Below are 268,801 nucleotides of genomic sequence, written 5' to 3' on the forward strand. Positions count from 1 at the left end.
AGAGCGCGCTGACATGGAATTCTGCGGGCATCGGTTTAAGTTTTCGGTTTAACTGCTTTGATTGGGATACTGCTTTGGCATAACACATCTTCATATGTAGGCACCACCGCTGATAATGTCGCTTTCACAATCCTGAACAGATGTCTCCTGAAGTAACGGTGCGCTGCTCCCCAGTGAAAAGGGTCTAACGACGCCCCTGGTCCATGCATTTGCCAAGGACAAAACAAGCCTACGTCATTGTGTTGATTAGGTTTAATTAAAAAAGGAGAATGACAAAATGATATCTGCTCCCACGAACAAGCTCTAGTTATAGTAGCATACTTGTGCTTTCCAGTCAGTGTCTATTCTGATGGCCATACCAAGACTGGTCCTGCTTGAAAAGCATCCAACCATCCACTCTCCATTTTTGTTGCCATTGTTCTGAGAAGCCTTTTAAAAAGAAAACTAGTCACTGTCACTGTTGAGTTGCCGTTCTTCGAGGCAAACCGATCAACTACATCCTCATACATCTGAACAACATTTGTAGACTCAGTACTGCTCATCTGAAAACCATGAAACTGTCGCGTCTTCTTGTTGTTTCTATGAGCCAGATGACAAGGATGGTCACAACTTGACTTATTTTGTTGAGCTATCTTATTATGTACCACATACATACTTTCTTGTATCCACATACTAATTACATCATTATGTGGGCCTACTATACATGTTATATGTGACTTGTATGTAACAGCTATAGCCACGCGCCATCACAACAAGGCTCGTTTGCTACTCACTGGGCTCGAATGCACAACCTCCGACTTGCCAAGCGTGACCACTACCAACTACGCCAAAGAAAAGCTAGCTCTTCGTTGACGCGGGTGGCCTGTTACATACCTGAGGAGCAAGTTTTGTTGTTCTAACTCTGTTACATATAGCACAATACATTTCACCCTGTGTACATGTAAATGGTACTGTGTACATTTCCCACACTGTCAGTATGATGCTTGATGCACTGATCAAAGTTATTGTAAGACTTATGTTAGACAAACAAAGTCTTATTGTCAGTGTGCGAAATCACAGTGGTTTTTACACATAGAGGAAACACAGTTACATTTACAGATGAGCAGTTAAGAGCCCATGGATGCCACTTTGGTGTTTGAGGATGTGGATGGTTAGTTTGCCTCAACTTCTAAGGAGAATGGTCAACAGTGAATGTGACTTACATGTTTTTTACATACAAGGCTTCTCATAGAACCAAGGTATAAAAACAGAAGACTAGAGTTTGATGCTTTTTAAGCAGGACAAGTCTTGGTAACACCAATCAAAACTAGATTCTGATTGGAAAGCACAAGTAAGCTACTACCCACTTCTAGCTTGTTTGTGAGAGCCTTTTGTCATTGCTTCTTTTATTTAAATGTTGTACTCGATCTAATACAACGTGTTAGTCAGCAAGTTCTGATGTAGTAAACTATTATCAAAGCATTGCACTACTGCCAGAGCTCTTCAGTAATTTTGGATCTACATTTTCCCATAGAGGGGTTTAGTTGACTTGCACATCAAACAAATGAAATACTCAACAGCTTTGTCAGCTTCTCTTATACTCCTTTTATTTTAACCTCTCTCAATCCTATAGTTTTCGGTCCTACTACTAGCTTGCATGTTTTTAGATGTTTATCTGCTACAAATGAATGGGTTGTCTAAAAAATGAGTTGGAAGCAAGATACCACTATTAAATTTGCCCTTTGCGCCCCTCTCCCCACCTGTCACAGGGCCAGGCTGCTGCTGTAACTTGCTAGCCAACCTTAACTGAGGGGACTGTTTGAACGCTGTGGAATTAAAAAATGTTAATCTTTATGTATATTTGAGACCACACATTCGTAGATGTACGTTTCCACTATATGTTAATGTATTTTGAGGTCGATCCGATTAAATGAGCGAAAACAAGGCACATCTGTCCATATTTTGTTAGTGAAGCAGGGAGAGGAATGCTCGTGGCAAGCTAACTAGCTGGATGGAGCGATGGGGAGTTTGTTTGCACTCAAAATGTAGCTCTAAAACAGGCTCTTTGTTGTAGCTTTTGTGAACATAGGGCATATTATGCTGCAATTTAAGTCCGCCTTTTAATTCTTGGACAATCTGCTGTTTTTCTTGGAGGATACATTTGCACATTTTTCTCAGTGTTTGGTGACAAAATGCAAGCGCGCATAGCGCAAGAGCAAAACTTGTTTTGCCCTTCATCTGAACGCAGAATAGCTTTTTGAGCTTTACGTAAAATAAACATTGCCGTTTTCCAATAGCCTAGGTAAAACCTTGTCTAATGAAGGTGATGTCTTCATCATTGCTGCCTCCAAATTGTCGATAAGGGAAGCAGAAACATGCTGGCTTGGCTGAGTACTCTAACCAAGTTCGAGAGCGATACCAACTTGGGTTGAATGCCCGAGGACCTTGGCTGAAAATGCACATGGGGTACGTTCGCAGAACCGGCCCCATTGGAGTGCTGTCATTCAAACCATGCTCGCCTTCACCCAGTTAAACCTTGCGTTTAACACTGATGTGCATACACTGCTTTCTAGAGGCGGGATGTCGTCACTTTGCCGTAACACAATTGAAATGCATGGTGAGAGACAGGGGCGTTTCTAGGATTCAAAGAAAGGGGGGGCTTAGCCCCAAGGGGAGTGGCATGTTTGCGTGCGGCAATTATTTTATATTTTTGTATCCTCTTTTTTTCAGATTGATGCTATAGTGCTTGGCAAGCTCATCTAAGTGTGATTCACTTAAGAAGTTCTGAGATTTAGGGCTGCATGCCTGGATGAAATGTTTGGCGCAGACATGCACAACTTTGGGAAGTTGTGTCGGAGCATTTCCAGCGAAAATAAAATTGAGATATTGGTTGTGCAGAGGCTCGGATGAAGGAATTAAATAAAGATTTGTGCTTGCATTTGTACATCCAAGCACTGAGCAACTGTTGTGCTTTGTTTGTTTGCTCCCCATGATGTCTCTCTAGGAAAAAACGATATCGCACTTGCCCTTTTGCACGGTGGTAGCTCAGTTTCTCATGGGCGGGCCAGATGATCTGGGCGGGCAAAGCAGAGAGAGGGGAGGTAACCTTTCTCGTATCTACGTCACTTGGAGGAGATTTTCAAACAGAGCGTTTGAGCCTTGATTTTGTCAAAGGCGGAGAAGAACACCAAGGGCTTTGTTTAGACCTATCGAAAATTCTAGCCACTGGGGGACCAAAGGCAGGCTAGGGGAACTCATATTAATGTTAAATAACCTCATAAAATGAAGTTTTCATGTCACCTTTAAGATAAGTTCAAACATTGAAACATAACTGATCGAAATCCAGAAGCCAATTTTATGACTTGGCATAAAAATATCATGTAATAATCTAGTTTAGGCTATGCCTTGGAGTAGCCTAGGCCTGACAACAAATGCCTATACATTTCTACCACAGTAGAAGAAAATTTAAAAAACTCCACTCATTTCCTTCTAGACCTGTAGACCGCTAACCTCCGTCACACCGGCTCCTTCAGCCCTGTCAATCTCCTGCTTCTCTCTCTCATCTGACTGGGTGGAGCTGCCACCTCTCCTAAAGAATGTTCTTATATCCATCTGGTCAATGAATTGGATGATATACCGGCACAATAGCGTTATGAGGGACACTATGACATTTAGTTTTCACAAGCATTAACTGATTATAAATAACAACATTCTATAGGGACTGATAATATTGTTTTGAAATACTAGAGAGATATATCAATGCAAAGGATAGAGAGACGTCGGTAGTTATTTCTTGTATTTCGAATTCGCTAGTTCACACTCTTGCTAACTGGGGACAGTTTCTAACAAAGTAGTTAGCTAGCTTAGTTTTAACATAGCCCACTACAATATTCGCTTTCATTTGCCTCATATCAAGTAAACCTAAAGCAGGTAACACTCGCTAACAACTACAGATAGCCACATTCTGTAACTCCTTGTACTTACAATTTCACTCCGTGCATCATTTACTTTGAACTCCTTGGCTATAATACTGGCTGTCGTTGACGTCGAGACGGTACTAGCGCCCGGGGTTTGTATCGTAAAGTATGATGACAGGCTATTGGATTATAATTTGTTAGAGTTATAAATAACTTTTCCGTGTGAGAAACAATAGTTTAATTATTATTATTTAAAAAAAATTAAGACAATAATGCCAAATGATTTGGGGGGGCTGAAGAAATAGGCCTAACGACGTCCCTGGTGAGAGATGTCGTTTATGGTCAATGCACGCTGTAAAGCAGCGTAGACTTATTTCAATAGCCCATTAATCTTCCGCGGGCCACATAAAATGACGCGGCGGGCCTTGAGTTTGTCTTTAATATAATATTATGTGACTGCACCTGCTGCACTCATCGTCTGACTAGTGACAGCTGGTAAGAGTGGCACACGTGTGATGAGAGGTGGGAGATAAACAACGACGATTTCTAACTTACAAAGACGCAACAAAGCAACGTGTTTTCGACAAAAAAAAACGCTTCTCCACCTACTGTTCTGGCGGTGAATTGTTTTCAGCACCCCCAGCCTTCGGAGAACCATAAAGGCAACAGATATGCTAATTAATCCGTCCTATCCGGCGGCCCGCCCATCCGTAACGGAGTCGGAGTACCATACTGGCACCTGGACAGTCAGGAAAATCAGAAGGCGCACGCAGAGCTCTGCGAGGGCTCTGCGTGGACACGCAGAGGCAATATTTTGACGGAGGGGGCGTTCCTCGTGTGCGTGTGCGTAAAAACGCAGAAGTATAAATCGGCCTTAACAGTTGTTTGGCCCTAGCCCACTCTAAATAAAAGAAAGGTAGCACACAAAACAATAGTAACATTCTGGGCATTGCCGTGATTAGCAGACAGGAGGTTGATTGACATGTCGGACCCTGTGAACACGACTGGTAAACAACCAACTAACAGCCTAACATATGTCTTTCGCGTGGGTCGCTACACTATTTTTGTACTTTAACTGCTAAGATTCATTGATGAGATGCCTTATCAATTTATTAACGTTACAAAAGATTAACGCTGCAGTCAGATAGCAACCCTGTTTGCTATTGTATAATGCCTGCGAAATAGCCTACGTATTTCAGAGTAGGGCTAGCCATGATTTAGTAGTTGATTGAAGATAATAATGGGAATATGTTAAAGATTGGACTCAAATGTGGGTAATTAGATGTGTAAGCCTACATGTTATTTTTGCTTAGTGTTCACTTCAAACATTAAAAGAAAGGGTGAGATAGCAGACTTCTTCAAAAAGCTGAGCAAACAGGATCAAGTGGAAATATCCTTGCACCACCCCAAGACCGCAGAGGAGCATACAAGTCAGTCAGTCACATGCCAAGTTTAGCCTGTGTTTGTAGGCCTCACATGTAAGTCTACACAAAAGTTTTTTCCCAGATTAAGCCTCACTTTAAAATGATGGTTGTTGATTCATGAGAGTTCTTGTTTTGATGGCTGTGGCATTTTTTGTGTGAGTACACTAAAAGTTATGTTTTAATGTAAAAGAAGGATCTAACCTGGTTAGACCCAGATTATACAGTGTATTCATGAAAACAGAGTGACAAAAGTCTCTCCAGTTTGGAAGTAGCCTACACTACAGTGTGTGTAAGACAGAAATGAGTTGCAATTCAGATGTAGAGACACAGTCTATTCATAGTAAATGTATAATTTGATTAAAGTAACCCTAGTGGACTATACTAGGCCACATTGAAGAACTCAGGTTTAAGTGAATTTTAATTTCTATTTCTCATCAGCAATCATATGAATAATTTACACTGCTTAGATGCCAGGCTAAGGTTACACACACATTTTCAGTCTTGGTCTGTGGACCCCCTGAAGTAGCCCTGGCCACCCCTTGGCCACCTCATATATAAAAGTCTGGTTTAGCCACTGGTAACATGAAGGCAAAACTGATTCAACCATTAAAACCATATATCCTCTGAAAGCTTATACCCTCAGGATGTTATCTAATGAGACAAGTCCTTCTCTCCATATTAGTATGCTGCCCATGCATAATAAATTTGGTATTGGAAAATGGAGTATATATGGCTGATGGCCATTAAGGGAAAAGGATTAACCCATGTATTTTCTGAAAGCTTACATCCTAAGGATGTGATCTGTGAAAAAGATACAGGTTTGAACACACATTTGACCATTTCTGAACTGTCCAGTCATGCTTTAGGGAGATGCAAATGTTTGTTTTATTTTTTTATTTAACCTTTATTTAACCAGGAAGTCCCATTGAGATTAAAATCTATTTTTCGCAGCATAAAAAACACAGAGTTACACACAGAAAAACACAGAACAAGACAAGTTAAAAGAAACTAAAAGCTAAGAGCTAAGAAACAGTGACATAAAGTTAATTTAAGAAACATTTACATATTAGGGAACCTGCCTCTATTTCTTTCATTCGAGATTTAAAAGTAGTCAGTGATATTAGTTCCCTGAACTTTAAAACATTCTGCAACATATTCCATGATGAGGGGGCAGAGTACCCAAAAGCCCTTTTTCCCATTTCCGTTCTGGCATTTGGAACAGTGAGCATAAAAAAGTCCAGAGATTGAAAAGAATATTGTCCGACACTTCTGTGGTTGATGCAAACACACAGGTAGTTAGGGAGCAGACCAAGGATTGCCTTATAAATAAGGGTGTACCAATGAGAGAGCCTACGGGTGGCCAAAGCAGGCCATCCTACCCGAGAGTATAACTCACAATGGTGAGTCAGAGCCTTACAGTTTGTAATGAACCGCAGCGAAGCATGGTAAGCTGCGTCCACCCTACGAAGACAGTTAGCAGAGGCATGCATATAAAGAAGATCACAGTAGTCCAACACAGGTAAAAAAGTAGCAGCAACTAATCGCTTTTTTACATTACTGGAAAAGCACAGCTTATTTCGAAAATAGAAACCCAGTTTTAACCTCAGTTTTATGTAGCCTACATAATTATTAGGCTTCTAAACCTATACCAATTGTGAATTTGATACGCTGATAACATGATTTACATCTCAGAAATCTTAATATGAACAATCTACATTAAGCGTATGTCAATTATCAATATGAAAGAATGCTCAATGCATCTCCATGTCTCCTGATATAGCCTAGGTGGTTGAGACTGAGAGTGAATCAGAGGCAGGGGCAGCATGCAGGGGCTGTGGAGACAGCTCTGTTGCTGAGGTGAGTGCTGAAAGGTGACAGGTAGTTGAAGATGTCACATTGCTTATTGGGAAGTTTAGTTTTCAAAATATTTAAATGTCCAGCCCCTCAGTATATGTATAACAACTATGGTAGTAATAGTTGTGGTAAAAGCACCAGAATGCGGGAAATTGCATCTACATCTTTAAAAAAATTCTGGGGGAGAAACCCCCACATCCCCCGGCAAAATGTGTCCATCCCACTTTCAAAAGGCTGCTGACGCCATAGAGTTAATATAACTAGAGACAGCTACTTCTGTCTTCCAAGATGGCGTCCCCATTCATTTCTATGAAAAGTGCTCAGTGGCGCAGTGAGGCAAGCGAGAGCGCGAGACTGGACGCAGCCATCTTTCCACTTCCGTGTCATCCGGTCTAGCTTTAAACAGCGGCTCTATGGCTGTTTATACATGGGAAAGGGGTTTTTATGAAGTTGTGTAGCCATTAGATTGCGTTTTTGAGACTTTCCTTTTTTTATTGCTCTAAAGTGCTTTTCAGCTCCTGAATAGCGTTTTCAATGCATTTTCAAAGTTTGGCATGTAACTTCTGTCGAACTTGTTTCCGGTGAGGGTTGGACTCCGCCAGGGCTGCCCTATGTCACCGATTCTGTTCATTACCTATATGGACAGGATTTCTAGGCGCAGCCAGGGTGTTGAGGGGGTCCGGTTTGGTGACCTCAGGATCGGGTCGCTGCTTTTTGCAGATGATGTGGTCCTGTTGGCTTCATCGGGCCGTGACCTTCAGCTCTCACTGGAGCGGTTCGCAACCAAATGTGAAGCGGCTGGGATGCGAATCAGCACCTCCAAATCTGAGGCCATGGTTATCGACCGGAAAAGGGTGGAGTGCCATCTCCGGGTCGGGGTGGAGATCCTGAACTAAGTGGAGGAGTTCAAGTATCTCGGGGTCTTGTTCACGAGTGAGGGAAGAATGGAGCGCGAGGTCGACAGGCGGATCGGTGCGGCGTCCGCAGTGATGCGGGCTCTGCTTCGGTCCGTCGTGGCGAAGAAGGAGCTGAGTCGAAAGGCGCAGCTCTCTATTTACCAGTCGATCTATGTTCCTACCCTCACCTATGGTCACGAACTATGGGTAGTGACCGAAAGAACGAGATCGCGAATACAAGCGGCCGAAATGAGCTTTCTCCGCAGGGTGTCCGGGCTCTCCCTTAGAGATAGGGTGACAAGCTCGGTCATCCGGGAGGGGCTCAGAGTAGAACCGCTGCTCCTCCGCGTCGAGAGGCGCCAGCTGAGGTGGCTCGGGCATCTGATTAGGATGCCTCCTGGACGCCTCCCTGGTGAGGTGTTCCGGGCACGTCCCACTGGGAAGAGGCCCCAGGGAAGACCCAGGACACGCTGGAGGGACTATGTCACTCGGCTGGCCTGGGAACGCCTCGGGGTCCCCCAGGAAGAGGTGGTGGAAGTGGCCGGGGAGAGGGAAGCCTGGGCCTCCCTGCTTAGGTTGTTGCCCCCGCGACCCGATCCCCGGACAAGCGGCAGATGATGACGACGACTTCTGTCTGAATGGTTTTCTCGATGTTTTAAGTGTTAAAACATGTTTCTATGGCTGTTTATACATGGTTAAGGGGTTTTGTGAAGATGTTTAGCCATTAGATTCCATTTTTTGAAACTTTCCTTTTATTATTGTTCTAAAGTGCTTTTCATCTCCTGAATAGCGTTTTCAATGTTTTACTAAGTTTGGCATGTAACTTCTGGCTGAATGGTTTTCTTGATGTTTGAAGTATTATAACTAGTGCTGTCAGTTTAACGCGTTATTAACGGCGTTAACGCAAACCCAAATTAACGGCGTCAATTATTTTATCGCGCGATTAACGCTCTTTTTGGCCTAGCAAACTTTGTAGTTTTTTTCACATGCTGTTGCAACAACTACCGACGTTAGAAAAACTACAACACCACACCGGATCTAGCTAGACCGGAAACAAAACAACAGGCACGCCAAACACTCGTTTGGCTTGCGAGCTGGCTAAAGAGTAGTAGCAGAGCCCGTTTACGGATATTAGACATTCTCTGGTAGTAGGCTAACGTTACGTTTTGAGTGGATGACGAGCGCGAGATGCCGAAATGGATGCCAATAAGATTCTGAATGGAAAGTTTGCTTTTAAAAAGTTGCCAAATGGTTCTATTGACAAGACCAGTGATCTGTGTGTTTTGTCGTTGTAAACTGAACTATCATCGCAGCACGTCCAGTCTGAAATACCACTTGATGGCCAAGCACACAGCTGATGCGAATTCTCTGCCCCTCGTCAAAGCCAGGCGATTGCAATGTTGTTTTCAATAAAAAAAAGATTTGCACAAAACAATCCGAACCACTTTTCTATGTTGATAAGAGCATTAAAATTTGAAAAAAGATTGGGACAAAAAGAAATCAGGGACATTTAGAATAGATAAAAATGTGCGATTAATTGTGATTAATCGCGAGTTAACTATGACATTAATGCGATTAATCGCGATTAAATATTTTAATCGTTTGACAGCACTAATTATAACATGTTTCTGTGGCTGTTTATACATGGTAAATGGGTTTTGTGAAGATGTTTAGCCATTAGATTCCGTTTTTTGAGACCTTCCTTTTATTATTGCTCTAAAGTGCTTTTCAGCTCCTGAAAAGCGTTTTCAATGCATTTACAAAGTTTGGCATGTAACTTCTGTCTGAATGGTTTTCTTGATGTTTTAAGTATTATAACATGCTTCTGTGGGTATTTATGCATGGTAAAGGGGTTTTGTGATGATGTTTAGCCATTAGATTGCGTTTTTGAGACTTTGATGTTTTTATAGCTTGAAAGTGCTTTACAGCTCCTGAATAGCGTTTTCAATGCATTTACAAAGTTTAGCATGTAACTTCTGTCTGAATGCTTTTCTCGATGCTTTAAGTGTTATAACATGTTTCTATGGCTGTTTATACATGGGAAAGGGGTTTTTATGAAGTTGTGTTGCCATTAGATTGCGTTTTTGAGACTTTCCTTTTTTATTGCTCTAAAGTGCTTTTCAGCTCCTGAATAGCGTTTTCAATGCATTTTCAAAGTTTGGCATGTAACTTCTGGCTGAATGGTTTTCTCGATGTTTTAAGTGTTATAACATGCTTCTGTGGCTGCTTATACATGGAAAATGTGTTTTGTGAAGATGTTTAGCCATTAGATTCCATTTGTGAGACTTTCATTTTTTATTGCTCTAAAGTGCTTTTCAGCTCCTGAATAGCGTTTTCAATGCATTTACAAAGTTTGGCATGTAACTTCTGGCTGAATGGTTTTCTTGATGTTTGAAGTATTATAACTAGTGCTGTCAGTTTAACGCGTTATTAACGGCGTTAACGCAAACCCAAATTAACGGCGTCAATTATTTTATCGCGCGATTAACGCTCTTTTTGGCCTAGCAAACTTTGTAGTTTTTTTCACATGCTGTTGCAACAACTACCGACGTTAGAAAAACTACAACACCACACCGGATCTAGCTAGACCGGAAACAAAACAACAGGCACGCCAAACACTCGTTTGGCTTGCGAGCTGGCTAAAGAGTAGTAGCAGAGCCCGTTTACAGATATTAGACATTCTCTGGTAGTAGGCTAACGTTACGTTTTGAGTGGATGACGAGCGCGAGATGCCGAAATGGATGCCAATAAGATTCTGAATGGAAAGTTTGCTTTTAAAAAGTTGCCAAATGGTTCTATTGACAAGACCAGTGATCTGTGTGTTTTGTCGTTGTAAACTGAACTATCATCGCAGCACGTCCAGTCTGAAATACCACTTGATGGCCAAGCACACAGCTGATGCGAATTCTCTGCCCCCTCGTCAAAGCCAGGCGATTGCAATGTTGTTTTCAATAAAAAAAAGATTTGCACAAAACAATCCGAACCACTTTTCTATGTTGATAAGAGCATTACAATTTGAAAAAAGATTGGGACAAAAAGAAATCAGGGACATTTAGAATAGATAAAAATGTGCGATTAATTGTGATTAATCGCGAGTTAACTATGACATTAATGCGATTAATCGCGATTAAATATTTTAATCGTTTGACAGCACTAATTATAACATGTTTCTGTGGCTGTTTATACATGGTAAATGGGTTTTGTGAAGATGTTTAGCCATTAGATTCCGTTTTTTGAGACCTTCCTTTTATTATTGCTCTAAAGTGCTTTTCAGCTCCTGAAAAGCGTTTTCAATGCATTTACAAAGTTTGGCATGTAACTTCTGTCTGAATGGTTTTCTTGATGTTTTAAGTATTATAACATGCTTCTGTGGGTATTTATGCATGGTAAAGGGGTTTTGTGATGATGTTTAGCCATTAGATTGCGTTTTTGAGACTTTGATGTTTTTATAGCTTGAAAGTGCTTTACAGCTCCTGAATAGCGTTTTCAATGCATTTACAAAGTTTAGCATGTAACTTCTGTCTGAATGCTTTTCTCGATGTTTTAAGTGTTATAACATGTTTCTATGGCTGTTTATACATGGGAAAGGGGTTTTTATGAAGTTGTGTTGCCATTAGATTGCGTTTTTGAGACTTTCCTTTTTTATTGCTCTAAAGTGCTTTTCAGCTCCTGAATAGCGTTTTCAATGCATTTTCAAAGTTTGGCATGTAACTTCTGGCTGAATGGTTTTCTCGATGTTTTAAGTGTTATAACATGCTTCTGTGGCTGCTTATACATGGAAAATGTGTTTTGTGAAGATGTTTAGCCATTAGATTCCATTTGTGAGACTTTCATTTTTTATTGCTCTAAAGTGCTTTTCAGCTCCTGAATAGCGTTTTCAATGCATTTACAAAGTTTGGCATGTAACTTCTGGCTGAATGGTTTTCTTGATGTTTGAAGTATTATAACTAGTGCTGTCAGTTTAACGCGTTATTAACGGCGTTAACGCAAACCCAAATTAACGGCGTCAATTATTTTATCGCGCGATTAACGCTCTTTTTGGCCTAGCAAACTTTGTAGTTTTTTTCACATGCTGTTGCAACAACTACCGACGTTAGAAAAACTACAACACCACACCGGATCTAGCTAGACCGGAAACAAAACAACAGGCACGCCAAACACTCGTTTGGCTTGCGAGCTGGCTAAAGAGTAGTAGCAGAGCCCGTTTACAGATATTAGACATTCTCTGGTAGTAGGCTAACGTTACGTTTTGAGTGGATGACGAGCGCGAGATGCCGAAATGGATGCCAATAAGATTCTGAATGGAAAGTTTGCTTTTAAAAAGTTGCCAAATGGTTCTATTGACAAGACCAGTGATCTGTGTGTTTTGTCGTTGTAAACTGAACTATCATCGCAGCACGTCCAGTCTGAAATACCACTTGATGGCCAAGCACACAGCTGATGCGAATTCTCTGCCCCCTCGTCAAAGCCAGGCGATTGCAATGTTGTTTTCAATAAAAAAAAGATTTGCACAAAGCAATCCGAACCACTTTTCTATGTTGATAAGAGCATTAAAATTTGAAAAAAGATTGGGACAAAAAGAAATCAGGGACATTTAGAATAGATAAAAATGTGCGATTAATTGTGATTAATCGCGAGTTAACTATGACATTAATGCGATTAATCGCGATTAAATATTTTAATCGTTTGACAGCACTAATTATAACATGTTTCTGTGGCTGTTTATACATGGTAAATGGGTTTTGTGAAGATGTTTAGCCTTTAAATTCACTTTTTGAGACTTTCCTTTTTTTATTGCTCTAAAGTGCTTTTCAGCTCCTGAAAAGCGTTTTCAATACATTTACAAAGTTTGGCATTTAACTTCTGGCTGAATGGTTTTCTTGATGTTTGAAGTATTATAACATGCTTCTGTGGGTATTTATGCATGGTTAAGGGGTTTTGTGAAGATGTTTAGCCATTAGATTCCGTTTTTTGAGACTTTCCTTTTATTATTGCTCTAAAGTGCTTTCCAGCTCCTGAATAGCGTTTTCAATGCATTTACAAAGTTTGGCATGTAACTTCTGGCTGAATGGTTTTCTTGATGTTTGAAGTATTATAACATGTTTCTGTGGCTGTTTATACATGGTAAATGGGTTTTGTGAAGATGTTTAGCCATTAGATTCCGTTTTTTGAGACCTTCCTTTTATTATTGCTCTAAAGTGCTTTTCAGCTCCTGAAAAGCGTTTTCAATGCATTTACAAAGTTTGGCATGTAACTTCTGTCTGAATGGTTTTCTTGATGTTTTAAGTATTATAACATGCTTCTGTGGGTATTTATGCATGGTAAAGGGGTTTTGTGAAGATGTTTAGCCATTAGATTGCGTTTTTGAGACTTTGATGTTTTTATAGCTTGAAAGTGCTTTACAGCTCCTGAATAGCGTTTTCAAGGCACTTTCAAAGTTTGTTATGTAACTTCTGGCTGAATGGTTTTCTTGATGTTTGAAGTGTTATAACATGTATCTGTGGCTGTTTATACATGGTAAATGGGTTTTGTGAAGATGTTTAGCCTTTAAATTCACTTTTTGAGACTTTCCTTTTTTTATTGCTCTAAAGTGCTTTTCAGCTCCTGAAAAGCGTTTTCAATACATTTACAAAGTTTGGCATGTAACTTCTGGCTGAATGGTTTTCTTGATGTTTTAAGTGTTATAACAAGCTTCTGTGGCTGCTCATACATGGAAAATGTGTTTTGTGAAGATGTTTAGCCATTAGATTCCGTTTGTGAGACTTTCATTTTTTATTGCTCTAAAGTGCTTTTCAGCTCCTGAATAGCGTTTTCAAGGCACTTTCAAAGTTTGTTATTTAACTTCTGGCTGAATGGTTTTCTCGATGTTTTAAGTGTTAAAACATGTTTCTATGGCTGTTTATACACGGTTAAGGGATTTTGTGAAGATGTTTAGCCATTATATTGCGTTTTTGAGACTTTGATTTTGTATTGCTCTAAAATACTTTTCAGCTCCTGAATAGCGTTTTCAAGGCACTTTCAAAGTTTGTTATTTAACTTCTGTCTGAATGGTTTTCTCGATGTTTTAAGTGTTAAAACATATTTCTATGGCTGTTTATACATGGTTAAGGGGTTTTGTGAAGACGTTTAGCCATTAGATTGCGTTTTTGAGACTTTCATGTTTTTATAGCTTGAAAGTGCTTTACAGCTCCTAAATAGCGTTTTCAATGCATTTTCAAAGTTTGGCATGTAACTTCTGTCTGAATGGTTTTCTCGATGTTTTAAGTGTTAAAACATGTTTCTATGGCTGTTTATACATGGTTAAGGGGTTTTGTGAAGACGTTTAGCCATTAGATTCAGTTTTTTGAGACTTTCCTTTTATTATTGCTCTAAAGTACTTTTCAGCTCCTGAATAGCGTTTTCAATGCATTTACAAAGTTTAGCATGTAACTTATGTCTGAATGCTTTTCTCGATGTTTTAAGTGTTAAAACATGTTTCTATGGCTGTTTATACACGGTTAAGGGGTTTTCTGAAGATGTTTAGCCATTTTGCGTTTTTGAGACTTTCATGTTTTTATAGCTTGAAAGTACTTTTCAGTTCCTGAATAGCGTTTTCAATGCATTTACAAAGTTTGGCATGTAACTTCTGTCTGAATGCTTTTCTTGATGTTTGAAGTGTTATAACATGTATCTGTGGCTGTTTATACATGGTAAATGGGTTTTGTGAAGATGTTTAGCCTTTAAATTCACTTTTTGAGACTTTCCTTTTTTTATTGCTCTAAAGTGCTTTTCAGCTCCTGAAAAGCGTTTTCAATACATTTACAAAGTTTGGCATGTAACTTCTGGCTGAATGGTTTTCTTGATGTTTGAAGTGTTATAACAAGCTTCTGTGGCTGCTCATACATGGAAAATGTGTTTTGTGAAGATGTTTAGCCATTAGATTCTGTTTGTGAGACTTTCATTTTTTATTGCTCTAAAGTGCTTTTCAGCTCCTGAAAAGCGTTTTCAATGCATTTACAAAGTTTGGCATGTAACTAATGTTGTAATGGTTTTCTTGATGTTTTAAGTATTATAACATGCTTCTGTGGGTATTTATGCATGATAGAGGGGTTTTGTGAAGATGTTTAGCCATTAGATTGCGTTTTTGAGACTATCATGTTTTTATAGCTTGAAAGTGCTTTACAGCTCCTGAATAGCGTTTTCAGGGCACTTTCAAAGTTTGTTATGTAACTTCTGGCTGAATGGTTTTCTTGATGTTTGAAGTGTTATAACATGTTTCTGTGGCTGTTTATACATGGTAAATGGGTTTTGTGAAGATGTTTAGCCTTTAAATTTACTTTTTGGGACTTTCCTTTTTTTATTGCTCTAAAGTGCTTTTCAGCTCCTGAAAAGCGTTTTCAATACATTTACAAAGTTTGGCATATAACTTCTGGCTGAATGGTTTTCTTGACATTTGAAGTGTTATAACATGCTTCTGTGGCTGCTTATACATGGAAAATGTGTTTTTTGAAGATGTTTAGCCATTAGATTCCGTTTTGAGACTTTCATTTTTTATTGCTCTAAAGTGCTTTTCAGCTCCTGAATAAAGTTTTCAATGCATTTACAAAGTTTGTTATGTAACTTCTGGCTGAATGGTTTTCTCGATGTTTTAAGTGTCAAAATATGTTTCTATGGCTGTTTATACATGGTTAAGGGGTTTTGTGAAGATGTTTAGCCATTAGATTGCGTTTTTGAGACTTTCATTTTTTATTGCTCTAAAGTGCTTTTCAGCTCCTGAATAGCGTTTTCAAGGCACTTTCAAAGTTTGTAATGTAACTTCTGGCTGAATGGTTTTCTCAATGTTTTAAGGGTCAAAACATGTTTCTATGGCTTTTTATACATGGTTAAGGGGTTTTGTGAAGATGTTTAGCCATTAGATTGCGTTTTTGAGACTTTGATTTTGTATTGCTCTAAAGTGCTTTTCAGCTCCTGAATAGCGTTTTCAATGCATTTACAAAGTTTGGCATGTAACTTCTGTCTGAATGGTTTTCTCGATGTTTTAAGTGTTAAAACATGTTTCTATGGCTGTTTATACACGGTTAAGGGGTTTTGTGGAGATGTTTAGCCATTAGATTGCGTTTTTGAGACTTTCATTTTATATTGCTCTAAAGTGCTTTTCAGCTCCTGAATAGCGTTTTCAAGGCATTTACAAAGTTTGGCATGTAACTTCTGTCTGAATGATTTTCTCGATGTTTTAAGTGTCAAAACATGTTTCTATGACTGTTTATACATGGTTAAGGGGTTTTGTGAAGATGTTTAGCAATTAGATTCCGTTTTTTTGAGACTTTTATGTTTTTATAGCTTGAAAGTGCTTTTCAGCTCCTGAATAGCGTTTTCAAGGCATTTACAAAGTTTGGCATGTAACTTCTGTCTGAATGGTTTTCTTGATGTTTTAAGTGTTAAAACATGTTTCTATGGCTGTTTATACACGGTTAAGGGGTTTTGTGAAGATGTTTAGCCATTAGATTGCGTTTTTGAGACTTTCATTTTTTATTGCTCTAAAGTGCTTTTCAGCTCCTGAATAGCGTTTTCAAGGCATTTACAAAGTTTGGCATGTAACTTCTGTCTGAATGGTTTTCTCGATGTTTTAAGTGTTAAAACATGTTTCTATGGCTGTTTATACACGGTTAAGGGGTTTTGTGGAGATGTTTAGCCATTAGATTGCGTTTTTGAGACTTTCATTTTATATTGCTCTAAAGTGCTTTTCAGCTCCTGAATAGCGTTTTCAAGGCATTTACAAAGTTTGGCATGTAACTTCTGTCTGAATGATTTTCTCGATGTTTTAAGTGTCAAAACATGTTTCTATGACTGTTTATACATGGTTAAGGGGTTTTGTGAAGATGTTTAGCAATTAGATTCCGTTTTTTTGAGACTTTTATGTTTTTATAGCTTGAAAGTGCTTTTCAGCTCCTGAATAGCGTTTTCAAGGCATTTACAAAGTTTGGCATGTAACTTCTGTCTGAATGGTTTTCTTGATGTTTTAAGTGTTAAAACATGTTTCTATGGCTGTTTATACACGGTTAAGGGGTTTTGTGAAGATGTTTAGCCATTAGATTGCGTTTTTGAGACTTTCATTTTTTATTGCTCTAAAGTGCTTTTCAGCTCCTGAATAGCGTTTTCAAGGCATTTACAAAGTTTGGCATGTAACTTCTGTCTGAATGGTTTTCTCGATGTTTTAAGTGTTAAAACATGTTTCTATGGCTGTTTATACACGGTTAAGGGGTTTTGTGGAGATGTTTAGCCATTAGATTGCGTTTTTGAGACTTTCATTTTATATTGCTCTAAAGTGCTTTTCAGCTCCTGAATAGCGTTTTCAAGGCATTTACAAAGTTTGGCATGTAACTTCTGTCTGAATGATTTTCTCGATGTTTTAAGTGTCAAAACATGTTTCTATGACTGTTTATACATGGTTAAGGGGTTTTGTGAAGATGTTTAGCAATTAGATTCCGTTTTTTTGAGACTTTTATGTTTTTATAGCTTGAAAGTGCTTTTCAGCTCCTGAATAGCGTTTTCAAGGCATTTACAAAGTTTGGCATGTAACTTCTGTCTGAATGGTTTTCTTGATGTTTTAAGTGTTAAAACATGTTTCTATGGCTGTTTATACACGGTTAAGGGGTTTTGTGAAGATGTTTAGCCATTAGATTGCGTTTTTGAGACTTTCATTTTTTATTGCTCTAAAGTGCTTTTCAGCTCCTGAATAGCGTTTTCAAGGCATTTACAAAGTTTGGCATGTAACTTCTGTCTGAATGGTTTTCTCGATGTTTTAAGTGTTAAAACATGTTTCTATGGCTGTTTATACACGGTTAAGGGGTTTTGTGGAGATGTTTAGCCATTAGATTGCGTTTTTGAGACTTTCATTTTATATTGCTCTAAAGTGCTTTTCAGCTCCTGAATAGCGTTTTCAAGGCATTTACAAAGTTTGGCATGTAACTTCTGTCTGAATGATTTTCTCGATGTTTTAAGTGTCAAAACATGTTTCTATGACTGTTTATACATGGTTAAGGGGTTTTGTGAAGATGTTTAGCAATTAGATTCCGTTTTTTTGAGACTTTTATGTTTTTATAGCTTGAAAGTGCTTTTCAGCTCCTGAATAGCGTTTTCAAGGCATTTACAAAGTTTGGCATGTAACTTCTGTCTGAATGGTTTTCTTGATGTTTTAAGTGTTAAAACATGTTTCTATGGCTGTTTATACACGGTTAAGGGGTTTTGTGAAGATGTTTAGCCATTAGATTGCGTTTTTGAGACTTTCATTTTTTATTGCTCTAAAGTGCTTTTCAGCTCCTGAATAGCGTTTTCAAGGCATTTACAAAGTTTGGCATGTAACTTCTGTCTGAATGGTTTTCTCGATTGTTTTAAGTGTTAAAAATGTTTCTATGGCTGTTTATACACGGTTAAGGGGTTTTGTGAAGATGTTTAGCCATTAGATTGCGTTTTTGAGACTTTCATTTTATATTGCTCTAAAGTGCTTTTCAGCTCCTGAATAGCGTTTTCAAGGCATTTCCAAGTTTGGCATGTAACTTCTGTCTGAATGGTTTTCTCGATGTTTTAAGTGTTAAAACATGTTTCTATGGCTGTTTATACACGGTTAAGGGGTTTTGTGAAGATGTTTAGCCATAAGATTGCGTTTTTGAGACTTTCATTTTATATTGCTCTAAAGTGCTTTTCAGCTCCTGAATAGCGATTTCAAGGCATTTACAAAGTTTGGCATGTAACTTCTGTCTGAATGGTTTTCTCGATTGTTTTAAGTGTTAAAAATGTTTCTATGGCTGTTTATACACGGTTAAGGGGTTTTGTGGAGATGTTTAGCCATTAGATTGCGTTTTTGAGACTTTCATTTTATATTGCTCTAAAGTGCTTTTCAGCTCCTGAATAGCGTTTTCAATGCATTTACAAAGTTTGGCATGTAACTTCTGGCTGAATGGTTTTCTTGATGTTTGAAGTATTATAACTAGTGCTGTCAGTTTAACGCGTTATTAACGGCGTTAACGCAAACCCAAATTAACGGCGTCAATTATTTTATCGCGCGATTAACGCTCTTTTTGGCCTAGCAAACTTTGTAGTTTTTTTCACATGCTGTTGCAACAACTACCGACGTTAGAAAAACTACAACACCACACCGGATCTAGCTAGACCGGAAACAAAACAACAGGCACGCCAAACACTCGTTTGGCTTGCGAGCTGGCTAAAGAGTAGTAGCAGAGCCCGTTTACAGATATTAGACATTCTCTGGTAGTAGGCTAACGTTACGTTTTGAGTGGATGACGAGCGCGAGATGCCGAAATGGATGCCAATAAGATTCTGAATGGAAAGTTTGCTTTTAAAAAGTTGCCAAATGGTTCTATTGACAAGACCAGTGATCTGTGTGTTTTGTCGTTGTAAACTGAACTATCATCGCAGCACGTCCAGTCTGAAATACCACTTGATGGCCAAGCACACAGCTGATGCGAATTCTCTGCCCCCTCGTCAAAGCCAGGCGATTGCAATGTTGTTTTCAATAAAAAAAAGATTTGCACAAAGCAATCCGAACCACTTTTCTATGTTGATAAGAGCATTAAAATTTGAAAAAAGATTGGGACAAAAAGAAATCAGGGACATTTAGAATAGATAAAAATGTGCGATTAATTGTGATTAATCGCGAGTTAACTATGACATTAATGCGATTAATCGCGATTAAATATTTTAATCGTTTGACAGCACTAATTATAACATGTTTCTGTGGCTGTTTATACATGGTAAATGGGTTTTGTGAAGATGTTTAGCCTTTAAATTCACTTTTTGAGACTTTCCTTTTTTTATTGCTCTAAAGTGCTTTTCAGCTCCTGAAAAGCGTTTTCAATACATTTACAAAGTTTGGCATTTAACTTCTGGCTGAATGGTTTTCTTGATGTTTGAAGTATTATAACATGCTTCTGTGGGTATTTATGCATGGTTAAGGGGTTTTGTGAAGATGTTTAGCCATTAGATTCCGTTTTTTGAGACTTTCCTTTTATTATTGCTCTAAAGTGCTTTCCAGCTCCTGAATAGCGTTTTCAATGCATTTACAAAGTTTGGCATGTAACTTCTGGCTGAATGGTTTTCTTGATGTTTGAAGTATTATAACATGTTTCTGTGGCTGTTTATACATGGTAAATGGGTTTTGTGAAGATGTTTAGCCATTAGATTCCGTTTTTTGAGACCTTCCTTTTATTATTGCTCTAAAGTGCTTTTCAGCTCCTGAATAGCGTTTTCAATGCATTTACAAAGTTTGGCATGTAACTTCTGGCTGAATGGTTTTCTTGATGTTTGAAGTATTATAACTAGTGCTGTCAGTTTAACGCGTTATTAACGGCGTTAACGCAAACCCAAATTAACGGCGTCAATTATTTTATCGCGCGATTAACGCTCTTTTTGGCCTAGCAAACTTTGTAGTTTTTTTCACATGCTGTTGCAACAACTACCGACGTTAGAAAAACTACAACACCACACCGGATCTAGCTAGACCGGAAACAAAACAACAGGCACGCCAAACACTCGTTTGGCTTGCGAGCTGGCTAAAGAGTAGTAGCAGAGCCCGTTTACAGATATTAGACATTCTCTGGTAGTAGGCTAACGTTACGTTTTGAGTGGATGACGAGCGCGAGATGCCGAAATGGATGCCAATAAGATTCTGAATGGAAAGTTTGCTTTTAAAAAGTTGCCAAATGGTTCTATTGACAAGACCAGTGATCTGTGTGTTTTGTCGTTGTAAACTGAACTATCATCGCAGCACGTCCAGTCTGAAATACCACTTGATGGCCAAGCACACAGCTGATGCGAATTCTCTGCCCCCTCGTCAAAGCCAGGCGATTGCAATGTTGTTTTCAATAAAAAAAAGATTTGCACAAAGCAATCCGAACCACTTTTCTATGTTGATAAGAGCATTAAAATTTGAAAAAAGATTGGGACAAAAAGAAATCAGGGACATTTAGAATAGATAAAAATGTGCGATTAATTGTGATTAATCGCGAGTTAACTATGACATTAATGCGATTAATCGCGATTAAATATTTTAATCGTTTGACAGCACTAATTATAACATGTTTCTGTGGCTGTTTATACATGGTAAATGGGTTTTGTGAAGATGTTTAGCCTTTAAATTCACTTTTTGAGACTTTCCTTTTTTTATTGCTCTAAAGTGCTTTTCAGCTCCTGAAAAGCGTTTTCAATACATTTACAAAGTTTGGCATTTAACTTCTGGCTGAATGGTTTTCTTGATGTTTGAAGTATTATAACATGCTTCTGTGGGTATTTATGCATGGTTAAGGGGTTTTGTGAAGATGTTTAGCCATTAGATTCCGTTTTTTGAGACTTTCCTTTTATTATTGCTCTAAAGTGCTTTCCAGCTCCTGAATAGCGTTTTCAATGCATTTACAAAGTTTGGCATGTAACTTCTGGCTGAATGGTTTTCTTGATGTTTGAAGTATTATAACATGTTTCTGTGGCTGTTTATACATGGTAAATGGGTTTTGTGAAGATGTTTAGCCATTAGATTCCGTTTTTTGAGACCTTCCTTTTATTATTGCTCTAAAGTGCTTTTCAGCTCCTGAAAAGCGTTTTCAATGCATTTACAAAGTTTGGCATGTAACTTCTGTCTGAATGGTTTTCTTGATGTTTTAAGTATTATAACATGCTTCTGTGGGTATTTATGCATGGTAAAGGGGTTTTGTGAAGATGTTTAGCCATTAGATTGCGTTTTTGAGACTTTGATGTTTTTATAGCTTGAAAGTGCTTTACAGCTCCTGAATAGCGTTTTCAAGGCACTTTCAAAGTTTGTTATGTAACTTCTGGCTGAATGGTTTTCTTGATGTTTGAAGTGTTATAACATGTATCTGTGGCTGTTTATACATGGTAAATGGGTTTTGTGAAGATGTTTAGCCTTTAAATTCACTTTTTGAGACTTTCCTTTTTTTATTGCTCTAAAGTGCTTTTCAGCTCCTGAAAAGCGTTTTCAATACATTTACAAAGTTTGGCATGTAACTTCTGGCTGAATGGTTTTCTTGATGTTTTAAGTGTTATAACAAGCTTCTGTGGCTGCTCATACATGGAAAATGTGTTTTGTGAAGATGTTTAGCCATTAGATTCCGTTTGTGAGACTTTCATTTTTTATTGCTCTAAAGTGCTTTTCAGCTCCTGAATAGCGTTTTCAAGGCACTTTCAAAGTTTGTTATTTAACTTCTGGCTGAATGGTTTTCTCGATGTTTTAAGTGTTAAAACATGTTTCTATGGCTGTTTATACACGGTTAAGGGATTTTGTGAAGATGTTTAGCCATTATATTGCGTTTTTGAGACTTTGATTTTGTATTGCTCTAAAATACTTTTCAGCTCCTGAATAGCGTTTTCAAGGCACTTTCAAAGTTTGTTATTTAACTTCTGTCTGAATGGTTTTCTCGATGTTTTAAGTGTTAAAACATATTTCTATGGCTGTTTATACATGGTTAAGGGGTTTTGTGAAGACGTTTAGCCATTAGATTGCGTTTTTGAGACTTTCATGTTTTTATAGCTTGAAAGTGCTTTACAGCTCCTAAATAGCGTTTTCAATGCATTTTCAAAGTTTGGCATGTAACTTCTGTCTGAATGGTTTTCTCGATGTTTTAAGTGTTAAAACATGTTTCTATGGCTGTTTATACATGGTTAAGGGGTTTTGTGAAGACGTTTAGCCATTAGATTCAGTTTTTTGAGACTTTCCTTTTATTATTGCTCTAAAGTACTTTTCAGCTCCTGAATAGCGTTTTCAATGCATTTACAAAGTTTAGCATGTAACTTATGTCTGAATGCTTTTCTCGATGTTTTAAGTGTTAAAACATGTTTCTATGGCTGTTTATACACGGTTAAGGGGTTTTCTGAAGATGTTTAGCCATTTTGCGTTTTTGAGACTTTCATGTTTTTATAGCTTGAAAGTACTTTTCAGTTCCTGAATAGCGTTTTCAATGCATTTACAAAGTTTGGCATGTAACTTCTGTCTGAATGCTTTTCTTGATGTTTGAAGTGTTATAACATGTATCTGTGGCTGTTTATACATGGTAAATGGGTTTTGTGAAGATGTTTAGCCTTTAAATTCACTTTTTGAGACTTTCCTTTTTTTATTGCTCTAAAGTGCTTTTCAGCTCCTGAAAAGCGTTTTCAATACATTTACAAAGTTTGGCATGTAACTTCTGGCTGAATGGTTTTCTTGATGTTTGAAGTGTTATAACAAGCTTCTGTGGCTGCTCATACATGGAAAATGTGTTTTGTGAAGATGTTTAGCCATTAGATTTTGTTTGTGAGACTTTCATTTTTTATTGCTCTAAAGTGCTTTTCAGCTCCTGAAAAGCGTTTTCAATGCATTTACAAAGTTTGGCATGTAACTAATGTTGTAATGGTTTTCTTGATGTTTTAAGTATTATAACATGCTTCTGTGGGTATTTATGCATGATAGAGGGGTTTTGTGAAGATGTTTAGCCATTAGATTGCGTTTTTGAGACTATCATGTTTTTATAGCTTGAAAGTGCTTTACAGCTCCTGAATAGCGTTTTCAGGGCACTTTCAAAGTTTGTTATGTAACTTCTGGCTGAATGGTTTTCTTGATGTTTGAAGTGTTATAACATGTTTCTGTGGCTGTTTATACATGGTAAATGGGTTTTGTGAAGATGTTTAGCCTTTAAATTTACTTTTTGGGACTTTCCTTTTTTTATTGCTCTAAAGTGCTTTTCAGCTCCTGAAAAGCGTTTTCAATACATTTACAAAGTTTGGCATATAACTTCTGGCTGAATGGTTTTCTTGACATTTGAAGTGTTATAACATGCTTCTGTGGCTGCTTATACATGGAAAATGTGTTTTTTGAAGATGTTTAGCCATTAGATTCCGTTTTGAGACTTTCATTTTTTATTGCTCTAAAGTGCTTTTCAGCTCCTGAATAAAGTTTTCAATGCATTTACAAAGTTTGTTATGTAACTTCTGGCTGAATGGTTTTCTCGATGTTTTAAGTGTCAAAATATGTTTCTATGGCTGTTTATACATGGTTAAGGGGTTTTGTGAAGATGTTTAGCCATTAGATTGCGTTTTTGAGACTTTCATTTTTTATTGCTCTAAAGTGCTTTTCAGCTCCTGAATAGCGTTTTCAAGGCACTTTCAAAGTTTGTAATGTAACTTCTGGCTGAATGGTTTTCTCAATGTTTTAAGGGTCAAAACATGTTTCTATGGCTTTTTATACATGGTTAAGGGGTTTTGTGAAGATGTTTAGCCATTAGATTGCGTTTTTGAGACTTTGATTTTGTATTGCTCTAAAGTGCTTTTCAGCTCCTGAATAGCGTTTTCAATGCATTTACAAAGTTTGGCATGTAACTTCTGTCTGAATGGTTTTCTCGATGTTTTAAGTGTTAAAACATGTTTCTATGGCTGTTTATACACGGTTAAGGGGTTTTGTGGAGATGTTTAGCCATTAGATTGCGTTTTTGAGACTTTCATTTTATATTGCTCTAAAGTGCTTTTCAGCTCCTGAATAGCGTTTTCAAGGCATTTACAAAGTTTGGCATGTAACTTCTGTCTGAATGATTTTCTCGATGTTTTAAGTGTCAAAACATGTTTCTATGACTGTTTATACATGGTTAAGGGGTTTTGTGAAGATGTTTAGCAATTAGATTCCGTTTTTTTGAGACTTTTATGTTTTTATAGCTTGAAAGTGCTTTTCAGCTCCTGAATAGCGTTTTCAAGGCATTTACAAAGTTTGGCATGTAACTTCTGTCTGAATGGTTTTCTTGATGTTTTAAGTGTTAAAACATGTTTCTATGGCTGTTTATACACGGTTAAGGGGTTTTGTGAAGATGTTTAGCCATTAGATTGCGTTTTTGAGACTTTCATTTTTTATTGCTCTAAAGTGCTTTTCAGCTCCTGAATAGCGTTTTCAAGGCATTTACAAAGTTTGGCATGTAACTTCTGTCTGAATGGTTTTCTCGATGTTTTAAGTGTTAAAACATGTTTCTATGGCTGTTTATACACGGTTAAGGGGTTTTGTGGAGATGTTTAGCCATTAGATTGCGTTTTTGAGACTTTCATTTTATATTGCTCTAAAGTGCTTTTCAGCTCCTGAATAGCGTTTTCAAGGCATTTACAAAGTTTGGCATGTAACTTCTGTCTGAATGATTTTCTCGATGTTTTAAGTGTCAAAACATGTTTCTATGACTGTTTATACATGGTTAAGGGGTTTTGTGAAGATGTTTAGCAATTAGATTCCGTTTTTTTGAGACTTTTATGTTTTTATAGCTTGAAAGTGCTTTTCAGCTCCTGAATAGCGTTTTCAAGGCATTTACAAAGTTTGGCATGTAACTTCTGTCTGAATGGTTTTCTTGATGTTTTAAGTGTTAAAACATGTTTCTATGGCTGTTTATACACGGTTAAGGGGTTTTGTGAAGATGTTTAGCCATTAGATTGCGTTTTTGAGACTTTCATTTTTTATTGCTCTAAAGTGCTTTTCAGCTCCTGAATAGCGTTTTCAAGGCATTTACAAAGTTTGGCATGTAACTTCTGTCTGAATGGTTTTCTCGATGTTTTAAGTGTTAAAACATGTTTCTATGGCTGTTTATACACGGTTAAGGGGTTTTGTGGAGATGTTTAGCCATTAGATTGCGTTTTTGAGACTTTCATTTTATATTGCTCTAAAGTGCTTTTCAGCTCCTGAATAGCGTTTTCAAGGCATTTACAAAGTTTGGCATGTAACTTCTGTCTGAATGATTTTCTCGATGTTTTAAGTGTCAAAACATGTTTCTATGACTGTTTATACATGGTTAAGGGGTTTTGTGAAGATGTTTAGCAATTAGATTCCGTTTTTTTGAGACTTTTATGTTTTTATAGCTTGAAAGTGCTTTTCAGCTCCTGAATAGCGTTTTCAAGGCATTTACAAAGTTTGGCATGTAACTTCTGTCTGAATGGTTTTCTTGATGTTTTAAGTGTTAAAACATGTTTCTATGGCTGTTTATACACGGTTAAGGGGTTTTGTGAAGATGTTTAGCCATTAGATTGCGTTTTTGAGACTTTCATTTTTTATTGCTCTAAAGTGCTTTTCAGCTCCTGAATAGCGTTTTCAAGGCATTTACAAAGTTTGGCATGTAACTTCTGTCTGAATGGTTTTCTCGATTGTTTTAAGTGTTAAAAATGTTTCTATGGCTGTTTATACACGGTTAAGGGGTTTTGTGAAGATGTTTAGCCATTAGATTGCGTTTTTGAGACTTTCATTTTATATTGCTCTAAAGTGCTTTTCAGCTCCTGAATAGCGTTTTCAAGGCATTTCCAAGTTTGGCATGTAACTTCTGTCTGAATGGTTTTCTCGATGTTTTAAGTGTTAAAACATGTTTCTATGGCTGTTTATACACGGTTAAGGGGTTTTGTGAAGATGTTTAGCCATAAGATTGCGTTTTTGAGACTTTCATTTTATATTGCTCTAAAGTGCTTTTCAGCTCCTGAATAGCGATTTCAAGGCATTTACAAAGTTTGGCATGTAACTTCTGTCTGAATGGTTTTCTCGATGTTTTAAGTGTCAAAACATGTTTCTATGGCTGTTTATACATGGTTAAGGGGTTTTGTGAAGATGTTTAGCTATTAGATTCCGTTTTTTTGAGACTTTCATGTTTTTATAGCTTGAAAGTGCTTTTTAGCTCCTGAATAGCGTTTTCAAGGCATTTACAAAGTTTGGCATGTAACTTCTGTCTGAATGGTTTTCTCGATGTTTTAAGTGTTAAAACATGTTTCTATGGCTGTTTATACATGGTTAAGGGGTTTTGTGAAGATGTTTAGCCATTAGATTGCGTTTTTGAGACTTTCATTTTATATTGCTCTAAAGTGCTTTTCAGCTCCTGAATAGCGTTTTCAAGGCATTTACAAAGTTTGGCATGTAACTTCTGTCTGAATGGTTTTCTCGATGTTTTAAGTGTTAAAACATGTTTCTATGGCTGTTTATACACGGTTAAGGGGTTTTGTGAAGATGTTTAGCCATTAGATTGCGTTTTTGAGACTTTCATTTTATATTGCTCTAAAGTGCTTTTCAGCTCCTGAATAGCGTTTTCAAGGCATTTACAAAGTTTGGCATGTAACTTCTGTCTGAATGGTTTTCTCGATGTTTTAAGTGTTAAAACATGTTTCTATGGCTGTTTATACACGGTTAAGGGGTTTTGTGAAGATGTTTAGCCATTAGATTGCGTTTTTGAGACTTTCATTTTATATTGCTCTAAAGTGCTTTTCAGCTCCTGAATAGCGTTTTCAAGGCATTTCCAAGTTTGGAGTTTAACTTCTGTCTGAATGGTTTTCTCGATGTTTTAAGTGTCAAAACATGTTTCTATGACTGTTTATACATGGTTAAGGGGTTTTGTGAAGATGTTTAGCTATTAGATTCCGTTTTTTTGAGACTTTTATGTTTTTATAGCTTGAAAGTGCTTTTCAGCTCCTGAATAGCGTTTTCAAGGCATTTACAAAGTTTGGCATGTAACTTCTGTCTGAATGGTTTTCTCGATGTTTTAAGTGTTAAAACATGTTTCTATGGCTGTTTATACACGGTTAAGGGGTTTTGTGGAGATGTTTAGCCATTAGATTGCGTTTTTGAGACTTTCATTTTATATTGCTCTAAAGTGCTTTTCAGCTCCTGAATAGCGTTTTCAAGGCATTTACAAAGTTTGGCATGTAACTTCTGTCTGAATGATTTTCTCGATGTTTTAAGTGTCAAAACATGTTTCTATGACTGTTTATACATGGTTAAGGGGTTTTGTGAAGATGTTTAGCAATTAGATTCCGTTTTTTTGAGACTTTTATGTTTTTATAGCTTGAAAGTGCTTTTCAGCTCCTGAATAGCGTTTTCAAGGCATTTACAAAGTTTGGCATGTAACTTCTGTCTGAATGGTTTTCTTGATGTTTTAAGTGTTAAAACATGTTTCTATGGCTGTTTATACACGGTTAAGGGGTTTTGTGAAGATGTTTAGCCATTAGATTGCGTTTTTGAGACTTTCATTTTTTATTGCTCTAAAGTGCTTTTCAGCTCCTGAATAGCGTTTTCAAGGCATTTACAAAGTTTGGCATGTAACTTCTGTCTGAATGGTTTTCTCGATGTTTTAAGTGTTAAAACATGTTTCTATGGCTGTTTATACACGGTTAAGGGGTTTTGTGGAGATGTTTAGCCATTAGATTGCGTTTTTGAGACTTTCATTTTATATTGCTCTAAAGTGCTTTTCAGCTCCTGAATAGCGTTTTCAAGGCATTTACAAAGTTTGGCATGTAACTTCTGTCTGAATGGTTTTCTTGATGTTTTAAGTGTTAAAACATGTTTCTATGGCTGTTTATACACGGTTAAGGGGTTTTGTGAAGATGTTTAGCCATTAGATTGCGTTTTTGAGACTTTCATTTTTTATTGCTCTAAAGTGCTTTTCAGCTCCTGAATAGCGTTTTCAAGGCATTTACAAAGTTTGGCATGTAACTTCTGTCTGAATGGTTTTCTCGATGTTTTAAGTGTTAAAACATGTTTCTATGGCTGTTTATACACGGTTAAGGGGTTTTGTGGAGATGTTTAGCCATTAGATTGCGTTTTTGAGACTTTCATTTTATATTGCTCTAAAGTGCTTTTCAGCTCCTGAATAGCGTTTTCAAGGCATTTACAAAGTTTGGCATGTAACTTCTGTCTGAATGGTTTTCTCGATGTTTTAAGTGTTAAAACATGTTTCTATGGCTGTTTATACACGGTTAAGGGGTTTTGTGGAGATGTTTAGCCATTAGATTGCGTTTTTGAGACTTTCATTTTATATTGCTCTAAAGTGCTTTTCAGCTCCTGAATAGCGTTTTCAAGGCATTTACAAAGTTTGGCATGTAACTTCTGTCTGAATGATTTTCTCGATGTTTTAAGTGTCAAAACATGTTTCTATGACTGTTTATACATGGTTAAGGGGTTTTGTGAAGATGTTTAGCAATTAGATTCCGTTTTTTTGAGACTTTTATGTTTTTATAGCTTGAAAGTGCTTTTCAGCTCCTGAATAGCGTTTTCAAGGCATTTACAAAGTTTGGCATGTAACTTCTGTCTGAATGGTTTTCTTGATGTTTTAAGTGTTAAAACATGTTTCTATGGCTGTTTATACACGGTTAAGGGGTTTTGTGAAGATGTTTAGCCATTAGATTGCGTTTTTGAGACTTTCATTTTTTATTGCTCTAAAGTGCTTTTCAGCTCCTGAATAGCGTTTTCAAGGCATTTACAAAGTTTGGCATGTAACTTCTGTCTGAATGGTTTTCTCGATGTTTTAAGTGTTAAAACATGTTTCTATGGCTGTTTATACACGGTTAAGGGGTTTTGTGGAGATGTTTAGCCATTAGATTGCGTTTTTGAGACTTTCATTTTATATTGCTCTAAAGTGCTTTTCAGCTCCTGAATAGCGTTTTCAAGGCATTTACAAAGTTTGGCATGTAACTTCTGTCTGAATGGTTTTCTCGATGTTTTAAGTGTTAAAACATGTTTCTATGGCTGTTTATACACGGTTAAGGGGTTTTGTGAAGATGTTTAGCCATTAGATTGCGTTTTTGAGACTTTCATTTTATATTGCTCTAAAGTGCTTTTCAGCTCCTGAATAGCGTTTTCAAGGCATTTACAAAGTTTGGCATGTAACTTCTGTCTGAATGGTTTTCTCGATGTTTTAAGTGTTAAAACATGTTTCTATGGCTGTTTATACACGGTTAAGGGGTTTTGTGAAGATGTTTAGCCATTAGATTGCGTTTTTGAGACTTTCATTTTATATTGCTCTAAAGTGCTTTTCAGCTCCTGAATAGCGTTTTCAAGGCATTTCCAAGTTTGGAGTTTAACTTCTGTCTGAATGGTTTTCTCGATGTTTTAAGTGTCAAAACATGTTTCTATGACTGTTTATACATGGTTAAGGGGTTTTGTGAAGATGTTTAGCTATTAGATTCCGTTTTTTTGAGACTTTCATGTTTTTATAGCTTGAAAGTGCTTTTCAGCTCCTGAATAGCGTTTTCAAGGCATTTACAAAGTTTGGCATGTAACTTCTGTCTGAATGGTTTTCTCGATGTTTTAAGTGTTAAAACATGTTTCTATGGCTGTTTATACACGGTTAAGGGGTTTTGTGGAGATGTTTAGCCATTAGATTGCGTTTTTGAGACTTTCATTTTATATTGCTCTAAAGTGCTTTTCAGCTCCTGAATAGCGTTTTCAAGGCATTTACAAAGTTTGGCATGTAACTTCTGTCTGAATGATTTTCTCGATGTTTTAAGTGTCAAAACATGTTTCTATGACTGTTTATACATGGTTAAGGGGTTTTGTGAAGATGTTTAGCAATTAGATTCCGTTTTTTTGAGACTTTTATGTTTTTATAGCTTGAAAGTGCTTTTCAGCTCCTGAATAGCGTTTTCAAGGCATTTACAAAGTTTGGCATGTAACTTCTGTCTGAATGGTTTTCTTGATGTTTTAAGTGTTAAAACATGTTTCTATGGCTGTTTATACACGGTTAAGGGGTTTTGTGAAGATGTTTAGCCATTAGATTGCGTTTTTGAGACTTTCATTTTTTATTGCTCTAAAGTGCTTTTCAGCTCCTGAATAGCGTTTTCAAGGCATTTACAAAGTTTGGCATGTAACTTCTGTCTGAATGGTTTTCTCGATGTTTTAAGTGTTAAAACATGTTTCTATGGCTGTTTATACACGGTTAAGGGGTTTTGTGGAGATGTTTAGCCATTAGATTGCGTTTTTGAGACTTTCATTTTATATTGCTCTAAAGTGCTTTTCAGCTCCTGAATAGCGTTTTCAAGGCATTTACAAAGTTTGGCATGTAACTTCTGTCTGAATGGTTTTCTTGATGTTTTAAGTGTTAAAACATGTTTCTATGGCTGTTTATACACGGTTAAGGGGTTTTGTGAAGATGTTTAGCCATTAGATTGCGTTTTTGAGACTTTCATTTTTTATTGCTCTAAAGTGCTTTTCAGCTCCTGAATAGCGTTTTCAAGGCATTTACAAAGTTTGGCATGTAACTTCTGTCTGAATGGTTTTCTCGATGTTTTAAGTGTTAAAACATGTTTCTATGGCTGTTTATACACGGTTAAGGGGTTTTGTGGAGATGTTTAGCCATTAGATTGCGTTTTTGAGACTTTCATTTTATATTGCTCTAAAGTGCTTTTCAGCTCCTGAATAGCGTTTTCAAGGCATTTACAAAGTTTGGCATGTAACTTCTGTCTGAATGATTTTCTCGATGTTTTAAGTGTCAAAACATGTTTCTATGACTGTTTATACATGGTTAAGGGGTTTTGTGAAGATGTTTAGCAATTAGATTCCGTTTTTTTGAGACTTTTATGTTTTTATAGCTTGAAAGTGCTTTTCAGCTCCTGAATAGCGTTTTCAAGGCATTTACAAAGTTTGGCATGTAACTTCTGTCTGAATGGTTTTCTTGATGTTTTAAGTGTTAAAACATGTTTCTATGGCTGTTTATACACGGTTAAGGGGTTTTGTGAAGATGTTTAGCCATTAGATTGCGTTTTTGAGACTTTCATTTTTTATTGCTCTAAAGTGCTTTTCAGCTCCTGAATAGCGTTTTCAAGGCATTTACAAAGTTTGGCATGTAACTTCTGTCTGAATGGTTTTCTCGATTGTTTTAAGTGTTAAAAATGTTTCTATGGCTGTTTATACACGGTTAAGGGGTTTTGTGAAGATGTTTAGCCATTAGATTGCGTTTTTGAGACTTTCATTTTATATTGCTCTAAAGTGCTTTTCAGCTCCTGAATAGCGTTTTCAAGGCATTTCCAAGTTTGGCATGTAACTTCTGTCTGAATGGTTTTCTCGATGTTTTAAGTGTTAAAACATGTTTCTATGGCTGTTTATACACGGTTAAGGGGTTTTGTGAAGATGTTTAGCCATTAGATTGCGTTTTTGAGACTTTCATTTTATATTGCTCTAAAGTGCTTTTCAGCTCCTGAATAGCGATTTCAAGGCATTTACAAAGTTTGGCATGTAACTTCTGTCTGAATGGTTTTCTCGATGTTTTAAGTGTCAAAACATGTTTCTATGGCTGTTTATACATGGTTAAGGGGTTTTGTGAAGATGTTTAGCTATTAGATTCCGTTTTTTTGAGACTTTCATGTTTTTATAGCTTGAAAGTGCTTTTTAGCTCCTGAATAGCGTTTTCAAGGCATTTACAAAGTTTGGCATGTAACTTCTGTCTGAATGGTTTTCTCGATGTTTTAAGTGTTAAAACATGTTTCTATGGCTGTTTATACATGGTTAAGGGGTTTTGTGAAGATGTTTAGCCATTAGATTGCGTTTTTGAGACTTTCATTTTATATTGCTCTAAAGTGCTTTTCAGCTCCTGAATAGCGTTTTCAAGGCATTTACAAAGTTTGGCATGTAACTTCTGTCTGAATGGTTTTCTCGATGTTTTAAGTGTTAAAACATGTTTCTATGGCTGTTTATACACGGTTAAGGGGTTTTGTGAAGATGTTTAGCCATTAGATTGCGTTTTTGAGACTTTCATTTTATATTGCTCTAAAGTGCTTTTCAGCTCCTGAATAGCGTTTTCAAGGCATTTACAAAGTTTGGCATGTAACTTCTGTCTGAATGGTTTTCTCGATGTTTTAAGTGTTAAAACATGTTTCTATGGCTGTTTATACACGGTTAAGGGGTTTTGTGAAGATGTTTAGCCATTAGATTGCGTTTTTGAGACTTTCATTTTATATTGCTCTAAAGTGCTTTTCAGCTCCTGAATAGCGTTTTCAAGGCATTTCCAAGTTTGGAGTTTAACTTCTGTCTGAATGGTTTTCTCGATGTTTTACGTGTCAAAACATGTTTCTATGACTGTTTATACATGGTTAAGGGGTTTTGTGAAGATGTTTAGCTATTAGATTCCGTTTTTTTGAGACTTTCATGTTTTTATAGCTTGAAAGTGCTTTTCAGCTCCTGAATAGCGTTTTCAAGGCATTTACAAAGTTTGGCATGTAACTTCTGGCTGAATGGTTTTCTTGATGTTTGAAGTGTTATAACATGCTTCTGTGGCTGCTTATACATGGAAAATGTGTTTTGTGAAGATGTTTAGCCATTAGATTCCGTTTGTGAGACTTTCCTTTTATTATTGCTTAAAGTGCTTTTCAGCTCCTGAAAAGCGTTTTCAATGCATTTACAAAGTTTGGCATGTAACTAATGTCGTAATGGTTTTCTTGATGTTTTAAGTATTATAACATGCTTCTGTGGGTATTTATGCATGATAGAGGGGTTTTGTGAAGATGTTTAGCCATTAGATTGCGTTTTTGAGACTTTCATGTTTTTATAGCTTGAAAGTGCTTTACAGCTCCTGAATAGCGTTTTCAAGGCATTTACAAAGTTTGGCATGTAACTTCTGTCTGAATGGTTTTCTCGATGTTTTAAGTGTTATAACATGTTTCTATGGCTGTTTATACATGGGAAAGGGGATTTGTGAAGATGTTTAGCCTTTAAATTTACTTTTTGGGACTTTCCTTTTTTTATTGCTCTAAAGTGCTTTGTTTTCAATACATTTACAAAGTTTGGCATATAACTTCTGGCTGAATGGTTTTCTTGACATTTGAAGTGTTATAACATGCTTCTGTGGCTGCTTATACATGGAAAATGTGTTTTTTGAAGATGTTTAGCCATTAGATACCGTTTGTGAGACTTTCATTTTTTATTGCTCTAAAGTGCTTTTCAGCTCCTGAATAGCGTTTTCAATGCATTTACAAAGTTTGTTATGTAACTTCTGGCTGAATGGTTTTCTCGATGTTTTAAGTGTCAAAACATGTTTCTATGGCTGTTTATACATGGTTAAGGGGTTTTGTGAAGATGTTTAGCCATTAGATTGCGTTTTTGAGACTTTCATTTTATATTGCTCTAAAGTGCTTTTCAGCTCCTGAATAGCGTTTTCAAGGCATTTACAAAGTTTGGCATGTAACTTCTGTCTGAATGGTTTTCTCGATGTTTTAAGTGTTAAAACATGTTTCTATGGCTGTTTATACACGGTTAAGGGGTTTTGTGAAGATGTTTAGCTATTAGATTCCGTTTTTTTGAGACTTTTATGTTTTTATAGCTTGAAAGTGCTTTTCAGCTCCTGAATAGCGTTTTCAAGGCATTTACAAAGTTTGGCATGTAACTTCTGTCTGAATGGTTTTCTCGATGTTTTAAGTGTTAAAACATGTTTCTATGGCTGTTTATACACGGTTAAGGGGTTTTGTGAAGATGTTTAGCCATTAGATTGCGTTTTTGAGACTTTGATTTGTTATTGCTCTAAAGTGCTTTTCAGCTCCTAAATAGCGTTTTCAAGGCATTTACAAAGTTTGGCATGTAACTTCTGTCTGAATGGTTTTCTCGATGTTTTAAGTGTTAAAACATGTTTCTATGGCTGTTTATACACGGTTAAGGGGTTTTGTGAAGATGTTTAGCCATTAGATTGCGTTTTTGAGACTTTCATTTTATATTGCTCTAAAGTGCTTTTCAGCTCCTGAATAGCGTTTTCAAGGCATTTACAAAGTTTGGCATGTAACTTCTGTCTGAATGGTTTTCTCGATGTTTTAAGTGTTAAAACATGTTTCTATGGCTGTTTATACACGGTTAAGGGGTTTTGTGAAGATGTTTAGCCATTAGATTGCGTTTTTGAGACTTTCATTTTATATTGCTCTAAAGTGCTTTTCAGCTCCTGAATAGCGTTTTCAAGGCATTTCCAAGTTTGGAGTTTAACTTCTGTCTGAATGGTTTTCTCGATGTTTTACGTGTCAAAACATGTTTCTATGACTGTTTATACATGGTTAAGGGGTTTTGTGAAGATGTTTAGCTATTAGATTCCGTTTTTTTGAGACTTTCATGTTTTTATAGCTTGAAAGTGCTTTTCAGCTCCTGAATAGCGTTTTCAAGGCATTTACAAAGTTTGGCATGTAACTTCTGGCTGAATGGTTTTCTTGATGTTTGAAGTGTTATAACATGCTTCTGTGGCTGCTTATACATGGAAAATGTGTTTTGTGAAGATGTTTAGCCATTAGATTCCGTTTGTGAGACTTTCCTTTTATTATTGCTTAAAGTGCTTTTCAGCTCCTGAAAAGCGTTTTCAATGCATTTACAAAGTTTGGCATGTAACTAATGTCGTAATGGTTTTCTTGATGTTTTAAGTATTATAACATGCTTCTGTGGGTATTTATGCATGATAGAGGGGTTTTGTGAAGATGTTTAGCCATTAGATTGCGTTTTTGAGACTTTCATGTTTTTATAGCTTGAAAGTGCTTTTCAGCTCCTGAATAGCGTTTTCAGGGCACTTTCAAAGTTTGTTATGTAACTTCTGGCTGAATGGTTTTCTTGATGTTTGAAGTGTTATAACATGTTTCTGTGGCTGTTTATACATGGTAAATGGGATTTGTGAAGATGTTTAGCCTTTAAATTTACTTTTTGGGACTTTCCTTTTTTTATTGCTCTAAAGTGCTTTGTTTTCAATACATTTACAAAGTTTGGCATATAACTTCTGGCTGAATGGTTTTCTTGACATTTGAAGTGTTATAACATGCTTCTGTGGCTGCTTATACATGGAAAATGTGTTTTTTGAAGATGTTTAGCCATTAGATACCGTTTGTGAGACTTTCATTTTTTATTGCTCTAAAGTGCTTTTCAGCTCCTGAATAGCGTTTTCAATGCATTTACAAAGTTTGTTATGTAACTTCTGGCTGAATGGTTTTCTCGATGTTTTAAGTGTCAAAACATGTTTCTATGGCTGTTTATACATGGTTAAGGGGTTTTGTGAAGATGTTTAGCCATTAGATTGCGTTTTTGAGACTTTCATTTTATATTGCTCTAAAGTGCTTTTCAGCTCCTGAATAGCGTTTTCAAGGCATTTACAAAGTTTGGCATGTAACTTCTGTCTGAATGGTTTTCTCGATGTTTTAAGTGTTAAAACATGTTTCTATGGCTGTTTATACACGGTTAAGGGGTTTTGTGAAGATGTTTAGCCATTATATTGCGTTTTTGAGACTTTCATTTTTTATTGCTCTAAAGTGCTTTTCAGCTCCTGAATAGCGTTTTCAAGGCATTTACAAAGTTTGGCATGTAACTTCTGTCTGAATGGTTTTCTCGATGTTTTAAGTGTCAAAACATGTTTCTATGGCTGTTTATACATGGTTAAGGGGTTTTGTGAAGATGTTTAGCTATTAGATTCTGTTTTTTTGAGACTTTCATGTTTTTATAGCTTGAAAGTGCTTTTTAGCTCCTGAATAGCGTTTTCAAGGCACTTTCAAAGTTTGTTCTGTAGCTTCTGGCTGAATGGTTTTCTTGATGTTTGAAGTGTTATAACATGTTTCTGTGGCTGATTATACATGGTTTAGGGGTTTTGTGAAGATGTTTAGCCATTAGATTGCGTTTTTGAGACTTTGATTTTGTATTGCTCTAAAGTGCTTTTCAGCTCCTGAATAGCGTTTTCAATGCATTTACAAAGTTTGGCATGTAACTTCTGTCTGAATGGTTTTCTCGATGTTTTAAGTGTTAAAACATGTTTCTATGGCTGTTTATACACGGTTAAGGGGTTTTGTGAAGATGTTTAGCTATTAGATTCCGTTTTTTTGAGACTTTTATGTTTTTATAGCTTGAAAGTGCTTTTCAGCTCCTGAATAGCGTTTTCAAGGCATTTACAAAGTTTGGCATGTAACTTCTGTCTGAATGGTTTTCTCGATGTTTTAAGTGTCAAAACATGTTTCTATGGCTGTTTATACATGGTTAAGGGGTTTTGTGAAGATGTTTAGCTATTAGATTCCGTTTTTTTGAGACTTTCATGTTTTTATAGCTTGAAAGTGCTTTTTAGCTCCTGAATAGCGTTTTCAAGGCATTTACAAAGTTTGGCATGTAACTTCTGTCTGAATGGTTTTCTCGATGTTTTAAGTGTTAAAACATGTTTCTATGGCTGTTTATACACGGTTAAGGGGTTTTGTGAAGATGTTTAGCCATTAGATTGCGTTTTTGAGACTTTGATTTGTTATTGCTCTAAAGTGCTTTTCAGCTCCTAAATAGCGTTTTCAAGGCATTTACAAAGTTTGGCATGTAACTTCTGTCTGAATGGTTTTCTCGATGTTTTAAGTGTTAAAACATGTTTCTATGGCTGTTTATACACGGTTAAGGGGTTTTGTGAAGATGTTTAGCCATTAGATTGCGTTTTTGAGACTTTCATTTTATATTGCTCTAAAGTGCTTTTCAGCTCCTGAATAGCGTTTTCAAGGCATTTACAAAGTTTGGCATGTAACTTCTGTCTGAATGGTTTTCTCGATGTTTTAAGTGTTAAAACATGTTTCTATGGCTGTTTATACACGGTTAAGGGGTTTTGTGAAGATGTTTAGCCATTAGATTGCGTTTTTGAGACTTTCATTTTATATTGCTCTAAAGTGCTTTTCAGCTCCTGAATAGCGTTTTCAAGGCATTTCCAAGTTTGGAGTTTAACTTCTGTCTGAATGGTTTTCTCGATGTTTTACGTGTCAAAACATGTTTCTATGACTGTTTATACATGGTTAAGGGGTTTTGTGAAGATGTTTAGCTATTAGATTCCGTTTTTTTGAGACTTTCATGTTTTTATAGCTTGAAAGTGCTTTTCAGCTCCTGAATAGCGTTTTCAAGGCATTTACAAAGTTTGGCATGTAACTTCTGGCTAAATGGTTTTCTTGATGTTTGAAGTGTTATAACATGCTTCTGTGGCTGCTTATACATGGAAAATGTGTTTTGTGAAGATGTTTAGCCATTAGATTCCGTTTGTGAGACTTTCCTTTTATTATTGCTTAAAGTGCTTTTCAGCTCCTGAAAAGCGTTTTCAATGCATTTACAAAGTTTGGCATGTAACTAATGTCGTAATGGTTTTCTTGATGTTTTAAGTATTATAACATGCTTCTGTGGGTATTTATGCATGATAGAGGGGTTTTGTGAAGATGTTTAGCCATTAGATTGCGTTTTTGAGACTTTCATGTTTTTATAGCTTGAAAGTGCTTTACAGCTCCTGAATAGCGTTTTCAGGGCACTTTCAAAGTTTGTTATGTAACTTCTGGCTGAATGGTTTTCTTGATGTTTGAAGTGTTATAACATGTTTCTGTGGCTGTTTATACATGGTAAATGGGATTTGTGAAGATGTTTAGCCTTTAAATTTACTTTTTGGGACTTTCCTTTTTTTATTGCTCTAAAGTGCTTTGTTTTCAATACATTTACAAAGTTTGGCATATAACTTCTGGCTGAATGGTTTTCTTGACATTTGAAGTGTTATAACATGCTTCTGTGGCTGCTTATACATGGAAAATGTGTTTTTTGAAGATGTTTAGCCATTAGATACCGTTTGTGAGACTTTCATTTTTTATTGCTCTAAAGTGCTTTTCAGCTCCTGAATAGCGTTTTCAATGCATTTACAAAGTTTGTTATGTAACTTCTGGCTGAATGGTTTTCTCGATGTTTTAAGTGTCAAAACATGTTTCTATGGCTGTTTATACATGGTTAAGGGGTTTTGTGAAGATGTTTAGCCATTAGATTGCGTTTTTGAGACTTTCATTTTATATTGCTCTAAAGTGCTTTTCAGCTCCTGAATAGCGTTTTCAAGGCATTTACAAAGTTTGGCATGTAACTTCTGTCTGAATGGTTTTCTCGATGTTTTAAGTGTTAAAACATGTTTCTATGGCTGTTTATACACGGTTAAGGGGTTTTGTGAAGATGTTTAGCCATTATATTGCGTTTTTGAGACTTTCATTTTTTATTGCTCTAAAGTGCTTTTCAGCTCCTGAATAGCGTTTTCAAGGCATTTACAAAGTTTGGCATGTAACTTCTGTCTGAATGGTTTTCTCGATGTTTTAAGTGTCAAAACATGTTTCTATGGCTGTTTATACATGGTTAAGGGGTTTTGTGAAGATGTTTAGCTATTAGATTCTGTTTTTTTGAGACTTTCATGTTTTTATAGCTTGAAAGTGCTTTTTAGCTCCTGAATAGCGTTTTCAAGGCACTTTCAAAGTTTGTTCTGTAGCTTCTGGCTGAATGGTTTTCTTGATGTTTGAAGTGTTATAACATGTTTCTGTGGCTGATTATACATGGTTTAGGGGTTTTGTGAAGATGTTTAGCCATTAGATTGCGTTTTTGAGACTTTGATTTTGTATTGCTCTAAAGTGCTTTTCAGCTCCTGAATAGCGTTTTCAATGCATTTACAAAGTTTGGCATGTAACTTCTGTCTGAATGGTTTTCTCGATGTTTTAAGTGTTAAAACATGTTTCTATGGCTGTTTATACACGGTTAAGGGGTTTTGTGAAGATGTTTAGCTATTAGATTCCGTTTTTTTGAGACTTTTATGTTTTTATAGCTTGAAAGTGCTTTTCAGCTCCTGAATAGCGTTTTCAAGGCATTTACAAAGTTTGGCATGTAACTTCTGTCTGAATGGTTTTCTCGATGTTTTAAGTGTCAAAACATGTTTCTATGGCTGTTTATACATGGTTAAGGGGTTTTGTGAAGATGTTTAGCTATTAGATTCCGTTTTTTTGAGACTTTCATGTTTTTATAGTTTGAAAGTGCTTTTCAGCTCCTGAATAGCGTTTTCAAGGCATTTACAAAGTTTGGCATGTAACTTCTCTCTGAATGGTTTTTTCGATGTTTTAAGTGTTAAAACATGTTTCTATGGCTGTTTATACACGGTTAAGGGGTTTTGTGAAGATGTTTAGCCATTAGATTGCGTTTTTGAGACTTTCATTTTATATTGCTCTAAAGTGCTTTTCAGCTCCTGAATAGCGTTTTCAAGGCATTTACAAAGTTTGGCATGTAACTTCTGTCTGAATGGTTTTCTCGATGTTTTAAGTGTTAAAACATGTTTCTATGGCTGTTTATACACGGTTAAGGGGTTTTGTGAAGATGTTTAGCCATTATATTGCGTTTTTGAGACTTTCATTTTTTATTGCTCTAAAGTGCTTTTCAGCTCCTGAATAGCGTTTTCAAGGCATTTACAAAGTTTGGCATGTAACTTCTGTCTGAATGGTTTTCTCGATGTTTTAAGTGTCAAAACATGTTTCTATGGCTGTTTATACATGGTTAAGGGGTTTTGTGAAGATGTTTAGCTATTAGATTCTGTTTTTTTGAGACTTTCATGTTTTTATAGCTTGAAAGTGCTTTTTAGCTCCTGAATAGCGTTTTCAAGGCACTTTCAAAGTTTGGCATGTAACTTCTGTCTGAATGGTTTTTTCGATGTTTTAAGTGTTAAAACATGTTTCTATGGCTGTTTATACACGGTTAAGGGGTTTTGTGAAGATGTTTAGCCATTAGATTGCGTTTTTGAGACTTTGATTTGTTATTGCTCTAAAGTGCTTTTCAGCTCCTAAATAGCGTTTTCAAGGCATTTACAAAGTTTGGCATGTAACTTCTGTCTGAATGGTTTTCTCGATGTTTTAAGTGTCAAAACATGTTTCTATGGCTGTTTATACATGGTTAAGGGGTTTTGTGAAGATGTTTAGCCATTATATTGCGTTTTTGAGACTTTCATTTTGTATTGCTCTAAAGTGCTTTTCAGCTCCTGAATAGCGTTTTCAAGGCATTTACAAAGTTTGGCATGTAACTTCTGTCTGAATGGTTTTCTCGATGTTTTAAGTGTCAAACCATGTTTCTATGGCTGCTTATACATGGTTAAGGGGTTTTGTGAAGATGTTTAGCTATTAGATTCCGTTTTTTTGAGACTTTCATGTTTTTATAGTTTGAAAGTGCTTTTCAGCTCCTGAATAGCGTTTTCAAGGCATTTACAAAGTTTGGCATGTAACTTCTGTCTGAATGGTTTTTTCGATGTTTTAAGTGTTAAAACATGTTTCTATGGCTGTTTATACACGGTTAAGGGGTTTTGTGAAGATGTTTAGCCATTAGATTGCGTTTTTGAGACTTTCATTTTATATTGCTCTAAAGTGCTTTTCAGCTCCTGAATAGCGTTTTCAAGGCATTTACAAAGTTTGGCATGTAACTTCTGTCTGAATGGTTTTCTCGATGTTTTAAGTGTTAAAACATGTTTCTATGGCTGTTTTTACACGGTTAAGGGGTTTTGTGAAGATGTTTAGCCATTATATTGCGTTTTTGAGACTTTCATTTTTTATTGCTCTAAAGTGCTTTTCAGCTCCTGAATAGCGTTTTCAAGGCATTTACAAAGTTTGGCATGTAACTTCTGTCTGAATGGTTTTCTCGATGTTTTAAGTGTCAAAACATGTTTCTATGGCTGTTTATACATGGTTAAGGGGTTTTGTGAAGATGTTTAGCTATTAGATTCCGTTTTTTTGAGACTTTCATGTTTTTATAGTTTGAAAGTGCTTTTCAGCTCCTGAATAGCGTTTTCAAGGCATTTACAAAGTTTGGCATGTAACTTCTGTCTGAATGGTTTTTTCGATGTTTTAAGTGTTAAAACATGTTTCTATGGCTGTTTATACACGGTTAAGGGGTTTTGTGAAGATGTTTAGCCATTAGATTGCGTTTTTGAGACTTTCATTTTATATTGCTCTAAAGTGCTTTTCAGCTCCTGAATAGCGTTTTCAAGGCATTTACAAAGTTTGGCATGTAACTTCTGTCTGAATGGTTTTCTCGATGTTTTAAGTGTTAAAACATGTTTCTATGGCTGTTTATACACGGTTAAGGGGTTTTGTGAAGATGTTTAGCCATTATATTGCGTTTTTGAGACTTTCATTTTTTATTGCTCTAAAGTGCTTTTCAGCTCCTGAATAGCGTTTTCAAGGCATTTACAAAGTTTGGCATGTAACTTCTGTCTGAATGGTTTTCTCGATGTTTTAAGTGTCAAAACATGTTTCTATGGCTGTTTATACATGGTTAAGGGGTTTTGTGAAGATGTTTAGCTATTAGATTCTGTTTTTTTGAGACTTTCATGTTTTTATAGCTTGAAAGTGCTTTTTAGCTCCTGAATAGCGTTTTCAAGGCACTTTCAAAGTTTGTTATGTAGCTTCTGGCTGAATGGTTTTCTTGATGTTTGAAGTGTTATAACATGTTTCTGTGGCTGTTTATACATGGTTAAGGGGTTTTGTGAAGATGTTTAGCCATTAGATTGCGTTTTTGAGACTTTGATTTTGTATTGCTCTAAAGTGCTTTTCAGCTCCTGAATAGCGTTTTCAATGCATTTACAAAGTTTGGCATGTAACTTCTGTCTGAATTGTTTTCTCGATGTTTTAAGTGTTAAAACATGTTTCTATGGCTGTTTATACACGGTTAAGGGGTTTTGTGAAGATGTTTAGCCATTAGATTGCGTTTTTGAGACTTTCATGTTTTTATAGCTTGAAAGTGCTTTACAGCTCCTGAATAGCGTTTTCAAGGCATTTACAAAGTTTGGCATGTAACTTCTGTCTGAATGGTTTTCTCGATGTTTTAAGTGTTATAACATGTTTCTATGGCTGTTTATACATGGGAAAGGGGTTTTTATGAAGTTGTGTAGCCATTAGATTCCGTTTGTGAGACTTTCCTTTTATTATTGCTCTAAAGTGCTTTTCAGGTCCTGAATAGCGTTTTCAATAAATTTACAAAGTTTGGCATCTAACTTCTGTCTGAAAGTGATTTTCGATGTTTTAAGTGTTATAACATGTTTCTATGGCTGTTTATACATGGGAGAGGGGTTTTGTGAAGATGTTTAGCCATTAGATTACGTTTTCGAGACTTTCCTTTTTTTATTGCTCTAAAGTGCTTTTCAGCTCCTGAATAGCGTTTTCAATGCATTTACAAAGTTTGGCTTGTAACTTCTGGCTGAATGGTTTTCTTGATGTTTTAAGTATTATAACATGTTTCTGTGGCTGTTTATACATGGTAAATGGGTTTTGTGAAGATGTTTAGCCTTCAAATTCACTTTTTGAGACTTTCCTTTTATTATTGCTCTAAAGAGCTTTTCAGCTCCTGAATAGCGTTTTCAATGCATTTACAAAGTTTGGCATGTAACTTCTGGCTGAATGGTTTTCTTGATGTTTTAAGTATTATAACATTTTTCTGTGGCTGTTTATACATGGTAAATGGGTTTTGTGAAGATGTTTAGCCTTCAAATTCACTTTTTGAGACTTTCCTTTTATTATTGCTCTAAAGAGCTTTTCAGCTCCTGAAAAGCGTTTTCAATGCATTTTCAAAGTTTGGCATATAACTTCTGTCTTAATGATTTTCTCGATGTTTTAAGTGTTAAAACATGTTTCTATGGCTGTTTATACATGGTTAAGGGGTTTTGTGAAGATGTTTAGCCATTAGATTCCGTTTGTTGAGACTTTCCTTTTATTATTGCTCTTAAGTGCTTTTCAGCTCCTGAATAGCGTTTTCAATGCATTTACAAAGTTTGGCATGTAACTTCTGTCTGAATGGTTTTCTCGATGTTTTAAGTGTTAAAACATGTTTCTATGGCTGTTTATACACGGTTAAGGGGTTTTGTGAAGATGTTTAGCCATTAGATTCCGTTTTTTTGAGACTTTCATGTTTTTATAGCTTGAAAGTGCTTTTCAGCTCCTGAATAGCGTTTTCAAGGCATTTACAAAGTTTGGCATGTAACTTCTGTCTGAATGGTTTTCTCGATGTTTTAAGTGTCAAAACATGTTTCTATGACTGTTTATACATGGTTAAGGGGTTTTGTGAAGATGTTTAGCTATTAGATTCCGTTTTTTTGAGACTTTTATGTTTTTATAGCTTGAAAGTGCTTTTCAGCTCCTGAATAGCGTTTTCAAGGCATTTACAAAGTTTGGCATGTAACTTCTGTCTGAATGGTTTTCTCGATGTTTTAAGTGTCAAAACATGTTTCTATGGCTGTTTATACATGGTTAAGGGGTTTTGTGAAGATGTTTAGCCATTAGATTGCGTTTTTGAGACTTTCATTTTTTATTGCTCTAAAGTGCTTTTCAGCTCCTGAATAGCGTTTTCAAGGCACTTTCAAAGTTTGTTATGTAACTTCTGGCTGAATGGTTTTCTCGATGTTTTAAGTGTTAAAACATGTTTCTATGGCTGTTTATACACGGTTAAGGGGTTTTGTGAAGATGTTTAGCCATTAGATTGCGTTTTTGAGACTTTCATTTTATATTGCTCTAAAGTGCTTTTCAGCTCCTGAATAGCGTTTTCAAGGCATTTACAAAGTTTGGCATGTAACTTCTGTCTGAATGCTTTTCTCGATTGTTTTAAGTGTTAAAACATGTTTCTATGGCTGTTTATACACGGTTAAGGGGTTTTGTGAAGATGTTTAGCCATTAGATTGCGTTTTTGAGACTTTGATTTGTTATTGCTCTAAAGTGCTTTTCAGCTCCTAAATAGCGTTTTCAAGGCATTTACAAAGTTTGGCATGTAACTTCTGTCTGAATGGTTTTCTCGATGTTTTAAGTGTCAAAACATGTTTCTATGGCTGTTTATACATGGTTAAGGGGTTTTGTGAAGATGTTTAGCCATTATATTGCGTTTTTGAGACTTTGATTTTGTATTGCTCTAAAGTGCTTTTCAGCTCCTGAATAGCGTTTTCAATGCATTTACAAAGTTTGGCATGTAACTTCTGTCTGAATGGTTTTCTCGATGTTTTAAGTGTCAAAACATGTTTCTATGGCTGTTTATACATGGTTAAGGGGTTTTGTGAAGATGTTTAGCTATTAGATTCCGTTTTTTTGAGACTTTCATGTTTTTATAGTTTGAAAGTGCTTTTCAGCTCCTGAATAGCGTTTTCAAGGCACTTTCAAAGTTTGTTATGTAGCTTCTGGCTGAATGGTTTTCTTGATGTTTGAAGTGTTATTACATGTTTCTGTGGCTGTTTATACATGGTTAACGGGTTTTGTGAAGATGTTTAGCCATTAGATTGCGTTTTTGAGACTTTGATTTTGTATTGCTCTAAAGTGCTTTTCAGCTCCTGAATAGCGTTTTCAATGCATTTACAAAGTTTGGCATGTAACTTCTGTCTGAATGGTTTTCTCGATGTTTTAAGTGTTAAAACATGTTTCTATGGCTGTTTATACACGGTTAAGGGGTTTTGTGGAGATGTTTAGCCATTAGATTGCGTTTTTGAGACTTTCATTTTATATTGCTCTAAAGTGCTTTTCAGCTCCTGAATAGCGTTTTCAAGGCATTTACAAAGTTTGGCATGTAACTTCTGTCTGAATGATTTTCTCGATGTTTTAAGTGTCAAAACATGTTTCTATGACTGTTTATACATGGTTAAGGGGTTTTGTGAAGATGTTTAGCAATTAGATTCCGTTTTTTTGAGACTTTTATGTTTTTATAGCTTGAAAGTGCTTTTCAGCTCCTGAATAGCGTTTTCAAGGCATTTACAAAGTTTGGCATGTAACTTCTGTCTGAATGGTTTTCTTGATGTTTTAAGTGTTAAAACATGTTTCTATGGCTGTTTATACACGGTTAAGGGGTTTTGTGAAGATGTTTAGCCATTAGATTGCGTTTTTGAGACTTTCATTTTTTATTGCTCTAAAGTGCTTTTCAGCTCCTGAATAGCGTTTTCAAGGCATTTACAAAGTTTGGCATGTAACTTCTGTCTGAATGGTTTTCTCGATTGTTTTAAGTGTTAAAAATGTTTCTATGGCTGTTTATACACGGTTAAGGGGTTTTGTGAAGATGTTTAGCCATTAGATTGCGTTTTTGAGACTTTCATTTTATATTGCTCTAAAGTGCTTTTCAGCTCCTGAATAGCGTTTTCAAGGCATTTCCAAGTTTGGCATGTAACTTCTGTCTGAATGGTTTTCTCGATGTTTTAAGTGTTAAAACATGTTTCTATGGCTGTTTATACACGGTTAAGGGGTTTTGTGAAGATGTTTAGCCATTAGATTGCGTTTTTGAGACTTTCATTTTATATTGCTCTAAAGTGCTTTTCAGCTCCTGAATAGCGATTTCAAGGCATTTACAAAGTTTGGCATGTAACTTCTGTCTGAATGGTTTTCTCGATGTTTTAAGTGTCAAAACATGTTTCTATGGCTGTTTATACATGGTTAAGGGGTTTTGTGAAGATGTTTAGCTATTAGATTCCGTTTTTTTGAGACTTTCATGTTTTTATAGCTTGAAAGTGCTTTTTAGCTCCTGAATAGCGTTTTCAAGGCATTTACAAAGTTTGGCATGTAACTTCTGTCTGAATGGTTTTCTCGATGTTTTAAGTGTTAAAACATGTTTCTATGGCTGTTTATACATGGTTAAGGGGTTTTGTGAAGATGTTTAGCCATTAGATTGCGTTTTTGAGACTTTCATTTTATATTGCTCTAAAGTGCTTTTCAGCTCCTGAATAGCGTTTTCAAGGCATTTACAAAGTTTGGCATGTAACTTCTGTCTGAATGGTTTTCTCGATGTTTTAAGTGTTAAAACATGTTTCTATGGCTGTTTATACACGGTTAAGGGGTTTTGTGAAGATGTTTAGCCATTAGATTGCGTTTTTGAGACTTTCATTTTATATTGCTCTAAAGTGCTTTTCAGCTCCTGAATAGCGTTTTCAAGGCATTTACAAAGTTTGGCATGTAACTTCTGTCTGAATGGTTTTCTCGATGTTTTAAGTGTTAAAACATGTTTCTATGGCTGTTTATACACGGTTAAGGGGTTTTGTGAAGATGTTTAGCCATTAGATTGCGTTTTTGAGACTTTCATTTTATATTGCTCTAAAGTGCTTTTCAGCTCCTGAATAGCGTTTTCAAGGCATTTCCAAGTTTGGAGTTTAACTTCTGTCTGAATGGTTTTCTCGATGTTTTAAGTGTCAAAACATGTTTCTATGACTGTTTATACATGGTTAAGGGGTTTTGTGAAGATGTTTAGCTATTAGATTCCGTTTTTTGAGACTTTTATGTTTTTATAGCTTGAAAGTGCTTTTCAGCTCCTGAATAGCGTTTTCAAGGCATTTACAAAGTTTGGCATGTAACTTCTGGCTGAATGGTTTTCTTGATGTTTGAAGTGTTATAACATGCTTCTGTGGCTGCTTATACATGGAAAATGTGTTTTGTGAAGATGTTTAGCCATTAGATTCCGTTTGTGAGACTTTCCTTTTATTATTGCTTAAAGTGCTTTTCAGCTCCTGAAAAGCGTTTTCAATGCATTTACAAAGTTTGGCATGTAACTAATGTCGTAATGGTTTTCTTGATGTTTTAAGTATTATAACATGCTTCTGTGGGTATTTATGCATGATAGAGGGGTTTTGTGAAGATGTTTAGCCATTAGATTGCGTTTTTGAGACTTTCATGTTTTTATAGCTTGAAAGTGCTTTACAGCTCCTGAATAGCGTTTTCAGGGCACTTTCAAAGTTTGTTATGTAACTTCTGGCTGAATGGTTTTCTTGATGTTTGAAGTGTTATAACATGTTTCTGTGGCTGTTTATACATGGTAAATGGGATTTGTGAAGATGTTTAGCCTTTAAATTTACTTTTTGGGACTTTCCTTTTTTTATTGCTCTAAAGTGCTTTGTTTTCAATACATTTACAAAGTTTGGCATATAACTTCTGGCTGAATGGTTTTCTTGACATTTGAAGTGTTATAACATGCTTCTGTGGCTGCTTATACATGGAAAATGTGTTTTTTGAAGATGTTTAGCCATTAGATACCGTTTGTGAGACTTTCATTTTTTATTGCTCTAAAGTGCTTTTCAGCTCCTGAATAGCGTTTTCAAGGCATTTACAAAGTTTGGCATGTAACTTCTGTCTGAATGGTTTTCTCGATGTTTTAAGTGTTAAAACATGTTTCTATGGCTGTTTATACACGGTTAAGGGGTTTTGTGAAGATGTTTAGCCATTATATTGCGTTTTTGAGACTTTCATTTTTTATTGCTCTAAAGTGCTTTTCAGCTCCTGAATAGCGTTTTCAAGGCATTTACAAAGTTTGGCATGTAACTTCTGTCTGAATGGTTTTCTCGATGTTTTAAGTGTCAAAACATGTTTCTATGGCTGTTTATACATGGTTAAGGGGTTTTGTGAAGATGTTTAGCTATTAGATTCTGTTTTTTTGAGACTTTCATGTTTTTATAGCTTGAAAGTGCTTTTTAGCTCCTGAATAGCGTTTTCAAGGCACTTTCAAAGTTTGTTCTGTAGCTTCTGGCTGAATGGTTTTCTTGATGTTTGAAGTGTTATAACATGTTTCTGTGGCTGATTATACATGGTTAAGGGGTTTTGTGAAGATGTTTAGCCATTAGATTGCGTTTTTGAGACTTTGATTTTGTATTGCTCTAAAGTGCTTTTCAGCTCCTGAATAGCGTTTTCAATGCATTTACAAAGTTTGGCATGTAACTTCTGTCTGAATGGTTTTCTCGATGTTTTAAGTGTTAAAACATGTTTCTATGGCTGTTTATACACGGTTAAGGGGTTTTGTGAAGATGTTTAGCTATTAGATTCCGTTTTTTTGAGACTTTTATGTTTTTATAGCTTGAAAGTGCTTTTCAGCTCCTGAATAGCGTTTTCAAGGCATTTACAAAGTTTGGCATGTAACTTCTGTCTGAATGGTTTTCTCGATGTTTTAAGTGTCAAAACATGTTTCTATGGCTGTTTATACATGGTTAAGGGGTTTTGTGAAGATGTTTAGCTATTAGATTCCGTTTTTTTGAGACTTTCATGTTTTTATAGCTTGAAAGTGCTTTTTAGCTCCTGAATAGCGTTTTCAAGGCATTTACAAAGTTTGGCATGTAACTTCTGTCTGAATGGTTTTCTCGATGTTTTAAGTGTTAAAACATGTTTCTATGGCTGTTTATACATGGTTAAGGGGTTTTGTGAAGATGTTTAGCCATTAGATTGCGTTTTTGAGACTTTGATTTGTTATTGCTCTAAAGTGCTTTTCAGCTCCTAAATAGCGTTTTCAAGGCATTTACAAAGTTTGGCATGTAACTTCTGTCTGAATGGTTTTCTCGATGTTTTAAGTGTTAAAACATGTTTCTATGGCTGTTTATACACGGTTAAGGGGTTTTGTGAAGATGTTTAGCCATTAGATTGCGTTTTTGAGACTTTCATTTTATATTGCTCTAAAGTGCTTTTCAGCTCCTGAATAGCGTTTTCAAGGCATTTACAAAGTTTGGCATGTAACTTCTGTCTGAATGGTTTTCTCGATGTTTTAAGTGTTAAAACATGTTTCTATGGCTGTTTATACACGGTTAAGGGGTTTTGTGAAGATGTTTAGCCATTAGATTGCGTTTTTGAGACTTTCATTTTTTATTGCTCTAAAGTGCTTTTCAGCTCCTGAATAGCGTTTTCAAGGCATTTCCAAGTTTGGAGTTTAACTTCTGTCTGAATGGTTTTCTCGATGTTTTAAGTGTCAAAACATGTTTCTATGACTGTTTATACATGGTTAAGGGGTTTTGTGAAGATGTTTAGCTATTAGATTCCGTTTTTTTGAGACTTTTATGTTTTTATAGCTTGAAAGTGCTTTTCAGCTCCTGAATAGCGTTTTCAAGGCATTTACAAAGTTTGGCATGTAACTTCTGGCTGAATGGTTTTCTTGATGTTTGAAGTGTTAAAACATGCTTCTGTGGCTGCTTATACATGGAAAATGTGTTTTGTGAAGATGTTTAGCCATTAGATTCCGTTTGTGAGACTTTCCTTTTATTATTGCTTAAAGTGCTTTTCAGCTCCTGAAAAGCGTTTTCAATGCATTTACAAAGTTTGGCATGTAACTAATGTCGTAATGGTTTTCTTGATGTTTTAAGTATTATAACATGCTTCTGTGGGTATTTATGCATGATAGAGGGGTTTTGTGAAGATGTTTAGCCATTAGATTGCGTTTTTGAGACTTTCATGTTTTTATAGCTTGAAAGTGCTTTACAGCTCCTGAATAGCGTTTTCAGGGCACTTTCAAAGTTTGTTATGTAACTTCTGGCTGAATGGTTTTCTTGATGTTTGAAGTGTTATAACATGTTTCTGTGGCTGTTTATACATGGTAAATGGGTTTTGTGAAGATGTTTAGCCTTTAAATTTACTTTTTGGGACTTTCCTTTTTTTATTGCTCTAAAGTGCTTTGTTTTCAATACATTTACAAAGTTTGGCATATAACTTCTGGCTGAATGGTTTTCTTGACATTTGAAGTGTTATAACATGCTTCTGTGGCTGCTTATACATGGAAAATGTGTTTTTTGAAGTTGTTTAGCCATTAGATACCGTTTGTGAGACTTTCATTTTTTATTGCTCTAAAGTGCTTTTCAGCTCCTGAATAGCGTTTTCAATGCATTTACAAAGTTTGTTATGTAACTTCTGGCTGAATGGTTTTCTCGATGTTTTAAGTGTCAAAACATGTTTCTATGGCTGTTTATACATGGTTAAGGGGTTTTGTGAAGATGTTTAGCCATTAGATTGCGTTTTTGAGACTTTCATTTTTTATTGCTCTAAAGTGCTTTTCAGCTCCTGAATAGCGTTTTCAAGGCACTTTCAAAGTTTGTTATGTAACTTCTGGCTGAATGGTTTTCTCGATGTTTTAAGTGTTAAAACATGTTTCTATGGCTGTTTATACACGGTTAAGGGGTTTTGTGAAGATGTTTAGCCATTAGATTGCGTTTTTGAGACTTTCATTTTATATTGCTCTAAAGTGCTTTTCAGCTCCTGAATAGCGTTTTCAAGGCATTTACAAAGTTTGGCATGTAACTTCTGTCTGAATGGTTTTCTCGATGTTTTAAGTGTTAAAACATGTTTCTATGGCTGTTTATACACGGTTAAGGGGTTTTGTGAAGATGTTTAGCCATTAGATTGCGTTTTTGAGACTTTGATTTGTTATTGCTCTAAAGTGCTTTTCAGCTCCTAAATAGCGTTTTCAAGGCATTTACAAAGTTTGGCATGTAACTTCTGTCTGAATGGTTTTCTCGATGTTTTAAGTGTCAAAACATGTTTCTATGGCTGTTTATACATGGTTAAGGGGTTTTGTGAAGATGTTTAGCCATTATATTGCGTTTTTGAGACTTTCATTTTGTATTGCTCTAAAGTGCTTTTCAGCTCCTGAATAGCGTTTTCAAGGCATTTACAAAGTTTGGCATGTAACTTCTGTCTGAATGGTTTTCTCGATGTTTTAAGTGTCAAAACATGTTTCTATGGCTGTTTATACATGGTTAAGGGGTTTTGTGAAGATGTTTAGCTATTAGATTCCGTTTTTTTGAGACTTTCATGTTTTTATAGTTTGAAAGTGCTTTTCAGCTCCTGAATAGCGTTTTCAAGGCATTTACAAAGTTTGGCATGTAACTTCTGTCTGAATGGTTTTCTCGATGTTTTAAGTGTCAAAACATGTTTCTATGGCTGTTTATACATGGTTAAGGGGTTTTGTGAAGATGTTTAGCTATTAGATTCTGTTTTTTTGAGACTTTCATGTTTTTATAGCTTGAAAGTGCTTTTTAGCTCCTGAATAGCGTTTTCAAGGCACTTTCAAAGTTTGTTATGTAGCTTCTGGCTGAATGGTTTTCTTGATGTTTGAAGTGTTATAACATGTTTCTGTGGCTGTTTATACATGGTTAAGGGGTTTTGTGAAGATGTTTAGCCATTAGATTGCGTTTTTGAGACTTTGATTTTGTATTGCTCTAAAGTGCTTTTCAGCTCCTGAATAGCGTTTTCAATGCATTTACAAAGTTTGGCATGTAACTTCTGTCTGAATGGTTTTCTCGATGTTTTAAGTGTTAAAACATGTTTCTATGGCTGTTTATACACGGTTAAGGGGTTTTGTGAAGATGTTTAGCCATTAGATTGCGTTTTTGAGACTTTCATTTTATATTGCTCTAAAGTGCTTTTCAGCTCCTGAATAGCGTTTTCAAGGCATTTCCAAGTTTGGAGTTTAACTTCTGTCTGAATGGTTTTCTCGATGTTTTAAGTGTCAAAACATGTTTCTATGACTGTTTATACATGGTTAAGGGGTTTTGTGAAGATGTTTAGCTATTAGATTCCGTTTTTTTGAGACTTTTATGTTTTTATAGCTTGAAAGTGCTTTTCAGCTCCTGAATAGCGTTTTCAAGGCATTTACAAAGTTTGGCATGTAACTTCTGGCTGAATGGTTTTCTTGATGTTTGAAGTGTTATAACATGCTTCTGTGGCTGCTTATACATGGAAAATGTGTTTTGTGAAGATGTTTAGCCATTAGATTCCGTTTGTGAGACTTTCCTTTTATTATTGCTTAAAGTGCTTTTCAGCTCCTGAAAAGCGTTTTCAATGCATTTACAAAGTTTGGCATGTAACTAATGTCGTAATGGTTTTCTTGATGTTTTAAGTATTATAACATGCTTCTGTGGGTATTTATGCATGATAGAGGGGTTTTGTGAAGATGTTTAGCCATTAGATTGCGTTTTTGAGACTTTCATGTTTTTATAGCTTGAAAGTGCTTTACAGCTCCTGAATAGCGTTTTCAGGGCACTTTCAAAGTTTGTTATGTAACTTCTGGCTGAATGGTTTTCTTGATGTTTGAAGTGTTATAACATGTTTCTGTGGCTGTTTATACATGGTAAATGGGATTTGTGAAGATGTTTAGCCTTTAAATTTACTTTTTGGGACTTTCCTTTTTTTATTGCTCTAAAGTGCTTTGTTTTCAATACATTTACAAAGTTTGGCATATAACTTCTGGCTGAATGGTTTTCTTGACATTTGAAGTGTTATAACATGCTTCTGTGGCTGCTTATACATGGAAAATGTGTTTTTTGAAGATGTTTAGCCATTAGATACCGTTTGTGAGACTTTCATTTTTTATTGCTCTAAAGTGCTTTTCAGCTCCTGAATAGCGTTTTCAAGGCATTTACAAAGTTTGGCATGTAACTTCTGTCTGAATGGTTTTCTCGATGTTTTAAGTGTTAAAACATGTTTCTATGGCTGTTTATACACGGTTAAGGGGTTTTGTGAAGATGTTTAGCCATTATATTGCGTTTTTGAGACTTTCATTTTTTATTGCTCTAAAGTGCTTTTCAGCTCCTGAATAGCGTTTTCAAGGCATTTACAAAGTTTGGCATGTAACTTCTGTCTGAATGGTTTTCTCGATGTTTTAAGTGTCAAAACATGTTTCTATGGCTGTTTATACATGGTTAAGGGGTTTTGTGAAGATGTTTAGCTATTAGATTCTGTTTTTTTGAGACTTTCATGTTTTTATAGCTTGAAAGTGCTTTTTAGCTCCTGAATAGCGTTTTCAAGGCACTTTCAAAGTTTGTTCTGTAGCTTCTGGCTGAATGGTTTTCTTGATGTTTGAAGTGTTATAACATGTTTCTGTGGCTGATTATACATGGTTAAGGGGTTTTGTGAAGATGTTTAGCCATTAGATTGCGTTTTTGAGACTTTGATTTGTTATTGCTCTAAAGTGCTTTTCAGCTCCTAAATAGCGTTTTCAAGGCATTTACAAAGTTTGGCATGTAACTTCTGTCTGAATGGTTTTCTCGATGTTTTAAGTGTCAAAACATGTTTCTATGGCTGTTTATACATGGTTAAGGGGTTTTGTGAAGATGTTTAGCTATTAGATTCCGTTTTTTTGAGACTTTCATGTTTTTATAGCTTGAAAGTGCTTTTTAGCTCCTGAATAGCGTTTTCAAGGCATTTACAAAGTTTGGCATGTAACTTCTGTCTGAATGGTTTTCTCGATGTTTTAAGTGTTAAAACATGTTTCTATGGCTGTTTATACATGGTTAAGGGGTTTTGTGAAGATGTTTAGCCATTAGATTGCGTTTTTGAGACTTTGATTTGTTATTGCTCTAAAGTGCTTTTCAGCTCCTAAATAGCGTTTTCAAGGCATTTACAAAGTTTGGCATGTAACTTCTGTCTGAATGGTTTTCTCGATGTTTTAAGTGTTAAAACATGTTTCTATGGCTGTTTATACACGGTTAAGGGGTTTTGTGAAGATGTTTAGCCATTAGATTGCGTTTTTGAGACTTTCATTTTATATTGCTCTAAAGTGCTTTTCAGCTCCTGAATAGCGTTTTCAAGGCATTTACAAAGTTTGGCATGTAACTTCTGTCTGAATGGTTTTCTCGATGTTTTAAGTGTTAAAACATGTTTCTATGGCTGTTTATACACGGTTAAGGGGTTTTGTGAAGATGTTTAGCCATTAGATTGCGTTTTTGAGACTTTCATTTTATATTGCTCTAAAGTGCTTTTCAGCTCCTGAATAGCGTTTTCAAGGCATTTCCAAGTTTGGAGTTTAACTTCTGTCTGAATGGTTTTCTCGATGTTTTAAGTGTCAAAACATGTTTCTATGACTGTTTATACATGGTTAAGGGGTTTTGTGAAGATGTTTAGCTATTAGATTCCGTTTTTTTGAGACTTTTATGTTTTTATAGCTTGAAAGTGCTTTTCAGCTCCTGAATAGCGTTTTCAAGGCATTTACAAAGTTTGGCATGTAACTTCTGGCTGAATGGTTTTCTTGATGTTTGAAGTGTTAAAACATGCTTCTGTGGCTGCTTATACATGGAAAATGTGTTTTGTGAAGATGTTTAGCCATTAGATTCCGTTTGTGAGACTTTCCTTTTATTATTGCTTAAAGTGCTTTTCAGCTCCTGAAAAGCGTTTTCAATGCATTTACAAAGTTTGGCATGTAATCAATGTCGTAATGGTTTTCTTGATGTTTTAAGTATTATAACATGCTTCTGTGGGTATTTATGCATGATAGAGGGGTTTTGTGAAGATGTTTAGCCATTAGATTGCGTTTTTGAGACTTTCATGTTTTTATAGCTTGAAAGTGCTTTACAGCTCCTGAATAGCGTTTTCAGGGCACTTTCAAAGTTTGTTATGTAACTTCTGGCTGAATGGTTTTCTTGATGTTTGAAGTGTTATAACATGTTTCTGTGGCTGTTTATACATGGTAAATGGGTTTTGTGAAGATGTTTAGCCTTTAAATTTACTTTTTGGGACTTTCCTTTTTTTATTGCTCTAAAGTGCTTTGTTTTCAATACATTTACAAAGTTTGGCATATAACTTCTGGCTGAATGGTTTTCTTGACATTTGAAGTGTTATAACATGCTTCTGTGGCTGCTTATACATGGAAAATGTGTTTTTTGAAGTTGTTTAGCCATTAGATACCGTTTGTGAGACTTTCATTTTTTATTGCTCTCAAGTGCTTTTCAGCTCCTGAATAGCGTTTTCAATGCATTTACAAAGTTTGTTATGTAACTTCTGGCTGAATGGTTTTCTCGATGTTTTAAGTGTCAAAACATGTTTCTATGGCTGTTTATACATGGTTAAGGGGTTTTGTGAAGATGTTTAGCCATTAGATTGCGTTTTTGAGACTTTCATTTTTTATTGCTCTAAAGTGCTTTTCAGCTCCTGAATAGCGTTTTCAAGGCACTTTCAAAGTTTGTTATGTAACTTCTGGCTGAATGGTTTTATCGATGTTTTAAGTGTTAAAACATGTTTCTATGGCTGTTTATACACGGTTAAGGGGTTTTGTGAAGATGTTTAGCCATTAGATTGCGTTTTTGAGACTTTCATTTTATATTGCTCTAAAGTGCTTTTCAGCTCCTGAATAGCGTTTTCAAGGCATTTACAAAGTTTGGCATGTAACTTCTGTCTGAATGGTTTTCTCGATGTTTTAAGTGTTAAAACATGTTTCTATGGCTGTTTATACACGGTTAAGGGGTTTTGTGAAGATGTTTAGCCATTAGATTGCGTTTTTGAGACTTTGATTTGTTATTGCTCTAAAGTGCTTTTCAGCTCCTAAATAGCGTTTTCAAGGCATTTACAAAGTTTGGCATGTAACTTCTGTCTGAATGGTTTTCTCGATGTTTTAAGTGTCAAAACATGTTTCTATGGCTGTTTATACATGGTTAAGGGGTTTTGTGAAGATGTTTAGCCATTATATTGCGTTTTTGAGACTTTCATTTTGTATTGCTCTAAAGTGCTTTTCAGCTCCTGAATAGCGTTTTCAAGGCATTTACAAAGTTTGGCATGTAACTTCTGTCTGAATGGTTTTCTCGATGTTTTAAGTGTCAAAACATGTTTCTATGGCTGTTTATACATGGTAAATGGGTTTTGTGAAGATGTTTAGCCTTCAAATTCACTTTTTGAGACTTTCCTTTTATTATTGCTCTAAAGAGCTTTTCAGCTCCTGAATAGCGTTTTCAATGCATTTACAAAGTTTGGCTTGTAACTTCTGGCTGAATGGTTTTCTTGATGTTTTAAGTATTATAACATTTTTCTGTGGCTGTTTATACATGGTAAATGGGTTTTGTGAAGATGTTTAGCCTTCAAATTCACTTTTTGAGACTTTCCTTTTATTATTGCTCTAAAGAGCTTTTCAGCTCCTGAAAAGCGTTTTCAATGCATTTTCAAAGTTTGGCATGTAACTTCTGTCTTAATGATTTTCTCGATGTTTTAAGTGTTAAAACATGTTTCTATGGCTGTTTATACATGGTTAAGGGGTTTTGTGAAGATGTTTAGCCATTAGATTCCGTTTTTTGAGACTTTCCTTTTATTATTGCTCTTAAGTGCTTTTCAGCTCCTGAATAGCGTTTTCAATGCATTTACAAAGTTTGGCATGTAACTTCTGTCTGAATGGTTTTCTCGATGTTTTAAGTGTCAAAACATGTTTCTATGGCTGTTTATACATGGTTAAGGGGTTTTGTGAAGATGTTTAGCCATTAGATTGCGTTTTTGAGACTTTCATTTTTTATTGCTCTAAAGTGCTTTTCAGCTCCTGAATAGCGTTTTCAAGGCACTTTCAAAGTTTGTTATGTAACTTCTGGCTGAATGGTTTTCTCGATGTTTTAAGTGTTAAAACATGTTTCTATGGCTGTTTATACACGGTTAAGGGGTTTTGTGAAGATGTTTAGCCATTAGATTGCGTTTTTGAGACTTTCATTTTATATTGCTCTAAAGTGCTTTTCAGCTCCTGAATAGCGTTTTCAAGGCATTTACAAAGTTTGGCATGTAACTTCTGTCTGAATGGTTTTCTCGATGTTTTAAGTGTCAAAACATGTTTCTATGGCTGTTTATACATGATTAAGGGGTTTTGTGAAGATGTTTAGCCATTATATTGCGTTTTTGAGACTTTCATTTTGTATTGCTCTAAAGTGCTTTTCAGCTCCTGAATAGCGTTTTCAAGGCATTTACAAAGTTTGGCATGTAACTTCTGTCTGAATGGTTTTCTCGATGTTTTAAGTGTCAAAACATGTTTCTATGGCTGTTTATACATGGTTAAGGGGTTTTGTGAAGATGTTTAGCTATTAGATTCCGTTTTTTTGAGACTTTCATGTTTTTATAGTTTGAAAGTGCTTTTCAGCTCCTGAATAGCGTTTTCAAGGCATTTATAAAGTTTGGCATGTAACTTCTGTCTGAATGGTTTTTTCGATGTTTTAAGTGTTAAAACATGTTTCTATGGCTGTTTATACACGGTTAAGGGGTTTTGTGAAGATGTTTAGCCATTAGATTGCGTTTTTGAGACTTTCATTTTATATTGCTCTAAAGTGCTTTTCAGCTCCTGAATAGCGTTTTCAAGGCATTTACAAAGTTTGGCATGTAACTTCTGTCTGAATGGTTTTCTCGATGTTTTAAGTGTTAAAACATGTTTCTATGGCTGTTTATACACGGTTAAGGGGTTTTGTGAAGATGTTTAGCCATTATATTGCGTTTTTGAGACTTTCATTTTTTATTGCTCTAAAGTGCTTTTCAGCTCCTGAATAGCGTTTTCAAGGCATTTACAAAGTTTGGCATGTAACTTCTGTCTGAATGGTTTTCTCGATGTTTTAAGTGTCAAAACATGTTTCTATGGCTGTTTATACATGGTTAAGGGGTTTTGTGAAGATGTTTAGCTATTAGATTCTGTTTTTTTGAGACTTTCATGTTTTTATAGCTTGAAAGTGCTTTTTAGCTCCTGAATAGCGTTTTCAAGGCACTTTCAAAGTTTGTTATGTAACTTCTGGCTGAATGGTTTTCTTGATGTTTGAAGTGTTATAACATGTTTCTGTGGCTGTTTATACATGGTTAAGGGGTTTTGTGAAGATGTTTAGCCATTAGATTGCGTTTTTGAGACTTTGATTTTGTATTGCTCTAAAGTGCTTTTCAGCTCCTGAATAGCGTTTTCAATGCATTTACAAAGTTTGGCATGTAACTTCTGTCTGAATGGTTTTCTCGATGTTTTAAGTGTTAAAACATGTTTCTATGGCTGTTTATACACGGTTAAGGGGTTTTGTGAAGATGTTTAGCCATTAGATTGCGTTTTTGAGACTTTCATGTTTTTATAGCTTGAAAGTGCTTTACAGCTCCTGAATAGCGTTTTCAAGGCATTTACAAAGTTTGGCATGTAACTTCTGTCTGAATGGTTTTCTCGATGTTTTAAGTGTTATAACATGTTTCTATGGCTGTTTATACATGGGAAAGGGGTTTTTATGAAGCTGTGTAGCCATTAGATTCCGTTTGTGAGACTTTCCTTTTATTATTGCTCTAAAGTGCTTTTCAGGTCCTGAATAGCGTTTTCAATAAATTTACAAAGTTTGGCATCTAACTTCTGTCTGAAAGTGATTTTCGATGTTTTAAGTGTTATAACATGTTTCTATGGCTGTTTATACATGGGAGAGGGGTTTTGTGAAGATGTTTAGCCATTAGATTACGTTTTTGAGACTTTCCTTTTTTTATTGCTCTAAAGTGCTTTTCAGCTCCTGAATAGCGTTTTCAATGCATTTACAAAGTTTGGCTTGTAACTTCTGGCTGAATGGTTTTCTTGATGTTTTAAGTATTATAACATGTTTCTGTGGCTGTTTATACATGGTAAATGGGTTTTGTGAAGATGTTTAGACTTCAAATTCACTTTTTGAGACTTTCCTTTTATTATTGCTCTAAAGAGCTTTTCAGCTCCTGAATAGCGTTTTCAATGCATTTACAAAGTTTGGCTTGTAACTTCTGGCTGAATGGTTTTCTTGATGTTTTAAGTATTATAACATTTTTCTGTGGCTGTTTATACATGGTAAATGGGTTTTGTGAAGATGTTTAGCCTTCAAATTCACTTTTTGAGACTTTCCTTTTATTATTGCTCTAAAGAGCTTTTCAGCTCCTGAAAAGCGTTTTCAATGCATTTTCAAAGTTTGGCATGTAACTTCTGTCTTAATGATTTTCTCGATGTTTTAAGTGTTAAAACATGTTTCTATGGCTGTTTATACATGGTTAAGGGGTTTTGTGAAGATGTTTAGCCATTAGATTCCGTTTTTTGAGACTTTCCTTTTATTATTGCTCTTAAGTGCTTTTCAGCTCCTGAATAGCGTTTTCAATGCATTTACAAAGTTTGGCATGTAACTTCTGTCTGAATGGTTTTCTCGATGTTTTAAGTGTTAAAACATGTTTCTATGGCTGTTTATACACGGTTAAGGGGTTTTGTGAAGATGTTTAGCCATTAGATTGCGTTTTTGAGACTTTCATTTTTTATAGCTTGAAAGTGCTTTTCAGCTCCTGAATAGCGTTTTCAAGGCATTTACAAAGTTTGGCATGTAACTTCTGTCTGAATGGTTTTCTCGATGTTTTAAGTGTCAAAACATGTTTCTATGGCTGTTTATACATGGTTAAGGGGTTTTGTGAAGATGTTTAGCCATTAGATTGCGTTTTTGAGACTTTCATTTTTTATTGCTCTAAAGTGCTTTTCAGCTCCTGAATAGCGTTTTCAAGGCATTTACAAAGTTTGGCATGTAACTTCTGTCTGAATGGTTTTCTCGATGTTTTAAGTGTTAAAACATGTTTCTATGGCTGTTTATACACGGTTAAGGGGTTTTGTGAAGATGTTTAGCCATTAGATTGCGTTTTTGAGACTTTCATGTTTTTATAGCTTGAAAGTGCTTTACAGCTCCTGAATAGCGTTTTCAAGGCATTTACAAAGTTTGGCATGTAACTTCTGTCTGAATGGTTTTCTCGATGTTTTAAGTGTTATAACATGTTTCTATGGCTGTTTATACATGGGAAAGGGGTTTTTATGAAGTTGTGTAGCCATTAGATTCCGTTTGTGAGACTTTCCTTTTATTATTGCTCTAAAGTGCTTTTCAGGTCCTGAATAGCGTTTTCAATAAATTTACAAAGTTTGGCATCTAACTTCTGTCTGAAAGTGATTTTCGATGTTTTAAGTGTTATAACATGTTTCTATGGCTGTTTATACATGGGAGAGGGGTTTTGTGAAGATGTTTAGCCATTAGATTACGTTTTTGAGACTTTCATTTTTTTATTGCTCTAAAGTGCTTTTCAGCTCCTGAATAGCGTTTTCATGGCATTTACAAAGTTTAGCATGAAACTTCTGTCTGAATGCTTTTCTCGATGTTTTAAGTGTTATAACATGTTTCTATGGCTGTTTATACATGGGAAAGGGGTTTTTCTGAAGTTGTGTAGCCATTAGAATGCGTTTTTGAGACTTTCCTTTTTTTATTGCTCTAAAGTGCTTTTCAGCTCCTGAATAGCGTTTTCAATGCATTTACAAAGTTTGGCTTGTAACTTCTGGCTGAATGGTTTTCTTGATGTTTTAAGTATTATAACATGTTTCTGTGGCTGTTTATACATGGTAAATGGGTTTTGTGAAGATGTTTAGCCTTCAAATTCACTTTTTGAGACTTTCCTTTTATTATTGCTCTAAAGAGCTTTTCAGCTCCTGAATAGCGTTTTCAATGCATTTACAAAGTTTGGCTTGTAACTTCTGGCTGAATGTTTTTCTTGATGTTTTAAGTATTATAACATTTTTCTGTGGCTGTTTATACATGGTAAATGGGTTTTGTGAAGATGTTTAGCCTTCAAATTCACTTTTTGAGACTTTCCTTTTATTATTGCTCTAAAGAGCTTTTCAGCTCCTGAAAAGCGTTTTCAATGCATTTTCAAAGTTTGGCATGTAACTTCTGTCTTAATGATTTTCTCGATGTTTTAAGTGTTAAAACATGTTTCTATGGCTGTTTATACATGGTTAAGGGGTTTTGTGAAGATGTTTAGCCATTAGATTCCGTTTTTTGAGACTTTCCTTTTATTATTGCTCTTAAGTGCTTTTCAGCTCCTGAATAGCGTTTTCAATGCATTTACAAAGTTTGGCATGTAACTTCTGTCTGAATGGTTTTCTCGATGTTTTAAGTGTTAAAACATGTTTCTATGGCTGTTTATACACGGTTAAGGGGTTTTGTGAAGATTTTTAGCCATTAGATTCCGTTTTTTTGAGACTTTCATGTTTTTATAGCTTGAAAGTGCTTTTCAGCTCCTGAATAGCGTTTTCAAGGCATTTACAAAGTTTGGCATGTAACTTCTGTCTGAATGGTTTTCTTGATGTTTGAAGTGTTAAAACATGTTTCTATGGCTGTTTATACACGGTTAAGGGGTTTTGTGAAGATGTTTAGCCATTAGATTGCGTTTTTGAGACTTTCATTTTATATTGCTCTAAAGTGCTTTTCAGCTCCTGAATAGCGTTTTCAAGGCATTTACAAAGTTTGGCATGTAACTTCTGTCTGAATGGTTTTCTCGATGTTTTAAGTGTTAAAACATGTTTCTATGGCTGTTTATACACGGTTAAGGGGTTTTGTGAAGATGTTTAGCCATTAGATTGCGTTTTTGAGACTTTCATTTTATATTGCTCTAAAGTGCTTTTCAGCTCCTGAATAGCGTTTTCAAGGCATTTACAAAGTTTGGCATGTAACTTCTGTCTGAATGGTTTTCTCGATGTTTTAAGTGTCAAAACATGTTTCTATGACTGTTTATACATGGTTAAGGGGTTTTGTGAAGATGTTTAGCTATTAGATTCCGTTTTTTTGAGACTTTTATGTTTTTATAGCTTGAAAGTGCTTTTCAGCTCCTGAATAGCGTTTTCAAGGCATTTACAAAGTTTGGCATGTAACTTCTGTCTGAATGGTTTTCTCGATGTTTTAAGTGTTAAAACATGTTTCTATGGCTGTTTATACACGGTTAAGGGGTTTTGTGAAGATGTTTAGCCATTATATTGCGTTTTTGAGACTTTCATTTTATATTGCTCTAAAGTGCTTTTCAGCTCCTGAATAGCGTTTTCAAGGCACTTTCAAAGTTTGTTATGTAACTTCTGGCTGAATGGTTTTCTCGATGTTTTAAGTGTCAAAACATGTTTCTATGGCTTTTTATACATGGTTAAGGGGTTTTGTGAAGATGTTTAGCCATTAGATTGCGTTTTTGAGACTTTCATGTTTTTATAGCTTAAAAGTGCTTTACAGCTCCTGAATAGCGTTTTCAAGGCACTTTCAAAGTTTGTTATGTAGCTTCTGGCTGAATGGTTTTCTTGATGTTTGAAGTGTTATAACATGTTTCTGTGGCTGTTTATACATGGTTAAGGGGTTTTGTGAAGATGTTTAGCTATTAGATTTCGTTTTTTTGAGACTTTTATGTTTTTATAGCTTGAAAGTGCTTTTCAGCTCCTGAATAGCGTTTTCAAGGCATTTACAAAGTTTGGCATGTAACTTCTGTCTGAATGGTTTTCTCGATGTTTTAAGTGTTAAAACATGTTTCTATGGCTGTTTATACACGGTTAAGGGGTTTTGTGAAGATGTTTAGCCATTATATTGCGTTTTTGAGACTTTCATTTTTTATTGCTCTAAAGTGCTTTTCAGCTCCTGAATAGCGTTTTCAAGGCATTTACAAAGTTTGGCATGTAACTTCTGTCTGAATGGTTTTCTCGATGTTTTAAGTGTCAAAACATGTTTCTATGGCTGTTTATACATGGTTAAGGGGTTTTGTGAAGATGTTTAGCTATTAGATTCCGTTTTTTTGAGACTTTTATGTTTTTATAGCTTGAAAGTGCTTTTCAGCTCCTGAATAGCGTTTTCAAGGCATTTACAAAGTTTGGCATGTAACTTCTGGCTGAATGGTTTTCTTGATGTTTGAAGTGTTATAACATGCTTCTGTGGCTGCTTATACATGGAAAATGTGTTTTGTGAAGATGTTTAGCCATTAGATTCCATTTTTTTGAGACTTTTATGTTTTTATAGCTTGAAAGTGCTTTTCAGCTCCTGAATAGCGTTTTCAAGGCATTTACAAAGTTTGGCATGTAACTTCTGGCTGAATGGTTTTCTTGATGTTTGAAGTGTTATAACATGCTTCTGTGGCTGCTTATACATGGAAAATGTGTTTTGTGAAGATGTTTAGCCATTAGATTCCGTTTGTGAGACTTTCCTTTTATTATTGCTTAAAGTGCTTTTCAGCTCCTGAAAAGCGTTTTCAATGCATTTACAAAGTTTGGCATGTAACTAATGTCGTAATGGTTTTCTTGATGTTTTAAGTATTATAACATGCTTCTGTGGGTATTTATGCATGATAGAGGGGTTTTGTGAAGATGTTTAGCCATTAGATTGCGTTTTTGAGACTTTCATGTTTTTATAGCTTGAAAGTGCTTTACAGCTCCTGAATAGCGTTTTCAGGGCACTTTCAAAGTTTGTTATGTAACTTCTGGCTGAATGGTTTTCTTGATGTTTGAAGTGTTATAACATGTTTCTGTGGCTGTTTATACATGGTAAATGGGTTTTGTGAAGATGTTTAGCCTTTAAATTTACTTTTTGGGACTTTCCTTTTTTTATTGCTCTAAAGTGCTTTTCAGCTCCTGAAAAGCGTTTTCAATACATTTACAAAGTTTGGCATATAACTTCTGGCTGAATGGTTTTCTTGACATTTGAAGTGTTATGACATGCTTCTGTGGCTGCTTATACATGGAAAATGTGTTTTTTGAAGATGTTTAGCCATTAGATTCCGTTTGTGAGACTTTCATTTTTTATTGCTCTAAAGTGCTTTTCAGCTCCTGAATAGCGTTTTCAATGCATTTACAAAGTTTGTTATGTAACTTCTGGCTGAATGGTTTTCTCGATGTTTTAAGTGTCAAAACATGTTTCTATGGCTGTTTATACATGGTTAAGGGGTTTTGTGAAGATGTTTAGCCATTAGATTGCGTTTTTGAGACTTTCATTTTTTATTGCTCTAAAGTGCTTTTCAGCTCCTGAATAGCGTTTTCAAGGCACTTTCAAAGTTTGTTATGTAACTTCTGGCTGAATGGTTTTCTCGATGTTTTAAGTGTCAAAACATGTTTCTATGGCTTTTTATACATGGTTAAGGGGTTTTGTGAAGATGTTTAGCCATTAGATTGCGTTTTTGAGACTTTCATGTTTTTATAGCTTAAAAGTGCTTTACAGCTCCTGAATAGCGTTTTCAAGGCACTTTCAAAGTTTGTTATGTAGCTTCTGGCTGAATGGTTTTCTTGATGTTTGAAGTGTTATAACATGTTTCTGTGGCTGTTTATACATGGTTAAGGGGTTTTGTGAAGATGTTTAGCTATTAGATTTCGTTTTTTTGAGACCTTTATGTTTTTATAGCTTGAAAGTGCTTTTCAGCTCCTGAATAGCGTTTTCAAGGCATTTACAAAGTTTGGCATGTAACTTCTGTCTGAATGGTTTTCTCGATGTTTTAAGTGTTAAAACATGTTTCTATGGCTGTTTATACACGGTTAAGGGGTTTTGTGAAGATGTTTAGCCATTATATTGCGTTTTTGAGACTTTCATTTTTTATTGCTCTAAAGTGCTTTTCAGCTCCTGAATAGCGTTTTCAAGGCATTTACAAAGTTTGGCATGTAACTTCTGTCTGAATGGTTTTCTCGATGTTTTAAGTGTCAAAACATGTTTCTATGGCTGTTTATACATGGTTAAGGGGTTTTGTGAAGATGTTTAGCTATTAGATTCCGTTTTTTTGAGACTTTCATGTTTTTATAGCTTGAAAGTGCTTTACAGCTCCTGAATAGCGTTTTCAAGGCATTTACAAAGTTTGGCATGTAACTTCTGTCTGAATGGTTTTCTCGATGTTTTAAGTGTTATAACATGTTTCTATGGCTGTTTATACATGGGAAAGGGGTTTTTATGAAGTTGTGTAGCCATTAGATTCCGTTTGTGAGACTTTCCTTTTATTATTGCTCTAAAGTGCTTTTCAGGTCCTGAATAGCGTTTTCAATAAATTTACAAAGTTTGGCATCTAACTTCTGTCTGAAAGTGATTTTCGATGTTTTAAGTGTTATAACATGTTTCTATGGCTGTTTATACATGGGAGAGGGGTTTTGTGAAGATGTTTAGCCATTAGATTACGTTTTTGAGACTTTCATTTTTTTATTGCTCTAAAGTGCTTTTCAGCTCCTGAATAGGGTTTTCATGGCATTTACAAAGTTTAGCATGTAACTTCTGTCTGAATGCTTTTCTCGATGTTTTAAGTGTTATAACATGTTTCTATGGCTGTTTATACATGGGAAAGGGGTTTTTATGAAGTTGTGTAGCCATTAGAATGCGTTTTTGAGACTTTCCTTTTTTTATTGCTCTAAAGTGCTTTTCAGCTCCTGAATAGCGTTTTCAATGCATTTACAAAGTTTGGCTTGTAACTTCTGGCTGAATGGTTTTCTTGATGTTTTAAGTATTATAACATGTTTCTGTGGCTGTTTATACATGGTAAATGGGTTTTGTGAAGATGTTTAGCCTTCAAATTCACTTTTTGAGACTTTCCTTTTATTATTGCTCTAAAGAGCTTTTCAGCTCCTGAATAGCGTTTTCAATGCATTTACAAAGTTTGGCTTGTAACTTCTGGCTGAATGGTTTTCTTGATGTTTTAAGTATTATAACATTTTTCTGTGGCTGTTTATACATGGTAAATGGGTTTTGTGAAGATGTTTAGCCTTCAAATTCACTTTTTGAGACTTTCCTTTTATTATTGCTCTAAAGAGCTTTTCAGCTCCTGAAAAGCGTTTTCAATGCATTTTCAAAGTTTGGCATGTAACTTCTGTCTTAATGATTTTCTCGATGTTTTAAGTGTTAAAACATGTTTCTATGGCTGTTTATACATGGTTAAGGGGTTTTGTGAAGATGTTTAGCCATTAGATTCCGTTTTTTGAGACTTTCCTTTTATTATTGCTCTTAAGTGCTTTTCAGCTCCTGAATAGCGTTTTCAATGCATTTACAAAGTTTGGCATGTAACTTCTGTCTGAATGGTTTTCTCGATGTTTTAAGTGTTAAAACATGTTTCTATGGCTGTTTATACACGGTTAAGGGGTTTTGTGAAGATGTTTAGCCATTAGATTCCGTTTTTTTGAGACTTTCATGTTTTTATAGCTTGAAAGTGCTTTTCAGCTCCTGAATAGCGTTTTCAAGGCATTTACAAAGTTTGGCATGTAACTTCTGTCTGAATGGTTTTCTTGATGTTTGAAGTGTTAAAACATGTTTCTATGGCTGTTTATACACGGTTAAGGGGTTTTGTGAAGATGTTTAGCCATTAGATTGCGTTTTTGAGACTTTCATTTTATATTGCTCTAAAGTGCTTTTCAGCTCCTAAATAGCGTTTTCAAGGCATTTACAAAGTTTGGCATGTAACTTCTGTCTGAATGGTTTTCTCAATGTTTTAAGTGTCAAAACATAATTCTATGGCTGTTTATACATGGTTAAGGGGGTTTGTGAAGATGTTTAGCCATTAGATTCTGTTTTTTGAGACTTTTCTTTTATTATTGCTCTAAAGTGCTTTTCAGCTCCTGAAAAGCGTTTTCAATGCATTTACAAAGTTTGTTATGTAACTTCTGGCTGAATGGTTTTCTCGATGTTTTAAGTGTTAAAACATGTTTCTATGGCTGTTTATACATGGTTAAGGGGTTTTGTGAAGATGTTTAGCCATTAGATTCCGTTTTTGAGACTTTCATTTTTGTATTTCTCTCAAGTGCTTTTCAGCTCCTGAATAGCGTTTTCAATGCATTTACAAAGTTTGTTATGTAACTTCTGGCTGAATGGTTTTCTTGATGTTTGAAGTGTTATAACATGCTTCTGTGGCTTTTTATACATGGAAAAGGTGTTTTGTGAAGATGTTTAGCCATTAGATTGCATTTTTGAGACTTTCATGTTTTTATAGCTTGAAAGTGCTTTTCAGCTCCTGAATAGCGTTTTCAAGGCACTTACAAAGTTTGTTATGTAACTTCTGGCTGAATGGTTTTCTTGATGTTTGAAGTGTTATAACATGTTTCTGTGGCTGTTTATACATGGTAAATGGGTTTTGTGAAGATGTTTAGCCTTTAAATTCACTTTTTGAGACTTTCCTTTTTTTATTGCTCTAAAGTGCTTTTCAGCTCCTGAAAAGCGTTTTCAATACATTTACAAAGTTTGGCATGTAACTTCTGGCTGAATGGTTTTCTTGATGTTTGAAGTGTTATAACATGCTTCTGTGGCTGTTTATACATGGAAAATTTGATTTATGAAGATGTTTAGCCATTAGATTCCGTTTTTGAGACTTTCATTTTTTTATTAGTCTAAAGTGCTTTTCAGCTCCTGAATAGCGTTTTCAATGCATTTACAATGTTTGGCATGTAACTTCTGACTGAATGGTTTTCTTGACGTTTTAACTGTTATAACATGTTTCTGTGGCTGTTTATACATGGTAAAGGGGTTTTGTGCAGATGTTTACCCAGCTAACACATGATGTTGCGGCAACGTTGCCAGTAGGTGCTCAGTTGGTAACCCGCGACGTTACCTTCTGGCAACGTTGTGGCAATGTCGTAGCAACGTTATAAAGGGAATGTTGCCAGTTGGTCCCATGGACAACGTTACCACGTCATACCTTGGTCGGCTGGTTACGTTATTTTTAGACCCGTGGGCAACGTTGCCGCAACGTCGTACCTTGGTCGGCTGGTTACGTAAGTTTTAGGTCCGCGGGCAACGTTGCCGCGATGTCGTACCTTGGTTGGTTGGATACTGTTATTTTGTTCCCGTGGACAACGTTGCCGTGACGTTGTCCCTTGGTCGGCTGGATACATTCATTTTAGTACCATGGGTTAAGTTGCCGTGAAGTCGCTCTTTGGTCGCAGGACAACGGATCTCGAGTTCAGTGGTTTTTCCATGGAGAGATCACACTGGACTGCTCTCAGTTCTGACACTTTAGTAATGTATCCATAGTCTACATGAATTTCAATCACAAAATATTAAATGTTGCACCCAGCACGTATACATTTAGACAAGGTGTGTAATTCATGTGCAGCTCAGCCCCAGCATAGTCATCAATTTTCTCATATGCAGGAACATAGCTTTAAGAAATAAAAGACTGAATTTGGAATATAATTCTTATAATCTTAGCCTTAGGCCTATATTAAAATATAAGTATTTTATTCTTTACATGTACATAAGCAATCGATGTGTGATGTGTAACATGATTAAGCAAACATTCTTTGTCCAGCACACTAAAGCTGTATGACACACAATGCAAATTTGAGCTGCAATAATTTTGTAATACAAAATTGTTAAATGTGACCAAAAGGCAAGCGATTCTTAAGTTTTATTTCCAAAGACAAGTCATCACAGAATATTACAATTCTTCCTTAGCAAACCTAGCTGCCCCTCAGTCTGCCCCTGAGAAACAACTTTGCGCATGCCTATTTCAACGCATCTCTGAAACTGGGATTTCAGAAAAGAGTTTGCAGGGATTCAAACGTCTTGAACTCATGGATTTCAACTGGAAATTAGCTACTTCAAAAGTGAGTTTCTTTACAGAAATAGATATATAAACATACCCTTAAAACATTGGACGTCGGATAGACATGCAGATCATGTCTATATTGGGTCCGTCGGTCCATGACCAAATCTGGACATCTGTTAGACGTCCAAACTAGGTCTACTATTTGGACCGTCCAACTGTGACTTAACGTGGACGTCATATTGACGTTCAACATTTGACCAACATTTGGTAATTGTTTTGGACGTCATTTGGACGTCCATGAAAGGTACTGGAAATTTACATTATAATTATTTACAAATATCAACATTGTTGTCAACATGATTAATCTATGATTACAGATTATTTTTAAACAGACACGATGTGTATGCCTATTCATTTGTAGGACATGTTTTTTGGTTTTGTGTTATTTTTACATTTGTCACTGACCTGTATACAGGTCAGTCTGACAAAAAGCTTTGTCATCAAGGACCTTCTATCTGAAATAAATGTTTCCCTTGTGATCCCACCCTTTTTAGACCTACAATTGACATTTTAGCCCAGAAGAGGTGAGAGAGACACAAGCAATTGCCAGACTATGCAGTCATGTCAATTGTGCCATTGTGTCTAAAGAGTATCACATTTAAGTCTTACCCATGACAATAGTGAGCTCAGTTAACCAACTGACAACTGTGTGTGTCCTCTTAAAACATTCCAGGGTAAAGGGACTCAGTGCAACAAGAACAAGTCTGGTTCTGAAGTTTAAAATGGAAAATGACAGTTGCTTCTGCCCCTCTCCGTGTTTTTACTTCTGAATTTATATTGATTATAATTGTCACAAAACCTGTGAAAAAATAAAGTTCATTTATTAAACAGACCTGTTTCATGAATATATTCTTTTTTCATTTACCTTTGTTGCATAAGTCAGGCTGATATTATGTTTGTTTTGATTTCATTTTCTTCCAGGTAGAAGTAGACACACTCTTGCGCTTATACCTATGTCTTTGATGGAACATGCCAGGCTTGAGTTGGGGGGGACAGATGTGAACTCCATGTTTATATAGTGGGTGTTTATAGCAGTCCTATCTGGTGGTTGCACTGTTCCAAGCCAGAGATGAAACGTTCATGGCTTCACAGCCACTTCATGGAAGAGGACATCCAACCAGACATACCAAGTGATTATTATCCCCATAACCAACATTGAACACTATCAAGCATTATTTCTGTTCATACCAACCCCAACTAACCTAAATTGTTAGGTTACAATCAGTACACTGGTAGACAGTCAAGTGTATAATTTATTGAAGGTTGTGGAGACAATGGTGATAAATGACGAGGAAAAGGCAATGATGGCGGACGTGGAACTGTAGTTGGGCTGAGTTGGATGGTGTTGAGGGACCAGCAGAGGTCCTCAGGAAGAGGTGTTGATGGATTAGGCGAAGTCCTCAGATATGGGGACACCCAGGAAACTGAAGACAAAGATTACTTGTATTATGTTGATATTAGTTTTACAGTACTTTAATCAATAAACACAGTAGGAATCATGTTGGCCACAAGTTACTTTAAAGAATGCATGTGAACGTTATCAGTTACATCAAGAGTCAATGAGTAAAAAACTAATACTTGTACAAGTTTGTAACATATCCCCTGTACTACTAACACACAACATGTATGGCACAAAAGTCTCCATTCATATGGGTACAGAAGAGTAACACAACAACCACCAAGGTGGCTGGATTAAAACCACCACTGAAACTAGAGACTTAACTCACGAGCCAGGCCGTCTCGTGGATGGTTCAGCAACACATTCAAATTGTGATAACAAACGTTATTCTTCGCAGTTGTTGGTGGATTTGGAAGACATAGGTTAGAGTTAGAGTTTGAGTGTAGTTTGACTAAGATTTGTTTTATTAGTATAGTTGTTTAATATTTTAGAGTAATAGTCTTCGATAGTTGATTAGTTAGCTAGCTAGCTAGTTAGATATAGTATACTGTAGGTTTTTGTATTTTAGTGTAGTTTAGAATAGTATAGTTAAATAATTGTGTAAATATTTCCTTTAATCAATCGTTTTATCTATTAGTGTAGTAAATTGTAGATTTTTGTAAGTATTAGTTAAGTTAAATCAGTAGTTACAGTAGGTTAGTTGACCACCAACTTCAACAAGCTAACTATAACGCTACGTAGCTGCCAGGTGAGGCTACACTTGTGTATGCAGATACCTAGTTACATGTTAGAGCTAATGTATTGTTAAGGTTAATGTGGGTATGAACTTCAGAGTATCTTTTTGTCTAATATCCGACAAAATAACAATTTTTTACTGTACTGTGGTAAGGTTTTCTATGCTAATTTGACAGTTGGAAAAACCTCGGTGCTACTGTAACGGCTAACAACAAATGCATTGCGCGAGCGAGCTAGTGAGCGGGGAGTCAATGTTAACCTAGCTACTCCTTACGATACTGACGGTTAACCTAAAAAATACTCGACATGACGGATAAAATAATATAAATTGGACAACAAAACGATCAATCTAAACCTTCTGTATGATTAACAACTTACCATTTAAGCTTGTCCATCACGAATGGCTCCTCTTCCAGGTTAATTCCTCGACTAGTGTCGTGTCGTCGTTCGATGTGGTATTTTTTATACAGCTCAAGTAGGACCCGAAGATTGGCAGGCTAGCGGAAATGTAGCTTACATTGCTTGGTTTCGTTGCAACAGCTGAGTTTATAAAAAGTTAACAATAATCAAACGAGCAAATAAATGTATGGACTATAGTCGTAAAATGTCTAAACATTACTATACTAGGGAGGACAAACCCGTTTGAGCGTTTTTCCTGAAATACATTTTATTAGTTATTCCTGGGGAAATTATGGAAGTAAATTACATATTAACGATACTAAAACACCTGTGCACAATAATATCAACAATATTTGCTAAATGTAGACGTTTTTAAAGGTTTTTAGTTTTACCTCGAAGCTACTTCCGTTAATCAGCTGTTTGTGGAAAAAGAGGCTAGTTTTACGACACCGACTTTGGATGTAGCCTACTTTAACATGTTAGCCGATTAACCAGCACGAGTGGGATATGTAAACAGCTACATTAACAAAGCTCGTGTTTGTAAAATATGAAGTCTTAAATACGATGGGAAAACATCACATAAACAATTCTAAAACGTCCGACACGCCAAATGTTGTCATTTTTTGTCAAGCGTCCCTGAAGCTCAAATTCCGAGTCGGAGTTCCATGAAGCTTTTCATTGCAGTGAATGGGTGCGGGCACTCATTGGGCATGAACTCAAATATCTCAGAAGTCCCAACTGGGAAATGTTAGCAGTTTTACAGTCCTGTAGAGGAGATTTTCCTGAACAGATTGACATCAAGTTAAGGATGTGGCATTGAAGTTCAGGTTAGTAGCCAAGGGTGTAAAGACCACTTGGCTAATTACAGACGTCTTGGAATTCTACGTTTGAGTTTTTTGGTGAATTTTCTTAAATAGTGACACAGTACATCTGTGTATTAGTTTGCTTAGGAAACGACTCTCATTTAAACTTTAAATCACACACTAGACAGACACCAGTGTAACTGTCGTGAATAGTGATGGTACCTATACAGTACACATTTCTAAGGTGTAAGTTACCTCTTCTAAGACACAAGACAGGTGTTGTCAACATTTACAACAGGCCTACAGCACTACAGCAATATTTTGAGAAAGATTTGATAAAGCAGACATGATGAGAGAATATGATACATCAAGGGAGGAGGTTGATTGAGATTTGGGCTTCGAGACATTATTCTGCCAGACATACAGTAGTTGATGGACTTGGATCAGATTCAGTACAGTAAGACAAATGCAAGCATCTTATTGACAATGTCCATGCCAGGGGCGTTGTTAGACATACACCTCTACTGGGGCACATGCCCTTATTCATATCCCTCTTTTTCTTCCAAGCTTGCTGTGCACGATGCACTACTTGGCTATAGAAACTCCCCTTGCTTAACCCACCGTACAACAGTTCAAATACATTTAGTCATTTAGCAGGCGCTCCAGAGCGACTTACAGTGAGATACGCAAGTTTGATATCAGCTTTAGCAGGGACATCAATAGTAAATGCGAGAGCATACATATTTTTCGCATTCATTTTAGCGCAAAATACTTTTGAGCTTCATGTAATATTGTTTTTCTGTTTTAGTCTAAATAAGATGATCGGTAGGCCTATCATTTAGAAACTTTATTTCGTTTCGTAATGTTTTCTTAGCCTACCTCAATTCTGACTTGTGTGCCGAATCCGACACCTGAACTTCTGTGTGGGTGCTGCAGTGGCTATTGGGCAAGCTCAGAAGAGCGCGCTGACATGGAATTCTGCGGGCATCGGTTTAAGTTTTCGGTTTAACTGCTTTGATTGGGATACTGCTTTGGCATAACACATCTTCATATGTAGGCACCACCGCTGATAATGTCGCTTTCACAATCCTGAACAGATGTCTCCTGAAGTAACGGTGCGCTGCTCCCCAGTGAAAAGGGTCTAACGACGCCCCTGGTCCATGCATTTGCCAAGGACAAAACAAGCCTACGTCATTGTGTTGATTAGGTTTAATTAAAAAAGGAGAATGACAAAATGATATCTGCTCCCACGAACAAGCTCTAGTTATAGTAGCATACTTGTGCTTTCCAGTCAGTGTCTATTCTGATGGCCATACCAAGACTGGTCCTGCTTGAAAAGCATCCAACCATCCAGTCTCCATTTTTGTTGCCATTGTTCTGAGAAGCCTTTTAAAAAGAAAACTAGTCACTGTCACTGTTGAACTAGTCACTGTCACTGTTTTGCCGTTCTTCGAGGCAAACCGATCAACTACATCCTCATACATCTGAACAACATTTGTAGACTCAGTACTGCTCATCTGAAAACCATGAAACTGTCGCGTCTTCTTGTTGTTTCTATGAGCCAGATGACAAGGATGGTCACAACTTGACTTATTTTGTTGAGCTATCTTATTATGTACCACATACATACTTTCTTGTATCCACATACTAATTACATCATTATGTGGGCCTACTATACATGTTATATGTGACTTGTATGTAACAGCTATAGCCACGCGCCATCACAACAAGGCTCGTTTGCTACTCACTGGGCTCGAATGCACAACCTCCGACTTGCCAAGCGTGACCACTACCAACTACGCCAAAGAAAAGCTAGCTCTTCGTTGACGCGGGTGGCCTGTTACATACCTGAGGAGCAAGTTTTGTGGTTCTAACTCTGTTACATATAGCACAATACATTTCACCCTGTGTACATGTAAATGGTACTGTGTACATTTCCCACACTGTCAGTATGATGCTTGATGCACTGATCAAAGTTATTGTAAGACTTATGTTAGACAAACAAAGTCTTATTGTCAGTGTGCGAAATCACAGTGGTTTTTACACATACACAGAGGAAACACAGTTACATTTACAGATGAGCAGTTAAGAGCCCATGGATGCCACTTTGGTGTTTGAGGATGTGGATGGTTAGTTTGCCTCAACTTCTAAGGAGAATGGTCAACAGTGAATGTGACTTACATGTTTTTTAAAGGCTTCTCATAGAACCAAGGTATAAAAACAGCAGACTAGAGTTTGATGCTTTTTAAGCAGGACAAGTCTTGGTAACACCAATCAAAACTAGATTCTGATTGGAAAGCACAAGTAAGCTACTAACCACTTCTAGCTTGTTTGTGAGAGCCTTTTGTCATTGCTTCTTTTATTTAAATGTTGTACTCGATCTAATACAACGTGTTAGTCAGCAAGTTCTGATGTAGTAAACTATTATCAAAGCATTGCACTACTGCCAGAGCTCTTCAGTAATTTTGGATCTACATTTTCCCATAGAGGGGTTTAGTTGCCTTGCACATCAAACAAATGAAATACTCAACAGCTTTGTCAGCTTCTCTTATACTCCTTTTATTTTAACCTCTCTCAATCCTATAGTTTTCGGTCCTACTACTAGCTTGCATGTTTTTAGATGTTTATCTGCTACAAATGAATGGGTTGTCTAAAAAATGAGTTGGAAGCAAGATACCACTATTAAATTTGCCCTTTGCGCCCCTCTCCCCACCTGTCACAGGGCCAGGCTGCTGCTGTAACTTGCTAGCCAACCTTAACTGAGGGGACTGTTTGAACGCTGTGGAATTAAAAAATGTTTATCTTTATGTATATTTGAGACCACACATTCGTAGATGTACGTTTCCACTATATGTTAATGTATTTTGAGGTCGATCTGATTAAATGAGCGAAAACAAGGCACATCTGTCCATATTTTGTTAGTGAAGCAGGGAGAGGAATGCTCGTGGCAAGCTAACTAGCTGGATGGAGCGATGGGGAGTTTGTTTGCACTCAAAATGTAGCTCTAAAACAGGCTCTTTGTTGTAGCTTTTGTGAACATAGGGCATATTATGCTGCAATTTAAGTCCGCCTTTTAATTCTTGGACAATCTGCTGTTTTTCTTGGAGGATACATTTGCAAATTTTTCTCAGTGTTTGGTGACAAAATGCAAGCGCGCATAGCGCAAGAGCAAAACTTGTTTTGCCCTTCATCTGAACGCAGAATAGCTTTTTGAGCTTTACGTAAAATAAACATTGCCGTTTTCCAATAGCCTAGGTAAAACCTTGTCTAATGAAGGTGATGTCTTCATCATTGCTGCCTCCAAATTGTCGATAAGGGAAGCAGAAACATGCTGGCTTGGCTGAGTACTCTAACCAAGTTCGAGAGCGATACCAACTTGGGTTGAATGCCCGAGGACCTTGGCTGAAAATGCACATGGGGTACGTTCGCAGAACCGGCTCCATTGGAGTGCTGTCATTCAAACCATGCTCGCCTTCACCCAGTTAAACCTTGCGTTTAACACTGATGTTCATACACTGCTTTCTAGAGGCGGGATGTCGTCACTTTGCCGTAACACAATTGAAATGCATGGTGAGAGACAGGGGCGTTTCTAGGATTCAAAGAAAGGGGGGGCTTAGCCCCAAGGGGAGTGGCATGTTTGCGTGCGGCAATTATTTTATATTTTTTTATCCTCTTTTTTTCAGATTGATGCTATAGTGCTTGGCAAGCTCATCTAAGTGTGATTCACTTAAGAAGTTCTGAGATTTAGGGCTGCATGCCTGGATGAAATGTTTGGCGCAGACATGCACAACTTTGGGAAGTTGTGTCGGAGCATTTCCAGCGAAAATAAAATTGAGATATTGGTTGTGCAGAGGCTCGGATGAAGGAATTAAATAAAGATTTGTGCTTGCATTTGTACATCCAAGCACTGAGCAACTGTTGTACTTTGTTTGTTTGCTCCCCATGATGTCTCTCTAGGAAAAACCGATATCGCACTTGCCCTTTTGCACGGTGGTAGCTCAGTTTCTCATGGGCGGGCCAGATGATCTGGGCGGGCAAAGCAGAGAGAGGGGAGGTAACCTTTCTCGTATCTACGTCACTTGGAGGAGATTTTCAAACAGAGCGTTTGAGCCTTGATTTTGTCAAAGGCGGAGAAGAACACCAAGGGCTTTGTTTAGACCTATCGAAAATTCTAGCCACTGGGGGACCAAAGGCAGGCTAGGGGAACTCATATTAATGTTAAATAACCTCATAAAATGAAGTTTTCATGTCACCTTTAAGATAAGTTCAAACATTGAAACATAACTGATCGAAATCCAGAAGCCAATTTTATGACTTGGCATAAAAATATCATGTAATAATCTAGTTTAGGCTATGCCTTGGAGTAGCCTAGGCCTGACAACAAATGCCTATACATTTCTACCACAGTAGAAGAAAATTAAAAAAACTCCACTCATTTCCTTCTAGACCTGTAGACCGCTAACCTCCGTCACACCGGCTCCTTCAGCCCTGTCAATCTCCTGCTTCTCTCTCTCATCTGACTGGGTGGAGCTGCCACCTCTCCTAAAGAATGTTCTTATATCCATCTGGTCAATGAATTGGATGATATACCGGCACAATAGCGTTATGAGGGACACTATGACATTTAGTTTTCACAAGCATTAACTGATTATAAATAACAACATTCTATAGGGACCGATAATATTGTTTTGAAATACTAGAGAGATATATCAATGCAAAGGATAGAGAGACGTCGGTAGTTATTTCTTGTATTTCGAATTCGCTAGTTCACACTCTTGCTAACTGGGGACAGTTTCTAACAAAGTAGTTAGCTAGCTTAGTTTTAACATAGCCCACTACAATATTTGCTTTCATTTGCCTCATATCAAGTAAACCTACAGCAGGTAACACTCGCTAACAACTACAGATAGCCACATTCTGTAACTCCTTGTACTTACAATTTCACTCCGTGCATCATTTACTTTGAACTCCTTGGCTATAATACTGGCTGTCGTTGACGTCGAGACGGTACTAGTGCCCGGGGTTTGTATCGTAAAGTATGATGACAGGCTATTGGATTATAATTTGTTAGAGTTATAAATAACTTTTCCGTGTGAGAAACAATAGTTTAATTATTATTATTTTAAAAAAATTAAGACAATAATGCCAAATGATTTGGGGGGGCTGAAGAAATAGGCCTAACGACGTCCCTGGTGAGAGATGTCGTTTATGGTCAATGCACGCTGTAAAGCAGCGTAGACTTATTTCAATAGCCCATTAATCTTCCGCGGGCCACATAAAATGACGCGGCGGGCCTTGAGTTTGTCTTTAATATAATATTATGTGACTGCACCTGCTGCACTCATCGTCTGACTAGTGACAGCTGGTAAGAGTGGCACACGTGTGATGAGAGGTGGGAGATAAACAACGACGATTTCTAACTTACAAAGACGCAACAAAGCAACGTGTTTTCGACAAAAAAAACGCTTCTCCACCTACTGTTCTGGCGGTGAATTGTTTTCAGCACCCCCAGCCTTCGGAGAACCATAAAGGCAACAGATATGCTAATTAATCCATCCTATCCGGCGGCCCGCCCATCCGTAACGGAGTCGGAGTACCATACTGGCACCTGGACAGTCAGGAAAATCAGAAGGCGCACGCAGAGCTCTGCGAGGGCTCTGCGTGGACACGCAGAGGCAATATTTTGACGGAGGGGGCGTTCCTCGTGTGCGTGTGCGTAAAAACGCAGAAGTATAAATCGGCCTTAACAGTTGTTTGGCCCTAGCCCACTCTAAATAAAAGAAAGGTAGCACACAAAACAATAGTAACATTCTGGGCATTGCCGTGATTAGCAGACAGGAGGTTGATTGACATGTCGGACCCTGTGAACACGACTGGTAAACAACCAACTAACAGCCTAACATATGTCTTTCGCGTGGGTCGCTACACTATTTTTGTACTTTAACTGCTAAGATTCATTGATGAGATGCCTTATCAATTTATTAACGTTACAAAAGATTAACGCTGCAGTCAGATAGCAACCCTGTTTGCTATTGTATAATGCCTGCGAAATAGCCTACGTATTTCAGAGTAGGGCTAGCCATGATTTAGTAGTTGATTGAAGATAATAATGGGAATATGTTAAAGATTGGACTCAAATGTGGGTAATTAGATGTGTAAGCCTACATGTTATTTTTGCTTAGTGTTCACTTCAAACATTAAAAGAAAGGGTGAGATAGCAGACTTCTTCAAAAAGCTGAGCAAACAGGATCAAGTGGAAATATCCTTGCACCACCCCAAGACCGCAGAGGAGCATACAAGTCAGTCAGTCACATGCCAAGTTTAGCCTGTGTTTGTAGGCCTCACATGTAAGTCTACACAAAAGTTTTTTCCCAGATTAAGCCTCACTTTAAAATGATGGTTGTTGATTCATGAGAGTTCTTGTTTTGATGGCTGTGGCATTTTTTGTGTGAGTACACTAAAAGTTATGTTTTAATGTAAAAGAAGGATCTAACCTGGTTAGACCCAGATTATACAGTGTATTCATGAAAACAGAGTGACAAAAGTCTCTCCAGTTTGTGAGTAGCTTACACTACAGTGTGTGTAAGACAGAAATGAGTTGCAATTCAGATGTAGAGACACAGTCTATTCATAGTAAATGTATAATTTGATTAAAGTAACCCTAGTGGACTATACTAGGCCACATTGAAGAACTCAGGTTTAAGTGAATTTTAATTTCTATTTCTCATCAGCAATCATATGAATAATTTACACTGCTTAGATGCCAGGCTAAGGTTACACACACATTTTCAGTCTTGGTCTGTGGACCCCCTGAAGTAGCCCTGGCCACCCCTTGGCCACCTCATATATAAAAGTCTGGTTTAGCCACTGGTAACATGAAGGCAAAACTGATTCAACCATTAAAACCATATATCCTCTGAAAGCTTATACCCTCAGGATGTTATCTAATGAGACAAGTCCTTCTCTCCATATTAGTATGCTGCCCATGCATAATAAATCTGGTATTGGAAAATGGAGTATATATGGCTGATGGCCATTAAGGGAAAAGGATTAACCCATGTATTTTCTGAAAGCTTACATCCTAAGGATGTGATCTGTGAAAAAGATACAGGTTTGAACACACATTTGACCATTTCTGAACTGTCCAGTCATGCTTTAGGGAGATGCAAATGTTTGTTTTATTTTTTTATTTAACCTTTATTTAACCAGGAAGTCCCATTGAGATTAAAATCTATTTTTCGCAGCATAAAAAACACAGAGTTACACACAGAAAAACACAGAACAAGACAAGTTAAAAGAAACTAAAAGCTAAGAGCTAAGAAACAGTGACATAAAGTTAATTTAAGAAACATTTACATATTAGGGAACCTGCCTCTATTTCTTTCATTCGAGATTTAAAAGTAGTCAGTGATATTAGTTCCCTGAACTTTAAAACATTCTGCAACATATTCCATGATGAGGGGGCAGAGTACCCAAAAGCCCTTTTTCCCATTTCCGTTCTGGCATTTGGAACAGTGAGCATAAAAAAGTCCAGAGATTGAAAAGAATATTGTCCGACACTTCTGTGGTTGATGCAAACACACAGGTAGTTAGGGAGCAGACCAAGGATTGCCTTATAAATAAGGGTGTACCAATGAGAGAGCCTACGGGTGGCCAAAGCAGGCCATCCTACCCGAGAGTATAACTCACAATGGTGAGTCAGAGCCTTACAGTTTGTAATGAACCGCAGCGAAGCATGGTAAGCTGCGTCCACCCTACGAAGACAGTTAGCAGAGGCATGCATATAAAGAAGATCACAGTAGTCCAACACAGGTAAAAAAGTAGCAGCAACTAATCGCTTTTTTACATTACTGGAAAAGCATAGCTTATTTCGAAAATAGAAACCCAGTTTTAACCTCAGTTTTATGTAGCCTACATAATTATTAGGCTTCTAAACCTATACCAATTGTGAATTTGATACGCTGATAACATGATTTACATCTCAGAAATCTTAATATGAACAATCTACATTAAGCGTATGTCAATTATCAATATGAAAGAATGCTCAATGCATCTCCATGTCTCCTGATATAGCCTAGGTGGTTGAGATTGAGTGAATCAGAGGCAGGGGCAGCATGCAGGGGCTGTGGAGACAGCTCTGTTGCTGAGGTGAGTGCTGAAAGGTGACAGGTAGTTGAAGATGTCACATTGCTTATTGGGAAGTTTAGTTTTCAAAATATTTAAATGTCCAGCCCCTCAGTATATGTATAACAACTATGGTAGTAATAGTTGTGGTAAAAGCACCAGAATGCGGGAAATTGCATCTACATCTTTAAAAAAATTCTGGGGGAGAAACCCCCACATCCCCCGGCAAAATGTGTCCATCCCACTTTCAAAAGGCTGCTGACGCCATAGAGTTAATATAACTAGAGACAGCTACTTCTGTCTTCCAAGATGGCGTCCCTATTCTTTTCTATGAAAAGTGCTCAGTGGCGCAGTGAGGCAAGCGAGAGCGCGAGACTGGACGCAGCCATCTTTCCACTTCCGTGTCTTCCGGTCTAGCTTTAAACAGTGGCTATTTTTTTCCCTAGCTCCGAGACCTCGTGCACCCTTGCAACTAGCTGTACACGTCATACTTTGCGACAACCAGTCGCGAGCATAGATTGATAGCCTATGGTTACGAGCCTATGTTACGAGCGTGTGAGCTAAGGCATTGCAGTGGCAGAATGGGGTACAAGTCCGATAAGAATCAGACACATGATGCAAACTTAACGGAAATGTATTCTGTCACTGTATAGTATTCCTTTCACTTGTTTTTTAGAAATAAGCTATAGGGCTAAATATAGGGCTATTCTAGATGGAACTCATCACATAGGTTGCTTTTTTTCTTTGTGATATAAGTATGATTTCCAACGCATTGTATCGGATGAAATAAACTGTTAGCATGAACAGCTCCGTCTTTGTTCTCGTCAGGCAAAGATGTAAGTGGGGGTGAAACATTTAGTCACAGAGGACCTTCATTGTCAACAAAAGAATAATGGGTGTGTTTAACAAAAGCTTCTGAAGGCAAGACTCATATTATTTAAATATAGGCCTATATAATTTCCTATTGTGGTTACCGGTTAAAGTATTAATCTTCGTCTTTGCTCCAGATAGACGTCAACAATCTATGCTCGCGCTTAACATATTATATTTGCCATCATGTCATGAACGTTTTTACGAAAAATCAAATCTGTTTTAAAATAACGGGAATAAACTATATTAACAACATGTCATGTATGTGTGACATTTGCTTAACTTGCTGCAACAGGGCAGGCAACTCAAGCCAGTTCTCCCTGTGCTCATTCAATATAAGTCTATGGCTCATTCAGCTCCATGTAAATCGGCTATCGGCCAATGTGATCTATTGTGCTCGTGCCCTGTTAGTATCCGCAAGCACATTTGCAGGCAACTTTTATTGACGTAGGCAAATAAATGGGGTGCTAGTTTACACATTTCGGATTGGTCTCAAACTTAGCAAAAATCGGGATAAATTATTCTATGAAAAAGCTAGTAGTATGAGCCAGGTTCGAGAATCGGACAAAAATTGTTGGGGGAGATAGTTTTGTAAATGTTGACTGGAGTTAATAGAATAAAAACGACCGGAAGAGTCGGAAACCTAACCGTAATGCAATACCACCTACATCCACCGGGGCCGTTGCTTCAAGCCGAGGGGCGAAGGGTGGGGGCTTGGCTGACGCCCATATGCACAGTGCTCGTATATTGTTTATTCTGATGCTGAGCAACTAGGAATTTTTCCTTTCCAAGATGGCGGCCGCATTTTTCGTGCCCAGCAGCCAATGCGGCGTCTACTCTTTATGTCTATGGTTGTATGCCTCACAATCTCCATCCCTTAACTCATTAACCTTAACAACTACTGTATGATACTGTATTTATCTTCAGCAAATCTTAAGTTTCTTAATGTACTCCACTTCAACTCTATGTAATCTTCTGCTGTCTGTAAAAAATGCATCTTCCTTCTCACACATTATCATGAGAACACACATTATTCAGCAGGAACTTCACTGAGGTGTGGACCCTGGGTGATAAAAGTGCTTCCATACTCTGACTGTAACTGAGGACAAAATGGCGGCAGCGCTACCGTTGCACCATCTAGTGGCGGTTGTCAAAAACACACCAAAGATCGCCTAGTCGTCAGCAGTTTGATCCACTCGAACGTCGTCATTTGCAACAGTCACTGTCAGCGCTGTGGGAGTGGACTCTAAATGACAGACGGGACAGTGGTGTGTCAACAGAGACGTACGTTGTTATTTCGAAATGAGTTTCCACTACGGACATGTAAGTACAATACTTCTGGGTTAAGGATCACTAGCTATGTATTTGTTGGGAAGCAAAGCGATACTGTAACAAGTAGCATATTATATGCTCTCATAGTCTGTAACCCTAACCTAAAGTAGGTACTGTAACAAATGTCACCTTGTAGTTAGTGGATGTTGCCTTGCAAGCTAATCTAGCTATTTAGTCTGCTCGGACTAATAATTGTACGATAATTGTGAACGTGCACGTCAGCAAACACCAAGAGACTAAGTCTACTTATCATAACTATGATGTATTTTACGCAAAATTTAGCATTGGCTGTGAACTGAAATGGGAGTTGTTTAGAGCTAATGCTAAACTGGTAGCCACACTACAGGTATGGGTAGCCAACTATGACTTTTGGATGGATGGATACATTTCAGCCTGATACTCTTGAACATTGACAGGGGGTGTTCCATCAACGTCGCTAACAAAAGCTGCGTTAACAAGAAAAAGCACCGCTTTCCATTTTTTATTCCGAGTCGGCATCTCCGACCTCCGACTCGGAAGTGTGAAATACAGGGTTGCCAGGTCAGTGGAAATTACATCCCAAAGAGTGCTCAAAAACAGCGCAAAATACCTGACAAATGATTTTGGTGTAAGTCTATTGATCCAATCGATGCCTCCATAGTTAATATATGAAAATTACTGGTGAATTAATATTTTCCTTGTTTTCTGCTATTCTCATGTTTCATTGGTTCATTACAACAAATGATTTAATCATGCTGCTTCCTATCACCACCAAACCGAGACACAGAGCAACAATTCCCTATGAAAGTGAGACACATTACCAAACAAAGTGTGTGTAGGTTATGAACTCTTAAGCCTAGTTTATACTTATGTTGCCGACACTTTTGAAATGGTCGCCGACGAAGAAAAAAATGTGTCGCTGAAGCTGCTGCATTTATACTTCGGTAAACACGTAGCTATGGTTATATTGTTTACGCTTTGTAGCCTAGGTGATCGATTGGAGAAAAATGGCTGTAGCTCATTTTGAGAGGCATTATAAAGGTGTGGATATGTTCTAACTTGTTCTGCCGATCTCTCCTCTATTCCTTCCATCTTAAACAGCTGTTGAGCGTTCACTGAAAATTCAAAACAATGCAGTCAACGACGCGTGCCGTTTATCTAGCCAATCACACTTGCGCGACACTATGTGACGATATCAGCGCCAGTAGAAATTTCTCCTGGTAGGCGACACTTTCAAGCGACGGTTAAAAGTGTAGACCGTGACGCCATTTCTGTTGGCGACCTTTTCAAAAGTGTCTGCGACCTAAGTATAAATTGGGCTGATGCTCGCTCTCCCCACATACTTTTCCCATCCATGCTGTTTCCCTCTTTCCCAGCGCAGGTCACCACGGGGCAGAAATGCGGCGGCCCCATAAGGTTTAGAAGTAGCTAAAAAACCTGGCACCCACGACCAATACATTTTCACCACTGTTTTCTTAGTAGCTCAATTTGGCTAGAAAAACGCGGATATGGCAACCCTGGTCAAGCCCCCTCAGGTGAGAATTCCGACTCGTTAAGTCGAGCATGTAAAGAGAGTCAACTGAGGTCCAAAATGGTTGATCGTCACGTGGTTCACGTTGCCCCAAATAGTTCCTTTGTGCTGCCTTCGGGTCACATGACCAAAAGGTTCATAACGAACCATTGTTGTGTTTACCCAATTTTACCCAATACAAAAGCAAATAAAAATAATTTTATTTTAACCTTCGCAATGTGGGGGGTCTGAGACAGCCCAACGGTTAAAAGAAAATGTTTTAATTTGTTTTTGTATGCGGTAAAGTTGTCGCAAACGACGGTGGTTCACAATGACTGATGGGTCAGAATGACCCGAGGAGAACACAAGGGTTAAGATACTCTGGTGTCTGTTTGAGGTTTTATATTCATAAAAATATTATAAAAGTCTACATTTTTCAAAATAGTATGGGTAGTTTTCACCCGGTCCCTAACGGAAAGCTGCAAAGAAGCGTCTTGAGACGAATGTCGAATATGAAACTAATTTCACCTCGGTCAATTAACACACTCGGTCTATTAACACACCTTCTTGACGTATTTAGTGTGAAATGCTCCCACACCTTGGATGACTTGGGTCGTACTGATTTCTCTGCCATGTGTTTCAGAACAACGTTACTCAACAACGTCTCTCCGATGGTCTTTCCTCTACCTCCGCTTTGCTCCGCGCTCAACTAAACTTTTTTATACTGAAACATCTCCGCGACTTATTGAGTGGTGTAATAATCGCGCGACACAATGAATCGATAATGAAATTGGTTGCCAACGCTCTTCATAACCGATTTCATAGATTTGTTGTTGCAGCTAACGAATATTTTAGTAATCGATTAATCTGTCGATTCTTTTTTTGATTAATCGATGAATTGGATAAAAAACATTAATTTCCAACCCTTTATTCAAAAACAGAACTGACAGTGCAAATTCACCGAATGTGCACAAAAGGGCACACAATTTTGAAAAAGTTATTAATATTAGCGTGGATTTAATGCTATTTTCAGAGATGAGCAATTTATTTGAGTTTTGTTGTTTCAAAACATATTTTGAAAATGGAAAGGTTGTGGAAGTAGGCCAGACTTAATTAGATTAATCTGTTGTGTATGTATGATTTTTTTGCACAATTTTGAAAAAAGTAAGATTTGCGAGGATTAAGCTATTTTCAAAGATGAGTGATTTTCTATCATTTTATTTTGAACTTAATTGAAAAAGTAAAGGCTGTGGAAGTATACCCGACATTGTTAAGATACTCTGGTTATTGTCTGAGGTTTTATATTAATACAAATATTAAGATTAAAAAAACATTAAAAAAAATGGTATGGGTAGTTTTCACCCGGTCCCTAGCGTGACGCTGCAAAGTAGCGTCTTCCGAAAGTGAGACGAATGTCGAATATTAAACAAAATTCACCTCGGTCTATTAACACACCTTTTTGACGTATTTAGTGTGAAATGCTCCCACACCTTGCAGGGCTCGACATTAACTTTTTGAGGCACTTGTCCTTTGGACCTTTGGACAAGTACATTAACGTTTCACTTGTCCAGACACAAGAGTCACTTGTCCGGGTAAAGATTTATAATTGTCTTTATTTTTTAAATGGTGTTGAAGTTTTTAGTTTGCTAGCGGTGGTGTACCCTAGCAAGCTTTAGCAGCATTTGTATCATACCATTTATTTTCGTTTACAAAATGAAAAGAAGCTAAAAATGCCATATAATAAACTACTTACTAACCTCGACCGTTCGGTCATGCCGGGAAATATCAAACCTCGTTCCAGCCTCAGTTTGATATTTCCCGGCATGACCTCACTCTTGGTTAGTAAGTAGTTAATATTCAACTGTAAAGTAGGCTATACACAAGTGGTAATTTTAGACCCTTTAAAAAAATTTTTTTTATCATTTGATGCTGGTAGTTCATGAAGAAAGGGACATTGTTTTTTCATTCATTCAATATTTTTCATAATAATACATAAATGTATTCATTGTTATCAAGTGAAATTAGGGATTTATAATAGCAAGGGGGTTTAGCACTTTTGCAAGGCACTGTATTTATGTCACATTCTAATTGGGGGTTGAGTACCCCTAGAGGTCTGATCCTAGAATCGCCCCTGCTCAGACGCTCTCACACCAAACCTTGTACTTCTCACGCTGAGAAGGCAACGCCAACCAAGTAGTCCTGCTAACGTTGTAAACAGTAATGGACGAGGTGCAGGCCCACGGAGTGATGCAACATAGACACGCGAACACCCGTGAAAGCTCGTCTCGCAGCCATTTCTCTTATTTTAGATACAGTATAAGTTTAGATAGCTTGCAAATACAGAGGATAGCCTACCGAAGTAGAGCTTGCAAATACAGAGGATAGCCTACCGAAGTAGAGTTAGCCAATGTCGTAGCGATGCTAGCTAACGTTAGTTTGCTAGCAGTATAACATTTCAATGGGTCTTACAGCATCGCTTGATTTACTGAATTTATTATGAAATGTTCTACTAGCCATTTGCCTACTTGAGCAAGTCACAGTTTTTTTAAGCCCTGATAGTGTAACTGCGATGACACAGTAGGCTACATCATTTTTCAAGTAATAAGCCCCCGTTCAAGTGTTTAGCGTTAAATTAGCTGCACGGTCCGCAGAGATCTTGGGACGAAGCCACTTATTTTGTGTTTTGCTAATGCAGAATACGGTCAAATAAATTCGGTAAAATAGACGTAATAATTGGAACATAACGTGAGGTAACATAGCATTTTATTTAGTTTGAGTTTGAGTAAAAGTTTTAAGTACAGTTCTCTTCCACTTGCCCTACAAAAAATCCACTTGTCCCGGACAAGCCTTAATGTCGAGCCCTGCCTTGGATGACTTGGATTGTACTGATTTCTCCGCCATCAGAACAACGTTACTCGTGCGTTTACTTGTCTTTCTTAGTAGGATTCAATGTTTCGATTGAATGAAACATACAGCAGTAGGGCTGATACAGGAAGACACTGCGACACTTTGTTGCAGAAGGATGATGGTGCACGTTTTGTCAGTGGACCATACAACGATTAATAAAAAGAATCATGTAGACGTGTTTGAGTAATCGCATAACTAACTAGAGAGCATACAATTTCTGGGCAACAAGAGGAAGACACAGCATCTGCTTCTTCAACTCCTTAATCCTCTCAAGGCAACTGTTGCACCTGGTTAAGAGGTTGTAGGCTATGGGACGTCTAATATTGCATTTGTCTATGTGTAGGACCGTGTTTCTCAAGTGGTAGGACATATTGATTCATAAAAGCATCTAAATGTAGCCTATCAACGTCAATATATTAATGTTTTCTGTTATTTTAAAGTAAGCTCAGAGACGTATGAATGTAGAGTTGCTCGCTTTATAGGCCTAGAGTAGCCTACCGGACACCGTGAGCTGAGTGTTGGAAGAAGATTGAGCAACACGGTTTGCCGGCCCCCCTTTCCCCCAGGCCGGTTGGTCTATTCCAAATGAACGTCTATGCAGCCCTTTGTGCCGCTTATATACACAACAGCGACACTGACTGATTGAAAGTTAGCTATAGAGACAATATAAAGATGGAAAACCAGGTTAAGAAACGTAAACGTAATTACCTTCACTACACAATGTTTTACCAATTGGACAAAAGGCTATGTTTGTTTGTTTTACATCAAGCTCAAAAAACTACTTTTCGCTCAAATCAGCCAAAATAATTCGCTCGCATTAAGCGTGGAAGTCCCAAAGCATCACATCAGGCACAGAACTTGCATGCATTAGCAGGGCGCTCGCTGTGGTGGCGTATACGGGACCGGTTCTGGTAGGCTGGTCTGGATCAAAGTCCAGGGCCTATTTTTACTCCCAGTCCGTCCCTGCCCCATGGTTGTAAAATTACAACGGCACTTACATTTACATTACATTTACATTTAGTCATTTAGCAGACGCTCTTATCCAGAGCGACTTACAGTAAGTACAGGGACGTTCCCCCCGAGGCAAGTAGGGTGAAGTGCCTTGCCCAAGGACACAACGTCATTTTTGCACAGCGGGGAATCGATCCGGCAACCTTCTGATTACTAGCCCGACTCCCTCACCGCTCAGCCATCTGACTCTCCACTTTGAACGGTCTAATTGTTTTTTTTTACATTTTGGGTGGCTCTTAAAAGAGCCGTTGTTGTGTGTGCTGTGCCTAGCACAGGAGTCGGCGGAGACCGTCTTGGATGTTTCCCAAGAACACATTGTTTCCAATGTGATCAAGGTGGACACTGTCGGGTCGGTACATCCACACGAAACCATGTCTTATTTGGGGGTGTTGAATGCTCCCCATCTAACGGTCGGCCAGGAAGCTAGACACGGTTGCGTTGACTCTACGTCTTGCCCTGTCGATACCAGACGCGCTGGTGCTCCTCTGATACCTCCAGACGCAGCGTTCCAGGATATCCGAAAACACCAGCAGAGTGTTTGGGAACATCTCCATGATGGTCCCCAGGTCTCGCTTCATCTGCCTCGTCAGGTCTACCCCGGTCAGTTGGCCGAGGTCGTTTCCCCTGACGTGGAGCACCATTATGTCCGGGCTGGGAAGCATGCCACGCTTCTCACGGAGCTTAGGCACAACGTCTGCCCACCTCATGCCCCTCACCCTTACCCATTCAATATGGCACTCCAGTGCAAGGTCAGGGTACAGTCCGACCTCCGCGTGCCGGGCAAACCAGTAGACCAACGAGCTGCCAACGATCCAGACGTGGGGACGACTTTGGTTTTCCATGGTGTGATATGATCCAACATCTGCCTCTTACACACTAGCTGGCTTCCTGCTTCTTCTTTTTCAAACAATGCAAGGCTAACATCTACCTGTTTATTTGCCGCCTGTGTCTGTGTTGTTTTTATTCACAATATTCTCATTGGTTGGCCTTGAAGGCAAATATAGCTCTATATTATTTCTGAGACACTCGTCCTATTATGTAATTTTAACGCCCTGAATGGCATCATTTGAGTAACGAGGGCAAGCACAGGCTTATTGATTACTAAAAAAACGTGTTTCATTATGCATGATAGAGGAGCCTAGTTAGAGAAGAATTTAGCAGTTTTATTATTACAAGCCTATTTTATTAATAATTTTCAGAGTAACCTCAAACCTTTCTTTTGTTTCTTTGACCTTACATTTTCTTTGAGGGCTTAGTGGTCTCGGTTTAACATCATTATTTATAGCGACATCATTACCGGACACTGTTAGCTCGCAATGTAGACAAAGAATGCTCGTGCAACAAAGTTGTAACTTGGTAACAAGTAGCCAGCTAGAAACCGAGCTGAAATTTGTAGCCATATAAAGGCCTATATATATAGGCTACTTGATTTGGCTGCAAGATTCACTGATTTTGAGTGTCCAAGATATGATGGATTCTGATCTGTATCAACAGTCTAGCCATGTAGCTTAGGCTTGTCCGGGAAGAGTGGATTTTTTTTTACGGCAGGTCTGGAAGATAAATTTAGTTGCACCTGGTTAGAAACATATCGAATTTAATGCAATTTTACACAACACATAAATGATTCAAAAATGAACACCCATCTTTGCTGTATTGAAAGGGTCCCGTGTAAGCTATGGGACGTCTATTGCATTTGTCTATGTGTAGGACAGTGTTTCTCAAGTGGTGGGTCCCGACCCAAAAGTCGATCGCAAGCTGGTGTAGGTCATTCTGATTAATAAAAGCATCTTACAACATGTTTTATGTTATTTAAAAGTAAGCTCAGAAACGTATGAATGTAAAAGGCATCTTTGTAAACCACTCTGATCTGTTGTAATGTGTAGGCCTATAACTATGTAAACCGAACATTTAAAGGTGACATGACATGAAAACTTCATTTTATGAGGTTATTTAACATTAATATGAGTTCCCCTAGCCTGCCTTCGGTCCCCCAGTGGCTAGAATTTTCGATAAGTGTAAACCAAGCCCTGCGTGTTCTTCTCCGCCTTTGACAAAATGAAGGCTCAATTGCGCTGTTTGAAAATCTCCCCCTAGTGACGTAGATAGGGGGAAGGTTACCTCCCCTCTCTCTGCTTTGCCCGACCAGATCATCTAGCCCGCCCATGAGAAACTGAGCTACCACCGTGCAAGGGCGGGTGCGATATCGGTTTTTCCTGGAGAGACATCATGGCGAGCAAACAAACGAAGCATAACAGTTGCTCACTGCTTGGATATACAAATGCAAGCACACATCTTTTTTTTTTGTTCTTTCATCCGAGCCTTTGCACAACCCGTATCTTAATTGTATTTTCGCTGGAAATGCGCCGACACAACTTCCCAAAGTGTTGTATGTCTGCGCCAAACATTTCCTCAACTTGAGCCAACTCAAAGCTGGCCTTGCTGAAATTAAATTCTGGATCATTACTAAATCTCCTTGGTCAAGCTACAAACCTTGGACAAGTAAGTTAACTAACGCTATATCATTTTGTTGCTTTACTGTATATGGTTACCTATCTTGCTACCCTTAGAATGTGGCTGTAACATTAGCTCTGCAGCTAACAGCTGAGTTACTGTTGCTAACGTAAAGATAAAAGGCATCAAGTGTGTGTGTGAATACAAACGCTGTAACGCCAGTGTTGTACACTTCTTTGATTTTTGGATAACCGTTCTGCTGTTGGTGTTATGGCTCGCGATATCCGCCTTTCTCCACATTGAAATGACTGAGTGTGCACCTCTGCAAACCAGGGTGATCAGATGAAAATGGCTAAATTTGAGGCATTTTACAGCAACGGGGGCAACGAGCCATTGCAATACATCCTGTAAACATTAGCGCATGTTGCCGCCCCTCTCCTCCTCATTAGCATTTAAAGCTACAGACACAGAAACAGCGCGTTCTGAGGAAAGCTGATTGTGGGACTACTTGTAGTGGCTATAATTCTGCACCATGGCTGAATTTCGGGAAAGAGACTTCAGATACAGTATTAGGGGACAACTAAGGCCTATATAAAAGCATCCAAAAACAGCATGTCATGTCACCTTTAACTTACTTGACTGTAAAGAATGACTTTGTATTCTAGCTGACCAACAGCGCAAAGACAACAAAGCTGACGAGATGTAATATATATAGTGCTATATATTAGGGCTGCACGATTAATCGAATTTTAATCACAATCACGATTTCGGCTTCCCACGATCAAATTCGCGTGATAGAGCCATATTTAAAATGCGTCATTCAGTTCATAGAACACTCCGTATCAAAGTTTTTTTTGCAAAGCCAATCTAGCGCTCCGTAAACCAATAGGTGCGTTCGACATCGGCTGTGGCTGCATGAAACGACCAGCGAGAGTTGCCGCTTGCTGTCGGGGAGGAGTTATAAACGGCTCCTTAAGTCGGAAAATGTGTCATTTTATGTAGCCTATTGGGTAAACTCTTTCTCCAATCTGCAGGCTGCAGCCGGCTGCGGCGCTGCGTGGAGTCGAATACACCTAATGTCTGTTCACGTGCCTCCATGAGCCAGTCAGAGTTGTTCCCTGCACCATACAGCTCAATTTCTAGATGTAGACGATTACAGAGTAACGTGAGGAAAATTCCGGAACAGATAGAAGTCGGTCATAAGGCTGCTATCTTAACAAAGAAAACAAAAAAACTACCCGTGACCTGCCTTCGCTAATCCCTAAAGCCTTATTTTAGATACAGATAGCTTGCAAATACAGAGGATAGCCTACCAAAGTTGAGTTAGCCAATGTCGTTAGCGATGCTAGCTAACGTTTGCTAGCTGCATAACTTTTAACTGGATCTTGCAGCGCTGCTTGATTTACTGAAATTATTCTGAAATGTTATGTTCTACTAGCCATTAGCCTATTTGCGCTTGGCACAATTTTCCAAAGCCCTAGTGTAACTGAGACGACACACTAAATAATTCCTCTTTCAAGTAATAAGCCCCGTTCAATTGTTGAGCATTAAATTAGCTGCAAGGTCTGTAGAGATCTTGGGACTATGCCACTCGAGCGAACACAGATCTGTGTTTTGCTCATGCAGAATTCCGTTAAATAAAATCGGTAAAATAAACGTAATGAGTGGAACAAAAGATGAAGTAACGTGGCATTTTATTTTGTGTGAGTTTTAACTTGTCCAGTGGGGCAAGTACATTTCTCTTCCACTTGCCCTACAAAAAAATCCACTTGTCCCAGACAAGCGGACAAGCCTTAATGCTGAGCCCTGCCGTATTCGTTTTTTTTGATTATATATTATGAGTTTTATACACATCCATTATGCAAGTACAATGTATTGTGACAATACAATTTGATTAGGTTATAATCAACAAATAATCGTGATAATTAATCGTGATCTCAATATTGATCAAAATAATCGTGATTATCATTTTGGCCTTAATCGTGCAGCCCTTCTATATATATCTGGCTACTACAGTACGGCACTATCTGGTGGCTGGATGAATTGTAAAGTAACCTCCGAAAGCGGTCTGGAACGGACGACGAAAGGTAGAAAATTTGCTGTAGGATTAACAGCTAGGCTAACTAATTTGTCTTATACTGTAGCTACCTGCCACTCGTATATTGTACAGTACTGTAGGCTACTTCCCCAGGCCAAAGCGATCTGGAACGGAAGACTACAAGGTCTTAAGTTAGCTCTAGCTCTAACTTACGGTCTAACACCTTTGGTAACAGATAGTAGCAGAGATGTGCCGGTGTAACAGCTAGAGCTAACTTCTCTGTGAAAATAGGAGACCGTTTACACCGTTTACGAAAGTAGAGCTAGACTAGCTAGCTAGCTCTACAGTAGCTATAATCATCAGCATACATATTTCACAAGTGTTTCGTATCACAATTTTAAATGAGTAAATGGTTATCACCATGGCTAGTCAAATCGTTTACTTGTAATCTAATAAAATAATAAATCCAAAAACGAAAATGTATTTGTGAGGAATGTTTAATTAACGATTGAAAACAGACGTAGCATTATGTTGTATGTATGCCCTGTGTCGCCTGGGCAACAGAGGCTATGTCATGATGACTCATGATGCTAATGCGTCAGCCGCAGACCACTATTTCCGAAAATAGATGTACTAGCCTAATAACAATGCGTACATCATATTATACACTACATTTCATAATTTTGTTTTATGACAATGTTAAATGAGTAAATAGTTCACCCTGGCCTCTTTGCTTGTAGCGTTTCTAGTTAGCCTATCATCTCCCAGAAGTTAACAAGCTGCTAAACTAATGTTCTGCAACAGGTAGTCACGCGTGTGTTAGTGACGTTAGCAATGTCAGTGACTGTGGCTAGCAAGTTAGCCACCGTTAGCTTCACTTTTCTCCACAAAAACGTAATTTCTACTTACACCGTGCAACGGAACGTAAATCCCAATACAAGCAACTCAATGGCTACCAAAACGAAACGTTTGACACCGAGGTTGTCTATGTAGTCCAAATATTAACAAAGTTTTAGGAGGGCAAAAAGAAATAATAATAATAATAATATATATGTGAGATAACAATGGTTTGTGCTCGCCGAAGGCAAGCACACCCCAATTACACATGTAATCGTATTATTGGCATAAACTGACAATGGCTATCGGGTTTCTCATGGTCAAGTGAACACACTCAGTGGCGTAGTAGAACAAAATAGTAGCATTAGCATAGTAGTTAGCAAAAGAGATATTAGCATCTGCATAATTAGTAGTTGTAGTGTGGCATAAGATACAGCATTATCGGTAGTGGTAGTAGTTGTGTTGTGGTGCTCTTAGTCTTTTAATGATACGAGTTGACTGAAAAGCTTGTCTTGTGTCTCCACTAATCAGCTAATACCAATCACCTGTGTAAGAGTCTGGCGCGTGTTTGTGTGGTTGCCACGGTGATGGTGCAGCTATGGCTGCTAATGCGCTGAGGGCCAGAAATTTAGCAAGAATCCACACCTCAAACAAGTTAACCTAGACGCAAAACTATACGTCCAATCCAAGAAATAAAGATGTTTTCCAATACCCAAGACTCTGCCGAAACCAGAGATGTCCTTTATATGTCTGTGCGGTCAGAAATACGACTCTACCGGCAGTTTCGAAATCTGGTTGTTTTTGCCTTTTCTGACAAATTGGTCACCAGATTTGCATTGGACTCTATGGGGCAAGAGTTGGACTTTGTCTCGCTTTCGTGGGGCTCTGAACAAATGTGTAAGTCTTTTGGATTCCACAGACAACTGTCTACGACCAGCTCAAAATTAGCTATCTACTGATCCAAAAACGAAGCATGAAGAGCAAAAATTGTGGCAATGCTTGCAAACTAGAAATATGTTTTCAACGACATCTGAAGCTCCCCTCCACTGTAAGCGATTCAGTCTGCACTCTCGGCTTTGGTCGTGCACACCCATGTAAATCTCAGAAACGGTTTGAAAAAGTCATGAAACATAATCAGTGATATTGAAAAAAGTTGAATAGGTATAAAAAATCTGAATTATTTAAAAATAGTTTATGGTTTTGTCAACATGTTAAAGTTTAAATGGTGGCTCTAGCTGAAAGATTGATGAAGAAGAAGGATTTGGAAGTTGAAGAAGTTTGAAGAAGTTTGAAAGGATTTGAAAGAAAACTCCATTGGAAAACCAGGAAAAAATATTATGAATATTGATTTATATTAATTCAAACATAAGAGGTACAAAGCTGAAAAGTGATAGCGCCCATGGCCTGAAACTGCTGAATTCTTTGACAGTTGAACGATTTTAATAGCAGAAGATTTGAAGGTGCTGAAAGGTGCCACGGAAGAAATAGAAGAAGTTGAATAAAGATTCAAAGAACAATAAATAATCGAGTGTGATGATGAAGTATGATATGGTTATTTTGTACCATTTCTTAATTGAATTTACAGAACAATTACTATACCGCGATATATACCGTAACCGTGATAGGAGATTTTGGCCATATCGCCGACCCCTATTTGGGGCTGGGTCGTTTCCCCAATAATAGTCGTACCACAGCTCAACACACATCCAGATGTTCTTAATAAATTATAGTTGTCACTACTGGCTATATCCAATGTTTAGATATGTTGGGGTATTTATGCAAACTAGAGAGGGTACAATTTCTGGGGAAATTGTAGGGTGTGCTTGCTTGCTTCAGTTGCAGGTGGGTCTGTTTTCCCTTCTAGTGTTATTTCAAGCATTTAGCCTACTCATATTGCATAATTCATTAAGAACACCCTTTGAAACAAGGAACCCCCTTTGAAACAACCTACTGTAACTGCGTTCACACTGCAGCGGGGCGGGCAGAGCGGGGCGTCGGCTTCCCATTCATTTTCAATTAAACCAGGCGTTGACCCCCTTGTAGGGCATTGTGGGAAGGCGAGCAGGGCGTCGACGCTCGCGTAGGGCATTGTGGGAAGGTGAGCGGGGCGGCGAAAGTTGGAATTTCTCAACTTTATGTAAATGAGGAGCGTGAAAACGCTAGCGTTGCCAATCAAGTTGGTTTCTCGTTTCATATAACGTAGCAACTGTTGCTCATGGTAAACATTTCTAGGTTTGACAATTTCAAGATGGAAGAGCAACTCATCGTATGTGTGTCTACGCACTCAGTCTAGTTTTATAGTTTTATATACCTGGCGCAGGGTTGCCGAAGTTGTTGGTGTCCCTGGTGTGTTAAATTCAGTCTCGTCACTTTAGCTAGCTACAGTACGTAACCTAGCTCTAACTTTCTTCTGTGCTAGCTGCATACTGTACTAGTTTAGCTGCAGTAGTCTAGTTTACCCGGCACACGATTGACATTCAACGTTGAAATGCTGCTTGGCAGTCACTTGCTGGCAATACAGTAAATGTGTAGTGGCCATAACCTAGCAAATGTTACTGAAGTGCTGTACAGTACTGTACCCATACAGTAGCCTAGTTGACAAGATCATGCAACATCGAGTCAGCGAATCTGATTCCTTGCATCATGCAGTGTAAAAGCTGTATTTTGATCAAGACAGCAGCACCTATATTTATATCAATAATGATCGATATTGTAAGTACATGAACCCAAGTCTGCACACTTGTCAATGACACAGTTTTACACAAACTACAACAGTGAGCTTAGAGTGAACTACAAATCTATATAAACTTTTCTAACACGCTCCAAGCGTGGAGCACTGTGGGAAGGCAAGCGGTGCAGAGCATTAAAAAACGCTGTAGTGGACACGCACCGTGACAACTTTGTCACTGGCAGTGTTTCAGATGGAATTGCGATTCAAATAGTACCGTCTGCTAACTGAAAAAAAAAAGTCCCCCAAAACTTAAAAGTTCAATATTAATTTAGGGGGACATGGCTAATTCAAAAGCAGTTTGCTAGAGGCAAGCTAGCTGCCGTTGCTATCCACACTCCACTGATTGTTTGAAAGCGCAGGAAATTAGAATGTTTCTTTTGTAAGGGATAATTAAAATCCATATGGCAGGTTAACCACCACTGTTGATTAATGGGTACATAAAGCACTCAAGATATGTATATTATTCAAGAAATCTCAAAATGGTGTCTCAAAATAGTGTTTAAGACCAGTTTTTTATGTTTTTTTTGTTAGCATTAGCATATTAGCGCAATTCGGTGATGACGTCACGTTGGGGAGTCGTGGAGGAGAGTAGCCTCAGTCTAGTACTAGAACTATGGCAACTGACCGAGATGAAGAAGAGGTGGCAAGAACCACTAATATGTACGATGGCCCGCAGCCGTATAATTTCGAACCAAATAGAAGAGAGAGGGCAAATGAGGAATTGCCTAGACTTGATGGCCGTCAAAGCCAATTAAATGGATGGTCCGAGGAGAATGAGTGGAGAGTTGGTGAAGTGTCCTGGTGAGTTAGCAACGCAGCAAGGAGCGCTGGATCTTGTCTATGGACAGCAGTGCATACAATAACGCCATTTTTTTTTACTGTCAGTGAATAGCACCGAGTGAAAGTCAACGTTTTCTTTATATCTACAGTAGTGACAGTTATCATGTCGTTAGTTCAGATAAGTAGCTGTAACGTCACTGTGTCCAATCCCGACCGGATTTTAGCTAACGTTCTGATAAAATGCCACTTCAAATATTTATAAAAAAGATTGGATCACGTTTTCAGCTGATTTACTGATTTCACGTTAAGCTTTAACTTCTTACCCTTCGAGCTAAATATTGTAAACAAAATTAGAGTTAGCTTATCCTTTACTAGAGCCGGTAAAAAGACGCTGGCGCCGGTAAATTAGCCGTGCTCTACCCTTGTCCAAACCCGACCGCACTTATACTCGTAGTAAACACTCGCTGCTGCTGTTTTTCCGGGGATATTAACTTGATCCAGGGTCACCAAACTGACCATAATGCTGTCAATATATACGGGGACAATAAGATATCACGCTTCAACATCTCCAAACTATGCGATAAAATCTCAATTTGACTGTTTACCACCACCTGCTGGATGTTTTGTTGAACTCTTCTCATGTCAGAGTAAAAAGCGTCGCCCGAGCGTCGCCCGAGCGTCGCCCTAGTGGTCTTTCGGCTTTCTCTCATCAATGTAACTTTTCTAAATTATTTAGACATGTAAACGTCCACATATGTTTATGAAAATTGACACGTAGATGGTTTGGTATGCCTAAAATAATATTACTTACACTTTGCTAGCGATTGCAAAAGAAAATGGTGGCAAAAAGACCGGAAACTGGGTGTCCAGACCCCGTTCGGGTTTGGACAATAGTAGTTTACAGCGGTCGGGATTGGACACAGTGACGCTAGATAAGCTCATTTACTAGTCCCATCTGTGAAATGCTTCCCCCCCCCCCCCCCCCCCAAGTCAATCCCTAATTAAATATTTTCCCCGACGTTGTAAACACATTTCCGATTAGATATTCCACGTTTTGATTGTAGTTCAGTGTTTACTTCTAAGCGTTTACCTCTTCCTACCTCTTCCGTCTGTATCGCTGTGTTTGGCAGGTGCTTGTGTGGGTGCTGCCGTCCCATGGAAACTGTGGAGGAGAGCTTGTGCTGTAGGGAAGTTAGTGCGTTTTGGTCGCTGGTCGAGGGGCTCACACCGCAACCAGCAGATGTGACATGCCTCACTCAGCATCCAGGATTTGAGGCATGCTGCCTGAATCCGTTTGTGCTGAAGATAGCATACACACATTTCAGGCAGGAACATGGTCCCCTTCAAGCCAGCACGCACGAGTATGTTAATTGTTTACTTTGCCATTCTTTTTACACTTGAGTCCTATCAACCAGTTATAGGCGACTAGAGATGTGTTGCATAGACAATAAACATGCTACATCCAACATACTTATCCCTAGGCAATACAGGTACACTGCGTACAGGCAGGCTATACGCTGGGCGTATGGAGTTCTTGGCAGGCATATAAGACACATAAGGAAGCCTCTACCCTCCTGTCTGGTTTCAGCCATCAGGCAACAATTTCAGAGTGGTGACGAGACCTATCATGGCTTTCAATGGCCTTGTTTGGATGAACATAAATAAAAAATTCATGTTCAAGTTCAAAACTTTTATTGTCAGGTACACAGGCCAGCACAGGGTTAGACTGCACTGAAATTCTTAGGACAAGACAACGCAAAGCAACCTGGCATTTCATGACGATATAAGTACTCAGAACAAATGTAACATGTATTGGCATGTACAACATGAATAAAAGTAAGTATTTTCAGGTAAAAGACACAAGACACAAATACATGCATGCATACATAGACATGGAGAGATATCAAAAGCACATAGCGCAGACCCAAAAATCTACTTGGATTTGCTGTAGCGTGACTGCTGGGCTAGATAGAGGCTGACGGCCTCCTCCTTGGGAATTTGTTGGAATGATTTGGCGATGGGGGCGGGTGCACAGGCTGACAAGTTAGCGCTAACTTCTTGAAGAGTCTTTGGTGAATTCATGTAGCTCTCCCGAAGGGCCTCCATTAAGGATGTAGCATAACCTGCAGACATAATAATAATGATAAAATACTGTATACAGATCACTGATCATAGGTGTCTTGTACGCCATGTCAAAATATGATAGAACTGCATGACACTGCTTACCGTATGAGGCCTTCTATTTGATGGGACGCACTACAAAGGCACCTTTTCTGAAACGTGGATATCGCACGCAATATTGCTCTGTACCATCGCTTCTTTGTGCTGTCTCTCGGTTTGCATTGAAGTTGTAATGTAGTGCCGCTAAGAGAACCCACAGACTAAGGCAAGCATGGTACATGTAAATTAACTGGGCAGAGGAATTTCAAATAGAAGCAACATCAGCACCAACCAAGCTAGCCATTATTGAAGAAAAAAAAATATTAGACTGTTACAGCAACTAATGTGGATTGGAGGATGCACTGATCACTTGCAATAAACAATGTGGGCAGACTGTCAGGGCTATCCGATTTTAATAAGATATTCTGATATTCTAATCAGATATGGCCTGCTGTGTAAACAAAACCTTACCTGCTCTATTTTAATGAACGTTCCTGCCTGCTGCACGATTCTACTCTCAGACTTCTCACAACAGGCCGGACAGATGGCAAACAGGGCCATGAGTTCCTCTTTGCACACAATGAATTTATCAATGCCACTACAAGCAAAAAGAGGGGGGGGGGGCATTCAAACTACTACAGATACATAAAAAATCAAATTCAAAGTTGGTCTATGTTGGTTTTAAATGATCTTACTTTTGGTGGGGGTCACAAGTTTGAGATAGCTCCTCCTCACACAAATCTTCTTCAGACATCTGGTCTTCTGGCACCCATGATGCATCACTGAAGACAGAGGGGTCATCTTCTTCATCCGTCTGTTCAGGACTAGTGAGGGGGGTGGAAGTTTGCATCCTGAAAGTTGTCTGTGTCCCCACGCTGACCATCTGGGGCTTTAGGTTCACCTGCACAGCTGTGGCAGAGGCAGTAAACATACCCAAACATATGAAAATCATGGCGAATCTAAGCGGTTATGTTTAGATGTATTGTATTTCATCAATGTATATGGAAATGTCTTGCATGCATAGAATTTGGCAACGTATGTTTTAGACAGCATAACAACAACTCAAACATAGAATCATCCCAAAAATAAGATTTACCATGAGACCTTCCAAGGGGCTTCAAATTACACTGTGTCCCAGTATCACAAGTGGAGGAGGGCAAGGGGTCATCTACCGCAGCACCGACACTATCCGCGTTCTCCTGCGGTGAGGCATCTGTCAACATCTTGCGCAAAGAAATTAAAAAAGGTCAGCGACACGGTCACAGGTACATACATATGAAAGAGAACCATAATAGTCACGTTCTATCAGGAAAGGGGAAACTAAATCAATCAACTAAATCAAACACACACACAGTTATAAAAGCCGCTTGATGATCACTAGTGATCCAAACACTAGCCATGGCGCGCTATCTAGCTAGATGACAAGCTTTTGGACATGTACTTAAGAACAATTTTGTTTTGGTTCATATTCATGAGTCACGAAATGTGCTTTTCTAATGTCACACTGATCACGACTGTAGTTGGGGTTTGTGTTATGGGGCTAGCAAACGTGCAACTTGTAAACATTAGCCTGAGGCTTACCGTTGCCAGCTCTCGCTTGCAGCGGGCGGCACCAAGCTTGTCAGTGCTTCTCGGGCCAGGGCAGGCAGAGAAGTGCGTGTGCACAGACGGCACGGCGGTCGGAATAAGCCGTGCCTGGCTCAGCCTCTTCAACCCCAGAGAAACCATCCTCATGTCCCCTGGGTTGTAATCCTCCTCCCTGAAGTGCGCGCTGCAGATCTTGGAGTTCTTGGTGGCAGAGGACATTGAAAAATCTTCCCGCCTAACACGGACAAATTGTACCCACTGTCTGAGGGTTGCCTTGTGGTTCATCGGGAAGCCATGGACCCTGTGTCCAGTTAGGGTGGAGTTTGTACACCCCCCACAAACACAGTAGTTTACCATTTTTCCTACCTATAAATATTTCTATCTAGCTCTATATCTATATATGTAGGCTAGTACTAGTAGCTATTAGCTACTAGTAGCTATAGTGCTAGCTAGCTATGCTATCTGGCTGTCTGTCTATTTATTATCAATTTCTCTCTCTATATATATCAATCTATCTATGCTATCTATATATCTATCTCTTGATCTTTATATCTATGCTAATTATAGATTCTATCAATGTTTTATCTTTAAACTATCTACTGCTGAACACTTTCTCGTTAATCTCTCTCGCTCAATGGTCTAAAGGCGGGCTTTGGTCTATTGTCTCCCCAATGTGACGTAATGCATGCATTGTGGGGGAAAGGAGAATCATAGCAAAAAAGTACCTACTTTTTCGTATTATATTACGTTTTGTGACAACCAACAACGTCAAATACAATAGATAACAGTTTAAATGTTTATAACCAACATGTAAATTGCGCAAATTTGTTGGAAAAATCAACCTGCCATATGGCCTTTAAGCAATAAGCCCCAAGAGGCTGTGGTTTGCCCTGATTTTAGAACAGGTAAGGGGAGTTGTTAGGCACGACGCGAAGCAGAGTTTTTGCCAGTTTTGTTTCACCATGAAGGGGCTTATTTCCCCGATAATGTATAGAACCGGCGTTCTATACATTATCCCGCTTATTACACGGCTACTTGCCAACAAAAATAACTTAACACAGTGTGTCTTTTTACAATATATTTGTTACCATTCATATTGTTGATCAGCCGAGAAATAGTTTCCCAAAGACGTTGAACTTCATAGACTTTCAACATTATTTAGGCTTCAAATCAGCTGACATCGCTAAGCAACAAAGTACGCTGGGTTTGAAAAGTTACCGGACTACTTGCGGAGTGCTACGAAAGACGTGAATCCGAGGCAAAAAGGCCACTTCCCTTGACAGCGTAGCAACGGTCAAATGTGAGAAAATTGTTCACCGCAGAACGTAAGCCCCATTCAAGTGAATGGACCATTCCACAGCATTAAGAACAGCCGTGTAATAAGACATAATACAGTTTAGCCATAGCTGTGGCATTGAAGACAGTACTGTAGCCTACTACACTGCCAGTGGGCGAGCCGAGTCTGTGGCTAACGTCAAAACAAGACAAAGTTTTACACAAATAACAAACTATGCTGACCCGCTGGCTGTCTTCGCAATCGCCATATCTTTAAAACACTGCTGTCCATTTAGATGTAGAATTGACCCTGGTACAAAATTAAGAAAATACTCACCAGACGCAGATCGACAGTTGACTAAGTGTCAACAGTGTTAACTACACTGTGTTGTTGCTGCCGCAATCGACGATTGCGGCAAGGACGATGGGGGCTGACAGGCTCTCACGTAGCAAACAAATCAAAGTTTTTACAGCAGCCTACATTAAAATCTCACCACCTAGCTGTTTTCACAATTGTCATATCGTTATAACATTTCCCTCTTTCTGTTTTTTTTGTGTAAAATTGAACTATAAAATTAGCTACAAACAATACTACTATGATGTTTTCTAGCATGGCTGCCGCCTAAAAGACTAGGCGGTCTCACGGGCGACTTGAACTCGCTCAAATTTCAAAGACTGTCACAACCTAAATAAAAAATCTGATATTGCAGTTCCAGTCTAAATCACTTACTCTATAAAGCTAAATGGTTGTGATTTTTTGGGGGTGGTATTTTTCACTCGTAATCCAAGCTCCAATTTGCGAGCTAGAAAGTCTCTATCACATTGTATCCATGCGTCGTTGCTAACGTGTGTTGACATGGTGACGTGGCTAGCACGGGTTACCCTTTGTCGACAAAAGGCACTTTGTCCCCCCCAAAATGTTGTAACCTCCTAAACTGTGCAACGGAATGTAAATCTCAAAAACTCAATCGCAACCAAGACGAAATGTTTGACACCTATGTTGTCTATGTAGTCCAAATATTGACAAAGTTTTAGGGTGGCAAAAAGAACTAGAAAAGGCTGTTCCTGCGAAACAGCAGTGAGAATGCTGAAAACCTGAATGGGGATAGCTGACCATGCTAAAAAAGCTGAAAATTGTGAAAATGTTCAGAAAGTTAGAAGCTGAAGCTTCAAAGCGACCGAAAGGTATTTTAAATAGGGGCTGGAGCTGGACGAAGCCGTAAAACTACAGAAAAGAGAAGAAAAATGCTAAACAAAGTGAAAAAATTCTGAAAGAAGAGAAACAATGCATACAAATGTGAACATTTAGCAAAAAAATATTTGCTGGAGTTTCAAAAGGCCTGAAATGTATGTTAGAAAGGACCTGCAACAAGATGAAGGCAGAAAAGTACAGAAAAGAGGGAAAAAATGCAAAAGTACTAGCAGTTGGAAGATACTGCTGGGAAATGTATTTTTGAAAGGACCTGGAGCAAGATGAAGGCAGAAAACTGAAGAAAATAAGAAGAAAAATGCTAAACAAAAAGGGGAACATTTCAGAAAGATGAGCTGCAGGAAAATGTGAAAATTGAGCAGAAAACCAGTTGCTGAAGTATGGGTTGAACGAATTTGAAGGTCACCCTCACCGATGGTCACGAACTATGGGTAGTGACAGAAAGAACGAGATCGCGAATACAAGCGGCCGAAATGAGCTTTCTCCGCAGGGTGTCCGGGCTCTCCCTTAGAGATAGGGTGAGAAGCTCGGTCATCCGGGAGGGGCTCAGAGTAGAACCGCTGCTCCTCAGCGTCGAGAGGAGCCAGCTGAAGTGGTTCGGGCATCTGATTAGGATGCCTCCTGGACGCCTCCCTGGTGAGGTGTTCCGGGCACGTCCCACTGGGAAGAGGCCCCGGGGAAGACCCAGGACACGCTGGAGGGATTATGTCTCTCGGCTGGCCTGGGAACGCCTCGGGGTCCCCCAGGAAGAGCTGGTGGAAGTGGCCGGGGAGAGGGAAGTCTGGGCCTCCCTGCTTAGGTCACTGCCCCCGCGACCCGATCCCCGAACAAGCGGTAGATGATGGATGGAATTTCAAAGTAAGAGGACAACACTGGAATGACTGGAACTTGCTGGAAAAACGTAGCAACCGCTGGTCATTGGCAACAGACTGGCAACATTTCTAACCTAGAATCTCAAAACGGAGGAGAAACTAATCATGCGTGCCTGCACACCCAGTCCTGTTCAGACACTTAATTTAAGATTACATCAAAATAATAATTCATAGTGCAGGGTTGCTGATGTTGTCGTTGTCCCTGGTGAGGTTTTATTATAGTAAATAACTCGAACCGTTATTAGCCTAGTTATGGAGAGCCATCACGCTAGCTCGATTATGAGAAATGTAGCTAGAATTCACACCTCAAACAAATTAACCTAGACGCAAAACTGTACGTCCAATCCCAAAAATAAGGATATTTTCCGAGACCCAAGACTCTGCCGAAACCATTGATATCCTATCTGTTAGGGAGGACAATAGAACGCGTCATTTTTGGCCAAGGCTAACCAACTGTCAAATACTGTGGAACGCCGGTAGAAGACGCATTGAATCGAATGCTAAGTTAGCCTGAATGTAGATAAGAATGCCACTGAGAAATCTGGCACCGGAATTTTAAGGTCCACGTCCTTTTCTTAGCTCTATAACTAGCGACTACTATCGAGATATTAAAAACAAACATGCCAGTTAACATGTAGACACTTACCCCTTAATGCTATCAAATGTTGGTTGCAATGCACATTGAGAAAGTGTATGAAAATAATGTTAGTAGTTTTTGCTGCTTTGGCTACCTTTAGTAGAAGGTCGGCACCACCGGGAGACATCTTAAATGAAAGAGTAGGTTGTTTTCTTCAAAATAAGGTATATTTAGTCAATTTTAAAACATACATTTTGAGAAAAATCTACTTGAAGACATGTTGATGAAAATTCCATAGGAATGCATTGAAATCTGAACGTTCTATTGAGAAAAAGGTTGTTTTTTTCCTTGTAACTTTTTCCCGCATGTCGGACCCACCCTGACACTTCTTGAAAAGTAAGGTTACGTATAAAGACGTCATCAGTCAAATTTGAAAAAAAATCGAAAGACATACATTTTGTGTTTTAGCTCCCTGAATGAGTCTTTCTGCAACTTATGACGTCAGACCTTGTGAGCCTCAGAAACTCCCGCGCTGGACTTAGACAAGGCTGCTTCAAATGCTCACATCGATTGAATTACAAACAGTAAACAGATGCATATAAGATGCCCTTATATATATACCCGTATGTGGATGCAAGTATTGATCATGGTTACTGGTTTAAAAATATATATTTTAGACTTTACATGCATCTTTTCAGTGTGCAGAACAAAAAACAGACATTGGTAATGTAAAACCCACTCTCTTGGTGACTTTTTTAATTATATTTTTCTACCGAAATGATTCATGGTAGTGATATGCAAATGTTTTTGTCACGTAGCCTCAATCTGAACCAATCATTAACTTTTTTGTCTGTCAGGAAATGAAAATCTATTTAGAAAAAAGCGCGAATATTCTTTCTTTCTTTCCAGCAATCAATTTAGCAAGAAAATAAATTCTATGGCAGATAAAAAGACAAGATCTACTGAAATTGCATTCGCAGGTAAGGGGGAGCAACACACTTGCAAAAGTTTAGGTATCATTTTAGATCCAAATAGTCTTAGGGTTTGTGGCAAATTACCATTAGAAACATTAACAAATGGGATCATGATCGGGATTATTACGCAGTCACAAATTAGCATTTAACATGCCTGTGCACCTTGTAACGTTTAATATAGTTAAAAATAACTTTAAACTCCACGAATGTGACTTTGATGATAACATATGGAAGAAAATACATACTTTTGTGAGTAAGCTGATAAAACGATTTAATAATTTAGTCAGAGTTAGTGAAGACTCATGTCTAGGTGAGGTGTTTGAGCTACCGCCTCCATATGGGCGTGAAGTTGTAGAAACTCCAAGCCTGCGCGTCTCATGATGCCTGTGAGACAAATCAAAATGACATTTTTCGAATGATTGGTTTACATTACAAGTTAGCATAGTTAACAACACTAAAATAGAGTACCCAAAAGTAGAAGTAGTATATATATAAGAAGTATATAGATAAATTAACTAAGGAACGTTAAGATATGGGGCTTAAAATATACCAGGCTGAGAAATAAATAAAATGGTTTAGAGCTAAATTAATCAAATCTACGGAAAGACAAAGTCTGGTCAACGTACGTAACATGAATAGAAAATTACGAAGAAAGACGTTCAAATAGATCACCTTAAAGCTCAATGTAAAGGGAAGTTGCAAGTAGCACATGAGTTTGAGCAGGTAAATGCAGAGCTCAAAACAGAGAGAGAAAATAGAGAAGAACATTAACAACTTGCAATTACAAATGCAAGGTCTTAGGGTAAAAGATTGAAGCAAAAACCTCAAGAGGAAAGATGTAGCTTTACCAGACAAAATGACCAATTTAAATGACCAAATACTGCACTAGCAGGATCGAAGTGTTAAAGCTGAAGATCAGACCAGAAGCGCGTTAGTCTCAACGTTAGATGGTCATGTATTTAATGATAAAACTAGGCAGACCGTAATGGAGCTGACTTCGGTATTAGGGGTAAGTATGAAGAAAGCAACAGAAGTCATAGATTGCGTTTAAAAAAATATGTCAGGATTAGAAACAGAGCGTTTACCTAGCGTGTCAACGTATAAAAATGTAACACTCAAGGTGAGACATATCCTTGCAGCAGATTAAAAGTAGGTTGATAGAGGAAGACAACCTCACTCTTACAACAAGTAAGAGTTTTTCTGATGGGACTAGGCTACATATAGGTCTTAGAGAGCAAGCTCTTGGGCTCTGCCCAATGCACTTTCGACACAATTGTTGAAATGGTGCATGATGTAGTCAACACGGTGCACGTAGAGGACAATAGGGGTGGGCTCTCAGACAGGATCTTTTAAAAAATTACTCATTTGGTAGGCGATAGAGCAAGTACTGAGAAGAAATTTAATGAAATACTCTCTCAGTACCATATGCAAATATTGCCTGAAATAGTCGATGGTTATACTCAGTTACCTGACTCAGAAAAGTCTAAACTTGCTGTAGTCAATGAATTGTTTTGTGGGATGCATGTAATTGATGAACTGGCACATCAAACAGGTGTTACTTTAGATATGTGGGAGACACTAGTTTTTAAGGGAGATAAGGTAGGTTGCGTAAAGTTAGATTCAACCCTTAAATCAGGGGGGGAGAGTGGTACCGTGAGGCTCATCCATTCTGTTTGTAAGACTGTGAGAAGAGTGGCAAACCTGTCCAGTTCAGAACCTTCTTGTTTAATATGCACGGTTCTGATCATGTTCCATTGGTTCCAATTAAAGGTAGCTGTATTAAAGTAATGTTCCATAATGCAGCAGGAGTTTACTTTCTTTACCCTGACTTGTTGGAATTTACACATATTTTGGGATATTTGATTAGATCAAAGTTCAGGGTTAGATCCAGATAGAAGAGCTGAAGTTCTCGCCTCAGCTTGGACATCTGTAAAAGGGCAGAGGGCACTGTTCTGTGAAAGAATGCATAGAATTAGAGAAGATAGATTGCATGTGCTTAGAAACCAACAAGATAGGCAGGTAGAGAGGGTCAAGAAGTGCGCAGGAAACAACAGCTCACTCTTGAACTTGGTAAGTATGGTGGACTATGGACAAGCGAGTTAGAGGTTAATGAACAGGTTAGTAATTTAGGGAGAGATTTAATACTAGCAGTAGTTGCTCAGTTAAAGTTCCGTCGTTTTGTGTTGGCGCAGAAAAATGATAGTGGGATTTTAAATATATCAAAATATGGCAAGAGGCTCCTAGTACATCAGCTCATCAGTAATCTAAAGAGTGTTGTAGTTAATGCCATCGAGCCTGTAGACACTAGTTTAGATGAAGGGAGTGGAGCTGCACCGGCCGATCTTGTTGCTGATAGGAAGGTAGAGTTTTTGAGGGATGCTGCTAAACAGCACCTTAAGGCACAAGATCTGGGGTCTCATTTATAAAGCTTGCGTACGCACAAAACAGGGCTGAAAATGTGCGTACGCCACTTTCCACGCAAAGGTTGTGATTTATAAAAAACAAACTTGACGGGAGAATGTGCGGTCCTCCACGCAAACTCTGACCCTCCCGTAGGCCTACGCACATTTTGAAAACAGTTGGAATTGGCGACGCAGATGACCGTACTGTAGTCAGACTGCAGAAATTGAATGTGGGAAGAACATTACTCGTAATATTTATATATTTTGTTTTCCTCACACACGTTTTTTTCATTCAATTTCATGATTATCATGAAGATTACATCCAGCAGTGTTATTTGCGCTTGTACTGAGTGATTCTTGTTCCATAAACACCTTGTACAATCCAAATCAAATTTTAAATAAAAATTCAGCGCTTCCTCACCATCAGATTGTCCACTACGGGAGTTCAGGAGGGGGAGATTCCCTGACTGCATGGAATACAGGATACATCCCATATCCTACCTTTAGATAACTGCAGAACACAGTGTATGACTAAATATATTTATTTAGCTCGGTCAGCAGGTAGCTGAAAAAGAGAGGCTACTGACGTCACTCTGCTGCGCCGCTCAGAATGCATTTTCGTTTTCGAATTATGGCCAGTTCTTTGCGGGCAGGACACGAAAACGAAAATGCATTTCTGGAAATGCATTTCAATTTGAATTGTGGTCACGATTTTGCAGCCATGTTCTTGAAAATGAAAAAGCATTTCTGGAAATGCATTTGAATTTGAATTGTGGTCACGATTTTGCAGCCACGTTCTTAAAATGAAAACGCATTTCTGGAAATGCGTTTTCATTTTCGAATTTTACATTTCAAATCGAATTTTGGTATATATTTGCTGGGGCATATTTTGAAAATTAAATTTCAAATGTCTTTTTCGTTTTCATTTTAATTAAGTGAAAGAATGAGCAGTCTTAAAGAAGAAAATTAAAATGCAAATAGAATGATTGATTACTCATTTTATTTATGAGTCAAATAATTCAGCCACATTTTTAAAATGAAAAAGCATTTCTGGAAATGCATTTTCATTTGAATTTTGGTCACGATTTGCTTCCATATACACAGAGCAGCGCGCAGCTAAACTAGTATCGGAGATAGACGCTACCTCGGGCTGGTCTGGATGTAAATTCTGGGGCGTGACAAAGATACAGACCAGAGCCAATAAGAGGGCGATCACCGGTCCTACGTAGGTAGCTTTGTTGAAAAGCTAGCGTTTTACAGCCAAATTTTTTCTTTTTGAGATTTGAATAGGAAAGAGGTGTCAATGGACTTTGATATTCACGGTATGTTCAGTTTACCCACCGAACTGTCGTTATTCAACTATGACAAGGTAAAATCGGTTTTGCAGTCAATTGCCCCTTTAATAGATAATGAAGAGGAGGAAGATGACAGAGTAGCCAGCTCAGTGGTAGAATACCCATTACTCACAGATTATTACGAGAATGAGGTTAGGATTTATAAATAGGTTTGTAGTCTTGCGATGGGTATGTCATATTCAGGCTGTATTGGGTAAGTAGTCATCAGTTTGGCATTGGGTTGTCTGATCAAGTGGGCCTGTGCTGCACTGACAGACTTAGCTTTGCAGTGAGTCATTTAGCTATCGGTATGTAATATTCAGGCTTTGTGGTAGCTTGAGGATATTCATGATGGACACATCTACTTTCGAAATTCTCTAACGAAATTTACCCACCTCTCCATTGAAGTTAGTGAGAGAATTTGAAAGGCTGCTCTCGCTTCAAGGCTCAAAGCTGAAAATCTGTAAATGTGGGCTCTTTAGTAGTTACATTGGCTGGAAGAGGACACGTTTTCCTACATTTTAAGGTATAACTTGTTTCTGTAAGTTAAACTATATGAACTTCAGAGGAATTTGTTTGACAATTTAGTTGAATACCTGAAAAAGAGCAGCCAGCAGAGTGTGCCACTCTGCTGGCTGCTCAATCATAAAAATCAAGAAGGAGCTACATTTTTAATTTGCACAAATACCTTAATTCTTTAAAAAGTATAAAAGTGAGAAATAGCCATCATCTCCTGAAGGAGCTGAACGTTTTGATGTATGAATAACCTGTATGAATAGGCTATATTTGGGTGTTTATAAAAACTTTCCCCGAATGGGATTCTTCAGGGCTTTTTTTTCTTATCCTGGACATATTGAGAATACACAATCAGTTGTGTTTTCTTCTGTTGCAATTTGTCCCAGGTTGACCCCAATTTTGGCTTAAAATGATTGGACTATAACTTGATATGGCTACCCTGCCCTTGTAGCTGACCACACTTCCAACTAAACATGTTCACCTCATTGGCGGAGCAGGACTTCTCTCTCTGGCCTTGTATTTTTGTCTTCCTAAACATTTGAGGTCCAAGCCTTCAAGTCAGTTTTAGCTTTTATATGAAAAATCAGCTCCTACAATTTGAGCCCCTATGCGCATGCCTTTCTGGAGATAGTGTCAAAGCTAGCAATCCATCTGCTCCCATTGAACTACATAATGCAGTAATAATGCAAAACAGGGCTCTAGAGTGCGACCAATTTGGTCCCACGGGCTGTCACAATCCGGCCCGCGTGAGGTAAATCAAAAACATTTAAATAAATAAATGTGTTGAGCGGTAGTAAATATGTAGTCCTGAAAGACTACAATGATCAGGCGATTTACATATGTGCGCTTGCACAACCTTACCAACAGAAGAGTTAGCTGTTGGTTCGCCCTTGAAAATGAAAAACAAATGGTTTACAGAATGTAGAGTTTTTAACAAGACATGGATTCTAAGTATATGTTTACTGAGGTCAAAGTCAAAGCTGCGTTCTTAGTTTGTGGAGAACAGGTCGCTGTGTTGAAGGATTATTATTTGAATCGGCACTAAGGGACTAAAGAAAATAACGAACGCGGACATAATAGGAACTTGACTGATTCAGTGGGCGCGGGCCGCTGATGGTTTGCTAGTTAAACTGCAGACCTTGATCATCACCTGTCTGCTGTCCTTCGCATATCCACCTCAGACACTCAGCCAGATTTTGATGCACTTGTTCAAGCCCACTGGATTTCTCTCACAGAACAAATCTTTAACATACAGTAAAACAACTTTTCAGTATTTGTGAAGATTAACTAGTTACAAATAAAATGAAACACTGATGTAATGATTGTTTGTTTTTGTTTTTACTGTTACTTCTATAGTCTTTTCCTATGACCTACACCAAAATATATATATTTTTATATAAAATATTTACAGAATATCCTTATTCTCCTGATAACCAGTAGCAGCTAATCAAAATATATACTATACAGCTTTTTTCAATGCGAGAAAATGAATAGTGAGCAGAATTAAGTTCAAGTTATCATTGATGCGGCCCTCCAACACAATACAGGTTTCTTATGTGGCCCCTTGTAAAAATGTATTGCCCACCCCTGAGTTACGGAGCTGGGCCATGGAGCTAACCCATGTAGCTGGGATTTTGATGCTAGGGAGAGTGTGGCAAGCTGGTTTAGCCAAGGCCAAAGGGCAAAAAGGCCAAATTACAGGTGTTGGCCATCTGACGGGCATGCGACAGCAAGAGGAGACCCGCTATAAGACTTTGAGCCATGAAATGTTAGGTCTCCACAGTAGCACTTTCTATTTTGAAAAGTTTTATTTTGCTTTAAATGTTTTAGTTTCGCAGCTCAGTGAAGCACTTAAAATATAAATATTTTTTTATATACAGTATAATTGTGCTTCAAATAAAACAAATATTAATCTACACCTTATTCTTGTTTACGATCATTTACATAATATATATAAATGTATAATGCAGCGTGATAAAAAAGTGACCTTAAAATTGTGGCGATGCAAGGAATAATTTGGGTGCACCTAAATTTTGTGCTGGTGCACCTAAATAAAAAAGTTTGGCGCACCAGTGCAACCAAAGTTAAAAGTGAGTCTGGAGCCCTGTAAAAGCAAATGTATAGTGAGTTAAACACAGCTGGTAAGTTGCTTCTTGATGCTGAAAAGTACAGGGATGACAATCTTGAACTGCATATTCGTGGCAGGGATCTGTTTGCTTCAGAGGCAAGTTATGTTCTATAGTAATATCTCTCAATAAAAACAACAATGTACAGAAAACCTTTTTGAAGCGGGATACCAACATGTCCAATGTTTTCTATAAAACAAAGATCACAGATTACTGAGGAACATGGAAATATTAAGGCTGTCCAATAATGTTGTTGTTTTAGAAAGTTGTCAAAGATACGGTTGGAGTTACCATCTCTTCTTACAAATCATTTTGTCAGTCTAATTTAACTCAGCAGACTTTACTCCCATTCTTTTAACAGGGATACCTCGGAGGACCGAGCACACCTCATCAGCACCCACCTCCGGGGACTCCATACAGAGGTGGAATCGTGCCAGGCGGTCCCTCCACCCCCCATGGAGGGGTTCCCTATGAAGGATCTGCCCCCCCAGGGCAGTATGGGGACTCTGCCCCTTCAGGGTATTCTCCTTATGGGGGTGCATCTGCTCCTCCTGGCGTTCAGTATGCTGGAGGGGCCTTGCCAGGGGGGCCCAATGGGGTGTACGGAACCTCAAATCAGGGGCGACCACGGGGGCCATATGGACCAGGCCCTGGAGGTGCCCTCGGGGGCCCGTACGGAAGGGGGCAGGCACCGGAAGGGGCCTATGGGGGCTATGGAGGTCAGCTGCATGGAAGGCCACATGGACAGCAGGCTCCTGCAAGTAAGTGATTTATTTGGGACTATGATTAAGTGTTTTGTTGCTGCATCCTAACTTGACAACAAACCATCAGACTGGTGTGGTTGGGAGATAGGATTTCCTGATCAATCTTTCTCCATCTCACCTGTCTACACTCCACCTGGCTCTGTCTCTCTGAGTCTATCTGCCCTCCCCCGTCTCTCTTTCTATGGGTAGGGAGGAGGTTGGCGTGTATTTGTGTGTATGTGATATTAAGTTTCCTGAGGGAGCTGTCCCCGACTGATAGTTAAAGGGAATCATTATCCCAATCCTCACAATCTCAAACCACCCCTCTCTCTGTTTCTCTGTCTCACTGTTTATTTACTATGTTGTCCTGTCATACTATGTGTCACCAACCAGGAGAAGTGCAATTGAATTTCATTGTTATGTGCAATGAAAATAAAGGCATTCATTCATTTTATTTTCCCTCTTCCTCATTTTATATTTCTCACATGTTCTGTTTATTATCCTCTAATAGTTAATTTATTTATTTTTTGCTCACCACCTTTTCCCTCAAGGTAACATCCCCCCAGGTGTGAACCCAGAGGCCTACCAGTGGTTCCAGACAGTCGACACGGACAACAGTGGCTCCATCAACCTGAAGGAACTGAAGCAGGCCCTGGTCAACTCAAACTGGTCAACCTTCAATGACGAGACCTGTCTCATGATGATCAGTAAGGAGGGAGGGAGGGGCAAAGTGAAAGATGGAAAGAAAAAGACAAGGAAGGAGGGAGCAAGAAGGGGGGGGGGGGGGAATGGACAGGTGCAGTGAAAGCAAGATTTTAAGAGACAAAGGGGGAGGGTTGATGGGAGGAGATGACCTGAGTGGATAGTTTTTTACATTTAATTTAAGAACACAGAACAATGAACCTGGCTATGACAAACCTGTTTAGACGGTTTGTGTAGCCAACAGTAGTTCCTTCTTAGGGTCTTTCTGCATTTCTCCACGCATTTGCCAATTGCAGTGTTTCCCACACATAGAAAAATTTGTGGCGGTGCGCCACAGAATCAACACTGGCCGCTGCATATTGCTCTCTAATCTGTGGGAAACACTGAATTGCATTTGCTAGGAAGTGAGCAGGCTTTTCATTAATGCTATCCAGTGTGATTTTGAATGTGAATCTTTTCGCAATCTTTCAACATCAGAAGAGGACTGTAGGTGAGCTCCATTGTGCCTTCATTGTGATGAGAGATTTGCATTGCATTACATTTTATTTAAACAAAAAGACCATCCTGTCATACAGTGTTGAAGAAACCACTCAATATAATAAACATGTTTAGGATCACTAAATACTCATAATTTCTTCTTGTTTACCTGAGCTTCCAGTTGAGATGTAGGCGTGTCATGCGTGATGTTATTTGATTTGCATCACGGTGCAGCCGGTTTCTCCATAGTGTTACGGTCGTTGTTGTCTAGGGGGGATATTGGCAGACTGTCACCGATGCTATGGCTAATGGCAGGCCACGACAGGTGAAAACTGAAAGGAGAAGCAGGAAAACACCCCCAACCAGGTAGACTCCAACCCCGGTCTCCGGGACAGCTCAAGCCGCCGTTCAGTTTGGCGAAGAGCTTGTTCGCGGTTGGTAGATTCGATCAGTATATAGAGGTGTACATTAAGCACGGTGTTACACAAGGACAGGTGGACAGTAGCAGTGAGAAACAACACAGGAGAAACAGAAACCCAGGAGTCAATCGGTCGGCATTTATGGTTACATCCACCCACAACAAACTGTAAATATGGACTTTGACAGGTCTACAAACGCCTTTGTAAGCAGAGATTTGTTAAAACGTTTGCGTTTGCAGACCTGTCCAAAGTCCATATTTGGTTTCTTAGTTCCCATGTAGTATATATGTGCATCAGAGGCTCAATTTTTTTACACATCACACAACATGGTCAAGTAACATATCAAACAGCTTGGTGGAGTTTCAATAACACAAGTAAATAATTTATTTTGTGAACAGAACAGCTCTCTGTCTGAGACATCACTGAAATGGCCGGGAAACAGTTTGTTTACTTCTGGTAAAAATTTAAGGTGATTTTTGAACTGTTGGTGAAGTTGATTGGTGGCATGAACGGTTGTGGATACTTCACATTCTGCAAGTTTTTGACATTTTGAATGGCATTCTGCACATTCTGCACAGCCATCTGGGTTGGACACTGATCAGATCTTCATCGTAGATGACTTCCATCTTAAGCAAATCCACATTGCTTAGGCTTGGCTGTTGCAGTGTTTTCAGCTCCTGTGCAGCTAAAATGACACGCAATGATTGATCGTGAACGATAGGCAACGTAGGTCGAGGACCTTTTTAGACATTTACTTTGTTGATTAAAAAACAAACACCCTCTAAACTAATCTAAATTTGCTTTTTTGATATTGTTTTAAATAAATAGCCGACTATTAATCAATACATCATCCAGTAGCCTAACCTTTTAACACGGTTTTTGTGTCGGGGAATGGAGGGCGGATTTAGGTTTGTTTTGAAATTGTAGGCTACTGTTAACAATTATATTGGTATGATAATTATACTCTGATAATTTAGATTGAGATAGGCCTATGCCTGATGCCTAAACATTTGAAATCACAAACTAACATCCATACATTTAAGGGCTATGGTGCGCAGCCTATTAAGCATTGTTCATCATTGTTTAATGCATTAGGCTATATGTTGTAGCCTATGTAGGCTATTTAAGTTGATTTTCTATCAATGTTAAGCATATTGAACTGACGATAATAAGAACATGAGAATATACGTGGTAAATAATCGGCCTGTTCCATAAAGCGAGTTTACCGAATAAGCCCAACTTATGTCAGTTAGTCGGACTCATTTCTAGTTCATTCGGTTCCATAAAGCTAGCTCAACGTAGTTCGAACTCGGTTACTATGGCAACTAGGCTGTGAAACTAGTCTGGTCTGGGGCAGGCTAACTGCCAAAATTCAAACGTAAATTTTTTTATTAAATAATTGTATTTAATAAACTTGTATTTGTATTTTTACTGATTATTCTTGTGATTTATACATGCAATATGTGTGTTATTCCAATTGTTTAGACGTTACGATGACAAATGTAGCAGTTACGCATAATCAAATACAACTAAATTGTATAATAAGCAGTGCTTTTACTGTCCATTCATTGCGGACGACAACGAAAAACTTGTGTTGCGCATGCTCACTTTGATCCTGTATTCTTTAACATGTACATTGAAAAGCACAACTCTGCTGTGCCTTTGCACGTAAATATGTTATGCCAGTAATCATCTACGTTACGTATCAAACATGGACCAATTAAAATTGAGATATTACTGGACATTTGCGCAGCTGACGTCATTACACCAGCTAAGCGTAATCCCCACGAAATTCAAAGTGAAAATGACGGCAGCAGTATCTCCCCATATCGTAGAACTAAGACATTTTTCAAAGCTCGATTTTAATGGCAAAAATGAGTTGCTAGCAAGAGGGAGGCCTATGCCAACCTTGCCTTAACTACACCAGCAAAAGGGACCAGAAATTGTCCCCTTGTTTCAAAGGGACTGGTATGACAAAAAAGATAGCCACATGTGGCTATGTGGCTGTGCTAGTAGTCAGCGGCTGTACTGCCATCGGCGGATGGATTTTATCTACAAATAATATACCGATTGGTGAGTTAGAAACTATTTTGGGTTTAATTTTGAATTGGTTGAATTAATGCCGACTGCAAGCCATTTGCCTTCATATTCAATTGAGCAGTGTGTTCTCATTGTTGCTGACTGACAAACATAATTGGCCGCTGTGCAATAATTAAAGGGGCAATTGACTGCAAAACCGATTTTACCTCATAGTGGAATAACGACAGTTCGGTGGGTAAAACGAACATACCGTGAATATCAAAGTCCATTGACACCTCTTTCCTATTCAAATCTCAAAAAGAAAAAATTGGGCTGTAAAACGCTAGCTTTTCAACAAAGCTACCGGTCCTACGTAGGACTGGTGATCGCCCTCTTATTGGCTCTGGTCTGTATCTTTGTCACGCCCCAGAATTTACATCCAGACCAGCCCGAGGTAGCGTCTATCTCCGATAATAGTTTAGCTGCGCGCTGCTCTGTGTAAGCTACTTATAAGGAATTACAAAGAAGAACGTTTTGAATTATAACAAGGATATTGAAAATGGACCACGGTCATAAATGCTGTGTTCCAGGCTGTAGCCTACAGGGAAGGCTAACACTCACAATCTTCCCAAGGAGCCAAACATTCAACAGGCATGGCTACTGTTGTCTATGATAAGATCCCGGCGAAGTTTGACACTCAATCATTCATTTGCTCTGAACATTTCACCCAAGACAGTTTTGACAACCTTGGACAATTGCAAGCAGGATTTGCTAGGAAGCTGAACCTGGAAAGAGGTGCTGTTCCGACCGTATGCTCATTGCAACCGCCTATAAGAACAGTATGATGTTGTGCTAACAGTTATTAGTAATGCTAACATTTCCTGTATATAGCATACCAGGTAGAATGCTAAATAAGTTTCTACACACATCAAATGACTCTAGCTAGACTAGCTGTAGTCGGCATTAGAAGGGAAGCTTCCGAAAAATAGCCAGAAAACGAACAGCAGTCTGGCTTATTGCTAACGCCTGTCTAGATAATCTATTTGAAAGAACTGGAGAAAGGCAGGTGCTTGATACAGGATACGGTAGCATTGCTAGTAACTGTTAGTAGTAACACCTAGACTGTAGGCATGTAAACAAGTTTAGCTTGCTAACGCAAGAGCATAGGTAGAATGTGTGATAATTAGCCTAGTTTATTGGTAATGGGGCTAACGTTGATTCATGTTCCTGACTGTGTTTCATTCAAATAAATAACCTGTGTAATGTAAATCTACAATTCAAGATGCATGTTTGTCCAGATCTTGGTAATGTTATTTAGAGCTAGCTAGCTAACTGAAGGCGAGTAGAATCAGGATATGGTTTGGTTGCTAAGCTGTAGCCTAACGTTCTACCCACCCAAGTCAATCCAGTTTGCTTCAACATCAGAAGTGGAAACAAGTAATGTTATCATTTCAAATGATGTATAGTAAATCTGTTGAAAACAGTGTTGTGTAGACACAATAGATTTATTTGCACGTTTTTATTTCAAGTCTCCAACTTCGGTGTTTCAGCGAGTGCTGCTGTTGGCCGTGTTGCGTTTTTGCTCCCCAGCTTCACTCGTTGAAAACCAACCAATCAGCGTGCAGCTCATCTAAATATTAATGAGCATACCATAAAAGGAGAAAAGCTACTGTTTTTTCCCGGGAACATTTCAGAGGATTTGTCAGTGGGCATAGAACAGCACCCGGGCCATTTTCAACCCAACCAATGTTACATACCCTATTTGGAGACCTTAAGGAACAGTGTGAAATACCCCCAAAAAACAGTAAATTGCCCCTTTAAGGATAAAGATGGTTGCATTCTGATGCTGGACATTGGTGTGTGTGCGTGCGTGTGTGAGAGAGACTACGATATGTCATGTCATGAGAGTAAGATATGTCATCCTGATTGGACATTTCTTGATATCAACCCTGCATGTGTGCCGCGCTTGTGCGTACTGTTTTGACGTAGCCTATTAGCCTAAACAATAAATTAGGTAATCTGTCTTTCATAACTCAGTGCCTACCCTCTTACTGACATCACCGCACGTCACTGGTGACTTGGTGCTTAACCAGACCATCCTGTAACACTAACCCAACGGGAAAACGATGATTTACCACAGATATTCTCATTTTCATGTTCAACATTGATAGAAAGTCAACTTAAATAGCCTACATAGGCTACAACATTTAGCCAAATGCATTCAACAATGATGAACAATGATTTGATTGCCTACACGCCACGTTACGTAGCCTAGTTTCAAACGTTTAGGAATCAGGCATAGGCCTATCTCAATCTAAATTATCAGAGTATAATTATCATAGCTATATAGTTGATAACAGTAGTCTACAATTGCAAAACAATCCTCCATGTTCCAGACACAACCATGTTAAAAAGTTAGACTACTGTGTTTACATTTAGATTTATTCATTTAGCAAACGCTTTATCCAAAGCGTTATATATTGGTTAATAGTAGGCTATTTATTTAAAACAATGTCAAAAAAGTTAATTTATATCTGTTTAGATGGTGTCTGTTTTTTAATCAATGAAGTAACTAAAGGTCTAAAAAAGGACCTTGACTTAACCTATCGTTCACTTCAATCATGGCGTGTTGTTTCATTTTGATGAAGCGGTTGATGAGGGAGCTGTCATAGTACAAGGCTTAAAGGGAACGTTCTTTCTGGAAGAAGTCACATGGCCGTGTGCATTGCTTTTGTCGTGGTGGATTGTATGATCCATGTTTTACCTCTCGGGCTGCTTAAGAATAGGGAATAGTCAAGCTAATTGCGTTAGCAATTAAATCTGACTTGAATTAGTAGGACTGTGTGAGCTGAAATTGGCCTTTATGGAACCGCTTTAGCCCCGCTTGACATGTTAAGCTAACTCAAGTCTGGTTTGGGACTTTAAGTCCAACTTATTTGAGCGGCCTTTATGGAACAGGCCCCAGAGCTCAGACTTACTTCCAGCTCTGTCAAACAAACCCCCCTCTTCTTAGTCCTCAGCCCCAAGATAAGGGTATTGTATGTTTACCCCGAGTTCAGATTTGTGGGTAGGCCTCTCTTTGCACACAAGGAATGCTGAACACTAAATCATTCTTATACAGGATAACAGTTACTTATTTACTTTTTTAACAACTCTTTTCTGTCTCGGTGTCAAAATGTGCATCTTGTTTCCAAAAGCTTTGCTTTTATCAGCTGAAATCAGATAAAGTTTAAAAGTTTTTGTGGTGAAAAGTGCAGCTAACGGTATCTAACCAGGGGGGTGTTCCATCAACGTCGATTATGGGAAAGCAAGACTTATTTCGCCAATCTCACTTACTTTAACGAGAGTTCCGTTCAATTAATGTGGATTATTCTAGTTCAAGCTAAGTAATCAAGGTTCGGAACTATCCTGATCCATGTCAGGCTAAAAGTCTAGCTAAACTAAAATGTGTTGCAAATAATTTCAAACAAACGGAAACAGAATCTTAAGACAGTTCCGTTGAGTAAATTCCTGCGCGCAAAGCACTTTAGTCTGTGTTCGGAAACATAAATTCAGACTTTTTGAAGTGCAGACCTGAATGATTCACTTGTTTAAGCCTACTTCATCTCCCAAAAATATATTAGTTTAAATTAACAAGTTAAGAAATAACGTCACTAAAAGTTGACGTTTACGTAAGTGAGACTTATTCGTGTTAGCGCGACTTGCGTTAGCGACATTGATGGAACACCCCCCGGCTAGCTACAGTCAGAAATGTCACAACGTCACATGACATGTGCGTTCATAATGGAAATTGGAAGAGGACCCTGTTTTATTCTACACATCACTCATAGTACTTTGAACTGTAAATGAGCAGAAACAACACCATACAACGTGTATGGTGTAATGCTTTTTTATATTTTATTTAAAATATACAGAAATCAGGTGTAAAATATAAGTAGACCAATGGAAATTCTACAAATGTTTGGATGTTTGACATTAGTTTAAACCAGAGGTCTTCAACCCTGGTCCTCAGGGACCCCTTGTCCTGCACGTTTTAGATGTTTCCGTGTTCCAACACACCTGATTCAAATGAATGGGTCGTTATCTATGGAGGACCAAACCTGCCATATTAAAAAATGAATGAATGAATAAATAAATAAATGTCCACATCCATGCATTTAGACATAAATAAATGAATACATGTACTAATTCATGCACAATTGTCAATCAATATTACCTTATAATTTACATGTATTTATTTGTGTATTCATTTATCTATTCATTTATTTATTCATTCATGTATTCATTTATTAATTCATGTGTTCATGTGTCAAGTCAATATGTTAATGAGATGTGTCAATCAAAATAGGTAGGCGGTATTTGACACACCATTGGCTAATCGTTTTCCACGCTTTGTATTCGATTATGTAGCCTTACATCCATCCTTGCTGTCATGGACAACATAGCCTACATGGACAGGCTGGCCGACCTTGTTGAAAACAAAGATTTAATTCACCATATATGATATTTGGATAAACAAACATGTTATAAAGATTTTAATACGTTAGTTGTGGGCTATCACTTAACACCCAACTTCACTACGCTGACCGGCCAACCATGTGTTTACCCCGATAAAAACGTAAACATTTTAAAATAAAAAATCATGATTGTTGGTTGTCAAACCAACATATTTGTCCTGTGTGTAAGAGCAAGATAGACAATCTGGCATATAGCCCCCAATCAAGCAGAAGAGAAATTTGTGAAGATTGACGACACAAAGTTAATCATCGAAGATGAAAAGTAGCTTAGTCCTAAATGGAGTTGTATGCCCCATAGCACATATTTTACAAAGACTACGGCAACAAAAGCCAAACGTTGCCACGTTATATTGGGAATGGGATGCCGTTGCGACGGTTATTGTTGGAGCAACAAGTTGCCTAAATAGCCTGTAGCCTATGCCATGTTTATGTACATGTCAGCTTTACATGTAGAAAAGAAAATCTCAGAGAAGGTGAAAGGCTTGGTGACCGGCGTGGAGAAATGCGCGTCTGGTGTGAACAGCATCGCGCCATTCGTAGTATATCGTGGCGCTCCAGGGCGCTTCGCAGCCAGTGTGTCCCAGGCGTTAGCTAGATTGAATCTATGGCTCTGGATTGATTGCAATGTCTGAACATCAGTTTCCACGCCTACTGGCCTCCTCTCATTATCATATTGGGAAAAATGAATGAATGAATGAATGAATGAATAAATAAATGAATAAATAAATGAATTAATAAATGAATAAATAAATAAATGAATATATAAATGAATGAATGAATAAATCAATCAATAAATCAATCAATAAATGAATACATAAATGAATACATAAATGAATACAAAATTAAATACATACATACATGTAAAATATATGTAACTATTGATTGACAATTGTGCATTAATTCATATATATAATAGTTTATTTCTGTCTAAATGCATGGATGTGGACATTTATTTATTCATTCATTCATTTGTAAATATGGCAGGTTTGGTCCTCCATAGTTATCTAGTTATGCAGAAGTCTGTTAACGACCATTCATTTGAATCAGGTGTGTTGGAGCAGGGAAAGAACGTCCCTGAGGACCAGGGTTGAAGACCTCTGGTTTAAACAACAGGTTTGAGGTGATGTAGTGAAAGATAAAATAACTGCCCCAGCTGCAACAAATGCAAGCACACCTCACAATTTCCCCGGAAATTGTACCCCCTCTAGTTCATGTTCAGACCAGAAGATAAACTCCCTGCTTTGTAAGGTGTCTTGGCTCAAATGAGAGCGTTTGAGCAACCGTGAATTTGGGAGGTCCCGCCACAGATGTAAATTATAGTTCGGGGACATTTCAATATTTGGAGCAGGGCAATATTTAAATAGTGCTTGGTTCTTTTTGGGGGGGGTTGAGTCTCGGGATGTATCCCTGCATTTGAGTGAAGTGGTTGTTGTGCTGTGTTTTTCCATAGACATGTTTGACAGGAGCAGGTCGGGTCGTATCGATCTTTTTGGTTTCTCGGCCTTGTGGGTGTTCATGCAGCAGTGGAGAGCCCTGTTCGAGCAGTACGACCGGGACCGGTCTGGTTGCATCAATGGCACTGAACTTCACCAAGGTAATGGTGTGTGTGTTGGCGTGTGTGTCACATGTTCTTAACATGGTTTAATTGATGAACATCACGCCCCATGAATTTTTTCAACACTCACCACTATTCTCCTCTCTCACACTCCTCCTGTTCCTTTCCATTTTCTTCCTGTTTACCTCCTTTCCTGCCATAATTTTCCAATATTTCCACTTCTTTTCCCTCCCCTCTTCCTTCTCTCCACCCCTTTCCTCCTTCCTCCTTCTCATGTTTCCCCTTCCTCTCCTCACCAGCCCTATCGCAGATGGGCTACAACCTGAGGCCCCAGTTCGCTGAGTCCCTAGCGGGTCATTCTGGGTCATGCAGCGGTCACCCTGGCTCTATGCAGCTGGACCGCTTCATCCAGGTATGCACGCAGCTGCAGAGCATGACGCAGGCTTTCCGCGAGAAGGACACTGCCATGACAGGAAACATACGCTTGAACTACGAAGACTTCCTCTCCTGTGCCATCAACAGGCTCATGTAAGCTCTGCCCACACTCATCCAAAGTGCCTCAAACCCCCAAAGGATCTTGGTTAATGTAATCCCCAAAACAGTTCCTTCAGAAGCTGCAACAGTTCTATGCTATTGTAGCCCTTAGCATTTGTATTTCTAATAATGATAAATGGATTCATTTAGCAGACGCTTTCTTCCAAAGAACCTCTTGATCTGAAGGGAAGTGCTCTGACAACTGAGCAATACTTATTATATACAGATATTATGTGCTTTCTATAAAGTATCGGGATACAGAGAGTGAATTGAAGGAAAGGATGGAGGAGTGAGAGAGTAAAAGAAGGGTTTAAATCAAGTACCATATTTCCGCCCTCCTTTCTCCACCATACTGTAACAGACTTGAGTTTTAACTGCAGTAAAAAAAAAAAAAAAATTAAGCATTGCAAATTGTTGCCACTATTGCTGAACTTAACGTGTAATGCTTTCTTTATACAACATTTAAATGTACAAAGCCTTGGTTCTTAAAGGTCCCATGGCATGCTGTTTTTGAATGCTTTTATATAGGCCTTAGGGGTCCCCTAATACTGTATCTGAAGTCTCATTCCTGAAATTCAGCATTGGTGCAGATTTACAGCTACTGCGAGCTGTCCCACAATGAGCTTTCCTTAGAACAGTGGTTCTCAACACTGGTCCTCAGGGCAACCCTGTCCTGCATGTTTTAGATGTTTCCCTGATCCAACACACCTGATTCGAATGAATGGTCATAAGCAGGCTTCTGCAGAGCTGGATAAAGATCAATTCATTTGAATCAGCTGTGTTCGAGCAGGGAAACATCTAAAACATGCAGGACAGGGGTGCCCTGGGGACCAGGGTTGGGAACCACTGCCTTAGAGCGTGCCATTTTTGTGTCTGTAGCTTTAAATGCTATGAGGCTCCTCCTCATAGAGGTGGGGCTAACTACCATGCTTCAGTCGTTTGCAAGCCATGATGTCTCGAGAAAAAAACAATTGCGCTTGCACGGTTGTAGCTCATTGTCTCATTGGCAAGCCAAATTCTCTGGGCGCGCAAAGCAGAGAAAGGGAGGGAACCTTTCCCCTTATGACGATATAGGGGAACATTTCAGGTTGGACCATTTCACCTTTCATTTTCTCAAGGACGGAGAAGAATACCCAGGGCTTGGCTTACACTTATCAACATTTCTAGTCACAGGGGGACCAAAGACAAGCTAGGGGAACTCATATCAATGTTAAATAACGTAAAATAAGTGAAATGTTCATGCCATGGGACCTTTAATAAGCTGCAATGGCTTTGGTAGACCCTATTGTGAACTGTTTGTTTTTAAATATACAGTCAGTTGTAATACACTTACCAGCATGAGCTTGGGTTGTTTTCGAATGTCAGTGAGACAGCTTTTTTTTTTTTATAACTGAGATTTTATAACATACTTGTCCTATAATGAAACCTACGCCCCTGCTTCCCAAAAGAACAACAAACTCCAGAGTTTATAAGTAGCAATTCAATATCCTGATAATGTGTCCTTCTAACCTGGGGTCCGTTCTTTGTATGTTGCTTATTACATCCAAATCCAATGACACATCCAAGATGACATCATCTTGCTAATCATGATGTGGCTAAGTAGGTTCTTCGAACACCCTTGTTGTTTATGATTAGTTTAGCTGGATTGAGTTGGTTTGTTTTATGACAACAGGTTATTGTCATAAAAACGGACAAGACATGGCTGTGACAGACTTCCTGTATCACCTCTGCTTATAAAACCGCAATCAAATCTTGTTTACATAAAAGAAGCCTGCTCCCGATCAGGTTTAAGCTAAACGACTTGTTGCTATGACAGCAAGTCCAGAATGAGCTTCGAAGAACCGAACAATCCAAGATAATGACAAATCGTCAACAATCGAATCCAGCTAACTGAGTTAGCGACGTACGGAGAACGGGCCTCAGACTTTTAGCTAAATACCTGGAGTTATTGCCAAATATTTACTCTCCAATTTCCTACATTGCCTTTTCTCTTCTCTTCCATTTATTTGAACTGTCATTCCACACCCTAGTATAGTATATTAATATGATATTTTATATGATATTTTGAGGTTTGAGTGCCAAACTAGAAGGTTCAGGACTGATTATTACTGTGGGGCCAATAATATTTGTGTGTAACCTGGGGCCAATTATTGTAATTCTGTATCCATGCAGAAGAAAGTAGTTTTTTGTTTACTATTGCATTCAGGAAAAGTAATAAAGTTTTGTACATTTGGTTTATCTGTCATTTGTATAATTGATAAGAGCAGAGTGATCTTAGTTGTATTGAAACGTTATGAGAACTATTCCTGTAGCTTTACAGTACCTGTGTATTGCTACAGCTCCAAATGTCCATGGTTCTTATTTATTAGTTGTAATAATTTACATACTAGTTGTAACAATGATTCAAGCAAGACTTTAACTTTGGAAAATGGAAAGCCAAATGTGACAAAAAGTTAAACTGTCACGTGACACGTTTGCAATTACACACGTTAATGTTGTGTAACTTTTTGAGGCATGTCCAGCAAACCACAAAGAACTAGAGAGGGTACAATTTCTGGGGAAATTGTAGAGTGTGCTTGCTTGCGTCGGTTGCACAGGGGTCCGTTTTTACAACTGATATTTCTGTAGGCTATATTTTATATCAAAAATGCACAGCCTACTTATTATTTATAAAGATTACATAGGTTTAAAAGCATAATTTTTCTGCTCAACTCAAAATACTAAGAGTGAAGAGTAGAATGAAATAATTGTCTTCTCATTTCCCCTGCAAGAGGGAGCAGCCTCATAGTTGAATCAAAACGAATACATTTGGCAGACCAATGTAACAAAACGCGTGCAATGCATGTCAGCGAATATGTTCTCAACAGTATGTTTCAAGCAGGCTACAGCCAAACCCTCGTTCTGTGTAGATCAATAGTAATCGAGTTGATAAACGTGTCTTCTTGTCTGAACAATACGCAACTGTGAGGTGCACGAATGAACAGAGTGGCCACTGAACTGTCATTCCGCTGCGAGGGCCAGCCCGACGTGCACAAACACACCTGTAGAAATGCAAATAGAATTTCCACTCAAAATGCTGACAAAAGTTTGATTTACGATTTCAAACGCAGCCTCCATTGCTATTCTTACCCTGGAATGATCATATATAGTGCAGTGTTTCCTCTATGGCAAAATTTCTGCCACCACAAAATTTTAGGCAGTCTTTCAGCAATGATTGTTAGAGTGCATGTTGGTGAATTGCAAGGACACGCGCTTCACACCGCAATTGTGATTGCGTGTGTGCGTCTTTGAGAACTGTAAGTATAACTTACGTTGTCAGTTTATGTGAGCCTATTATTGTATAAGTCTGTAGTTCTTGCAAGTTTAAATCAAGTTAACAGGTGATTTTCGTTGTATGTATTCTTCCCCTGCTAGCTAAATTGCACGTCTGTTGATTCGGTAGCGATTTCTGCACTTGCTCAGGTTTGTATTTAAGGTGCATTATTATGCTGAAGTAGTTTTAATTGATAAAAAGTGGGTTTATTTTTTATGCTTGCTGCAGAATGCTTAGCCTATCAAGATCAAATGAACCAGGCAGTGTACATGGCCTAGTGTACATGAGTGGCCTACCTTAATCGATAGGCTAGGCTACTGACCATTTACAATAAGTTGTTACGTCAATTATTAATTGGCAGCATTTATGCCATTTAGAACATACTTTGAGTGTAAGGTGTCTTTAAGTAGCCTAACTTTATTGCTTTGCGGAAATAGGACAAAAATATGTGGGGTTGGGGGGACAAAAAAAGTAAACAGTATATATACATATATATTGTAGCGATCTCAGGCACTAAGAAGAGATGTTTTGCTTGAATGTTCACTTTATTACTTCTCAACAATGCATGTAAATCACTGCAACTAAAACGTGAGCACGTAGAGGCTCATCAACCAGAAACACATTCACTTATTCAGGTGTCCCCGCCCCCCGGCTCCTCTGCCAGCCCCCAGCCCCGTATTGCCTAGCAACCCCCACATGAGCTTCCGCTGATGTACATACATGCACATACATCACAATGAACATGAACTTGAACAAATCAACACATACACGACATTACATTATGTATACATATACATACACATACATATCTATATATTAGGGGTGTAAAAAAACCCCGATACATATCGATATCCGTTTTTAGCGTGTAAGATACGACTACATCGATTCGTGAAGTACGGTATTGGTTTTAAAATAACATGAATCGGTTGTTGCCGATTGTTCGTCTATCGTCTAGGGTTGCTATCCAAAACCCTCACTCACTTGGTGCATTTGAGCTCAGTCAGAACAATGACAGTCTGTCATTGGCCAAAGCCCGCATAGCATAAACCTATCAGGCGTGCTGCTATCCCTTTGAATAACGCAACATACGTTGACAAGCTCAGAACATGCAAGTCTGTAGTGAAATGATGTCTGACCACATTGAACACATTTTCAATGCGCCATCGAAACTCAAATCGAAGTTTGGAAGACATTTGGCTTCTACAAAAAAGAAGGTTAACTTGTTAAAAATGAAGCCATTTGTAAGTTCTGTAGGGAAGTGATTAAGTACACTGGCAGTACCACAAATCTCAGCACATCTCGAGACACCATGCCAGTGTTGTCAAACCTGATGCTAGCACTGCATCGACCAGCACAAACATAACCCCATCCGAGAACAGAAATATATCACAGTTTCTCAATCAGCCACATCTGAGTTAAGCGAGGGCTAACGGTGCGTTCACACTGGGGCGGGCTGAGCGGGGCGTCGGCTTCCCATTCATTTTCAATGAAACCAGGCGTTGACGCCCGCGTAGGGCATTGTGGGAAGGCGAGCGGGGCGGCGACGCTCGCGTAGGGCATTGTGGGAAGGCGAGCGGGGAGGCGAAAGTTGGATTTTCTCAACTTTATGTAAATGAGGAGCGTGAAAACGCCAGCGATGGCCAATCGGGTTGGTTTCTTGTTTCTTGTAACGTAGCAACTGTTGCTCATGGTAAACATTTCTAGGTTTGACAATTTCAAGATGGAAGAGCTACTCATCGTATGTGTGTCTTCATACCCAGTATTGTACGATACGTCTTTGTTCGATTACAGAGACGTAAACAAAAAAAATGATGCCTGGCGCAAGGTTGCAGAGTTTGTTGGCGTCCCTGGTGTGTATTTTGTACTTTAATTCAGTTTCTACCCATTACGTAACTTTCTTCTGTGCTAGCTGCATAGTCTAGCTAGATCACCCGGCACACGATTGACATTCAATAATGAAATGCTGGCTGGCAGCCACTCGCTATCCATACAGTGAATGTGTAGTGGCAAGTCATAATCTAGCGATTGATTTGCAGAGATTTCGAGTAATATAATAAAAGGTTACACATGTCAACGTTTATGTCTGATGCCTTTTTTTTTCTAGTCGATGTATGCAAAAAGAAATGGAAGACGTTGAGGACAGGATACAAAAAAGAAAAAAATAAGGAGAAAGATCGGTGCAGGAGTGGAGCAGGTGCAGGGAGTGGTAGACCATGGAAGTACGCTGCGGCCATGAGCTTCCTAGCTCCATTTGTTGAATTTAGGGAGACAAGTGGCAACTTCCCCAGCGAGCCAGAGCCCCCAGCCAGCCAGCCAGAGCCCCCAGCCAGCCAGCCAGAGCCCCCAGCCAGCCAGCCAGCCAGAACCCCCAGCCAGCATCCTCTCACAGTCAGGCTAGGAAGAGGGTGCGGAAGGAGAGGCTCACTAGTTGAGGAGAGGATGCTTGAAGCGATTCAAGCACCTGCACCTCAACCACCACCACCACAACAGGAAGACGAGGATGAGCTTTTTTTTTTAAAGCCTCCTCCCTTTATTAAAGAGAATGCCACCAGCCAAGCGTTCTGAGCTGAAATTTAACATCCACCGGTTGTTTTTTGAGGCAGAGGCTGAGCTGAGGGCCACAGAGTGACAGGCCTACTATACAAAATAAAAATGTCACTAACAGACCTTGTGTCCATTTTATGTAATTGGTACTATGAATGGTTGGTATAATTTTTGTTTAAACATACACAAAGAATCTGTAATGATTGGACTGGAGGGTGTTCAATATTGTTGTTCAGTATTTAACTATTTAGGAGCACATGTTTGCTACTGCTTTTGTAACTGTCTTTATAGGTGCAAATTAGATCATAAGAAACTACACAACCATACACTGATTTCATGAAAATAACATTTAGGAACTGTTTGCTTTTTTTGTGATTAGTATGTGTGGCTCTTAAAAGAACCTTTGGTTTTCAATGCCACAGGCTATATGACATGTTGCTGCCAGGGCACTGCACCCTCTGCATTGAAGTATGCAGTGAAAGCATCTCTCACACGAATGGCTGCACGCGCAGCGTTGTTGCTACCCACTCGTGGACCCTCCTGAAGAGCAGCAGACCCCTCCTGACCAGGACTGGCTGCAGGAGATCCCCTGGCACCTATCCTGGACCTCCGGATGTAATTGTGGAGGATGCAAGTGGCCTTCACACAAACCTCCGCCTTTGCTGGGTTGACACCAACCACACGCCGATACATTCTCCACTGGCTGGAGAGTATGCCAAAGGCACACTCTACTGTCAACCTGGCACGGCTGAGGCGGTAGTTGAAAAGCCTCTTCTCCCTGGAGAGGTTCATCCCAGGGAAGGGGCGCAGGAGGTTGCTCCGCAGAGGAAAGGCCTCATCTCCCACGAAGACGTGTGGCAGTGGTCCACGTGGCTCTGCTCCAGGGATGATGCAGTTCTCTGGGAGGTCCAGGGTTCCATTCTTCAGGGCCAAACCAAAGTTGCCCAGGGTCCCACCGTCACTGTTGCGACCGTAACCCCCCACATCGATGACCCGGAACATGCAGTCAGCCTCCACAACCGCAAGGAGAACGATGGAGAATGTCCCCTTATAGTTGTGGTACAGTGACCCTGAACTGTGAGGGGCCTGGATGACAACGTGCTTGCCATCGATGGAACCCAGGCAGTTAGGGAAGTTCCACCTCTGAAGGAAGCCTTCAGAAATGTCCCTCCAGTCCTGCTTGGTCGGCACAGGCATGTACTCCTCCACCAGGCAGTCCCAAATGGCCTGGGACACAGCCCCAACAATACCTGCCACAGTGCTTGAGCCCACACGATAACTGAAGCTGATCGTCATGAACGAATCCCCGTGGCAAGGTATCTACAAAGAAATACCATACATTTAAAATAATGCATAGAAAATAACTACACTATATTTTAGTCTGAGAATACTGAAATACTAATAATAATTAAAGCTTACCATAGACAAATAGCGAGGCGTTCAGCTGGGCTCATCGCCTCGCGGAACGAGGTGTTTAACCTCGCTATCCGGGGTCCCACTCTGGTCAGCAGGTCATCGAACTCGGCCCGGTTCAGCCTGAAGTACCGCTGGAACAAGCCGTCGTCCAGTCGCAGCTCCTGAACCAGCCGGTGTTGAGCTCCGTTGTCTACCCGCAAACGGCGAATGGGATGAACCCAAAAGCATCGGCGGCGTCTTCTCCGACAGTAGAGCAGGGCGATGACAGCAATCTTCTGACGGTTGTTCGTGATGACTGATACAATATTGATGGAGAGCATCTATATTTATACCAGTGTATTCCCTCCAATAATATATAAAGAGCTGGAGGGAATTTAATTCGTTGGTTTTGAATACAGGGTGTGGTTATAAATCCAGCTCACCTATGCATACAACTATTTTCAATGTTACTGGAAAAATTGCTAAAGTGCTAGCTAGCTTGTAGAAATTATTACAATTCATTAATAATAAAAATGAGCGCAAATAGAACATGGACCATCTCTGTATTCCAGCCGGCACAAGACCCGTTACATAGAGTGCGGGTGGCATTTAATCTTTCACTCGGCCTAAAAGAAGTGTGGAAAAAGATAACCTATTGTGTGCTGTAGATAAGATCATGTCAGATCTAGAATGCATATCGGAGTTTTGCTTAATGTGTGTAAAAGTTGTATTTTGTCTGCACATTTGCCATGACATTATAGAACTACAACAGTGATTTAAGAGAACTACAGCTCTGAATGAATCTGCAGACTTTTTTACCGTTTAGCACCGCCGGCCTTCCCACGGTGCACCACGCTCGGGGGCGTGCCAGACAGATTCATTCAGAGCTGTAGTTCTCTTAAATCACTGTTGTAGTTCTATAATGTGATGGCAAATGTGCAGACAAAATACAACTTTTACACACATTAAGCAAGAATCCGACACGCTTTCTAGATCTGACATGATCTTATCTTCAGCACACAATAGGTTATCTTTTTCCACACTTTTTTTAGGCCGAGTGAAAGATTAAATGCCGCCTGCACTCTATGTAACGGGTCTTTTTCCGGCTGGAAAAAAAGATGCATCAGACATTAACGTTGACATGTGTAACCTTTTATTATATTACTCGAAATCTGTGCAAATCATTCGCTAGATTATGACTTGCCTCTACACATTCACTGTATGGATAGCGAGTGGCTGCCAGCCAGCATTTCAGCGTTGAATGTCAGTCGTGTGCCGGGTGAGCTAGCTAGACTACGCAGCTAGCACAGAAGAAAGTTACGTAATGTGAAGAAACTGAATTAAAGTACAAAATACAACACACGTTTACGTGTGTTGTATTTTGTGTTTACGTCTCTGTAATCTAACATAGACGTATCATACAATACTGGGTATGAAGACACATACGATGAGTTGCTCTTCCATCTTGAAAATTGTCAAACCTAGAAATGTTTACCATTACCAACAGTTGCTACGTTACAAGAAACAAGAAACCAACCCGATTGGCCATCGCTGGCGTTTTCACGCTCCTCATTTACATTAAGTTCAGAAAATCCAACTTTCGCCAATAGGGTCCAAATGCAGTGCTCCCTCCTCAGGCCCCTCTAAACCGGAACTCTCTCCTCAGGACCCTGAAGCCGGAACTCTCTCCTCAGGACCCTCTTTTCATGTATATTCAAGGTATTAGCGCCACCGCTGGTCGGAAGATACTGTAGGCTATTTATATTAATAGGCTACCTTACATTGAACTTCGGTTTTAGCATAAGTCAATAATGTTTAACAAAGCGGAAATTAGCATTGCGGCTAGCGTTACGTATTGCTAACATTACAAACATGATCACTGTTCTAACCCTGGCAAGCATAGAAAATAGGTTTGGCAGTTTAGCGTCATCTAGTGGTCATTATAGAATATCACATTTTTTCCGTTGGTCATTTGCAGCAGCAACAGCTGGCTCGTGTTATTGTTTATTGTTTCCACGGCAACAAGAGCCGGCTCTGAAATAATTCATTTTTTAACGTTGATAATACAAACAACACTACTCTCTTAATCTGAAATCAATATCCATCCTTGTATTTATGTTAAATGTTGCTTCATCAATTACCACTTCAATAATAAAGATGTGTAATAGCACTAAACATATATTCCATATTCCAATAACGTAGGATTACGGTGTTCATGGGAAACTTAGGCTACTGCAGGGGGATAAATTAACAATAACCATGCCGAGAACATAGCCTTATGTATCGTTGATGAAATGCCTCATTTAGGCTATCACCGGCCAAACTGGCTAGCGAGTTTTTATTATGAAAATGAAATTTAGCCCGCATTTGGAGGGTGTTAATTTAGAACTCTGTACCTAACGCTAGCCGCAATGCTAATTTCCGCTTTGTTAAACACTATTGACTTATGCTAAAACCGAAGTTCAATGTAAGTTAGCCTATTAATATAAATAGCCTACAGTATCCTCCGACCAGCGGTGGCACTAATACCTCGGATACACATGAAAAAAGGGGCCTGAGGAGAGAGTTCCGGTTTGGAGGGGCCTGAGGAGGGAGCACTGCATTTGGACCCTTCTCACTTTCGCTGCCCCGCTCGCCTTCCCACAATGCCCTATGCGAGCTTCGCCGCCCCGCTCACCTTCCCACAATGCCCTACGCGGGCGTAAACGCCTGGTTTCATTGAAAATGAATGGGAAGCCGACGCCCCGCTCTGCCCGCCCCGCTGCAGTGTGAACGCACCGTAAGACAATTACCACGCTTGTGGCTCGTTTCATCGCCATGGACCTCAGACCATACAGTGTAGTGGAAAATGACGGATTTTGTGAATTGCTTAAAGAGTTAAGGCCGAGGTACATACAGACTAATTTCAACATAAAATGTTTGTTCATATTCATTGAACAAATGAAAAAAACTTTCAGAATATTTTCAATTATTGAACTGCATCGAATCGCATTGAATCGAATCGCACTGAATTGTTTTTTATCAACATGCATCTTTTCTTGTATTGTATGTATTGAGATACGAATCGGATCGTCTTTTTCATTAGAGATTTACACCCCTAATATATATATATATATATATATATATATATATGTGTGTGTGTGTGTGTGTGTGTGTTTTGAGCACCGAAGACCCATTTTGACCCAGGAAAAACCCTGCATATTGCATTCATTCATTAATAAAGAACCCCTTTTGAAGCTTATTAACAACAACGTAACTGGGCATATAGCTAGCTATCTCAGATGGGATCGCGATTCAAATCACCCTCTGCTAACTGAAAAATATACCCCCATAAATGTAAATAAGCTTGACATTTATTCAGGGGGAAATCCCTCATTCATAAAAAGCTCAGTGGTAGCGATCATTGTCAGTAACAACGCAAAATAGTCCTGCGTGGAGAAGCTGACCCGGTAAATTGTACTACAGTACTGGACTGTGTTCGTCTCGGTAGAGATTGCGTTGGTAGAATTTGATTATACGTTCCGTTGTAGGCTACGTTTTAGGCTGAAATTATTTTCATGAACAGATTGACAAGTTTAGACTGTGGCAATGGAGTTTAGGTTAGAAGTCACTAGTCAGATAGTTTCACCTATTGAAAGACTTTTGATTTAAGTAATCTAGTGCCGATTGTGTGCCGCCATTTGAGTTTGACTTCCTGTAAACAGCTGTGCCTGTAGCCTACTGTACAGTAGATGTTTTTGTGAGCTACTAGACTAGGCTATAGCGTTGCAGTGAGCTACACTGGTTTGAAACCACAGGTAATGATAATTTCACCCACAAATCGTTTACTTGTAATCTAATGTCATAATAAATCCTACAACGAAAATGTATTTATGAGTAATGTTTATTTTAACGATTGAAAACAGATCTACAGCATCATAGACCTCTGTAGTATGTGTTGCCCGGGCAACAGAGGCTAATGTCATGATGCTAATTCTTCAGTGAAATAGTAGACTCCTGTTTCCGAAAGTAGATGTACTTCCTTAATAATATTAGCTTATATTGTACATGACACATCTCAATTGTGTGTCATATCACAAAGTAAAATGAGCAAATTATCACCCAGGCCTCTTTGCTTGTGGCGTTTCTGCAGCTGCCTTGCAGTGACAGTGCGTGTCCACCAGGGTTGCCAGGTTTGTGTGACAAAACCAGCCCAATGGCCAATAAAACCAGCCCAATATCAGAACTCAAAATATGCCCCTGCCAAACCATATACACTGCTTTTTAAGTCCAACAGCATAGCTATCATTGCCAAATGTATAGTAATATCTACAAAGTAACACCAAATGTTTAGTATGCCAGCATTTAAAGCAGTTTTCTCTAAACAGTTATTTCACCTAGGTCCTAAAATGGCCTTGTGTAATTAGATAGCCTACAGTATATTATCATAAATAAAATATAGCTCTGTGAACGTGTAGACCAATTCACTGACGTACAAACTAACCTGTTACTTTGTCTTTTTTTCCCATTTCCCTCTTCCTCCCTGCCTGGACAACATGAATGTACAGTTTTTACTTTATATGCATTTACTGTAGTTAATGCAATACCTTATTTCAACTGAAACTCCTTATCATGTTGCTTCACTATAAATTAATCATATACTTATAGTTCATACATTTGTAAATAGGATATGTATTTACTGAATTAAAATCATTTCAGCTTACCTGTTTGACTTGTAGATGGTGCCTTACAATAAAAAAGAGAAAAAGAGAAAAACTCCTTGAAATTGAACTATTTTCAATTTCCGATGTCTTTTGTTTAGACACTTTGAGATCCCTCGCCCTTTTGGTCCTTGTCATACATGACTGTACTAAACAAGGCCAGCATCTCTCTGGTTGGCTCAAACTGGTGGCAGCAGATTCCATGCCTCTGCATGAAGGCCCGAATGCGAAGGATGTTCTCCAGAAGGCTGTCTTTCATTTGATTGTGCAATTTGGTCTTGATCAAATTCATCTCAGAAAATGTGCGTTCCACAGCTGCGTTGCTGAATGGCAATGCCAGGAGTGAGAGGGCAAACGATCCAAGCTCAGCAAAGTCCTTGTCACCGGCAGCATCCGTGTGATTTTTCAGTTCAATCCAGAACTGTTCCGTTTTGCAGTCTTCTGTATTCTCCCACTGAAGAGTGTCCAGCACTCTCCACTGTTGATCAAGCTTGCTGAGGTTTCCTGTGTACAGGTGGAGAAATGACAGAGATGCAAGCTGGGGTTTTTTCTGAACACTGAGCACCGTAGATGGACTCAAGGCCCCGAGAGACTGGAGTTGTTGCATGTTGGTAGGCAGACGTTGTTTCATTTGCTTTGCAAATTCAAGCAGGTACTCTTTGCAATGTTGTTTGACGTTCTCTGCTGCTGGTGCGCGTAGATTTGTGTTGTCCAGTTCCATCTGGAACCAAATTCCATAATCAACAGCGGAGAGAGGCAGCTGGTTGGTTTCAATGGCCCCGTCAAAGGCTATGATCTCTGTCCACCTTGAGCTGTCCACGACCACGGTGCTGATGTTTGTGACTCTTCGTAGCAGGCTCAGATAGAACGTGATGAGTTCGTGGAAAAGCCTGCATGGATTTGTGTTTTCCATCTTAAACATCTTGTTCACTCGGTTTGCCTCTTGGACGATGGGCTTAAGGAACAGTAAGTACAGTTTGTTGACTGGATCTGAGTATATCTGATAGACAGCTCCGCACTGCAGCTTCGGTCCTTGTCTTTTGCCAACTGGAAGTGCAATCTGAGCTCTTCGTACTGTTCGAGCACCCAATTCAGGCATGCGCTGACAGCTAGCCATCTTGTGTCTGAAAGTTGGAGGATTTTTAGTGGAGCTTCTCCAACGTTAATTGTTTCATAGAGTTGCTTGTAGTTTTGCTGGCGGAGAGTACTGTATGAAAACCACGCATAAGTTTGTGAAATCTGGTATTTATACAGATACATTTCTCGGCAACACACGCATTGTATATGAGGAGCACGGCTGAATCGAGTGACACACACATTTCACAAACACAACGTCGGGGTTGTGCTCTCAAAATTTTGTGAGAAGTGAATGGTTCTTGCCGCGCATGGTATTGCATCCTTCGGTTGCGAGCCTGATGCATTGTTTTGGACACAGTTTGCATTCTTGCAAAAAATTCAGCAATGCGTCGGTTATTGAATTGGCATCTCCGCCGTCTAAATTTTTTAGACCAGCAAAAGTAGACACAATGCACTGCTGTGTTTGGCTGTAGTATCGTATTACAACAGCAAGCTGTTTTTGCATGCCCACGTCGGTACTTTCATCGATAACTAAAGAATACAGTTCTTCCCCTATATCCTTTAGAAGCTGGTGCTGCATGTCTGGGCCGACTACGTGTTGTATGAGTGCTGAGCATTTTGTCCTGTGCAGTTTGATGTCCTTCTGTGCAATTTCACCAACAAGGTCTCCCAGGTGATCCACTGTCAAAATGCTTAAATGGCAAGCAATGTGCGCTGCCATTTTAAGCTCGGCTAATTTGACAAAGTGGTCAATTCTCACTGTGGTTATGCCACTCTCAAACAATGTACGCACTCGACAACTGGAGAACGGAGTAGTATTTCGAAAGTGTTTCTCCGTTTTGCTGTGGTTTTGGAGATCACTGTGGTGCGCGCGGATCTCGCTTTTGCGGTACCGACAAAAAGCTTTGGTATCATCCCCAGCCACACGTTCTATCCATTCTTTAATTCCGTTTTCACTTTCCCATTCTTTTGTATATTTCATCCCGTATTTTGCCCACTTAGGGAGTGTCATGATGTTTCTCCCCGGGGTTGCTAGCTAGCTAGCTAGCTACACCAACTACCAGTTTGGATCGAGAGCATAGGCATGAGCACATGCGTGTGTGTATGTGGGCGTGACCCATTTCCGTGTGAGTATGTGCTGATCTGGAGTCAGTTTGGTAGGATTTGGGTATAAATAAATTATTTCATTTAAAATAAATGGATAAATTGATTTTATTTAAAGATATTCATGTCATTTGCATCATGCAAAATAGGTTTACCCGAACCAGCGGACAAAAATTTTAACTCGTGGCAAAACTTCAAAAGTAGCCCAATTCCGCGGGAAAACTGCGGACCTGGCAACACTGGTGTCCACTGCAGCGACGGGAATCGCTTGCCATCGCTCGCCTTCCCACAGTTCACCACGCTCGGGGCGTTTCAAACAGATGAATGTAAAATGTAGTTCTCTAAAGTCACTGTTGTAGTTGTCATGGCCAAGTGTGCAGACTTGGGTTTACGTAGTTGCAACATCGATCAAAATACAACTTGTATACAAAAATGTATACAAAACTGTTTAATAGACATACACGTTGACATGTGTAAAAAACGTTTTACTATATTCCTCAGTCTCTGCTAATCTGTCGATACAATACCGATAGTGAGTTCCAGCCGGGCTAGCTAGTTACTACAGATTGAAGTTACGTAATGTCACTAGACTGAATTAGAAAGTACAACCACCAACAACTTCGGCAACCTTGCGCCATGCATCGTTTTTTTTATTATTAACATCTCTGTACAAATACAGCTATGTATCGTACAGGACTGGGCAAAGCAGCCACACAAACAATTAGGAGCGATTTTCGCTAGCGAAAACCTCATTTGCATAAAGTTGAGAATCTCAACTCTGTCGCGTCGCTACCCACAATGCACCACGCAAGCATTCGCCTGGCTCCATAGAAAATGAATGGAAAACATGTTGTTGCTTGCATCGCGTCGCTGCAGTGGACCCGCACTGTTACAGTGCGTTCACACTGCAGCGACGCGAATCGCTTGCCATCACTCGCCTTCCCACAGTTCACCACGCTCGGGGGCGTTTCAAACAGATTCATTTAGAATGTAGTTCTCTAAAGTCACTGTTGTAGTTGTAATGGCCAAGTGTGCAGACTGGGTTTACGTACTCGCAACATCGATCAAATACAATTTGTATACAAAATACAAAACTGTTTAATAGACTTACACGTTGACGTGTATAAAACGTTTTATTATATTACTCAAAGTCTCTGCTAATCTGTCGATACGATAGGGAGTTCCAGCCGGGCTAGCTATAGTAGTTACCACAGAACGAAGTTACTTAATGTCACTAGACTGAATTAGAAAGTACAATCACCAACAACTTCGGCAACCTTGCGCCATGCATTGTTTTTTTTGTAATTAACATCTCTATACAAATACAGCCATGTATCTACAGGACTGGGTAAGCAGCCACACTAAAGAATTAGTTTCTCCTCCACCTTGAAACCTAGAAATGTTTGCATGGTTGCTACGTTACGAGAAACAAGAAAACACTCCGATTGGCCATCGCTAGCGAAAATCGCTCTTCATTTGCATAAAAATGAGAACATCTCAACTCTGTCGCATCGCCTCGCTACCCACAATGAACCACGCAAGCAATTTGCCTGGCTCCATAGAAAATGAATGGAAAACATGTTGTCGCTAGCATCGCGTCGCTGCAGTGTGAACGCACTGTTAGCCTAGCTATCTCCCAGAAGTTGACGACATAATGTTCTGCTAGAGATAGTCACGCGAGTTTTCGTGACGTTAGTGACGTCAGTGACTGTGGCTAGCAAGTTAGCCACCGTTAGCTTAACTTTGCCACACAAACGTAATAAAAACCTAAACCGTGCAACGGAACATAAATCCCAATAGAACCAACGCAATCGTGACCAAGACAAACCTTTTGACATTGATTTTGTCTATGCTTTTCAGATGGAATTGCGATTCAAATGGTACCGCTAGCTGAAAATAAGCCCCCCAAAACATAAATAAGTTTGATATTAATTTAGGGGGACATGGCTAATTCAAAAGCAGTTTGCTCGAGGCAAGCTAGCTGCCATTGCTATCCCCACTCCACTGATTGTTTGAAAGCGCAGGAAATTAGAACGTTTCTTTTGTAAGGGATAATTAAGCATTAAGCCCCAAGAGGCCGTGGTTTGCGCTGATTTTAGAACAGGTAAGGGGAGTTGTTAGGCACGATGCGAAGCAGAGTTTTCGCCAGTTTTGTTTCGCAGTGAAGGGACTTATTTCCCCAATAATGACCGGCGTTTTATACATTATCCCGCTTTTTACACGGCTACATGCCAACAAAATGTACTTAACACAGTGTGTCTTTTTACAATGTATTTGTTACCATTCGTATTGTTGATCAGCAGAGGAATAGTTCGCCAAAGACGTTGAACTTCATAGACTTTGAACATTCTTTAGGCTTCAAATCAGCTGACGTCGCTAAGAAACTGAGTACGCTGGGGTTGAAAAGTTACCGGACTACTTGCGGAGTGCTACGAAAGACAGGAATCCGAGGCAAAAAGGCCACTTCACTTGACAGTGGTCAAATATGCATAGCAACGGTCAAATATGAGAACATGGTTCACCGCAGAATGTTGTGAAGCCCCATTCAAGTGAATAGAGCATTCTACAGCATGAAGAACAGCCGTGTAATAAGACATAATAGCTGTGGCATTGAAGACAGTACTGTAGCCTACTACTACACACTGCCAGTGGGCGAGCCGCTTGCTTGCGTCTGTTGCAAGTGCGTCCGTTTTCCTTCTAGTGATATGTTCAAGCATTTAGCCTACTCATAATGCATAATTCATTAAGAACACCCTTTAAAAGAAGCAAACCCCCTTTGGAACAAGCTACTGTAACAACGTTGTCACTAGCAGTATTTCAGATGGAATTGCGATTCAAACAGTACCGTCTGTTAACTGAAAATATGCCCCCCAAAACGTAAATACGCTTGACATTAATTTAGGACGACATGGCTAATTCAAAAGAAGTTTGCTAGAGGCAAGCTACTGTTGCTAGCCACACTTCACTAATTGTTTGAAGGCGCTGGAAATTAGAACTTCTTTTGACATGATATGACAAGTTTAGCCATAGCTATGGCATTGAAGGCAGTAGCCTACACCCTGCCAGTGGGCAAGCCGAGTCTGGCGGCTAATGTCAAAACAAGACGCGATCTCACTCAAATTCCAAGTTTTTCACAAATCACAAAAATATGCTGACCCGCTGGCTGTCTTTGCCATCGCCATATCTTTAAACACTGCTCTTCATTTTGATATAGAATTGACCCTGGTACGAAATTAAGAAAATACTCATCAAACGCATACTGTTGTCGACGAGTGTCAACACTGTTGTTGCTGCCGCAATCGTCAATGGAGGCTGACGGGGCTCTCACGTAGCAAACACTCAAAGGTTTTACAGCAGCCTACATTACAATCTCACCACCTGGCTGTCTTCACAATAGTCATATCGTCACAACATTTCCGTATTTCAGTTTTTTTGTGTAAAATTGAACTATAAAATTATGAAAATACCACTATGGCGCTTTCTAGCATGGCTGCCGCCTTAAAGACTAGGCGGTCTCACGGGCGACCCACACCCACTCAAATTACAAAGACTTTTTTGACCTAAATCAAAAATCAGAGATGGCAGTTCCACTCTAAATCGCTTTCTCAACAATGTCCAATGGTTTGAATTTTTTGGGGGTGGAATTTTTCACTCATAATCCAAGTTCTAACTTGTGTGCTAGAACGTCTGTATCACGTATCCATGCGTCGTTGCTATCGTTTGGTGACGTAGATAGCACAGAGTACCCGTTGTCGACTAAAGGCTCTTTTCACCACAAAAAGGTTGTAACCTCCTAATCTGTACAACGGAACGTAAATCCCAATACAAGCAAGTCAATCGCTACCAAGACGAAACTTTTGACACCGAAGTTGTGTATGTAGTCCAAATATTGACTGAGCCTAAGGGGGCAAAAGTAAATAATAATAATTAAATATATATGAGAGAGAACAATGGTTTGTGCTCGCCGAAGGCAAGCACACCCCAATAAATATATATGTGAGAGAACTAAGGTTGTGCTCTTGTCGAAGGCAAGCACACCCAATTACCATCTGACTTTATGGAAAGCGAAGTGTGCCAAAACACATTTGGCCGTCTTTAGACGACCAAGATGGACGTCTATACATGGTTTTGAACATTTTGGATTGTTTGGACCATCTACGCTTCAATGCTATTGGTTTGTGTCAACATGCCCACCCCTTTTTGACATTGGGACCAACATACCCACCCCCTTTTTGATGTAGCGTCTGCTTTGGGCTGTATGTTGTCCTTCTGAGATCATGTGGGCTCTTACGTAGCTATCATTCAGTATTTGGGACAGTCTATTTGTGTGGGGGAGATAAACTTGAGCGATTTAATCACGTATCATACTCCAGTCCAGTTGGTGGTGGAAATGCACCTGGTTTGCCAACTGCCATTGAAAACCAAAAAAGATGTGTATTACCTAAATACTGTAAAAAGAATGGACATAGTGGCCGTTTATCAATCAACGGTTGACGTCATCTTTCATTGGCCAAGTACGGTTCCAAACTAAAGAACACATGTCACGAAGAAATTCAAAAATACCCGGAAGTGTTCTTGATCACCCCTTTTATCGAGGATGCATCGGTTGGTGACTTGGCCAGCGAGAACGCATCTGATTTCCCAGAAGTCATTGCAAGAGCACACATCTCATCATGTTCTCCGTCCTCGCGGTCTATCAAGCCGTTCTCTCGCAAGGCGCTTGGCAAGAACGTTCTTATCAAGAATGTAAGTGCATTCTTAGTGTTCTTTGGATTGATAAACAGCCAGTGACAGCCCCTCAAAGAGGAAGCCAAAATATCTTGGTCGCCCCCTGGTATCTGGCTGCAGTATAGGTCCTGCCCCCTCCATGCCCCCTCCATGTTTGCGGATGGTACATGAGCCAAACAAAGTGCATCTTTGATCGTTTCTGTCATTTTAGGTAAGTAAGTAAGACTTTATTTATATAGCACTTTTCATAGAAGAATTGCAGCTCAAAGTGCTTTATTATAAGACATAGGTAGTTATTATAAGGCTGATGTCTGTTCAAGTGCTCATTTTTCTGGTCAGTTTGTTTTTATTTTACGTTTTGACATTATTTGACGATACAAAAAGGGGTTAGTGTGCGCTTGTGATTGGGTCAGGCAAGTGTTGATCAGGACCTCGATTCTGCTGCTCCACCACCCGATCACTACTGCGCAATTTGGCTCCAAATGACATTGCCAGCGCAAGATGGCAGCACACATCCGGGATATTTTGGCTTCATTTTTGTAAAGTGGGAGGAAGCGGAGATTCTGCCTGTCGGAGAAATTTGGAATGGAACATTATATCCTGAAAATACTGGTGCTTGCACTGCCCCTGGGTATTACTTATTGAATTAACCTACTCTGTATACATCCAAGCTGTCTTCAACACTGATTATTTCTAATCTGTTTTATCTTTATTTTATCTTGCTTGCTGTTGTGCCACAATTTATGCTTGGACATACCCATCACCTTGTCCAAAGGCTCTGCCCTTGCCGTTTGTGGTCTCATACTGCCATCTAGTTGGAACTTAAGCAAACAACTTAAATGTAAACCTTTATTTAAATGTGAATATGATATAGTAGGCGGTATCTGCTGTAGTTTTTTAAATTACCTGTCCCCATCGATGAAGGAGCTGGATTTTTGTTTGTTGTTTTTATTATCAATGTCATTTTAATTCGTTGGCACATCCAATTCTTGCACATTTTTTCTGTAGCTTAGTTCAAGTTAGCAACTTTATCAGGCAATTGTCTCAACTACCTAAACTCTCCAACCAACCAGAACTTGTGTAGCATCTTTGTAGCTAATCAAATGGTTCATAACAGGATCAGCTGGTTGTTTTTACTACGTGACCATGCGTCAAGTAGCTAGCCTAGTAAGCATACAAGTCACGGCACCACAATGGTAGGTCGGTAGAGCTTTAATTAAAAATGTGCTTTCTGTGTCAGGCTGTCTTTAATTAGGGTTCCTCCGGTAGGAGAACCCTATTGTTATTGGTGGTATTATTAGGATTCCTCCGTAAGGAGGAAACCTATTGTTATTTTTAGTTTTATTCTTTTTAGGGATTCCTCCGTAAGGAGGAAACCTATTGTTATTGTTCGTTTTATTATTATTAGGGGCCAAGCAGCGAAGCTGCGAGGCACCTATTGTTATTGTTAGTTTTATTAGGATTCCTCCGTAAGGAGGAAACCTATTGTTATTGTTAGTTTTATTAGGGTTCCTCCAGTAGGAGGGAACCCTATTGTTATTGGTGGTATTATTATGTTTAACCCATGGGAGTCATTGGCAACCCCTAGAGCACAATGGTAAAAAGTTGTGAAATTTGGCATGTTGAAACTGCAGACCATTAGTAACTCCCATACCAAACATGGGCCATGTGAGACGCTAGGTGGCGCTACAGGCCACGCCCCAATATGTCAATTTTCTAAGTGATGCCATTTGCAGGCCATAAGTCCCAACATGCTGAAATGTATTACATATGCCTTATTTCTCATGAGGAACAACAAAGCCTCTAGAACATATAACGGCCGCCATATTGGATTTTTCTGTACAATAAAGATTGAGGAAACACATTTTTTCGCTACTCCTCCTACATTTTCGGTCCAATTTTCTTCAAAGTTGCCAGACATGATCTCCAGACTGAGCCTCACAAAAGTTGTCACTGGAATTTGTATTTTCTAAATCGTTTGTCTGGTACAGCCAATCAAAATCATCAACAAAGGAACCAAACAGGAAGTTGGGTCAAATCTTTGAGATATCAACACCAAACTTGGTATATCGGTGGAAGACACTACAACATGTTCCCATGTGAAAAATTTACTTAATATCTAAAAAATAATAAAAAAAATAGCTAAAATAATGCTTTACACATCCACCGGTCTAAAACGGATCCCTAACCCTCTGATACTATCACTATTTCATATGAAGACTCTTGAGAATGTTAAGTACACAAATCTGAAAAAAAGTTGAATGTAAGATGAAAAGTAGATTTGTAGTGAATATTTTAAATATACATGCTTGGCTAATTTCAGAGCTTTTAGCCCAAATCCCCTCTCTCTCTCCTCCTCCGCGCTCCACCTTCTCACACACTCAGCCTTCCCTTGACACACGTGTGGACTTGGCAAGACGCACACGCAATATTCCAGGAGAATGTGGGCTGACCAAGCCCCCACTCATTCCTTGGTCTTTAGCAAAGGCCTTGTGGATCTTGATGGTATTGCATTTCTGATTTCATATGCAATGATAAAAAGTTCTCCAAATGCTGAAACATTGATAGTATAGGCCTTGAGTAACTACCACACCACAAATGACCCACCATTATCCATAGGTGGCGCTACGGCCACCCCCCAATTGTCCATTTTCAAAGTGATTCCATTTGCATCCCATTTGTCCCAAAATTCATTAGATATGCCTTATTTCTCATGAGGAACAAAAAAGCCTCTAAGCCTAAACCAGCCACCCCCACAAATCTGAAAAATAGTTCAATGTAAGATTAAAAGTAGATTAATTGTGAATATTTAAAATATGCATGCTTGGATAATTTCTAGCACTACGGCCACCCCCCAGTTGTCAATTTTCAAAGTAATGCCATTTGCATCCCATTTGTCCCAAAATTCTGAAATTCATTACATATGCATAATTTCTCATGAGGAACAAAAAAGCCTTTAGAACCTATAATGCCCACCCCTAAAAATCTGAAAAATAGTTCAATGTAAAATGAAAGGTAGATTTATTGTGAATATTTAAAATATGCATGCTTGGCTAATTTCTAGGGCTGTTTATCCTCTGTAAATCCTCTGTCCCGTGCTCCTGTGCGCGCATGCTACACATTCTCACACACACAGGGGCCAGAGCCCCTTGACACACGCGCGAGCTTGCTACGACGCACAAGAAAAATACCATTTGTTTTTATTGTTGGAGAAGACTTGAAGACAACGACTCACGAGACTCCTGCACCCCTCAGCGATTTTCATTGTTACATTTGACAGTGAGTAATAAGAGCCTACAACGGCAGTACAACACATGCATTTGTATTTGTTTGATAACTTGAAGACTTTTATACTGTTGTAAATAGGATAGCAGCTAATCTAGCTGGGCTAGCTGAGCTAAGGATTCCTCTTTGTACAGACAGTTTTACAGGCTAGCAAGCCGTAAAACCTTTAGCATTATACTTGCTTCTGTGAGACGCGTTTGAAATTGGTATACTGTACCAGAGAATGTCTACTATAGAGAGAACTGCCACTCTCGGGAAACTTCCAGGTTCTGAACTGGTTGAAGTTCCATGTGAGGGCGCTAACGAGCGAGTGCAGAATGAATGGAGGTCTATGGTATGGTACCCCTCTAAATCCACTTTTCTCAGGATATAATTTTTTGTCTAGTAATTTGAATTCTGAATTCGAAAGGGGAGGCAAAAAAAATACACACTGCTGGCTGTTGGATTGTTTTAAAGTTGCCTTTCTGTTCTAAAAAGCTTTTGAAAATGTCATTGACGTCATACACATCGTACGACCAGAGCTACTGCTTGACGGCAAGCTCTGGTCACTTACTTTTTTCTCTCAGGGCATCGACAACACAGCTGACAGGTTAGGCTCTCCACGTCAATACACATGCTAGAAAGAGTTTTGGCTTGCTAATGTTGTTGCTAATGTTGCTAATGCTCTGACATTCTGATTCCGCTTCGGATGCCATCAAGCGGGAGCTCTGGTCGTATCAGTCCTTCACCAACCAATCAGCATTCATTAGCAGAATGCTAGCATGTTATGGGCAACAACAACTCACCATGTAAGAATTCAAAATGACATAAGTACTCAATTCAACTTTCGACCTATAATCCATGTTGAACATGCACAAACTACAATCAAATCAGAGATTTTTCAACGACAATCAGGCGAAAGAGAAAATATTTTGCCGATTAGCTCCATAGACTCCCATTCAACATGCACTCGCTCGCGATCACCCCCAGTGGAACTCTGGTGGAACTGCAGCCAAATTCGGTACAATGGGGCTTAATAGGGAGTGGCAAGGCTCTCCTTAGACAGGCTCTGACTGTACGTACCTGTGCGGTTGGGTTGTTCTATTTTTACATGTCATTGGGTGTGCTTGCCTTCCTCAAGAGCACAACCTTTGTTCTCTCACATATATACACGCTAATTGGAGTTTAGATTATGAGTGATAAATACCAACCCCATAAAATCCCAACCATATGGCTTTGTTGAGAAAGCGATTTCGAGTGGAACTTCATTCTCGGATTTTTGATTTAGGTCGTGAAAGTCTTTGTAATTTGAGCGATTGCGGGTCGCCCATGAGACCGCCTAGTATTAGCCCTGCTAGAAAGTGTCATAGTATTTTTGTAATCTTATAGTTCAGTCAATTCGAAACCAAAAAACAGAAGGAGGGCAATGTTATGACAATATGACTATTGTGAAGACAGCCAGGTGGTGGATACAAAAATACGCCCCCCAAAACATAAATAAGTTTGACATTAATGCCGGAAATGAGAACGTTTCTTTTGACATAAAGTTGAGCTGTGGCATCGAAGACAGTACACACCATAGATATATTGAGATAGACACCATAGATATACTGTCTAACTCAAATTATTTAGCTAAAGATATGTCGATTGCAAAGACAGCTAGACCCTTACAAAAAAGAAGTATATTTAAGTATACTACCAGTATACTAAAATATGGATAGCACACTTTTAGTTCACTTTTGATACACTTTTAAGAAGTATGCTTATAAAACAGTTCACTTTTGATATACTTTTAAGTATGCTTTGAAAATAGTTCACTTTTGTAAGAAGTATACTTAGAAAATAGTTCACTTTTGATGTACTTTTAAGTATGCTTTGAAATTAGTATACTGTACGTAACTGTGCGGTTGGGTTGTTCTATTTTTACATGTCATTGTTGATGTAATTTTAATTAGTATAGTGAGTTCCAAATGTGTCCTTCGATTAAACACTGCAGCGTTTATTACACAATGATCATTTGTGGTGCGGCGTTTATTTGAGGGTAATGTTTAATTAGTAAGTGAGATTCAGTGAATTGTAGCTGCAGTGTGGCCATATTCAAACAAATAGACAAGGAGGTCAAACAAACGCCAAGTGTAAAATTGAAGCTGCGCGTGTCTCTACGCTGTGTAGAAATTTGAAGTAGCCTGCCAAAACATTCTTATACTTTAGCTTTCAAACAGAAAGCTGTGCAGAAATCACTCGCCAGCAGCAACAAACCTGTAGCACGCGAACTTGGGGTTGATGAAAGGCACATTCAGGAGTGGTGAAGTCAGCATCCTTGTTATACTGTATACAATATATATAACTATACATATAGGCCTGGGGTGGGGAACCTTTTTTCTGCAAAGGGCCATTTGGATATTTATAAAATCATTCAGGGGCCGTATAGAATTATCAACTTAAAAATGTGCCTGCTATATTTGGTCAAACATTTAATTAACTCACCCCTAATGTGATGGCTGGAACTGCTTCTCTTTGTGAGGTTTGTAATATCAGCTGGCACGGATGCAGCCTGCTTTGACTAGGGGTGCAGTGAACATTTCTGGGGGGTATCATGATTACGTAAAATGATTGTATTATTTTTTATATTGCTAAAATTTTTGAGACTTCTTATCGATCCGAGTGTTAATCAGGCGCGGAGCCAGACGTTGTTAACATTCGGGGCTTAAGCCAAACCAACAACTTATTCCTGCAGTGCCATGGCGGGCTGGACCAAAATGCGGCCCGCGGGCCGGACGTTCCGCACCCCTGCTACAGGCCTTAATGTAATTGTTGATAACAAATGTCTTAATTTTTTATGATATAATTGCATTCAGTATTATTAAGTGACTTTATTTGGTAAGAGTAAAGTGCCTTTGTCTTGAAGGCTTTTTAGGACGCTCGTGAGTGAGAGACTCGACAATTAAGCTAACAGCAAGCAAAGCACAGACAATTTAATGCTCTTATAAAAGTTTAAGGTTAATATAGCGGTTGTTAGCGATCTAAGGAAACCTCTATTTCCTTGTGTACGCTACGGCATGCAGCCAATTACGTATGTGGTTTTGTGTCTGTATTTTACTTTAGTGAACATTATTTACTTGCTGCACATGTCATTGTTTGTTTATATCAAGCGAATGTGGTCTTTATTTTCTCGTTACAGTGTGAGTTTCAGGTACATTTATATAAGAAGCTTCAAATAAACCTGTAGCAAGAAAGCCACTTGTGTCTGCCAGTGCTTGATGGGAATCATAGTAGGCTCCACTTGTGATTTACTTGTGTAATAAATACTGTGTTTAATTTTAACTAATTAAATTACCCTTTTTTTTGTGAGGCGTTTAATTGAGGGCGCCGTTTATTACACAATGTTCATTTTTGGTGCAGCGTTTATTCCAGGGCGGCATTTTGAAGGACTCAAAATCTTTGTGTCTAATCCAATATGTAATGATGGTATTTAATGACACAAGTCTGTGTTCTAGAAAGAGTGGTCTGGAGTCGCAGAGGTCCGATAATATCAGCTTTAATGCAGCAGTTGGAAATCAACAAGTACAGAGCTCTGGGGCTGTCTACGTTTCCCTACCCGCAACAATTTCCCTACCCGAGTTTTGGGTTGGTTCAAGTCCAACTGGCTATCTGTCCCAACCCCAGCATATATTATACAGTGCAATAGAAACAGAAATATCAAAAAAGTGTTGAGGTTGTTCTCTCGTGTATCAGGGAGTTTGTTCTTCCCCACAGATCCCACCTGCTCGGGTGCTGTCTCAGCCCGGATTCAAAGTTGCTTCTGAAATGGAGAGATAACAACACAAAATACAGCCTGTTTCCCACACCCTGTTTGAGACAATGTTTTAAGCCTGAGCACAGTTCTAAGTTTATAAGACATACATTTAATAAGCACAATACATAACTTTAATACATGCATCCTTTATAAAGTCTTACGAGCATTGTTCCCGTTGCTATATAGTGCACACTGTAATGTATTATAAATTCTTTAGTTTATTTAAGGGTGGCGTTTAATCAAAGAAATACGATAGTGTTTCCAATGCTGGGATGAAAACTAACAGGCAAAAGCAGTGGTGCCTCAGATATGTTTTATAGGAGTGGCAAAAAAGACCTTTCCACTACTATTATCTCTAATTCACTCTCCTGAGTTTCATCTTTATTGTATGTAACTGCTAATCTAAAATGGGCCTACATTAAGTTTCAAAGAAATAATGTACTAGTGCAGAATAGAGGAACAGGCAAAATTGTGCTGGTGTGAAAAGTCCCCCAAAACTGTGCTGAATGGTCAACAAATAGTGGATTAAAGATTATATTGTATCAAAGCCCAATTGCAGAAGAGGCCAAATTATATTTACAATTGTAGTAGGCCATTGATATGTTTTAAAAGTTCTGGGATGTAATTTGATGGATAAGAAACCCCCACACCCCACTCCAGAGACAATTGATGACAGAGAGGTCCTGACATTAAGTTAAACATAGTCATGCGTTAAGAGTAGAGTAAAAAATAGACAAAATGTGTACATGGATGTTGAAACTCAGTGCCCTGAGCTTGTGCATGTCAGTTTAGACAAATGTAGCCTTTTAAACCTCTAGGTTTAATCCTCTTTTATAAATTTAAAGTTGGATTAGTGAGATGCATGACCCCCCAAGACAAGCTTTCATGTTTGCATTGCTCGCATCTCATCATATCGGAAGCAGTCGGAAGACAGCTAGATAAATATTGGAGCATCAGCGCCCTTGGGTACCCAGCATGCAGTGCACACTTAAAAACACAAATAGGTGTGGGAAATAGTTTGGTACTTACAACAGCTGTGCAAGGGATTTCAGTTGTTGTGTTTGTTCACTTAAATTAGTGTAGTGTTATTGTTTTTAGTTAAGATAATATTGTTGGTCACCCTGATTGTGCATGTTGTGTAGTTTTAATGGGATCAGAGAGTCTGACCGTGATAAAGTATTTTCAAGCTGCTGTACCATCACAAGGTACACTTGCAAACATTATCTCTTCCTTGGTCCAGTGTCCTGCATGACTCTGGTCAGTTGTGTATGACTGAGACTCTAGAGAGAGCTCAATTCAGAGAGTTTCTATAACCTTGGATTTCTAACCAGTTTCAGGGAATTTTGAAAACAGTGTCACTGTGTTTTTTGGGCTACTTCTAATCCTCATGCGGCCGCCGCATTCATGCCTTGGCGTGACCTGCACTGGGAAAGAGGGAAACGGCATGGATGGGGAAAGTTTGTGGGCAGAGCAAGCAGTATTACATAACCTACACACGTCCCTTAGTAAAGTTTATTCTCACTTTCATAAAGTTATTGTTGCAATCAAAGCTTTGAAAGAATGGATCTCTGCATGATGGGCCTGACCGGAGCACAGGTGGGCTGACAGAACACGCTTCAAAGTTGTCACTTTCAAAAGGGTGGCATTTTGATACCATCAGGACAAGATGTCTGAAAGTTGGTACGCATGCCTTATGTCGGCAGCATGGATTTTTCTCTTCCAAGACAATTTGTGAAGAATGACTTAAAACTAGAGAGGGTACAATTTCTGGGGAAATTGTAGGGTGTGCTTGCTTGCGTTGGTTGCAGGGGTCCATATTTACATTACATTTTACAACAGATTTTTTTGTATATTTTATATAAAAATGCATAGCCTACTTACATTTATTAATTTAGCAGACGCTTATATCCAAAGCGACTTCCAAGAGAGAGCTTTACAAACTGCATAGGTCACTGATAATAACAAGATAGCCCCAAAGCATTGCGGGTAGCCAAAACAAGAACCACACATTGTGATCAACCAAAAAAGTGCCAAAGGGAAGAACCATAAGAGCATGTAGTATAGCAAGTTACAATTAAACAACATGAATCTCTAAGTGCAAGTGTACCTGTAGAAAAACAAAGCAAACCATTCCTAAGTACCGTTGTACTGCCGGAACAAGTGCGTCTTGAGCCTTCTCTTGAAGGTTAAGAGACAGTCTGTGTCTCTGATGGAGGTGGGGGGTTGATTCCACCTACTTACTTATAAAGATTACATTTAAAAGCATTTTTTTCTGCTCATTTACAACTCAAAATACCAAGAGTTAAGAGTAGAATGAAATAGTTGTCTTCTCATTGAGCCTTGAGCCTCATTGAACGGTGATCAGGGACCTCATATTTCAATCAAAACAAATACATTTGGCAGACCGGTGCAGACCGCTGTACCTAATCTCTGACTTAAACGTCATTGTAAGTTTTTCCCTTCTTGTGATATTTAGCTCATATATTTACTCATATTGCATTCATTCATTAAAAAAGAACCCCCTTTGTAACTTATTTTAACAATGATGTTACCAGCAATAGCTATCTCAGATGGAATCGCGATTCAAATAGTACCATAGGCTAACTGAAAATATGCCCCCAAAAACGTAAATAAGCTTGACTTTAATTTAGGGGAAAATCACTCATTCATAAAAATGTCAGTGGTAGCAATCGTTGTCAGTAACAAGCCAAAATGAGATATAGCCCTGCTGGGTGGAGAAGCTGTAAATTGTAGGCTATTAATACTACTAGACTGTCTGGTAGCGATTGTGTTGGTTGAATTTGATTTAACGTTACTTCCATTCTACGGTCCAGGCTAAAATGAATTATTTTCATGAACAGATTGACAAAGTTTAGGCTGTGGCAATGGAGTTCAGGTTATTAGTCACTAGTCAGATAGTTTCACCTATTGAAAGACTTTTGATTTAAGTAAGGGTAGTGCCGAACATGTGCCGCCGTTTGACTTCCTACTAGTACTGTAAACAGCTGTGGAGATGTTTTTGTTAGCTAGTAGACTAGGCTACAGCATTGCAGTGAGCTACACTGGTTTGAAACCACAGGCAATGATAATTTCACCCACAAATCGTTTACTTGTAATCTAATGTCATAATGAGTCCTACAACAAAAATGTATTTGTGAGGAATGTTTATTTTAACTATTGAAAACTGATGCATCATAGTCCGCTGTAGTATCTGTTTCCGAAAGTAGATGTACTTCCTTAATAATATTACCTTATATTGTACAATACACATTACAATTGTGTGTCATATCACAAAGTAAAATGAGCAAATAGTTATCACCCAGGCCTCTTTGCTTGTGGCGTTTCTGCAGCTGCCTTCTTGTAAAGCAGTTAGCCTAGCCTTCTCCCAGAAGTTAACGAGCTGCTAAACTAACGCAAGTTTTTGTGACGTTGGTGACGTTTGTGGCGTCAGTGACTGTAGCTAGCAAGTTAGCCACCGTTAAATTACATTTACATTTATTCATTTAGCAGACGCTTTTATCCAAAGCGACTTCCAGAGAGAGCTTTACAAAAGAGCATAGGTCACTGATCATAACAACGAGATTGTCCCAAACATTGCAAGTAGCCAAAAACATGAAGCATACATTGTGAAAAAGCTAAACAAGTGCCAAAGGGGAAGACCCGTAAGAGCATGCAGTTATACAAGTTACAAATTAAAACAACATGAACCACAAAAGTGCAGGACTGTACCTGTAGAAGACAATCAACAGTAACATATTTCACAGCGAGTACAAGACTTAGCTACGTTATATCTAACCTAAAAGAGCAATGAGTCACTTAATAAGAGTCATTGTGATCCTGGAGGAAACTAACTAACAAGTCCAGCCAAGCATTCTTAAGTGCCGTTGTACTCCCGGAACAAGTGCGTCTTGAGCCTTTTCTTGAAGGTGGGGAGACAGTCAGTGTCCCTGATGGAGGTGGGGAGCTGGTTCCACCATTGGGGGGCCAGCCAGGAGAAGAGCTTGTGTTGGGACCGGGCAGTCTTGAGCAGTGGGACCACCAGGCGGTTGTCTGAAGAAGACCGTAGGTGACGGGTGGGGGTGTAAGGTTGCAGGAGAGACTTGATGTAGACGGGTGCAGTCCCGTTCACTGCTCAGAAGGTCAGTACCAGGGTCTTGAATCTGATACGGGCGTTGATGGGTAGCCAGTGGAGAGAGATGAGGAGCGGGGTAACATGGGAGCGTCTGGGTAGATTGTAGACCAGGCGGGCCGCCGCGTTCTGAATCCTCTGAAGAGGGCGGGTTGCACATGCTGGGAGACCAGCGAGCAGCAAGTTGCAGTAGTCCAACTTGGAGAGGACCAGTGCTTGGACTAGCAGCTGGGTGGAGTGCTCAGACAGGTATCTCCTGATCTTCCGGATGTTGTAAACGGTAAATCTACAAGACCGGGAGACTGCGGCGATGTGGCCCTTGAGGGAGAGCTCGTCATGGGCAGGGTTAAGGGAGGGTTTTTTGAGTAGAGGGGTAACTCTGGCCTGTTTGAAGGCAGAGGGGAAGGTGCCAGAGGTAAGAGAGGAGTTTAAGACATGGAGCAGAAAAGTTATGATAGAGGGGGAGATGGTTTGAAAGAGAGGGGAGGGGACAGGATCAAGGGGGCAGGAGGTGGGGCGATGAGAGAGAATGAGGTCAGAGAGCTCTGACTCGGACAGGGGAGAGAAAGAGTTTAGACATTTAGTTGGGTCAGTCATGAGTGGTGAGGGGGTAAGAAAGGTGGGTTTAGGGAACCGACTGCTAATGTCGGAGGCTTTTTCCTCAAAGGAGGAGAAGTCGTCTGCTCTCAGGGTGGAAGGGGGGGGTGGGGGAGGTGGGTTAAGAAGGGTGGAGAAGGTAGAGAAAAGTTTGTGGGGGTTTGAAGCAGAGTTAATTTTGTTAAGAAAGTAGAGGGATTTAGCACCAGTTATGTGAGAAGAGAAGGATTTAAGGAGAGAGTGATACTTATCAAGGTCCAGACCGTCTTTGGACTTGCGCCATCTCCTCTCAGCTGCTCAAAGGGTGGACCGCTCTTCACGAATAACATCCATAAGCCACGGGCAGGAGGGAGAAGATCGCGCAGGCCTGGTTGACAGGGGACAGAGAGAGTCAAGTGATGCAGTTAAAGTGGTTAACAGGGTGGCAGTGGCAGTGTTAGTGGGGTGGGACGAGAACTCGTCAATGGGAGGGAGGGAGGATGTTACAACCGAGGAGAAATGGGAGGGGGATAGGGAGCGGAGGTTGCACCGGAAAGTTACGAGGGGAGGGGAGGTAGGAGGGGTTGGAGGGAGAGAGACATAGAATTTGATAAAGAAGTGATCAGAAATGTGCAATGGGGTTACAGAGGTAAAGTCAGTGATACAGTTACATGTCAGGATGAGGTCTAGCTGTTTGCCTGCCTTGTGGGTCGCTGGTGTGCTCAGCAGCGTCAAGTCAAAGGAGGTCAGGAGGGACAAGAAGTCGACAGCCTGCGTTCCCTGGAGGTGGATGTTGAAGTCCCCAAGGACTATCAGGGGGGTTCCATCATCCGGGAGGACGCTGAGGAGCATGTCCAGCTCCTCCACAAAGTCAGCAAGCGGTCCTGGCGGGCGATAAAGAACAATTAAGCATGCTTTGATAGGATTAGTTATCATCACATAATGGTGTTCAAATGATTTGGCAGTAAAGCAGAGTGGTGTGGATGTGTATTTAATATGAGGGGAAAGAAGCAAACCTGTCCCACCACCCCGTCCGGTTGAGCGGGGTGAGTGAGTGAAGGAGTGGTTGACGGAGAGAGCAGCTGTAGTTGCAGTGTTCTCTGGGCGGATCCACATCTCTGTCAGTGCAAGGGCATGAAGAGAAGCCTGGGATGCAAACGCCGGGATGAAGTCTGCCTTGTTCACAGCAGACTGGCAGTTCCAGAACCCTAAAGAAAGAGAGAGGGCAGGTGGAGAAGATCTGGATAGGTAGTGAAGGTTAGAAGTTGGCCGTATATACTTTGTGACATATCTACGTCTACGGGTAGTGTAATGAACAGGAATGCTAAGGAAACACATGCTAGCTAAGAATACGTTCTAGGTAGAATATGATCTAATTATGAATATAAATAGGTTGATACTTATCAGAAGAGGTGATCCTCCTCGTCGGACTCCGCAGGTAGACTCGTTTGTCTTTGTTCGACTGAGTCTTCGTGCGACGAGGCTGCCTCTGTAGTGCTAATCACCTTAAATATGCAAGGCGCAGCTGACAATGACCCTAATTATGTAAACAAGGGTCAGGGTCTCACTCGGCGGCAAGTACCCTGAACAGATCTCTAGCTAGCTACTTAGCTTAACGGCCTGGATAGCTGCTGTCTAACAGCCCTGCCCAGACACAATAATTAGCAACAACACAACACAAAACTACAAGTTTAAGTCACTTACTTGGTCAGGAGGCAGTCACAACGTACATTCAGTAAAAACACTATTCGCTCTGAATCTGGTTACAGAGTCAGGGCTATTTAGCTGCCTTCTACAATGACCCTAATTATGTAAACAAGGGTCAGGGTCTCAATCGGCGGCAAGTACCCTGAACAGATCTCTAGCTAGCTACTTAGCTTAACGGCCTGGATAGCTTCACTTTTCACCACAAAAACGTAATTTCTACTTTAACCGTGCTACGGAACGTAAATCCCAATACAAGCAACTCAATTGCTACCAAGACTAAACGTTTGACACCTAGGTTGTCTATGTAGTCCAAATATTAACAAAGTTTTAGGGGGGCTAAAATAAATAAAATTAACTAGAAAAAGTTGTTCCTGCAAAACAGCAGTGAGAATTCTGAAAACCTGATTTAAATAGTGAAAATTTAGTAGAAAGTTATAAGCTGAAGCTTCAAAGCGCCCAAAAGGTATTTTTGAAAGGGGTTGGAGCTGGACGAAGGCATAAAACTACAGAAAAGAGAAGAAAAATGCAAAAAGAGAAATAATTCAGAAGAATTTGAAAATTTCGTAGAAAGTCATTTGCTCAGGTTTCAAAAGGCCTGAAATGTTTGTTAGAAAGGACCTGCAGCAAGATGAAGGAAGAAAAGTACAGAAAAGAGCAGTGCTCAAAGTGGGCCGGTACTCATCGGTACGCAGTACCGGCACCTCTACATTTTAATCTGAAGCGTACCGGCACCTTTTCTTGCGTACCGGCACCTTTTCTTGCGTGCCGGTACGCAAGATTCGAAAAGGTTACCAAGACAGCATCAACTGATGCCTGAGTTAAACAGATTTTTCACTGCTGCTTTCAAACCTAGAAACTAAACGACTTTCGTTTGTAAGTCATTATGTTAGCCTGGCTTCAGAAAGGCACTAAAAGAACGCGTGTGCCATTGTTAAAAACTAGCTAGCTAACGAAAGACTAGCAGAGCAAGTGTAATATGTTTACTTGCGATCAGGTGCAGTGAATGGTTAATATGCTTTTACGTCTGTTTTGGTGAGCCCAGAGGGAAAATATGGCATTTTAAAAGTAGCCTACATTTACGGTAGCTAGCTAACGGTACTTTACAGAGAAAGTGTAAGACTTTTACATCCGTTTGGGAGCGACAGAGGGGAAATATGTCAGGCAACACATTCAGTGGAACTGGAATGAGGAACCGAAATTTGCATTCTAATCCGGTCAGATTCCTACCTGTTGCGTTAGAACCAGTTCCATAGTGGAACCGGGTTCCGGTACCCAACCCAGTGATAGACAGATCCTTAAGCACAGCAACACAGGCTACTGTACTTTTTGAGAGATAGACGGTTTTCTCGTGGGGGTGTCATTTACATCATTAATTTGTTGGAACCACATTAAATTATATGATGGTAAAGATGATAAACAAAGTAATGATGAAAATATGAAAATAATATGAGATAAAACATCTACGGGGGTCACTACTATACATTGAATTTGTCTGCTACTTTTTGTCAGCCCCCGTTGCGGAAAAAAACGGGGCGCTCTTTTTGTCCATGGTGAACAGCCAATAGCAGCGTTGCTGATCAAGGTTTCTTTTATCAATACATCCCCCCTTTTAGACCAACTCAATCCAGCTATAGAAATCATAAACAACAACAATGATTAGCTATACTAATCATAAAGATCCTGGTCAGATCATGATAAGCAAGATGATGTTATCTTGGAACTTGGTGTCTCAGATGTAATAAGCATATGACATATGAAGAACGGACCCCAGGTGTTTTCCTGTGTCTGTCATTGGTTTCAGTTCCCATTAGTTTTATGGTGTCCACCTGTTTCTTGTTTGGTTCTTTGTATTTATGTGATGGGTATGTAACAGCTGTAGCCACGCTCCGTCACGATATGGCTCGCTCGCCACTCATTGGGCTCGAATGCATCACCTCCGACTTGCCAAGCGTGACCACTACCAGCTACGCCAAAGAAAAGCTAGCTCTTCGTTGACGCGGGTGGCCTATTACATACCTGACGAGCGAGTTTCACGGCTCTAACTCAGTTACACTCAACCCCTCTGAAACTCACTCTGGTGGTTAGCTGCGCTAACCTCGTGAATCCAGGTCATGGCACCATTGTAGTGGGTTTCCCCTCATGCATTGTCTTTAGAGGGGTCATTTGACTAAACCACATTTTAGTGCCCCTACCGATACCTGACATATTAGGCACATTTTTTTTTCCACTTAATACAAGAAAACAAAAACTGTCCACAGAGAGCACTACATAACTTCTTTCCACTCCCAATTGCGACTCACGGTCTCAAGGAGAAACTGAAACACAGGCTAAGTAGCAATCCCATGACGTCCGTTCACGTTGAGAGCGCTGACAGCAGATGAACAGAAATCATAATAGTGGGTTTCTTCTCATGCGTTGTGTTATTTAGGCTACAACATAAATATTCTTCGGTTCCAACCATTTATTGCACTGGTGACGAACACAATATCATAGGTCATTGAGCACCGTGCAGCCAGTCATCGACCCATTCTCTGTACATCGCTTATTACATCCGAGATAAATGACACATCCAAGATGACATCATCTTGCTAATCAAGATCTGGCTAATTAGGTTCTTGGAACTCCAATGTTGTTTATAATTAGTTAGCTGGATTGAGTTATGCGTTGGTCTAAAAGGGGGTATGAATTGATAGTAGAAACCTTGATCAGCAACGCTGCTATTGGCTGCTCACAAGTCTATGGCTGCTCCCCATGGCCAAAAAGAGTGCCCCGTTTTTATGCAACATAGCCAAACAGAGCAAGAGCTTGATTGAAGGTTACTCCAAATTTTAATATTTAATCAGAATGCCAGGGAACACCGCAAAGTCCAAGAAAGAGGGCTGGCAAAAAGTAGCAGACCAAATTAACATTATAGTAGTGACCACGTTAGATGTTTTATCGCTAATTGCAGTAAGCTAGGCCTATGTTTTTTTTTTTTTTTTTTCATACTTTGTTTATCATCTTGAATGTCATATAATGTTGTTTCAACAAATGTATGATGTAAATGACACCCTCACAAAAAATGATAGGCTATCTCTCAAAAAGTATAGGCTAGTAGCATATTGCGCTGTGCTTAAGGATCTATCTATCACGCAATGAGCAATTAATTTGGTTTCATGTTAAATTCTGCTAATTGGGGTGTGCTGGCCTTCGGCGAGCACAAACCATTGTTCTCTCTCATATATATTTATTATTGTTTATTTTCCAACCCCTAAGGATCAGTCAAGATTTGGACTACATAGACAACGTAATTGTCAAAAGTTTCGTCTTGCTAGCGATTGAGTTGCTTGTATTGGGATTTACGTTCTGTTACACAGTTTAGGAGGTTACGTTTTTGTGGCAAAAAATGTCCTTTGGTCGACGAAGGGTGATAGACGTTCTAGCACCTATGAGTGAAAAATACAACCCCCCAAATTTTCCAACCATTGGACTTTGTTGACAAAGCAATTTCGAGTGGAACTGCCATCTCGGATTTTTGATTTAGGTCATGAAAGTCTTTGTAATTTGAGCGACTGCGGGTTGCCCGTGACACCGCCTAGTCTTTTAGACGGCAGCCATGCTAGAAAGCGTCATAGTAGTTTTTTCGTAATTTTGTAGTTACATTTTACACAAAACAACTGAAAGAGTGAAATGTTGTGATATTGACTATTGTGATGAGATTTTAATGTAGGTTGCTGTAAAAACTTTGATTTGTTTGCTGCCTGAGAGCCCCGTCAGCCTCCATTGACGAATGCGGCTGCAACAACATTGTTGTCAACGAGTGTTGACACTCGTCAGTGTTGTCAATCTGCGTCTGATGAGTATTTTCTTAATTTCGTACGAGGGTCAATTCTACATCAAAATGGAGAGCAGTGTTTTAAAGATATGGCGATTGCGAAGGCAGCCAGCAGGTCAGCATATTTTTGTAATTTGTGTAAAACTTGGAATTTGAATGAGAGAGCATCTTGTTTTGACGTTAGCCGAGTCAGAGTCAGACTCGGCTTGCCCACTGGCAGTGTGTAGTAGTAGGCTACTGCCTTCAATGCCACAGCTATGGCTGAACTTTATTATGTCAAAAGAAACGTTCTCATTTCCTGCGCTTTCAAACAATCAGTGAAGTGTGGCTAGCAACAGCAGCTAGCTTACCTTGCAAACTTCTTTTGAATTAGCAATGTCAAACGTATTTACGTTTTGGGGGGCATATTTTCAGTTAACAGACGGTACTGTTTAAATCGCAATTCCATCTGAAATACTGCCAGTGACAACGTTGTTACAGTAGCTTGTTCCAAAAGGGGTTCGCTTGTTTCAAAGGCAGTTCGCTTTTTTTAAAGGGTGTTCTCATAGACTTATATCTTAATAAACAACTAGATTTTTCTTCCAAGATGGCGTCCCTATTCATTTCTATGAAAAGTGCTCAGTGGCGCAGTGAGGCAAGCGGAAGCGCGAAACGGACCGCGCCATCTTTCCAGACGGACTCCTCCGGTCTTGCGCAGAAGCTTGTTCCTAGCTCCGAAACTCTGCTTGCAACTAGCTGTACACGTCATACTTTGCGACAACCAGTCGTGAGGTTGTGAGCTGGAGCTAAGGTATTGCAGAAAACTGTCAGAATGTGGTACAAGTCATATCAAGAAGCTACATGTGAACTTTACACAAATCAATACTATACGTTGTTCTTTTTGCTTCATGTTTGTAGTTTAACTGCATAAGTATTGCGTTGGATTAAAGACACTGTCCACTTGAATCTGGCTCCGTCGTTGTTCTATCGGCAAAGCAAGCTAAATAGTAACCTATGTTACTATTATAATGATGATAAGCAGTGCTTGAAGTGGAGAAAAGAAGGTGCCAGTACTCTCTTGCATTGGCAAATCATTATGAAATTTGAACAACAAAACTTGGATTGCTGGAACAAAAACTATTTATTGTCAGACTATTTATTAACAACATAAATGCATAGCCTCGGGAACATATTTTTTCAGGGGGGTGGCTTAATGTTGCGGGGCGGCAGGGACGGACTGGGAGTAAAAATAGGCCCTGACCAATATCCAGACCAGCCCACCAGAACCGGCCCCCGAATAGCTACGCCACCACAGCTGCCTGCTAATGCATGCATAATCTGTGTTTGATGTGATGCTAGTTTGGGAGTTCAATACTTAAAGGCCGATACTTTTTTGGCCTTTATTTGAGCGCTAAATCTTTGTTTTTTTTTACTTTGTGTAAAATAAAAAATGGCTGTTTTTTTATTGGTAAAACTCTAGTGAAAGTGATGCCTTTTTTTTTCAGTTCCCACCCTTACGTTTCTTATCCTCGTTTTCCATTGTTATTCTTCTCCCGGTGTTCCCGATGGCCAGTCCGCTACTGCGAGGCTATTCCACGTTTAGTTTCTAGGTTTGAAAGCAGCAGGGAAAAGTCTGTTTTACTCAGGCATCAGTTGATGCTGTCTAGATAACTTTTTCGAATCTAGCGTACCGACAAGCAAGAAAAGGTGCCGGTACGCAAGAAAAGGTGCCGGTACGATTAAGAGTAAAATGTCGAGCACTGATGATGAGTGTTGGTTACTATTACTAGCTTATTATTAATGCCATCATGGTGGTGTTAACTGACATCACGTTCTAACAATATAACGGCCGTAACAATATTGTGGTTATCAGACATAATTTATTCATCTTTGTCTTTGCTCCAGAACATGTCAACAATCTATAATGAAGCCGCAATGCCACGATATTATAATTAATTATATTATGCTATAATTACGTTTGTCATGCCATGAGCATAATAGCGCTCTTTACAAAATGGTTAAATCTGCTTTAAAATAACGGAAATAAACTCTACAAACAACCGTCATGTATATGTGCAACCATTTGTAAAACGTGCTACAATAAAGGCAGGCAGCTGTAGATGATGAAGTCCTTTCTCCTTGTTCTCATTCAGCTCAGGTAAATCAGTGATTTGCTGATGTTCCCTTTTGTGCTCGTCCCCTGTTTGTATCCACAAACACGTTTCCAGGCAACCTTTCTTGATATAAGCAAAGAAATGGGGTGAGGGTTTACCCATTTTGGATTGGTTTCAAACTCGAAAATCGAACAATTATTGGGGGAGATAGTTTTAGGACTGTTGACTGGAGTTGATAGATTAAAAACGGACGAGTCTTGTAGAAAATCCAATACCACCTACATCCACCGGGGCCGTTGCCTCAAGCCGAGGGGTGGGGGTCTGGGTGTTCTTAATGAATTATGCAATATGAGTAGGCTTAATGCTTGAAAATATCACTGGAAGGGAAAACGGACCCACCTGCAACCGGCGCAAGCAAGCACACCCTACAATTTCCCCAGAAATTTTACCCTCTCTAGTTATTCTTGCATCTTCCGCAACAGGTTGTTGTCGTAAAAACGGACAAGATATGTCTGCGACAGACTTCCTGTATCACCTCTGCTTATATAGTCGCAATCAAATCTTGTTTACATAAAATAAGCCTGCTCCCGAGCAGGTTTAAGCTAAAGGATGTGTTGATAATGACAGCAAGTCCATAATGAGCGAAGAACCAAACCATCCAAGATAATGACAAATCATCAACAATCAAATCCAGCTAACTGAGTTAGCGACATATGGAGAACGGGCCCCAGCCCTTGGCCGGGTTTCCCAGATTTGTTGAGAAACTCTTAACGCTAAGAGCTTCTTATGAGTTCTCTCAGTGATGGTCCAGAAGATTTTTCACCACATGGGATCACTGTTGGCTGATTTTGCGGATCTTAAGCCAGGACAGCCCCACCTTCGCCTCCTAGAAAATCTGGTACCATCAGGTACTTTAGAAGGTGTGTGGGTGCAGCATTTTTGACTGTGTTTTCACATGTGAGGTTCTGTATTATGTTCCATGAAAACGCTAGCATTGGCCAATCGGGTTGGTTTCTTGTTTCTTGTAACGTACTGTTGGTCATGGTAAACATTTCTAGGTTTGACAATTTCAAGATGGAAGAGCAACTCATCGTATGTGTCTTCATACCCAGTATTGTATGATACGTCTATGTTCGATTACAGAGACGTAAACAAAAAAAATATGACTGGCGTAGGGTTGCTGAGGTTGTTGGCGTCCCTGGTGTGTATTTTGTAATATAATTCAGTTTCGTCACATTACGTAACTTTCTTCTGTGCTTGCTGCATAGTCTAGCTAGCTCACCCGGCACACGATTGACATGCAACGTTGAAATGCTGGCTGGCAGCCACTCGCTATCCATACAGTGAATGTGTAGTGGCAAGTCATAATCTAGCGATTGATTTGCAGAGATTTCGAGTAATATAATAAAAGGTTACACATGTAAACGATTATGTCTGATGCATCTTTTTTGTAGATAAGATCATGTCAGATCTAGAAAGCATATCGGATTTGTGCTTGTGTGTAAAAGTTGTATTTTGTCTGCACATTTGCCATGACATTATACAAACTACAATAGTGATTTTTAAGAGAACTACAGCTCTGAATTAATCTGTCTGACACGCCCCCAAGCGTGGTGCACTGTGGGAAGGCCAGCGGTGCAGAGCAGTAAAAACGCTGCAGTGTGAATGCACCGTTAAGTTAACTGAGGTTCTGTGGTACTAATATGGTATTTCATCATATCTTGAAATAATGGTCAGGTCTATAGAATTTGAGCACAGGGTGTTAGTTATGTAGCTACAGTAGGCACTGTAATTGAATAGGAAGCAAACTTCCCATGAGTGGAATCAACCAAAGGGCGTTTGCCACATTCCCTAAGTACCGGTTAGCGGCCAAATTTGTGTTAGCCTCTGTCTGCACAGTTTCAGTGTAGCTTGAGGGAATGCCAAAATGCTATGAAGACCAGTCCTGAGAGCTATATCAACGCCAGGACTGCTTCCGGGCCTGAGGCCTGTAAACTGAATGTGGCATGTTATTCGTCACCTTAGGCAGTCTTTTATTGTTGGAAGGTTGAGCAGCTGGGTGTGTGCACATGTGTGTGTGTGTTGAGATCGTGGAGCTTTGATTCAAACTTGAGAACCTTGTATTCATGAGATTGAGATTGGTTTCCATTGGATTAATTAACCTAATTAGAGAGCAAGGCAAGGCAAGATGGAGACGGCATATACTTTTGTGAATTGCATAGCTGTTCCTTTGATGTGTGTTCTTGTGAGAGAGAGAGTGGAATAGCTAGTGGGTCTGATTACAGAATGGAGACTGACTGATGTTGAGCTACAGGCTGGTGGGCCTAAACCAGCCCTCGTTTATGTCAATCTCAAAGGCCGATTTATCTGTCCTACTCTCAACCACCGTCTATCTACCCTCACGACTCCATGCCAGGAGACAAGAATTCATGGGCATCTCTGACACACTAGACAGAGAAATCATCTTTCTGTCTTCCTTCTCATCCTCTCTTCTCTTTGCACTCCCTTGTTTCTCTTATCTCAACAGTTCTTCCCCAGGGGGTGACTGCTGATGGAGATGGAAGCAGAGTGGGGAGGATTGTGTATCTTTTTGTGTGGAAGGATGGGTAGGAGAGCAGATGAGACTGATATCTGGGATTATGTTTCGGATTTGGAGAATGTGGCTCCTTGACCACTCGTGGCTCCCACGCAATTGTAGGAATAGTTATACATTTGATGATAATTCATTGGGTTTTCGAACTCAGCCATAACCTGTCATCGGTGAGCATGAACGACATAATGTTTTTAAAACCTACCGTTGTCTTATCAGACATCCAACTCTAGCATTCCTCTATCAGGATCTATGATGTAATGAAGTGTGTAATCAGTTCTGCTTGTGGGACTCACTTACTTTACATGTTGGGAGATGAACTTCATAGCTTTGTGAGTTGCATCCAGTCTTAGAAATAATCCACAAGATGTTCTTCCCCATCGTCTGCGTCTATGCCTCTCTGTGACCTCTGTCTCCTTAACTAAAGCAGCACCATTCTTCTCCAAATCCATTTTCGAAGTTAGCTTTTCACAGTCCTTATTGGGATGCTATATAGCTAGCTAAATGTTGTGTTATCTTGTTAAAGGGTGATTGTTTTTTGGGGGGTATTTCACATTGTTCCTTAAGGTCTCCGAATAGGGTATGTAACTTTGGTTAGGCTGAAAATGGCCAGGGTGCTGTTCTATGCCCGCTGATGCTTCCTGTGAACGCTAAGTTTTCTCCTTTTATGGTATGCTCGTGAATATATAGATGAGCTGCACGCTGATTGGTTGGTTTACAACGAGTGAAGCTGCGGAGCAAAGACGCAACATGGCCACCAGCACTCACTGAAACAAGAAGGTGGACACTTGAAATAAAAACTTACAAATACCACTTGTACCCGCAAAAGCCGGGTCCTCGAATCTGCGCATGGAGCCGTCCAGTAAAGTCAGTCTCAAAACCGCAGGGTAGATGAGGCCGAACTTAACGCCCGGGCAGGCATTCAGTTGGCGCTTTACAGCAGCACAACATATCTTGCCAATTGATTGGGTCTTGTCGAATTGACCATATTTCTTGGAAAATCTGTGTAACTGTGCAATTTGTGTCACTCTTCCTCTGCCATGATAACACTCGCCTGAACACGCGCAAGACTTGACGAGAATCAGCCACTGACAGCAGTGGCTAGGAGATCTCGCTTAAAGGGGTGATTGACTGGGTTTTTGGGGTATTTCACACTGTTCCTCAAGGTCTCCAAATAGGGTATGTAACATTGGTTGGGCTGAAAATGGCCAGGGCGCTGTTCTATGCCCCCTCATACATCCAGTGAAATTTTCCAGGGAAAAAACTCTAGGTTTTCTCCTTTTATGGTATGCTCATGAATATATAGATGAGTTGCGCGCTGATTGGTTGGTTTACAACGAGTGAAGCAAATACGCAGCACAGCCAACAGCTCTCACTGAAACAACAAAGGTGGAGACTTGAAATAAAAATGAACAAATACATCTATTGTGTCTACTCAACACTGTTTTCAACAGATTGACTAGATATTATTTGAAATGATTACGTTAGTTGTTTCCACTTCTGTTGTCGAAGCAAACAAGATCGCCTTGGGTTGGTATAGTTAGCACTACAGCTTTGCAAACAAACTATAAATAGATCTGGACAAACATGCATCTTGAATTGTAGATTTACATGACAACACAGGTTATTTATTTGAATGAATCAGTCATGAATATGAAACAACGTTAGCCCCATTGCCAATAAACTAGGCTAAATTATCATACATTCTACCTGTGCTCTTGCATTCCCTTACAAAAAAGAAGTATACTATTATCATGTTACTTAAAGTATACTAGCAGTGTACTTATTTATATACTTTTTTGTACTAAGTAAACTGAATTGTCCCCCTTTTTAGGTCATTTAGTACACTTTAAAGTACACTTGTAGTGTACAAAAGGTTTACTTTTGAATACTGCAAAGTAGCCTGTGTAGTGCACTTTCAGTTCATCAAGTATACTTCCTCAAGTACTTCAAAGTATACTTTGGAATACTCTAAAGTAGCCTGTGTAGTGCACTTTCAGTTCATCAAGTATACTTCCTAAAGTACTTCAAAGTATACTTTGGAATACTCTAAAGTAATCTGTGTAGTGCACTATGAGTTCATGAAGTTTACTTCCTAAAGAACCTCAAAGTATACTTTACAATACTTTCAAGTGCACTTTCATTTAATGTATGTACATCAACAGGTACATTTCTAAATATAATTTTACCATCATTTACTAATGTTAAAATGTTTATGGGCCCCCCAAACGCCTCAGATCTTCAGTCACTTGGCGAGAACGGGGCCCTGGTACCAATTTACTGCAGAATAACATTCCTAGAATCCAGCTGTTCTTATCAAATGTAACAGTCATTTAACTCATGGTTACAATGGTAAACCAGCACAACAATGACATTTACCACGCAACAAAACTCTACATTCTAAGCAGACACATGTAAAAAACGAAATTCATGAAGTTACATTTGTATTTCGAACAAACGGCAAACTTATCAGCAAATTTTTACACTATTTACCGCCTTGCATCATGGGAATTGAATAGCCAATGAGCCACACTATCTTCATTATTTCACGTCGTTATTTCGTTCTTCAGTCAGTTTGACAGTATAACCTTCAAATTCTCAAGTAGCTTTTTCGTTTTTTTCCATTAATACTCCAATTGATCATTATTAGTATAAGAGTATAGGGTTTCAGAATGTTTTAGCAGTAATTAAGGTTACAGCTTCAGGTACAAAAAAAGATTCAATGTGCAATGCATTAGATTTTCATAGACATGAATAATTAGAATGAGATGGATCAAAAAAATGTAACCTGTAATGTACTTTAAAATGATTTTGACTGTTTTTGCTGTATAATAATAGAAAACATACATCCTACTCCAGAAAAAAATGTATACCATTTTCTGTTTCTAAGCATACTTCTTAAAAGTACGTTATTGAGTACGTAGTGAAGAGCTACGAATCTGCAGTAAACTATTATGAGGGCCCTGTTCTCGCCAAGTGACTCAAGATCTGAGGCGTTTGAGGGGCCCATATACATTTTAATACATTAGAAAATAATAGTAAAATTACATTTAGAAGTTTACTTGTTTACGTACTTACATTAAATGAAAGTGCACTTGAAAGTATTGCAAAGTACTTAAGGAAGTATACTTGATGAACTGAAAGTGCTCTACACAGGCTACTTTGCAGTATTCAAAAGTGAACTATTTTCAAAGCATACTTAAAAGTATATTAAAAGTAAACTATGTTCTAATTAGACTTCTTAAAAGTATATTAAAAGTGAACTATTTTCTAAGCATACTTCTTAAAAGTATATCAAAAGTGAACTAAAAGTGTACTATCCATATTTTAGTATACTTATAGTATACTTTAATATACTTCTTTTTTGTAAGGGTTAGCAAGGTAAACTAGTTAACATGCCTACTTGTCTTGGTGTTTTTTATATCTAGCTGTTCTTGCATTCCTTGCAAATCACCGTTAATAAAAAGCAAATGAGCTAAAGTCTAGCTAACATTGACTAGACGGGCATGATGTTTGTCTATACCGTTGCGTAGAAGATCCCTGTGCAGTTCGACCCTCGACACATTTGCGCGAACCAGGGACGTTGTTAGGCCTATTTTAGGGGGGCTGAAGCCCCCCTAAAATGTTCTTCAGCCCCCCCAAATCATTTGGCATTATTGGCTTACATTTTTTTAAATAATAATTATTAAACTATTGTTTCTCACACGGACAAGTTATTTATAACTCTAACATGCTACATATGTGCGTGCGTTCTGGTTTGTATGTTTAGTCCCCCTTCAAATTATAATCCAATAGCCTGTCATCATACTTTACGATACAAACCCCGGGCACTAGTACCGTCTCGACGTCAACGACAGCCAGTATTATAGCCAAGGAGTTGAAGTTCAAGTAAATGATGCACGGAGTGAAATTGTAAGTACAAGGAGTTACAGAATGTGGAATCTGGTTTACTTGATATGAGGCAAATGAAAGCGAATAGTGTAGTGGGCTATGTTAAAACTAAGCTAGTTTACTACTTTGTTAGAAACTGTCCCCAGTTAGCAAGAGTTTGAACTACTAGCGAATTCGAAATACAAGAAATAACTACCGACATCTCTCTATTCTTTGCATTGATATATCTCTCTAGTATTTCAAAACAATATTATCAGTCCCTATAGAATGTTGTTATTCATAATCAGTTAATGCTATTAATGCTCATAACGCTATTGTGCCGGTATATCATCCAATTCATTGACCAGATGGATATAAGAACATTCTTTAGGAGAGGTGGCAGCTCCGCCCAGTCAGATGAGAGAGAGAAGCAGGAGATTGACAGGGCTGAAGGAGGAGGTTAGTGGTCTACAGGTCTAGAAGGAAATTAGTGGAGTTTTTTTTATTTTATTCTACTGTGGTAGAAATGTATAGGCATTTGTTGTCAGGCCTAGGCTACTCCAAGGCATAGCCTAAACTAGATTATTACATTATATTTTTATGCCAAGTCATAACATTGGCTTCTGGATTTCGATCAGTTATGTTTCAATGTTTGAACTTATCTTAAAGGGTCATGCAGAAGGAGAGGCTGAGGCAGAAAAGGGAAGCTGTTCAAGTCAGAGAGAGGAAGAGACAGACCAAGCAGCTGCAGCAACAAATGATTTAGGTGAAAAAGACACAGGGCCCAGACAGGTTAAGCTGAAGAGTTACCCACAGGACAGCTTTGGTGCTCAGAACAGGTCATTTCACCACAGCTGGTTTGAGAAGCACAGTTGGTTGGAATATTCAGTCAACCATAATGCAGCTTTCTGCTTCCCATGTAGATTGTTTGGCAAAAACATCAAACATGATGCTTTGGTCAGTAGTGGTTGCAAGAACTGGAAGAAAGCATTGTTTATCTTTGGCAAGCACGAGATGGCACAGACACATAGGGACAGTGTTGTTGCATGGCAAAGCTACCAGGCAACTAGTCGACAGGGAAACGTTGCACAGATGATAGCATCTGCACATGCAAGTGAGATAGTAGAGAGAAGGGAGTATCTTAAGCGAATTGTTGCAGTCACCTCCATGTTAGGGCGACAGGGACTCCCTTTTCGTGGCAGTGATGAAGGCCAAGACAGCACAAACAGAGGCAACTTTCTTGCTTGCATGGAACTTTTGAAGGAGTTTGATCCTTTCCTTCAAAAATATAACCCTCCCTCAAATGCTACCTATATCTCACCAACATCTCAGAATGAGATGATTGAGTGTTGTGCTCAAGAAGTAAAGAGTGTCATTGTATCTGAGATGACAAAGTCCAAAATGTATGCCATTATGGCAGATGAGGCAAGGGATGCACGGTCAGAGCAGCTGGCTGTTTGTGTTAGGTACGTGTCAGAGGGGGCAGTGAAGGAACGTTTTCTAGCACTTACAGAGATCATGTTGTTTGATGCCCAGTCCATTGCAAACGAGCTGCAGCAGCAGATCCAGAACAGTGGTCTTGCAGAGCTTAAGTGTGTAGCACAGACGTATGATGGTGCAGCTGTTATGAGTGGGTCCACTGGAGGTGTGCAGGTACATTTTAGAAGGCTCCATCCTGAGGCTATATATGTGCATTGTTATGCTCATGAGCTAAACCTGGTGTTGTGCCATACTTGCAGGGCTGTTTCAGAGGCTGTGGAGCTTTTCAACTTGTTGGAGTGTGTGTATTCTTTTTTCAGCACCTCCCTAGTTAATCATCACAAGTTCCAAGAGGCTCAGTCCAAGCTTGGCTTGACAGCAGTTCAGCTTGTGCAACTTTCAAACACTCGCTGGGCATGCCAGCTGCGATCAATCAATGCAATTCTTGAGACATTACCTGCCATTTTTGAGTGTCTCTCTGCCATTGGATCCCCCATAGCTGTTGGTCTCAGAGCGAAGCTCTACAAGTTCTCAACAGTTTATTCACTTCTGATGTTTCAGACACTTCTGTCTGTAACTGAAGGACTCCACAAGTTCCTTCAGAAAGAGACTTTAGACCTGGCAGAAGCTTTTATCAGCAAACAAGCTGTATGTGACACACTGAGGGGCAAACGCACAGATGTATTTGCCACAGAGCTGTATGAGAGAACCAAGGCCCTGTGCCACACCCACAGTATCCCAGAACCAGATGCCAAGAAAAGGCATAAACAGAGAAAAATTGAGGACTTTGTGTTGGAATCAACCTTGGGTTCAGGCACAGAGTTGATCAACTCACACACCTTGACAACAGAGTTACTTTTCCCCTGTGTGGACCGGATGGTTAGTGAGCTTGAACAACGCTTTTCTAGTGTAGATGCAGGCCTGCTAAAAGGCATTCAGGCATGCAGCCCTAAATCTCAGAACTTCTTAAGTGAATCACACTTAGATGAGCTTGCCAAGCACTACAGCATCAATCTGAAAAAAGAGGAGGTTCTGGTGGCCAGAAACTTCCTTGCCTGCAAAACAGAGGCTGGATGTCCACCCCGAGATATGCTAGCTGTGCACAACCTCCTAGACTCCGACATGTTTCCTTCTCTGAAGGCAATCTTTCAAGTTGCCTTAACAGTGCCTGTGAGCAGCTGCTCATGTGAGAGGTCCTTTAGTGCACTGCGTCGGCTGCACTCCTGGCTGCGTAAGACAATGGGCCAGAAAAGGCTTCACAGTCTTGCAGCCATGTCAATTGAAAGTGACATTCTAGGGGGACTGAGTCACAACACACTGATAGACCGATTTGCCACCCTCAAAAACAGAAGGCATTCTTTGATGCTTCCACCCACTAAATAATCATTGACCTGTGATTCCATACCACCCCTGTCCCAATTGTCTGAAATCTCCTGTGCATTGGATTCTTTTTTAAAAATATAATTTGAATGTATTTTTGTTAGTGCTGTCAAACGATTAAAATATTTAATCGCGATTAATCGCATTAATGTCATAGTTAACTCGCGATTAATCACAATTAATCGCACATTTTTATCTATTCTAAATGTCCCTGATTTCTTTTTGTCCCAATCTTTTTTCAAATTTTAATGCTCTTATCAACATAGAAAAGTGGTTCGGATTGCTTTGTGCAAATATTTTTTTTATTGAAAACAACATTGCAATCGCCTGGCTTTGACGAGGGGGCAGAGAATTCGCATCAGCTGTGTGCTTGGCCATCAAGTGGTATTTCAGACTGGACGTGCTTCGATGATAGCAGCGTGGATACGCACACACTCACCCCGGTCTCAGTGCTGCTGCCGCCCTCCACCATCCCCTTTCTCCCCTGTGCTGTCTGTCTGTTCAATCCCTCCGGGGGATTATATCTCTATTGCTCCCTGCCTCATATGTCATGTATGTATATGTTGCATCAAGGAGGCAGGGACTGCTTCCCTTAGATCATCCACTGCCAAAAGTAAATCTAGATGTCCATGTCATGTAACAATAAATGCTCAAATCTAATATGCGATTGTCTTGACTGAAATGTTATTAACGTTGTAGAAAAGTTATAATAGCAATTCAGAAAAATGCAGTTCCTCCATTGCCAGAGATTATTCAAATGCACAATTCTGAGCTTCGGCCCCCCATCCAATAACCTTGTGACCCCACTACATTATGCGACCAAACAAGAAGTTGTAGCAGAGCCAACCCTCAACACAATGCCAATCACATCACTCCAGTTCTTCAAACAGTAGGCTGCAGAGAGAAAACTGACTTTGTATTTTATGACACGTCACTTATCTTTCAAGAGGAAGAAGGGGAATACAAACACTTATGTCTGACACAATTTGTCCAGAGGGAGAAAAAAAAACATTTGGGCCAATATAGATGAAATGTTCACATTCTTCCCTGACCTCTCTGAAATTAGACAATTGAGCACTCTCTTGGAGAATGTGAATTGCCAACACATTACAAAGCACACACATATCATTGAATGAATATTACATCATAGGAAACATGACGTGTTATACGGACAAAAAACGAATAAACATTTTACAATAAATGGGAGGCAAATATGTGCATTAAGAGTATATACATTTCATTATATTACTTTTTGTCTAAAAGTAAGCTACTGGAAAGTATTGGATTCACGAGAGGCTTATATACTGTAGCATTTACGGCCCGACACCGCGGGGGCTAGTTAGCGGAATGACGAGGACACAGAGTAGCTGACGTTTAACCGGAGAACCGGGCTTTATTGTGCCTAGTGTACAGGCTAACCCCGGGGTTGGAGGAGTGCCCAAAACAACAAAAGGGTTTATAGCTAACTGCGGCTGGTAGCGGCGTGGCTTATTCGCTAACTGTCGATTGTAGGAGCGTGTCTTCTTCTCTGCCTTATTTTCCGAACTGGCGCCTATTTGGCTCAACTTCCCACTCCTCCCGCTGTCCCCGCCCCATAACCCAAACTGGCCTATCAGGCTGAATTAGGGCAACTCCTTCCCCCCATAACTCCCCATCAATCCCCCCCATAGTTCTGCTGGGTCGCTACACGGCCCCCCCCTCTAATTCCTCGTCCCTGAGGAAGAGTATAGTCCTGAAAGCGACCCGGGAGTCGACGTTCTCTCTGTGGCCTCCTTACTCCACCATCCAACAGAGGAGCTCCTGTTGTTGCAGCCGTGTTCCTCGGCACCACAGCTCCAAGCGGGGTCACCTCCTCTCCTGGAGGCACATTCTGTTGCTGTCTCGGTGGGGTCCTCCTGCGGCGAGGTGACCTGGCCCGCACCCTGGGGGTGTCATGGGGAAGGCGGGCTGCTGATTCCCCCGATATGGTGCCATCCTATCCCTGTGCAGCACGACTGTGCGTCCTCTGGGAGCCAGTTTGACCCTATACACAACCTCGCCAACTCTCTCAACTACATAACAGGGGCCAACCCAGTTGCTGTCCAGTTTGGGGCAATAACCTTTTACCCTCTTAGGTGTATACACCCAGGCGAGGTCCCCAGCCTGGAAGTCCTGCCCCTTAGCGCGCATGTCGTAGCATCGCTTTTGGCGAACCCCTGCCTGCTGGGCTTGGTGTCTGGCGAAACTGTGAGCCATTTCCAGGCGGTCCTGTAACTGCCTGGCATACTCCGGGCCAGCCATGGCATCTGGTGCATCGGGCGGTCGTCCGTAGGATAGCTCTGGCGGCGTTCTAAGCTCCCTGCCCAACATCAACAATGCAGGAGTACAGCCAGTGGATTCTTGGACCGCACTGCGGCATGCCATGAGGATGAGGGGTAGGTGCAGGTCCCAATCACTCTGATCTGGAGCGGTGGTGAGGGCTAATTGGGCGCCTAGGGTCCGCATGAAGCGCTCCACCAACCCGTCGCTCTGAGGGTGAAGTGGGGTGGTTCTTGTCTTACGGATGCCCAGTTGGTGACACATTGTGGTGAATACTTGCGATTCAAAATTCCACCCTTGATCGGAGTGGAGCTCCGAGGGGGTTCCAAAGCGGCTGAACATTCCTTGCACCAAGGCTTCGGCCACGGTTGTGGCTTCTTGGTCAGGTAGGGGGTATGCTTCCACCCACTTCGTAAAGTAATCGATGGCGACCAACACATACTTGTTCCCTCTACCGGTACGGGGAAGTGGGCCCAACACATCGACTGCCACCCTGTCCATCGGTGCCCCGACACGTTGCTGCTGTAGAGGTGCACGGGACTGACCTTGGGGGCCTTTACGAGCAGTACAGGAGTCGCAGCGGCGGCAGTAGTCCTCAACATCCCTCCTGCTCTGGCCCCAATAGAATGCCTGCCTTAGCCGTCTCAACGTCTTTGTCACCCCAAAGTGGCCTACTCCGGGGGATCCGTGATGTGCCTCCAGCACTTTGTCCCGGAGGTCCCTTGGCACGACCACCTGCCAGCGTGGCTCCCCAGTGGCTGGCTCACGCCAGCACCTCTTCAGGATTCCTTCCTGCAGTTCCACCCCAGGCCATTGGGACCACAGGCCTCTGACCGTAGCCGACTGGGCCACCACATCTTCATAGGGCGGCCGGTTGCCTGTTCCCAGCCACCCTATGACCGTTTTAAGGTCAGAGTCCTCAGCTTGCAGTTCAGCCCAACCCTTAACATCATTGAGTGGTGACAGTCTGGGGCACACGGTCGGCGGGAGAGGCTGTCTGCATTTGTGTGACTCTCACCGGCTCTGTGTTGAATGGTGAACTGAAAGGCCTGGAGTTGTTCAATCCATCTGGCGACTTGTCCTTCAGGCTCTTTAAAGGACATGAGCCACTTCAAGGCAGCATGATCAGTTCGAATGGTGAATGGAAGTCCACAGAGGATGTGCTTGAAATGGTTTACTGCGTCAATCACCGCCAACAGTTCTTTCCATGTGACACAATAGTTCCTCTCCGGCTTATCCAAGGTACGACTGTGGTAAGCAACAACCCGCTCTCCGTCAGGGGTCAGCTGCGAGAGTACAGCGCCAAGGCCTGTGTTGCTTGCGTCCGTGTCAAGGATGAATGGCAACTCTGTGTTAGGTGCAACCAGAACTGGGTCCTTACATAAGGCTTGTTTCAGCTTGTTGAAGGCTGCATTCTGTTGTGGCCCATTCGAAAGGTGTGTCTTTGAGCATTAAGACGAACATGGGGGCAGCTACAGTAGAGAACCCAGCCACAAAACGCCTGTAATAGGATGCAAGTCCTAAGAAGGATCTCAGTTGGTGGATGTCAGTGGGGGTAGGCCAATCCCTGACGGCTGCTACTTTATCTGGCTCCGTCATGATGCCAGCTCCACTGATCCTGTGGCCCAAGAAGGAGACCTCCTGCCGAAGAAAACTGCACTTCCCCGGGTGAAGTTTCAGGCCTGCACGCTTAATCCGCTCCAGTACCTCCATCAGGCTCTCAAATGCTGAGTCAAAACATTGTCCATGGGCAAGGAGATCATCCAGGTAGACGAGGCAGCGTTCAGGGGGCATATCCACAAGGACCCTTTCCATCAGCCTTTCAAATGTGGCCGGGGCGTTGCATAGCCCGAATGGCATGGTGGTGAACTGCCACAAGCCACGTCCCGTGGTGAAGGCGGTCTTGGCTTTGTCTTCTGGGGCCATGGCCACCTGCCAGTACCCACTCCGGAGGTCCAATGAGGAGAACCATGCCGAGCCAGCCACGTAATCGAGGGACTCATCTATCCGCGGCAGTGGGTAAGAGTCCTTCACAGTTCTGTCATTCCATGGCCGGTAGTCGACACAAAACCTTGAGCTTCCGTCCTTCTTTGGAGCCATTACGACCGGTGACACCCAAGGGCTCTCTGATGGCTCGATAATGCCAGCATCCCTCATCTCTTGTATCATCTGGTCAGCAGCAGCTTGGCGGCTTTTGGGCAATCGTCTAGGCCGCTGGCGGATTGGCTGGGCATCCCCTGTTTTGATAAAGTGCTGGACCAAGTGTGTTTGGCCAACGTCGTTGGGGCCGGTGGCAAAACTGTGTCGATACTCATACAGGAGATTCCATAACCTATCCTGTTGCTCAGAGTTTAGGCCTTCCCGATTCTTCTCCCAGATGCCCCGGACAGTTTCATCGGCTGCTGACTCTTCCCCAGAGCTGGGGATCACACTTGCGGTTCGTACGACAGCATGGGGGTGTAACTGGGCATGTGTATCTGGTTCTGGGGGTATGAGGTTGTCGTCGGACGGTGGAAGAGGGCTTTCTGCAAAAGGGGCCTCCCAGTGTGTCTCCGCATCCCCGCTCTCACCAACCTCGTTGGCCATTTCAGGGGGGTGGGGATCATTCAGGAAGGGGATGGTCGTCCCGTCTTGAAACGTTACTGTACGTGCCCTGAAGTCTAGTGAAATTCCTGCCGCACACAGAAAGTCCATTCCCAATAAACAGTCTTCTCTTATTTCAGCGACCCAGACTGGCTGGCAGGCTGAGTAGGTCTCTATTTCGATTAGAGCCTCCCATCTCCCCAGCATGGGGGCCTTTTCCCCGGTAACTGTGGTGAGTTGGACATCTGTTGTTAGTGTTTGAGTTCCGGCAGGCAGGAGGTCTGGATGTAGGAGCGACGCAGTTGAGCCTGTATCCAGCAGGGCTTGGGCCCATCGGCCATTAACCAACACAGGCACTCTACAGCAGTCGGCGGTGGGTGCGTTACGGGGCAGAAGAGCATGGGTGACAGGGTGGTGAAGCGCTTTTGTAACAGGTTGTGTGATATTGTCTTTTGGGAGCGAAGGGTGGCTCGGGTCGCTCCCTTTTACACCGAGCCCTGAGCGTTTCCCGGCGCCTGCAGGGCAGAATCAGGCACTGTGCAAAGGCGCCATATGTGACCCCTTTGGTGGCATTTCCAGCAGACTTGACTCTGTCGGTCGTCCGGTGACATCACTTTACGTTCGGAGCCCGTTGGATACGAGGTAGGTCCCGGAGACTGAACGGCTTGGGTCTTAGGCCGTACAGAGACCTGTCTGGTTTGGTAGTCCAAGCCTTCTGTGAGTATGTCTTCCACTGCCAATGCTTTATCTAGTGCTGCCTCCAATGTGTGTGGGTCAGCGAGTCGGACTTGCTGGCGCAATGGAAGGGGTAAGAGGCCACGAATGAAGGCTTCCTTAGTTAACACCAAGCGTGTCGTATCATCAAAATCGGGAAATCCCCTTTGTGCGAGGTACCGCAGCTCAGCCGCGAACACCCCTAACTTTTCTCCGGATTCCCGCACTCGATCGTTGAACCTCTGTCGCATCACAACTGCCAGGGTGGTGCTTCCAAAACGCCTCTTCAAGGCCCTGAATATAGCCTGTGGATTCCCTAGGTCGGCTGCGGTCACGTCCAACAGTACTCTTCTTGCTTCCCCTTCCAATGCTGAAACTAACTGAACAGCCCTTTCCGCCAAGGACCAGTTATTGGCGGCCGCTAGCAGCTCAAACTGGGCGTAATAGGTTTCACAAGATGTGAGGCCATCATAACGTCCCAATTTTATGCGGCTGCTCCTGGGGGTGGGTTCTGGGGCAGGTTTTTGGAGAGTAACCAAGGCAGCAGTAAGTGCGGTAGTCAGAGCCGGAACCAGGTCACTTTGTTGGTTAGCAGCGGTAGCCATGGAGCTAAACTTGGGATACGGTGCGTCAGCGGAAACGTTAGCATCACTGTCATTAGCAACTGTTGCATAAGCATCGTTAGCTATGGTGGTGTAGGTGCCAGTATAGTTGTTGCCCATATTTGCATAGTCAGTGTTGGCTTTACTATCACCAGCATTGTTCCCTGCTTCAGGTGGTTTAATAACACAGCCTTGTGGTTCTCCCATCATGGACATTATGCTGCCTTTAGAGCCATCAAGGAAATGTCCAAAGGCACGCTCCATTGCAATGCTCATTCTCTGCATGAATTCATCTCCTATCTTAGCTGTAATGTCTTTTTGTAACTCTGGGATAGAACTTGGTTGGCCAACCACTTTACCTTGAGGATATTTCGGTGTGATGACGTAATCGTTGTCCGGTTGGCCGAAGCCCTGGCTGCATGCATGTAGTTTGTTTACCTCTCTCTGAACGGCGAGTGGCTTGGCCGTGGTAACATGGAAGGGGTTTTGAACTGCAGCATCGGGGACTTCAGTCAGCAAAGTGGCGAGTGGTGAGTGAGACTTTTTTTTCTTTCTTCTCACAACTTGACTTGTATCAGTTGGTTTCCTCATTGGTGTGTCCGGCAGGGTGTATGGGTTGAAGAGGTCGGACTTTCCGATTCGTTCAGCCATCTCGTTCCTACGGTAGCCGCTAGCGGTGGTAGCCTGCGCGTGTGAGGGGAATGGAGGCTTGGAGATCCCACTTCTGACACCAGTGTAGCATTTACGGCCCGACACCGCGGGGGCTAGCTAGCGGAATGACGAGGACACAGAGTAGCTGACGTTTAACCGGAGAACCGGGCTTTATTGTGCCTAGTGTACAGGCTAACCCCGGGGTTGGAGGAGTGCCCAAAACAACAAAAGGGTTTATAGCTAACTGCGGCTGGTAGTGGCGTGGCTTATTCGCTAACTGTCGATTGTAGGAGCGTGTCTTCTTCTCTGCCTTATTTTCCGAACTGGCGCCTATTTGGCTCAACTTCCCACTCCTCCCGCTGTCCCCACCCCATAACCCAAACTGGCCTATCAGGCTGAACTAGGGCAACTCCTTCCCCCCATAACTCCCCATCAATCCCCCCCATAGTTCTGCTGGGTCGCTACAATACTTACCTGCCTAAAATGGCCTATATTACCTAAAAACACCATAGGACACAAACAGAATTCTAGAAAACAAGACATTTAACATCAAGCTTGTAAAGCTAGTTATGCAGCAGAGGTAAAGAGCTAGTGGAGATGCTACTGGCTTGTAAAGTCCACTCAGCATCTTTCTATCCAGTCTCCCTGCTATTTTCTTCTGTTCAACAGTTTGTCCTCGATTGTTACATTTGTTAGCCCATCCAAATCTTACTAAACCAATAACAATCTCCATTACATTTACATTTATTCATTTAGCAGACGCTTTTATCCAAAGCGACTTCCAAGAGAGAGCTTTACAAAGTGCATAGGTCACTGATGATAACAACATGATAGCCCCAAAGCATTACGGGTAGCCAAAACAAGAAGCACACATTGTGAACAACCAAAAAATAAGTGCCAAAGGGAAGAACCATAAGAGCATGTTGTTAAGCAAGTTACAATTGGACAACATGAATCTCTAAGTGCAAGTGTACCTGTAGGAAAAGCAAGCAACAGTAAAAATTAAAATAAGATTAACTAAAATAGAATATTTCGCAGCAAATACAACAGTTTAAATCAGTTACCACTAACAAACAAGAGTAACAATTCTCTAAGCAAGAATCATTGTGATCCTTGAGGAAACTAGCATTGGGTTCAGCAAACCATTCCTAAGTACCGTTGTACTCCCGGAACAAGTGCGTCTTGAGCCTTCTCTTGAAGGTGGAGAGACAGTCTGTGACTTTGATGGAGGTGGGGAGTTGATTCCACCACTGGGGGGACAGGCAGGAGAAGAGCTTGTGTTGGGACCGGGCAGTCTTGAGCGGTGGGACCACTAGGCGGTTGTCTGAAGAAGACCGTAGGTGGTCGGTGGGGGTGTAAGGCTGCAGGAGAGACTTGATGTAGTCGGGTGCAGTCCCGTTCACTGCTCGGAAGGTCAGTACCAAGGTCTTGAATCTGATGCGGGCCGTGATGGGTAGCCAGTGGAGGGAAATGAGGAGCAAAGTACTGTGGGAGCGTCTGGGTAAATTGTAGACCAGGCGTGCCGCTGCGTTCTGAATCCTCTGAAGAGGGCGGGTTGCGCATGCTGGGAGACCGGCGAGCAGCGAGTTGCAGTAGTCCAACTTGGAGAGGACAAGTGCTTGGACAAGCAGCTGGGTGTAGTGTTCAGACAAGTATCTCCTGATCTACCGGATGTTGTTGCATTTTCTATGTAATGCACAAATATTGCAGTCGTTGTTTAGTATCAGTTGAGAAAAACGACAGCACATGCCAATATTGTGGTGTCAGTGTGGCGGAAGAACAAGCCACGTCCTCTTTTATAAAGCTTTCTATTGAAGCTCAGTTGCGTGTTGACATTTTCGAAGCCATTGTGTCAAACCCTTCAGTGACTTGAAGAGCTTGGTGTTGTTGTCCAGTATGCAGAAACGACTAATCGTTTCAATGGAAAGTTTTGGCTGAAACATGTGACTTATCTGCAAAAGCATTAGTCTTAAATACTGTGCAGTTTAATGGTCAGTTTGGATGCCTCAAAAGAACAGCCTGGTATGACATTTAAAACTGTTTGTTTTCCCATTTTAGCAGGAAAACCCAAAAGGCCCATAGCGCACCCACGAGGGGTTGGTTGACAAGGCAAAAACAGCCTATGAAACTCAAGGCACTGTGCGTGGTGTTAAGGGTCCTACTTGGATCAGCAAGCTTGAGAGTTTTGACCTCATCCGTGGTAATGGCATTGACTATGCATTCTGTCCTGCTGGGAGTTATGCGCTTACTAATGTGTTTGTTTTCTCGTCAGCCTTTTAGCATGGCCAAAGACACATGTGAGATTGCCAAGATATCCAGCCACCATCTTCTCTGACACATTGTTCCCGCTCTGTTACATCTCACAGAATATTTTTCAAAGCATCAGAGTATCGCTCTATCCTGCTGTTTTTTGGTCCAGTTGTTTTCCGAGGACTCCTTGGTGCCCTCTATTACGATCACTATCTCCTATTCAGTGAAGCCGTGTTCATACTCTTGATGGAGGTTATATCTTTAAAACAGATAGACCATGCTGAAAAACTCCTCTGTAATTTCTGTTCCCAAATCTGTGATCTTTATGGTGAGAAACGGCTAACATGCACCTACTTGTTCACTTGGCCAACAGTGTCCGTGCACTTGGGCCACTGTGGACTCACTCATGTTTTCATTTTTAGGACAAAAATGGCTACTTGCTAAGGCTTATACATGGCACTCAAAATGTAACTGCAGATGGTTAATGCGGTTGGTGTTGTACAGTTTCTACCAATCATTGCACAGACAGTAAAACGGGGTAAGCAAAGCCCTGTGCAATAGCAGGGCAAAGGCCGTGGGATCAACACCCCCATGTATGATGTGTTGCATGCGTTCGCAATAGAAGACCGATGCCTTCATGTAATGATATACTTAATGGGTATGTACGCTATATATAGCCTAGGCTAGAGGACCAACCACCAGTTATTTGCAAATACATTTATTGGGGATGAAGGTACGTTCATTCCGGCGCACCTCAACTATCCTGCTGAGGGCAAAAGCGGTGTGGGCACCTGTGCCGTGGGTGAGCATACTTGTGCCGTGGGTAAGCATTCTGACAGCTGCTGCAGACACGACAAAAACTGCAATTGGCGAATGTGCACACACCTTCATTCAATTTGATTGCAGATAGGCAAGTTGTGTGGCACCTTACGGCCACGAATGTCCACACACGCCCTCCCGCCATAGGCACTAAGCCCTCGAGGAGCAGGAGGCTGAGGCCCGGGATCCCCCGGCCAAAACGGCACCAACGGGCAGAGGGGAGCAGGATGCCCCAGGTCACCGCACGGACAGCACAACACAATCTGGGAGCCGGACCAGTCCAAACTCACATTGGATCGGGAGACATGGAGAGTAGCCTTGCTGGAAAACCCTTTGTGGTATTGGTAAAATATGTTTCTTCCGTAGCGCAAATGACAAGTTCCTTCCCAACCTAGGGTCAGCAGATCGAAGCACCGTGATGAATTGATTGCTGGTGGAGACACTCATGCGAGAGGAGGATCAGCCGGATTAAATTTATATTCCTGCCTTGCAGGATGTGAAACCTCAATCGGGGAGTAATATCAGCCCCAGAAAGGATACGAGGCCTAACTAGGGACAGTGCTGCCACAGCAGAGGCCAGGGTGTGCAGTGGCTCTTCAATAGGCACATGGGATGCCGGGGTAGGAGGCGGCGCAGCCACGGAAGAGGGCACCACTTCAGCAGAGGTATAAGTCCCGGCGCTCTCCAGAGACTGCAGACGGGCATCAATCGATTGCAAGGACGACACCAGGACCAGTAGGGTAGAGGAGAGGGCCTCCCCAAGTGGATTGGAAGCTGGAACAGGCAGGGCAGCGACAGCAGGGCCGGGAGACGCGGCGGCGTCCAAATCCAGGAGCTCCGGACGGCGAGACTTCCTGGAACGCATCTGACCCAGAGCGGCAACAGAGCAGGAAGCCATGGGGGAGGGGACCCGGTCAGGAAAGACGCAGTCCACCTCAACATCCAACCCGGGGGCAGGAAGGACACCCATAGCGTGCAGCCGCGACCGCAGACCCGTCGTAGCCCCGACAGGCAGAGAGCCGAGCAGACATAGCCCCAAAAAGTGCAGGAAAAAAGTATGGGAAGGTCCAGCCAGCACGACACACAGTAGCTATCGCGCACTTGATAGCATGGACAAACGGGAAGAGAATCGTATTTAAAGGCACGGGATCATTGTGAAAGGCTGACAGCTACATGGAAAATTTGACAGTAGACGGGAGTGCTGATCGAACTGAAACCCAGATGACAGCCTGAAATAGGAAAGAGGGAAAGAAGAGCGTTCTTAGCGGGGGGAGTGAGTAGTGAAACATCATCGCGTATGCCCTGACTGAACATGAACTAAGCTTCATTTCAACTTCCTGTAGCTCATTTGACTGCTCTGCAGGAGTGTGTGAGTCACCCCATTACAAAAAGCACACTAAAATGTTTTAGAAGGGCACACATTGGTAGATGTTAGATTAAAGATGTAACTGTTATCCTGTATAAGAATGATTCTATGTTCAGCATTCCTTGGGTGCAAAGAGAGGCCTACCCCCAAATCTGAACTATGGGTAAACATACAAGACCCTTATCTTGGGGCTGAGGACTAAGAAGAGGGTTTTTTTGGTTGTTTTAAGGAGATACTGTGTGACAAGGACTAGGTGGTAACGCAAGGTCTGGTGACAATTTGCTTGACACCTATGTGAAGGAGCTTTTACGACATCAGGAGATATATAATAATGAAGACCTGCAACAGGTATGGAGGGAAGGATGAGAGTATGAATAGGTTGATGTGAGAGGAGGGTAGCAAAATGAAATATGAATGATGCAGGAGGAAGAGGTGAGTCTGTGGTGGTGTGTGGTGTGTGTCTAAGGCTTCTCTGTTCATTGAACACCCACTGTCTATCCATCTATAGAGTTTGTGTGCGTGTGTGCGGAGAGGTTATTCCGTGCATGTGTCATACAATGAATTGTTCGTGATTACTGTGGCCAACCAGTATGTTTGTGTGTGTGTGTGTGGTGTAATAAATGTCAGGCTTGCCTTGGGCCAGCAGTTTCAGGTTGCTCTCATTACAGAGGTAATTCCTTCAGTGGATCCCTGCCATAACACAGGGAGACGGTAATGATGGTATAATAGCTCTCCTCAATGCCCACTGGCTAGATCCTAATACTCGATTCGCCTTTCGCTCCCACAGAAGGAGATTAATAGAAAATGAACCATCATTATCTGTGTGCCAGAAATCAAATCAGACCTTACTCTTAATCTACCACCTCCTCCTCTTGCTCTTTTACCATCTCTTATTCTCTTTTCCCTCTTTCTCTCCTCTCTTTTTCAGTTGTATCCATCTCCATGCTTTTGTTTTGCTTGTCTTGCTTTGTTCCCTTCTCAATATGTCCTTCAATCTTTCCCTCTCTGTCTCTGCCTTTCCCCAACCCCTCTCATTTTCTGTCTATCTCTGTCTCTGTCTACCCCCTCGATTCCCCATTCTCCTGCTCACTCTTTGTCTCTTTGCATCAAGGATTCCTTCCCATCTTCAAAAGAAGTCAGAAGATTGTATTCTCTTATTGGAGGATTGATAAAGGAAGACACCAGCTCAAAAAGCAGTACATGAATCACACAAGCTGGGGAAGTAAGTTAGAAGATGAAATGGGATACACAGTATGTGGGTAAAATGCGTCATCAATATGGGGTTAATATGAGGTTACTCCGCGGTTAATATGGGGTTACTCCGCTGCGCGTCGGACGGTTCATGCCTCTGCATTGTCCATTATCAAGTAATAGTGGACACCTTGTCGGGCATTATCCCTTACATAATGCACACCCCGGAACTCACTTTCAACCAGTCAGAATGCTTGATTTCATCCATCCGTATTATAATAAAAAAACACGAGTCTTGTGACAGTCAACCACCTGTACGTTACACAGGCTTATAATATACAGAGTTTATATCGTGATAAGCAACTGAGTGAGCCAAGAAACGGAAGTTACTGTCTTTTGCCTTAGCATACCCCTTACTATAGACTATAGTATACTAATGTGTCCTACCTGCAGTCAGCAAAGCGTCTCAACTCTCGCTAGGCACGTTGGGCTCTATTTTTTGGTAGATTTAACTTCCATCTCACATACAGACCAGGGTCCCGCAACGTCAAGTTTGACGCTCTCTCTCATCAGTATGCACCTGAGAAGGATGACTCGCCTCCAGCAACTATCCTGCCTTCCACCTGCCTCATGGCTGCTGTCACCTGGGAAAAAGAAACGCTCAGCTGCTCCAGCCCGATCCCAGGCCCTGTCCACAGACACCTAAGACCCAGACTGTCCGCTCTGAGGTGCTGCTCTGGACCCATTCCACCACGCTCACATGCTACCAAGGCATTGCTCGTACCCATGCCTTCCAAGAGCAGCATTTTTGTTGGATGACCATAGCTCAAGATACCCAAGCCTTCGTCTCTGCCTGTTCCACGTGTGCTTGAAACAAGACGTCCACCCGTCCTCCTGCTGGCCTCTTGTGTCCCCTACCAGTTCCTAGTCGGCCATGGTCACATATTGCTGTGGACTTTGTCACCGGTCTCCCACCATCCAATAACCTGACCACAATCCTGACAATCGTGGACAGGTTCTTTAAGGCTGCACACTTTGTTGCCCTGCCCAAGCTCCCCTCAGCCCGTGAGACGGCGGATCTCCTGGTTGGTCACATTTTCTGTCTCCACGGCATCCCTGGCGACGTTGTGTCTGATCGGGGTCAACAACCAGTTGGTGACAGAGAGGTGACAGAGAGATTAATTCCATAAGCTAAAATATTGCTTTACATATTGCCGGTCAAAAACTCTTACTCTGATTCAATCACAAGTTCATATGAAGACTCTTGACAATGTTAAATGTCAAATCTGAGAAATTGTAGAATGCAAAATGAAAAGTAGATTTATTGTAAATATTTGAAATATGTATACTTTGGCACACACATTTCTTAACTGATACTGAGCAATAAAATAAGAAAGGTGACCATGACAAAAATTGGGATTAACTGAAATAAGTATTTTTGCACAGATCCAGCACAGAATTCCATCGCAGATCAGAAGGTGACCTGCTTGGCAGACCATTCATTTAAAATTGGTACACTCATTCATTCATTTAAAACAGACACACACAAATAGATGGTAATTAAGAAAGCACCTGTCACCTACATTACTTTGACTACTATATTTTCTAGGTCTCCGTTTACCTTATTGCTCTTTCACTCACTTGGTTCCTCCTCTTTTTCCCTCCATCTCTGTACCTTCTCTCTCACTCCCTCTCTCCCTACCTCCATCCCACCCTCCTCTCCATCACCTTCTCTCCCTCCCTCCCACTTTCTGTCCTGTTCAATTATTCAACCTGAAGCCAGGCAGTCTCAGACAACTGTTACTCCTCATAGAGACGGACACACAGCACTTTATCATAATAACCCCTTACTAATGCTGCCCCGCATGGATGACTGCCAGAATTGGGCAGGAGAGGAAAACCACCATGTTGAACAAGGTTCAAAAACATGGTAAGTATGTGGGATTGTGCATACGTGTGTGTGTGTGGTTGTGGACTGATTCTGGCCTGGTCTGGAGTTACATCAGAGTCCAGGCTTGGCAGCCAATACGTCCCTTTAATTAGAGCAAAAGTGTCACAGGCTTGAAAGTGAGGTACAGGGTGTATTTGTAAAATTTAGTTAATTGGGTTATAATTTGGTTTGCAGTAGTGTGCTTTGGTTGGTTGCTGTGTGCTTGTTTTGCCTTTCTCTTTTGACAGCGGAGCTGTAGGCTACCTCCGAAGTCACCGAGCCTGACTGACAATAAGGGAAAGGATCAATTAAGCGCAGTTGGGCCTAATTGACAATAAGGGAAAGGATCAATTAAGCTCAGTTGGGCCTAATTGACAATAAGGGAAGGGATCAATTGGAGCACTGTTTGGGCGGGCTACCTGGCCTATAAAACAAGGAAGTCACGGGGAAACAGGCAAGTCATAGACCACCAACGAAGTCATGGGGAAACCGATCGGGACAATCAAGGGAATGGAGGTAATTAGAGGACCGCAAAGGAGTGTTCTGGATTACGGAGGGAGATCTAAGGACGTGACTAACAGTCGGCACAACCGGACGACGCTGTGGGATCGAGACGGGAACCGTGGTATTCAGAGGACCGAAAGACAGTGATCCGGATTACGGAGGGAGACCTACGGACCTGGACCTACGGATGAGGCTACCAGTCACACGGGTGACGCTGACTGAGACATTCTCTTTTAAACTTTTAGACGTTTCGAAAGCCTGGAAATACCTTTTTTACTTATTAAAATACAATATTTTATATGGCATGGTTGTCGACTGTTCCTTTGGTCAAACACACGGGTTACTCTCTCTCAGAACGAACCAATTGAGTTCCTAGACGTACAAGTAGGTGGTGTAGGCGGCACAACACTACACGTCGGCTTAAAAAGCATCTGGGTCAGACTTGGAGGGAGTAGGGGGTACCTGCAGAGACCCCGGAGAGCCGGAGAGCTGCAGTTTCAAGACCGCAGTTTCAGGACCGCAGTTCTAGGACCCTCGTTTTATCTGACAGCGCCACGTAGCGAATGGGATTAACATGGACCGGAACAAGATAATATTTTCCTGCAGTAGTGAATATTGTAGGATTACGGCTCAGAACAAGATGGACTACAATCAGAGTGTAAGTAGCCTCGCTAATGTGAATCGCGTATGGTTATGTTGAAAACAATTCTTGTGTCTTGAATTGGACACAATTCAGTTAGCTAGCTAACTTCAACTTTGCTGTCGAAATCATTTCAAGACACTGGAGTGGTTTTCAACTTCAAACAAACTACTTGATTAGCTAGAGCTAACATTCAGTACCAATAGCTAGCTAGCTCTACACACATAGCTAGCTTCCTTAAAAACGGACTGTAAATTGTTACTCTGTTTATTTGTTTAATGAATCAGTAGCGCGACGTAGCTTATTTAAATCAAGTAGCTATTGTTCAACATATTTAAGTTAGCCAAACGTTCAAAACAATTCTGGTAAAATTATCGGTTCACTTTTGATAATTTGATGAAATACGAACTTTTAGACTATTTGTTTTGTTTTATTGAAACCATAGTGCGATTTTGGCAAGCCAAACTACTGTAACGTCACTGTGTCCAATCCCGACCGGTTTTTAGCTAACATTCTGATAAAATGCCACTTCAAATATTGATAAAAATGATTGTATCACGTTTTCATCTGATTTACTGATTTCACGTTAAGCTTTAACTTCTTACCTTTCGAACTAAATATTGTAAAAAAAAATTGAGTTAGCTTATCCTTTACTAGAGCCGGTAAAAAGACGCTGGTGCCGGTAAATTAGCCGTGCGCTACCCTTGTCCAAACCCGACCGCACTTATACTCGTAGTAAACACTCGTTGCTGCTGTTTTTCCGGGTATATTAACTTGATCCAGGGTCACCAAACTTACTATAATGCTGTCAATATATATGGGGACAATAAGATATCACGCTTCCAAACTATGCGATAAAATCTCAATTTGACTGTTTACCACCACCTGCTGGATGTTTTGTTGAACTCTTCTCATGTCATAGTAAAAAGCGTCGCCCGAGCGTCGCCCGAGTGGTCTTTCGGCTTTCTCTCATCAATGTAACTTTCCTAAATTATTTAGACATCTAAACGTCCATATATGTTTATGAAATTTGACACGTAGATTGTTTGGTATGCCTAAAATAATATTACTTACACTTTGCTAGCAATTGCAAAAGAAAATGGTGGCAAAAAGACCGGAAACCCCGTTCGGGTTTGGACAATAGTAGTTTACAGCAGTCGGGATTGGACACAGTGACGCTAGGTGTCTTATGATAAAGCCAGCACATTAATAAAACTTAATTAAACTACAAAATTATTCGATCCGTCAGCTAAACGAAATCTGCAGCCTACTGTCTTAAAATGTAACCATATCTTTTTTGTAGGCCATTGTTCTGCCCATAATATGTTTTTATTCTGTCCATAATGTGTTTTATGTATTGGGTTAATCTAACTTGAAACGTTTGTATGTTCACGTGATGTAATGTGTTTGATATGAAAGCAAGTTTGGAATGTTTGTATATTTGGAATGTAAACAAACCAGGCATCGTTCACATAGCAACTATCAACTGTCACAGAGCAAAATAACAATTTTATGTATTTTCAATCCGTTGTGTGAATCTTAAAGAAAGCAATGACTGTAAGTTTTAAATGATCGTAATATGTACATTAAGTTAAATACAATGAGTTATATTGTAACCTTGATGATGATTTGGATGTTGTAGTCAAACTCAATCGCTACAATTGCTAAATACTACTGTCGCATATGTTACGTTATGTTTTCTAGCTTAGAGCTAGTAATATCAGTTATGTATGTATTTTATAACTAAGCATTATTCTACTTTCTCTTTTTATTTTGTAGTTTCACTCCATTTCAATGTTGTCAATGACTAATAGTCAATAAAGGAGCAAGAGGCTCATTTTCCTGGCTCTTGAAAAAGGAGTTTGGCTCGCTGTTGAATCTACGTTGACGCTAGGAAGCACAACACGTAGAGAGAACAGTACAGCCATCATATAGGCTAGGCTACGGCCTGAGTATGCTGAGGAATCTGTCCCTGCAGGATACAGAAAAGGTCTTAATCTCTGGACCAGTTTATCATAGGAGGTAAGTAGAGAATGTTTTTTGCTGCACAATGCCATACAACTTTATAATCTACTATTAATACCTTTATTATCAACCACTTAAGTAATGCTAATTAATGTACACTACTTTGTTAGGGTAACTGATATTTATGCTTACAGAGAAGTAATATTGTCTGTACTATTTCAGTGAAGTGGAGGAGTTTGATAGGGGGATATCTAAACAATTGCGCACTGAAGGGAGACCATTCAACTAGTAGGTAGTGCTGTTACCAACAGGGTTTGAATATTGAAAGGTCAGGAAAAGTCAAATATCCATGTTATTTTTATATTTGTTTTTCTTGCTTCTATCTCTCATTGAAGGATGATGTTGTATGGAGGTTTAGATGGAGGTCTAGATGCAGTGATATGGAGGGGTGATTGTCATTGTTTACTTTGAATAATTGTTAAACAATGTATATTTTGAATCTGCCCTGAGAGTCAACCTCGTGTCTTGCTTCTCTAACATTACACATTTGTGGTTGAGATTGAGTGACTGCAAAAGCCATAGCAAATAGAATCGTACTTCACTTTTCCAGAACTTTGTGGTGTCAGACACATCCAAATGTTGCATGCACACAGGCATGTGCAGTATTTACAGGACTATGAAAGATGATCTGATCCACTGATGTGATCAATGTTTTGAGTCATGTCCAATACAAAACATCATCTAGCATGCCCATCCACACCAAAGGAAGCATCCTCATGCAGCCCATCCACCATAGAGGTTCACCACCAGCAGCAGACAAGGAAGCGGTGGATCCTCCGCAGCACCACTATCCCACATTACTCAAAGAAAATGTTTTTTTTTGTGATGATGACATTAACTAAATTAAAGTATAACAGATTAGAGTTAAACTTGTATTTCCTCAGATAAGTTTGATATTTATGTATAATTGAGCATAAAATAAAATAATGAAACGAATCATAGAATACGTACATTGCATAAGTATTTTGACAGAACCCTGTGTGTCTGTGGAATTTAATTATCTGCAGTATGAATCAAGGATTTACTCATGTTTAGTAGTTGTATTCCCAACAGATGTGGTTACATTCTGTTAAAGGCACAAGATATTCCACAAACACAAGCCTAGAATGTGCTTTTAGTTTTTCCAGATTACATTACATTTATTCATTTAGCAGACGTTTTTATCTGAAGCAACTTCCAAGAGAGAGCTTACAAAAGAGCATAGGTCACTGATCATAACAACGAGATAGTCCCAAACATTGCAAGTAGTCAAAACATGAAGCATACATTGTGAAAAAGCTAAACAAGTGCCAAAAGGGAAGACCCATAAGAGCATGCAGTTATACAAGTTACAAATTAAAACAACATGAACCACAAAAGTGCAGGACTGTACCTGTAGAAGAATAATCAACAGTAAAACATTTTACAGCAAGTATAAGACTTAACTTTGTTATATCTAACCTAAAAGAGCAACGAGTCACTCAATAAGAGTAACTGTGATCCTGGAGGAAACTAACTAACAAGTCCAGCCAAGCATTCTTAAGTGCCGTTGTACTCCCGGAACAAGTGCGTCTTGAGCCTTTTCTTGAAGGTGGGGAGACAGTCAGTGTCCCTGATGGAGGTGGGGAGCTGGTTCCACCATTGGGGGGCCAGGCAGGAGAAGAGCTTGTGTTGGGACCGGGCAGTCTTGAGCGGTGGGACCACCAGGCGGTTGTCTGAAGAAGACCGTAGGTGACGGGTGGGGGTGTAAGGTTGCAGGAGAGACTTGATGTAGACGGGTGCAGTCCCGTTCACTGCTCGGAAGGTCAGTACCAGGGTCTTGAATCTGATACGGGCGTTTATGGGTAGCCAGTGGAGAGAGATGAGGAGCGGGGTAACATGGGAGCGTCTGGGTAGATTGTAGACCAGGCGGGCCGCCGCGTTCTGAATCCTCAGAAGAGGGCGGGTTGCACATGCTGGAAGACCAGTGAGCAGCGAGTTGCAGTAGTCCAACTTGGAGAGGACCAGTGCTTGGACAAGCAGCTGGGTGGAGTGCTCAGACAGGTATCTCCTGATCTTCCGGATGTTGTAAAGGGTAAATCTACAAGACCGGGAGTCTGCGGCGATGTGGCCCGTGAGGGAGAGCTCGTTATCCATGATAACCCCGAGGTTCCTGGCAGAGGATGAGGGGGTCACCGTCGCAGATCCCAGGGTGATTGACAGATCGTGGGAGATGGAGGGTTTAGCCGGGATGATGAGAAGTTCTGTTTTGGCGAGGTTCAGCTGGAGGTGGTGCTCGGTCATCCAGGTGGAGATGTCTGCGAGGCAGGCTTCAATCCTAGCTGAGATCCCCGGATCGGTCGGGGGGAACGACAGGTACAGCTGGGTGTCGTCGGCGTAGCAGTGGTAGGAGAAGCCATGGGAGGTGATGATTGGTCCAAGTGAGGTGGTGTACAGAGAGAAGAGGAGGGGTCCAAGGACGGAGCCCTGTGGGACACCGGTGGAGAGCTGGTGAGGGTCAGACAGTTTGCCTCCCCAGGAGACCTGGTAGGATCTTCCCGAGAGGTAGGATGAGATCCACTGGAGTGCGGTGCCAGTGATGCCCATCTCAGAAAGTCTGTAGAGCAGGATCTGGTGGTTAACCTTGTCGAACGCTGCAGAAAGGTCCAGCAGAATGATGACAGATGACCTCGAAGCCGCTCTGGCAGACTGGAGGGCAGTGGTGACTGAAAGGAGGGAAGTCTCTGTGGAGTGGCCGGTCTTGAAGCCCGATTGGTTGGGGTCAAGCAGGTTGTTCTGAGAGACAAAGTTAGACAGTTGGTTAGATACAGCACTTTTAATTGTTTTAGAAAAGAAGGGTAGCAGTGATACCGGTCTGTAGTTCTGGAGGACAGCAGGGTTAAGGGAGGGTTTTTTGAGTAGAGGGGTAACTCTGGCCTGTTTGAAGGCAGAGGGGAAGGTGCCAGAGGTAAGAGAGGAGTTTAAGACATGGAGCAGAAAAGTTATGATAGAGGGGGAGATGGTTTGAAAGAGAGGGGAGGGGACAGGATCAAGGGGGCAGGAGGTGGGGCGATGAGAGACAATGAGGTCAGAGAGCTCTGACTCGGACAGGGGAGAGAAAGAGTTTAGACATTTAGTTGGGTCAGTCATGAGTGGTGAGGGGGTAAGAAAGGTGTGTTTAGGGAACCGACTGCTAATGTCGGAGGCTTTTTCCTCAAAGAAGGAGGAGAAGTCGTCTGCTGTCAGGGTGGAAGGGGGGGGTGGGGGAGGTGGGTTAAGAAGGGTGGAGAAGGTAGAGAAAAGTTTGTGGGGGTTCGAAGCAGAGTTAATTTTGTTAAGAAAGTAGAGGGATTTAGCACCAGTTATGTGAGAAGAGAAGGATTTAAGGAGAGAGTGATACTTATCAAGGTCCAGACCGTCTTTGGACTTGCGCCATCTCCTCTCAGCTGCTCAAAGGGTGGACCGCTCTTCACGAATAACATCCATAAGCCACGGGCAGGAGGGAGAAGATCGCGCAGGCCTAGTTGACAGGGGACAGAGAGAGTCAAGTGATGCAGTTAAAGTGGTTAACAGGGTGTCAGTGGCAGTGTTAGTGGGGTGGGACGAGAACTCGTCAATGGGAGGGAGCATGTTACAACCGAGGAGAAATGGGAGGGGGATAGGGAGCGGAGGTTGCGCCGGAAAGTTACGAGGGGAGGGGAGGTAGGAGGGGTTGGAGGGAGAGAGACAGAGAATTTGATAAAGAAGTGATCAGAAATGTGCAATGGGGTTACAGAGGTTAAGTCAGTGATACAGTTACGTGTCAGGATGAGGTCTAGCTGTTTGCCTGCCTTGTGGGTCGCCGGTGTGCTCAGCAGCGTCAAGTCAAAGGAGGTCAGGAGGGACAAGAAGTCGACAGCCTGCGTTCCCTGGAGGTGGATGTTGAAGTCCCCCAAGGACTATCAGGGGGTTCCATCATCCGGGAGGACGCTGAGGAGCATGTCCAGCTCCTCCACAAAGTCAGCTAGCGGTCCTGGCGGGCGATAAAGAACAATTAAGCATGCTTTGATAGGATTAGTTATCATCATATAATGGTGTTCAAATGATTTGGCAGTAAAGGACAGTGGTGTGGATGTGTATTTAATATGTGGGGAAATAAGCAAACCTGTCCCACCACCCCGCCCGGTTGAGCGGGGTGAGTGAATGAAGGAGTGGTTGACGGAGAGAGCAGCTGGAGTTGCAGTGTTCTCTGGGCGGATCCACGTCTCTGTCAGCGCAAGGGCATAAAGAGAAGCATGGGATGGAAACGCCGGGATGAAGTCTGCCTTGTTCACAGCAGACTGGCAGTTCCAGAGCCCTAAAGAAAGAGAGAGGGCAGGTGGAGAAGATCTGGATAGGTAGTGAAGGTTAGAAGTTGACATATCTACGTCTATGGGTAGTGTAATGAACAGGAATGCTAAAGAAACACATGCTAGCTATGAATAAATTCTAGGTAGAATATAATCTAATTATGAATATAAATAGGTTGATACTTATCAGAAGATGTGATCCGCCTCGTCGACCTTCCGCGGATGGAAGTGCATGATGCAGGAAAGTAAGGGCAGCATCATCGAGACTTCTACACTTCATGTAGGCAAACTGGAGTTGATCTGCCATGTTCTGGATTGTGTCTTGTAGTTAAAAAAGTATCAGACATTCAAAACTCTTCACCACCACTGATGTAAGAGCTACATGTTGGAAGTAATTGGGAAGCCTGGGTCTGCTCTTCTTTGGAACAAGGCAGATGGCAGAGGTCTTCCTCCAAGGACCTGTTGAACAGTTCACAGAAGACAGGGCCAGTTGTTTGTAGCAGGTCTCCAGGAGTTTATTACTGATGTTATCAGGACATAATGCTTTGTTGACTTTGGCTATTTGGTGAAGTTAAGCCCTCTAGAACGAGTTCAGCGTATCTGCAAAGGTGCCACAATCCTTAAGGCTCATGTTGCAGGGTGTACATTGGTTCTCTGTAGTCCCAGAAAACGTTTAAGGCCACTCCAGACATCACACATCTGTCCACATTGATATATTTTCCTTAAGGCTATTTTATTGTCCTTAATTTGCTTACATAATTTTATCAAATTACACTGGATCTCAACACCTATAAAATATGCAATTTCTTTCAAATTTTATGTGATTTTAAGTTCATTAATGATCCAATATTTATTATTTGAACATGTTTTCAAATATTATACCTTTCTATATTATTAGAACATATTTTCAAATATTATACATTTCTATATAATTGTGTCATCAAACATCACATGAGTTTTCCTTGTTTCTTGCCTTGCAAACCATTCAAATATCTTGTTGCGATCTAGTGACAATGCCTTTCAATTCGCTAGGTGGCGCTGTCAGGGTACTAGAACTGCGGTCCTGAAACTGCGGTCCTGATACTGCAGCTCTCCGTCTCTCCAGGGCCTCTGGCTCTGCAGGTTCATACTATTGCTTGGAGGGGGAGGGGATGGGGGAAGGCCATGGGCGTCGCTAGACCCTTTTAGAACACTTAAGAGTTTGTTTAGAGTTTTAACAATGAAATTATTCAGTGCATTCATTTAGATTGATAATCCCGGACAGAAAACTCAGTACAGGAGTCCAACGTATTATATTATCTATCTACCATCTGAGTAAACATTGATTCAGATATTGCTCCTTTCCTGTGAATGGTCACCAAGCGGTCTTTCTTCAAACCGGACAGCTGTGGCCCTGAAGTGTGTCCTGTGAATGGCCGAATCCCAATTCTCTGTCTTACCCCACCCCTTCCTCTTAGTTTTGTGCGTTCACATGAGAGTAAGGGTTATCCCAATTCTGGTTTAGATCGAAGGGTAGGGCTAAGGGGAATACCCCCTAAAACCAAGTATTTTCGTGAGCTTACTTAAAATGTTTGACCGACTATCGCCCGATAGCACTGACCTCTATCATCATGAAGTGCTTCGAGTGGCTAGTCAAATCATTCATCTGCTCCTCGCTGCCACCCACCCTGGACCCTATGCAGTTTGCATACCGGTCCAACAGGTCTACAGACAATGCCATTGCTCTGACTATGCACACCGCTCTCTCACACCTGGACAAGGGGAATAAGTATGTGAGGTTGCTGTTCATTGACTACAGCTCAGCATACAACACCATCATCCCCTCCAGACTGGTTTCCAAGCTTGTGGACCTGGGACTAAGCACCTCCCTCTGCAAGTGGATCTTCCACTTCCTGACGGGGAGGCATCAGGTGGTGAGAATCGGGGACCGCACCTCATCCGTACTGATCACCAACACAGGCACCCCCCAGGGCTGTGTGCTCAGCCCTATCCTGTTCTCCTTGTCCCCCCCCCACTGTGTGGCAACGCAGAGCTCCAACCTCCTTGTTAAGTTTGCTGACGACACAACCACAACCAAGGCCTCATCTCTGACAGTGTCGAGTCAGCCTACAGAGAGGAGATTGACACCCTGACATCATGGTGTCAGGACAATAACCTCTCTCTCAACATCAGCAACACGAAGAAGGAGATGATTGTGGACTATAGGAGGCAGCAGGAGGAGGAGCGTGCACCCCTACTCATCAATGGGTCTGAAGTGGAGAAGGTCAGCTGATTCAAGTTCCTCGGGGTGAACATCAGCTACGACCTCACCTGGGGTCTCATTTATAAAACCTAGCCTAAGATTCTTATAAAAAAGTGTACGTACGCCCCCAAAAAGTGGACAATCTGATGGTGAGGAAGTGCTAAATTATTATTTAAAATTTGAGTTGGATTTTACAAGGTGTTTATAGAACAAGAATCACTCAGTACAAGCGCAAATAACACTGCTGTATGTAAACTTCATGATAATCATGAAATTGAATGAAAAAAACGTGTGTGAGGAAAACAAAATATGTATTACCAGTAATGTTCTTCCCACATTCAATATCTGCAGTCTTACTACAGTACGGTCATCTGCGTCGCCAATTCCATCTGTTTCCAAAATGTGCGTAGGCCTACGGGAGAGTCAGTTTGCGTGGAGGACCGCACATTCTTCCATCAAGTTTGTTTTTTATAAATCACAAACTTAGCGTGAAAAGTGACATACGCACATTTTCAGCCCAGTTTTGTGCGTACGCAAACTTTATAAATGAGCCCCTGGTCTGTTCACACGGACAAGGTGGTCAAAGCGGCCTGTAAGCGCCTCTTCTTCCTGAGGAGACTGAAGAAGTTTGGTATGGACTCAGTCATCCTCACTAACTTGCAGAGCCAATGCAGAGCATTGGAGAGCATTCTGACTGGTTGTATTACAGTGTGGTATGGGAGCTGCACAGACAAAGACCGCAAGGCCCTATGAAGTGTGGTCCGTTCTGCTGAGTTCATCATCGGCAGGAAGCTCCCAGCCCTACAGGACACCTACCACACACATTGCCTCAGGAAAGCTGTCAGGATTCTAAGAGACTGTTACCACCCATTGTTCAGTCTCTTTACCCCGTTGCCTTCTGGCAGGCGTTACCGCAGCATCCGGTCACGCACACGCAGACTGGACAACAGTTTCTACCCAAGGGCCATCAGGCTTCTGAATGGACACTGATATGGACATTGATTCACTGCACACTAGTCACTTATACACTGTCACTTTCAGCTACTGGTTGCACTATCAGTAACATTGCACTACTGTACCTCACTGTACTTTGCCATCAGGCTCCTGTATGGTCATTGACTTAGTCACTGATCTGCAATTTTTGCACTATTGTATTGTACTCCACCTAGGTTAGAACAGGATATTGAGTTGTAATAGGTTTTATGTGCATTTAGGATTAGTATAGTGTATTATTTATGTATGTTTAGGAAGTTTTAGTATTAGGGTTAGTGTAGTCGATTATTTATTGCTATCTGTATATTTAGCAAGTCTCTCTTATTTAAGCTCAGCATAGTTGTAAATTATGTTCTGTGTACTTATATGTTATGTTATGCCAGGTGCTTGCGTTGTCTTGTCTTAAGAATTTCAGTGCCCAGTCTGATCTTGTGTTGTTCTGTGTACCTGACAAATAAGACTTGAACTTGAAAAACCAAGGTTTACCCAGAATACACTGTGCGACCGGCAACAATGACGGCCAAATCATCCAGAGTCCGATAAATGTATTTTCGGCTTAAATAATTTATGTAAAAATTATGACAGTCTTGTTTTGTGCTCTACGCAGTCCTGTACATATATATTTGCAACCATGTTCTTAATTGAAACGTAAAAAAATGACTAGTTTGCTAAGTTTGTAACGTTACGTTGCTGATTTGCACAAAAGTCCTGCATTTCTCTGACTAGCCTTGAATAGACTCCATGCATGTCTACAGTTTTAATTCAACTCCTTTAGCAGCGAATTTAGTTTGATATCAGTGCATAACACTACTTGCTTTGGAGACATCGATACGTGCTAGATGACGTATCCGTAACCAAGTGGTGTCTCATTTCATAGGGGTATGTTTTCACCCCTAGCCCTTACGGTGCGTTCACACTACAGCGGAGCGGGCGTCGGCTTCCAATTCATTTTCAATGAAAACCAGGCTTTGACGCTGGCGTAGGGCATTGTGGGAAGGCGAGCAGGGCGTTGAAAGTTGGATTTTCTCAACTTTATGTAAATGAGGAGCGTGAAAACGCTAGCGTTGGCCAATCGGGTTGGTTTCTTGTTTCTTGTAACGTAGCAACTGTTGGTCGTGGTAAACATTTCTAGGTTTGACAATTTCAAGATGGAAGAGCAACTCGTCGTATGTGTGTCTACACACTCTTATTTTATGCGCCTCTGTACGATTAAAGAGACGTTAACAAAAAACATATACCTGGCGCAGGGTTGCCGAGGTTGTCGGTGTCCCTGGTGTGTTAAATTCAGTCTTGTCACTTAGCTAGTCTCGTCACTTAGCTAGCTACAGTACGTAACCTAGCTCTAACTTTCTTCTGTGCTAGCTGCATACTGTACTAGTCTAGCTACAGTGGTCTAGTTTACCCGGCACACGATTGACATTCAATGCTGAAATGCTGGTTGGCAGTCACTCGCTAGCCATACAGTAAATGTGTAGTGGCCATAACCTAGTGAATGTTACTGGAAAAATGTGTGTAGTGCTGTACAGTACTGTAGCCTATAGCCTAGTTGGCAAGATCATGCAACATCTAGTCAGCATATCTGATTCCTTGCATCATGCCGTGTAAAAGCTGTATTTTGATCGAGACAGGAGCACCGATATATCAATAATGATCGCTATTGTAAATACATGAACCAAAGTCTGCACACTTGTCCATGACACCGTTTTACACAAACTACAACAGTGACCTCAGCGAACTACAACTCTGTATAAACTTTAACACGCCCCCGAGCGTGGTGCACTGTGGGAAGGCCAGCGGTGCAGAGCGTTAAAAGACGCTGCAGTGTGAACGCACCGGAAGGGCTAGGGGTAAGACAGAGTTTTAGGATTCGGCCTAAGTTTCTGAAACTTCCATGGAAAACCTTTTTTTCCAGCCATGTAGCGACAAACTGCCACGCTAAGAACATGCAGTCAAGAGAAGCCACAGAGGCATTCAATAATTCAAGCTCATGCTATACTTCTTCTTAAACTGCCATCGTTCAGTTCACAGAAGCCACCAAATTGAACCAGGTAACCCCTGACTGCACAGGTTAAAATGTTATTTCAACTTTAGAGGCTTAGGGTTAAAGTTTATTTCAAGTCAGAGTGAAGTACATCTTGGTCTTGAGAGTGCAGGGCATGAAAGATTAATAACAGATGGATACTATCTATAGGTGGCTAGTAGGTAAAACTAGCGCAGGAAACAAGAGGCAGGCCATTAAGGATTGCACTCTTGATACTATGCTAAGTGATGCAAGGCAACGATAAGCACTCAAATACTTGTTTTTCTGGCATATTGTGTAGCTGTATACAAGTGTGTTTAGGAGACACCAACTGCAAAATGCAACCACCAAGATATCAATTAATCATTAGAGGGATGTCAAACTAAAAACTTCCTATAGCTGTGGCTTTCTACACCAGTGTTTTTCAACCTTTTTTGTGCCACGACACATTTTTTACATAGGAAAAATCTTGCGGCACACCACCGACCAAATATGTTACAAAATGACACTGTATCCTAATACAGTGTATATATAATTGAGTGTGCTCAAGCCTTTGGCGAGCACAACCATTGTTCTCTCTCATATATATTTATTATTATAATTATTATTTATTTTCCCACCCCTAAAAAAACTTGGTCCCAATTAGGACTGCCGCGATTCGTCGACAACGTTGACGCTGAAAATGGGTCGACATTAATATTTTAAATTGACACATCTTTTTTTTTTTTATATAAAAAAATTACAAAAAATGCTTCAATTCATTATAACAAATGTTCTTCTTCAATATCACAACGTAGCCTAATTGGTGCTTGCATGACGTCAGTCGTTGTTGGCTCAAGTCATTGGTCGGCTCCACTCAATGCTCAATTATAATGGCAGCTGCAGCAGAGTCCGACTTGGTTCGGAAACCCAAGTCCCCAAATACCCGAAGCTTCAAAAGTATGGGAATACTTTGACTTAACGCTATCACCAAACAATAAGGTGGTTTGTACACTGTGTAAAGTTGCAACGGCATACCACAGCAGCACGTGCGCTATGCACGAGCACCTGAAAAGAAAACATCCAGGCGCAATACTGGATGACTGACTGCCAGAAAAGGCAAAACCACCATTGTATGGTGTTGTCTATTCATGTTTATTAGGGAGAGCCTTTTTCATATATGTTGTCATTCTAGCTGCTAAGTACACGCATTATTAAAGCTACAAAGTCGTCTGCCAGCTACCTTAGAGTTTCCATTGAATAAATGTTTAAGTAGGTTATAATCTGAGTTTATTCTACGTTGGTTCATAGGATCGCTCTGTAGGTTAGCTCTTGCTATTTAGCTAACTTGGTAACCGTAACCATGACGCATTGCTAGGACAATGGAGGCGTATGAAGTGATTTAAAGACGTTAGCCCTACTCCGGCTCTAGTGTGTGGCAAATGTACACAACCTGTTTCTTAGATAATTGGCGAGTATCACTATCGAATCATTACCAAACTGGCATAAGCACCAGCCCAGAACCAGCACCTTGGAATTTTTGGTTTAAAAAGGGTGTGTTTGTGTTTGTTGGGATATGTTATGTACCTTACCTAAATATTTTAATTAACATTGGAGTTAATAGTTTAAACCTACAGTTTTGCACTTTAATTTATAAGCCTTTGTTTGTCAATGATATATACAGTTTGTTGTTTTCAAAATAAAATAAAATGGTTAAAAAAAATTCAGCCGTAGTCCCAATTGAGTTGCTTGTATTTTCGCGAACGTTCCGTTTGACGGTTTAGGCTTGAATTAAGTTTTTGTGGCAAAAAGTGTCTTGTGTCCACAGCAGGGGTGGATCGAGAGATTTTCATTCGGGGTGGCAATGGGGTGGCAGAAGGAAGTTGTGGGTGGCCTCCTGGAGGCGAATCAAACCCAAAGTAGGGGGGTACAGTACTCCCTATGGTAAATGATTAGGCTAGAACATTGTTGTTTAAACTTAACAGTAACATTAATATTATTTATTGAAATGTTCTGTAATAATATAATAATAATAATGTTTTTCCATGGGAAGATTGAGGTTCATGTTGTTTTATTGTAACTTGTTTCACTACATGCTCTTAATGTATACTTCATGTTTTGGCTATCCACAATGTTCGGGGCTATTTCGTTGTTATGATCAGAGACCTATGCACTTTTGTAAAGCTCTCTCTTGGAAGTCGCTTTGGATAAAAGTGCTAAATGTATTACAAAAATATATAACAATAACAAAATTGGGGTGGCACTATTTTTTATTGGGGTGGCAGCTGCCACCCCTTGCCACCCCTTAGATCCGCCACGGTCCACAGAGCGAACTCAGTGCTAGCGTAACGTTACAACGTCATCACACGTTAGCAATGACTCATAGATACAATGTTCTAGCAATACAACGAAATCAGCGAGCCAGCAGCATTTGGTGAGCAGTTTCACGAGCCCTACTCACCCGCCGCCATCGAGCTGACCAGCTAAATACGTGTTTAGCACTAGCATTGCTACCTGCATATAGGCAACATACAGCTGACAGCTGTGTTCCGTTTAGCTCCTAGATTCAGACCTACTAGCCCCGGTAAATTGTACAGCTAGCTAATTACACCAGGCTTCTGCTGTGTGTTTGCTCTCTTCCTTTTTAGAAACTTTTCCATCAACACGACCTGTCACATGCGTCAAATATTCTCTCACGAATATTGCATTGCTCTGCCAGTCACTATGGCCTATATTACACTTGACAAAGGCATATTATTTGCAGATAATAATGAATTAATGTTTTTTTCACTAAGTAAAATTTGATAATTTCCCACGGCACACCCAACGATCCCTTACAAAAAAAAAGTATACTTCAAATGTATTTTTTAAGTATACTTAGTATAAAAAGTATACTATTACCATGTTACTTAAAGTATACTAGCAGTGTACTTATTTATTTACTATTTTTGTACTAAGTAAACTGAATTGGCCCACTTTTTAGGTCATTTAGTACACTTTAAAGTACACTTAGTGTATTTCAAGGTTTACTTTTGAACACTGTAAAGTAGCCTCTGTAGTGCACATTCAGTTCATCAAGTATACTTCCTAAAGTATTTAAAAGTATACCTTGGAATGCTCCAAAGTAACCTGTGTAGTGCACTTTCAGTTCATGAAGTATACTTCCTAAAGAGCCTCAAAGTATACTTTGCAATACTTTCAAGTACACTTTCAATTAATGTAGGTACCTCAAGAAGTAAACTTAAATAATGTAATTTTACTATGACTTACTAGTAAATTAAAATGTTTAGGAGCCCCTCAAACGCCTCAGATTTTGCATTACATGGCGAGAACGGGGGCCCTCACAAAATTTACACTGCAGATTCTGATAGACGCTACTTGCTGTGAAAGCATTGACGTCTCACAAATCCAGCTTACCTGATGAAACGCAACAGTCATTGTCAACAATGACAATTACCACGGAACAAAACACTACATTCTAAGCAGACACATTTAAAAAACGAAATTCATGAAGTTACATTTGTATTTGGAACAAACGGCAAACTTATCAGCAATTGTTAACACTATGTTTTTGCTGTATAATAATAGAAAACGTACATCCGACTCCAGAATAAATGTATACCATTTTCTGTTTCTCAGCATACTCCTTAAAAGTATATCAAAAGTGAACTATTTTTAAAGCATACTTAAAAGTACATCAAAAGGGATTGTTTTTCGAAGTATACTTCTTACAAAAGTGAACAATTTTCCAAGCATACTTAAAAGTATATTAAAAGTGAACTATTTTCTAAGTATATTTCTTAAGAGTATACCAAAAGTGAAATATTTTCTAAGCATACTTCTTAAAAGTAGATCAAAAGTGAACTAAAACTGTACTATACACTTTAGTATACTTATAGTATACTTTAATATACTTATTTTTTGTAAGGGATCTCAGTGGTTGAAAATCAATGTTCTACACTAACACACATTAGCATCTGCTTCTTTTTTGACCGAGACTCGGTCTTGTGTCTTTATATGGAAAAGAAAAGTGGTAAAAATAAAGTCTGACGCAGGGGCGTTGTTATACATAAAGCTCTACTGGGGCACAAGCCCCTATTTATATCCCTTTTTTTCTTCCAAGCTTACTGCGCACAATACACTACTCGGCTATAGAAACTACCCTTGCTTAACCGACAGTTCAGAACGCAAGTTTGATATCAACTTTGGCAGGGACATCAATAGTTAATACCAGCACGCAATTTTTTTTTGCATTTATTTGAGCGCAAATACTGTTTTTTGAGCTTCTTGTAATATTGTTTTTATGTTTTAGTCAAAATAAGATGATCAGTAGGCTTGTCATTTAAAAAACTTTTATTTTTGTAATGTTTTCTTAGCCTACCTCAACGACTTGCGTGCCGGACTTTTGTGTGCGTGCTGCAGTGGCTATTTGGCAACTGTGGGCATCGGTTTGTGTTTTTGGTTAAACTGCTTTGATTTCACATGCAATGATTGGGATACGGCATTAATTTTTTCCGGGATTATTAATCTAAATGAATGCACTGACTAATAGATTGTTAAAACTCAAACTTTAAATTTTACTGGGGCACAGCAGATTTATACTGGGGCATGTGCCCCAGTAAAAAGGGTCCAACAACCTCCCTGCAGGGGTTTTCCTGGGTCAAAATGAGTTTTCGGTGCTCAAAAAAAAGAAAAGAAATGTGTATATATATGTTTTTCTTTTTTCTAATCAATGTATTTATCCCCCCCCCCCCCCTCCAACACACCTGATTTAAATGAATGGTCATTAATTTCTAATGGCGCTGATGTCATTACAGGATGAACTTTTTAAATAGTCAGTTTCTCCGATAGGTCACCTAGGCTACAAAGCGTTGTGACCATATGTAACCATGGTAAATGATTCCGTTTACGTCACGCGAACCTTGAGCACAGGCGACTGTTTTCCAAAGTATAAATGCAGCAGCCTGATCGACACTTTTTTTCCGTCTGCGACCATTTCTAAAGTGTCGGCGACATAAGTATAAATTAGGCTTTACAGTTCTCAAGGACGCACACACGCAATCTCAAGTGCGGTGTGAGGCGCATGTCCGTGCAATTCTCCGACATGCACTCTACCAAAACATTTTGTACAGCCTGATTTCTGATACCGTGGGGGCAAGAATGTAGCCATAGAGGAAACACTGCACTATATATTATCATTCCATGTTAAGTATACCAACGGAGGCTGCGTTGGAAATCGTAAATCAAATTTTTATCAGCATTTTGAGTCGAAATTTCATTTGCATTTGTACAGATTAGGGATGGGAAGATTCACCGATTCGCATCGGCATAAAAGTTCACGATGCGATGGCCCGGATCTAAAAAGTGTGCACCGGATACAATGTGGGATGAAATCGCGATGCATCGTTTCTAACATCTTTGCATCGATATAATCCGATGTATTTATATAGAATTATGTGTATGCGAACACCTTTAGTATTTAGAAATTTGACCAATGATTTGTGACCAATAATTGTATATTTAGTTAGTTTTTTAAGCACGGTTTTATCTCCACTGCTGTCAGTGGCCGATTCTCATTTCGCGCAAGTTGGAGGCGTGTTCGGGCGAGTGTTATCATGGCGGAGGAAGAGTTACACGTTCCTACAAATTGCAATAAATCCAAGGTTTGGCAACACTTCGGATTTTACAAGAAAGATGGGCAATTTGACAAGACCCATGCAATTGACAAGATATATCGTACTGCTATAAAGTACACAGGCAGCACGGCTAATTTAGGTAGTCACCTGAAGAGGCTACATGGTATTTGTGTGGAGACGTCTGCCTCCCCCTCAGATTCAGCTGGCTACAGTCAATGGCTAGCTCCAGCGGTACCCCTAGCAAGAATAGGAAGCTGTTTTCCGACAAAACAAATCCCTGTTGTGTACAACAAAGTAAGACGAGAGATAGCTGAGTCATTGAGAAAAATATCAAGTAGGACGTATGAGTTCAATTTAGTGTGTTGTATTATGACAGTGTTTACAGCAGCTTGTGACTGCCTGTAATAGTTAACCCTTTTTTACATTCAGAGAACACATACAACAGGAAAGAAGGACTGGTTTAAGGCAAGGTCCAGGCCTGATGTTATTTTATCTATTGTCAGAGACTTTTAATATGTGAAATAAAACTTTCACTTGTTTAGTTAATTGATGATTTGCAGTCTGACAAAGAAATAAATCATAGCATAAATGTAAATCATTATGTACCATATTAAATTGCATGGTATCATATTCCCTTTGCATCGCATCTCACTGAATCGCATCGTGTCGAATCGCACTGCATCGCAATAGGGGTGAATCGTATCGCATTAGTAGTTGCTTTTATGTATCTTTAATGTATCGGATCGTTGGCAGTGCATCGAGATGTGTATCGTATCGTCCTCAGTGATGGAGATGCACATCCCTAGTACAGATGTATTTGTGCACGTCTGGCTGGGCCTCGCAGCGGAATGACAGTTTAGTGGCCACTCTGTCCATTCGCGCACCTCACAGTTGCGTATTGATCAGACAAGAAGACACGCTTATCAACTCGATTTATATGGATCAAAACAAAACGAGGGTTTGACTGTAGCCTACTTGAAACATATTATTGAGAACATATTTGCTGACATGCATTGCACGCGTGATGAACACATCTTTTTTTTCATAGCAGACCTTTTTTGGCTTTGGCGCTCGGGATTTGTCATTGGCGCTCGGGAAAACGGCTTAGGCGCACGCCAACATTTTCTCTATGCAGGAAAAACCCTGCCCTGGTCTAACGCTATGGTTTTCCTAATTTCTCTCATCCATCAACTGTTCAGTGGCCTCCTGTCTCCTCTGATGTGCTAAATTAGACACAATGGAGTCACAGTGTTTTATTTGTTTTGTCTATTGTGGAGTGTCTTGAAATGCCCATACTTTTCATACTTTTCCCACCCAATCAATTTAGGTCTAGGTATATAGGCTACCTTTATTTCAGAAATACAATCGTTCATTGCCAATTTAATTAGTTTGTGTCTGACTACAATGTACCATAGCACATTATACTTTTAACACACATGGCCTAACATAAATTCCATGGAAAATAACTCAATTTCAACATGTTCAAAGTGCATAAAAAAAATAATCCTCAATTCTTGGGTAATAATATTGTATTAGGCAATCAATGGCAAGGTGGCATTTCCGAAATGTAGGCCTATCTATTAGAATAAGGGGTGACCAAAGGTTTTCAAATGGTCAAACATGGGTCTATAGAGGGTTGTAACAATTTACAACATTTTAAAGATGTCCAATATTGAATACATTTACACACCCAAAATCTGGATGTCTGCCTTACTTCTACAAAGCCTTTACCAGAATGTCCCACTCTCCCCTTTAAAAACAGGACGCTGCACTCGGCAGCTAAGCAGTAGCCCACTGCTTAGAAGCAACACTTGTATGCATAAAATATCATGACTTTATGAATCTTATTCTGAAACATAACTGGCCAATGCTTAGAAAAAGCTAGAGTGCAAACTTAAAAAGTAGGCTCATGCCCAACAATAAATTGACAATGATTTTAACAGAATGCATAAATGTGGTTAAAAAGATAGGAAATCAATTATGTATCATAGGACCTAAAATAACCAGACCCCCACCCCTCGGCTCGATTTGCTTCACCGACTCCTCCGGTCGTTTTTATTCTATTAACTCCAGTCAACATATCTAAAACTATCTCCCCCAATAATTTGTGTTTGATTCTCGAACCTGGCTCATACTACTAGCTTTTTAATATAATACTTTTTCCAGATTTTTCCTGAAGTTTGAAACCAATCCGAAATGGGTAAACTAGCACCCCATGTGTTTGCTTACGTCAAGAGAAGTTGCCTGTAAACGTGCTCGCGGATACAAACGGGACGAGCACAAAAGGGAACACCAGCAAATTGCTGATTTACCTGAGCTGAATGAGAACAAGGAGAAAGGGCTTGATAATCGTCAGTTGCCTGCCTTTGTTGTAGCAAGTTTTACAAATAGATGCACACATATTGTTTGTAGAGTTTATTTCCGTTATTTCAAAGCCGTTTTGTAATGTATTGAACCATTTTGGATTTTTATGGTTATAAAAATTATGTTATTATGCTCATGGCATGACAAACATAACTAGAGAGGGTACAATTTCTGGGGAAATTGTAGGGTGTGCTTGCTTACTTGCGTTGGTTGCAGGGGTCCGTATTTAAATTACATTTCTGTATATTTTATATTAAAATGCATAGCCTACTTATTATTTATAAGGATTACATAGATTTAAAAGCATATTTTTTTCTGCTCATTTACAACTCAAAATACTAAGAGTGAAGAGTAGAATGATATAGTTGTCTTCTCATTTCCCCTGCAAGAGGGAATGGTGATCAGCAACCTCATAGTTGAATCAAAACAAATACATTTGGCAGACCGGTGTTCAAATAGTATCATCTGCTAACTGAAAATATGCCCCCAAAAACGTAAATAAGCTTGACATTTATTTAGGGGAAAATCACTCATTCATAAGAATGTCAGTGGTAGCGATCATTGTCAGTAACAAGGCAAAATGCGATATAGCCCTGCTGTGTGGAGAAGCTGCCCTGGTAAATTGTAGGCTACAACTACTACTAGACTGTCTTGGTAGCAATTGCGTTGGTTGAATTCTATTTAATGTTACTTCCGTTGTATGGTCTAGGCTGAAATGAATTATTTTCATGAACAGATTGAAGTTTAGGCAGTGGCAATGGAGTTCAGATTAGTAGTCACTGATATGTGCCGCCGTTTGACTTACTGTAAACAGCTGTGATGTTTTTTTTTAGCTACTAGACAAGCCTACTCTAGCCTACTACTGTAGGCTACAGTACAGCGTTGCAGTGAGCTACACTGGTTTGAAACCACAGGTAATTTTAATTTCACCAACAAATCGTTTACTTGTAATCTAATGTCAAAATAAATCCTACAACAAAAATGTATTTGTGAGGAATGTTTATTTTAACGATTGAAAACAGACGCATCATAGACCGCTGTAGTATGTGTTGCCCGAGCAACAGAGGCTAATGTCATGATGCTAATGCTTCAGTGAAATAGTAGACTACTGTTTCGGAAAGTAAATGTAACTACTTCCTTATATCATCTTATATTGTACATTACACTTCACAATTGTGTTTCATATCACAAAGTAAAATGGGTAAATAGTTATCACCCTGACCTCTTTCCTTGTGGCGTTTCTGCAGCTCCCTTGCAGTAAAGCAGTTAGCCAAGCTATCTCCCAGAAGAAAGAGCTGCTAAACTAATGTTCTGCTAGAGGTAGTCACGCAATAGTTTGTGACGTTAGTGACGTCAGTAGCGTCAGTGACTGTGGCTAGCAAGTTAGCCACCGTTAGCTTCACTTTCGCCACAAAAATGTAACATCCTAAACTGTGCAAGGGAACGTAAATCCCACAACAAGCAACTCAATTGCTACCAAGACGAAACTTTTGACACCGACGTTGTGTATGTAGTCCAAATATTGACTGAGGATTACAGTGCGTGTCCACTGCAGCGACGCGATGCGAGCGACAACATGTTTTCCATTCATTTTCTATGGAGCCAGGCGAATCGCTTGCGTGGAGCATTGTGGGTAGCGACGCGACGCGATTCAAGCGATTCGAGTTGAGATTTTCTCAACTTTATGCTAATGAGGAGCGATTTTCGCTAGCGATGGCCAATCGGAGTGTTTTCTTGTTTCTCGTAACGTAGCGACATGGTAAACATTTCTAGCTTTCTAGGTTTCAAGCTGGAGGAGAAACTAATTGTTTGTGTGGCTGCTTACCCAGTCCTGTACGATACATATCTGTATTCGTACAGAGATGTTAATACAAAAAAACGATGCATGGCGCAAGGTTTGACAAAGTTGTGGGTGCTTGTCCTTTCAAATTCAGTTTAGTCACATTACGTAACTTCGTTCTGTCCTAACTAGTTAGCTAGCCGGGCTGGAACTCCCTATCGTATCGGCAGATTAGCAGAGATTGAGGAATATAGTAAAACTTTTTTTTACACATGTCAACGTGTATGTCTACAGTATTAAACAGTTTTATATTTTGTAAACAAGTTGTATTTTTAGCGATGTTGCAACTACGTAAACCCAAGTCTGCACACTTGGCCATGACAACTACAACAGTGACTTTAGAGAACTACATTCTACATTAATCTGTTTGAAACGCCCCCGAGCGTGGTGAACTGTGGGAAGGCAAGCGATGGCAAGCGATTTGCGTCGCTGCAGTGGACACGCACTGTAACACTGCAGCGACGTGATGCGAGTGACAACATGTTTTCCATTCATTTTCTATGGAGCCAGGCGAATTGCTTGCATGGTGCATTGTGGGTAGCGACGCGACAGATTTCAGATTTTCTCAACTTTATGTAAATGAGGAGCGATTTTTGCTAGTGATGGCCAATCGGAGGGTTTTCTTGTTTATCGTAACGTAGCAACCATGGAAAACATTTCTAGGTTTCAAGGTGGAGGAGGAACTAATCGTTTGTGTGGCTGCTTACCCAGTCCTGTACGATACATAGCTGTATTTGTACAGAGATGTTAATAATAAATAAAAAACATGCATGGCACAAGGTTGCCGAAGTTGTTGGTGCTTGTATTTTCTAATTCAGTTTCGTCACATTACGTAACTTCGTTCTGTGGTAACCAGCTAGCTAGTCCGGCTGGAACTCCCTATCGTATCGACAGATTAGCAGAGACATACATAAGCAGAGTTTACACATGTCAACGTGTATGTCTATTAAACAGTTTTGTATTTTGTATACAAGTTGTATTTTGATCGATGTTACGACTACGTAAACCCAAGTCTGCACACTTGGCCATTAAAACTACAACAGTGACTTTAGAGAACTACATTTTACATTAATCTGTTTGAAACGCCCCCGAGCGTGGTGAACTGTGGGAATGCGAGCGATGGCAAGCAATTCGCGTTGCTGCAGTGGACACGCACTGTTAGGAGTGCAAAAAAAATAAAAAAATATAAATATGTGAGATAACAATGGTTGTGCCTTTGCCAAAGGCAAAGCACACCCAATTAATTATAATATTGTGGCATGTTACGGCGTCAATAAAGATTGTTGACATGTTTTTCTGGAGCAAAGACGAAGATGAAAAAATTATGTCTGATAACCACAATATTGTTATGGTAGATATTGTTATAACTTTGTCAGTTAACACCCCAACGATGGCATTAACAATAACTGTAAGCTAGTAATTAAAAGCAACACTCATTATTATTATAATAGTAACATGGTATAGGCTTAATTTAGCTTGCTTTGCTGAGCTAGAACAACGACGGAGCCATTCAAGTTTACAGTTTCTTTAATCCGACACAATACTTAAGCAGTCATAGTAAAAACACGAAGCAAAAAGAACAACCTATATTTGGTGAGTCTGGGTTGTATGTGGAATGTATGTTCCATCTAAAATAATCATATTTCTAAAAACCAAGTGAAAGGAATACTACAGTACAAATAGCATTGATTTTCGTAAAGTTCACATGTATCTGATTCTTGATCGAACTTATACCACATTCTGCCAGTTTTCTACAATGCCTTAGCTCCAGCTCACACGCTCGCAACTGGTTGTCGCAATGTATGACGTGTACAGCTAGTTGCAAGCATGCACAAGTTTCGGAGCTAGGAACAAGCTTGTGCACAAGACCGAGTCGGTCTGGAAAGATGGCGCGGTCCATTTCTTGCTCTCGCTTGCCTCACAGCGCCACTGAGCACTTTTCATAGAAATGAATGGGGACGTCATCTTGGAAGACAAAAGTAGCTATGTCTACTAATATACAAGTCTATAAATATAACTGAAGGAACTACAAGAACTGTAGCAAACAGTTCTGAACAATTTCCACTAGTTCTTTACAGTTTTTCTCCATTGCTTTGGCTCAATTCTTGAAACAGAAATTACATTCTCAAAGCTCCACGTGCATTTAGCAAAATAGCCTGTATGGTTCAGCACAAATACATAGATCACCTTCAAAAGGTCATATCTCACCCAAAACAGTTAACTCATGCTTCAAAACCAAATCATGTTCTCATATAAATAGTCAGTGCCCCCAAAATGAAAAGTTCCTTCTCGATTGCTTTGGCTCATCTCTCGAGAAAAAAGAGAACATTCTCAAACCTTTAAATACATTTGCCAAAATAACCTAGATGGTTCAGCAAAACACCATGGAACACCTGCAAAGGGTAATCTCTTTCCTAAAACAGACAACTTATCAGTCAAAACTAAATCCTTTTCTCATCCCAATAATCAGTGCCCCCAAAATGAAAAGTCCCTTTGGCATTGTGTAAACACTGCAGGTCAAAATGTTTAGATGTTTTGTCAGTATGGCAGTGAACCTCAGAAATATCCCTTACGTGCACTGTGCTACAGTTACTGTAGTAGATGTTTTATTTCCAGAATACAATGTGTCTCAATCTAGATTTACATTTATTCATTTAGCAGATTATTTTATCCAAAGCGATTTCCAAGAGAGCTTTACAAGAGTGCATAGGTCACTGACCATAACTACGCGATAGCCCCAAACATTTCGGGTAACCAAAAAATGAAGCATACATTGTGAAAAACTCAAATACAGTAAGTGCCAAAGAGAAGAACCAGAATAGCATGTAGCCAAACAAGTTACAACTAAAGAACATGAACCTCAAAAGTGCAAGAGTGTACCTGTAGAAAAGCAAGCAACAATACTGTAATGTATGCTTCATGTTTTGGCTAACCACAATGTTATCTCGTTGTTTAGGATCATTGACCTATGCACTTTTGTAAAGCTCTCTCTTGGAAGTCGCTTTGGATAAAAGCTGAATGAATACATGTTCATTCATACATGTACATTTATACTGCTGCATTGCTCCTGTCAGCTAACTAAACTTACTGTGTGATTGGATGTGTCCTCTTGTTTTGTAAAGTTCTAGTTGCACCTGACAATGACTGTAAGCAGATGATCCAAGAGATCCATATTACAGTATATACCATTATGTTTTTCATGGGATTATGTGCCTGAAAGAGTTTGACAGTGGAGTGAACTATTGTGCAGGTGATGATGTACACAAGGAAATTATGCCAATATGTTTTGCAGAGAACAACCACTTGACTGAGAAACAAGTCAGTTTAGACCAGCAAGATATTTTCAATTGATAGTTGGCCTAATTAGGCCAGTTAGTAAGGCAATTATACCTAACCATTTCAAAGATGTGCTAAATCATCTGTAATGTGTGCAAACTGTAGGCAATTGCACTCGTCATTTACAAGGATGTGCTAATACAATTGCAATTTGATTAAAGGAATGAAAAATTCCAATCTGTTGTGAACAAGTGCCCGGTGGTTTGGAGGTTTGCACGTGTTGTTATGAGAATGTCATTTATGTTTTGTGAAATGAGCCAAAGCAATGGAGAAAAACTGTAATAATAAGAGTTTGTTCACCAGGTTCCAAATGACTCAAGCAGCAACGTTTTTGGTGGAAGGTGAAGAGTCAAACAAAAAAATATTTTCGAGGGAGGATTCAGTCTATTTTGTTCACTTAAAGATTTGTTCAAAAAACATCACTAGTTTTGAAGGAGAGGATACAAGAGAGGAAAAAAAAAGAATGGTCCTTTCATCCTTCCTTAACTACCGCAGTGCCCTTTGGCAGTGAATACCAGTGCAATGCCCATTGGCAGCAATTGTGTTTCCATTTGTTTAACTAACTCCTCATTCAAACTATGGATCAACTGAACATACATGGGTCCTGAGTAATGCCCAGTTTGATAATCGAGCCAGACAGACACACACAGAATTGCCTTTTGTACTTGGAAAGATAAAGAGACCTTAGGAAGCATTATTTATTCATCTTTGCTTACTAGTGTTAGTTGTTGGTTGTCGCTTAAGTTAGGTCCTAAATGTGACAACAGGGAGTCAGTTGGCTGAGCGTTTAGGGAGTCGGGCTAGTAATCAGAAGGTGGCTGGTTTGATTCCTGACCGTGTCAAATGATGTTGTGTCCTTGGGCAAGGCCTTCACCCTACTTGCCTCGGGGGGGAATGTCCCTGTACTTACTGTAAGTCGCTCTGGATAAGAGCGTCTGCTAAATGACTAAATAAAATGTAATGTAAATGTCTGCTGGCTTCATTAGCTGTCATAAAGGTCACTCTCAATTCACTGGTAGAAAACCGTCTGATCCAATTAAAGGAACTCATCTGTGTTGCTTTTTTATCTCTCTCTCAATTTCTCTGTCAATTTATCTCTGTCTCAAAATCTCTCCCTCTGCCTGTTGTTCTCTCCCTCAGAGCTGCCTTCTTTCACTCCCGAAGTTTCATCTTGTTTCTGTAGCCATGTCCCCTGTAGTCATCCCTCCTTTCCTCTTTCTTTTCTGACATCCTCTCCCTCCATCTAAGCTTTGTTTGCTCGAGGGGGAAAACTTTATCCAGGTTAGAGCAGTAAGCTACATTGTGGTAAATGTACATCTTATATTTGCAGCTCTAAACTAGAGGGTAATGGAGGTGCATTTGTCTTTACTCATATTGTGCATTACAGACTTGCTCAAATTGTTTCCTTACAGCTCATTGAATTGATGCTTCATTCCTCCTGAAAGGTGATGACTTTGAAAGCCATTGCATCATATATACTTGCATGCCTTTAGCATGTTATATAATAAAGAAAATAAGCTGTGAAAATAGATAATTATTGCTCATTCTTCAAAGATATTCTCCAATGGCCTGGACATGTTTGTTATTACTTTAGAAAAGATAATAACGAATTGGATAATAGTGATTTTCAAAGGAGAGGCGGAGAAAATACCCAGGACTTGGTTTACACCTATCAAAATTTCTAGCCACTGAGGGCCCAAAGGCAGGCTAGGGAAACTCTTACTAATGTTAAAACACCTCCTAAAGTGACGTTTTCATGTCATGGGACCTTTAATTATTAATTATTTATATTATAAAGCCTATTTATCTAAACTTTCAGGGGAAATTGCTTTGAAAGTTAGTAAGAGCCCTGCGCCAATGGTTGTCTACCAGTTTCCTCACTGTGGGTTGCATTAATTTGAAAACAAATACTGTTTTGTACCTATATACAGACATAATGTTTCACTCTTAAATTTTTGGTAGGGACAATTTGTGTGGTGGTCTAGGAGCGGGTGAGGGGCAAGGTTTTCAAAACAGTCCAAGGTTAGAACTGTTTTGAAGTGGCCTTCAATGAGTCCTTATCCGAATCCTGTTGAACATCCATGGGAAGAGCTGAATCTTCCAGTCTGGAGAAGGGATCAATCAAACCTGAGACAGCTTGAGCAGTTTACTCAGAAATATTGCTATGATTGCCCTAACCTAAGATATTAGGTAGAGGGTCCCATCATTTTTGACCATGCCATTTTCATTAGTTTTACTATTTACAATATTATTTTGGAAAACAAAATCTAAATAAGTCTTTTTTTTGTTAAGTTTTAAATATGGAATAAACAATGGGGACGTCAATTACTTAAGTCACTTTCAAGTTATTTCTGAGAAAACTGATTTTCTGTTCTACATGTATTGCAGGTATTGTATCTATTTTCCCTGTGCAATGAACACACTGATTCACTATAGCTCTCTAGCTGGAGTGTGTTGTGTGCACCACATTGAGCACAATGTTACTTTCCTGGCTGAGCTCCAACTCCAGAAGTGTCCACTTATCATGGCTCCTTCTTCGTTCATCGAAAAGGGTCAGAGGTCAAATGGCCATTACCCATAGGTAAGGGCAATTCCCTCCACTTTTAGCCCACGTAGCACTCTGATCCAACACTAAATCACATTACCCGCCCATTAGAGGAGACATTTTGAAGCACTATGATAAACATCCCTGGAAGGAAATGGAGAGCATCCCACTGCATTGGTGGAAGCCTTGGACATGTCTCAATAGGCTTCAGATGTGTCTTTGTTTTTCTCTGACAAGGTTGGATGGGTGAAAACAAGATGGCCAGAGGCTACAGTTAGGCTCCCCCTCCCCCATAACTACATTCCTTTAAAATGATTTCTCCTGCTCTCTTGCTTTGATCCAAATGTTTTCAATTTCTGTCTGAAACTCACCTGCCAGGTTTATGCCTCACCTGTCTCAGAAACATACTGGTGAAGGCACTAGGTAAACAGAACAAGAAATCACAATAATACAATTCTGGGGTGCTGTTAAGAAAAGGAAGTGAAATGGTGTAACCTGACTTTCTGTAAAAAACATTTTTTGACCATGTCTGACTTTACACTAATACACAGTTCAGGAAAAGTTATTGTGATATTTATGTTGGCTGGAGTTCATTTTAAGGAAAAGCCTGAACCAATCAGATGAAACTCTAATTTATATACATGAACCTTGCCATTGAAGCTACAGGAAGTGATAGAAAGTACTTTCTTTTACCAATTTAAACACAGTTAAATGTAACTTATATAATGAAGGTGCAGTGCAGTTTTGAGAGTTGGCATGGAAGAAGAAAAGTTAAAAAGACAGTATGAATATGAAGAGAGGGAATATGTGAAAAAAATGGAGAGAAATTGATTTTTCTGCCAGAGGTCAGGGGAGAGCAGAGTTTGTAATTAGCTGTAAAGGGGGCCAGGAATCATGCAATGTTAGTACAATGTTTCAGCAGATAATTAGTCACAGTGTGTGACAGGCTAGGCTTCATGTCTCACACGATGATTTGGACAGACACATGCACACACAATCACATAGCTCACTCACAACCACACACACACACACACACACACACACAGGGGGATCTACAAAAAGATAAAAGCAACACATCCAGACATCCTGAAGAGACCCCCTGAGAGTGGGATAGTAGTGCTGTCAGTTTAACGCGTATTTAACAGCGTTAACGTAAACCCAAATTAACGGCGTCAATTTTTTTATCGCGCGATTAACGCTCTTTCTGGCCTAGCAAACTTTGTAGTTTTTTTCACATGCTGTTGCAACAACTGCAGACGTTAGAAAAACTACAACACCACACCGGATCTAGCTAGACCGGAAACAAAACAACAGGCACGCCACAAACACTTGTTTAGCTTGCGAGCCGGCTAAAGAGTAGTAGCAGAGCCCGTTTACGGATATTACACATTCTCTGGTAGTAGGCTAACGTTTTGAGTGGATGGCGAGCGCCAGACGCCGAAATGGATGCCAATAAGATTCGGAATGGAAAGTTTACTTTTAAAAAGTTGCCAAATGGTTCCATTGACAAGACCAAAGTGATCTGTGTTTTTTGTCGTTGTAAACTGAGCAATCAACACAACACGTCCAGTCTGAAATACCACTTGATGGCCAAGCACACAGCTGATGCGATTCATGCGAATTCTCCGCCCCCTCGTCAAAGCCAGGCAATTGCAATGTTGTTTTCAATAAAAAAAATATTTGCACAAAGCAATCCGAACCACTTTTCCATGTTGATAAGAGTATTACAATTTGAAAAAAGAACGGGACAAAAATAAATCAAGGGACATTTAGAATAGATAGAAAAGTGCGATTAATTGTGATTAATCGCGAGTTAACTATGACATTTATGCGATTAATAGCGATTAAATATTTTAATCGTTTGACAGCAGTAATAAGTAGTCATAATTTACAAACTAACCAGAACCAAAAAAACAGATAGTGCAAGAGAACAATATAATAGTGCAAATTGCAATGTGCAGGGTGTCATTATGCAGATTGTGATTTAAAGTCAGTGTGAGTCCTTGGCCTGGAGTCTGGAGCTATTTTGGCCGTTTTTGAGTACCTTTGATTTGGCCTTGATATACTGCATAAAGAAATGTTTATCATACCAATGTTTGGTATCATTTTTTTCAGCACAATCTCACCTACATGACCTGTTAAATTAGGGTTTTCACTTTGGCATACTTTTCAACATACTGGACCCAAACAGACACAAAAACACAAGCTCCGTGTGGGAAAATTATGGTTTTCTGACCATATTTCACACACACATACTCAACAAAGCTTTTCAAAAGATTAATATTGAAGCACAAGTTGTATATGTGAACATAAAAAGGTAAAGTTGAGATATAATCAAGCTATTTACAAAGAGAGCAGGTCTATCCATATACACTGTTATTGTGCCAACAATAACTGTCCAAAATCATAATTCATAAATTATATTAAAAAAAATAAACTAAAAAAAAAAATCTCCACTAGATGTCAGACTTGGCTCATTTATAACCTTCTCTTTGACTATCGTGGTAATTCTCCGTTGCAATTCTTTTTTTTCTCTTTATTCTCTGTATGTCAATAAAACATGTAAAAGATTCAAAAATCAAGATGTTCTAAGGAATTTGTACTATAGTGAAGTAGAATAGAATTAGATAATAAAATAAACGAAAGCAATAAATGTTTTTCTCACCTCTCGGTGTCAACAACTGAATCTTGGTAGGCCAACATGTTTTTTTTTTTGTTCTCAAGCGGAAATACTAAGTCGACGGCATGTTGGATATCCTGTGTGCTTCATTTCACCCAAAGTAAGTCCAAATGTACTCCTAAACTACTCAAAATCTCCCCAAAACTACTCAAAATAGGTTTATTATGACTAATACTAGTCATAATAAACCTAATCCGTTTTTTCTTAGACGTCTCTTTGTCCTCTCGTTTTCTCGTGCACGCTATAGCTATGAGTGAGCAGAATCACCCGTTTTTCTTCGTTTCATTTTTGGACAAAAAACGATGAAAATATTCAAATAAACGCAACGAGCGCATAAAAGAGCGCTTTTTTTAACGCACTTTTTTCATGGAATTGAAAAAATCGTAAGTGAAGTTTTACTTGGCCTATTTACACAACTCAAACACTCAAATGTACCTTCAGGTCTGCACTATCGCATGAAATCGACGGCAACCCTCTTAGTGTCTTTGTTTACATGCTTCGTGGTCCGAAAGCTGACCAGCGCTCTGATCACGCCGGCGTGATCGTCGACTCGAGTGGCCAACAGCGGATGGGAAGAACCTGTTCTTGTGGCGTGAGGTTTTGGTCTTGATGGACCGCATCAAGACCATGCTGCTTCAGCATTCCAAGTATTGTTCTTTGAATGCTGCTTCCCTCGTACATTTCATTTGAACAGAGGGTCTGGGATCTCTCCATTGACAAACGTTAACTTCCTTGAAGGCGGGTCCTCTGTTGAAGTTTAAAACTATTGGATCCGCTAAGAGCCACTCTGATTTGCCATAACCAATCGCAAGCGTTCGCCTTAGCCAACTCCTTCACCACTACTGCAACAGAGATAGCTGCCGTAGCTGGAAAATCAAACTTTTCCCGAACCCCGTGGGGAGGAGGGCCACAACATCATGGCCACCAACAAAACTCAGCAAGGAATGTTCTTGCTCTGGCTTTAACCTATGGATAGTCGGCAGCGTTGCTGCCACAACCGCAGAATAGTTTCGCTCGCATCTTTCTCCGCCGCCATTACTGAACTACTCAAACTAGTGCACGACATTAACGTCATCGTTCTCAGCCACTCCCTCTGTTCGCTGATTGGACCTATGAAAAATTTGTTTCGAGAAACCGACTTCAGAGCCTAGCTCCCAGACCTAGTACAGAAGCAAAATCCAAATTGAGCGGAAGTACGTAGGAGGGCAGAGCCAGGCTAATGGGGGCTATAACTTTTCAGCTTTGTACCTCTTATGGTTGAATTAATATAAATCAATATTCATAATATTTTTAACATAGTTTTCCAATGGAGTTTTCTTTCAAATCCTTTCAAACTTCTTAAAACTTCTTTAACTTCCAAATCCTTCTTCTTCCTCAATCTTTCAGCTAGAGCCACCAATTAAACTTTAAATCGTTGACAAAACCCTAAACTATTTTTCCATAATTCAGCTTTTTGATATCTATTCAACTTTTTTCAATATCACTGATTATGTTTTATGACTTTTTCAAACCGTTTCTGAGATTTACATGGGTGTGTACGAGAAAGCCTAGAGTGCAGACTGAATCGCTTAGAGTGGAGGGGAGCTTCGGATGTCGTTGAAAATATATTTCTAGTTTGCCAGCATTGCCACAATTTTCGCTCTTCATGCTTCGTTTTTGGATCACTAAATAGCTAATTTTGTGCTGGTCGTAGACATTTGTCTGTGGAATCAAAAAGACTTACACATTTGTGAAGAGCCCCACGAAACGGAGACAAAGTCCAACTCTCGCCCCATAGAGTCCAATGCAAATCTGGTGACCAATTCGTCAGAAAAGGCAAAAACAACCAGATTTAGAAACTGCCGGTAGAGTCGTATTTCTGACCGCACAGACATATAAAGGACATCTCTGGTTTCGGCAGAGTCTTGGGTCTCGGAAATATTCTTTTTTTGAGTGGACGTATAGTTTTGCGTCTAGATTAACTTGTTTGAGGTGTGGATTATAGCTAAATTTCTGGGGCCGGTTGCACAAAACACCATAAGTTTTTTCCTTAAGTATGACACTTAAGGGTAAATTTCTCCTTAGCTAAGGGATTTACTTAAGGGGGTTGCACAGAATCCCTTAAATGATTTCCTCACCTAAGGTGAAACGTTAAGGGATTTACTATATTTAACGTGATTTTACAGCAGTAAAATTCGACCGTTTCCACTTTGACCGCGTTGTTTGGTTGTATCTAGTGCGTCACCTTCGTAGCTAGAGCTAGCTAGTAGCTAGCTTATACACCTACGAAAAGAAGGCAAGAAAACCCAATTGGTCAGAGGAGGAAAATATTGTGCTTCTACAGGAATACAAAAAGAAAGCGCATACTAAAACGTAAATTTGATCCACAATTAACTTCAAACAAAAAACAACGTTTTTTGGAAACGTACGATTGTAGGACGAAATTGCATCAAAAATAAACCTCAATAAGTTTGGTGAAGCGGTCAATTCAAGAAATAAAACATATTTGCTAGAGCTAGCTATGATAACTTGACTGTTATGTCCAAATAAGAGATAACCAATTTCAGGAGGGAGTCCAATAAAACAGGAGATATCAACTTTACTCATAGCATAGGTCTCGTTGCTACTCAGTAGCCTAACGTTTTTAAAAAGTGAGCGCTAGTCTACAGTACTTCTTAGGTAGCTAACTAGATCAAAATGAGATCAACAATTACACTGCATTTACCGGAATGAGTCTATACTATATTTATATTATAGCTACTTTATTTACAGCAGTAGCCGACGCATAAATAGTAGCTATTTATGTTTAGACTACAGCACAGTAGCTTAACAGAGTGCCATAGGTGTGGGATGGGTTTATTTATCTCCATAAACGCAGCCATGTTGCGGTAAAGAATGTCAGAGGTATCTTAAGTTTTCTTCCTTACTTTGTTTACTAAGGTCTTTCGTGCAACGCTCCTTAAGGGATTCCTTAAGTATAAGACAAAGTTAAGGAGAAAACCTTAAATACTTAAGGGAACATTTAAGGAAACCTTAAGGAAAATACTTAAGGGTGCTTTGTGCAACCGATTATATTTTAAGGAAACCTTAACTCTGTCTTTAAGGAAAATCTTAACTTAAGGTGCTTTGTGCAACCGGCCCCTGGTATTCTCTGCCCTCAGAACGTTAGCTGCACCATCACCGTGGCAACCACACAAACACGCACCAGTCTCTTACACAGGTGATTGGTATTAGCGGATAAGGGGAGACACAAGACAAGCAATTCAGTCAACTCTATGCTAATGGCCCTGTTTTGTTCTACTACGCCACTAAGTGCGTTCACCTGACCATTAGAAACCTGAAAGCAATGTTGGTTTATGCCAATAATATGATTACTCTGTTTACATGTGTATTTGGGGTTTCATTGTTATCTCCCATATATATTATTGTGAGATCACTATTGCTTTTCAACTTCTCAGTTCTTCCGCCGTTTTTTGGCCTTTAACTAGTCCTGCATACTTTCACCGATTACCACAATTTTTGTATCAAAACGTTTAGCTCCTTCAGGAGATGATGGCTATGATTTCTGGTATTTCTCACTTTTATCCTTTTTAAAGAATTAAGGTTTTTGTGCAAATTAAAAATGTAGCTCCTTCTTGGTTTTTATGATTGAGCAGCCAGCAAAGTGGCACACTCTGCTGGCTGCTCTTTTTCTGATATTCAACTAAATTGTCAAACAAATCCCTCTGACGTTCATATAGTTTAACTTACAGAAACAAGTTATACCTCAAAATGTAGGAAAACGTGTCCTCTTTCAGCCAATGTAACTACTAAAGAGCTCACATTTACAGATTTTCAGCTTTGAGCCTTGAAGCGAGAGCAGCCTTTCAAATTCTCTCACTAACTTCAATAGAGAGGTGGGTAAAATTCGTCAGAGAATTTCGAAAGTAGACGTGTTTTTAAACTGCCGGTAGAGTCGTATTTCTGACCGCACAGACATATAAATGTCTGGTTTTGGGAGAGTCTTGGGTCTCAGAAAATATCCTCATTTTTTGGATTGGACGTATAGTTTTAGGTTATAAGTTAACTTATTTGAGGTGTGGATTCTGGCAACATCTCTCATAATCGAGCTAGCGCGATGGCTCTCTCCATAACTAAAAACAGTTCAACTTTTTTTTTTTTCACAATTGACCAAATTGGCCAAACAAGGTATGAACATTGAGCTTAAAGTGTACATAATCTATGGAAGCAAATCGTGACCAAAATTCAAATGAAAATGCATTTCCAGAAATGCTTTTTCATTTTAAGAATGTGGCTGCATTATTTGACTCATAAATAAAATTGGTAATCAATCATCCTATTTGCATTTTAATTTTCTTTAAGACTGCTCATTCTTTCACTTAATTAAAATGAAAACGAAAAAGACATTTGAAATTTTCAAAATATGACCCAGCAAATAGATGCCAAAATTCAATTTCAAATGTAAAATTTGAAAATGACAAAATGACAAATTCGACAATTCAAATTCAAATGCATTTCCAGAAATGCATTTTCATTTTCAAGAACATGGCTGCAAAATCGTGACCACAATTCAAATTCAAATGCATTTCCAGAAATGCATTTTCGTTTTCGTGTTCTGCCCGCAAAGAACTGCCCATAATTCGAAAACGAAAATGCATTCTGAGCGGCGTGGCAGAGTGACGTCAGTAGCCTCTCTTCTTCAGCTCCCTGCTGACCGAGCTACCCATCTTGTTCGGTAAGGGACGGTGTGCACATACGCATTGCATTACATGACAACATTTGCTGGGAAATTGACTGAATTGCCGGGTCTTTAGAGGAAGCATCACAGATTATGGCGCTCCCTCAAATTGTGCAGATACTGATAGAATTAGCTGAGCTGGTATAAACTAATAATATCTCTAAGAGCGTAATAATAAGAGCGCCTGCTAAATGACTAAAAATGACTAAATGTAAATATCTGAGTCTGATGCCCGTGACCGAGTAGAACAATTTCACAGAGAGAGCATACTCTGCCATCACAGACATAGACATATATATGTCTATGGTCACAGACGTACACATTAGGGATGGGCGTGGTTAATTGAATATCTGGATATCCTAAAGTAAGTTATTATCGAATACTTTTTTCGAATACTTATGAGCGTAGTTTGATTGAAGTTGATTGAAGTTGAAGTTTTATTGAAAAACTGTCGCGTCATGTTGTGAATTCTAATAGTTGTGACGTTAGAAAATGATGAAAACCATCAAAAAAGGTAGGCTACGCCTGCGTTCTGCTGCGAGTCTCCTTTCATTTCATTTGGCGCTACAAGAAGCATAGTGTCCTGGCTAAGCAGTACCACGCAACAACCTCAGTTCCTGCAGTCTTTTCTACGCCGGCCTGCTTGTAAATCGACTCCGTACTAGCCTCTCCCCTGAGCATGTTTACATGCTAATTCTCCTGAATAAAAATGCGTATGGCTAATGCAGTTGTGGCTTATTTATTTTCTTACCAGTAGCCATGTAGAGCTAGCGTAATCGGCTGTTTATTTTCGCAATGTGTGGTGGCGCACCGTATCCTATAGGATTCCTGTTCCAAGTTAATATGCAATATTTCTCCGTGTGTCTTTCGTTTTTATGGAGGATAGCCTACCCAATGTGTTTAATTTAGTCCAATGTAGCCTACTTTTTATTTCACATAATAATAGGCTAATCGCTTTTCCGCCAAATTAAGAGCCTACGTCTGAAGACGCAGCGTTTTTTCAAATTCATTGTCTTTTCGTCGTGTTAATAAATTGATCTTTCATTTGTTTTCTTTATTCAACCCTTATTTAATCTAATAGTTTAACAGTCCCAATTATTGCCAGAATGTGTGGTGGTTCATGTGTTTACTGTATGCTATGCGTCACATCAGGCTAATTACATAACGGAACCACATTAATAAAATAGATTATCCGGATATTCAAAAATAATTTCGGATACTATTCGAATAGTGAAATCAGTTCAAATCTCCATCCCTAGTACACATTAATTAGGTTGCCATAGTAAACCTCTCTTCAGTCCTGGAACGGCTGGATGCTGTGGAGCCTCGAATGGGACGGGGACGACCAACCATCCACATCCCGTTCGAGTCCATCGAAAACTATTTATTAAATGGTTTAAAAATAAATGACATAGCGGAGCTGTTCGGCGTAGGACACCAGACCATCCGTCGGAGGATGCAAAGCAACGGATTTATGGAGCTAGAAAGCTGACAAAAGTATCTGAATTTGAATATGAAAGATCTGAATTATTTGTATGCCGAATTCAATTAAACTGAATTATTTTGATCCAAAAATACACATTTCAAAAATTCAGATTGCAGGAATTCAGATTGCAGGAATTCAGTTTCTTGAAATTGCTGAAATTCAGATTCAGATTGCGGAATTTCAGATTTTGTCTGAAATAGGCCAAAGGTGAAACAGCTTGCTTTCACAGGGAAAAATTGACGATTTCAGAATGACCGAACTTTACCTCAGAACAAAAGCTCAGTTGCTCGTTGGAGGAACAGTATGGAGCAAGTGCTTATGAAACTTGTAAAAAAGGAGTCTTCTCCTTTGCCAAAATCGGCAGTTACTGTTACCAAGTGAGTCGAGACAGACTCGGAGGGCGGCGGAGACCGATGGAAGACGTAGAACAACTGGCAAAGCTATTGCCTATATATTTATGTTTCGTTGTTTTCTTTTCTGTGTTGGAGTTCTTTTAAGAGCTTGATACCATCAACATCGTCGTCGTCATCTGCTGCTTGTCCGGGGATCGGGTCGCGGGGGCAACGACCTAAGCAGGGAGGCCCAGGCTTCCCTCTCCCCGGCCACTTCCACCACCTCTTCCTGGGGGACCCCGAGGCGTTCCCAGGCCAGCCGAGTGACATAGTCCCTCCAGCGTGTCCTGGGTCTTCCCTGGGGCCTCTTCCCAGTGCCCGAAACACCTCACCAGGGAGGCGTCCAGGAGGCATCCTAATCAGATGCCTGAGCCACCTCAGCTGGCTCCTCTTGACGCGGAGGAGCAGCGGTTCTACTCTGAGCCTCTCCCGGATGACCGAGCTTCTCACCCTATCTCTAAGGGAGAGCCCGGACACCCTGCGGAGAAAGCTCATTTCGGCCGCTTGTATTTGCGATCTCGTTCTTTCGGTCACTACCCATAGTTCGTGACCATAGGTGAGGGTAAGAACGTAGATCGACTGGTAAATAGAGAGCTTCGCCTTTCGACTCAGCTCCTTCTTCACCACGACGGACCGATGCAGAGCCCGCATCACTGCGGACGCCGCACCGATCCGCCTGTCGACCTCGCGCTCCATTCTTCCCTCACTCGTGAACAAGACCCAGAGATACTTGAACTCCTCCACTTGGTTCAGGATCTCCTCCCCGACCCGGAGATGGCACTCCACCCTTTTCCGGTCGATAACCATGGCCTCAGATTTGGAGGTGCTGATTCGCATCCCAGCCGCTTCACATTCGGTTGCGAACCGCTCCAGTGAGAGCTGAAGGTCACGGCCCGATGAAGCCAACAGGACCACATCATCTGCAAAAAGCAGCGACCCGATCCTGAGGTCACCAAACCGGACCCCCTCAACACCCTGGCTGCGCCTAGAAATCCTGTCCATATAGGTAATGAACAGAATCGGTGACATAGGGCAGCCCTGGTGGAGTCCAACCCTCACCGGAAACAAGTTTGACTTACTACCGGCAATGCGGACCAAACTCTGGCACCGGTCGTACAGGGACCGGACAGCCCCGATCAGGGAATCCGGTACCCCGTACTCTCGGAGCACCCCCCACATGAGCCCCCGAGGGACACGGTCGAACGCCTTTTCCAAATCCACAATACATGTGTAGACTGGTTGGGCGAACTCCCATGTACCCTCCAGGACTCCGCAGAGGGTATAGAGCTGGTCCACTGTTCCACGGCCAGGACGAAAACCACATTGCTCCTCCTGAATCCGAGGTTCGACAATCCGGCGGACCCTCCTCTCCAGGACCCCTGAATAGACTTTCCCAGGGAGGCTGAGGAGTGTGATCCCCCTAAAGTTGGAGCACACCCTCCGGTCCCCCTTTTTAAAGAGGGGAACCACCACCCCGGTCTGCCAGTCCAGAGGCACTGTCCCCGATGTCCACGCAATGTTGCAGAGTCGTGTCAACCAAGACAGCCCTACAACATCCAGAGCCTTAAGGAACTCCGGGCGGACCTCGTCCACCCCAGGGGCCCTGCCACCGCGGAGCTTTTCAACCACCTCGGCGACCTCGGCCCCAGAGATAGAAGGGCCCCCCCCCTATGTCCCCAGACTCTGCCTCCACGTCGGAAAGCGTGTTGGTGGAATTAAGGAGGTCTTCAAAGTATTCCTTCCACCGATCCAGGACGTCCCCCGTCGAAGTCAGCAGCGCACCGTCCCCACCGTATACAGTGTTGACAGAGCACTGCTTCCCCCTCCTGAGTCGCCGGATGGTGGTCCAGAACCTTTTTGAAGCCGTTCGGAAGTCATTCTCCATGGCCTCGCCGAACTCCTCCCATGCCCGGGTTTTTGCCTCCGCGACCGCCAAAGCCGCGTTCCGCTTGGCCTGCCGGTACACATCATTGCCCACATGAGCATTGAAGTCCCCCAGGAGGACGAGGGAATCCCCGGGAGGAGCGCTTTCCAGCACCCCCTCCAGAGACTCCAAAAAGGGTGGGTACTCTGAGTTGCTGTTTGGTGCATAAGCACAAACGACAGTGAGGACCCGTCCCCCCACCCGAAGGCGGAGGGAGGCTACCCTCTCATCCACCGGGGTGAACCCCAATGTACAGGCACCGAACCGAGGGGAAACAAGTATTCCCACCCCAGCTCGACGCCTCTCACCAAAAGCAACTCCAGAGTGGAAGAGAGTCCAGCCCCTCTCAAGGAGACTGGTTCCGGAGCCTGTGCTGTGCGTCGAGGCGAGGCCGACTATATCTAGCCGGAAACTCTCTACCTCGCGCACCAGCTCAGGCTCCTTTCCCGCCAGCGAGGTGACGTTCCACGTCCCTAAAGCTAGCTTCTGCAGCCGAGGATCGGACCGCCAAGGCCCCCGCCAAGGCCGCCGCCCGTCTCACACTGCACCCGACCCCCATGACCCCTCCTGCAGATGGTGAGCCCACTGGAAGAGGGTCCCACGTTGTCTCTTCGGGCTGTGCCCGACCGGGCCCCATGGGAAAAGGCCCGGCCACCAGGCGCTCGCCATCGAGCCCCACCCCCGGGCCTGGCTCCAGGGGGGGCCCCCGGTGACCCGCTTCTGGGCAGGGGCAACCGAGAACCATTGTTGTGTTTCTTCATGGTTGGTTTTTTGAGCCACGCTTTGTCTGGTCTTTCACCTGGAACCTGTTTGCCTTGGGAGACCCTACCAGGGGCATAAAGCCCCCGACAACATAGCTTCCAGGATCACTAGGACATGCAAACCCCTCCACCGCGGTAAGGTGGTGACTCAAGGAGGGGCCATCAACATCCAGCCTGATATAAAATCATGAGCTTCAATTGTGTCTCTTAATTATAATACCCACACAGAAAATCCAGGTTGAATCAAGTACTGTATTGCTAATAGCCAATTTTGGATGGTCATATTTTTCATTGTCTCCTTATTCCTATCAAAGTCAATGTTCAGCCTGTAGGCTATGTTCATCTGCTAAGTGACATTTCATATCGGTTATGGATAGGGAAATATTTGCTTTCTGAGAGATCGGACATAGCCTAGTATTTAACAGCATAAGGAGTTATCTATCAGAATATATCTGTAGTGCGGCCGGGTGTGATTTGATTCATCGTCTACACATCGTCTGGAAGTCAGTTTCAATCAAATACCAACTATCTCCATACTACATCTTGCTGACGTATCGTCTACATATTGGGCCGACGTCGGCAAGATGTATGTGTGCTATCCCAGATGATCTGGGTCTTCCTCAAGCAACTAGCAACTCAGTTTGTTCTACTCGGTCACGGGCATCAGACTCAGATATATTATTAGTTTCTACAAGCTCAGCTAATTCTATCAGTGTCATAGAATAATTCTATCAGCGCCATGATTTGTGATGCGTCCTCTAAAGACCCGGCAATTCAATCAATTTCCCGGCAAATTTTGCCATGTAATGCAATGCCTATGTGCACACCGCCCCTATCGAACAAGATGGGTAGCTCGGTCAGCAGGGAGCTGAAGAAGAGAGGCTACTGACGTCACTCTGCTGCGCCGCTCAGAATGCATTTTCGTTTTCGAATTATGGGCAGTTCTTTGCGGGCAGAACACGAAAACGAAAATGCATTTCTGGAAATGCATTTGAATTCGAATTGTGGTCACGATTTTGCAGCCATGTTCTTGAAAATGGAAATGCATTTCTGGAAATGCATTTGAATTTGAATTGTGGTCACGATTTTGCAGCCACGTTCTTAAAATGAAAACGCATTTCTGGAAATGCATTTTCATTTTCGAATTTTACATTTCAAATTGAATTTTGGTATCTATTTGCTGGGGCATATTTTGAAAATTAAATTTCAAATGTCTTTTTCGTTTTCATTTTAATTAAGTGAAAGAGTGAGCAGTCTTAAAGAAGAAAATTAAAATGCAAATAGGATGATTGATTACTAATTTTATTTATGAGTCAAATAATGCAGCCACATTCTTAAAATGAAAAAGCATTTCTGGAAATGTATTTTCATTAGAATTTTGGTCACGATTTGCTTCCATAATAATCTAGCTAGATCGTTTTTATTTTAGCAAGTTTTAGAGAAATATGCAAAAATTGACCGTCACGAACAGCCAAACCAGGGCTGGGGTACAGTAACGCTAAGTGTTTGCTGCAGCTGGCGTTAATCCTACGAACAAACGCTTCGTAACTAGAAAGCTTTTACTTTTAATTGACGATATTGAACACAGATGTAAAGTAACTTGTCTTTACTCTAAATATCTTCTCTTCTTCAATTTGAAGTAGTAGATCTACATACCACTTGCAAGAAATGATCCACTGGTTAGATGTAGCATGATCTTGTTATTTACTATAAAAAACTCACCAGGGACAACGACAACATCACCAACCCTGCACTATGAATTATTATTTTGATGTCATCATTTTGATGAAACCTTTTATTAAGTGTCTGAACAGGACTGGGTGTGCAGGCACGCATGATTAGTTTGTCCTCCGTTTTGAGATTCTAGGTTAGAAATGTTGCCAGTCTGTTGCCAATGACCAGCGGTTGCTACGTTTTTCCAGCAAGTTCCAGTCATTCCAGTGTTGTCCTCTTACCTTCAAATTTGTTCAACCTAGACTTGAGCAACTGTTTTTTTGCTCAATTTTCACATTTTCCTGCAGCTCATCTTTTTGAAATGTTCCCCTTTTTGTTTAGCATTTTTCTTCTTCTTTTCTTCCGTTTCCTGAATTCATCTTGCTCCAGGTCGTTTCCCTCCAGGAAACTCCAGCAAATATTTTTTTGCTACATGTTCACATTTTTATGCATTGTTTCTCTTCTTTCCATTTTTTTTTCACTTTGTTTGGCATTTTTCTTCTCTTTTCTGTAGTTTTATGCCTTTGTCCAGCTCCAGCCCCTATTTTAAATACCTTTTGGTCGCTTTGAAGCTTGAGCTTATAACTTTATGAAAATATTCACAATTTTCAGCTTTTTTAGCATGGTCAGCTATCCCCATTCAGGTTTTCAGCATTCTCACTGCTGTTTCACAGGAACAGCCTTTTCTAGTTATTATTCTTTTCCCCCCCCTAAAACGTTGTCAATATTTGGATTACATAGACAACCTAGGTGTCAAACGTTTCGTCTTGGTAGCGATTGAGTTGCTTGTATTTGGATTTACGTTCCGTTGCATGGTTTAGGAGGTTACAATGTTTTTGTGGCAACAAAGTGCCTTTTGTCGACGAAGGGTAACCTGTGCTAGCTACGTCAGCACGTCTACACACGTTAGCAACGACGCATAAAGTGATAGACTTTCTAGCTCGCAAATTGGAGCCAAAGAGTTAATATAACTAGAGTAAGCTACTTTTGTCTTCCAAGATGGCGTTCCCATTCATTTCTATGAAAAGTGCTCAGTGGCGCAGTGAGGCAAGCGAGAGCGCAAGACTGGACGCCGCCAACTTTCCACTTCCGTGTCTTCCGGTCTAGCTTTGAACAGTGGCTCTTTTTTCCCTAGCTCCGAGACCTAGTGCACGCTTGCAACTAGCTGTACACGTCATACTTTGCCACAACCAGTCGCGAGCATAGATTTATATGGTTACGAGCGTGTGGGCATTGCAGTTGCAGAATCTATGGGCAGAATGGGGTACAAGTCCGATAAGAATCAGACACATGATGCAAACTTGACGGAAATGTATGCTGTCACTGTATAGTATTTCATTCACTTGTTTTTTAGGCTATATGGCTAAATATAGGGCTATTCTAGATTAAACTCATCACATATGTTGCTGTTTTTCTTCGTGATATGAGTATGATTTACAACGCATTGTATCGGATGAAATAAACTGATAACATGAACAGCTCCGTCGTTGTTCTCGCCAGGAAAAGAAAGCTGAATAGTTATTTTGGAAACCGAAATCTTCCATAATGCAGACTTACCATAGCTTACTGTCAACTTAATATTCAAACGAAATGCCACAAAATTCACACTGCCTTCAATTTCACATCAGTGTCGAAATGCGACCTGTGTTTTACATGCTCAACCTAGAAAACCAAACGTCTATTGATGTGATGTAATGTGATCTAACAAGACGTGTTAATAATGTAATAAATAAAAGCTCGAGAAGTGTGTCTAAAATATACTTTATTGAACATTTGCCTTTGAAAGGGGCATGTTCATAGAACCATAGGCTCCAAGAAGTTTCCATCAGATGTAAGTGGGGGTGAAACATTGTCCCACAAAAGCAGTCTGGCTTGATGACACAATCAAAAAAAGAATAATGGGTGTGTTTAACAAAAGTTTCTGAAGCAAGACTAATATCATTTAAATATATATCATTTCCTATTGTGGTTAACAGATAAAGTATTAATCTTCGTCTTTGCTCCAGATAGACATGTCAACAATCTATGCTCGCGCTTAACATAAAATATTTGCCATCATGTCATGAACGTTTTTACGAAAAATCAAATCTGTTTGAAAATAACGGGAATAAATTATTAACAACATTTCATGTAGGCTTATGTGTGACAACGATTTGCTAAACTTGCTACAACAAGGCAGGCAACTCAAGCCAGTTCTCCCTGTGCTCATTCAATATAAGTCTATGGCTCATTCAGCTCAATGTAAATCGGCTATCGGCCAATGTGAACTTTTGTGCTCGTGCCCTGTTAGTATCCGCAGTCACATTTGCAGGCAACTTTTCTTGACATAAGCAAATAAATGGGCTGCTAGTTTACCCATTTCGGATTGGTTTCAATTTTAGCAAAAATCAGGAAAAATTATTCTATGAAAAAGCTAGTAGTATGAGCCAGGTTCGAGAATCGAACAAACATTTTTTGGGGAGATAGTTTTGTAAATTTTGACTGGAGTTAATAGAATAAAAACGACTATAAGACACGGGAAACTAACCGTAAATGCAATACCACATACATCCACCGGGGCTGTTGCTTCAAGGCGAGGGGTGGGGGCTTGATTGGCGCTTGGATTACGAGTGAAAAATACCACCCCCAAAAAATCACAACCATTTGGCTTTGTAGAGAAAGCGATTTCGAGTGGAACTGCAGTCTCTGATTTTTAATTTAGGTCGTGACAGTCTTTGAAATTTGAGCGAGTGCGGGTCGCCTGAGACCGCCTAGTCTTTTAGGCGGCAGCCATGCTAAAGCATCATAGTAGTATTTTTGTAGCTAATTTTATAGTTCAATTTTACACGAAAAAAACAGAAAGAGTGAAATGTTAGGACGATATGACTATTGTGAAAACAGCCAGGTGGTGAGATTTTAATATAAGTTGCTGTAAAACGTTGATTTATTTGCTAAGTGAGAGCCCATCAGCCTCCATTGACTCAATCAACTGTCGATCTGCATCTGGTTAGTATTTTCTTAATTTCGTACCAGGGTCAATTCTACATCTAAATGGACAGCAGTGTTTTAAAGATATGGCGATTGCGAAGACAGCCAGCAGGTCAGCATAGTTTGTTATTTGTGTAAAACCTGGAATTTGAGTGAGACTGTCTTGTTTTGACGTTAGCCTCAAAGTCACAGACTCGGCTCGCCCACTGGCAGTGTAGTAGCTGGCTACAGTAGGCCTAACTGTCTTCAATGCCACAGCTATGGCTAAACTTTATTATGTCTTATTACACGGCTGTTGTTAATGCTGTGGAATGCTCCATTCACTTGAATGGGGCTTCCGAACGTTCTGAACACTTTTCTCATATTTGACCGTTGCTATGCATATTTGACAGCTGTCAAGGGAAGTGGCCTTTTTGCCTCGGATTCACTTCTTTCGTAGCACTCCGCAAGTAGTCCGGTAACTTTTCAACCCCAGCGTTGATCAACAATACGAATGGTAAATACATTGTAAAAAGACGTACTGTGTTAAGTTATTTTTGTTGGCAAGTAGCCGTGTAATAAGCGGGATAATGTATAGAACGCCGGTAATTATCGAGGAAATAAGTTCCTTAATGGCAAAACAAAACTGGCAAAAACTCAGCTTCGCGTCGTGCCTAACAACTCCCTGACCTGTTCTAAAATCAGCGCAAACCACGGCCTCTTGGGGCTTACGCCGTGGCTAAACCAAGTACGGATATCTTGCCTTGTGGACGCGGTGTGGACTCAGCAGAGTTCTAATACATTGTAATCAATGAGAGTGGCTACACCAGACGCGGAAACGAAATTTCCGTACGGAAATTTCCGTACGGAAAATGTATAAATAGACTTGGCTTCTATTTTTATTATTTTCCGCAAGGTTTGTGTGGCCCTTTCTACATAGAGTCTGGTAATACATCTATAAAATGTAATCGATTATTATATATGTTGCTGTAAATAATGAACGAAGCAATAAATCCGATTATTTCCCAAACCCTCGAGAGCCGTTTCCATGGAGATTTAAAGTTTCTAACGACTTTAACGTAGCTTTTTTATTTGAAGATACGACAGTTGTAAGTAGATTTAAGTAAAAGTGTTACTAGTATAAGAATGGATGACTTTATATTAATCCATGAAATTGAGAAACGAAGACAGCTTTACGACCACGGTGACCCCAATTATAAGGACAAGCGACAAAGAGATGCCGGATGGAGGGCTGTTTCGGAGGCAGTTGGGATAACTGGTGAGTAACTTATATAGTGCTACTATAAACAGCTATTGAACGGGCCAATAACGGTCATTCATTCTTCAAATCATTGTGTAGCATTACTTTAAAATTGTGTTACTTAATCTAGTGATAATTCTGAGAATGTATTTTTAAGTGGAAACAGATTAAAATGAATCATGTTGTCAACAAGAAAGCTTTAATGAAAATACATTCAAAACCAAAAATGTCTAGAGAGAGACAGGAAAACAGACACTGAAAGAACGAGAGCGGGAAAGAGAGAGGGGGGGGGGGGAGAGAGATTGCCCTGTTTATAGTCAATATATATTTACAAAAAACACATGTACAATGTTCATCATTTCATCCAAACTTCTCGTCTCGTCTCGTCATCTGCCGCTTGTCCGGGGATCGGGTCGCGGGGGCAACGACCTAAGCAGGGAGGCCCAGGCTTCCCTCTCCCCGGCCACTTCCACCACCTCTTCCTGGGGGACCCCGAGGCGTTCCCAGGCCAGCCGAGTGACATAGTCCCTCCAGCGTGTCCTGGGTCTTCCCCGGGGCCTCTTCCCAGTGGGACGTGCCAGGAACACCTCACCAGGGAGGCGTCCAGGAGGCATCCTAATCAGATGCCCGAGCCACCTCAGCTGGCTCCTCTCGACGCGGAGGAGCAGCGGTTCTACTCTGAGCCCCTCCCGGATGACCGAGCTTCTCACCCTATCTCTAAGGGAGAGCCCGGACACCCTGCGGAGAAAGCTCATTTCGGCCGCTTGTATTCGCGATCTCGTTCTTTCGGTCACTACCCATAGTTCGTGACCATAGGTGAGGGTAGGAACGTAGATCGACTGGTAAATAGAGAGCTTCGCCTTTCGACTCAGCTCCTTCTTCACCACGACGGACCGATGCAGAGCCCGCATCACTGCGGACGCCGCACCGATCCGCCTGTCGACCTCGCGCTCCATTCTTCCCTCACTCGTGAACAAGACCCCGAGATACTTGAACTCCTCCACTTGGTTCAGGATCTCCTCCCCGACCCGGAGATGGCACTCCACCCTTTTCCGGTCGATAACCATGGCCTCAGATTTGGAGGTGCTGATTCGCATCCCAGCCGCTTCACATTCGGTTGCGAACCGCTCCAGTGAGAGCTGAAGGTCACGGCCCGATGAAGCCAACAGGACCACATCATCTGCAAAAAGCAGCGACCCAATCCTTAGGTCACCAAACCGGACCCCCTCAACACCCTGGCTGCGCCTAGAAATCCTGTCCATATAGGTAATGAACAGAATCGGTGACATAGGGCAGCCCTGGCGGAGTCCAACCCTCACCGGAAACAAGTTCGACTTACTACCGGCAATGCGGACCAAACTCTGGCACCGGTCGTACAGGGACCGGACAGCCCCGATCAGGGAATCCGGTACACCGTACTCTCGGAGCACCCCCCACATGAGCCCCCGAGGGACACGGTCGAACGCCTTTTCCAAATCCACAAAACATGTGTAGACTGGTTGGGCGAACTCCCATGTACCCTCCAGGACTCCGCGGAGGGTATAGAGCTGGTCCACTGTTCCACGGCCAGGACGAAAACCACATTGCTCCTCCTGAATCCGAGGTTCGACAATCCGGCGGACCCTCCTCTCCAGGACCCCTGAATAGACTTTCCCAGGGAGGCTGAGGAGTGTGATCCCCCTAAAGTTGGAGCACACCCTCCGGTCCCCCTTTTTAAGAGGGGAACCACCACCCCGGTCTGCCAGTCCAGAGGCACTGTCCCCGATGTCCACGCAATGTTGCAGAGTCGTGTCAACCAAGACAGCCCTACAACATCCAGAGCCTTAAGGAACTCCGGGCGGACCTCGTCCACCCCAGGGGCCCTGCCACCGCGGAGCTTTTCAACCACCTCGGCGACCTCGGCCCCAGAGATAGAAGGGCCCCCCCCGATGTCCCCAGACTCTGCCTCCACGTCGGAAAGCGTGTTGGTGGAATTAAGGAGGTCTTCAAAGTATTCCTTCCACCGATCCAGGACGTCCCCCGTCGAAGTCAGCAGTGCACCGTCCCCACCGTATACAGTGTTGACAGAGCACTGCTTCCCCCTCCTGAGTCGCCGGATGGTGGTCCAGAACCTTTTTGAAGCCGTTCGGAAGTCATTCTCCATGGCCTCGCCGAACTCCTCCCATGCCCGGGTTTTTGCCTCCGCGACCGCCAGAGCCGCGTTCCGCTTGGCCTGCCGGTACACATCAGCTGCTTCAGGAGTCCTACCAGCCAATAAAGCCCGATAGGCCTCCTTCTTCAGCTTGACGGCATCCCTCACCTCCAGAGTCCACCACCGGGTCCGAGGGTTACCGCCGCGACATGCACCGACCGCCTTGCGGCCGCAGCTCCGGTCAGCCGCTTCAACAATGGAGGCCCGGAACATGGCCCATTCGGACTCAATATCCCCGGCCCCCCCCGAGACATGATCGAAGCTCTCCCGGAGGTGGGAGTTGAAGCTCCTTCTGACAGAGGGTTCCGCCAGCCGTTCCCAGCAGACCCTCACATTACGTTTGGGCCTGCCAGGCCTGACCGGCGTCCTCCCCCACCATCGGAGCCAACTCACCACCAGGTGGTGATCAGTTGACAGCTCCGCCCCTCTCCTCACCCGAGTGTCCAAGACATGCAGCCTCAAGTCCGACGACACGACTACGAAGTCAATCATCGAACTGAGACCTCGGGTGTCCATGTGCCAGGTGCACATATGGACACCCTTATGCTTGAACATGGTGCTCGTTATGGACAAACCGTGTTTAGCACAGAAGTCCAACAACAGAACACCACTCGGGTTCAGATCGGGGGGGCCGTTCCTCCCAATCACGCCCCTCCAGGTCTCACTGTCATTGCCCACATGAGCATTGAAGTCCCCCAGGAGGACGAGGGAATCCCCGGGAGGAGCGCTTTCCAGCACCCCCTCCAGAGACTCCAAAAAGGGTGGGTACTCTGAGCTGCCGTTTGGTGCATAAGCACAAACGACAGTGAAGACCCGTCCCCCCACCCGAAGGCGGAGGGAGGCTACCCTCTCATCCACCGGGGTGAACCCCAATGTACAGGCACCGAACCGAGGGGAAACAAGTATTCCCACCCCAGCTCGACGCCTCTCACCAAGGGCAACTCCAGAGTGGAAGAGAGTCCAGCCCCTCTCAAGGAGACTGGTTCCGGAGCCCGTGCTGTGCGTCGAGGCGAGGCCGACTATATCTAGCCGGAAACTCTCTACCTCGCGCACCAGCTCAGGCTCCTTTCCCGCCAGCGAGGTGACGTTCCACGTCCCTAAAGCTAGCTTCTGCAGCCGAGGATCGGACCGCCAAGGCCCCCGCCTTCGGCCGCCGCCCGTCTCACACTGCACCTGACCCCCATGACCCCTCCTGCGGATGGTGAGCCCACTGGAAGAGGGTCCCACGTTGTCTCTTCGGGCTGTGCCCGACCGGGCCCCATGGGAAAAGGCCCGGCCACCAGGCGCTCGCCATCGAGAAACAAAATTATTTACATATTATGTACGCTATTTACACGTCCTTCTGGGGAGTTAAAGAATTCACAGAGCAACTCCCGAGTGTGAAGGGCTTCCCTGGGTCCTCTATTACCACCCATGTGTCTGACACTCTCTAAACTGCTTTCTCCGTCCCTTTGACTCTCTATCAGCTCTCTGTCCCTAGGGTTAAGCAAATAGTTGTGGAGCACACATGCTGCCATGACTATCGTGTCCACATGACACGGCAGCATGCATATCCTCGTATGGAACACCCTCCACCTGGCAGCAAGAATGCCGAACGCACACTCCACAGTCATTCTTGCCCTTGATAGCCTGTAATTAAAGATGTTCCTTGGCCTTGAAAGGTTGCTGCCAGGGTAGGGTCTCATAAGGTAGTGTTTTAAAGGAAACGCAGCATCCTCTACCATCATAAAAGGAACGTCACCGTGCTGACCATATCCAGGCAGGGGGGTGTCTTCAGGCACATTTAAACTTCCTTCCTTCATTCCCCTTCCCAGTGCTGAATTGGCGAACACCCCACCGTCACTAGCACGGCCAAAATCACCAACTTGAATAAATCTAAATCTTGAATCTGCATCCACTAATGCCATCAAGATTATTGAAAATGTTTTTTTATAATTAAAAAACTGGCTACATGATTTTTTAGGAGCTTGGATGACTATATGTTTCCCATCTATGGCTCCGATGCAATTAGGGAATTGTCATCTTCCCCAAAAGCCCTCTGCAATCTCTCTCCATGCTGCCTCTGTTGGTCTCGGCATTTGTGTCTCCATCATCTTGATGACAATTGCCCTACATGTCATATAGACAGAGTCTGCCACAGTTTTGCGTCCTAGCCTGTAGGCAAAAGCCAGACTCCTAAAGGACTCTCCGGTGGCAAGGAATCTGTAGGAAAATAGATCATTTGTTAACTGCTGTGCAACATGAGTTATTGTTACTGAAAACAAATGTATGTTATTCAATTATCTGGCAATTTATGTCAACAGTTGTGAAGTGCCAAGGTCGCTGGAGGGACCTAAGGGACCAATTTTCAAAAAGAAAAGTTCAACCACGGAGTGGATCGGCAGCAGGACCCCAAAAGGAGTGGAAGTACTTTCAAGCCCTTTCCTTCCTTGCTCCCCACCTTCAACCCAGGAGGTACAGGGCAAACACAAAGGCAGTGATGGCACACTGATACCCAGCACACTATTTTACATATGGCACAAGTTCCAAAGAACTGAAATGTTTTTTCATTTCAAGAATCAACATACATTTACCTAGACTATAAATGGTCGTGCATTTAATTTGGTTTTTGCTCTAGAAGCAGCCTAGACCAGGTTGATGTGGATGATTGGGAGGCATTGGACCTGAGCCATGGAGAGGATGTCCGGGATGAAAATGACCAACAGGCAGCTGATAAACATTTTCAACCTGGTTCTTCAACCAGTAGGGTAGGGCTGTGCAATTGTTTTCCAAATCTAATCAATAATTGTGTTAAATAATTGTAATTTCAATGTTGATTACAATAATTGTGATTATCATTTATTTTCCGTAATCAAGCAGCCCTACAACAGACCTGCCCCACGCAAGAGGGCCTCAGCAGCGGTGTCTTTGGAGGATAGGCTTCTGGCTATGGTCCAGGAGCCTCCACAAACAATGTTCCATCGTGTGCCACAAGAAGAAGATGAAATGTTGCATTTTGCCCTCAGTCTGGTGCCGTTGTTAAATAAATTAAGTGGCTGGGGTAAATTAAGGGCAAAAATTGCCCTCTTAGAGAGTCTTCAGAGTGTCCATGACCTGGACCAAGGGCACCGGCAGGCACAGATGCAGGGCCCTGGTCTAATGAGGCCATGGGATCAGACATCCCAGCCATCCCACCAGAGCCACCCGAGTCAAGGATATGCACCACCCTCGCATGCACAGTTACATAGGTACAGACCAAGAAGTGAGGAGACTTGGGGGGAATGTGGTGAAAATACTGTGCCTTTACCCATCCCTCACTTTACAGACCTATAGATAAATAAATTGACTTTGTAAATCAGTATTTCCTTTGTGTTTCTCTGTAACTTTTCAACACTTAAGCCTATGCAGTTTGTCTGAAATTAATGGAGTAAGTAAAGGCGGTACAATGCCCCCCTGGGCCTAGAGCCTCCAAATAGAAGCCCATTGAGGACCACCCAACTCTCTCCCCAAAACCCCTTTAACAGTGTGTTTTGTCACTTGGTTGTGACATTAACAAACATTCTACCAGGAGCTGTAAATATAATGTGTACATACATAATGAAACTATAATTTTTACTAGTTGCCCATGGATAATAATCATGGCAAAGGCTGGTGTGTTGGCCTACCTCAATGTAACCACAAGTCTTTGCTTTGGTTCGACTGCCAGTCTGTAATTGGTGTCCTGTCGCTGGAGATCTGCACCTATCAGTGACAGGATGAGGTCCATCTGCGATGGTGTCATTCTCAAGTACGCTCGATGATATTCGGAGTTAAAACGCAACTCCTCCACCAGGTTGTAGAAAGCCCCTTGCTCTCGCCTGCGCTGGTTGATTGCAGTCACCCAAGTTCGTTTCTTCTTTTTTATTCTCTGGACGATGAGAAGTAAGGCAAGTGCCTTCCGCCTATTCACTGCAGGCACTGTAATAAAACAACTCTGTTGACATTAGATTATTCAACAACGCAAAGCTTTCATCTATGCTACTGTAGCTACAACTAGCCTCTCTGCAATTCCAAAGTTTAACATAACTTGCTATATAACCTACTTAGTAAGACTACTATATTATATTGATCGTTGGTGGAAGCTGAAAACCCTAACTATTTCATTTGCAACTAGCTAGTTAGTTTGTATCACACCAATGTTATGTATTATTTCATAGTTAGTTTGTATCAAATGGTTTAGCTATGTCCGTTGGTGGTTGCTTGGTAACTATGTCTGCCTTAAATGTAACATACACAAATCTTCTTGATTTAAGGGTTACTTAAGACTACATACTTACCCATGTTATTACTGTGACCCAGATGAACAGGTGCAGATGAACTTTGGCTTATAACATAAATAAACAAACACAGAAAAACAGATACTGGGGGGTATTCGTCGTAGCTCGCTAAGCAGTTTAGCGAGCTAATTTTCAGGCTAAGATAAAACACGCCCCTATTTTTGGTTCGTGGAAGCAAGTTTAGATAAATCACCATAGTAACATATCAATTAGCACTAACCTGCTCGAGAGCAGGCTATCGTAAGTGTAGCTGGATAAGCTTGCCACACCCCCGGAAAATAATTGGCAGCTCCCTTTTTGAGAGACCCAGCTGACCAAGGAGATATAGTTCGATTAACTTTCCATACCAATATAGTTCTTCACGATCGCCAAGATCCTTTATTTCACACGGATGAGTTCTTGTTTGAGCGATATCGATTCAGCCGACAAGGACTCATTTATTTGCAAGACTTTCTCGGGCCGTACATTGCAAATATCACACGCCGCAGCAAGCTATGCTTTATGAGCTTATGCTGCTGTATGTGAATATGTAACGCTATGTTCTAAGAAATGTCTTATCTGTTGTGCCTGTGCTTTTTATGTTTCACTGTGGGAGAGTGGGAAACGTCATATCGATTCCTTTTTATGTCTTGACGTGAAGAAATGGACAATAAAGCTACTTGAAACTTTTACTGTGCTTCAGACTCTCTGCATAGCCTTGAGGTTTTTCGCGTCAGGTAGGCTACATTTTTATACAGTATAGGCGATGCAGAAAGCATTGGCAAAGCCACAGCATGCGTTGCTGTAAGAAAAGTGTACTTGGCGCTTAACCAGCTGATGAATCAATTCATCATATTCCTGGCCATGCCCCAGTCAATGAAATCAAAGAGGGATTTACACATAGGCCTACATGCATATACACATACATAGCACCCTATGTATGTGTATATGCATGTAGGCCTATGTGTAAATCCCTCTTTGATATCAGGTAAAATGGGCCATTTAAGGTTTGGGGGTCCCAGCCCTGACAAGTAACAGGGGATTTGATTGCTTTATGGTTGCTATGGTGGGCGGGCCAATAATTCAAACAAGACTGCACCAGAAAGCTGCATGGTAAGTAGCCTGGCATACCAAATCTAATTAAACTATTATAAGGATGATAAATCTTTTTTTTTTTTTTTTACATGCACATAAAAAAACTATGAATATCTGTCTTGATGGCATCAATCACAAATAATGTTGTTAGTTTGGTATATGAACATATTTTTTGAAAAAGTTATGTTTTTCTTGGTGGTCCAATTTACCATAACCCACTGAGGTAAAATGGGCAACATGGTTTCAGATAAAATGGGCCATCATCTGTGTCACTCACAAACACACATACACGTGTTGGAGTGTGTGTGAGGGTGTGTGTGTGTGTGTGTGTCACACCATGACCCCCCCAACAGTAATAATGGTAGTAGATATTTGATGTACAGTGAGTATGGCGAAGGAGAAGGAAGCGAGAGGAGAGGAGAAAGGGAGAAGGAAAGAGAGAGAAAAGAGAGTAGGAGCAACCACCAGAGAGGAAAGGATACAAAGATGAAACAGGGATGGAAAGGAAGGCCAAACAATTACAATCTGTGGAAAGAGGAGAGGATGAAGGGGGCCTTAGATTAATACATGGAGGGAGAGAAGAAAGGAATTACAGTGAGTGTGCACCTCTTATCAAGAGCATGGGGTGTGCCGCAATCAACACTGCAAAGACCCATCAGTGGAAAGGTGACTGGCAGTGAACATGTGTCAGGGCAGAAGCCCTACCTTCCACAGGAGGCAGAAAGGGAGCTTGCTGCCACCCTCAACACATGGGCGCAGAGGGGGTTTCCCTTCACAAAACGTGATGTCCGGCAAGTGGCCTTTGATTTTGCAGCCAAGAACAACATTTCTGGTTTCTCCAAGACAGCAGGGAGGGCCGGATATGACTGGTTTAAGAACTTTCTAAAGCACAACCCAGAGCTTTGGATGTGCAAGCCAGAGGTCCTGTCTGCAGCACGGGCTGCTGGACTCAACAAAGAGGTGGTTAGCCAGTGGTTCAACCAGTATGAGAGCCTTTTGGTCAAGCTGGGTATTGAGGGCACATCGTCACATATATATGGAACTGTGACGAGTCTTGGCTTCAGGATCATTTTTTTTAAATTATGGCACATATGAATATGTTTGTTTAATGCAGTTTAAATGTTTTGTGGCTGTATAAGCAACAGTGTTTTAAAAGTAAATTTGATGATAAATTACTATTTCCCTTTGCAGTTTCACTGGCCCATTTTACCTGAACAGCTGGTCCATTTTACCTGAAAATGCTTGTGCCAAAAAAGTTGGCACAGCTGATGTTTCAAGAACTGTAGGGCCTAATTAATTATATTTTATTACATCATAAAAAAATAAATAAAAAAAAACAGTCATTAGTAATCATAAAAATACATGCAAAAGGCATATATGGTATTGTATTATTGTCCCAAACGATTTACCAAAAAGTGGCCTATTTTACCTGATATCACCTTAGTACATGCGCTTTCTGTATGCCTACATATATCCTCATAAGTGTCTATGAATTCGTATCAATTATACTCTTTGGCCTTGTTTTTATACTTATTCTGAAAAAGTTGATATCATAATTTTCGCTAGCAAGATCTAATTCGATGATTAATTTCCATTAAGCCTACTGCCAGCAGGCACATTTAAAGAAATGTGATCTGATTGATCGGGGTAATAAGGCACTAAAGATGAGCCATTTTACCAAAATACGCATTTAGTTTATCGGCAATTTTTTTGCCAAGATGCCTGTCTTGCTCTGGCAGCGGTGGCGGTGTTTGACTTAGCCATGATAATATGGTTATTGTCTTCGTAGAGACTCATTATAATAGTTTGCTCAGATGGCGAGAATATCACCGCTCTCTCTTTCGTCTTTTCCGCCATCATACCGTTAGAAAATCACGGTTTTGGTGATCGACCTTTCCTGCCTTTTGAAGTAGGACGTGCTCGTGCACTTGCCCTGATAAGTTTAGCCTGATTGAAATTAACCACATGATTTGGATGCGGATCAGCCGTCGACGAACCAATATTTGCGGTTCTCAGTTAGCTCGCTAATGTTAACGGGCTAAAGGGACAATGGATTAGCTTAGCTTCAACTCTTACGACGAACGGGCCCCTGGATTCATCTTGAATGTAAATCTTTGACGTGTCCATTGTAGCCGGCTAAAAAAACATTCGCTCCGTCAACGTTCTATTTCCGCACGGCAACATTTCCGTACTTGGTGTAGCTGTAGCGTTATTGCTGAATTATCCCTTACAAAAGAAACGTTCTAATTTCCTGCCCTTTCAAACAATCAGTGGAGTGTGGATAGCAACGGCAGCTAGCTTGCCTCTAGCAAACTGCTATTGAATTAGCCATGTCCCCCTAAATTAATATTGACCTTATTTACGTTTTGGGGGACTTTTTTTTCAGTTAGCAGACGGTACTTGAATCACAATTCCATCTAAAATACTGCCAGTGACATCGTTGTTATGGTGCGTTCACACTGCAGCATTTTTTACCGCTCTGCACCGCTGGCCTTCCCACAATGCACCACGCTCGGGGGTGTGTCCAAGCCCCCACCCCTCGACTCTCGGCTTGAGGCAACAGCCCCGGTGGATGTAGTTGGTATTGCATTTCCAATTTTCGACCCGACTCGTCCGGTCGTTTTTATTCTATTAACTCCAGTCGACATATCGAAACTATCTCCCCAATAATTTTTGTTCGATTCTCGAACCTGGCTCATACTACTAGCTTTTTAATAGAAGAATTTTTCCTGATTTTTGCAAAGATTGAAACCAATCCGAAATGGGTAAACTAGCAGCCCATTTATTTGCTTATGTCAAAAGTTAAAGAAAAGTTGCCTGGAAACGTGCTCGCGGATACAAACAATGAACGAGCACAAAAGGGAGCATCAGCAAATCGCTGATTTACCTGAGCTGAATGAGAACAAAGCGAAAGGATTTGATAATCTACAGCTGCCTGCCTTTATTGTAGTTTTAGAAATGGTTGCACATACATGACGGTTGTTTGTAGAGTTAATTTAAGTTATTTTAAAGCAGATTTAACCATTTTGTAATGAACGCTATTATGCACATGGCATGACAAACGTAATTATAGCCTAATCTAATTAGTTATAATATTGTGGCATGTTACGGTTTCATTATATATTGATGTTATTCTGAGGCAAAGACAAAGATGAATAAATCATGTCTGATAACGTCAATATTGTTATGGTCGTTATCAGGGGCGGTGTGTTCATTAGGGCGATATGGGCGACGCACTGCCAAACGGGAAAAGGAAGGGATTTTTTTCTAATCAATTATATCACGGCAACAGTCGTTATTAGTGTTCTAATCTAGACGTCTGATCTGCCACTAAATGTCCAATCAGGCTAAAGTCCTGCTTCAAATGGCCCCGCCCCTTTTGGGGCGATTTCAGTCAGGTAAAAAATCGCCCCAGAAGTCTCTCATAGACTCTCATGTAAAATCTTATTTTTTCAAATATCAGAGCTTTCAATACAATCTCTATGGGTTCCGGGAGGGCTTGCACTTACGCGCTTTCGTCATACGTAACATAACCATGAACGTAACTAAGAAAAGAGCGGGTAGCAGCGTCAATCACTTACTAACTGTCAAGATGGCAAGCGTTCAGTGCAACTCGATTGTCTCTTTGAAAGAAGTTCCTTTTTGTCGGCGAACAAATCAAGATAAATTGGCAACGAAACAATTATGACCTCCCAGACCAAATGTAATAATTCAACAGGTTTCTACTAAAGGGGGAAAGTCTTCCACCCGAGGATTTTCCAAAAATTGGTATGAACGAAAAACCTGGCTAGCAGGCTGTGATGTAGCTAATGCAGTCTTCTGCTACCCCTGCTTACTCTTTCACCCTGAAGGTGGCACGGCAGACAGCACCGCTTGGACAGCGACTGGTGTAACGGACATGCACCATCTTTCAGAAAAGATTAAGAAACATGAGCTGTCAAAGACCCACATGGATAGCTGTTTGAGATTGTCTGCTTTGGGGAGAGTGAACATTGCCACTCAACTGGATGAGGGATACAGGCTAGCTGTCCGCCGCCACAACGATGAGGTTAGCAAGAACCGCTACATCCTCAGCCGGCTAATCCAGTGTGTGAAGTTTTGCGGAGTGTTTGAGTTAGCTTTGCGAGGCAAAGATGAAACTGAGGGCTCCACCAACCCTGGTATTTTTCTTGGACTTGTCAACTTTGTGGCACAGTTAGATGAGGTGTTTGATGACCATATTAAAAATGCTAAAGTTTTCAAGGGCACATCAAAGACCATTCAAAACGAGCTACTTGAGTGTATGCTAGCGGTCATGAGGGAACATATTGTGGAGGAGGTCAAGTCGGCGAACTTCGTAGCTATCCAAGCTGACGAGACCACTGACGTTTCTACACAGACACAGCTGGTGCTTGTGCTGAGGTACATAGATAGCAACCACAAAGTGCAGGAGCGCTTTTTTGAGTTCTTTCCCATCTCGGAATCAACCTCAGTCTCAATCGCCAGTGTGCTTTTGGAGAGACTGAACGTTCATGTTCATTTTTACAAATCTATACAATTGGCCAGAATATGGTTGTTCATATTTACAAATCTATACAAATGGACAAAATGTGGTTGTTCATTTTTACAAAGCCATACAGATAGCTGTGTTTACCTTTTCTAGAAATTATTTTCAAATTCTGTTTTCAGGCAAAATGTCTATGACTGTTCATTTTCACAAATCTATACAAGAGCAGAATATGGGAGTCTATAAAAAATTCTCATTACCAATAACTTGCATCAATGTTTTCAGTAGCCTCTATCAAAAGCTCCTGCTTGCTTGTTGTGAATTATGCTCAAGTGCACATATTTCCAATTCAACAATGAAAGCTTTTTGAAGCAAGTAATGTGTATATCAGAATTATTTAGTTAAACATAGCAGCACCTCATCATTCTGGTTTGGTCTTCAATGTGTAAAGCCAAGATGCCCAGACCACACTAGGTCAAGCCTCACTTGTTCACTCCCCTATTTGGGACAACGTTACTTTGCTTTTATTAAGTAGCACTTTGGTCATATCCTACATTCCACAAAATGTAGTTCTAAAGATCCACTTCTCAACAATTTGTCTACTTGTTATTGCCATGCTGTTACTATTTATTGTGTAAGTGTGGATTTATCTTTTACTCTTAAACAAAAGCTCTTGTGGATCCTGCAATCTGAACAAATACCAAGATGCTGTATTTTCAGCTGATATTTCATTTGTTTATGGAAATGCATATTGTTTATGCAGTGTTGAGGAATGGGAAAGAACACCCTTGATTATTTTTACTGTGATAACTTATTTTGCTTTTGTAAGCCAACACTTTGGAGATCAGTCAATAAATGCTTCTGGTATTGACTTATATGCTGCCCCTGTCTTCATGTTATTGCTGGACATATCTTTTTTTAAATGTGTGTAGGTCACCTAAATCATCAGAGAAATTGCCCCCCCTGAGATTTTTTCAGGAGCCGCCACTGGGCGTTATATTGTTAGAACTTCAAATCAGTTAACACCACAACGATGGCATTAACAATAAGCTAGTAATTGTAACACTCATCATCATTATAATAGTAAAGGTAAAGGCTTAATTTGCTTTGCAAAGCTAGAACAACAACGGAGCCAGATATTCAGGTTTAAAGTTCACATGTAGGCTATCTGCTTCTTGATCGGACTTTATCGGACTTCACTTTGTCTTTCAAGTGCACTTTTATTTAATGTATGTACGTCAACAAGTAAACTTCAAAATGTAATTTTACTATTATTTACTAATGAATTTAAATGTTTATGGGCCCCTCAAACGCCTCAGATCTTAAGTCACTTGGTGAGAACGGGGCCCTCATAATAGTTTACTGCAGATTCGTAGCTCTTCACTGCATACCCAATACTGTTCCTTGAATCCAGCTGTTCTTATCAAATGTAACTGTCATTTAACTCATGGTTACAATGGTAAACCAGCAAAACAATGACAATTACCACGCAACAAAACTCTACATTCTAAGCAGACACATTTAAAAAACAAAATTCATGAAGTTACATTTGTATTTCGAACAAACGTCAAACTTATCAGCAAATTTTAACACTATTTACCGCCTTGCATCATGGGAATTGACTAGCCAATGAGCCACACTATCTCTATTATTACACGTCGTTATTTCATTCTTCAGTCAGTCTGACAGTATAACCTTCAAATTCTCAAGTAGCTTTTTCTTTTCTTTTTCATTAATACTCCAATTGATAATTATTAGTATAAGAGTATAGGGCTTCAGAATGTTTTGGCAGTAATTAAGGTTACAGCTTCAGTAACAAAAAAATCATACTTCTTAAAAGTATATCAAAAGTGAACTATTTTCAAAGCATACTTAAAAGTACATCAAAAGTGAACTATTTTCTGAGCATACTTCTTCAAAGTATATCAAAAGTGAACTAAAAGTGTACTATCCATATTTTAGTATACTTATAGTGTACTTTAATATACTTCTTTTTTGTAAGGGAATCGTCATTGACAACTTGGTAAATAAAAGCCATGTGACAAATGTTTCGATTTGCAAGTGTCAAAAACATGCTAACATATATCTTGTAGTATTATAAACAACGTAACGTCTTTGCTACTTTACGTTCATAACATTTATTTTTAGGTTCTTATAATATTAATTACACAAACAGCCCAACCGAGGATGGCCTTGTGGTATGAGCGCTGCCCCTCATTCAGACATAATGAGATTGCATCCGCGCACCTCGTTTTAGTGGAAGTATATGCTAAATGAAGACATTATTATATGATAATGTAGGCTAGCGCGGTTAAGGTTTTGGAACATGCTTTTGCAACCGGGAAAGGGATGGCCACATTTCAAGGCTGGTAAAACTAGAGAAAGATGTAGGCTATGTGCAAGTGTACACCTACTATCTCACATCTTTATCTATCTGTCTATCCAGCTCTGGCAATCTATCTGTATCTCTGGCTGTGTCAATGAATGTATTCTATAGCGTCCTTAAATAGGCCTATGTCTCTTCTCTATAACCTACAAATGTTAGTGATTTCTTTTCAAGCGTTTGAATAAAACGCAGTTTGTCTCAGCTGCTCATCCGAAGCTTCGGACGTCACTTCGAAACTTCGACAGGTTATCACGTGGTTTTTGCCCATTTGAAGCCACGCTCGACACGTTTGTGTTGGTACCAATCATTTCAAAAGGTTGATACTGCTTTGTGAACACGGTATCGAGCGTAACATCTACTATTTTGATGTTGTCTCTCACACTGGCGCTTTGTCTTCTTTTTCAATCTGTCCCCCTCCTTTCTATTTCTTTAGCTCTCACACTCAGCAGAAACTGATGCATTCATTCACCCATTCATGCACGACTTTGAACATTACTTTTTTCATACTCCTATTTGATTGTTTATTGATATTGGTACAAATACATTTTTATTATTGAATTTGAATTATCTTCTGTCTTGTCCATTATGTGATGGTACCCTAAACGAGTCGACCGTTACAGACTCAAATGCCTAGTGAGGGTAAAGTAACAGTAGAGCTAAAGGCAGCCCAGGGACAAACATGTTGAAAAACATTGAGGCAGGGGGAGAGCCACCCAGCCACCGCTTAGCAACAACAAAGCAGTTGTTGGCACAGTCAGTTTTTATATGAGGGATTCCAGCTCATCCAAAGTATTCTGGAATCTCACTGGTGTTTCGGAATCTCAGCTATGCTTACTGAATGTGACATTCGAAAATTCAGAAAGCGGGTCCCAGAGAATCCGGAGAATGTTCTAAAATGTCATGGATGGTCTCCTCTGAGGTGTGGGGTTAATGGATTCAGTGGAGGAAGTCACGTCTGCAGTAGTCAGGGACTGGGAGTGTGTCCAGGACTCTTGTTCGCTGGTGAACTTAGCAGAAGATTGCTATCACCGCTGGGCTGCCAGTACACACATTAGGCGTCAGCTCTCTCTGACGGTCATTGATGATCTCCATTCTCCTGCGGTATTCCAGAGTGCTCAGCATGATGCATAGAATGGATTTCTCGCCTATTGCGTTGTTGTTGTTTTTGGCCTGAGATCGATTTGGTAAGCTAAAAATAATTAGCCAGCGCTTCACCCCCTCCCCTGCCTGTCTCAGGAGGAGAGACAACTAAGCACTCAGGCCATTCTCTCTCTCCTTCCTTCCTCCCTCTCTCTCCCTCCTCATCTAGGCGCTTGCCGCAGCGGGGGAGACACCCCTCTGGGCCCGATGACGTGCCAGTGGTGGTAAATCACAATTTAAAACGTGTTCTTAAAAATATTAAGATTGATACATGAACGTTATAAAAAGATATCTGCTATTGAAATCAGTGTGAACAGATGCACTCACTCTATCACAACTCAAGTGGTCATATCGTCATAGCTGAATACACAGCTATGACAATAATAAACATTGGCCAACAAAGTTTAACAGTGAGACCACAAAAAATAGGCTTTTGGAGGAACTTGTGAGGTGTGAACCATATTTGATTAACTTATTAATTTAACAGATCCATAACTTATTAACTTTAAATTAAACAAATGCTTTGACACTCAAAAAAGTCTATTGGAAAAATATATATATTGTGCAGGAGACTTGCAAAAGATCTTCTATGAACATCATGAACACGATAACATCAGTGGACCAGTAGTAGCAGTGTGCAGTAGTGGGGAATGTCAAGGTCATAGGACGAGAATGCGGGTGGGAGAATTTGCATGTGATGCTGCATTGAAGACGACTCGGAAATTACAGGATAAATTCGGTCCCGTATTGATTGATTCAAAACGGGACACACTATTTTATTCTCATATGGGACAATTCCGTATTTTAAGGAACGGGTGGCAACCCTACCCCTCTCACTCCCTCCCATCATACCCTCTCTCTCTGGCTCTCCTTCTACATGTCCCCTTCCTCATAGCTCCTTCTCTCTTAATCCTCATCCGTCTCTCTCCACCTCTCTGTCCCTCCTCATCCCTTCTTCCTCCCCATCTTCCTCTCTCCCCCCATCCCTTTCCCATCAGGGCCTCATGAGGGGATGTGTCCCTGTGGCGGGTGCAGGGCTAATGATGCGTTGTGGAGCGTGGGTCGAAAGGGCCGAAGTCACATTATTCCACTCCAGCAACTCCTGTTTAATAACAATCACCGTAACAATCATTCAGCCGCAATGAAAAGTCTTCACAGGCCCAATAGGGAGTATGTGTGTATATGTGTGTGAGTGTGTTCACACTCACACACATATACCCTCGGAAATACGTTCCGAGGGTCTCTTCCATGTTCTGAGGTCTTCAAAGGGAATGTGGCACCACATTACGGAGCAGAAATAAGAATAAGTAGAAAAGTAACTTACGAGCTTAAAGCCCGCCAGGGATCTCTCCAAATAGACCCGGCCAACATAATAGGTGAGCAATACAAATTAAATGGGCCTCTAATCAGTCAAGAGAAAGACGGACTTGGAATTACTTAAAATACATTTCAGAAAAGAAAACCATTTATCTCTTCAAAAAATGCTTAAGATGTAAATGAAAGCTGTAAGTTTACATTTTCTATTAGAAATAGTCTATTTCACATTAGCTGTGACAACAGCAAGGGAACATTATGCCATTCCAGAGTTTTACAAAGGTCTACCTACGTACAGTAAAAAGTAAAAAGATGTACGACACATCTGCACTCCCACTGTACAAAAATTAAGCCACATTTTGCGCTGGTAATGTTATTTGGAGCCAGAGTCTGTGAGTAGTGATCGCGTGATGGAGCCGCGGTATCGAGGTCCCACTCATACACTCGCCCGACTAAATAGCGAGCACACACTAACCCCTTTTTATATTGTCAAATAACTCATTAAAAACAAACTTATCAGAAAAATGAGCACTTGAGCAGACATCAGCATGGTAAGAACTATCTAAAATGATAGAGACTATCTAATAAAATATAATTTGACATGCACTTAGATTTTTTTGTTTGGCTCATGTCCCATCCACTAAGATGGATGGGCGGGATTTATGACATATAACAGCAGTCAGCCACCAGGGGACGATAGAGATGTTTTGGCTTCACTTTTGGGGAGCTGTCACACCATACATCCTTTTTACAGTCAATGGTATGTACCTGTTCAGAAATATTTAGAGGGATTGTTCGCATTGGAAATGAGAATGAGAAAACAATCAAATCTGTGTTTCAGACTCTTTGCTCTGTTTAACTGAACACCCACTATCAGTTATTTCTATCTATCTCTCTCATCTCTCTCTCTATTTGAAGAGCACACACACACGGACACACAAACACAGGTGGTTGAACAGTGCAGTATCTGCTGGCAGGTGAGTCTGGATGATCTACTCATCATTTCATATCACACACTCTACCCCCCTGCTTTGAGTTCTGAGAGATCTGAAAGAAACCAGTGCCTTGAAAACAAATGCTGTAAATGTGTAAACATATAGGACTTGTTTTCAGACAGAGGAATGGCAGGCGTTCGGTGGAGCTGGAGAGGGGGGAGGGTTTGACAGTTCTCACCAGGGAGTGGAATAAAGCCCTCCCTCACACACAAGCTCTAAGCATCTTCACCGTCAGTGTTTGCACAGAAAGGTGGACACATAAAGGATTGGAAGAGGAGCACAACTTTGAGTCAGAGGCACCTCCTATCATTTACATTTACATTTATTCATTTAGCAGACACTTTTATCCAAAGCGACTTCCAAGAGAGAGCTTTACAAAAGAGCATAGGTCACTGAACATAACAACGAGATAGTCCCAAACATTGCAAGCAGCCAAAACATGAAGCATACATTGTGAAAAAGCTAAACAAGTGCCAAAAGGGAAGACCCATAAGAGCATGTAGTTATACAAGTTACAAATAAAACAACATGAACCACAAAAGTGCAGGACTGTACCTGTAAAAGAACAATCAACAGTAAAATATTACACAGCAAGTACAAGACTTAACTTCGTTATATCTAACCTACAATAGCAACAAGTCACTCAATAAGAGTCGTAGTGATCCTGGAGGAAACTAACAAATCCAGCCAAGCATTCTTAAGTGCCGTTGTACTCCCGGAACATGTGCGTCTTGAGCCTTTTCTTGAAGGTGGGGAGACAGTCAGTGTCCCTGATGGAGGTGGGGAGCTGGTTCCACCATTGGGGCGCCAGGCAGGAGAAGAGCTTGTGTTGGGACCGGGCAGTCTTGAGCGGTGGGACCACCAGGCGGTTGTCTGAAGAAGACCGTAGGTGACGGGTGGGGGTGTAAGGTTGCAGGAGAGACTTGATGTAGATGGGTGCAGTCCCGTTCACTGCTCGGAAGGTCAGTACCAGGGTCTTGAATCTGATACGGGCGTTGATGGGTAGCCAGTGGAGGGAGATGAGGAGCGGGGTAACATGGGAGCGTCTGGGTAGATTGTAGACCAGGCGGGCCGCTGCATTCTGAATCCTCTGAAGAGGGCGGGTTGCACATGCTGGGAGACCAGCGAGCAGCGAGTTGCAGTAGTCCAACTTGGAGAGGACCAGTGCTTGGACTAGCAGCTGGGTGGAGTGCTCAGACAGGTATCTCCTGATCTTTCGGATGTTGTAGAGGGTGAATCTACAAGACCGGGAGACTGCGGCGATGTGGGCCGTGAAGGAGAGCTCGTCATCCATTGTAACCCCAAGGTTCCTGGCAGAGGATGAGGAGGTCACCGTCGCAGATCCCAGGGTGATTGACAGGTCGTGGGAGATGGAGGGTTTAGCCGGGATGATGAGAAGTTCTGTTTTGGCGAGGTTCAGCTGGAGGTGGTGCTCGGTCATCCAGGCGGAGATGTCTGCGAGGCAGGCCTCAATCCTAGCAGAGATCCCCGGATCGGTCGGGGGGAACGACAGGTACAGCTGGGTGTCGTCAGCGTAGCAGTGGTAGGAGAAGCCATGGGAGGTGATGATTGGTCCAAGTGAGGTGGTGTACAGAGAGAAGAGGAGGGGTCCAAGGACGGAGCCCTGTGGGACACCGGTGGAGAGCTGGCGGGGGTCTGACAGTTTGCCTCCCCAGGAGACCTGGTAGGATCTTCCCGAGAGGTAGGATGAGATCCACTGGAGTGCAGTGCCAGTGATGCCCATCTCTCCAAGTCTGTAGAGCAGGATCTGGTGGTTAACCGTGTCAAACGCTGCAGAAAGGTCCAGCAGAATGATGACGGATGACCTCGAAGCCGCTCTGGCAGACTGGAGGGCAGTGGTGACTGAAAGGAGGGCAGTCTCTGTGGACTGGCCGGTCTTGAAGCCCGATTGGTTGGGGTCAAGCAGGTTGTTCTGAGAGAGAAAGTTAGACAGTTGGTTAGATACAGCACGTTCAATTGTTTTAGAAAAGAAGGGTAGCAGTGATACCGGTCTGTAGTTCTGGAGGACGGCAGGGTTAAGGGAGGGTTTTTTGAGTAGAGGAACAACTCTGGCCTGTTTGAAGGCAGAGGGGAAGGTGCCAGAGGTAAGAGAGGAGTTTAGGACATGGAGCAGAAAAGTTATGATAGAGGGGGAGATAGTTTGAAAGAGAGGGGAGGGGACAGGATCAAGGGGGCAGGAGGTGGGGCGATGAGAGAGAATGAGGTCAGAGAGCTCTGACTCGGACAGGGGAGAGAAAGAGTTTAGACATTTAGTTGGGTCAGTCGTGAAAGGTGAGGGGGTAGGAAAGGTGGGTTTAGGGAACCGACTGCTAATGTCGGAGACTTTTTCCTCAAAGAAGGAGGAGAAGTCGTCTGCTGTCAGAGTGGAGGGGGGGGGGGGGGGGTGGGGGAGGTGGGTTAAGAAGGGTGGAGAAGGTAGAGAAAAGTTTGTGGGGGTTAGAAGCAGAGTTAATTTTGTTAAGAAAGTAGAGGGTTTTAGCACCAGTTATGTGAGAAGAGAAGGATTTAAGGAGAAGATCCAAGTAGTCCTGGGGCTTAAACACTGTTGTCGTGAAATTGACAAAATTTCACCTTGTTTATTTAAAAGAAGAAACCAGACAAACAAAGGAATGTCAGTTCTATCCAAACAGTAGGGGAACATCAATAGGTTACAGCCCATACTCGGTTCAATAGAATCCCTTGAAAGTAAGGGTGACAGTTTGAACAACACCTTTAGAAAGCTGGGCAGTGTGTTTGTGCAGACATACTTTGTATCAACCCATGACAATTACAACTTGTAAGAAAAATATAGAGTAAGTACTGTATAACTGCAAGCCAACAAGGGGCAGTAGACAGGGAGGAAGAAAAAAACAATTTTCCTAATGGACTATAATCTCATATTTGGGCTAAAAGTAAAAAAACAAATGTCAGGCAATGATTTCTGTGCTCTAGTGCTTTTAAACCCTCTCCCCTCCTTTCCTCTCCCGTACTCTTTCAGGCCCGTGCAAAGCCAGTCAAGTGTAAACAAAACAAAGCAAAGCTAAACTTGTCCTTATGTTTCATTTAGAACTCATACCTTCCCTTACAAAAAAGAAGTATACTTCAAGTTTATTTTGTAAGTATACTTAGTATAAAAAGTATACTATTATCAAGTATACTAGCAGTGTACTTATTTATATACTTTTTTTGTACAAAGTAAACTGAATTGGCCCACTTTTTAGGTCATTTAGTACACTTTAAAGTACACTTGTAGTGTATTTCAAGGTTTACTTTTGAATACTGCAAAGTAGCCTGTGTAGTGCACTTCAATTCATCAAGTATACTTCCTAAAGTACTTCAAAGTATACTTTGGAATACTCTAAAGTAGCCTGTGTAGTAGACTTTCAGTTCATCAAGTATACTTCCTAAAGTACTTCAAAGTATACTTTCCAAGACTTTCATTTAATGTAAGTACGTCATCAAGTAAACTTCTATGTGTAATTTTACTATTATTTACTAACGTATTAAAATGTTTATGGGCCCCTCAAACGCCTCAGATCTTGAGTCACTTGGCGAGAATGGGGCCCTCATAATAGTTTATTGCAGATTCGTAAAGCAAAGTTTAACAAATACATCCTCATGTGTTCTCCCTTCCCTTGGAATACAGAAAAATATGTCAGTGTAACTAAGTTTAGTGTCATTCATTCTTCTCATATTCCAGTTTTTCTGTCTCCAGCCTTGTTTTTTTATTAAAAGCCTCTTATAATTGTCCCTTATTGTCCCTTTCCAAGGCACACTTTGTCAAAGTTGAAGGTGTCCATTTGACTAATACAAGGTTCATTGCTTACACTGTAAAATATTTCACTGTAACTTTACAGTAAATTACTGGCTCCTAGTTGCATTACTTTCACAGTAATTTTACAGTAATTTATTATAGATATTTCACAGTGATGTACTGAACATGTTTCACAATAATGAACTGTAAACATAACAGTAAAATGCAATGCAACTACAGCAGTATATTGTAACTTCACAGTTGTCATGCCATTGGATTACTGTGATATAGCAGTATTTAGCTGTGGAATTACATCGTCTTGCTGTATATAAATTACAGTGATTGTCTGTATTTCTATGTTTTTTACTGTAAAAGTAATGCAACTAGTAGCCAGTAATTTACTGTACATTTACAATTTAAATAACACTGCAAAATACTGCAAATTTGACTTATTAACTGTGATTTTACCACACAAACGTGCTTTGGAGTTGCTAAATTCAAAGGCAAAGCAAGAACAAAGACAAAACTCACTTAAACCTTTTAATAATGATAACAAGTATTAAATTCAACAATTTAACTTTCGGACTTCCCATGTACTGTTTTATATTGTTTACCATCAACCTGGAATTGGCTTCCATTGTAGGGGGTGTAGCATGGGCCATCATAATTCTGACCATGATTTGTCATTAGGCTCATTAACGATCACTGCAAAAGATCTGCAGTTCCTGTGCAGAGACAGGAGAACAACCATCAGCAGAACAACCATCCCAGCTAACACATGACGTTGCGGCAACGTTGCCAGTAGGTGCTCAGTTGGTAACCCGCGACGTTACCTTCTGGCAATGTCGTGGCAACGTCGTAGCAACGTTATAAAGGGAATGTTGCCAGTTGGTCCCGTGGGCAACGTTGCCGCGACGTCGTACCTTGGTCGGCTGGTTACGTTATTTTTAGACCCGTGGGCAACGTTGCCGCGACGTTGTACCTTGGTCGGTTGGTAACGTCATTTTAAGGTCCCATGGACAACGTTGCCGCGACGTTGTACCTTGGTCGGCCGGTTACGTTAATGTTGGTACCGCGGACAACGTTGCCACGACATCGTACCTTGGTCGGTTGGATAAATTCATTTTGGTACCATGGGTTAAGTTGCCGTTAAGTCGCTCTTTGGTCGCAGGACAACGGATCTCAAGTGCAGTGGTTTGTCCATGGAGAGATCACACTGGACTGCTCTCAGTTCTGACACTTTTGTAATGTAGCCATAGTCTACATGAATTTCAATCACACAATATTAAATGTTGCACCCAGCACGTATAAATGTAGACAATGTATGTAATTCATGTGCAGCTCAGCCCCAGCATGGTCATCAATTTTCTCATATGCAGGAACATACCTTTAATAAGTAAAAGACTGAATTTGGAATATAATTCTTATATTCTTAGCCTTAGGCCTATATCAAAATATAAGTATTTCATTCTTTACATGTACAAAAGCAATCAATGTGTGATGTGTAACATGATTAAGCAAACATTCTTTGTCCAGCACACTAAAGCTGTATGACACACAATGCAAATTTGAGCTGCAATAATTTTGTAATACAAAATTGTTAAATGTGACCAAAAAGCAAGCGATTCTTAAGTTTTATTTCCAAAGACAAGTCATCACAGAATATTACAATTCTTCTTTAGCAAACCTAGCTGCCCCTCAGTCTGCCCCTGAGCAACAACTTTGCCCATGCCCATTTCAACGCATCTCTGAAACTTCAGAAAAGAGTTTGCAGGGATTCTAACGTCTTGAACTCATGGATTTCAACTTGAAATTAGCTACTTCAAAGGTGAGTTTCTTTACAGAAATAGATATATATAAACATATTTTCTGAAATTGGATGGAACATGCTATTACATATAGGTTTGAAATTCAAGCTATTAAGCCTGGTTATCTGTTTCATATTAACATTGTTTACGTTAGGATTTCGCTAGCTACAGTACTAGCTAGTAGTAAAGCTTGTATAATGTACTGTAGAGTTAAGGCTAAACCCTCCAGAAAGTTAAATACTGAAAATACATACAAAGTTTAGCGTCTCACAAATCAACCTCAAAAGAATCAGTGAAAATAAACGTTCAGGGGTCTCATTTATAAAGCTTGCGTACGCACAAAACGGGGCTGAAAATGTGCCTACGCCACTTTCCACGCAAAGGTTGTGATTTATAAAAAACAAACTTGACGGGAGAATGTGCGGTCCTCCACGCAAACTCTGACCCTCCCGTAGGCCTACGCACATTTTGAAAACAGTTGGAATTGGCGACGCAGATGACCGTACTGTAGTCAGACTGCAGAAGTTGAATGTGGGAAGAACATTACTCGTAATATATATTTTGTTTTCCTCACACACATTTTTTTCATTCAATTTCATGATTATCATGAGGATTACATACAGCAGTATTATTTACGCTTGTACTGAGTGATTCTTGTTCCATAAACACCTTGTACAATCCAACTCAAATTTTAAATAAGAATTCAGCGCTTCCTCACCATCAGATTGTTCACTACGGGAGTTCAGGAGAGGGAGATTCCCCGACTGCATGGAATACAGGATAACATCACATATCCTACCTTTAGATAACTGCAGAACACAGTGTATACTGTGCAAATATCCTCATATGTCAAAAACTGGAAATACAGTTGTTAAACTCCCGTGCAATCGCTACACTCTACGTCCTCGTTATCGGTCCAGACTTTAATAGATTACTGTTCATAACAAAACGCTTTTGTTTTCAAATTGTATCTCAACTCGCAGTATCACTGGCACAGTTGACGCCACTCGCACAGTTTTTTTTAATTGGTGATCTACCGGCCACCACATTTTCTGAGTTTTCGGGCTCCTCCAATAGGCTAACTGTGTCTGAGAAGTTGTCATGCGCTATGATTCACCGTAAAGAACAATCGTATGCCAGGGTCATGATGAAATACTAGATTAGCATTCATGAGGTGCTTTCATAGAATTAATATAACTAGAGACAGCTACTTCTGTCTTCCAAGATGGCGTCCCCATTCATTTTTATGAAAAGTGCTCAGTGAGGCAAGCGAGAGCTCCTAACAGACCGCGCCATCTTTCCAGACCGACTCGTCTGGTCTTGCGCAGAAGCTTGTTCCTAGCTCCGAAACTCATGCATGCTTGCAACTAGCTGTATACGTCATACTTTGCAACCAGTCGCGAGCTCGTGAGCTGGAGCTAAGGCATTGCAGAAAACTGTCAGAATGTGGTACAAGTCCGATCAAGAAGCAGATAGCCTACATGTGAACTTTACGAAAATCAATACTATTAGTACTGTAGTATTATACGTGCAGGGCCTATACGTTGTTCTTTTTGCTTTGTGTTTATAGTTTAACTGCTTATGTATTGTGTCGGATAGATAAACTTTAAACCTGAATATCTGGCTCCGTTGTTGTTCTAGCTTTGCAAAGCAAATTAAGCCTATACCTTTACTATTATAATGATGATGAGTGTTGTTTACAATTACTAGCTTATTGTTAATGCCATCGTTGTGGTGTTAACTGACTTAAAGTTCTAACAATATAACGACCATAACAATATTGACGTTATCAGACATGATTTATTCATCTTTGTCTTTGCCTCAGAATAACATGTCAACAATATATAATGAAGCCGTAACATGCCACGATATTATAACTAATTAGATTTGGCTATAATTACGTTTGTCATGCCATGTGCATAATAGCGTTCATTACAAAATGGTTAAATCTGCTTTAAAATAACTTAAATTAACTCTACAAACAACCGTCATGTATGTGCAACCATTTGTAAAACTACAATAAAGGCAGGCAGCTGTAGATTATCAAATCCTTTCGCTTTGTTCTCATTCAGCTCAGGTAAATCAGCATTTGCTGATGCTCCCTTTTGTGCTCGTTCATTGTTTGTATCCGCGAGCACGTTTCCAGGCAACTTTTCTTGACGTAAGCAAATCAATGGGCTGCTAGTTTACCCATTTCGGATTGGTTTCAATCTTTGCAAAAATCAGGAAAAATTCTTCTATGAAAAAGCTAGTAGTATGAGCCAGGTTCGAGAATCGAACAAAAATTATTGGGGAGATAGTTTTCTATATGTTGACTGGAGTTAATAGAATAAAAACGACCGGACGAGTCGGGTAGAAAATCGGAAATGCAATACCAACTACATCCACCGGGGCTGTTGCCTCAAGCCGAGAGTCGAGGGGTGGGGGCTTGGGTGCTTTGCATTGACTATATATGGTTAAAAATGGGCGTGTTCAGGGCGGGGTACAATGCTGATTCACGTACGCACACTTGTGGATAATCTGTGATTTCTAAAGGGAACATTGCGTACAGGTGTGCGTATGCACGGTTTTATAAATCTGAATTTTTGTGTGCGTACGCCATTTTAGGCTTTTGGGCGTACGTACACATTTAGTAAGAATCCTACGCACAGTTTTATAAATGAGACCCCAGAGCATGTTGATCTTGATTCGTAGTACAGGCCCCTGGTGTGTTTGTGTTTGTGCTTGAATCTGTGTTTGTGTAACAAAGACAGGGTTTTCATTTGCTTCATTCATCGGTTCCCCAGTAGAGTTCATGAGTCAGCCAGTATAGTCATTGTCTCTCAGGTCTAGAATATGCATGCATTATTGAGATAAAAGTTTTAAACGAAATATGCCGATTGATACAGATACAGAAAAAGAGTACACAATTGTTGAAAAGTTTCTGCTCGCTCTTACATTCAGGACATTTTTGTCCTGTCCATGTCAGTTTGACAATTATTTTAGAATTTGTATATACAAGTACTTAACACTTAATTTGTTTCATGTTGCGACCCATAAAATGTGTGACATTTTAACATATAATCAAGGGGAAACAGCTTTGACAGCACACACCCTCTGAAGACATGTCAAAGGCCATTGTATGTGACACTGGATGGTTTATTGATCACATCCACAGTCCCCTATATCCCATTATCTATTTTCTAAATTTAGTTTTTCAGTTATGATTAAATGAATCCACCCTCACATTCACAACAATTGTGTTACTTAGGTGTGAGCCAACGGAGGGGTTCATAAAATAACTTCCTCACATACCACTCGGTCACCACAGCTCCAACACTCATCCACTTTCCTCCTTACTATCACTCTGTTTGCCCACAAGACACCCCCTTCTTTCTCTCTCATCCTCCCATCTTTCCCTCCCCATTTCCATCTCCCTGAATAGAATAGTTCAAGTTTTTCATGTCCAAACTGCAATTGACCATGGAGTGAAGCCTTTCTCACAGTGGTGACTAGCAAATTTTAAAGTAAAAGCCCCATTAAATCATAGTGAACCTGTCTCACGGTAGCTTTTAAGAGTCCCCAGAGAAACCCTCAGACTTCACCTTCCCTCCTTTCTCTGTTCAATAGGTGTCTCTTGCTGTGAAATGGATGCACAGGTATGTGTGTTTGTTCGTTTTTGTGTGTGAGGTTTTTTGTGGACTTCATTCAGGAAGTGACTGGCAGCCCTTTAGTGCTTGTTTACCTTTGAATAATTTAGCCTAACTCACCCTTTCCCTCTCTCTCTTTTTCTGTCTTTCTCACTCGCTCTTTCCCTCTCAATCTCTATCTCTCTCTTTGTGTGTCTGCACACTGTTAACGTGTATGCATGCGTGTGTGCATGTGTGTCTCGTGGGCTGGAGAAACCTTTCTCAAAAGATATTTGTACATGCACGTTTTGTTATACACACAATTCCTTACTCGTCATGACCTGTAAGTTGGAATTTAAATCAATATGCTGTGACTTGTACAATTACATGAGTATTCATAAATATAACGTTTTAATAAATAAAATAACAAAATATATTCTTTACATTTCTCATGAAATGTCATTTGTGAATCGGCAATGCTGCATGTGAAGTGTTGAATCTGCCTTTGTGGATAAACCATTATACTGTACATGCATTAATTCCTTCTTTTGATTATGTATTTTTGAGTTTTTCTAACATCTGATAGGCAATGACCGTTTCTCATCGATCCATCACCTGTCTGTCAATACTGTCTGTATCTATTTACCCCAAAAATGATCTAAACAGGAAATAGTTGGGTAACACTTTAGATGAGCTCACCAAATTCCTAATGTATTAACCAATTTGTTACTTATTAGTTAACAGTTTGTTCACCATTAGTTATTTGTTGTTCATACAAAATGTATCATTAGTAAAGCATTAGTAAAGCTAAACCCTAACCAAAACGTAAACCCTTAACCTAAACTCTAGCCCTAAACCCGAACCCTAACCCTAACTGTGTGAACAAATGCTTTACTAATGATACATTTTGTATAAACAATAAATAACTAATGGTGAACAAACCGTTAACTAATAGGTAACAAATTGGTTAATAAATTATGAATTTGGTGAGCTCATCTAAAGTGTTACCAATAGTTGTGATAATGTTTGTAACAATTAGTTTGTATTTTTTATTTAGCAGGCATTTTAAAGGGGATAAAGGTAAAAAAATATATATTTTTAAATCACACCACACGTGATGCACATACACGACACAGACAAAGACACAAAGACATACAGTGACAAGTTCTTCAGCAAAAAAACATTTATGGCTAGGCCTTCAACACACACACTGATTTGTTTCAGACCAGTGAGTGAGGTATGTTTGCTCTCTCGCCGTTTATTTGCATTGCCAATTTGACAGAAATCAGAAAGTGATTTATTTGCCATGAAAGTTTGCACAGACAAGGAATTTGCTTTGGCAGAAAGGTGCATAAAATAAACATATAGGAATCTTAAATTTAAATATGTGGTCTAACTATACTAAGGGTACATAAACTAGCAATACTTAGTGGAATAGAAATACAATTCAATATACAATAAAATAAAATATAAGTTGCAGTAATTTACAATATAAAATACAAATATTACAGAAGATACAAAAGATACAAATGGTACAGATACAGTATTGTAATGTAATGCAAAATGCAAATTGTTTTAAGACATTAAATCATTGTAAACTCTTGGCCTTGTTGAGGACGCCAACAGCAGAGGGGAAGAAACTGTTTGTTTGGCGTGAAGTTTTGGTCCTGATGGACCGCAGCCTTCTGCCAGAGGGTAGTGACTGAAACAGGGAGTGTCCAGGGTGGGAGGAGTCGGCCACAATCTTCTTCGCTCCCCTCAGGGTCCTCAAGGTGTGCAGGTCGTTGAGGGAAGGCAGATTGCAGCCAATCACCTTCTCTGCACTGATGATAAGCTGCAGCCTGCTCTTGTCCTTGGCAGTGGCAGCAGCGTACCAGATGGGGATGGAGGAGGTGAGGATGGACTCAATGATGGCTGTGTAAAGGTGGAGCATCATTGTCTTTGGCAGGTTGAATTTCTTCAGCTGCCGCAGGAAGTACATCCTCTGTTGTGCTTTCTTAGTGAGGGAGCTGATGTTCAGTTCCCACTTGAGGTCCTAGGAGAGGATAGTGCCCAGGAAGCGGAAGGACTCCACAGTGTTGACTGGGGAGTCGCACAGGGTGATGGGGGTGAGTGGGGCTGTATTCTTCCTGAAGTCCACAACCATCTCCACTGTCTTTAGAGCATTGAGCTCTAGGTTGTTCTGGCTGCACCAGGTCACCAGGTTGTTCGCTTCCCACCTATAATCAGACTCGTCTCCACCAGAGATGAGCCCAATGAGGGTGATGTCATCCACAAACTTCAGCAGTTTGACGGATGGATGACTGGAGGTGCAGCTGTTGGTGTACAGGGAGAAGAGCAGAGGAGAAAGGACGCAGCCCTGAGGAGATCCGGTGCTGATGGACCGGGAGTCAGAGATTTGTGTTCCCAGCTTAACGCACTGCTTCCTGTCAGACAGGAAGTCTGTGATCCACCTACAGGTGGAGTCAGGCACATTCAGCTGGGAGAGCTTGTCCTGAAGCAAGTCGGGGATGATGGTATTGAAGGCAGAGCTGAAGTCCACAAATAGGATCCTGGCGTAGAATGCTGGGGAGTCCAGGTTCTCTAGGGTGAAGTGGAGGCCCATGTTAACTGCGTCGTCCACAGACCTGTTGGCTCTGTAGGCAAACTGCAGGGGGTCCAGTAGAGGGTCTGTGATGGATTTAAGGTGTGCCAGCACCAGGCGCTCGAAAGACTTCATTACCACAAAGGTCAGGGCGACAGGTCTGTAGTCATTAAGTCCTGTTGGCCTTGGCTTTTTGGGCACAGGGATGATGGTGGAGGACTGGTGGAGACAGGCTGGCATATGGCATGTCTTCAGGGAGGTGTTAAAGATGTAGGTAAACACCGGACACAGCTGGTCAGCGCAGTTCTTGAGGGTGGTTGGAGAGACAGAGTCTGGCCCACCTGCTTTGCACAATTTCTGTCTAGTGTTGTTTTTGGCATCCTGTTTTAATTTTAGTTTTAGTCTAGTCTTTATGTCAAGCTGTCATTTTAGTTTTTATTAGTTTTAGTCACGTTCATACTCTTTTTAGTTTAGTCAAGTTTCAGTCAACTAAAAGTCTGAGCATTTTAGTCTTATTTTAGTCATACTTTTCCATGACTATTTTCGTCTAGTGTTAGTCGACGAAAACTGATGACATTTAGTCAAGTTTAAGTCAATGAAAATGTTATTTTAGTCTCTTTTTAATCAAAACAGAAGTAGTCTAAGCAGTAGTCTCAAGAAGCATGTCAATGCCAAAACCATTTGTTTAATGTAGGCCTATTAGTCTAGAATAAGGTATTCAAAGTCATGTTGTTGATGCCAAATTCAGTTCACTGTGATTGCTATGTGAATGACAAAACTAGCTACAGTATTTGGCCAACAAGGGATGCTCAGTACACATGCAGTCAGTCAGGTAGGGGGAACCCACTTTAGACTCTCATACAAACATATACACGCACACACACACAGTAGCTACACACATTAGTCACACATGGTAACCCACTTTACACTCTCTCACAAACACACATACTACTCACACACATTTTTCTCAGACTCTCAGTCGGTTTCAGCTCCAGTGGCTAACGTTTAAAGCTAACGTTAAAATGAGACACATTAAGCACAGCTACATGAGTTAGCTAATAATAATAATGCTATAATAATAATTATTATAATAATAATAATAATTTCGTTGACAAAAGCAACACTAGTTCTGTCTCTTAAACAGTTGGTTCACTTCTCTTTCCTGAATGGAGAGAGTTGTCACTGTAAAGGGGGGGAGGGAGAGACCTCCCGGGTGGAAAGGGGTTGTTCAGGACTGTCCAATTGTCTTTCAAATCTACAGTAGAACTCATTCAAGTCGTTGGCCAGGCAGAAGTCGTTAGTGGAGTGGGGGGCTCTGGGCTTGAAGTTGGTAATCTGCCTGAGCCCTCTCCAGACAGAAGCAGAGTCGTTTGCAGAGAACTTATGTTTCTAGTCTCTCTGAGTACAGTCGTTTAGCTTCTCTCACCGCCTTGCTAAACCTGTTCTTCGACTCAGTAAATCTGTCCCTGTCCCCACTCCTAAACGCGGCCTCTTTGTCCAGCCTCAGCCTTCTGAGTTTAGCTGTAGACCAAGGTTTGTCATTGTTGAAGCTCACCCTGGTGCGTGTTGGTATACAGCAGTCCTCACAGAAGCTGATGTATGATGTCACAGCCTCCGTGAGCTCATCCAGACTATTGGAGGCAGTCATGAACATGTCCCAGTCAGTGCAGTCCAAGCATGCCCGCAAATCCTCCGTAGGCTCACTGGTCCACTGTTACGATGTCCTCACAGCAGGCTTATAGGGCTTAAGCTTCTGCCTGTATGCAGGAATCAGGTGGACCATGGCGTGGTCTGAGTGACCCAGTGCTGCTCGGGGAACCGCATGGTATGCTTTACTGATTGTAGAGTAGCAGTGATCCAAAGTGTTCCCTTCTCTGGACCTTAAAACCTTCATAAACATTGACATTTATGTCTGGTTGAAAACAGTTTTGTTGAAGTGTGTGGAAGGCTATTATTCAATGGAGCATATGGCCCATCTCAGTAGTCGTAGATTAATGAATAAACCAAGCTTCATCAAGCACAATGCAAATACAATGTTGACACAACCACTGCTTCCAGCTTATCCCATAGGCTCTTTGTTTTGTGTATTCAACAACCTTTACTGTATCATACATGTGCTTCTATTGCTTCGAAATGTACAAGACTGGATATGAAATGTATAACTACTTTGTTCAACTAAATCTAGTCTAGTTTGTATACGAAAGTAGATCAAACTGTATCACGCTGTATTAGAGTGGGAGGAACGTAAGAGTAAGGGAGGAGAGGCAGGAAAAGAGGAGGAGGAAGAAGAAGAAGGAGGATAGGAAACTGAGAGTATGAGAGGAGGGGGTGGGTGAGAGAAAGGGGGAGTGGCTTGAGTGTAGTGTTAACATGTTGGGGTTAATTGACTTGCCTGGTAATTCTTTTGTAGCACGTGTACAGTGTAGTATGAAGTACATGGCATAGGGCAACCTGTCATTCATACTGACGCACATACAGTTTAGACCCTCAGATGTATAGTCAAATGTTTCCTGAACAACGTGTGTAAATCTCAGGTGATTTATAGCCACACTAGCCTAAGGTGGTGTGATACATGATGTCTGTTCCCCTTGAGAGACAGCTCTGTGAACACACATACCCCTTTTCCACCAGTGCCCAATCTCGGACCAGTTCTTTGCATTTCAATAGTAAAAGAATCGGATCCCAGACAGAAATAAATTGTTTTAGAACAACACTTAGGCCGAATCCCAATACTTTGCCTTACCACTACCCCTTACCCCTAGCCCTTAGTTTACCCCTAGCCCTTATGTCTTGAAACTGAGGGGTAATTCTAATTTCTCATTTCATAGCCCTATGAAATGAGATGCCACTTGGTTACGGTTACGTATATCGATGTCTCCGAAGCAAGTGGTGTTATGCACTGATATCAAACAAAATGTGTTTGAAATTAGCTGCTTATGAGTTTCATTAAAACTGTAGACATGCATAGAGTCCATTCAAGGCTAATCAGAGAAATGCGGGACTGTTGTGCAAATCATTTTACATTTACATTTTTTTTGTCATTTAGCAGACGCTCTTATCCAGAGCGACTTACAGTAAGTACAGGGACATTCCCCCCGAGGCAAGTAGGGTGAAGTGCCTTGCCTCGGCACCCCTAGTTCCCGCAGCCATGGATCAATCCGTTTTCAATCGTTTTCATCAGGGTAACCACATGTAAAGGCCGTTCGTTACCAACATTGTGTAATTATAAAGTTTACAACTTTACAAATGTTCACTGTGTCTACAATTAATGGAGTAAAATCGTTTGTAAAACTGTTTTTTTATTCAAATACATCAACTACAATCATTTATTTCATCATCTTGCAGCCAATTTTGCAAGCGTCTCCCGAAAAAATTCAACCAGAATGAAAAAGAGCCACCATTTCACAAATGAGCTTTATGTAAGACGGTGGCACGCTTAAATGTCTCAAACGGGAATATTTATGCGAGTTGACAATGCATCCAGCAGCATTAAGTCCGAGGGTACAGAGACTATGCCTGGGCCTGTATAATGAGAGAGGGACTAGAGTCTGCCAATGCCAACAGACAATCCAAGGGTTTTAACAGAGGCAGGATTATTAAGTAGGCTGAAATAATAGAAAGAGATCACTTGAAGAAACGATATCAGTAAATAGATTTGATGAGTAGAGATGGTTGGGGGATGGGGGTGGGACTCTGAGTTACCAAGTTGCACGTTCATGCCACTAGTGCAATGTGATGATGTGGAAAGGGTTTTAAGTCGATGTTAAATTGAACATGAATATTAAGTCATGGGGTTAGGGTAGCTGACTTTAAGATAAGTCAAGGTGCCATTTTGTAAACAAGTGAGACAATATTCGTTCTCGATAGCTAATCAACAAAAACGTACCAAAACAGGAGGTACATATGTTTGTGTACTTCAGCATTACAAATTATTAAAAGTAATTTAATCAGGTTAAAATAGTGCTGTAATCTAAAAAACAACTCATGAATGACTGCTAATCATGCTAGGGTGTTGTGATCCATGAGAAGAATTTGCAATGGCTCATGGTAAAACAGTCAACTTCATATGCCGAGCCTTTAATTCACAGGATGAACTATCACTGTGGTGACACAGTCCCCATGGACAATCCCCATCACTGGTGTGGTGTGACAGCAGTGGGTCAATGCTGGGCCAGCCACTGTGGTGTCTTTACATTTGATAATTGCAGTAATTTTAATCCAAAGCAACATACACATTTTACATATTTAAGTACAGCTGAATTATCAAGTATCAAAAGTGCACAGCTCTAACAGTACTTCAGTGGTTACAGTTGTATTTAAACAATATATTAACAAAAATATCATCTAACAATCTTTACCATACAGTTATTGGGCTCTATGTGGGCTCCATATACAACAAACATTTTTCAACTTTTATATGTTTACTGTATGCACCTGCCCACCAAAGTAAATTCCTTGTTGTGTAAACTACTTGGCAATTAAATAAATAAAAAAAATCGACACCCCGAGATAACTCGGTCCGAGTCGGTTGATCATTCAGACATTGCATGCTTTTAAATTGGACACTGCGTCTTTGCGCATGCTTGAGATCCCACCGCCCTACCCTACCCTTCCCTCCCTCCCAGGTCGTGACCTGGAAGTCGAAAGAGACGATAAGTTGTCAATGACGGGAGCCGGCCTGGCAGAAACAAACAAACAACAGGAGCCAATAGCTCCATTTGCATTTGCAGTACTCCTATTGTCATCATGCACGAAATGTAGAAGGACGTAGCTTCACCTCGCTCTCCGTTCGCCGTCTTTCTCAAAATATTGATGTTGTTGGTAGAGGCGAAGAGGTCAAGCGGAAAGGGCTGTATCACCATTAGTTGTAATGAAAACAGTGCCACATATTTAACTGGGATATGACATGCTTTCTGCCAATGATTCGGTTAATTCACTGCCATTAATATTAGGGTAACAGCAGTTGCCCCAAAAAATAGCATTGTCCGAAAAGCTAGATTCAAATTGATACCATCATGGAAATGCAGTGATTGTCGCTCATGTTATTCCCAACATCAAGTTGACTACTTTATGTAAAATTTGTGTGTGACTGCTTCGGTGTACGCCCACCTAGACCTGTTTGAGAGAAGCAGTTATCCAACTAAATATGTCAGAAGGAGAATTTAATCAACTTCAATCAGTTCATGGAAAGTCCTATCAAACTCTCCATGACCCTTAGTGAGGGTAAACAGGAGGCCTTCTGACTTGGTGCGTTTCATCTTGATTGTGTGTGTATGTAGGCATGCATCATTGGAAGGACGTCAGGGAGACTCTCTGTGGATGCCACATCTCATTTCAGCGGCTCTTTCTCGCAGGCTTGTTTCTATCTCACTCACTCCCTCCATCTGACTCTGTTTCTCTATCTAACTTCCTTTTGCTTTGTCTTTCTCTGTGTTTCTGCTTATCTCTACCTTCTATACGCATATACTTTAACGCATATACTTTAAAACACCCGAGCTGTGAGCAAATCCCAAAACACAGTTCCATTTGAACCTTTTGGATGCTGACAAGACCCCTGGAAAATGCTTGACAAATGTCTTTATGAGCAGCAAAGTATTCTATTCCTGCCTCTCCCTCCTTCTCCCTCTGTATATACCCCCGAGAGGCAGTCACAAGGAGAACAAACAAAAAGGACTGCTGCCTTACTGATACTTTGTGACCTACTGTGGTGTGTGGATACTTAAAAATCACATCACATTTTCATTGCAACATTGAGTGATTTGAGGGTGACAGATGACCATCAGGAATGTAGAAGAAATATGAACAATGACGTGTTGCACTCAGGACAGCTTTGTCTTGTGAAACTATACTGTCCTACAATTGAGGTGTCTGGGGGGTGGAACTCTCTCTTTCAAATGGTCGAGGGATGCAAAGTGAGATATGAATGACCCTGCAGTGGGTACATTTCATGTGGTGACGATGATAGAACATAAGGTAAATACATTCATCAAAACCCAATTGGCGTCATGACATGTCATATTCGCATCGTCACCCAGACCAACATTTGATATGCTGGCACTTTGTAATACGGTGAAATGAATCTGAAAGTTCAACGTCCCTCCACCCTTCGACCTCTTAGCACAGCAGTTTTTGAAAGATTTTGATCAAGAGTGACTAACTGTAACTGAAAAACATGCCACCATGATAGAAGTATTTTTATGAGAGCACATATATATGTGATTAATTCAACAGAATATTAGGTAGTCACAAATATTTGGGTTTTATTTCTGAAAACTTTAGGTTAAATGAGTTGGTTTAACCTGGAGTTAGCCTTGGAGTGAAACAGCTTGTAGCAGAAGTGTGATCCAGAAAAACATTATTTATTATTTACTAACCACATAAGTACAACCCCGAAAACCCCAAACCCATGAGTATATTGAAAAATAAAACAAACGAAAAAATGCAATAGTGTTGAATGACAACGTTAGCTAAGATCCTCCCTGAGCGCTGGCTGGAATGGTGTCCATAATCAGTGTCATTATGCTCCTCTGATGAAGAATGGCCACCCTGGCATAGTCCTGTCATAACATTAGGAGACTGATGAATAAGCACCAGGGGGATATCTCATCACACTAATAAACCTGGAGGGGGGAAATTGGTGGCGGAAACACCACTCAATACATCATAGATGGCCTATGTTAATTAGATGCTATTATGTAAACTAGCCATGTGAGGAAGAAAAAAAGTGAGGGATGAAAAAAATAAATAATAGGCCTCACTTGGACAGTGACGGCCTTTATCTAAATTTTGCGGGCGATGTACTCACTTTGTAAAGTTGTCAGGGGAGCCATAAATGAAATATCCCTAAGCAAAGTTCCTGAGGGAAAATAAGAAGTTTTCCCCGAGGGGTTCATCTACGTATGTGCCTAGGGGTGCCTGCTTTTCATGAACCCACATTGTGGGGCAGACCAGGACCCTATATCTCTCCGGTTTAATGTCATATATTTTTCATCTAAACCATCAAATATAGGCTTGAGACTTTGATGGACATTTTGGATTTTGACACAGAGAGACAGAGAGAGGAACAGAGACAAAAATAGACAAAGAGGGAAAGAGGAGAGGGGAACAAAATATCCATGAACGTTATTGCTGCTTTTCTTTCTCCCTCTTTATTTGAGTTCTTACTTGAGCTGTTCTATGCACCCTGCTAAGGTGGAACTTTCCAGACTATCAGAAGACATTTGAATGAGTCTCCCATGAATCAATTATCAGTTCTACAATCTGTGTAATACAGTCAAGTAAAAAAACGTGTTTCTTTGTTTTGTATAAAAGAATTAGTTGGTTGTACATCTTTTCCCTCACTAAATTAGTCTTTTTTATAAACACAGATTCAGGAAACAACTAAAGAAATGGCTCCAGGTTAGACACATTAACACAATGGAGAAAAGATAGCAGTAATTTGCTGTCTGGTCCAATGCAACATTGCAAATTAATGTACATGGATTGAAAATATATATTTTTCTTTGGGTTGTTTCATGGGCGGGCAAAGGTATTTTGATTTAAATGGAATCCAACTGACTTTAAAAGCCATCACTATTTCCTCTCCAAAGCTTAAGGGCTCGCCTACTGCCTGCAACACCACCAATCTATTCACAGTTAACGCTACTCCTTTGTTGGAAGCCATTTTTTCCAAAAAGGAATAAGTGGATGCTTTGAATTAAGAGTGCTGACAATGTCTTATTTGCAACCACCAAATGGGGCATCTGTCATTTGGCCAAGAAGGAAGTGCACAAATGTCAAGCTTCCACTTGACAGGAAACAAAGTCGCCAAGAAAAAAAAAAAGAAGCAATTGCTTGTTTTGCTTGCCTTGTCGCAACGGGCCTGTGTGTATGTCGTAATTTCTTCCCGGTATGGCATATCGGCCAGTACCGGCTTACTTTCACCCCTGTATGTAACGCAAGTACATTACAAGTAACTGTAATTAAATTACCTAAAAATGAACAGTAATCCCTTACTTTACTTTTTCAGTGGATAAGTAATAACAAATAATAGGCAGAAAATACAGTATATAAGGGACTGTCCGGAGAGAAACAGGCAGTCTGCTCTTCAGAGCTCACTCACTTTTTTACCCTGTGTTGGAATAAACTTTTGCATCAGACTCTGAGTTCCAGTGCGTCTGTTTTGGACTTAGTTTATTTTTCGTCTGTTGGGACTTAGAATAACTTTCACTTGTTGGGACTTAGCCTGTTTTTTGACGGGTCAACACTTAGAATAATTTTCAACGTTTGGACTTAGTTTATTTTTGACTTGTTCGTACTTTTCTTCACTTCACGACTTTGATTTATTTTCACTATACACGGAAACTTCTCCACAACAACACCCTTATGCTTGAACATGGTGTTCATTATGGACAAGCCGTGTCTAAAACAGAAGTCCAACAACAAAACACTGCTCGGGTTCAGATCGGGGGCTGTTCCTCCCAATCACGCCCCTCCAGGTCTCACTGTTATTGCCCACATGAGCATTGAAGTCCCCCAGGAGGACGAGGGAACCTCCGGGAGGAGCGCTTTCCAGCACCCCCCCCAGAGACTCCAAAAAGGGTGGGTACTCTGTGCTTACGCACCAAACGGCAGCTCAAACAACAGT

At 40.6% G+C, this 268,801-nt stretch overlaps 3 protein-coding genes, 2 long non-coding RNA genes and 1 pseudogene across 24 annotated transcripts in view; 2 read left to right on the plus strand and 4 right to left on the minus strand.

The window, feature by feature from the left end:
• LOC146294929 (uncharacterized) overlaps nt 1–4,028 on the minus strand; it is a 7,088-nt gene extending 3,060 nt beyond the window's left edge. The window contains exon 1 of the long non-coding RNA XR_014753244.1: nt 3,964–4,028. This is a non-coding gene — a long non-coding RNA (uncharacterized LOC146294929). The remainder of the gene's footprint in view (nt 1–3,963) is intronic.
• Nucleotides 4,029–69,617: 65,589 nt separating this feature from the next.
• On the minus strand, nt 69,618–76,720 carry LOC146294930 (uncharacterized). Its single transcript, XR_014753246.1, has 2 exons — nt 76,656–76,720; nt 69,618–69,806 (listed from the first exon to the last, which is right to left on the minus strand). It is a non-coding gene; the product is annotated as an uncharacterized LOC146294930 (long non-coding RNA).
• Nucleotides 76,721–81,880: 5,160 nt separating this feature from the next.
• pef1 (penta-EF-hand domain containing 1) lies at nt 81,881–185,057 on the plus strand. 17 transcript variants are annotated; one of them, XR_014753238.1, is made up of 9 exons: nt 81,881–82,035; nt 111,683–112,082; nt 112,616–112,771; nt 121,649–121,792; nt 122,053–122,281; nt 182,263–182,351; nt 182,894–183,486; nt 183,767–183,798; nt 184,100–184,174. XR_014753238.1 is itself a non-coding variant. In XM_084695548.1 (8 exons), exons 1-8 carry the CDS (start codon nt 82,015–82,017, stop codon nt 184,252–184,254), a joined length of 1,260 nt encoding a protein of 419 aa, XP_084551674.1. In that variant the 5' UTR covers nt 81,881–82,014; the 3' UTR covers nt 184,255–185,057. The 17 variants fall into 17 exon arrangements, 10 of the variants coding, with proteins under 10 accessions (XP_084551674.1, XP_084551676.1, XP_084551677.1 ...); XR_014753242.1 differs by having other exon boundaries at nt 122,053–122,165; nt 182,241–182,351; nt 183,767–183,832; nt 184,100–184,116; XR_014753239.1 differs by having other exon boundaries at nt 182,241–182,351; nt 183,767–183,832; nt 184,100–184,115.
• On the minus strand, nt 97,991–102,335 carry LOC146294932 (uncharacterized). Of its 4 annotated transcripts, none has more exons than XM_084695414.1 (7): nt 101,648–102,335; nt 100,030–100,336; nt 99,545–99,671; nt 99,144–99,357; nt 98,920–99,046; nt 98,515–98,669; nt 97,991–98,411 (listed from the first exon to the last, which is right to left on the minus strand). In XM_084695414.1, the coding sequence occupies exons 2-7, from the start codon at nt 100,318–100,320 to the stop codon at nt 98,339–98,341; spliced, it is 987 nt and encodes a 328-aa protein (XP_084551540.1). In that variant the 5' UTR covers nt 100,321–100,336; nt 101,648–102,335; the 3' UTR covers nt 97,991–98,338. The 4 variants fall into 4 exon arrangements, with proteins under 4 accessions (XP_084551540.1, XP_084551541.1, XP_084551542.1 ...); XM_084695415.1 differs by having other exon boundaries at nt 100,030–100,270; nt 101,648–102,334; XM_084695416.1 differs by having other exon boundaries at nt 100,030–100,236; nt 101,648–102,333.
• On the plus strand, nt 168,002–169,898 carry LOC146294933 (zinc finger MYM-type protein 1-like). The gene is made up of 2 exons (XM_084697217.1): nt 168,002–168,072; nt 168,274–169,898. The coding sequence occupies exons 1-2, from the start codon at nt 168,002–168,004 to the stop codon at nt 169,847–169,849; spliced, it is 1,647 nt and encodes a 548-aa protein (XP_084553343.1). The 3' UTR covers nt 169,850–169,898.
• Nucleotides 185,058–261,354: 76,297 nt separating the features above from the next.
• On the minus strand, nt 261,355–261,958 carry LOC146294934 (uncharacterized; annotated as a pseudogene).
• Nucleotides 261,959–268,801: the final 6,843 nt, after the last annotated feature.

Source organism: Hypomesus nipponensis, chromosome 4 (assembly GCF_054491055.1).
Source record: "Hypomesus nipponensis isolate SF chromosome 4, ASM5449105v1, whole genome shotgun sequence".
In the NCBI taxonomy this organism is placed as follows: domain Eukaryota; kingdom Metazoa; phylum Chordata; class Actinopteri; order Osmeriformes; family Osmeridae; genus Hypomesus; species Hypomesus nipponensis.

Coding starts and splice junctions, on each gene's coding strand:
- LOC146294932 (XM_084695413.1), bottom strand. CDS start 100,392: ATGGTAAACTACTGTGTTTGTGGGGGGTGTACAAACTCCACCCTAACT. Junction 99,672..100,029: donor GCAAGCGAGAGCTGGCAACG/GTAAGCCTCAGG, acceptor TCTTTGCGCAAG/ATGTTGACAGATGCCTCACC. Junction 98,670..98,919: donor CGTTCATTAAAATAGAGCAG/GTAAGGTTTTGT, acceptor TGCTTGCCTTAG/TCTGTGGGTTCTCTTAGCGG.
- pef1 (XM_084695548.1), top strand. CDS start 82,015: ATGAGTTTCCACTACGGACAT. Junction 112,772..121,648: donor GACCTGTCTCATGATGATCA/GTAAGGAGGGAG, acceptor GTTTTTCCATAG/ACATGTTTGACAGGAGCAGG. Junction 122,282..182,262: donor TGTGCCATCAACAGGCTCAT/GTAAGCTCTGCC, acceptor CATCTTCAAAAG/AAGTCAGAAGATTGTATTCT.
- LOC146294933 (XM_084697217.1), top strand. CDS start 168,002: ATGGCACAGACACATAGGGACAGTGTTGTTGCATGGCAAAGCTACCAG. Junction 168,073..168,273: donor ACTAGTCGACAGGGAAACGT/TGCACAGATGAT, acceptor TTTCCTTCAAAA/ATATAACCCTCCCTCAAATG.